The sequence below is a fragment of the Odocoileus virginianus genome, chromosome 12 (assembly GCF_023699985.2).
Source record: "Odocoileus virginianus isolate 20LAN1187 ecotype Illinois chromosome 12, Ovbor_1.2, whole genome shotgun sequence".
Classification (NCBI taxonomy): Eukaryota; Metazoa; Chordata; class Mammalia; order Artiodactyla; family Cervidae; genus Odocoileus; species Odocoileus virginianus.
In genome coordinates, this window is record NC_069685.1 from 54,214,911 (window position 1) to 54,466,830 (window position 251,920).

Here is a 251,920-nt window from a genome sequence, read left to right on the forward strand (position 1 = left end):
GCAGCCATCACGTTTCCCCTCAGTCATTTCTTCACTGGTCTAAAACTACTACACATTTCCTTCAACTAATTGTCACAGAACTAGCTCCCATATTCATTACCTCTGAAACGGACCCTCATGTTTATGCATCTGCATTGTCCCTCTTCAAATGTGGTACTTGCGACTAAACAATATCCCAGATACACAACTTTCAAGTGCCATGAACAGAAGGATTTTATCAGATGCTAATTTGCTACTTCACTTAAAGATACAATGCAGAACCCATAGTTCAGAGCTTCTGGAGTCCATTTATTTTAATAAATATTTAAGGCAGACAAAGTTATATATTAAAAACACCCATGGACACACCACCCTGCTTAACAAATATTACCAATAAGCTTAAAACTCCTATGTATCTCTCCGAGTCCACATCCTTTTCTCCCCAACAGTAACCTCAATTTGGTATTTATCAATCTTCAGTCTTCTTAAACACCAACTGTAAATAAAGAAAAGAAAAAAAAAAGCCCCCATTTCTTACTCTCACACTATCATGTTTTAAATTCTTAGCTTTCTAAACTTTTTATTCATTTTAAATCTCAGCTCATCACACATACCCACTCCCAGCATTTTATTTCATCTTTGCATTTTAATTCTTTCATCCATTATATGTATGATACTTTTCCTTTACATAAGTCACCTGCAAAATGTAGTCTATGGGCCTTCATATCTTAATTATTTAAAAAAACTAACCAGGATGGGGCTGCGGAGAGAGCCTGTGGCAAAGCGCTAGAGCCCTCCTCCCAGGCTGACAGGGATCCATTAAGCAGCCCACCCTGGGCATGGCCTCAGCATCTGCTACAAATCCACGTAACCACAGTCATCCCACACCTCTCCATCTCAGCCATAAGGGCATCGGGGAAACAAACCCTCATCTGATCACAAGTGGTCAGGCAATAAAGAATGGAATAATGACTCAATAACACTGGAGTCCCAGTTCTGACTAGCGAGAACACCGTGGTTTTATTTTTGGCATGTCTGGTCCACAGCTGAGCCTGTCCATGACACTGGGTGGTGTCTGTCCATCTGTCTGTGCCAAAGGGAGTCTCAGCAATAGTCAATCAGGCAGAACAGACAGGGACAGACCAACATCCACTGTAATGAAGGTAGGCAACAACTCTAATAGCTCCAGAGCACAGTATTTTCTCCCACAGGCTCCTAGAATTCAGGGTTAAATAAAGTATAAGATAAGGGTGAACAAAGAGACACCCTCATGGTTTCTCAAAGGCACAGAGAGCTAATTAAACTGAACACAGAGCAGTTTACTCTGGTATGTGGGATACATCAGCCCTTTTTCTTGTAAAAATTATAAAATGTAAAACCTTGTAGAAATTATGAAATGTAACTACCAGAGGAGAGACTCATAGTAACTAAGTCATTATTTCACTACATGCTACACAGCACTTGCCAAAGCATATTCAGTAGACTAGCAGCTCTCTAACTTTAGGAAAGGATTCTCAGGACTTCCCTGAGGTCCAGTAGTTAAAAATCTGCCTTGCAATGCAGAGGACATGGGTTCAATCCCTGGTCAGGAAATTAAGATCCCACACGCCAAGGGGCAACTAAGGCCCCAAACTGCAGCTAGAGAAGCCCATATTCCACAACCAGAGAAAAGTCCATGTGACGCAATGAAGACTCAGCACAGCTAGATTAAACAAATAAATAAAAATCAAAAGGATTCCACAGTCACACAAGTTTGGAGAACACTGGTTTAAACAAAACTAAGCAGGACTCTCCACTGTGGGAACTTCTCAGAGCTTTTACTACACTGACATGTGCTGCCTATCTCTAAGAAGGAGATATAAGAAGCTGTGTTTCTCAAACATATCTGGCTCCTGAACTTTTCTAACAAGGAGTGTCTCGAAAGCCTAGTGCCCTCCAGAAGGCACCTTAGAGAATGCTGATATGCGTTATCGGTCAATAGATTAAAACACATGCTGGGCGCTCACCACACAACAGGCACTAAGGCCAGCGATTCTCATCCACTTTCCACCTTAACCTGCCTAACTGACACCTTTTGCAGGTAGGTAACACCCCACAGATGTGCCCAGATTGGGGGCCACCTCCCCATGGCTGGGGAAGCTAGAAAGAAAAGTTCCAGTCTCCGCCTTCAGAGTTAGCCTGAATCACAAGACTAGCCCTGAGCCGGGGGTAATCTTTGTAATTCTAGAGTTTAAAAATTAGCCACAAGGCTGCACTTTGTTAGATGGAGCCTGTGAATCATCAGCATCTCAGGAGAATCCAAACTCAGCACTCACTGATTGCAAACTAGAATATCCCAATTAAACTCAACATTCTGGATGAGGTTCTACCAGTGCTAAACTGTACAAAGGTCAGCCACTTTAAAACGGAGAAACTTTTCACAGACTTTCAAGAGCTCTCAAATATGTCAGACCTTATAAAAGTTGGGAGCTGAAAACCTTTTTTATATGAATCAGCTTCAAAGAAAACGCCAAGTAGTCTTAAATAACACAATCTGAAATCTGTACAACAGGGTTATGGGATGAAAACCCTAGAATAAAAAGTTGATGTTTCGGTGCATCATCCCACCACTAACCCCCAAACCACAGGGCTTCTTTTATAGAAAATTAATATTCAGGATAAAGTTTAAACCCTGGATAACAAACAGTAAAGCTCTTTGAGGGATTTATAAAAGATTAGAGGTGAGAATAACTTCCAAAAAGGGATCAGGATTGTACTTACAATTAGGTATTAAACACAGAAACATGCCAACAATTTCTTTAGCAAACTGTAAAGAGAGGGCTGCCTTTTTATTCTTCTTTAAAGGAGAACAAAAATGACAGACTTTAAGAATTTCTTTTAAGCCTGAAAGGGGAAAAAAAAAAAATCAACAAAAAAAAAGACCTAGTTAAACTTTCACAAGTAAATTTTAGTCTCACCAAAAGGAAATCTAATTGTTTTGATTTCTTAAGTTATATTAAATCTAGAAAGTTTACAAGTCTGCATTTTCCAAAGGCCTAATGGTCTTTCTTTAATACACTGAGATTGGCCTGGCCCTGCCCAGTAAAAGCCCCACTGAGTGAGCCTCAGCTGCAAGAATTTGCTAATAAAAGTGTCTCCAGCATTTTGCTTTATAGCACCACTATGAATTGTAGCATTAAAAAAAAAAAAAAAGCCCTTGGCTCAAAAACTAGCTTATTAACTCTGCCTGGATTAAGGTTACCAGTGAGGCCCACGACAGGGGAAAGCGTCATTGTTCCAGTCAAGCAAGGATGCACGAAGTCTACCTGGGGAGAGCACTACTGATGTCCAGCTGCTAAATCCAAGAGACACTTTTCAGTCCTCCTCTCGGCTGACTCACAGTACCACTCATTACACTGGATCACCTCCACCTCCCTGTAAAATTCTCTTCCTTGGTTCAGAAACTATGCACGCTGGGTTTTCTTCCCACCTCACAGGTACTACCTTCTTAGTCTGCTTATCACCTAATCACTGTGGCATACCAGGCTCAATCTCCCAATCTCCTCCTCCATCTACACTCGTGTGCCTGGTGAGCTAGCTGTTTTTTGGCTTTAAACACCATCCATGTGCTGACGGCCTCCAGGTTTACATCTTCAGTCCTAAGTGCAACCCAGAACTCACCTGCAGCTTTACATCGAAACACTGATCTTTGCTCATCCCACCACTTTCCCCTCCATCAGGAATGGCAACCTCACCCCTGGTTGCTCATGCCAAACACCCTGGAGTGCTGTTGACTCTCCTTTCCCTCCCCACATCCAACACATCAGCAACCCTGACTGTCCACTTTAACCAGCCAGTCCTGATCCAAACCATCATGAGCTCTTAAGGGGGTGTGTGTGTATCTGTGTGCGCACACATGTGTGCTCAGTTGTGTCCAACTCTTTGCAACCCCATGGACTCTAGCTCCTCCGTCCATTAAATCTTCCAGGCAAGATTATGGAAGCAGGTTGCCATTTCTTACTTCAGGCCATCTTCCCAACCCAAGGATCGAACCAGAGACTCTGGCATCTCCTGCACTGGCAGGCAGACTCTTTACTACTAGCGCCACCTGGGAAGCCCCACTGTGTGCTCCTGGCAGCCTTCAAACAGGTCTCCTTGCTGTAGGTCTTGTTCCCCAGTGTATTCTCCACTTGGCAGTCCAAACGATCCCTTTTAACACATAGGTCAGACCTATCACTCCTCAGATTAAAACGCTTCAATGGCTTCCCATCTCATTCAGAACCCAAGTTCAAATTCCTTTTACTCAAGTTCCACAGATTAAGTGCCTTTCGAGTTGGGAACATCTCAGCTTCTCTTCCCTGGAGAAGGAAATGGCAACCCACTCCAGTACCCTTGCCTGGAAAATCCCATGGACAGAGGAACCTGGTAGGATACAGTCCATGGGGTCACAAACAGTCACAAAGAGTCGGACATGACTGAGCAACTTCACTTTCTTTCTTTCTTTCTGCTTCTCTTAGCCCTGTCTACTCACTGTATTAGTCCTGTATTAGTTTTCTACTGATCTTCTAACAACTTACCACACTTAAGGCTTAAAATAACACACATTTATTCTCTGACAGTTCTGGAGGCCAAAAGTCTAAAATCAAGGTGCTAGGGAAATAGGGAAATTCCCTGGCTGTCCAGTGATGAGGGCTCCGTGCTTCCACTGCAGGAGGCAGGGGTTCAATCCCTGGTCAGGGAACTAAGGCCCCACAGGATGCATGGCCCAGTCAAAAAACAAAACAGTAAAAAAGTAAAAGTGTTGACAGCCAGGTTGCATTCCTCCTGGAGGTTTCAAGCAACAATCTGTTTCTTTACTTCTTCCAGGTTTGAGAGGCCACCTACATTCCTTGGCTTGGGGCTCCTTCCTCCGTTTTCAAAGCCAGAAACACGGCATAAAGCCAGAAACATAGCATCTCCTCTTCTCGCGGACCTCCTGTCTCCTGCTATGGAGCTTTGCAATTACACTGAACTCACCTGGATAATCCAAGATCACTCCATGTCAAGATCCTTAACATACACCTGCAAAGGTCCCTTTACCACAAAAGGTAACACATTCTCATCACAGGTCTGAGGATGAGCACATGCACATCTCTGGGAGACTGATACTTAGTTACCACAGTCTAGCCAACTCTGACCTTCCTGCTATTCTCAAACACAAAAGCTGCACTCACCTCCAGGCCTTTGCACCTGTGATTCACCTCTACCAGAGACCCGTCCAGCTTCCTGCTTCCCTTTCAGTCTGAACAGAACGGTCACCTTCTCTGTGACATCTTCTTAACACTTAGAAGTGGAACCCCAACATCGTCTCTGCTGGTCTCTCTTCTCCACAGCACTTACCACCACCCGATATACTCTATATTCAATGCTGTATTTACTGCACATAATTTTAAAGCTTTCTAAAAGGTGGGGGGAATGCGGTTTCTGTTTTGTTCACTGCTGTACTCACTGTCTAGAACGGTACATACATGGCACATAGCAGGCCCTGTGTAAAAGACTGAATGAGAAGAGTAAGTCCAACAATGTTTAACACTTTAAAAAACTGGATTGTTTTTACTTTCAAAGGTCAGCTCCTGGCATGTGCTGTCCTCAAAAGGCTCTGACTTTCTTATTCAAGTATAATCTCTTGCTTGCTTTTTCTCGTTTAAATTTTAATATGGAAAATGTCCACCACACAAAACTGAACAGCATAAAACAACTCTCAAGTCCTGCCCCCTCCCCCCCACCGCCAACTCCATTCAAATGATTATCAACACTTCACTGTCCCTGTTTCCTCGAGCTCCCCATCTTCTTTCTGGAGCTGCTCTGCTTTTCCCTAACCCCACTTAGAGGCAGCAACCTGGCAAATTAAAAGGAAACGCCTGTGGGTGCTTGGGTGTCAGGTGCGCACAAGCCTCCCTGAAAGGCGTCTGGGGGCAAAGGTGAAGTTAGGAACTGAGGGAACTCTGCCAGCAACCGCAGGTCCTCAGCATCATTTCTGCTCTGAAAAATCAACCCAGAGCACTTGGCTCTAAATCCCCAACTTTTAAACCTGTCATTAAGATCTGCAGCTAGAAAAAGTCTGGTCTTAGCTTCTCCTATTTGGACATCTGGGAAGATCATAAGATCACATTTTCCTTGATACTTGAAATATCATAATCTAATAGACTAGGCTTTAGTTCCAGAAGTACTTCTTTATTTTGGTAACACCTACTTCTTGCTTGCCAATTTTTATCATAAATCTTAAGTTTTTAACCTCTCCATCTTCCCTCTTTTTCTTGATTACATTCTATAAGCACTTCTCTACATTTTACTTGAAAAGCATGACCTTTTTGCCTTTGCAGCTCTACTGCTAAAATTACACATTAGGAAATACACGTACCTAAAATATATATCAGAGCTGAAAAAGAAAAAATAAAATACAGGGCTTCCCTGGTGGCTCCATGATAGAGAATCCACCTGCCAGTGCAGGAGACATGCGTTTGATCCCTGGGCTAGGAAGATCCCACGTGCCCGGAAGCAGCTCAGCCCGGGCAGCACAACCACTGAGACTGAGCGCCCCGGAGTCCTTGCTCCCGAGAGACACCACTGCAGTGAGAAGCCTGCGGCGCGCGAGAGCAGCCCCCGCCTCATCGCAACTAGAGGAAAGCCCGTGCAACAACAGAGACCCACTGCAGCTAAAAACAGACAAAAATCTTAACAATGAAATCTCTAAAAAATGGTTTAAATAAAATAAAATTACAGAGATAGAGAATAAATTCAAGGTTTCCAGGGGTTAGTGAAGGGGAAGGGTGTGGCTATAAAAGAGTAGCAGGAATTCTTGTGATGAAAGTTCTGTATCTTGACTGTGTGGTCACTCACATCTACACACATGATAGAACCAAATACACACAAGTGTGTGTTAAACTGGTGAAATCTGAATAAGCTCCACGGACTTCACAAATGTCAATCCCTGGTTTTGATACTGTGGGACAATTTTCCAAGCTACTGACAATGGAGGAACTGGGGGAAGGGTACACATAACTTCTCTGCACTGTATTTTGCAACTTCCTATGAATTTTAAATTAAAGTGTTTTAAATGAACACTGGTACATACTTAAAAACCTCTAGTACTTAGAATTATCCAGTAATATAATAGCACTTACCTTTTTCTCATAAAAAACAAACAATTCTGTAATTCTGAAATCAATAATTTTGTCAATGTTACCCATTTTAAAATATTATGTTGGAAAGATTGGAAATTCTGTGGACATACACACAGTGCATACAAAGAACATAAAATTACAAGTAGCAAAATGATAAACTGCTCAATGAGCTGTCCCACACATAACTGCTTACTAAATGCCACACTGTTTGGGACATCTCAGCATGAGACCCTCCCACAGAGATATAAACCCCTTGAGGGCCCAGTATGGACAGCAAGAAGCTAGGGAGGCCAGCATCCAGAGTCCACAGGGTCACAGACTAACATGCGGGGACTTCAGTTTTGAAGCATCAAGCTTCACAAAACAAAAAGGAGACGAAGTCAGAGCCAAATCAATTCTCCAAGTCTGTGGCATAATGAAATCTCAGAAGTCCTCCCCAACCAGGGTTCCTTACTGTGAGTCAGTTACCAATTTGGCATAAAGATCTAAGCAAACAGGTTTTCTCCAAGGGCACACATATAGTTCATAGTGCCAATTCCCCATAACTGGCCCAACCAATTTCACTCAAATCCCAAGGCGGCTAGATTAAAAGAGAACCAGAGGAAAACAGCAAGATGGAGAGAGCTAGCCCCACTAAAATAAAATCATAAAGCAGCAGGACGTTCCATTGAACAGAAGGCCCTTTCCCCTGTTTCAAAAATAAAAACACCGTAAGAAACAAATGGAAATGCTACTTATTTTTATTACTTTGGTGTTTTATTTTAATACTTGGGGAAAAAAAACAAAACCAAGTCTACAAACTACTGGCCATCCACTGTCCTCTTCGCGCAAAAGCTCAGAAAACAAACAAACATAAAAAACCCCTAGCTTCACAGATCACAGCCACCTCAGGGGCTCTGGTTAGGGATATTTTCTATTCTTACACATGTGCTTTAAAAATTAGGTTCAACAACAACAAAAATCCATATCCAACTGGCCCAAGAGGGAAGAATTCTGGTGGACAATTGGACTACTGTGTTGCAAATTAAACTGTTCACACCTGCAGAATAATCTCACCAGCATAACCAATCTACCCTGGAATGCAGCCCCACTGTACCAAAAGGGGGATCTCTTCTTCCACCAGATCCTATCTTTCCACTGATAAATTCTCTGGATGAGAAAACCAGCAGCAGATGTGAAAGCCACATGGCCCTCTACAAAGCGGGAGAGCAAAAAGCAATGTTAAAAGAAATGATTCCTTAAACAGCAGCTCCCTATCCAGAATGAAGATTTTATCACCGAACGCTGACTTTGTGGAAAGCAAGCTATTAAGACACTGTTCTAAGGCTTCAGCTAACAGCATCCAGCTGAAATCCAGGAGCTGGACTCACTTAGCTACGCCCTTGTTTTCAATTCTTGGGATAGGGCCAATATGTAAAGTTAGAATATAACAAATCCAACTGCCAAGGGAAAGAAGACAATGTAGGTACTCTTACTTAATGCAATCAATAGGCTCTGAGCACAGTTTATACTGCAAAGATTTTTATTTTGTGAATTTTACCCTTTGAATAATTTCTTCCTAATGATTTCCACACTCTCCATCAAAAAATATTAGCCAACATCCCCTTTTAACTGATGCTGTGGCAATGAAAAATCCTGAAAACTTTCTCAAATTCATATTTAAGTAGAAAAACATTTTGATTAAGCAAACTGCTTCATAACAGGGTAAAATCATAACAGGGAAATAGAGTAAAACCAGAAACTCTCTGTCTTGTATTCCATTGTCATTTCACTGAACTACCATGGGGTCAGCCAGCTCTAGAGTCTAAGTTTGGGCACAGTTTTCACCACTCTCAAACTGCCTTAATATTTTTAACTTCACATTCATGGCAGTGTTTTAGATTTTTAATGTGTAGTTTTTCTACCACTTAATGTCTTTTTTTTTTTTGGCCACATGACCCAACATGTAGAATCTGAGTTCCCTGATCAGGGATTGAATCCGCACCCCTTAGAGTAGAAGTGTGGAGTCTTAACTGCTGGACCTCCAGGGAAGTCCCTCCTACCACACAGTTTCACCAAATTCTTTCTCCTAAAGGTATAGCGACTTGTGTCAAAGGCATTATAGGATCTACAGATGGGAAACGGTGACCACTAAACAGATTACTTCTTTGGGTGATATGGGCCATGGATACTCCAGTGTCTTCTGGGAAACACAGCTGTCTGTGAAAAGCCAAGTGATCAGCAATCACATTAACTCTTCACCAAGAAGAGAAATACAAGACCAACTTTAATGGCATAAATGCCTGCCTCTTAAAGCATGGCCAAAGCCACACCAGCTTCAGCTGGTAGAAATGCAGACTAGTGTGGGCCACACCCCAGACCTCCTGAATCTGAAACTGCATTTTATCCAGACCCACTGTGATTTGTACACACAATAAAGTCCGGCCTAAGCTATCTGCCACCATCCCACTCCACCAGCATGTGGCCCAGAGCAGGCACGAGATGGGGGAACGCTGATCTGCAATTCCCTCGGTAGGTCTCAGTTCTCACATGCCTCTCGCCTCACTGCATGGAATTCGGGTGTCTGAAGGGTAATTTGGACCGTACAGTGGAACATGATGTCACTGTTTTGTCCTCAGGCTGACCCTCAGCTCCCAACCTAACGGCTGGCTTGACTGAACCAAGGCCTCACACCTTTGCATCAGAAACAGTGAGGACATTAACAACTCTGGCGAGCTCAGAAAAGCAAGCACAGTGCTGTCAGCCTTGAGCACGCTGCCACGGGTCAGCCATAACTCAGACTGCAGGAGGAACGCAGCACTGGGGCAGTCAGTCACGAAAAGATCAACACCACGTGGGGATGTGGAACATGATCGTTTAAGTTCAAGGTTGCTTTCCTTCAAGCAAAGCTGATATCCAATCTGTTAACTATGTCCAGTCTGTCATTCTGTAAAGTACACTTCTATTATGGAGGAGCTTCCCACACTTGAATTACACACGCAAGTAAATCCTGACAGCTTACCTGTGCACACCGTCCTAGTTCTCTCCTGTTCAGATACTGAAATATATTGATTGCCAACTCATAAGGCAGTTGGATATCAAAGAAGGGAACATCATCCATTTCATTCTGAGGAAAAAAAGAAAAGAAATATTAAAATTCTGAGACATGAATATGCAGGCCCTTTAAATGATCAGCAATGGCCTTAGGTGGTGACAAGAGAGACAATGCTGATACCAAGGAGAAGCAGTGTTCTCACTATTCCACGGAGCACAGTCATAGAACTCATTCAGACCTTATAGCCACTCTCAAATCTCTGACCCCCACATGCATGTGAGGTCTCCTCAAATCCACTTATAAACTCCACAAGACCATGTCACATAACGAATCAAAAAGGAGCAGCAGGGGTGCCATCTCACAAGCTGAGGGGCGCCACGGCAATCAGTGCAGAGGCCTGTGGAAAGCCTCTCAACATCTCAGGAAAGAGTAGTGGCAGGAAGCCAACAAAGAGCCTTGAAACCAGGGAGGGAAGCCACTGATCCTTCCAGGACAACTGCTCCTGTTCCCCAACCTAGACGGGAGTGCGTGTCCATAGCAGAGAAATGCTGACCTAGGTTACTGCAGTGTTTCCTCCAAGAAGAGGGGGACAGGGCTGTGAATGTGAGCAGAAAGTACATAAACGAGGTGCTGCTCCTGAGTAAAGTGAGCACGTCCCCCCTCGGCCACAAGAGAAGCACAAGGTTTCCTAATGCACTCGGGGGCTTGCGCTGGTTAACCGAGTGAGCCAGTGCAAACAAAGCCATTTCTTCTTCGGTGTCATTTATTAATGCGGAGAAATCAGAGCTCGCCTGCCTTTGGATAAGCAATTAAGGATGAGGTAACAGGCTTTATCTGAGAGATAAGGCTGTCATGACGATCCTGGTAGCACAAAGAAATATGAGCATGAAACAGGAAAAAGGCCAAGTGTGCACATGTATCCCTCTGCCCGTTCCTGAATCCACCTGCCAAAGCTCGCTTTGGAGTAGGCTCCTGTGAAACTGGGGAAAGCGGCACTCTTTGTCCCAACAGAACTTGCTTAATGAAATTCACTTCTAGTAAGCTCTGGCTGACATCAGTGACTTACTGGATACAAACAAAAGTATTAATTCACCACTCAAATACAACAACTGTATACTGTAAGGCTGCATGGAAAGTCTCAGCGTGCTAAGGCACCAAGAATCAGGGTGAAGATTTTTCTGGAATTGTGTTTCCATTCATCTAGGACTCTCAGGGTTCAGAGTACCCAGGGCATAAGGAGGTAATGTATTCAACTGCAAAAACAGTGCAAGGCTAATAAGCATGAAGGCTAAGAAGCCTCTCTAGAGGGAAAGGGAGGGAGGGCTGACAGTTCTCGGCGGGTAAAGGAGGAACAGAATGTTAAGTCAGGACAGAAGTGTTGGCTGTACCTAAAACAACAGGAAAAAAAATCTGCAAGTGTAACTGAAAGACAAAAGGGATCCCTGCCTAAAAAAATAAAGGAAAGTCATTGGTCAGGCTAGGTCCCCTCCTACAGCTAATCGACTTTACCCATCAAGAAAAAGAGGCATCACTTTCTCTCTGCCCAGATCCAACTTTAGACGCCTTATTATAACGGTGGAGGGAGTCAACGAAAGCTGCACACATTACAAGACTATCATTCACAACCCTGGACTTCCTTTTCTTTTTTGGATTATTTGACTACAGTGCAGTGGAGAAGTCTATCTTAAACATTCAGTAGAGAAGCAAGAGAAAAAAAAATGTTCCCTGTCCTATACAAGCAGAATAAAGGCAAAGTCTGCATTCATGCAAACTGAACTCATAATTAGCTTCTTTTTTTTTTTAATCCACTGCCAGCAACGTGCCAGGCACTGTTTTCTTTGATCATCCCTTCAGAACTCCCTACAAACTGGTGTCCAGATTTGACATGACTGGGATGAACAGTGAGAAATCATCTCTATTTTTCAGTTTTGTTGGTGCACAAAAGCCACAGTTCTGGTGGCAGGTGCCTGCTCCCTTTTGCCTATTCAGTTGGCCAGTTCTCTCTTCTCTTCCTAGAAAACAAGGCCTCTGCCTTAGCATACTCCAGACTCTGCCACCATCTGTCCTGACACCAGTGACCTCTGGGATGCAGTACCACCTGGGGGTTTAGAGTTCAGATTCCAACTGGTTGTCCTGGCTCTGCCATCTCATTAGCCATGAGACCAGGCTACACGCAACTGACTCTCAGCTTCCTCATCTGCGAAACAGATGTGAGCATACCTACTGTGTTATTCACAGGGCAGTTATAAGGATAAAGTGAAATAATTCACGGAAAGGACTTGGCACAAGTACCCAAGGCTAAGCATGCAATCATCAATTATTACAATTACTATTTTCTTTCCTTAAATGGCATATCCCAGGCCCCCTTTTTTCCTTCAACAAGTATTTGTTGAGGTCCACATTCCACTTGGCCCCCCACACAAGCTTGTTTCCACAGAAAGCTGTCTCCCCTTGTCACACAATAAGCAGCTGGAGGTCGACAACAGTGGAAAGGAGCGGCAGAGCAGAGGCCGCCATGCAGGAGTCTGAACACTGAACACACCCACACAAGGCCTCCTCCAAAGCGGCTTTCACAGAGTCACCAGGGCTTCCCTGGTGGCTCAGTGGTGAGGACTCTGCCTGCCAATGCAGGAGACACGAGTTCCATCCCTGGTCCAGGAAGATCCCAACTGTCACTAGAGCAACCAGGCCCACGTGCCACAGCTATGGAGCCCATGCTCCACAATGAGGGAAGACAGCACACCACAACTAGAGAGGAGCCCACGCTCACAACAACTAGAGAAAAGTCCGTGCAACAACAAAGATCCAGTACGACCAAACATAAAATAAATTTTTTAAAAACAGAATCATCAATTCTAGATGGTTATACCACAGTAATAACTACAGAAGTATCTGCTCCAGTGCTCACTGGATGAAAATGAGGAGGCCAGCAGGGTGTGAACCACCAGTCAGGGGTGTTAGGGCTCCCAACAATCAATCAGAGACTGCACACTGGTCTCACTGATGACACACAGTTCTGATGGTTCTTGATCACTTACCAGTTCTAGAGGGTAACAACTGCTTCGAAGCACTGAATTATAATTATGTAAACACCAACAGCACAAAGCCAACTTTTTTTTTAATCCCTGTGCTCTGAGAATTATTATCTAAATTTCAAAATGATGGTCAATCCCAAACAGCTCAAGTGCCAGACTCTTATGTTAACAAACTTCCCTGTTGCTACCACTGGCTGGGAATGGCAGGAAAAAGCATAAAAGAAACCAATATATTAAAGAGAGGTCCACATTCCCACACCTTAAGAAATATGTAGACCCACAAGGTCAGGAGACCAAATGCTGCAGTTTCCTGTTGCACACTTGGAATCTTTCTGGCAAGACATTCTCTCATTGGCTCTTGTAGTGGAGGCTGTGATGGGTCACTCAGTTTCCCTGTCTGGGTCCACGACACTATCCCCCCCGAGGCCCAGGATACTGCCTGCCACTGGCTCATAGCTGCGTCCCTTCCCAGGCACGCCCTGGGGCAAACAAGCTGCCTCATTCTAGGTCACACTCCCTCTTCAAGGGCAGTGTGCAGCCAATGACCTTTCAATGGCTGAGTAAAAAGGCCTCAATATGGGACCCCTTAGCAAGGCCAACCCAGGAAACCACCTGCATGCAAACCTCTATCTCAGAGTCTGGAAAATCCTACCTTTATTCCAAAGCAGCCCTGTGTTCAACACATTCCCAAGAGTTCTTATGCACAACTCCAGTGTCATTAAGCTAGGCAACCTACTTTACTTTCCACTAAGGAGGCAACAGAGAAATGTACGTTAGAGTGACATTATTACATCAAAAACCAAAAAACTACAGAGGAGCTTCAAGGTTAAATAAATCACTCATAAACTTCACTTTGTTGTTACTAGTAACATACCACTTGGGAAACACCTTACACAAGATTGAGAGTTATGAGCATGTTTGATCCTGCGGTTGAAAATGCAACCCTTTTATAGGTACAGCATGACTGGACAAGGAGATAGAGCCACATCCTGGACTGAGGCTGCAGTCCACTAACCACATATAAATTAACCACAGCAGCAGGAAGGTCCTAAGTGTCCTCATTTGGTACTTCCCACAGTTCATAAATGTAAGTAAAAATGATAATAATAATACTTGCTACTAGTGTGCACAGAAATACCTTGTAACCTGAAAGGCGCCACCACAAACTCTACCTAGACTGTTTTGAAGCATGTGCCGTTGTGTTCAGTCGCGTCCGACTCTTTGTGGCTCCACGGCAGCCTGCCAGGCTCCACTATCCATGGACTTTTCCAGGCAAGAATACTGGAGCAGGTTGCCATTTCCTACTTGACTCAAGGATTAAACCTGCATCTCTTGTGTCTCTTGCACTGGTAGGTGGGTTCTTTACCACTAGTGCCAACATACCGCTACTCCAAAAGTTATTGGCCACATTAACCAATTATATCTGTACTAACTTAAATATGGAAATGGACAAGTTGTCATTTCAGAAACTAAGATATCCTAAGAAGAAAACAGACACTTGAAGGGTTTCCCTGATGGCCCAGTGGTGAAGAATCTGCTTTGCGATGCAGGTGACATGGGTTAGATCCCTGGTCAGGGAAGATTCCACATGCTGTGAAGCAACTAAGCTTGTGCACCACAAGTACTAATCCAGCGCTCTAGAGCCCAAAAGCCACAGCTACTGAACCCACACACTGCAACTATTGAAGCCCGTGCACTCTAGAGCCCACGCTCTGCGATGAGAAGCCACTGCAACGAGAAGCCTGCACACCGCTAGGACGAGCAGCCCCTGCCTGCTGCAACGAGAGAAAGCCTGCCCAAAGCAACAAAGACCCAGAACAGCCTAAAATAACATAAATCTCCGAAAAAAGACATTTGAAATATTATAGGAAACTTTGTCATACTGTAAAAGTGTTAGTATGACTACAAAGTTTAGAGAATAATTTAGGATGGCCAAATCTATAGTACAGAAGACCATTCGGAAGACCAATAAATTTAAAGGATTAATATTAATGTGTACATGCTTGACTGTGTTTGATTCTTTGAGACCCCATGGACTGTAGTCCGCCAGGCTCCTCTATCCATGGAATTTTTCAGGCAAGAATACTGGAGTGAGTTGCCATTTCCTATGCCAGGGGACCTTCCCAACCAGGAACTGAACCCTTACTTACTGCATCTCCTGCATTGCAGGCAGATTCTTTTTTTTTTTTTTTTAGTTCTACCACTTTACTGCTACCAACCCATTTCCCTCCACCCTCCTGCACACATGCTCAGTCATGTAATCCCATGGACTGCAGCCCACCAGGCTCCTCTGTCCATGGACTTTTCCAGGCAAGAATACTGGAGTGGGTTGCCATTTCCTTCTCCTGCAGGCAGATTCTTAACCCACTGAGTCATCAGGGAAACCCCACAAAGTATTAACATTTCTTCAAACTTAAAGAAAAACATCCTTTTGACAGCATACAATTTGGCTTTTAATTTTTTTTTAATGATTCAGATATTGACTCACTATCTACTACTGAGAACCCCTGTCCTGTACCAAACACCAGAATCATCTTTGGAGTTGTGTGGGTGTGTGTGTTTTAAACCAAAAGCCCAGGGTCTCACTCAGACCTCCTGTCTCAAATTCTCAGGGCTGGGGCTCAGGCATCTACTCCTTAGGATTCTCATGCAAACTAAACGCTGAGAAACACAACCCTAACTTATCGACAAATATAAAAATCAAACTTTTCCCAATCAAGTAAAAAAAAAAAAAAAAAGAAAGCCACCACAGAGAGGTTATGTTACTTTGTTAATTCAAAGTCAGGGAATACTTGACTTTCCCAAAGTCTACTGGACTTACTCCAGTAAATGCTAAAAGAAATTGCAAACAAATCCATCCCCAGGGAGGCCGATTTGTACTCTCATGTACTAATGTAAGACTAATTCTGTAAATGGATTGGTTTTGTGCCTTACTGTTAGAAATTTAATCTGTCTTCTCTTGTTTAGTAGAAGAAGGGATAACTACTAAGAGCCAAATCAGTAAAGAGTGAACAAACGGACTTAAGGTTTGTTCCCAGCGTACATCTCTAGGACAAACAGAACACGAAAGCTCTCTCTAAAGATGGTGTCGTAAGAAACCAAGACAAGGACCTCAAGTTTAGACAATAGATATACAACATTTCTGCGAAATCTGCCCCTGAAAGGAGATTGTTTTCTACAGGAATTTATCTCAACTGTTCACATACTGCTGAAGAGTAGAGCAGACCCACACAATCTCCATTAGAAGCAGTGGATGAGTTCTGGTTTCACCTGCATTTTCTTTAAGAAAAATAAAATTGGTCGATTGGGGGGAAAAGGTCTGAAATACTGTCGAGATACACAGGTATTAATTTACGTTCCCAAATGTGTCTCAAAACACATGTTATTTATACAAAGGGGGGAAAAAAAAAGTGACTGAAGTCCACCAAAATGTTAACAGCCATAGCCTCTGAGCAATGACATGACGGGAGTTTTGTTTTCATCTCTCTTTCTGAATTTCCTTAATATTTTTACAATGACTATGTGTTGTCACAAAGAAAAGCATTTTTAAAATAAGGTAAAATGTTTTATGTCCAAAACACTATCTGAATTGAGGATCATGCCAAGTGCTGGGGGGGGGGGGGGTACTATGAGTGGGTGTATAAGAAATGATGTCAACACTCAGAACTAAAATTCTTTAGAGATATATCATTGTCACATAAAATGGGATAAAAACTGGAGTCTACAAAAAGCAAGAGACAGTCCCCCAAGGTATTCCCAAGTTCATTAGGAAGCCAGCTATTTAGAACTTGGAAATCATTTCTCTGAAGCAACAAAGCTATAAAGGGTGGTTAACTCCCAAATAGTCCACAGAAGGCCAGTTTCTCATTTAACACTTAACGTAATCCCTAGGGTGTCACTATGAGAAAGAAAAGGAATTCAGTGAATTTTGGTTGATCACGTACGTGGTTGATGTAGCTGAACTGTAACACTACAGTATCTACCAGGTACAATGCACTGCATATAGCAGATGCACATTAAACATCCACGGTACTTCTTTTTTTGAATGGGCTTGCCAACTTCAAGAGCCACTATCATTCACCACCGACTGACAAGGGATGGACACAAAATGGTTTAGCAACTGGGATTGTGAGAACTAGGGCAATCCCAGGAGGCTGGGCAGTGGGCGAAGCTAGGAAGGCAGAAGAGGCTGGATCTCTGCTTTCAAAGCTCCCTTTTCATCTACACTGGGGTAAAATTTCTCTCTCCAGGACGAAGAGAAGTCAGGAGGAGAAGAGGGAGCCCCATGTCAAAAGCTTCAGGTCCCAGAGGAGTCCATGTGGGTATTGTTGGTTTGTAAAAGTTCCCTGTCAAGGGTCCCAAACTCTCCAACCACATTCATACCATCAAGATTAGCTACATAATTTGTGCAGCCCAGAGGAAAACGGAAGTGTAGGGCCCCTTGTTCAATATTAAGAATTTCAAGATGGTAACAAGAGGGCATTGAACTAAGCACTGTATGCTGCTGAGCCTGGGGCCCTAGGTGACCACACGGGTCACACGGACCCGTGAGGCCAGCTGGCCCTGGCCGCCACAGAACCTTTGCACTTGCCGTCCTCCGCCTAGAATGCCCTCCTCTGAATATCTCCCCGCTTCTGTAAGTGTGACCTTCCCAAGAAGGCTTTCTTGACTAGACTGATCCCCAACACATACACACTCTATCCCTTCTGGCTGCTGTATTTTTCCCCAGAGCATCTACTACCCAACCACTATTTGTTCATTGTCCATCTCCCTCTTGCCCAAAATGTGGACTTTGTAAGAGCATGGGGTTTTCTGTCTTGTTCACTGCTGCAGCCTCAATGCCAAGAAGACCGCCTGGTACCAAGAAGCCCTCTCTCCAGCACACGCGTGTGCACGCCTGCTCAGTTGTGTCCAACTCTTTGAGACCCCACCAACTGTAACCTGCCAGGCTCATCAAGAAGCTACCTAACAAGTTATCCGAGGAGTGTGTGAATGGGGCCCGGGCTGCTGCATGCAGCAGAACCTCCCAACAAACAGATGCCTGAGTTACACACTGTTCCGGTGCACACGCAGAGACCGTTTCAAAACATGCCCAAGTAGACACCTGCTCATTCGCAACAGGAAAAATGAATGGCACTGACAGGAGAACGTTTTAGTTTGGGTAAGGAAGAAGGCAGAGAATCCTGGGCTGGAGGGATCAGGAGAGAGTAAACAGAGGAAAAGAATCAAGTAAAGCCTTAAAAGGAAAGCAAAGGACAGAAAGGAAGGGAAGTCTCACCAGGCAGGCCAACACACGAGTTCACATTTGACTCAGTTGCCTTCTCACTTTGTATTAGTGTTTCCCTACTTGTTTCTCAGTTTAACAAAAAGAGGAAAGTCATCAAACTGACCTTGCTGACAACACAGATGTAGACTCTGACAAAATAAGCGAGAAAGTGAGCAATAAACACTGGCCAACAGTATTAAAATTTTTTTATCAGGCCTGAAAACCCAAATCTTAACGCTCTGAATGGTTACCAGGTTTCTAACCACCAGAGATCCTCCTTAAGAGGTTGCTGTTGGAAGCAGCAATTCAGCCCCTGTTATTTCTACTCCACAAATGCAGGTGGGGCCACTAGTACACTCAGTACCATAGGTGGGGGTACAGGAGGACAACAGACCTGCCCTTCAGGGATTCCAATCCAAGAGCAGGTGGATGCTGAAGCAAGAGGCTTACCCGGAATAACTCTTAGCAAAGAGGAAGTGAGATAGCATAATAAACTCTTCTGCAAAACCACTGATGATAATAGTGCTAGCTTTAACTTACTGGCTACTTACTATAAGCCAGGCTTGGTGCTAAGAATGTCCCATGCCTCTATACAAGATGATATTAGCATCGTCCTTTTTTGATAAGTAAGGTAGGATAAGTGAAACTGCCCAAGGTCAAACAGCTAGGCAGCAGCAGAGACCAAATGTGAACTCGAGTCTGCCTGATTCCAGAGGCTGGACTTATAACCAGGGCCATCCTGATTCATTAATGTCACCATTTCAGTTAAAAAAAAGCAAGACTGTAGGATTCTGAGATTTGTGACTGTGTCCATTCTGTTTACTGCCAATTCCCCAGAACTTAGCTGATCCATAAATACATGCTGGATGACCAGGAAACACCTACACTCCTGCAAACACTTTGAACACTTACTCCCTTAAAGCAGTCATCTGTTGTCTCTGCCCAACATCCATTTCCTCTTTTCTCTTAGGAAGTCATCCCACTCTTAGTCAACATGGTTTAGGTGAGGCTGACCCCACTCATCTGCAGGGAAAGACAGTGGATATGAGCCTGGCCAATTTGCATCAGTGACTGGTTCGAGGATGGACCAATGAGAATTAAAGTTCATGAGTCTGGGAGCATAAAACATGCTCTTCTTCCGCCTGAGTTGCTTAGTTGCTAGCAGAGAAAACTTAACTGGCCAGCAGCCATTTTATCCTGAATTGGGGAGCACCTGTCTATGAATAAAGCCAACAAAAGGAAAGCAGGACCAAGAAATGGAGAGATTTCTATTAGGAAGGGGAAAAAAAAAAAAAAACTTTGCTAACTACAAGGTAAAGGATGTGAAACAAACTTACTACAATCATTTTGCAATATATAGCTATGTCAAGTCATCATACTGTACCCCTAAATTTATAGTGTTCTATGTCAATTACCAAGTAATCCAAGTCTATGCCCCAACTAGTAATGCTGAAGGAACTGAAGTTGAACGGTCCCATGAAGACCTATAAGACCTTCTAGAACTAACACCCAAAAAAAGCCCTTTTCATTATAGGGGACTGGAATGCAAAAGTAGGAAGTCAAGAGATACCTGGAGTAACAGGCAAATTTGGCCTTGGAGTACAAAATGAAGCTGGGCAAAGGCTAACAGAGTTCTGCCAAGAGAATGCACTGGTCATAGCAAACACCCTCTTCCAACAACACAAGAGAAGACTCTACACCTGGACATCACCAGATGGTCAAAACTGAAATCAGACTAACTATATTCTTTGCAACCAAAGATGGAAAAACTGTACACAGTCAGCAAAAACAAGACTGGGAGCTGATGGTGGCTCAGATCATGAACTCCTTATTGCCAAATTCAGACTTAAATTGAAGAAAGTAGGGAAAACCACTAGACCATTCAGGTATGACCTAAATCAAATCCTTTACGATTATACAGTGGAAGTGACAAATAGATTCAAGGGATTAGATCTGATAGACAGAGTGCTTGAAGAACTATAGATGGAGGTTTGTGACATTATACAGAAGGCAGTGATCAAGACCATCCCCAAGAAAAAGAAATGCAAAAAGGCAAAATAGTTGTCTAAGGAGGCCTTACAAATAGCTGAGAAAAGAAGCGAAGTGAAAGGCAAAGGAGAAAAGGAAAGATATACTCATCTGAATACAGAGTTCCAAAGAATAGCAAGGAGAGATAAGAAAGCCTTCCTCAGCAATCAATGCAAAGAAATAGAGGAGAACAACAGAATGGGAAAGACTGGAGATCTCTTCAAGAAAATCAGAGATACCAAGGGAACATTTCATGCAAAGATGGGCACAATAAAGGACAGAAATGGCATGGACCTAACAGAAGCAGAAGATATTAAGAAGAGGTAGCAAGAATACACAGAAGAACTATACAAAAAAAGATCTTTATGACCCAGATAACCATGATGGTGTGATCACTCACCTAAAGCCAGACATCCTGGAATGCGAAGTCAAGTGGGCCTTAGGAAGCATCACTACAAACAAAGCTAGTGAAAGTGATGGAATTCCAGTTGAGCTATTTCAAAAATCCTAAAAGATGATCCTGTTAAAGTGCTGCACTCAATATGCCAGCAAATGTGGAAAACTCAGCAGTGGCCACAGGACTGGAAAAGGTCAGTTTTCATTCCAATCCCAAAGAAAGGCAATGCCAAAGAATGCTCAAACTACCGCACAATTGCACTCATCTCACACGCTAGTAAAGTAATGCTCAAAATCCTCCGAGCCAGGCTTCAGCAATACATGAACTGTGAACTTCCAGATGTTCAAGCTGGATTTAGAAAAGGCAGATGAACCAGAGATCAAGTTGCCAACATCCGCCGAATTACTGAAAAAGCAACAGAGTTCCAGAAAAACATCTACTTCTGGTTTATTGACTATGCCAAGGCCTTTGACTGTGTGAATCATAACAAACTGTGGAAAATTCTTCAAGAGATGGGAATACAAGACCACCTGATCTGCCTCCTGAGAAATCTGCATGCAGGTCAAGAAGCAACAGTGAGAACTGGACATGGAACAACAGACTGGTTCCAAATCGGGAAAGGAGTACATCAAGGATGTATATTGTCACCCTGCTTATTTAACTTACATGCAGAGTATATCATGTGAAATGCCGGGCTGGACGAAGCACAAACTAGAATCAAGATTACCAGGAGAAACATCAATAACCTCAGATACACAGATGACACCACTCTTATGGAAGAAAGTGAAGAAAAACTAAAGAGCTTCTTGATGAAAGTGAAAGAGGAGAGGACACTGAAAAAGTTGGCTTAAAACTCAACATTCAAAAAAAGAAGATCATGGCATCTGGTCCCATCACTTCATGGCAAATAGGGAAAGAATGGAAACAGTGACAGACTTTATGTTTTGGGGCTGCAGAATCACTGCAGATGGTGACTGCAGCCATGAAATTAAAAGATGCTTCCTCCCTGGAAGAAAAGCTATGACCAACCTAGACAGCATACTAAAAAGCAGAGGTATTACTTTGCCAACAAAGGTCCATCTAGTCAAAGCTATGGTTTTTCCAGTAGTCATGTAAGGATATGAGAGTTAGACTACTAAGAAAGATGAATGCTGAAGAACTGATGCTTTTGAACCGTGGTGTTGAAGAAGACTCTTGAGAGTCCCTTGGACTGCAAGGAGATCAAACCAGTCAATCCTAAAGGGAATCAGTCCTGAATATTCATTGGAAGGACTGATGCTGAAGGTGAAACTCCAATACTTTGGCCACCTGATGCAAAGAACTGACTCACTGGAAAAGACCCTGATGCTGTGAAAGGTTGAAGGCACGAGAAGAGGACGACAGAGAATGAGATGGTTGGATGGCATCACCGATGGACATGAGTTTGAGCAAGCTCCGGGAGTTGGTGATAGACAGGGAAGCCTGGCGTGTTGCAGTCCATGGGGTTGCAAAGAATAGGACACGACTGACAGACTGAACTGACTGATATCAATTATAGCTCAGTAAAACTGGGGTGGGGGAGGAGAAAAAGAGAGAGATGGAAAGATTTCTAGTTACATTATAAAAGCACCCAGAACAAGAACTACCACCTGTAATTCTCAACTATGTGAATCAACAGATTCCAGTTTGGTTTTTTAAACCAATTTGAGTTGGGTGCTGATTGCTTGTTGCCCAGAGTCCTGATATACCACCTAAAGAGAAATGAGACTGAGCAATTGAATTTCATGACCACCACAGTGAAGAACGCAACAATATGCTTGCGATTATACTCACGCGGCTCCACTACCTACGGCAACCCTGAGTTTACTGAAAAGGGGGAAAAAGACAAAAAAGGCATGCCTCCAAAATTCTATCCAGGGCTGTATAATTTCTTTCACTAATTCAACCATATACCAAGAAGACAATTTAGGTGTCCCTAACTCACCACCTAAAACAGATGGTCTCCAAGCACTGTTACCAAAAGCTTCGTAAGAGAAGGCCCAAGAGCAATCATTTCTAAGTTTTCATCTGAGCTGGGCTTGCTCATCAAAGGTCTGACCTGTACCCGATGGTGTAACACTACAACACTACCCCATTAAGAGGCAATTTCACTCCTGACTGCTAACTTACTAGTTGTTCTTGCTTCAGTGTTGATGCTAAAGACTGAAGTGAAAGAGACTGCACCAAAAAGCCAAGACATGACAGTTAACAGAGTGCCAAAGATGGGGAGGAGAGGGGAGAGGGGATGTTTGGAGGTGGTGATGACTTTTTATTTCCTTCTCAGGTCAAACTGTCAAGAGTTTTTTTTTGGGGGGGAGAGGCATACCAAATGGAACTAAATCTTCCTTTTCAGTAGTCACCCACAGATCCCAAATTCATGGCCCAAAGCAGATCTAGCCCATGGAGAGGTGTTACAGAGAACTAGAGGAGGGAAGAGTTCTTGTGGCAGATGGTTGTATTAACTAGTCCCGACTTGTACATGATTCTCTGTACTCAAGCATGTGGGTAGCTCCAATTCTGGATGTGGCCAAATGAATTGCTCTGATCAATGAGACAATGACAAACACACAGACTTCAAAAGCATTTGTGGGTTAGGACTTGCCCTCCTGCCACACTCATAACTTTGATAAGGTCCACCCAGGGTTAACCTGCTGGATGATGAGGCCACACACAAACACAGCCAGAGCTGCTTCAGTGACAGGAGCTAACCTCAGACAGGTACATGAACCCACCCATGCCCAGCCCAAACTGCCACCCTGAAAGACACTGAGCTAAATAAATTCTTGTTGTCTTAAGCCAAAATTGGGGGGGGGGGGGGGTTGTAGAGGAAAATCTTTGATAAGAGTTGGACTTCCCTGCTGGTCCAAGTGGTTAAGAATCCACCTGCCGCGGCAGGGGACACAGATTTGACTGGGACGACCCCACACGCCTCAGGGCAACTAAGCCCCTGCACCCTAACTACCGAGCCTGTGAGCAGCAACTACTAAAGCTTGTGCACCCAGAGACTGCGCTCCGAAATGAGGGGGCACCACAATGAGGCCCACGTGCCACGATGAAGACTGGCCTCCACTCACTGCAACCAGAGGGAGCTCATGCACAACAGCAAAGACCCAGCACAGTCAAAATAAATAAATAAGATTATTTTAAAAATGAAAAAAAAATTATTTTAAAAATGAAAAAGAAACTGATAAAAGAGTCCACATAAAAACACAAATCACAATGGGGGAGGGGGGGGCACGAGAAAAAAACATAAAGACTCTACGACACCTGGACCACATTCTTACATAGCAACAACCAACTAATATGGGTCAAGACTCCCACATTTAGCCCAGCCATAGCATACATTCCCCAATTTGTCACTATCATCTCATCCATGTTAGGGTCAAGTTCATTGCTGCATGTCATCTCAGGTGGGTGGGAATATATTTATGGCAAAGAAAAAAGTGAAACACCATATTCCACATATTCCAACTATTATGAACAGTAAAATTTAGTACAATTACTTTGGAAAATGGTCAATATCTCCTGAGGGCGAACACATGCCTACCCTGTAACCCAGCCATTTTACTCCTAAGCAGATACCCAACAAGCGTGTTCATGTGTTCCGGAAGATGTACAAAATGTTCGTAGCAGCACTTTTCCAGACAGCCCGAAATTGGTGATTAACAAACTAGTTATCAGCAATGCCCATCAACAGTAGAATTAGTAAGATGTGGCATATTCCTAGGGAGAAATCTCACACATAATGCTATGCACAAGAACCCAGACACAAAAGTGCATGCTGTATGATTCTACTGATACAATTTTAAAAAATCAGATAAAATTTAAGGTGTTAGAAGTTAGGTGAGAGGTTGCCCTCGGGTGGAGTGGCACGAGTAAAGCTTCTGAAAAGCTGGTAACGCTGCTCTGTAACCTGGGTGCTGCTTACATGGCTATATACACTCTCAGAAACACATTCAGATGTATATTTATGGTTTGTACAATTCAATACAGAGGTTGTCTTTTTAAAAAATGGGGAAACAAGCCCAAGAGGAGGGCTGTGCACCAAGAAAAACGGTTAAGTATTTTTCTTTAGCGATATCATGAAGACAATTTCTACACCGTTATGATGTTTACTATTTAACGTGACAAGAAGAACGGTAGTTGTCATGAAACAAATTATTACAAAAGTATGGCTGGAATCTGTGCTCAACAGAAACACCTGATGAACTAGGAAAAAAGGATCAAATGAGTAACAGCCTGCTTCACTCATTCGTATTCCTGCCTGCTCTCTGTGGGCTCTGGGACTTATAACCCCTGAAATACAAATCCAGATCTTTTTTATAAAAGCTGCCATCGGTTTTCTGACTGAAGATACTGGGTGGGTCCCTTCAGTCAATTACTTTCCTAAACCTCATTTGCCAAATGGGTCTAATGCTAGCCACTGGAGAGGGTCACTGGGAGAACTGGAAATCACATTTCTAAACCCTGACAATACCAAGGAGACAACAAGCAAGCACACGATGATTTTATTAGTTTTTTATTTATAGCCGTGTTACTGATGATTGCTAAGTACAGAAAACAAAAGAAAACCACTAGCGATGCCCCAAAGGTTGGATGCTGCTGATGGTAGTGTACAGCTGAGTAGAACCTAATGTGGCAGTTCCGAAGGGAGCAGAGGGATCAGGGGCATATCCTCCAGGGCTGGCTTTCTCTTAAATACAGATGAGACTGAGATTCTAAAGTCCCCTGCATCCTCCAGAAGGCAAGTTGCTTCCATTTTTAGGACACTTAAGTGAGGGCTCCTCTGTTTTTGGAATGGACGCCTGTGCCTCAGGAGTGTAAGGTCTAGAAAGCCTCCAGCGAGCATCAGGACCCCAAACCAAGAGGCGGTACAGCGGAGAACAATGTCTCAAACCCACCTGATTATTCCAATCACCAGGTTTCTGGGCCCCTCCTCTGCAAACTGATGTAACAAGTCAAGTTTAAGGAACTCCTAGCTGGTGAAATTTAAAGTCCAACAGATCTGGACCCAAATTCAATCCAAAGAACTTGTCAGATGGGTAATCCTGAGCAAGTTACAGAAAACCTGCATTTCCTCATTTGTAAAAGGAGACCAACAATACCTACCTCCCAGAATTGTTGTGGCTCCTAAAGACAAAGCCATATTCAGTAGGGAGGATTACTGGTCCTAATAATCCCCATTCCTGTTTCTCTTCATACCGCCCCCCTCCCTCCCCCATGCACTAGTCTTGCCTTTGCCTACATATCTGTTAGAATAACTTCTGTGTAGATCCGGCCTAGCCTGGGCAACTTATCAGGTGATAAGCCGCCTTGCCAAGGCATTAAAATTTTTTAAATTTTTACATCTGTCAGACTTCAGTGGTCAAACACTTCTTACAGAAGCAGGCATAATGCCAGTATTAATTTTCAGACATATAAAGAATTGACACGTTAAATGAGAATGTTTAACAAACACATACACCAAAAAAAAAAGTCATCTCTAACTTTAGAGATAGGCAGAGTACAGAACCAGAAACTTTGTGAAAACTTACAGCTACTAATATTATTTGAATATAACTATGTATTATGTTGAATAATCCACTTCTTCTACAAACAGCTTGGCAATTACATAATTACTTCCAACTGGGAAGCCACAGATACTGCCTTTGAGCCCAATTTAAATCAAGCCATTGAACCCACTGCCTTATCCCAACTCTTAACCATGACTGTGTTTCTGGTCATCTTGATTGTGCCAATCTCCTGAGAAGGATTAAAAAAAAAAAAAAAAGTCCCCGGCTTTCTCCAGATTCTGGAAGATATTCATGTCCCACAAAATGGTCACTATCAGTAGCATGAAAGTTCTTATCAAAATATTCTTTTTTGTGTGTTTTAACTGAAGTAACACATGCACAGTCAGAAAAAAACCTTAATTGTCCAAACACTATAGAGAGAAAAGTTAAAATTCCTTCCTATACGCATGGTGGGTTTGCCTCCCCCAAGTTTAGGAGCCCTTCCAGACCAGGATTTCCTCCATCTGGTACTTATATTTTGGACCAGGTAATTTTTTGTGGGTGCCGTCCTGTGCGTTGTAGAATGTTCATCAGCACCCACGAGATACTTGCAACTACCAGCCACCCCACACTGCCCCGCCCCAGTTGTGGCATCCAAAAATGTCTCCAAACACTACCAAAACCCGGGACAAAATCGCCGCCCATTCGGAACCACACCTTCCAAAGATACTCAATGCATCCACAAACATAGGGCTGTGTTGTTTAGTCGCTAAGTCGTGTCTTACTCTTGGCGACCCCGTGGACTGTAGCCCGGGAAGCTCACCTCTTTTCATTTCCCCACTCCCACCCCCACCCCTCCACCGGTGGCACACAGTCACTTTTCAACTCATAGGCGGTCTGTATCGGGGCGGGGGCCAGCCCGTGCCTCGGCGGGAGGCGACAGCCACTCACCAGGTCCCGGATGAGCTGGTCCACCAGCTGCTCTCCGCCCCCGGCAGCGTCGCGGGCCGGAGGGGAGCGGGAACGGCTCGCCGCCTCCTGCCTCTCGGCCCGGGTCGCCCGCGCCGCCGGAGGCCGCCCCGCGCCCTCTAAAAGACCCTGGGCCAGCGCCAGGTACCCCGAGGCCTGCTGCTCGCCGCGCCCGGACACCACCTCGGGCCGCCGTGGCCGCCGCTCGGCAGCCTCAGGCCGCCGCCGCTTCCTCAGCGCTTGTGCCTGAGCCAGCTCCTCCTGCCAGCACCGGCGGAACTCGTCCAGACTGTCGTCGTCCATCGCTGCGGCTCCCCGCCCGTCACGGCCCGCCGGGTGCCACGGGGCGGTCCCTCCGCGGGAAGTGTCCGCCGCTGCCGGAAACCGCTGCTCCCGCGGCGCTCCGGTTCCGGGTGGGCGGCCTCGCCCCCGGCGCGCCCCCTCAGGCTGTGCAGGGCTTGTGAGGCTTGCAATGGAGCTCAGGGCGGGGGTCTGTGCCCCGGCCCCAGCTTCTCCGCCTGTGGCTCTTGCCAGGTGCACCCTGCGGCAAGCCGTTTTTGTTTTCTTTCAAACATGCATTGAGCAACTATTGTACGCCAGGCGCTGAGAATTCAACATTTAAATCTGCAGCAACAAAACTAATTCCTTCCCTCTGGAGTTTTGGATTTAAGTAAGGGGGTGGGGGGAGGAAGAGACGTTCGACAAATAAATATGAACGTCTGATCCGTGGGAGGTGTTATGAAGAAGCTACAGCAAGGTAATAAAGTAAGGCGAAGGACGGGGATGGGAGGATAACCTTTAGAAGGATGGTCCCGAGAATGGACCGTCTGACACGTCATGTGAACTAAAAGCTAGATGAGAAACCAACTATGGGATGATCAGATCTCAGAAGAGGTCTTTCCAGAAGGAGCTACAAGTGAGAGGTCTGTGAGACTGGAAAGAAAAAAGACACAATCGCATACCAACTTGAAAGGCTTTGTATCAATTGTTACTACAGGGAGCCTTTCTCCCCACCTGGACCTGATTAACTCCTCCACAACTTTTCACGTCTCTCAGCTCATCCCCCAAACCCTGCCCAAACAAATCAAGTCTCCCTGTTATTCATTCTTATAGCATCCCATACTTAGAGCACAGAACATACTTTGTGATCTTTTATTTGTGTAATGGCTTACTAACATTTCCCTTCCCTACTGGACTGTCAGTTAGCTTGGAGGTCAGTGATAAGTAGGAGCTCAATAAATATTTACTTAATCCTTAAAGTGAGAACTAATGTCTCTGTATTGACAAACAGCCACAAATCACACAGCTGGTAATTTGCAGACCCAGGATTCTAATCCTCTTTCTTACTCCATGTGCTTAGTCACTCAGTCATGTCTGACTCTTTGTGACCCCATGAACTGTAGCCCGCTGGGCTCCTCTGTCCATGGGGATTCTCCAGGCAAGAATATTGGAGTGGGTTGCCATGCCCTCATCCAGGGCATCTTCCCAATCCAGGGATCGAATCCAAGTCTCCCGCATTGCAGGCAGATTCTTTATCGTCTGAGCCACCAGGGAAACCCAAGAATACTGGAGTAGGTAACCTGTCCCTTCTCCAGGGGAACTTCGCATCCTAGGGATTGAACCAGGGTCTCCTGCATTGCAGGCGGATTCTTTACCAGCTGAGCTACCAAGGAAGCCCTCTTACTCCATAACTTGACCTGCTAATTGTCAAAATCATAGAGTCCACACATCTGAAACAGCTAGGAGCCATTTGACTGCACCTCTGGTTACCATGCATGTGTGTATATATGTTTTCAAATTCAGTGATATCACCAGCACAGTTATTGACAGCCTCGGTGCCAGAGTTAGATCTAGATGGGAATTCCAGCACCTTTATTTACTCACATCCTCTTTCTTCCAGCAATTCCCCTTCTAGGAATTTATCCAAGAGAAGAAAATTGAGTGAGGAGTCCAAAGAATGCCTTTAAGAATATTCTCTGAAGCACTGTTTATAGTATTGAAAATCAGAAGCAATCTAAGTAGTTGAGTAAAGGGCATTGGTTAACTAAGTTAAACTGAATCAGAACGTAGGAAAGATCTTAACTGGATTGTCAGCTTCATGAGAGCAGAGACCTGATCTATTTGTTCATGGCGATGTCTTCAGTGCTCAATACAGTGTCTGGCACATAGTATTACACATGACAAGTGAGTAAATGAAAAGCTGTGCAGCTATTAAATTACACTGGAGAAGAAAACCATATGAAAATATTCACAATAGAGCAAGTCAGGATACATAGCCATATGTATGGCAAAATCTCTTCAAGTGTATGCATTACAAAAAATACACACCCAAATTTTACCAAAAGAGATCTCTAAGAGAGAACAGAATTATGGGTGATTTACTGTCTTTATCAGTATTTTCTAATTTTCTACAATAAATGTTGTCCTAACCTGAGTTCTCCCAGAAAGCTGAGCTTGAGACCCCAAGGTTTCAGGCAGCTGGTTCTTTGTAGGAGTGATTCCAGAGAATAAGCATGAGGGACCAAGAAGCAAGGAAGGAGGGACAGCTAATCCAAAGAGCATTCTTGGGTTGGTCCTGCTGTGGACCACTCATCTCACTGGGACCTTCTAAGGAGCCTTAAAGATTGTTCTCCCAAGAAATAAGAACTGGAAGGGAATATTTCTCCATTGACTCATCCTCCATTAGAGAAAGGTTAAACCACGGGTTTTTCATAATCTGTCACTTCCAGGGTGAATATAAGTAAACAGATTCCCATGGATGTTCCACACCAGGGCAGTAAAGATACCCTGGGGCAGAAAGCAAGAGATACTCTGTGCAGTTAACCTGTCAGGTTACCCATGCATGAAGTCAGCCACAACTAAAGGAAACAACAAATCAAGAGGATGTGGTGAAGGGTATTAGAAGCACTCAATAAAGTATTTTTTGTAATAAAGATAAAATGATCTATTTCCCCCCCAAACATTTAGCTAACATCTCCCTTCATTCTAGATGTTTTCCATATGAATTCCAAAGGTCAAACATGTTTTTATTTATCTGCCTGTAGGTCAAAAGCCAAATAAGGCTCTTCTGATCTCTCTAGGATACTTGGAGCAAATAATACTTGAAAAGCAGACTGGGAAAAATGTTAAATACTTAATTTTGATGGTCAAAAAAATCAGTTTCTTTTTGTCTCTTTAGAAGAATTTTAAAGGGCAGTGGGGACAGGCTAATGGGGCCATTAGTCACCCAGGGAAAATGAAAAAGGGGGAGAAATATGCTAAGAGGAAGGAAACCACTGTCCTTTCCTCAGTATTACCTACCATTCACTAATATTATGATGTTGATTTTATATGTTTCCAATAAAATAGCAAATTCCTGGGCCTCTGTATCATCAAATGAAAAATAAATGGAAAGATATCCTCCCTTTAGAATGACTGTAAGGCTGGTAGGATGCCATAAAATTCCTAGCATCCTTAAGGCACATAGCAGGCATTCTATGAATGATCATTAAGATCCACATTGATATGGTCTTGGCAGTTAGAGATTATGTCTAACTTATCCTCTGTACCTCTGGTGCTCCATGAGCCCCACCCTTTCCCCTATCAAGAGTGTTCCTTGCAAGTTCAATCCATTAGAGATCTTTGGTTGCAAGCAACAGATACCAGAAATTGATACCTTAAGCATAAAGTTGGAGAGATAAAAGAAGAATAACTAGACCCTGGGAATGCCCAGAACCAGATTAGATTCAGAGTTGTCATTTAGGAAGTCATGAATCATCTGTTTTGGTTGCACTCACCACCACTCTTCTGCCTTCTGGCACTCAAAATCCCAAAGCAGGAGTTCTCAGAGTGTGGCCCCTGTACCAGCATCACCTGGGAACTCAGGAACGGAAGCTCTCAGGCCAGACTACTGAATCAGAAACTCTGGGGGTGCAACCCCAGCAATCTGTGTTTTAACAATCCTTCCAAGTGATTCTTAGTACCCCTGCCCCAGAGGATCATCTGAATGGCCTGGCTTGAGTCACATCCCAGACCCTGACTGGGGAGCAGGGACTACAGTGGGTTGAATTTCCAGGACCAGATCAAGTGGGGAAGCAGAGTTCCCCAAAACAGAAGAAGGGGGAAGGTATACTGCTCCAGACTAAAACATCTATATGGCTATCTATCCTAGGAGGGAGACCCTGAGAAGTCAGTCTTAGTGCTCCACATGCCTGCACATCCCCTCAGCCCACTGTCAAGGTGCTATGTGCTCGCCACTGAACCCCAACTCTGCTGGAGCCCCAGAAAGACAGCTGAAAATGGCCAACACCCTTCCCCAAGTACTTACTGCCTCACTCCCCCTCCTCAGTCACACACCAGCCTACTGGGGTTCAAGAACTTCACTGAAGAATTATGTAGGTCTCAAAAAAGTAGTTAAGGTGGGAGACAGGAGCAGAGATCATTAATGTGCTCTCACGTACAAGGTGAAAGTGAAAGTGAAGTCACTCAGTTGTGTCCAACTCTTTGCAGCCCCAGGGACTGTAGCCCACCAGGCTCCTCCATCCATGGAATTTTCGAGGCAAGAGTACTGGAGTGGGTTGCCATTTCCTTCTCCAGGGGATCTTCCTGACCCAGGGATTGAACCTGGGTCAGCTGCAATGCAGGCAGATGCTCAGATGCTTTACTGTCTGAGCCAGCAGGGAAGCCCCTCACGTACAGGTAAGAGCGAGAAACAGTTTCCCATGGCTGCAGTAGCAAATTAATAACACATGAAAAAGCCAAGTGACTTAAAAACAACATACTATTGTTCTCTTACTGTTCTGGAACCCAGAAGCCCCAAATCCATTGCACTGGGCTGAAGTCAAGGTGCTGACAGGGCCCTGCTTCCTCCAAGTCTTGAGAGGAGACTGTTTTCTTGCCTTTTCTAGCTTCTAGAATGTGCAGTCCTTGCATTCCTTGCCTTGTAGCTTTTTCCTCCTTCAAAGCCAGCAGCAGTCTTCCTTCTGTCATCACACTGCCTTCCGTTTCTGTGTTCAAGTCTCTTTCTCCCTCCCTCTTGCTCTAAGGGTACCTGTGATTACATAAGACCCACCTGGGTAGCCCGGGCTCCTCTCTCCATCTCAAGATCCTTGGTTTACTCTTTTATTTTGGCCACGCTGCACAGCATGTAGGATCTTAGTTCCCCAACCAAGGATCAAACCCATCCTCTTCATAGTGGAAGCACAGAGTCTCAGTCACTCTTCTGCCAGGGAAGACCCTCAAGGTCCTTAATTCCATCATATCAGCAAAAACCTTTCTGCCATCTAAGGTAACATTCACAGGTGCCAGGGACTCAGACTTGGATATTTTGGGAGGTCATGGTTCAGCCTGCCGAAGAAGGCTTTCAGTGACTACAGAGTCAAATGCCTTCAGGTGACTCCACAAAATGAAAATGAGACAAGTAAGACCAGGTGTGAACTGTGGCAAATGAAGCATAGATGCCCATCTAGAGAGAAAAACCAAAACTCTGCTCCACTCTGCTTCTAAAAACCAGTATCTTGATTTTTAATTACTAGCAACAATTTCTGACTTTTAAAAAATAAAGTTTTTATTAGAACTGTGAGTTGCATTCAGTAGCCCCAAAACCCAACAGTAGTTCATTCCCGAGCAATCCATGAATTAGGACAAAACTCCCTTCCACTTAGTCGGAAATGACTGAGCTACTGAGCATGCACGCCCTTCCACTTAACACTGAGATACCACCTTAGCTCTTGTGAGCAAGATTGAGGAATCACACCTCATTTGGAACCACTAATGAGTGAAAAACACCAGGAGACTAACCTGAAGCAAATAGAAGGAAATGATGTGATTTCACATGTTTAGAAATATTAGCATAAACTTTGGAATTTTACAAGCAGCTATTTCAAGTATCAACATGACTCTGATATATTTATCACCATAGGTATTATTGCCCTTTGTTGCTGTTATATGCCTTCAAGATTAAAAAAATATTAATTCCTTAGCATGCTAAATTGCTTTAGTCATGTCTGACTCTTTGCGACCCTATGGAACGTAGCCCACCAGACACCTCTGTCCATGGAGATTCTTCAGGCAAGAATACTGGAGTGTGCTGCCATGCCCTCCTCCAGGGGATCTTCCTGACTCAGGGATCAAACCCATGTCTCCTGTGTCTCTCGCATTGGCAGGTATCTCCTTTACCACTTGTGCCACCTGGGAAGCCCATTAATTTCTTGGGTGTAGGAACAACTTTGGTCTTAAAGAAAAACTACCTGTAACAAGAAAAGATTTGCTTGTACTTGAGAATTCTCCCATCAATAGTTTCACTTTTTTTAAAGGCTGCAGACAGAATTCAGTGTCAGCTGAATCATTCAAACGGAGGTTGTCCCATGAGGACACCACCCCCCATATCTTCCTCTCTCTTCAGTCTCCTCTTGCCTTTTTTTTCTTTTTTTTTTTTTTTTTTTTTTTTTTGCCGTCCCGGGTCTTAGTTGCAGGATGTGGGATTCAGTTCACAGAGCAGGGATGGAACTGCATTGGGAGCACAGTGTTCTATGGAGGTGCCCTGCACATACTTCTATTGTCCTAAAATACGCTCTCCACATCGCGTCTCTGTGCAGCTAAAACCCTATCCACTCTTCGCTGTGCTGTGCTTGGTCGCTCAGTCGTGTCTGACTCTTTGTGACCTCATGGACTGCAGTCCCCCAGGCTCCTCTGTCCATGGGGATTCTCCAGGCAAGAATACTGGAGTGAATTGCCAGGCTCTCCTCCAGGGGATCTTCCCAACCCAGAGATTGAACTCAGGTCTCCCACATTGCAGGCAGATTCTTCACCATCTGAGCCACCAGGGAAGCCCAAGAATACTGGAGTGGGTAGCCTACCCTTCTCCAGAGGATCTTCCTGACCCAGGAATCAAATCAGGGTCTCCTGCACTGCAGGCAGATTCTTTACCAGCTGAGCTACCAGGGAAGCCCCATCTACCCTTTAGCTCAGCTTATATGTGACCTCTTCAGAAAAGCCATCCCTGCGTGCCTCATCTGAGGCATCCATACATGACTGTTTGTCACCGAAATCCACTCTTACTGTAATAAGTTGTTTTCTTTGTTATTTACTTGTCATCTCCTCCATTGGAACGTAGGCTCCCTGGGAACCATCTATATCTTGTTCACCCTTGTGTTCTCATCTCAGTTTTGTTCCTAGGATTTGTTGCAAAATTGTTGGTTGGTTGGTTGGTTGGTTGGTTGGATGGATGAATGATGAATGAATCCATGGGTGATGAAGCTAAGAGAAAGCAGAAGGTATTTCTGAGGGTTGTGACCACACATAGTAGATGCTCAATAAATGTTTGAGCTATAGGAGGCTATAATAAAGATATGTGCAACTACACAAACACTCACACAAAGCGTAAGAGAAAGATGAATTCATTCCTTTAAGAAAGAAGTGAGGGACCTCACTGTAACTCTCATAAATCTCAACACAAGTGCTCATATAGGAGATGGAAAGGGTTTCTTGGTCTACTCCATTTTACAGACTGCTGAAAATATGTGTCTCTATTTTATAGAAAAATCACCCTGAGCACTTTGGTGTACAGAGCACTTTGGAACTCTAATTACAGGTGACACACAAATGGAAAGAAAAATAGGAAATCAAACAATTGAGCCAGTTAAGTTTCAATTTATATGGGCACTTAATAGCAGCAAAGTGCCCTAAGTTACTCAGAATTTCATCAAAACACTTTGCAGATGGAACTGTCATAAGGATGAAGTCAAGAATGTCTATAATATGGCTGAGTTCCTTGGTGACATCAGTGCTGCGAATCTTAATGTCCATTTTCACAGTATTTCTGCAAGGTCAATCCCATGTAAGACCTTCTGAAATCTGACTCTACCTCACCTCTGTAGTCTGATTTCTCAACATTTTTCTCAGTCACTAAGCTCTAATCATCTCAGTCTCATATAGCTTCCCATCCCATGCTCTCATCCCCTCTCACCTGCATCAGCCTAACTCCTTGTTGCTGTTGTTGTTTAGTCCCTAAGTCATGTCCAACTCTTTGTGACCCCATGGACTGCAGCATACCAGGCTCCTCTGTCCTTCACTGTCTCCTGGAGTTTGTTCAAATTCATTGAGTAGGTGATGCTATCTAACCATCTCATCCTCTGCTGCCCTCATCTTTTGTCTTCAATCTTTCCCAGCATCAGGGTTTTGTCATCTCTTGACAACAGGTGGCCAAAGTATTGGCACTTCAGCTTCAGCATCAGTCCTTCCAATGAATATTCAGGACTGATTTCCTTTAGGATGGACTGGTTGGATCTCCTTGCCATCCAAGGGACTCTCAAGAGTCTTCTCCAACACCACAGTTCAAAAGCATCAATTCTTCGGTGCTCAGCTTTCTTTATAGTCCAACTCTTACATCTGTACTTGATTACTGGAAAAATAATAGCCTTGACTATACAGACCTTTATCTGCAAAGTGATGTCTCTGCTTTTTAATATGCTGTCAAAGTTTGTCATAGCTTTCCTTCCAAGGAACAGGTGTCTTCTAATTTCATGACTGCAGTCACTGTCTGCAGTGATTTTGAAGCCCAAGAAAATAAAATCTGTCATTGCTTCCACTTTTTTTTCCTTCTGTTTGCCATGAAATGATGGGACCGGATGCTATTATCTTAGTTTTCTGAATGTTGAGTTTTGCCAGCCTTTTCACTCTTCTCTTTCACCCTCATCAAGAAGCTCTGCAGTTCCTCCTGACTCCTATCAGATTTCATGTTAGAGGTCACCTCCTCCAAGAAGCCTTCTTTCCTTCTTCCTTCTCCAGACTGACTTAGATTCTGTTTTACTTAAGATTCTTAGGCTGACTTTTGATTTTGCATTTAAGGAGCTTGGGAGCCTCCCCTCTGTCATAACAACAAGTAAAAAGCTGAAGAGACTGAAAAATCTTCCACTCTTCTTGTATCCATAAGAGAGGTGATGACTGAGGAAACCATTGTCCCCTAGATTGGTAAAACATGGACTTCCCTGGTGGTCAAGTGTTTTAAAATCAGCCTGCCAATGCAGGGGACACAGATTTGATCCCTGGTCTGGGAGGATCCCACATGCTGTGGAGCAGCCAAGCCCGTGGGCCACAACTACTGAGGCAGTGGCCACGTGGGCCACGACTGGCAGCTACTGAAGCCCGAGAGCCTAGAGCCTGTGCGCTGGAACAAGAGACATCCACTGCAACTAGAGAAAGCCCACACGCAACAACAGACACAGTGCAGCCATAAATAAATAAATAATTTTTTTAAAAGATTGATGAAATTGGTGATATAGGGAGTCTAGCTTATTGAAGAAGAGGCTCAGAAGCAGCATAGTGCTGGGACAGGAAAACCTGAGCTGTAATGGATGGATCGCCTGAGGTCCAGTTTGCACAAGTCTGAGACGTAAAAGCTTCAGGGGGACCCAGTCACAGGAGCCACACTCTTTGTGAGTTTTTCCTCCAGAAGTTTGACCAAGTTCTTACCACAAATATCAAAGTCCTCTCACAGTTCCAGTGGGGAGAGGGTAAATGAACCATTTTGAAATACACCAGAGTATTCTGCTCTTCTTAACCAGGCTTGCCCTCAGGAGAAACTATTAATAGTTAACCAGAGCACAACTTGCTGGGATATTATCAGAGCCTAAGTGACCTGGGGGTAAGGGAAATGTCCTAATTCAATCAGCTCCAGCCTCCACATGGGAGGAGGGGAAGAAAGAGAAAGGATGTAAATTACTAATATCAGAAATGAAAGAAGGGATATCACTACAGACCCTATGGACAGTAAAAGGGTAATAAAAAGACTATTATGAATAACTTTATGCCTACCAATTTGATACCCTGGATGAGAACCCAGACAAGAAGAAATAGATGATCTGATTAAGCTTATATTAAAGAAATTGAATCAATAGTTAATAACCTTATAAAATGGCACCATTCCCAGGTGTGTTCACTGGTGACTTCTATCAAGTATTTAAAAAATAAGTTATGTAAATTCTCCACAATCTATTTCAGAGGATAGAAGCAGAGGGAATACTTCCCAATTCATTCAATGAGGCCAGAATTCCCCTAATACTCTTATTATCAGAAAAGAAAACAACAAACTAATATCTCTCGTGAACACACATGCAAATAGTCTCAATAATATATTAGCAAGTCAAATCCACCAACGAATAAGAAGAATTATAGGGACTTCCCTGGTGGCCCAGTGGTTAAGACTCTGCTCAGGGAACTAAGATCTCCCACACTATGAGGCGGCCAAAAACAAAACAAGAAAAGGATGACACACCATGACTGCGATATTGTGATTCTTAAGAAAGATACGGGGATTGATGGGAATGCAAACTAGTACAGCCACTATGGAGAACGTATGGTGATTCCTTAAAAAACTGGGAACAGAACTTCCATATGACCCAGCAATCCCACTGCTGGGCATACACACCGAGAAAACCAGAATTGAAAGAGACACATGTACCCCAGTGTTCACTGCAGCACTATTTACAACAGCTAGGACATGGAAGCAACTGAGATGTCCATTGGCGGACAAATGGATAAGGAAGTTGTGGTACATATATGCAGTGGAATATTACCCAGCTATAAAAAAGAATGCATTTGAGCCAGTTCTAATGAGGTGGATGAAACTGGAGCCTATTATACAGAGTGAACTAAGTCAGAAAGAGAAACACAAATGCTGTATATTAATGCATGCATATGGAATTCAGAAAGATGGTAACAATGATCCTATATGCAGGGCAGCAAAAGAGACACAGATGTAGAGAAAAGACTTTTGGACTCTGTGGAAGAAGGTGAGGGTGGGATGATTTGAGAGAATAGCATTTAATGTGTATAATACCATATGTGAAACAGATGACCAGTGCAAGTTTGATGTGTAAAGCAAGGCACCCAAAGCCAATGCTCCAGGACAACCCACAGGGATGGGTGGAGGGTGGGGTGTTCAGGACGGGGGGACACATGTGCCCCTGTGGCTGATTCATGTTGATGAATGGCAAAAAAAAAAAAGCATCAAAAGTTGTAAGGTAATTATCCTCTAACTAAAATAAAATAATTTATTTTTTAAAAAAGAAAAATATGCAACCTTCCCTGGAAGTCTAGTTATTAAGACTCCATGCTTCCACTTCAGGGGGTGGGGGTTTGATCCCACATCTGGAAGCTAGATCTCACACACCACAGCTAAGAGTATGCATCCTGCATGTCGCAAAAAAGACTTCAGCACAACCAATAAATAAATAAATTTTTTAAAAAAAGGTGGGTATAAGTAAAGGAAAAGTTTAAGAATGATCAACAAAAGGTCTTTAGACTTGGAATCATGGTTGTATGAGGGGTTTTGCTGCTATTGATTTTTTTTAAACTGTGCTAATATATATATAACATACAACTCAACATCTTAACCATTTTTGTTTTTGGCTATGCTACACCACTTGTGGGACCTTAGTTCCCCATCCAGGAATCAAACCTAGGCCCCAGCCGTGAGACCTCTGAATCTTAACCACTGAACCACCAGGGAATTCCCATCCTCCATCTTCATCATTTTTAAGTGTACAATTTAGTTGCATTAAGTACATTCACATTGTAGTAACCATGACCACCATCCCTCTTCAGAGCTTTTTCATTAATCCCAAGTGAAACTCTAAACCCGTTAAGCACTAAATATGCACCTCCTGCCCCCAGCCCCTCACAACTACCATTCTGTCTGTCTCTATGGATTTGACTTTTCTAGAAACCTCACAGAAGTGGAATCATACAATACTTGTCCTTTTGTGTCTGACTTATTTCACTTAGCATGCTTTCAAGATTCATTCACATTGTAGAGTATGTCAGAATTTCCTTCCTTTTCAAGGCTGTATACTATTCCCTTGTATGGCTAGACCTCATTTTGTTTACCCATTCAACCATCTATAATATGGTTATCTCTTGACTGAAGTGTTAGAACTTTCATTTCAACAAAGGTGGAAGGTCTAACATGGTTATTGTAAGGTTTCTCAAGAAGTCAATCTGAGATGGAGATTAGCATATAGTGATTTGTTAGGGACACCCTTGAGGTCCAAAATCACTGTGGATGGTGACTGCAGCCATGAAACTAAAAGACGCTTGCTCTTTGGAAGAATAGCTATGACAAACCTAGACAGCGTTTTATAAAAGCAGAGACATCACTTTGCCGACAAAGGTCCTTATAGTCAAAGCTATGGTTTCTTCCAGGAGTCATGCATGGATGTGAGAGTTGGATCATAAAGAAGGCTAAGGGCCAAAGAATTAACACTTTGGAACTGTGGCACTGGAGAAGACTCTGGAGAGTCCCTTGGACAGCAAAGAGTCAAACCATCCCATCTGAAAGGAAATCATCCCTGAATATTCATTAGAAGGATTGATGCTGAAGCTGAAACACCAATACTTGGGCCACCTAATATGAAGAGGTGACTCATGGGAAAAGACCCTGATGCTGGGGAAAATTGAGTGCAAGAGGAGAAGGGGACGACAGAGGATGAGATGGTTGGATGGCATCACTGATTCAATGGACATGAATTTGCGCAAACTCAGGGAGATAGTGATGAACAGAGAAGCCTGGCGGGCTGCAGGTCACGAGGTCACCAAGAGTCGAAAATGACTTAGCAATGAACAACAAGAAGGGACACCCTTGGGATCACACCCTAGGGAAGGGAAGAGAGAGAAGCAGGACTGGGCAGAGGGAGATGCTGCGCTGTGATGTGGCCCCCATGATAGGCAGTTCTGTACCTTCGTCGTTTTCCCTCTGTGTATGTCTGTGTCCAAATTTCCCTCCTCTTATGAGCATATCAGTCATTAGAGTAGGACATACCCTAATCCTATATGACCTCATCTTAACCTGCTTATGTATGTAAATACTCTGTTCTCAAGTAAGGCTCTATGCACAGCTTCCAGATGGAGACAGACTTTGGAGGATACTATTCAGTCCAGTACACATGTGATATCTGGAGCTGTGGCAGCCCTCCTACAGCCATGAGACAATAAGCCTGAGGACCAAAACCAGAATACTGAGGACTCTGGAGTAGAAGTAAAGGCATAGCCTGATTCTTAATGAAATAGTTGTACCATAAACCCAATCCTGGGCTTGTCTTCCTCCAAATCAGTAGTGGACACACTTTTTCTCTAAGGGGCAAGATAGTAATATTTTACCCTTTGCAGGGCATGCAGTTTCTGTTGCAACTATTCTCCTCTACTGTTGCAGCAGAAAGAATTACGGAAATAATACATAAATGAATGAGCAATGTTGCATTCCAATAAAATTTTTATAAAAACAGGCAGCAGACCAATTGGCTTACATACCATAGTTTGCCAATCCCTGCTCTGGACTGGTTGTCAGGTAAATAATAAAAACCCTTATGATTTAAGTCTCTACCAAATGCATGCTGCTGCTGCTGCTGTTTAGTCACTTCAACCATGTTTGACTCTGTGCAACCCTATGGACTGCAGCCCGCCAGGCTCTTCCGTCCTTGGGCTTCTCTAGGCAAGAGTACTGGAGTGGGTTGCCATGCCCTCCTCCAGGGGATCTTCCCGACCCAGGGATCAAACCCAGGTCTCCTGCATTGAGCCACCAGGAAAGTCCCTACCAAATGCATATCAACTGTATATCTAGAACAAGGTTTCTCACATTTGGCGCTATTGACATTTGGGGTCAGATAATTCTTTGCTGTCTGTGCACTGTAGGATGTTTAGCAGCATTCCAAGCTTCTACCCATGAGATGCCAGTAGCACCCTTCAGTTTTGACAACCAAAAACCATCTCTAGACTTTGCCAAATGTCTCCTGGAGAGCAAAATTGTCCTTAGTTGAGAACCACTGATCTAAGAGTAAATAGCTAGAAACGGAATCACCAGATCATAGGGTATATGAATTTCCGACTTTTCCAGGTCTGCCAAATTGTTCTCTAGTATTTATCCTCATTTACCCTCTCATCAGTATAATTTCAAGTCTAGTGATTCACGTGTTTAAGCTCAGTTGCCTCCAATAAAGTGATTATTGCCTGAGCAAGGGACAATACGTCTGCATTTTCACAGCAGGAGTGCAAGTTTAATCAACCCTATCTCTTGTGACTCCAGTAATCAAGGCATTAGGTTTTATTTAAGTGAGCTTTACCCTTTACACTTAAAGTATTGATGAGACTATAATTATGCACTGGTTAAGCTTTCCTCTCCTGCTGTGGACATTTGTCTGCTGTTCTCTCTTCACTTACAATAGAAACATCCTTAAGAGAGAAGTAGCAAATGAATACTTAGGCAGTCTCTGGAGGAGCTGCCCCATCGTTCCTTGTATCAGGGGGTTAAACAGGATAAATGTGAAAGATGAGTGCTGTCTTGCTCCGGGTTTATTGAATGCAGGGGACTTTCCTACGGATAACTGTGATGTCATTGAACACTGGACTCACTGAAACATGAATCCTCTTGTTTTCCCAGTAGGTTTGGGTCGGGGCCCCTGTTCTTCTTTCTTAAGTGGATGCTTAATAATCCTGATACATCAACAAGGATCATAACAAATACTTATTTAGTGCCAAGCACTTAGCTAAACATGTGATACAGTCTTCCTTTTAATCCTCACAACAACCCAATGAGGTTGGTGCTTTGACTATTATTTCCATTTTACAGATGGGTAAGTAGAGGCTCAGAGAGATGAAAAAATATGCCCAAGAAAGGACCCTAGATTGCATGGTAGGGCTATGGTTCAAACCTAGGTTTCTCTGGCACAGGGTGTCAAACCACTCTGAGATAACTCTGATTTTGATTCAAGAACTCTGTTGTTCATCAGGCTGACTCCTGGCATCAAACATGCCCCTGGCACTAATATATAGCTTCAGAAAACACAGCTGTTTGGAGGCAGCAACAGCTGTTCATTCATTTACCATTTCACCAAGCCACAAGAATTAAGACACCATAAGGTAAGGCTCAGTTGGTCTAAAACACCAGGATAGGTAATTATTTTTTTAATTAAAGAAGAGAAATACCACCACCACCCTCCTCCTCATACACACACACTCCCTGCTCAAAATACTTGAGTTTTGATTTTTGTAGGAGGTAAGGGAATGACTTGCAGTAAGAATTGATGTTATTGACGGTAACAATTCTATGTACATCACTGTGAATATCTGAAAGTGAGAAAGACAAATCAGAATGCTTACCATTCATTCATTCTCTCCTTCCCACCCTCTTTGTTTCTTTCTTTCTTCCTCAGGACAAATATTTACTGAACACCTGCCAGATGCAGCATATAGGATCTTTAGCTGCAATATGCAAAGTCTTAGTTGCCTCCCATGGGATCTAGTTCCCTGACCAGGGATCAAACCCAGGCCCCCTCCATTGGAAGTGAGGAGTCTTAGCCACTGGACCACCAGGGAAGTCCCACTGAACCCAGTTTTGAGTACCTGTGTACTATAGGAAGTCTTCATGGACTAGAAAAATCTATCACTTATGAGATAGAAGCTATGCATCCCGGCAATTGGTAGGTAAAGTTTTCTCTGAATAAACGTGTCAACTGGATTTCACAAACTATTTCTCAAAATAATCCACTAAAACAACTTCTCCCTTATATGTTTCCAACAGGACACGAAGGAGGAAGAAGGAAACACATGAACAGTCCTAGAAAAATGTCCAAGCACGTGGCCAGCAGTAAAAGTGGGGGCAGTCTGGTGAATATATGCTCCTAGCTTTCCCTTTAGGATGTGTCCCCCCCACCCCCGCCGATACACACTCCTTCTGTATCAGGGCTGCCCTAACAGGGTGCTACAGACTTGGGGGGCTTAAACATCAGAAAGTTATTTTTTCATAGTTCTGGACCAAGATCAAGCTGTCAGCATGGTGGGTTTCTTCTGAGGCCTCTCTCCTTGACTTTCAGGTGACCTCCTTCTTGTACCCTCTTCTTATAAGGAGACCAGTCATAATGGTTGGGAGTCTGCTCTAATGACCTCATTTTAACTTAAAGACCTTGTTTCTGGGTCTTCTCTGGCTGTCCAATGGTGAAGACTTTTCTTCCAATGCAGGGGGCGTGGGTTAGATCCCTAATTGGGGAACTAAGATCCCACGTGTGACATGGCCAAAATAAATAAATAAAAAGACCCAGTTTCCAAATACAGCCATATTCCAAGGTACTGGGGCTTAGGACTTCCACACAGGAATTTTAAGGGGACATAGTTCAGCCCATAACAACCTCCCTCTTTCCCTCCCTCTTCCCAAGTCCCCAGTGGTGACATAATGCTAAAGAGTATTAACTCTGGGCCAGACAGCGTTTTGACCTTGGACAAATTAAATGCTCCTCCTCAGTGTGCTCATCCGTAATAAAGGACTAAGAATCGTATCTCCGACTCCTTGTGACCCCATGGACTATAGCCTGCCACGCTTCTCTGTCCATGGGATTCTCCAGGCAAGCATACTGGACTGGGTAGCCATTCCATTCACCAGGGGATCTTCCATACCCAGGGACTGAACCCAGGTCTCCTGCTTTGCAGGCAGATTCTTTACCATCTGAGCCACCAGTGAAGCCTATCCTATTACATGGGGTCATTAAATGGTTAATACATCTAAGGCCCTTAGAACAGTGTCTGGCACAGGGTAAGCACCATGTAAGTGTTTACTAAATTAAACGTTAACATCAAAAACTCATTTTTACTAAAGTGTTAGGAGAGTGTTACATGTCAATCTCCCAAAGACTTTGCTCTTTCTAGATGATACTCATCATTAGTGACCGAACCGTCAGTTCACAATAGGGGCCCCTTAGATACTGGGTTTACCAAAAAGTTCATTCTAGTTTTTCATCACATCTTATGGAAAACCCAAACGAACTTTTTTGCCAACCCAAAATATTTGAAGGTGTGGGCCCACCACCTTCTTCAAAGCACGCTTTTTGACAAATACATGATTTACCTTAAAATAGCAACATTAGCCAACATTTATTAAGTGCTCACAGTGTGCTGGGCACCGTACTCAGGGCTTCCCGGTATGATCTTATTAAATCCTGAAAGGTAGGTACTATTATCATTCCCAGGCTCCAAAAAGCCGCATCTCAAGGCCAAGTTCCCCAGTAAGTGAATGATGGGCCCACTCAAAAGTGAGACAGTTAGGGATTGACTGTCACTTTCAGAGTGTTGGGGGAGAGAAGGACGTCTTCCCTTTTCCCCCTCTTTTCCATCACCCCCTCTGCTGGACAACACATCCACAGTCCCCATGGCCAAGACTGCACTCTCTCTACTACAGAAAACATCCAAGCTGCTGGGACGCGACCCAGCGCCACCTCACAAGCCCAGCATTTCGAGGGGCACGCTTCCAAACAGGGTAATAATCGTCCCATTAAAATTAATGTCCATGAAGTGAGCCGTTAAAAGCGTGCAGATTAAAAAGGGGGAGGAGGAGGGAATTGTTCAATTTAAATCCAAAGGGCTTTTTAAATAGACACTGTATCTTCATTCTTGGAACGGTACATTGGGCAACGGATCCGGTCCCCTCTGCAAAGTCTAGCGGGGATTAAGGAGGTGAGTCCCGGGAGAATGGGGAAGTGGTTCTGGCCAGAAGCAAAAGGAACCAAGGTTTATCCAGGGCCCGCTGCCTGCCAGGTGCTTGGCACACATTTCTCTCATTTAATCTCTGCCCCAATCCTGGGAGGGAGGTATTATTATTCCCAGATTACAGGGGGCAGTATAAAACCATGGTTAAGAGCTTGGAGCCTGCAGCAGACTGCCCTCATTTAGATCCAGATTTATTCCTCACTAACTCTGTGATCTCCTGGCAAGAGCCTTTACCTCCCCATACCTCAGTTTCCTCATCTGTAAAAAAGGATAGTAATAGCACATTCTTACCACCCTAGAATTGGGAAACTCACTTTAGGCAGTGTAGACAGGGGCCCAGTAACCTACAACAGAAGGCACTCAATAAGTGTTGACCAATATTAAGGGTAGGAGAATTGGGGCCCAGTGGATCCAAAGATGAGCTCAGTCGTGTCGGATTCTTTGCAACCACATGAACTCTAGACCACCAGGCTCCTATGTCTATGAGATTTTTTCAAGCAAGAATCCTGGGGTGTGTAACCATTCCCTTCTCCAGGGGAATCTTCCTGACCCACGGATGGAACCCAAGTCTTCTGCATTGCAGGCAGATTCTTCACCATCTGAACCACCAGAGACGCAGCGAGGATCTAAAGAGGCACCAAGGTCACACAGCAGAGCTGGGGTCTGAGCCCTGACCATGCTCCAGGCCAAGGGGAAATCTCTCCATGATAAACCCAGACCCAAACTAAGCTCACAGTCCTGAAGAATCTTTTTCAAGTGACCGAAGGACTTGTCAGGCCTTGGCAACACTCTGCTCCTGGGGAGGAGACGATGCAGCTGCCTCATCAGGACCTAGAAGGCCAGCTTGGAGCTCCCCCAGTTTTCTGAATCCCCGTGGATTCAAGGTAGGTGAGGGTCTCATTCTCCTCCAAAGAAACCGCCAAGGGCCCTCTCGCCCATCTGTACCCTCACCAGCAGACACAGATCCAGTCTGGAGGGACACAGGGGCAACTCCAGGATTGGGGGATAAAAAGAAGCTGAAGTCTGCGGAGCCACCGCCCCGTCCCTAACCCCTTAGTCTCTATTGCGCATTAAATGGAGATCACTGCTACAGACTAACCCCGGGCAGGAAAGTAATACTGACAAAAGAAACACACGAAAATAAGTTTCCTTCTGGAAGACCCCTAGTGAGGGTCTTTCTCGGGTGGAGACGCGGTGCGCTGCAAACTGCCAAGGCTAAAGGCCAACCCCCAGCCCTCCCCACTCCTCCATTAAGATTTCCAGCGGAGCTGGGGGCGCTTTAGGGTCCCCGCGGCTTAACTCTGATGGGGGTGGGGGGTGTGTGTCGGGTGTGTTTGTACCCGCAGCCTACAGGTGCGGAGTCAGACCCCAAAGTAGGCAAGCTGGATTGGATCTGACTCTGAGGAGATTCTGAACCGACCCACCTCTCCCATACAAAACAACAGCTTCGGAACAATTTTTTTTTTTAAACGCTGCCGAATTCGACATCAGCTTCATCCAAAACGGCAAACAAGCCTGTTCCCAACGCCAAATTGGAATCGGAGCTTAATTGGGGAAAAAGAGAAGGAGAAAACCTCCCCCGGCGCGCCATGCTTCCTTGAGGGTCTCCTGCGACCCCTCCAGCCCGAGACCCCAGCGGTGCTTTCAGGCGTCCCAGCGCCCCGCGCTCCTCCTCTCCCAACCCGCGCGTCCCCTCGCGGCCGGCGCCGTTAGGGTTAAAAGTTACCTCTCGGCTTCTTCTGCCTGCAGCCCCCCCCACCCACCCTCGGGGCCGGATGATGTAACCCCCCTCCCCGCGCCCTCCCCGCCCCCCTCCACCATGTGACACTTTAATTAATAATAGCGCCGTCAGCACAACAAACGCACAACACAAGGAGAAACTTGGTGTCCAGGGGAGGCCCCCGGCGACTGGAGCGCGGCGGAGGCAGGCGCAGAGGCCGGAGGGAGAGGAGGCGAGGGGCGACCGGACGCGGGGAGGGAGCGAGGCGAGCGGTCATGTGCCCGTGCCCCCTGCACCGCGGTCGCGGCCCCCCGGCCGTGTGCGCCTGCAGCGCCGGCCGCCTGGGTCTGCGCTCGTCCGCCGCGCAGCTCACGGCCGCCCGGCTCAAGGCGCTCGGCGACGAGCTGCACCAGCGCACCATGTGGCGGCGCCGCGCGCGAAGCCGGAGGGCGCCGGCGCCCGGCGCGCTCCCTACCTACTGGCCCTGGCTGTGCGCGGCCGCGCAGGTGGCGGCGCTGGCGGCCTGGCTGCTCGGCAGGCGGAACTTGTAGGAACGCGGGGCTTCTTGGTGGGGCCGGAGCCGAGACCCAGCCGGAGCGAGCAACAGGTACGCGAGCTAGCGCCAGGGCGCGGCGGCTGGGGACTGGAGACGTGAGGCTGGTTTGGGAGCCGGAGAGCCGCAAGTTTGCGGCTTCCCGTCTTCTCTGCTCCATTCTCTCGCAGGGATCTTCTTCCCCTTCTTAGACAGTCCCCATCTCTCCTTCCACGTAGCAGGCCCACCGTTTCTGCCCCTTGTCTCCAACTCCCCTTAAGCGCATCCTGCCACTCCCTCCATCGAGGGGGCTTTGGGAGGACTTAGCCTCCGTAAGTCCCACCAACCCTTCAAGGAAACACACGGCAAGTAGAAAAGTGTGCTTGCTCAGAGAACAGAGTTACAAGCCACGCCAAAGAATCATCATCTATCGCGCTTTCAAGACGAGTCCTCAGTCCTCTTCCTGCGGCCTGCCATTCCTAAGAGCCACCGTCTCCATCACCTCCGCCCCAAACTCTGTTCTCCTTCAGTGCCCCTTCTCCAGTTTCTTTTCTTTTTTTTTTTTTTCTTTCTCCAGTTTCTGTAGCCCATCCTTCGGTGCCCAGAGCGGATCTCGCGACTTCCTCCCCCTCCAGGTTTCAGGCTGGCTCCGTCTTTCTCCCTAAAACTTTGCACTTTTCCTCCGCTCTGCCAACTTCTCTCCTTCTCCAGTGAGGTGTCCCATTCAAGGAGCTCGGCCTCCTCTTCACCAAACGGAGGGAGTTGAGGTGAAGGCGACGTCCCCAAATGAACGGGAATCTGAGGCTCTTAGGGAAACTCCAAGGGAAGGCCTTAACGAAAGAGCATTCACTGAGCTCTTTCTGGTTGCTAGGCCTTGTTGTTGGAGGGAATGTTTGAGAGCCTGCGGTATGCTAGGCAGTGGATGGTGATGGGGTGGGTAGTAAGTAGTGAGCGCCTAGCATGTTTGGTACCAGTAGAAGAAGGGTACTGAGCGTCTACTGTGCGCTAAGTCCTTGGTTTGGGGAATTACTGAGCACACGCCGTGCGCCTGGCACTGTTCTAGGCACTTGCGGGGAGACAGCAGGTCAGGACTGTCTTTTCAGGTTCTGGAATCGAGAGAGAGCTGCAGAGAATGGGGGTGGAGAGAATCAGGCTGAGCCCACCACGGGTGGGTCTCGGGCCGGAAAGTGAGAAAGCCAGCCCCGAAGTCACGGCCCGCAGACGCCAAGCGCTCGGGTCGCGGCCGAGCCCCGCGGTGCGCCAATACCCTGGGAAGCTGGCGCGGCGTCTGCAGGAAGAGGCGGCAGCCGGAGCGTGGGGGGTGGCAACGCCCGGGGAGCTGCGGGGGTGCGCGGGGTGTGAGCCGGGAGCGCGGGCGACAGATGTCGCGTGGGCCGGCGCAGCCCCGGCGCTGGCGAAGAGAGGTGCGCGCTTCGGGGCGCCCTCTGCCCAGCTCCCGGAGGTCCCATCCGCTTCTCCCTCTGGCGAAAGAGACAGGGGGCTCCCCTCGGCTGCAGGGGGCCGGGCGGGGGCTGCGGGATCCTGGGAGCAGGGAAAAAATTTTGGATGGGGCACGGAGAGGCGGGGCAGAAAAAGAAGCCAAGAAAGAGACGCTAAGCCCAAAGTGTGTAATTTAGGGAAAGGCGGAAAGTAGGTGGGAGAGGAGGCAGAGACCGGAAAAAAAAAAAAAAAAAAGAACAACAACCAAAAAAACCCACCAAAAAAGAAAGAAACAAGAAAACGGCGGCGAGACGAGGAAGAAACTGGAGAAAAAGAGACTTCCTGGAGAACAAGACAGTGGGAACGTGGATAAGAAAGATGTGAAGCGAGAGGAACCCAGTGGAAATGGGGAGGAGGGTTAGGACATCGCTTCCTCCAGTCTTGGGGTCCAGGCGAGGTTCGAGAAGCGCTGCCTTCTCAGGACAGGACGGTGCGGGATGCTGGGCGTCCCACCCCCCGGGACGGAGAGCGCGCAGCCAGAGCCTGACTGTGTGTTCGCTTCGGGGCCGGGGGGTGCTCCCGGGGTCCTCAGGAGAAGGTTGCCGCCGGGGAGGTGGCCCGAGACCTAAGCGAGGGCGCGCGGGGCGGACGGAGCGCGCCGCTCTGGGCTCGGGCGCGCGGGAGGACGCACGTCACCCGGCAGGGGGACGGAGAGCAGCTTGGGAGGAGTTTCGCTGGGGCGGCGTCGGCTAAGCATCGTCGCCGCCGAGTTTATTTCCCCCTCCTCACTCTATTTCTGCCGCAGAGTCTCGTGCTGCGTCCCGACTCCAGGCCACCTCCTCAGCACATCCCTGAGTTCTCCTCCCGCCTGTGTGCCCCTGCCGGGCGTCCCCAGCAGTCACACCCCTCCAGGGTCCTTCCTCCTTGGGTGCCCTGACCCTAGGATGCCCGGCACCCTCTCAGATCGCCTATAGAATGGTAGAGTGTATACCACTACCATCCCGGGGTTCGCTGCGCTGGGTCTTCCAGGCTTGGTTCCCTTACCAAGGACTTGGCTTCTCTCCCTGCTATCCACCACTCAGGCCTTTCTTGTGCTTTTGGCTTAACTGGGGGAAACCCATCTTTAGTTAACCTCTGGTACGTTAAGAAGTGAAAGGAAATCCCCTGGGGAAAGTCAGTTTTTTGAGTTCTCTCTGTGGTCCTCTCCACATTTCCTACCCTGGAGGAGAAATGGAAATGCTCACAGGGTACATTAGGGGTTTCAGGATGGCCTGAATCCGCCATCTACGGCAGACCATTCTCTTAGGCGTTAAAGGCAAGCTTAGCAATAGGTACCACAGCAGTTTCAACAAAGTGGTCCGGAGCCTCTACTGTGAGCCAGCAATACTTTTCTCAGAAGTCATCATTAAACAAACAGAGTCAACCTCTCCTCCAAGACTCAGTTTTCCCATATGTAATGTGGGGACAATAGCAGTACTTAAATGCATAGGTGTTGTCAAGAGGGTAAAATGAGGTCATATACAGAAAGCTCTAAAACAGCACTTTGTGCATCAAGAAGGGATTGTGCATTTAATACCTATGTTTCACTTTGATTGTGCATTTAATACCTTTCTTCCTGAAAGTAGACAACATTTTGCCATTGTCCTTGCTGGTGGTTCTACACTATTTCTACTTGCCATTTTGGGGAATCAGGGCCACATGGGCCCAGATAGTATATTGGTGAAGAGCATGGGTTTAGGAATCAGATGAAACTGGATTTAAGTCCCAGCCCAGGAACTTTCTGGCAGTGTGACCTTGGGTAAGAACCATAACCTCTCTGAGCCTTTATCTGTAAACCTCAGCTGTATCTCCATCAGGGTTGCTGGGAGGTCGATAGGAGGCCATCCATTTCAAATGCCCAGTGCAGTGCCTGACACTTAGTTCAATCCTTAGAGGATGCTATGAAATGGTTAAAGTCATTCTTATTGTTTCAAAGGGGAAACTGAGGCAGAGAAAGTCCACCTGAGTCATCCCAAAGGATCAGGGGCAAAGTCAGAACTGACATTGGAGGGTCTGTCTTTGGGGGCCTTCATCTGGCCACCCTTCAGATGATTTGAGGGGTGCAGGGGATGAGAAGATACTGAGCAGCAAGCAGAGGGGGTGGTGAGCCTCAAATTCCTGCACTAAAGAGATTCCCTTTCTGAGAGAGCCTCAGGGGAGTGGGGGGGAGACTCCCTGGAGGCTGGGGAGGCCCGGAGGAGAATGGGTGTGTTTTAACCAGTCACTGCTCGAAAGATACAGCAGAGGAACAAAAGAGGCTTTATGGTAAGCGCTGGCTGGCGGAGGCGTGCGAAGGAGAAGTGTGTGCCTTGGGAGGCGGAGGGGAGGGGAAAAGAAGGAGGAGGATTCTGGCAGGGGGAGGGGGCTAGGGGTGGGCAAAACCTTGCCTTAGGACTAAGGAGAAGTGGAGAAAGGGGGACTCTGCGCGCCCAAGAGGCGACGTGGTCAGCGGCAGGGAAGATAATGGGCCAGCAGGAGCCGGCTTTAATGAATTAATGACGGTTTGGCCTGCCCGCCAGACATGCTAACTGGTTCTTGGCAGGTACTTTGGGGATTAAGTGGTTAAACCTGGAGGCGCATCCTTCAGGCCTCCCTCCCAGACTGCTGCACCCCTGCCAGAATGACTTTTAGAGCTTGAAAGCCTCAGCGGGGAAGAGAGAAAGGGGGGAACAGAAGGGAGAGAGACAGCTGTTGGGAAGGACCACCCCCACCCCCTAGGAAGGGGCCAGATGTGCGGGACTGTGGCAGCCCTCCTGCCACACGGTCCCTGTCTGGAGTCACTTGCTTGCCTGCTGAGAGGCCAGGCACAAGTGACTGAGCTGTGGATGTAAACATAGCCACACCCGGGGATAATTAAATACCCCCCCAGATGTGGGCTGGGTGGATTTGGCACCCGCACCTCTGGTTTTTGAAACGTCAGCTTTTGAGACCTATGTTGGGAGTAGGGAGGATGCAGAATAGTGAGGGCTTCGGTTTCCCTTCTGGTCATCACTCTATGTGGTAGGATTTCACCGGAGCAACGAGCTGCCCCACAGTGTCCCTAGCTCATGGCAACTTGCTTGTGGCATAGTAGATACAATGTAACTATGATGAATACAGTACATGAGTCATTCAAAAACTGTGTCAGATGAGTATTACTGTTTCCCAAATTCAGCTTCTTCCACTCATTCACCTATTAATTCTTGAGTTCCTGCTGTGTGCAGGGCATGATGGACACAGACCAAGACATTAGAAGCCCCCGCCTCTCATGGAGCCTACATTTTAGGGGAAGAGTATAGATGATAAATCACTAAAGATTGTTCTGGTTACAACTGCTGTGTAACCAATGACTCCAAAACTTAGTGGCTTAAAACAACTATTTGAGGGCCTTCCCAGGTGGTCCAGTGGTTAAGAATTTGCCTTACAATGCCTGGGATGCAGGTTCAATCCCTGGTCTGGGAAGATCCCACATGCCAGAGCAACTAAACCTGAGCGCCCCAACTAGAGAGTCCATGTGCCACAATGAAAGAGCCCACACAACGCGATTGAGATCCTGTGTTCTGCAACTATGACCCGACACAGCCAAATAAATCTTTAAATAAATATTCTAAACTGTTATATATTTAAATAGATATTTAAATATTATATATTTAAATAAGTGTTTAAATATTAAATATTTAAATAAACATTTAGAAAAACCCACAACTATTTGATTAGGCTCAAACATTCTAAGGGTTAGAAATCCAAACAAGGCATAGCAGGGGTGACTCATCTCTGTTCCAGGCTGACTGGGGGACTGGAGTCATGGGAGTGGGATCTTCATTTATATCAAGGTCTGGCTGTTGAAGCTGGGTGTCGGCTGGGACTGCCAATCAGAGCATTTATACTCAGTCTCCTCCTGTGACCTGGGCTTCCCCACAGCATGGCAGCCTCATGGTAGATGGATTCTGACCTGGTGTCTTAGAATTCCAAAGGCAGTCATCTCAGAGGGCCAAATGGAAGCTGCTTTGTCTTTTTGACCCAGCTTCAGAAATCACTTTGGTCAAAGGACTTCCCTGGTGGTCCAATGCCTAACATTCCTCACTCCCAGTGCAGGGGGCCCGGATTCCATCCCTGGTCAGGCAACTAGATCCCACATGCCTCAACTAAGACCCTATGCAGCCAAATAAATATTTTAAAAAGAAAGAAAGAAATCACTTTAGTCAAAAGCAAGTCACAAGTTGGCCTAGATTTAGGGGAGAGTGGAATTAGATCCCACCCCATGGGTGGCAAGGTTCTAGAATAGCAAATGGGAGAGAAGATATTGTGGCCATCTTTGGATTATGCAGTCTAAACACAGAATTCCAGAAAGTACTGCAGGCTCTGAAGGTAACACACAAAGATAATATACAGGCAGGCCTTGGAGATCCTGTGGTTTGGTTCCAGACCACTGCAATAAGGCAAGTCATGAATTTTTTTGGTTTCCCAGTGCATATAAGAGTTACATTTACATTATACTATAGTCTATTAAGTGTGCAGTAGGATTATATCTTTAAAAACAATGTACACACCTCAATTAAAAAATACTTTATTGCTAAAAAATGCTGCTGACCATCATTTGAGCCTTCTATAAGTTGTAATCTTTTTGAAATAATCACATCAAAGATCACCGATCACAGATCACCCATAACAAATATAATAATGATGAAAGAGTTTGAAATATTGCAAGAATTACCCAAATATGAGAAAGAGACATGAAGTGAGCAAATACTGTTGGAAAAATTGCATCAATAGACTTGCTCAAGAAAAAAAAATAGACTTGCTCAACACGGGGATGCCACAAACCTTCCATTTGTAAAAAAACAAAAACAACTGGGAATACTCTGAGGTATGCCTGTCATAGAGGGAGCCTGGTGCATTCCTACCTGCAATGGATGGTGATGGCCACTCGAGGAGAAGCAAGGGGCCAGTGACTTGAGTGATGAGAAGGAGCCAGCCATGTGGGTGTCTGGAAGAAAGATGTTCTGGGGAGATGACACTTTGCACTGTATGTCTGAGGAAGAGAAAAAGGAGCAGTGGGCTAAGACCACATGAACCCGGGGGAGAGGAAGTCAGATGGCAGGCAGGGGCTAGATCAGGCCATGGTAGAGAGGGTAAGTTTTGCTATAAAGGGAGTCACAAGTGCCGACAGCACAGGAAGAGCTGCTTTATAGGTGGAGGATTCGATGTCATGCAAGAAAGAGAACTGGCCTTCCCTGGTTGCTCAGTGGTAAAGAATCTGCCTTCCAACGTAGGAGACTCGGGTTTGATCCCTGTGTCGGGAAGATCCCCTGGAGAAGGAAGTGGCAACACACTCCAGTATTCTTGCCTGGGAAATCCCATGACCAGAGGAGCCTGGTGGGCTGCAGTCCATGGGATTGCAAAGAGTCGGACACAACTGAGCAACTGATCCCACACGCAGACATCAATAGCATGTGTATGTCAACCCCAGTCGTCCAATTCATCCCAGCCTGCCCTTTCCCCTTGATATCTATACATTTGTTCTCTACATCTGTGTTTCTATTTCTGCCTTGTAAATAAGATGGTCTATGCTAATTTTCTCAGACTCCTCATTTACCCATTAATATATGATGTTTGATTTTCTCTTTCTGACTTCATGCTATAGGACAGTCTCTAGGTCAATCTATGTCTCTACCAATGAACCAGTTTCTTTCCTTTTTATAGTTGAGTAATATTCCCCTGTAGTATATATATACATATATACACTTGTATGTATGTATATGTATACATATACGTGTGTGTGTGTGTGTGTGTGTGTATAAACCACATCTTCTTTATCCATTCCTCTGTTGATGAATATTTAGGTTGTTTAAGGTCTAAGAGATTCTGGTCCCTGTACCGGCTCTCTGATGCCCAACCCTCAGTGCCCTTAGAAGGTTGTGGATACAGGCTGGATTTCCATCACCTAAGAAATTTCACCATTCAATTCCATATTGTCTTCCCTCCCTCCTTCCTGCCCTAAACTGGTGCCCCTGCTTTTGGGTGGGGATCTCTGGTTTAGGCCAGGTCAGTGAGACGTGACCTTCCAGTAGTCCTGTAGACCCAGGAAAAGAGAAGGCTCCTTTACCTGCCCTGTGGAGGAAAATTGACCACTCCACAGTGTTGCCATCTCTAAACTTTTGCTCCACAGGCCACGGACTTGGGCAAGATGGAATTAAATAGCTCTGGGAAACTTTATGTAATATTCCTTTTTTAGAAAATAAATAACTTATTTCTTGATGAAGAAAAATATTACAGGTTCGTTATCAAATATTTGGAAAATATTGAATAAAATAACATTTTAGTTGATTGTTTTTATCTCACTACCCATTGTTAACATTTTGATAGATTTTTTTTTTTCCATTAAAAAAAAATGCACTGAGGGGACTTCCCTGGCCGTCCAGTGGTCAAGACCCCATGCTTCCACTGCAAGGGGCATGGGTTGGATCCCTGGTCTGGGAACTAGGATCCCGCACACTACATGGCATGGCTGAAAAAAAAAATCCACTGAGAAGTAGTTTAACAAGTGGAATTCCTGTAAATGCATTTTCTGTAATCTGACTTTGTCATTATATCATGGACAGTTCTGCATGTTTTATAGTATTTTCCATGACACACTTCTTAGAGGTTACTTAGGATTTCTCTATTTGGCTCTTCCATCATCTGCCTTCTCACTCGGCTATTATTGGAGGTTTGGATTGTTTCCAGTTGTGATACAGAATGTCCTTGGGTGTCACTCTTCAGGTACCTCACAGAGATTTTCTTAAGAAGGCCCACAGGTGGAACTTTGGTCTTAAAAGTGTATGTAAACATTCTTTTATTATAAAGGGTGTCTAAAGGGTATAAAATCTTGTGGGTTCTAGATAAACTCTGCCGTTTGTTCCCATTTCTCATTTATGTCACCAGCCACTATCCATAATGTGGTTATCACTTGACTCTGGAGCTGGCTGTTGCCATCCTCAGCTGAATCTGTGTTGTGTTTTTACGGAATATTCTCCGTAGACCACACCTCTAGCTGTTGTTGGAGTGCATAAGTGCAGTGACCGCTGGCATGCCCATCCCAACTTCAGGGCAGGGCTCCAAGTTAGAGCAGTGTCACTGAGTTTGAAGGACTTCTCTGCCTGCCTGGCTGTACTTGTGGCATGATGTTCATCTGATATTCTTGGATTTGGCACATGGTACTTAATAAATACTGCAGGATGCTAACATATGATGGTGGGGAATCTTAGACAAAGTGATTTTGGAGGGGTCCTCTGATGGTGGGAATTTGCCAGGGGCCATGAGATAGATTTAAGAAGAGGCACTATTTTAATAGGCTTCCGAGATGGCAGTAGTGATCAAGAACCCACCTGTCAGTGCAGGAGACATAAGAGACATGGGTTTGACCCCTGGGTTGGGAAGATCCCCTGGAGGAGGGCATGGCAACCCACTCCAGTATTCTTGCCTGGAGAATCCCCATGGACAGAGGAGCTTGGTGGGCTACAGTCCATTGGGTCACAAAGAGTTGGACACAGCTAAAGCAATTTAGCAATCAGCACGCACCATTTTCAAAGACAGCCCAGATTGAAAATGTTTTAGTTTGTTAGTGCATCGTGGAGCCTCACTCTTGATTCAGAAAATTGAACTGCTGGTAACTGTTTATCTAACCCACCCAGATTTTTTGCCAATGTAGGACAGCTTGGTGGAAAGTGACATGAACTTTCAAGTCAGGCTGACTCTCTCCCACTTGTGTGACTGTAGGCATTGCCTTTGTACCTTCTGAGCGTATAAGGTGTGGTGTGCCACTGATGTTCAGAAAATGGTGGAAAGTGGTAAATGATAGTGCAGGATATGTGTTCTTGTTTGGTGTAAATTTCAGTCCATGGCCTCATATTAGTGTATGGTGGGAACTCTTTTTTTTTTTTAAGATTTATTTATTATGTGGCAGTGTTGGGTCTGAGCTGTGGCATGTGGGATCTTCCCGTGACATGGGGGATCTTTCATTACGGCACACAGATTCTCTATTTGCGGTGCAAGGGCTCAGTAGTTGCAGCACACAGGCTGAGCTGCTCTGTGGCATGTGGGATCTTAGTTCCCTGACCAGGCATCGAACCCATGTCCTTTGCATTGCAAGGCAGATTCTTAACCACTGGACTGTCAGGGAAGTCTCTGGTGGGAACTCAAGGGACTTCTCTGAGCCTTCTGCACAAAGCAGTTGTCAATCCTGCCTCCTCAACCCTGTGGATCACCAACAGACTTCTTAAGTCACTGCACCAGGGCAGGGTGAACCTCCAGACCACCACTCCCCAACTGTCCTAGAGGACAGGACTCCCCTACTGTCCTGGGGGACACTAGCCCTGGGGTCCCCAGGGGACTCCAATTCATCACTTATCCCAGCGCCTGGCACAGTGACTGGTACAGAGCAAGCATTTACTAACTACTGAATGAATGGATGGATGAGTAAATGAGTGAATGAGCTGGGGAGAGGCCTAGTAAATTTGGAACCCTCCCCCAGAAACTAGACATACAATTGGCTGAGTCATACTCCTTTATTCCTCTCCCCCACTTCAGAGAGAAATCATAGCTCTGATCTGAGTCTCAAAAGATCTAGGACCCCAAGAGATCACTGTTCCAGAAGCCTAGCCAGAGCTGGACAGGACTCTGGAAACCACCAAACCCAACTCCTCACCTTATCAACGATGAAGCCAAGGCTCAGAGAGCTTCTGAGGGTTAAAAGGAGGTGGGCTTACACGCCTGCTGTCCTTGTCTAAGACTACCTTCGTGTCTAGGCAGAGACCGAAACCCGGTGGTTTCCTGCCTGAAACTGGCCTGCTCTTGAGTTTTATTTGACTTGCATGCTTTCTCCCCAACACTTAAACAAAGCAGGCACTTTCGTATAGAAGCCCACATTTTCAGTTTTTCTTGAAAAAAAAAGGGAAAGATCTGACAACACCGAGTTCCATGTGGCAGCAAAAGGCTGCAGATGAGCATCAGAAACCTCTTTAGATGGGACACAAACTCTTCAGTGACTGTGGCCCCTCCTGCACTGGATCTAATGTGTTTAAATTGATAACGCCTGATTTCGGAGACCACCCCGTCAGAGGCCCCTTGATGCATAGACACACCCACACATGCGTCCTATTTTAAATAAATGAGATCATTCTGGTTCTGCCATTTGTCACCTGCATTTTCCCCAATAAAAAAATGGGTTGCTGAGATGTTCCCATGTCAACAGGGGTTTTCATCATCTCTTTTTATGGCTGCATGGTGTTCTGTTGCTTGAATGGACCACGATTTCCTTATTTGGTCATTTCCCCAGGGATATTTACACTGTTGCCATTTTCTGATAGTTCATAAATGAGGTTTGGTGAACATTCTTGTTTGAACAACATTGTAAAAAGAAAAAAGTGAAGTTCCTAGAGGTGAAGTTGTTGGGTGAAAACACGAGTGTGTGATAAGGTGATGATACGCGTGGTGGGATCGCTGTAAGAAGGATCTGCCCGTTGGATCTGGTGTCACTTCTGTGCCGTGCCACTCCCCATCTTCTCAGTGCTGACCCTTGTGGACATGGACTGAATTTGGCATTCAAGGCCCACCTGCCAGCACTTCATAGTGGGTGGAGCTTTGAGTTCTCTGGGCTCTCTCCACAGACTTTATGTGATCAGTAACTATTCACTGGCCTTCCCTGGTGGTCCAGTGCTTAAGAATCCGCCTGCCAGCGCAGGAGACACAGCTTCAGATCCCTGGTCCAGGAAGATTCCATACGCCGAGGGGCAACTAAGCCCGAGCACCACAGCTACTGAGCCCGTGCTCTGGAGCCTGTGCTCTGCGGTAAGCGGAGCTGCCGCAATGAGCAGCCCAGGCACCACAACGAAGAACAGCCCCCGCTCACCGCAACGAGAGAAAATCCGAAGACCCAGCATAGGCGAAAAAGAAATACAGTAATTAGTTAAAAAACACTGTTCACTGGTAGAACTGATAACTATTCACAGATAACAGGGGCAACAGACAGATAAGCAGAGAGGAGCAAACACTCCTCCCAGGAGCTGCCAGATAAACGGCCGCTTCCTTTCTCGTACGCCCTGAACCTAGCCTCCTGCTCTGTTGGTCCCCTCAACCACCGTCTTCTCAGAGCCCGGCGTTCCTAACTGGCCAGCATGAGCTACACGGGTGGAGATTTAAATGACAGCATGGGCTAGAGCATCTTCCCTCTAGGAGGATTCCACTTGAAGAACTTTGCACCCATGATTCTTAGACATTAGGGCCTACCACTGGTACCATTTGAACCCCATGGTCAAAATCAACTTGTTGAAACCAAAGATGAAAGAGTAGGTAATAAGGACGGCTATAAAGTATAGGGAACTCTACTCAATGCCCTGTAGTGACTCATATGGGAATAGGTTCTAAAAAGTGGATATAGGTACATGTATAACTGATTAAAAAGCAGAGCATCACAGCAAAACATCGCTTTGCTGACCAAGGTCCATATAGTCAAAGCTATGGAGAATCCCATGGACAGAGGAGCCTGGCAGGCTACAGTCCACGGGATCCCAAGAGCTGGACACGACTTAGCAACTAAACCGCCACCACCATGGTTTTTCCAGGAGTCATGTATGGATGTGAGAGTTGGACCATAAAGAAGACTGAGTGCTGAAGAATTGATGCTTTTGAATTGTGGTGTTGGAGAAGACTCTGGAGAGGTCCCTTGGACTGCAAAGAGATCAAACCAGTCCCTCCTAAAGGAAATCAACCTTGAATATTCACTGGAAGGACTGATGCTGAAGCTGAAACTCCAGTACTTTGGCCACCTCATGAGAAGAGTTTACTCATTGGAAAAGACCCTGATGCTGGGAGGGATTGGGGGCAGGAGGAGAAGGGGACGACAGAGGATGAGATGGCTGGATGGCATCACCGACTCGATGGGCATGAGTTTGAGTAAGTTCCGGGAGTTGGTGATGGACAGGGAGGCCTGGTGTGCTGTGATTCACGGGGTCACAAAGAGTCCGACACGACTGAGCAACTGAACTGAGGCGAAGAGCTGACCCACTGGAAAAGACCCTAACGCTGGAAAAGATTGAGGACAGGAGGAGAAGGGGGCAACAGAGGATGAGATGGTTGGAGAGCATCACCAACTCAATGGACATGAGGTTGAGCAAGCTCCAGGAGACAGTGAAAGACAGGGAAGCCTGGTGTGCTGCGGTCCGTGGGGATCACAGAGTCAGACACGACTTAACAACTGAACAACAATAACTGATTTACTTTGCAGTACAGCAGAAACTCACACAACATTGCAAATCAACTGTACTCCAGTAAAAATCAATTTTAAAAATTTAAAGAAAAATCCCCAAGGATGGAAAAGCTGGGAAGTTACCACCATTATTCATGTGCTCAGTTACTTGCTGTCACTTGACAGGTTGAACTGAGCACCTACTGTGTGCTGGGCATGCTCTTGGGCCCTGAGGAAACGCGATGGGTCAAGGGAGAGACTTGGTGTGTACATGCACAGGTGTCCTGGGTGGCTCGGGGGTGGAGTGAAGGTGGCTTTCTTTTTATTTTTATATCCTTCTCTGCTATTTGGAACTTCTAACTTACCACATATGCAAACAGCAAGAACAAAAAAGTTTTTTTTTTTTTTAATTTAAAATTGGGACCCCTTAGGAGGGAAGCCAAGAGTCCTAACTCTTCTCTGATGTAGGGGAAAGGGAGTGAGACTTCTGTCCCATCTAACACTGCAGCGGGATTCACAGCTCCCCACCTGCCATGCCTCAGCCCAGGCAGGTGGGGTATCCAGGCTTCCTGTCCCCATCTCCACCCCAACCCTGCCCCTCCACTCTGAGGGGGCAAAGGGGAAACAGGGCCATTGAAAAACAGAAGTTCCATGAATCTCCCCAGTTATGAGCTTTGCTTGTGAGTCAGCATTTGAGAAAATGCTTTGTGAGCCAAGTTTGAGGAAGCATATCCCAGGGGCAGGACAAGTGGCTCATAACAGGTGGTGGACTTTATGTTTTTAAATTAATATAATGACTCCTTGCTCCTTGCAAAACAAAAGAAAAATAACAAACAATATGTAAGTACAGCATAGAGAGTACTGTAGTGTTCTTTTACTCAGACCCTAAAGCTACGCCCCTGGTGTAACTTCCAGTCTGGATGTATATATAACTACAGTAACAATCGTAATAACAAATGGGTCGGTGCTTTCAGTCCTTACACCAACACAATGAGATTCAACATACTGCCCCACTCCTTTTCCATATAAGGAAACTGAGGCCCAGAGTGGTTAATAACTGGCCCAAAGTCATACAGCTTTTAAGTGTTTGAATCAGGATTCCAAGTCAGGTCTCAAGCTCCAGAGTCTGGGCCCTTAACCATTAAAGTATTTTGCCTTTCTGCAATACTTTTTATATGGATATATAGATAGGAGATATATATATATATATGTCTATGTATACACATACACAAATATACACATTGATTAAAAGAAAGAAAAAAAAAAGACCTGGCTATTGCTCTTTTCAATTAAAAACCATAGCCAATTTTCTATCTCAATACATTAAAATTTTTTTTTTATTTTGTATTGGGGTATGGCCAATTAACAATGTTGTGATAGTTTCAGGTGAACAGTGAAAGGACTCAGCTATAGGTATACATGTATCAACGAGAGGACTCAGCCATATATATACATGTATCCATTCTCCCCCAAATCCCCTCTCATCCAGTCTGCCACATAACATTGAGCAGGGTCCTTGTTGGTTATCCATTTTAAATATAGCCACCCCAAACTCCCTGACTATACCTTCCCTCCATCTTTCCCCCATCCCCTGGCAACCATAAGTTCTTTCTCTAAGTCACTGAGTCTGTTTCTGTTTTATAAATTCATTTGTATCATTTCTTTTTACATTCCACATATAAGGGATATCATATGATATTTCTCCTCCTCTGTCTATCTAATGTAGATTTACCTCTTTCTAATTTACATGAGGCTTGTTAATCCAGTCTCCTGTCGGTAAACACATAGAGGACTTCCCTGATGGTCTGGTGGTTAAGAATCCGCCTGTCGATGCAGGGGACACTGGTTTGATCCCTGGACCGGGAACTAAGATCCCACATGCCTTGGCACAATTAAGCCTGTGTGCTGCAAATAAGAGAAGCCACCTCAATGAGAAGCCCACTTGCCACAATTAGAGAAAGCTTGTGTGCAGCAATGAAGACCCAGTGCAGCCAAAAATAATAAATAAAAATAAACACATGGGTTGTTTCCAAATTCCAGATTTGTAATAAATTGCAAATTTGTTACAAATAAAGCTGGAGGGGACATCCTTAAGTACACTTATGTGACTACTTCTGTGGGCTAGTGTAGGGTGTCCAATTTAAAATCCCCTAGAAGTGTATGCACAGGCCCACCCACTGATTGTGGGACGTGGTGACACGTCCACTGGTTTTTTCATGCAGTGCAGAGAGGTGCTTCTGATGTTTGTCCTTCACTGTGGACACCAACCTGTAATCAGGATGCCAAGTGGTATAGGAATTTGTCCATTTAGCAGCCCTGGGAGAGCCTTAGAAAGACTCATTGTTGGCTCAATGATTTATAGGTAGGAAAAGTGAAAATCAGTTGCTGGTTCTAGTTTCTGGTTTTGTTTCTTGCCTGATGCCACCTTTTTTCCCCTTCATCATCTCTACTCAATTCAAGTATCAGCACAATCTCAGTTGTCACAACTCTCTGATGCAGTTCCCTGCTTATCAGGGTCTCCTGTTTGAGCCATACCTGTCACAGTCCTTGAGCCTTGCTCAGCCTCTTCCCCACCTAAACCATCTTCCCTTCTTCCAGATATAGGGAAAAAACTCCCTGTGTCTTTTCAAGACCCAGATTCCTCTCTGAAACTTTCCTGGTGATAAAACTGCATCCCGATTTCTAGGCTCTAAACACACCTGCAGACAATGGTCTTTTGCAGTCCTGACTGCTGGTACTTCATGTCTTCCCCAGTAAGACTGGAGGCCAGTTGAGGGCAGAAACAGCTTTTTCTAGAGCAGGGAACAATGCTTATTAGTACAAAGTCAGCACACTTGATAGCACACGGTAGGTGCATTCTCTCTTTATTTTCTTTTTTAAAAAAATACTTATTTTTTTACTTGGCTGTGCCAGGTCTTAGTTGCAGCATGTGGGCTCTAGTCCCCTGACCGGGGTTTGAACCCAGGCTCCCTGCATTGAGTGTGTGAAGTCCTAGTCGCTGGACCCCAGGGAAGTCCCCCCGTCCTTTGTTTTTTGCACTGGTATTTAAGGCAGCATAATCGCCTCAGGCTAATATTGCAGGGTTCCGCTGACTTTGGCTCTGTAGTATAATCAGTATGACTAGGCACCAACAAAGTAAGATTTTTAGGAGTTACAGAAGCTGGTTTCCATGAACGAAATCAAGCGTGTCTCTCAGTTGACAGTGACTCTGAATCTGTATTCCATGAAAACACACAGCGGCTACACAGAACGCCTTCGGCACTTGTGCCCCGATGAGACAGGAGAGGAATGGGGTTGGGGTGGTGGTTGGCGGGCTGCAGGGATCTTCTCCTTCCACCTGAGCCGACCAAAAGCAAAAGGTTTGAAGTTGCTGGTTCAGATCTTTGTGACCCTCTGATGCGGATGCATTGGGTTGGCCAAAAAGTTCATGGAAAAACCCGAACCGACTTTTTGGTCATTCAAATAGCTTGTGGGGTCCACATGATTGTGACTCCCCTCTTTCACACAGTTGTATGTATTGGCCAGGGTCCAAATAAGAGGCAGAGAGCACCCCCAAACTGATTTATCAGAGGAGAGTTTAGTAAAGGTTCGACGGCAACATGTGGGCAGGGTTTAGGAAATCAGTGAGGTGCCTGCAGTCCCATCTCCACCACCACGCCCTCCACCCCTCCCTGGCAGGCTGGCCTAAAGGTGAGGACAGGGACTGGAGCCTGGAGCGGACCCTGGAGCTATAGCCGAGAGCTTCCTGGCAGATACTCTGGCCGATCTGTGGACCTATTTGTGGCCCCGTGACTGCCTTCTGAGAACTAGACCCCGCAGGAGGCCACAAGCCCAAGTGAGCTTGTTGGTGCAGTTTGGACAGGTCAAAATCCCAGACTGCTGCCTACCTGAAGGTCATCAAGTGATCTTTCTCCTACCACACGTGGTTTGTAACAGGCACAAGGCAGTTTCCCTACCACCTGCTGTAGAGGGACGTGTGAATCGTTTTTGTCTCCTCTGCTAACTCTTCAGCCTCATCTCTCCCATGGCCCTGTGGCCCAGTCTTCACTTGAGCCTCATCATGCTCCCCACCCTTGTCATGCCACATCATTCCTCTGGGTCCTGTTTCTTTTCCCTTCCTCCTCCTCATCCCTACCTTCAGCCCCCTCCCCCTTCCTCTACTCCCTCTCCCTCTCCTTATAGCCTTTTAAAGTGCACAAGTTGGGACTTCCCTGGTGGTCCAGTGGCTAAGACTCCATACTGCCAATGTAGAGGGCCCTGAGTTCAATCCCTGGTCAGGGAACTAGATCCTGCATGCTGCAACTAAGATCTGGCACAGCTAAATAAATATATGAATGAATAAATATTAAAAATAAACTAGCAATCTGGTGGCTAAGATGATAACCTGGTTATCTGGTGGCTCCCTGGTTTGGGAAGATTCTGGAGAAGGGAATGGCAACCCACTCCAGTATTCTTGCCTGCAGAATCCCATGGACAGAGGAGTCTGGCGGGCTATATAGTCTATGGGGTTGCAAAGAGATATGACAGCAACTAACACAGACACACAGAAATCTTTTAAAAAATAAAGTGCACGTATCAGTGATGTTTATTATATTTCCAGAGCTGTGTGGCCATCCCCCAGTCAAATTTAGAGCATTTTTATTTCCCCAGCAGAAGCCCTGGATCCATTAGCATTTACCCCCACAACTGTTTACATTTCCTGCCAGCCCTGGGTGACCATGAATCTGCTTTTTGTTTCTATAGATTTTCTTATTCTAGACATTTCCTATACATGGAATCATACAATATTTGTCCCTTTCGTGTCTGGCTTCTTTCATTAGCATCATGTCTTCCAGGTTGATCTGTGCTGTGGCATGATTCCGTGCTTCTTTCCTCTTCATGGCCAAATAATATTCCACTGTATGGAAATACCCCACTTTATTTATGCACTCATCAGGTGATGGGCATTTGCATTGTTTCCACTTTGGGGTCATTAATAGATAATGTTGCTCTGGACATTTGTGTACAAGTTTTTCTGTGGATGTATAGCTTCCACCCTCTTGGGTTTGTACTATTTTTTCAGCCCTGCCCAGAATACCTTACCTTAACTTGGCTAATTCACTGGTATCATTCAGTCCTCAGCAGGGGTCTGTTTGCTCTTTCTCTGAGGACTTTTCTCAGCCTCCTCCTCCTCCCTCACAAGCTACCTCTCCTCTGGTCCCTCATAGCCCACGCTTACCCAGGTTGCAGGCTCTTCCCATGACGCTGTCATGATTGATTTTATCCCATCTTCCCTCTGTTGGCCTCTGAGCTCCAGAAGGGTAAGAACTGTATCAGTGGATGTTTAACACCTTAGGTTGTGCTTGGCATGTTCATCAGTGAAGGAACGGATGGATGGGTGGGTGGATGGACAGATGGATGAAAGCAGAGTCTGTCCTACAAGTCTGCCTTGAAGATGGATCTATGAAATGAATAGATGAAGGTCCTGTTTCCTGACACAGAGGAGCAAAAAAGTAGTGTCTTTACATTCTTTTTTAATCACAGAAGATGCCTATGTAAACCCATTTAGGTCTGAAAGCAGAGGCAGGTGTGTGTGTGTGTGTGTGTGCACTCACAAATGCATGTTTAGAGAAGGCTGCTACGTGGACAGGGCTTTGTGGGGAGGGGCAGCACCAGGACCAGCTTTGGGGGAACCTTTCCTCCCAGATCGGAGCTTTGGTATCTAGCCGCTGTCACCCATCCCCCTCCCTGACACTCAGGGCTGGCAGTGCAGCAGTCCAAGGCGCTGACATCATCCCAGCGGCTGTCTGCACGTGCCTACTGACTGAAATACGAATCTTTATTTCTGCAGGTTGGTGAAAACCCTGTGTCCTGGAGAAAGCTGGTTCCTGTTTTCCCAAGGGGGAGCCCAGAGCTTGAAAGGCCACAGTTGGCACTTCGAGAAGGAAGTGGAGAATAAATACAGCGCCTGGAGCAATAGTAGCAACGAGGAACGGGACTGGGGAAGCCCTCTGGATGTCCAGCTGCAGAAACAAGACACCCCAACGCTATTTACATACAGCTTTCTATATATAAAAAAAAGAAAATATGAATATTACTATTCAGTGCATGCCTTGTCGAGGACGTGGTCCCCTCCCTTTTCCGCACCTTCCGATGTGAACTCTGATGCTCTGTCATGTCTGGGGGCACCGGAAGAGAGATGCTTACTGTGTACCTAGAAAATCTGCAAAGACTAGTGGGAGTTAGCCTCGGAGGCGACCAACTGCCTGGGAAGGGATGCTGGTGGAGGAAGAGGTGAAATGGCAAAAGGCAAAATAGAAAAAAAAAAAAGTGAGGAGGACCTGGGGCCAATGTCGTAGAGGCAGAGCCCGGGGATACTTCCATTTCTGTCTTCACAAATCCTAGCCTCTCTCTGTCTACCTAGATAGATGGCTAGTCCCGCTGTCACATCAAGACAAAAGGCATTTTTTTTTCCCCCCGACCAATCTGGTGTCTCTGGTGCTTCACTTAAATCTTGCTGGTGCTAAGCGTGTTCTTGCTGGTGCTGCCATGGTGTTCTGTTGCCAGACCCGCGAGGCCAGGGAACGAGAGAGATGTCTATTTTGCTGTTTCGGATTCTTTTTTAAAAGGGATCAGTCACAAAAGTGCCACTTGAGAGTCTTTTCTCTTTCTCTACGTGGGGATGAATATCCAGAGGTGTTTTGGAGCAAACCTTGGGGTCTGGGAGGGAGGAGGTGGGTGCTGATGCCACTGAGTGGCTTGCTGGTTACGAGGTAGAAAGCTGACCTCACATGCGGCTTGTTTGCTGTCTCTTCCACCCCCACAAAAAGTATCCTGGGAGTTCAGTCCACAGCCTCCCCCACACCCCAAGGGGATTTCAGGGCTTAGGTTTTATGGATTAAAGAGCCAAGAAACGGCTAAGTTCTGGTCAAGGGTGATTTATAAGCCAGGGATGTTGGGGGAGGGAGCGGGGTCATTTAAATGAAATGCACCAGCATCTCACTGACTGAAGGTCTGATGTGTTTTTTTTTCTCCAGGATAAGCTACTATTTTCAGAAGTTTCTAGAAGGGCTAAAAAAAAAGATGTGTGCTGGACTGAGACTTGGCTGCAAAGACTCTTCAGGGAGCGGTGATTATTTTTTGCTTTCATTAAAAAAAAAAAATCCAACAACAACAGGTATTATTCCTCTGTGCAGGGTAAGGGTACACCCTATGGTTTTTAAAGCTGAGGTGGTGAGACACCAGACTGTGGGTCCAGACAGTCATTCTACAAGGCTGGGTTTGCAGGTCACCACCCAGTACTTGTGGACAGCAGGTGTCCTGGGCTATTCTGCAGACACCTTCCAAGAAGCCAGCAGAGGGATCATTTGTATTAAGACTGACACGGGGCTGAAACAACAGCTCTTTCCCGTGGGCTTTACTGAAAATTACCAGGTCCTTTCGAATGCAGGAGCTTTCACTGCTGCTGCAAGCTGGGAGCTGTCTCTTTCTTTGAAAATAAGTAAGTCCATGCCTTATGGTTTCCTAAATAGCCCTTTAAAGAAACATGCAACCCAGAACTGCTGAAGGTGAGGGCAGCTTCCCCTCTCCTCCCAGACAGCTTGGAACTCAGCAGAGCCAAAAGGAAAGCTTGTTTATAGATGATTTGTTTCCCCCATGGCTGGAGCCCTTCCTGCAGTTATGTTTACAGGGGATGGGTGTGTAGGCACAGTCGTCAGGGAGCGGCAGGTGACATTCCCACCAAGCCGTCAACTCAGAGAAGGCAAATTCACTAGAATGAGATGAAATACAGTCTCTGTTTTTAGCCAGTCACTTTCCTAGGCAGACGCTAGACTTCCCAGCTGACCCCCTTTTCTGGGGAGGGGGTTTTCATCCCCGTAGTTGTACTCGATCACAGCTCTCTGCTGCTTTAAGGCTGCACCTTCAAGACCACAGTGGGGATGTACTGACCACCTGGACACGGGTTAAAAGGTCAGAGAATCCCCTTTTTGGACCCTGACTAGCTTATGACATTTCCACTGGAGGATACACACTCTTAAGCGTGGGGGTTTGGGGCAATTTTTATTTCAATGAAGTCACACTGCTGAGAGAACTGGGCACCCAGGACTCTCCTGATGGAGCTTTACAGCCAAGTCCCTTGTACATATTCTCTTGTATTATTAGAAACTGTGGATTTATCTAACCCTGGCTTTTTCTTGCACATCATTAATTTGAGTGCATTTCTCCACTGCCCCGATTTTTGACAAGGGGTTGTTTTTAATGCTTGTTTTTATATGAGATTTGACTTCTTGATGGACATTTGTATTAGGAAATTGAAGCATGATATATATGTATATATTGTCTCCACCGTCTCTCCCGTTGCATTACTTGGATTGCATGAGATAGTGGGGTGGTGGTTTTTTTTTTTAAATATTTCCACAGCATGCAAAGTGCTGGCACTATCCCTCCCTCTCCCCCTTCCCCACCCCCTTGCTTTTCTCTGGCTGCCAAGGAGTCATTGATTTTGATTAGCTTCACTGCAGAGCGTCTGTGAAGAGAGAGAGAGGGAGGGAGGCTTTGAAATAAATTTTAAAAAAGACCTCATATCGGGTTTCAGCAGACAGCAGTGTGAGAGAGAGACAGAGAGAGAGAGAGAGAGAGAGAGAGAGAGAGAGAGTGTGTGTGTGTGTGTGTGTCCGTGCAAAGCAGAGGGAGGCCTCTGAGATCATCGTTTTGGTAGCTTGCTGCATAATGAGGTGAGGAGCACACAGAAGGGCCTCCTTCATTCTGGTTGCTCTCAGAAGGCAGGGATCAAGGAGCCACAGGGATTGAATCCTCTTGGAACTTCAACATTCCAGATTAGATCCATTCCCTTTTGTAAGCTTCTCTCCCTTACCCCAACTCCCACGAGCAGAGAAGATCTCTTCTCCCTTTTTAAAATTTGGGGTTCCCTTTCCTATCCTGTTGGACATAGATACAGCTGGAGTAATAGATTTCTTTGGAGAGCCCTGTGCCTCTCTGGCTGCTGTCCATGGTCCTAGACGGTGCATTTTGTAGAACCCAATTCCCATTTTGTTCCTCTTTCACTGGGATCCTGGAGACTTTTCCCCCACTTCTTCCAGTGGTCTCATTTTAAAGTTCTTTTCTAGTTTGGTGAGGGGGAAAGGGTGATTTAAACAGTACTGTCACAGAACAATGGACCTGTGACTTTGCTTTCACATTTCATGTATCTGATCTCATGCACTCCTACCTTTATTTTCATGTTCCTGACAGTGACAAAATATCACTTCCCCCCTTGCTTGGGAAATTAAGAAAGTCCTCTTTGATGCTATACAGATGTCTTTTGGGGACACTGGCTTGCCACTGTGGAACTGTTGAGTGTCCACCTGGTATTAGAGGCTGCAGTGATCAGAATACAGGTTTTGTTTTTCTATGTTGATACCATTTCCTTTTCCAAATGTCCCCCTAAATCCACCTGGGCCCATCACAGGGTCAGAAGCTGGTTTAGGGGATAAGGGGGGCAGGCTAGACACTTTAGCCTTGTCCCATGGGAACTGATGGAGGAAGCTGATGTCAATGTGTCATTTTAAAGTGTAAACCAAAAGTTTACTTTTTAAAAATTCAATTAATTCATTCAACACCTATTTATTGAGCACCTACAACATGCCAGGTTGTAGAATGTCCTCTGGGAAGAGATTTATGTATTGATCATGGTGGGGTACACCCGCTTAGAACCAGACGATATTCAATGTCTCTTTCCAGTCTGGTTCATGGTCTTTAACAGATTTGTCAGGTCATCGCTGTGACCCCAAGCCTTGCTGGCAGGTTGTTCTACAGAATTTATATTTACTAAGAGCTACACTCGTGAAGGCGATTCAAAAGCCGATGACCTCAGCTCATTCCCAGCATGAAAAGGCTGGTTCTTGCTGCTTCACACAGCAAAGAAGCTGTGCCAAGTGCATTCTGCATTTACCCCTTAGCTATTCCTCACACCCACGTTGGAAGACAGTGCTGGTATTATTCCCAGTTGAGGAAGCTGAGGCTCAGAGAAGTTATGCAACTTAGCTAAAGTTGCATGCAAAGAGTGAAGTGACTGAGCCAAGATCTGGACTCAGGTTTCTGTGACCCCCACCCCCCTCTGCTGCCCCGGTCCCACTTCTCTCCAAGCCCATGAGCTAACCATCCTGCTCCACTGAGTTCCTTCCACAGCATCGCTAGTTCAAAGGCAAGCACATGCCTGGGGCCCAGTAAGGGGCAGGGGAGCCCCACTTAGGTTGCATTTGGGGGCACTCCAGGACAGGCTGGATGGCTTAGCTGGGGGTTTTCTATCTGTTCCTGGCCCTCTGTGTTCTTGGTTTCTGTAAAGTCCCTGGGACAAGTATCTCATTTGCAAACAAGGTCTGTTTGACTTGGTTCCTAGGACATGGGAAGTTTTTCTCCCTTCCTTGTCTCCTCCCTCCCCAACTCAAACCCCCAATTTCCTCCCCTCAAGGTCTTTTGCACTATAAGCACCCAGGAACCCCGTGTGTGGTGGGGATGGCTGTGGAGCTGCTGGATCCTCAGTGAGGCCTCTGACTCAGCTGGAGGGGCAGTAAGCTTGGGGACATTCCGTTCCGGGTTCTACCCTTGCTGGTTCGTTGTGCTCTTTTGTAAGAGGAATTTCATACCTTGGAGACGCTTTGTACATATTTGTAATGACTTTATTAAAAAACAAACAAACTAGTTGTGTGCTTCCAGCCAAAGGCCTTTGCGTGTTCATTTCCTCTTGGAAGATTGGTCCCCAAGGACTAAGGAAGGATCTGGCTGCACATGCCACCCTTCCTGGGGACAGAAGGCCACACACTCAGCTCCTGTCTATCAGGTTCCTGGGAATACCCCAAGGGGAGGATTGGCCTAAGCAGTACCCTTGGGTTGAGCAACAGACTGGGGGAATGTGTCCACCAGTCCAAGGTCAGTGCACAAAAGCATCATTTATGCATGACATCATATCAATAAGCAAGTGAGCCTACAGACTCATGTCTTCAGCTAAGGATGAATGAACCGCTCTGGGTGGGGTACTTTCACCTGCATTTATCTGGTCTGAGTTGTACCAAGAGACCAAGTTCTAGTTTCTTCCTAAGAATGGTAGGTTGAGGACAGATTGTTTTTCTAGATAATAGGTCTTTTCTTCTTTGGGGACCTACTGCTTCCCCACTCTCAATCCATAAGATTTGGAGGGATGGACTTCCTTTCCCACCCAACTCTGTTCTGACATCCAGAGCTCAATACCCAATACAAGCTTCTCCAGCGCTCTGAGTCCCCAGAGCTAAAATGATTGGTTTGGGAACAAACTAATGAGAATAAGGCTCAAGACTCCTGCTGGAGCTTCGGGGAAGCAGGGGCTCTTTGCTGAGGGTGTGAAGCTGGTAGAAGACAAGCACAGAGCTTCCGGGTGCCCTCTTCCCAACACATGGGATCTGACCGCCTGAAAACCAAAGCATCTCAAAGGAAAACAGAACCGAGGGATGAACAGACGTGATTCTAATGTCCCTGGAGCCCCTGAATCCAGCTGTGCCTGAAGCCCATGCTGTTACATGAACCAAATAAAGTCCTTTTATTCAAGACATAGCTGACTTGGTTTACCAATAATTGCGACCAAAAGGTTTTGCCTGATGATGCTTGTGTGGCTGGCTTCCTAATGTTGACCCGAGAGGCACCAGTTGTCACTACTGCTATTTATGTTTTAAATACCCATCATCACCTGGGGTCTGGGAAAACCCTTCTTGAATCAGCCCATGCACCTGGTGTCCTTCAGCCTATAGTGAAGGCTGCGGCGGGCACTATAGATCCTTCTGATCCCTCTTGCCAGTCCTCGGTGCTGTCTTGCACCTTTATGTGTTCTATGGCACCTGGCACTTTGAGGCGCCTCCTTAGTGGAGTGCCTGAGAGTCTCTCCCATCCCCCGCGTGAGCCCACAGCTGGGAGCACAGAAGCCTCAGGGTGGGACCAACCCTGAGATGCAACTGATGCTCCAGAGCTCCCCGTGGGACCAAGCTGAGCTGGGACTTCCCTGAAAGTCGCCCTCTTGTTGGGCTCCATCTCCTTCCTCTCCTGTTTCACTCATTCCCTTACTGGTTTCTCCTGGGGGCACTTCCTTAATAAATCACGTGCAACTCAATGGGATCCACTCTAGGGAAACATTGCCATCAAAACCACCCCTTGCACAAAACATCTCTTCAAAATGTCCTAAAACAGGTCCACCTGGCTTCAAGAGGCAAATGGAGACTCTTTTATCAACACATCATATTTATTGGCAGACCGCAACTTAAGGGGATGTTAAACACACCAAAGGCGGCTCTGTTTGGCCCAGAGCAAACATACTAAAAGATTCTAGGACTCACTTTATATTTCCTATTTCCACCCCCAAGTCTTGGCAGCTTGGAAGTCTTCCCATGCCTCTCACATGCTCCCCTTAGGAAGATAATGAACCTATGACATCCAGGTCCAAAGCTTTTTTTTTTTTTTTTTTTCAATCTCATATTTATTACGCTCAAGATCTTTTACATCAGGAGAGCCATTTCCAAGGACTCCGTGGAACTTTAGCCAGTGAATCATAAAATATTAAGAGCAGGACTCTCCCACCTGACACTCAATTAACCCTGCCTCTAACAAATGAGTTTGCAGAGCGAAGGTGGATAAAAGACAGTGGCATTGCTCTTCCTTTCCAATGGTGACTCTTGGCTGCTTTTACTAAAATCTTGTGTTAGGGAAAACATGCAGCTTGATGTCTGGAAACCTCTGCCCTGGCCTCTGTTTCTCTGCCTTAAGCAGAAGTTAAATCTTCCCACTCCAAAAGGGAACCTCCAGAACGTGACTTTCTGCCAGAGGGTGGGATGAATAAATAAAATCTAAACTAAATCATCCCACCTGCCCCCCGCCCAAGTGTCCCCCGCATGTGACACTCTTTAGTGTTTGAGACATGGCTCATTATTTGCAGAATGTTCAATATTTTTTTTGGTGGCATGAGTATAATTGACAAAATGGTTGGGGTATTCATCAGTAATCTACATCGCTGGTTTCCCTGGCTCCCGTAGATAATGCACCAGGCTTTGTCGCCCTGGAGATGGCTACAGGGAGGCAAAGTGACTTCCCAAAGCCATGCGGAGTCTGAAATCAGAATTCCAGGCCTGACTCCCAGCAGACTGCTCTGTCTGCGCCATCACATGCTGGCACATTAATAAGTCTTCTTCAGTGGCATTTTCTCATGCTTCTTTGATGGCATCTGCAGGCAGGATGATCCTTCTGATAAAAATCAGCTGTAGAAGCTCCTGGTGTGTCCCTTCAGCTCTTCCTCAAGGCAGCAGGGTGGGGGTGGGGGATAGAGGGGAGAGGGGGCAGAGCAGCCAAATCCGCCTGGCCCCACTTCCCCTTCCGACTTGATTATCCAGGCAAGTGGGATTGTTAACATCACGGCCATTGCCATAGTAACAGAGCTTGAAAGATGCCATGCTGCCCTGGAAGGGATGTCTTGCTGGGTATCAGGAAAGAGCCAGGGAAGTCAGGCAAAGGAAAGGTCCTGACTTGATAGCACAAAAGGGGTGAATGTCCTGAATCTCTTGGGGATGGGATGGGCATGAGAAGCCTGGCTGAGGGTGAGGTGGCAGCAAGGCTCCCACCATTTCTCTAGGATTTTCTTGCTAATCTGCTCAGGAACCACCCAGATTGCTCTCTCTGTAATGCTGTTGGCACCAGCCTGTGGTGCTGAGGTTGACAGTGGGAGAATAGCACTGGGAGGGTGGGTAGGCCAGGCAAGATTCCAGTGGCTTCCAAAGGACCACTTGTGCCTTCTCCTCCCAGATTTCAGAGCAGGGAGGGTCTTGTGGGTGGAGAGCTTGTGTTACAGAGATTGGGAGCTCTGGTAGAGACATTCCAGGAAACACCAATCGCTGCTGTGCTCTCTGCCAGCATACTGGCTTGTGGAAAAAAAAATCCGTGACAAGGATCTTGCCTTTTGCTCTGAAGGCTACCAGGGGAGAAGGCAATGGCCACAGGAGCTGTTGACAAATCTGAGACTTAAATGAGGGACAGGACAAAAGGAGGAGAGAAATAAAGACCGGAAGGGACACCCAGTGACACCTGCATCTGGACCAGAGCCGGCCTTACTCTTTTTTCACTTCTAGGTCACATCCCATGGCATGTGGGATCTTAGTGCCCTGAGCAGGGATCAAACCCAGGCCCTCTGCACTGGGAGCAGTCTTAACCACTGCCTCCGGGGGAGGCTCCAGAACTGGCCTTTCTTGATGTGCCATATGCTGTGTTCTATCAGTTGTATCCGACTCTTTTGCAGCCCCATGGACTGCAGCCCGCCAGGCTCCTCCATCCATGGGATTGCCCAGGCAAGAATACTGGAGGGGGTTGCCATCTCCTTCTCTAGGGGATCTTCATGTCTCCTGCATTGGCAGGTGGATTATTTACCACTGCGCCACCTGGAAGATACCCAATCACAACCGAGCATCCTGGCAGGAATCCAGCTAAACAGCAACTTTAAGGACCAAACTTTTCCGTGAACCCAATCATGACTAGATTTCCGGAGCTGGCATTCGCTATTAGCATCCTCAACGCAGTCCAAATGAAACACACTACATACTTGAGTCACCAATGACGTCAGAATCACCTCTTGTGCTTTGAAGAGAAAAAAAAAAAAACATGACTGAGGGGCCCCACGCCTGCTGTGTCTGAGCAGCAAGTCAGTGTGTGGTTAAGAGGCAGGCTCCAAAGCCAGACGGCTGGGGTTGGAAGCTTGGTCCATCACTGCTCACCGGGTGACCTGGGAAAGTTTCCACGTGGAGTTCTCAGCTCAGTTTCTTCACCTGTGAAACAGGAGACAACAGTACCTCCACCTTGGGGCGGCGTGAGTGTTTCAGGAGGTCGACTGGGCCAAAAGTTCCAGACTGCCTGGCTCACTCTGAGGGTTCCTGTAGGTATGAGGTGGGGCCAGCATTTGCATTTGAAAAGTACTTCAGGGTGATTCTCACCTGCAGACCTGGGCCCCTGGCGGGGAGGCAGCATTGAAAGGCCTCTCTCCAGTTTGCAGCATCAGGTGTCAGGTCACCACGGGTTATGATCACCAACAAGTAGAACCTGGTCCATTATCAGTTCTTTGACTCAGAGGGAGGAGGGAGACAGACCTTGGTGGAGACCAAGTGTGAGTGAGACGGCGTCCCCATGTGGAGGCGAAGGGTGCGCATGCCATGAATAGAACAAAAGAGGAAAGTGAGGGTGGGGTGGGGGACAGGGGCTGGATGGAGAGAGGCAGGAGGCAGGACAGTCGGAGCCTGAGGGCTGTTTTCCAGGAAGCTCCTAGAGGTGGTCCCGACAGCACTGACCCTCCGTCATCTCCCTGGTGTGCCTGGGAGCCCCGGGGCCACAGTCTTCAGCCCTAGTACACCTGGAAGTGTGCCGAAGTGGCCCCGTCCTTCCAGCAGCGCAGGGTATCCACGGCAACCGAGCGGCAGAGCGGGCAGGTGCGCTCACGGTCCAGCCAGAGGCAGAGGCACTCCTCACAGAACACGTGCTGCGGGGGACAGCAATCAGGACCACTGGGGTTGCTTCCCCCAGCATTCGCTCCATGCCCGCCTTGGTCCTAGGAGCTGAGACCCAGTATGAACAAGACAGACAATTTCTGCCCTGAGTAGTCAAGGGAGGCTTCCTGGAGGTGGGGTGATGCTTGTGTTGAAGTCTGAAGGATGTTTAGGGGTTAACTGGGGGAAGAGAGGGGGTGGGGCTAGAGCATTCCAAGCTGAAGGGAACAGCTGTGCAAACCTCCTGAGATGGGAAAGTGAGAATCTTGAGATGCTTAATGTGGCTACAGGGTGTAGGGGAGTGGGGGAGAGGAGGTGAGGAGGCCGTGCCCAAATTCTCACCGTGGCCTGAAGGGCAGGACCCAAGGGTCAGCAAGCCCAGCAGCTCCTTGGGGGCAGTGACTGCTGCTGCTGTAGCCCCACCGCCTAGCCCTGGCCTGCACTCTGACAGATGAATGCCTTCCCAGGCAGGTTAGCTGGGAGAGTCTAGAGATACCAGGATGATGAAGACCTCGTCCCTGGCCTCCAGGAGCTCACGGTCTCCTTCTCAGAGAATCAGACAGGACAGAATCTGGTGCCAAATTAGATTCAAAGCACATAGGACCCCAGGGGACGGGCTGGAGGAGCTCATGACCTAGGACTGCCTCCTACATCTAGAGAAACAAAGGCGTGTCTACAGAGGGAGGGGGCGGAGGGGTCCTTCTGGGCTGGGATGTGTAGCATCAGGTTGGTTTGTTGGTGGGGGATCGCAGGCGGGGCTGGATGGTTAACCGTTCCCTGGCTATGTCTCTTGGAGTGTGAACTTGGGAGAGATATTCTGGGGTGGGGGGCGGGCCACCCTGCCCTCAGAAGATGCTCTATCCACCTTGTCTGTCCCATCCACCCATCCATCCATCCATCTCTCCAACCATCCCATTCCTTCCATCCAGCCAATGTTTACTGAGTCAGTACTGTGGTTACACTACTAAGACAGACATGGTCACCACTCCCAAGTGGCTTACAATCTGGCAAAGAGGAGACAGACCTTACCTAACCAGCTGCCCAATTAGCCATCTAGCTGACAACTGGGATAAGTTCTCTGAAGGAAAAACATAGGATCTGGAGGCTGCATAGCTAGGAGTGCTAACTAGTCTGGGGAAACAGAATCAGGGAAGCCTTTAATGAGGATGTAACACTTGACTCATTCATCCCTTTGCTCATTCATTCAGTGCATTTAGGAATTACTGAGGCCCTTTTCCCTGTGGAAGGCATCTTTGTCCTTGTCCTTCTAAGCCCAGCTCACAGGAACAGAGCAAGACTGAGGCATGTACTGGGCCCGGCCAGGTATGTGCCAGGTATGGCCAGGTATGAAGCCCAGAGCTTCAACCAGCCCTGGGTGTGGCCACTGCTCCTAGCTCTGGGATGGTGGTGTCTTGTCCAACCCCTCCCACCAATTCTAATCCAATGATGGGAACACATAGTGGTACTGGGAGAAGAATGGCGGAGAGACACACAGATAAAGGCTTAGAGAGACTGCCATCAAGGAAGAAGAAAAACTTTCACCTTGACATCATGTTCAAATAATCACTGCTACCGAGAAGGAAATACAGATGGCTCTGAAGCATATGAGAAGATGCTCATCTGCTCTCATAATTAGACAAATGCAAATGAAAACTGCACCAAGATAGCGTTTGTCACCTGTCAGATTGGCGAGGCTCAGGAAAGGCTTGATAATGTGGTGTGTTGGTGAGGGGGGGCAAAGCAAGAGGGCACGTCACACTCCTCACTGGGACCACAAACAGATACACTCCTTTATGGAAGGTGATTTAGCAGTATCTGTCAGACTGCATACGCTCTGGCCGAGTAATTCCACTACTAGGAATGTATCCTACCAAGAGCTTGCACACATGTGAAATGGAATACGTGCTAATGAGAGATAATGTTTATGGAACCCTGACCATGTGCCAGGTGTAGTTCTAGATGCATCACCTGAATTAACTCATTTAATCAACACAATGAGTCCAGGTAGGTGCTACAGATCTCCCTATCCCTGATCCCTCCTGACAAATATATTTGTCGTAACAAAAGATTATGAACCACTAAAGGCCCATCAATGGGAGGATAGTTGAACAAAGTATGGTCAATCCATAAAAATAGGATGTTATGCAAATAAGGAGCAATCTCTTCAGGCAGTTTCAAGTCAAAAAGAAATGATGCAAAATGAAGCTTGGATAGAATGGGTCACAAGTTAGGTCTTTTTGGAAATGATATGTTCATGGTGTGTGTTGTGTATTTAAACTTTTCAGAGCATCTCTGGAAAGATATAAAGGGACCTGGCAACAATGGTTGCCCGTGTGGGTATTTAGGGGCCTAGAGAGCTAGGGATAAGCAAAGGAGCCCTGTTATCACTTCCCTTTTTGTATATTTAAAGTATCTTTTTAAAGAACTTTTTAATTTGAAATAATCTTGTACTGTGCTGTGCTTAGTCACTCAGTCGTGTCCAACTCTTTGTGACCCCATGGACTGCAGCCCACCAGGTGCCTCTGTTTGGGGATTCTCCAGGCAAGAATAACGGAGTGGGTTGCCATGCCCTCCTTCAGGTGATCTTCCCAACCCAGGGATCAAACTCACGTCTCCTGCATTGCAGGTGGATTCTTTACTGACTGAGCCACCACGGAAGCCCACGAATACTGGAGTGGGTAGCCTATCCATTTTCCAGGGGATCTTCCTGACCCAGGAATCAAACCAGGGTCTCCTGCCTTGCAGGTGGTAGCTGAGCTACCAGGGAAGTCTGCAAAGGCACTACAGAAAAGTCTTGGATATCCCTCCCCCAGTTTCCGTCTCCCCCAGCATCACTGCCTTGCATCACCATGGTCCATTTGTCAAAGCCAAAAAAGAAACCCACACAGGCATGACCATGGACTAAAGTCCAGCCTCTCTTTGGATTTTATGACATTAGTTTTTCCCTCCTGTCCTCTCTCTGTATCAGGTCCCACACTGCATTTAATCATCATGACTTCTTCATCTCCTTTTTGAACGTTTTGAATCACACAAATTTATTCTTAATTTAAAAAATAAATACAATTAAAAATTAAAAATGAACCTCCTAAACATCCTCAAACAGCAAAAACAAAAAAATTTTGCTGTTGCCAAAAAAGGCCCCCACCTCTTGTCCTCCTACCCCTGCGTGGTGGGGGCGAGGGGGTAGGGGCAGAGCCGTATGCTCTCCCATTCCTTCCAGTCTGCAGGCTACGCCTCCCCCAAAGCCTTCTCAACCTCCAACTCATCGCGCTCTGGCCCGGTCCCCTGGGACGCTGCATGAATCTCTCTTACACAGCACTTATCACTGCCTGCCTTGTTTCATAGTTATTTATGTATGTGTCTGTTTCCCCAGGGAGACTGTGTACTTCTAGAGAAGGGGACAGGGCCTGTGTGCCCCGTGCCTCCCCTCCCGGGTGTCTGATAGGATGCTTTGACTCATACACATTTGCTGAATTGACGTCTTAGCCCGCCCCCATGTCAGGAAGGGGAGGGGGAGGGGGAAGGGTTGGGGGAGGAGGAGAAGGGATGAGTTTAGGCAGCTCAAAGTAACTGACCAGACCTATGAGTTGGTGATCCACAACTAATAATGAAAACAAGTGGTAGTAATAATTATAATGATGCTAATAACTATAATAGTATAAAGTTTTAGGGCTGAATATTTCAAATTTAGCTCTTTCCAGGGATGATTTCATTTGACCATAAGAATAGCTCCTATGATTCAATAAAGTAGGCATTATGATGATACCTGTTTTATAAATGAAAACAACCAAGACTTGGGGAGATGGACTGAGCCATTTGGGGTCCACACACCTGCTGAGATTCACATGCAGAACATTCTGACACTGTACCATACTGAAATGTGCATTTTCTACATTTTACTGATGAAACCAAGGCTCAGAGTGGTGAAGTAACCTGCCCCAAGGCAGCCAGCTGGGAAAAGGCAGAACTGAGTTTTATACTTGGGTCTGACAGACCCCAGGCCTGACCACACTGTTCCCAGAGACCCAGTCCAGAGCCCTGAGGTTTGGCCAGAGGACAGGCACCTGGGACTCCTGCATGGGACAGGGTCCTGTGGCCCCGTGGCCCCCGTCTCCAGTGGTCCCGCCCGGCCCTGCTCACCTGGCACATGAGGACCAGAGGCTCTCGGAACTCAGCCTGGCAGATGGCACAGATGTCACCAGCTTCTGTGCACTGCTGCCCCGTGGCCCGGACTCCGTAATTCTGCTTGACAGAAGGGAGGGAGAAAGACACAAACACAGCTGTGGCCCCTCACTGGAGAGGCACCCTCAGAAGCACAGTGTGGTCTCATCCCAGTTCCCGGCTCCTATGAGCTAGGTGAGGCCCATCAGAAGCCAACTCACCTGAGAGGTGCAGAGAAGCTTCAGGGCCTTCCTGACTCCGCCCACACGGCCACAGATGTCGAAGGACTGAAAGGAGAGTGAGGGGATGGCTACAAACTATCCAAGGATGGTTCAGGATCTTTCTCACCATGGGCCTCATTTTGACTCTGAACATCTGCAGGGTACATCCTCCCATTTGAAACTTCCCATTCCCACAAGTTTTGCTTGGCTTTTGTCTTGCTACCCATCAGCAGTCTCCTCTGCCAGTGGGGCAAGGATGGCGAATATATGGCATGCCTACTGCCTCTTCCCCAGCCATAAGCCCAGGGCAGGCATTGCACATCGATCACTCTTCTTCTGAGCCAGGCTGTGATCATCCTTCTCCATCTAGCACTCCTGTCGGCCATGGCCAGCAGATCAGAATCGGCAGGCAAGACAAGCCGTAGTGGCTGACTCTACATGGACTGCCTAGCCAGTCCTGCTTTAAGGAAAGGGAACACATGATTCTTCCAGGATTCTCTACAAGCCAGAAATAGATATGGAAAAAGAAAGAGGAGGATGTGCTTATTGTTGGGGGTGGGGGAATCTGAGTCTGCACTAATGATGAAAAGAGAAGCACTCTATACTGACTTGCAGAGTTGAGGGTGTGCAATTTAAGAGGAACAGAAAACAAATTCCATGGCCATGCTGTTGGTGGGTTGAGATCTCCAGATTCTGGAGGTAGCCTGCCTGGGTTTGATGCTCGTTCTGTGATCTCCAGCTGAGTGATACTGGGCAAGATACTTCTCTCTGGACCTCAGTACCCTTCCCATAATATTGACATGATAATGGAATGTATCTGGAAGGGTTGTTGTGAAGAAGACAACGAGAAAGGATGGCATATAGTGAGTTTTATGGGCAAGAAATTAGGATGCCTGTACCCATAAATGCAGGAAAGTATTGACATATGGTATAATGTGGAGGAACCTCAGAAATGACTCTAAGTAAAAGAAGCCAGACACCAAAGATGACAGAGTGTATGAGTCCATCTACATAAAAATGCCCAGAAAAGGTAAATCCAGAGAGTCTTCAGAAAGAAGACCTGTGGTAGCCAGTGGCTGATAGAAGAAGGAAGAGTGATGCTTCATAAGTTGCTGCTGTTGTTGTTTAGTTGCTAAGTCCTGTTCAACTCTTGGCAACTTCATGGACTGTGACCCACCAGGTTCCTCTGTCCATGGGATTTCCCAGACAAGAATCTGGGAGAAGATTGCCATTTCCTTCTCCAGGGGAACTTCCAGCCCCTGGGATCGAACCTGAGTCTCCTGCACTGGCAGGCAGGTTCTTTACCACTGAGCCACCTTTCTTTGTGGGGTGATGGAAATGTCCTGGAACTAGACAGTGGTGGTGGTGACACAACAATGAGAATCTTCTAAATGCCACTGAACTGTTCACTATAAAATGATAAAATAATTTCGTACTGTGTGAATTTAGTTTTTCAGTTAAACAGAAAGAGATTAGCGTGTTTATCCAGGTTCCTCACTTGCCCCCCCCCGCACCTGCCAGGTCCAGCTAGTGAATGGGTCGTCCTTAGGCCAGCCCACTAGCCCCCAGGCCGCCTCACCTTGCAGAGGCTGTACAGGACGATCAGGACCCCTCCCAGGAAGTAGCTGTTGGAGGAATCATCACCCATGATGTATTTATACCACAGCTGGATGGGAACGAGGGATCGGAACAGCTGGCTCAGCTCCTCGATGACCAGATAGAACTTTCCCTGCAACCGCACAGAAAGCATCAATTATTATCAGCAGTAAAGACCCAAAGGACCCAGCTGGGGGGCCCTCCAGCCTGGGGAGTATATGACATTCCAGGTCACAGCCAGCCCATTAATCAGCTCTGGAAAGCACTCAGGCCTGCTCCTAATGGGCCTGAGATGTGGCCAGGGAAACAAGGCCCCTGCCCGTGGCCCTCGCCCGCTGCCCACCAGCCCAGGAGATCAACGCTCTGAGGATCGCCTTTCAGGGAGGTAGAAACTGGACACCTTTGGTAGAAGGTTGGAGTGGGGGTCACTCCCTGGTGCCTGCTGTGGCTTTGAGGGCTCCAAGCTGATCATGGGGCAACAGTCACTGGCTCTGCACACAGATCACGCTCATCTCTAGGGGGGCTGGCCCCAGCTTCACGGATGACTGCCCTCAGTGGCAGGGGCAGGGTGGACCACGGGATGCAGAGAAGGATAGGCAGAGAAGAGGAGGGGAGAAGATGGCCCAGCTCCCCTGCCTACTGTCTCCAAGGAGGCAGGATCGTATGTGGGGAAAGAACATGGACTCAGGGGTGGGGTCTCAGGCTGGGGGGCACTCAGAACCTCAACTTGCTACATGTCCACAAGCCTCACTGTCATCATCTACAGAATGGGAATCATAACTGCTACCTTCTGGGTGGCTCTGAAGATTAAAGGAAATAAACAGGAAAAGTATTTAGGGTTCTCTTTCTCTTCCTCTCTTGGCTTTTATTCAAGTCTCTCAGCTTTCTGGAGCCTGTGCTATAAAATGGACATGAAAACAACCTACCCTGCCATGTTCAATGAGGTTAAACAGAAACCTCTTTAGGACCCAGCAATTCCACTCCCAGGTGTGCACCCAAGAGAAAGGAAAATATATGTCCATTCACTGGTAAATGTTCATAGCAGCTTTATTAATAATATCCCCAAACTGGAAACAGCCCCAAACATCCATCCATGGAAGAATGGATAAACAAATTGTGGTATATTTATACAATAGTATATTACTCAGCAATAAAAAAGGAACAAATGTTTGTGATTCACAACAGCCTGGATGAGTCTTACACATTCTAGCCAATCAAAGGAGTCAGATACAAAAGAGTACATATTGTGTCATTGTGATTTACATGAAGGTCTAGAACAGGCCACGGTAAACTGCAATAGTGGAAACAAGATCAGTGGTTGCCTGGGGCAAGATGGGAGAGGACAGACTGTAAAGGGGCATCAGGGAATTTGGGGGAATGAAAGAAATTGCAGATTGTCTACATAAAATTTTATACTGTATATAGTGATGGGGTGGTGGTTATTCATGTGCATACATTTGCCAAAACTCACTGAAATGTGTGCTTCAGATCTATGTGTTTTGTTGTACAGATATACAATGTTCTACAACCTCAATAAAACCGACTGAAACAAACAAACAGAAACAAACAGCCCTGCCCCAAGCGCGCACAGCCTTAAAAATACGAATAGGGACTTCCCTGGTGGTTCAGTGGTTAAGATCCCACACTCCCAATGCAGGGGACCCTGGTTTGATACCTGGTCAGGGAACTATTGGTAGATCCCACATGTCGCAACTAAGAGTTTGCAACTAAAGATTCCTCATGCTACAATGAAGACCAAAGATCCCAACTAAGACCCCATGCAGCCAAATAAATAAATACATAAATAAATGTTTTTTTAAAAGTGAATAATTTTTGTTCCATCATTTCTACTTCTAGGAATTTATACTAATAAATCAGGGATTTGGGTTAATAGATATGTCAGTAGGAATGGCCACTGCAGCATTCATTGTAACAGAGCAAAAAAAAAAAAAAAACCACAAAAAACAGGTGACAAAGTAAATGTGTACAAAGAGGGTCTGGTTATGATAGAGATCAATACTGCAAAGCCATACAGCCAGTCAAATACCATCCTGAAAATGAGTGACTTTGCAGTGAAGAAATCCAGCACATATGGCCTTAACCAAGGTTAATTAAGGTTAACATCCCCAGTAATACATCACTGAAGACTAAACCCCTGATACGCTGCACTGAGAACACAGCATCACTCCTGTGTATTCTGGTCAAAAACTTACAACCTCAATTGAATCATGAGAAAACAAGAGACAAATCCAAACTGAGGAACATTTTACAAAATAACTATCCGACATTCCTCAAAAGCATGACATTCACGAAAGACCAAGAAAAGACCAAGGAATTGTTAGATTGGAGAAGTAGGTGAGTGAAAGTTGCTCAGTCATGTCCAACTCTTTGTGACCCCATGGACCATAGCCTGCCAGGCTCCTCTGTCCATGGAATTCTTCAGGAGTGAGTAGCCATTCCCTTCTCCAGGGGAGCTTACTGACTCAGGAACTGAACCTGGGTCTCCTACATAGCAGGCAGATTCTTTACCATCTAAGCCAAGACTAGGGAGATGTGACTAATGCAATGTGGAATCTTAGATTTGGTCCTTAGATCAGGAAATAGACATCTGTGGGACAATGGGCAAAATGTGACAAGGTCTGCAGTTTAGCTACTAGTAAGGGAATTGATCTTAATTTCTTGGCTTTGCTAACTGAACTATGATTATATTAAATGTAACATTAGGGAAAGCTAGGCGACGGGTACATGGGAACTCTGCTCTATTTTTGCAACTTTGCTCTGAGTTGAAAATTATTCCAAAATAAAAAATTAAAAAAGAAATCCTGGCAAAAGATATCTATTGATTCAGGGAAATGCTCATATTATAGTTCCAAGTGGAAAAGCCACAGAATGCAGAAACTACTCATTTTCGTTGTGGTTTTCTGTCTTTTCCAATTTTTTCAGTACTGAGCATATGATGTGTTTAAATTAGAGGGAGAAAAAGGTTATGAAAACATGTTGTGTATCCACAAATGGATGATGTAAAAGGCTATGGATAGAGACTTTATATCCATGTTGCTATATTCTGTCTTGATGGCCAGGGTACAGGTCACTTGCAAGGGGACCCCTTGAAGTGGATGTACCCACATCTTCTAAGGACCAAGGACAGGCATCCAGTCATCCGTTCACCCCCATGTCTGACCTTACAGAATCAAAACCTCACTCCAGACCTGCTGAAGCCCAGAACCATCTGTAATTTAACAAGGTTCCAGGTGATAGGTGTGCATGTTTAAGTTTGAGAAGCTCTCTTTCAATGGATAAGTGGAAGAAGGACAGTGCAGTAATGTGGGCACAATGATGGTGTTGCAGAAGCCCAGAGGTGATGGAAAAGATGGTCAGTCTTTGACTATCTTGCTGGGAAGCCTCCTGTTCTGTCCACCTGGCCCCATGATGGGTGAGGATATGACCACCTCATGAAAGGTCCTATGTCCCTGTGTCTCTGCGAACCCCTGCCTGCTGGCATCTGGCTGGCTCTGGGGGACAGACCCTCCTGTCCCCTCTCAGGCTGATCTTGTACCACCAGTCTGGCTTGGTGGGTAAGAGTGCAGCCTCGGGAACCACAGAGCCTGTAGTCAGATCCTATTGCCAGCTACCTTGCTATTTCTGTTCCCTCGTCATTGTCTTTGGATTCCCCCAATTCTCAGGCTCCACTGGCTGAGAGCTGGTCCTCTGGTCCAGACCCCACACTTCCCACTGGCCTAATGGGTGAATCCAGAACAAAGGTCAGCGACTTTTTTCTTCTGCCATGGGCCAGATAGTGACTACTTTGGCTTTGAGATCATACAGCCTCTGTCACCACTATACCCCTCAGCTATTGACAACAGACAAACAAATAGGCACGGCTGTAAAATTTTATCTACCAAAACAGGTGTTAGGGCATATTTGAATGCAGCTTGTGGTTTACTGACCCCCTACACATCAGAAGCTAGATAAGTCAAGTCTGGGGGCTCCCAACATAACCCCAGAATTTCAGGGCAGACTAAGAGAACAGCTTTTGGGCCCTTCTTTCAGGTGCTTTGTTATGAAGACCAAGCTTCTCCTCTGCAGATGGATGTCTGGTCCCATACTCTTTGCCAAGCTAACACTTGTATATCTTCTGTGTCTCACCTAGCTGTCACCTCCTATGAGAACTCTTCCCCAACTACTTAATTAGGTGCTCCTGTTACACCCTTTAAATCCCTCTTTTAGATCACCTCTTACAATATTTAAAAAAACTTATATCTCTCTCTTCCTCTGGATTGCAAGCCCCATCAGCATGAAGATAATTTGGCTCCTGGTCATATCACCAGCAGGCAACACAAAGTCGGTGCTTACTTAAGAGCTAGACACCTTGGAAGCACAAAATTTCCACCCTTATTACTCAGGTCAATGTCTAGAGTTTGCTGATGGAGAAACAGAATTGGAACATGGAAGACAGTACTTTTCTTTATAAGCAAGCCCTGATGTCACAGAAAATAAAATAAAGGGAGAGAGAAAGCTAAAGGTAGCAATTAGCTGCTGGCGGGGTGGGGGTAGGCACTTGGAGAAGCAGATAGAACCACGGGGGAGAACTGGGCATATCCCAGTGAAACCATCTCTCTCTAATTAAGCAGTTTTATAATTCCAGGTTGCTTAAGCGTGTTATTTCTGACGACCACCAAATGGAATGTGTGGTTTCTCCAGGGTGTCAGAGAACAAGGAAAGCAATCGGATTATGAGCCGTCTGGCCTCCCTGTCACCCGTGAAGGGGGAACAGTAGCAAGCTGCAGAACTTGGGCATGGAGAGTTTGCTGCTGGGATTGTGATAAAGGGGGCGGTAACAGTTGAGATGGAGAAGGCAGATTCGGTTCTGACTTTCTTACTGCTTGGAGCGGGGAGGGAAGGACCACAAGTGAACTGGGAAGCTAGGAAACAACAGAGAGCTGACTCTGGAAGGGAGTGGGAAGTAAAGGCAAGTGGGATGCTGAGAAGCCAACGGAAGGAACAGAGAAAGAGCACTCTTCAGAAACATACCTAGGAAAGGTGATGTGAAGGATTGCAGGGATGAAGAGGAAGGGGACAGAGACATAAGCAGAGAGTTGTTAGCAGCATAAATGTACAAAGACATAAAGAATAGATAGACACAGAAAGATTTTTTTCTGCAACAAAATTAATAATGGATATTTATGCGACTTTACCTGTTAACAAATTTCTTTCATACACATTTTTCTCGTCTATAGAAGTAGGACAGCACAGTGGTTAAGGGCACGCAATTTGGGGCTCCAAGGTCAAATATGCTGCCTACTAAATTGGTTGACTTAGGGCAATAATTAAACTTGTCTGAGCCTCAGTTTACTCATCTGTAAGTGGGCTTGAAAACAAACACACACAGTGGAAAACAACCGAAAAAAAAGGGGGGCCTCCGATATGTACATTTTCAATTTCTCTGGTGTAAATACTCCCACCAGGCCAATTTCAAGCTACCTAGGGTTTAAGGACTTCTTGCGAATTTCCTGAAAGTGTAACCATCCGCTCTCGCAAGTCTGTGCAAGTTGGCTCCAATACACCAAAGTGACTGGGAAGACTGAGTGAGCATATGAACCTAAAATACAGGTACCCAGAAAGGGCCCAGTGCATGAGAGCCAGGAAAGAACCTCACGATGACCTGGGAATGTGGGCACTGTTACTGTCACCTTCTTTCAGAGATGGGGCACCCCAGGTTCCAAAGAAATAGGACTGAACTAGAATGAGGCAGAGGTGCTATCTGGGATGCTCAGACCCCATGAGACCTGGTAGCTGTTAGAGCCTCCCCCTCGCTTGCCTTTCTTCCTCCAGCACCACATTATGAAAAACCCAAAGGAAGACTACATACAGATGCCATGTGCAGAGGGAGAGGCTCTGAGCAAGACTACATGGAGGAGAAGCAAGGAACCCAGACAACAGGGAGAGCTGAGGTGGCAGATAGAGGACCCTGGGCAATTCGTCCCACCCATGTCAGCTGAGCCATTAGACGCATGAGTGAAAAAGCCATCTTAGGCGGTCCAGACTCACTGTACATCACATGAAGGCCAGCTGTCCTCGGTGTGTCCTGGCTGAACTCCCGACCCACAGAATCATAGGAAACAATGAAATGGTGGCTGTTTGAGGCCAAAAGAAAGAAAAAAAGAGAAAGAAGAGCAACAAAAGTACTCATCTAAGGATACTCAGCCAGTGCTATAGATTGAATGTGTCCCCACAAAATTCTTACTCTGAAGCCCTTACCCTCAGTATGATGGTATCTGGAGAAAGGGGCCTTTTGAGAGGTAATTAGGTTATGAGGATGGAGCCCTCACGAATGGGATTAGTGTCCTTATAAGAAGAGATAAAGGAGCATCCATCCTCCCTCTCTCCCTCACTCCTTCCCTCCTTCAGTGCTGACTACCTGTCTCTCTCTCCCAAACTCAAGCAATCATCCTTGACTCTCCCTTCTCTCATAACCACCATCGAATCCATCTACAAATCCTCCTGGAAACAGCCCCCTAACGGCGACTGCCCTTGTCCCACTATGCTTATTCCTTGCACAGTATCCAAAATAAGCTTCTCAAACACAAAGCAGATCAAATCTTCTCCGGGCTCAAACCTGCCAATGTCTTCCACCTCTCTTAGAGTGACATCTGATGCTCCCTCCTACCTTCCAGATCCTATAAGACTGCCTCCCAGCTCACAAGTCTGATGTGCTTGATTCTCAAAAAACAAAACAAAACAAAACAAAAATCAAGCACAGTCCTACCTTAGAGCCTTCACACTTGCTCTTCCCTCTCCCCAGAGCACGCTTCCTTCTGACGTCTGCCAACTAACTGGCTCCCTCACTTCCCTTGGGTCTTGGCACACATGTCATCTCATCAGTAAGGGCTCCTGAACAATATACATAAAATAGCACCTCTGTATTTCCTACTGCACCATCATTGTCTGTATTCAGCTTTTCATTTTTCTTTTTTGCCCCAACATGGACTGTATTTATTTGTTATGAGAATACACACACCTGAAATACAGGGACTCTGTGTCTTTTTGGTGTTATATTTCTGTTTGAAGAATATAGAGGGTGCTCAGTTCACATCTGTTGAATGAATAAGTGGGCCTCCATGTCTTTAAATATAGACTGCAGATAAGGTCCTTCAAAAGAGTTTTGATGTTATTTATATTTATATATATATATATATATACATTGAGGGCTTATTACTTGCCAGGTGCTATACTAAGCACTTTGCATTAATTAGTTTAATCCTCACAACAAGCTATGAGATAGGAGACATCATCATCCTCATGTTACAGAAGAGTAAACTAGGGCAAAGAGAGGTTAAGTCACTTGCTCAAAGCCACACAGCTGGTAGGTGGCAGAGACAGAATTTGAATCCAGGCAGGCTTGTTCCAGAGGCCACTTTATAAATCCCCTCGTCAGAAGAGTAAGTAAAATGTAAAGATATTAAAACAAGGTGTGAAATAGCACAATATTAAAAGTTGGCAATTATTACTACTACTACTGCTTGCTGCCAGCTAAATGAAGTTCATTTTAGACTAAGGGCTAAAGAGAGATAAGTTATAACCATTTTGGGTGCTGACTACCCCTAAGGCCAACTCTCTTGGGTAAGTCTGATGTGTGGATGGCTGTTGATGTTTGTTGGCTTGGTATGTTAACATTCCAAGATCCTGTTTTCAAAAGTCAGCCACACTGCCACAAGAAGAGCAATACCTGCTCTTCTTTCTAGAATGTTCTTTGAAGAACGCAAATCTGATCATTGTGGACACATTGTGATGTGATTTGCAATGAATATGAGAACACAGGTATCTTCTACTAAGCCACATAATAATCTATGAAAATACTAAAAAAAAAATTCCCTTTTTCTCAGTAATTAAAAGGATACTTGTCTTTAAAAGCAGAGACATTACTTTGCCAACAAACGTCCATCTAATCAAGGCTATGGGTTTTTCCAGTGATCATGTATGGATGTGAGAGCTGGATGGTGAAGAAAGCTAAGCGGCGAAGAATTGATGCTTCTGAACCGTGGTGCTGGACTCTCAAGAGTCCCTTGGACTGCAAGAAGATCCAACCAGTCCATCCTGAAGGAGATCAGTCCTGGGTATTTATTGGAAGGACTGACGCTGAGGCTGAAACTCCAATATTTTGGCCACCTCATGTGAAGAGTTGACTCACTGGGAAAAACCCTAATGCTGGGAAGGACTGGGGGCAGGAGGAGAAGGGGACGACAGAGGATGAGATGGCCGGATGGCATCACCAACTTGATGGGCATGAGTCTGAGTAGACTCTGGGAGTTGGTGATAGACAGGGAGGCCTGGTGTGCTGCAATTCATGGGGTCGCAGAGTCAGACACGACTGAGCGACTGAACTAACTGAACTGAACCGTCTTTAAAATGTTTTAATGTTAATGTGTAATGGGTTGATTATTAAGTTAATTAGTAAGTACTGTAAAAAGTTCTTGGTTTTAATTTTTATTGTGGTGAACTGATTTTAATTTCTATTATGGTTACCTGGGTCATAACAATAATCCATACATGGAAACTCTGTAGGGTCTTCAATATTTTTTAAAAGTGTAAAGAGGTCCTAAGTCTAAAATGTTTGAGAAAGCCCAAGAAGCACCTGAAATAGAGTAAGTGTTCAATAACTTTGACTACTACTATTATTATCACCATCTGTGTCTTTGATAGGCTGTGAGCTTCACGAGTGCTGAGAACCACATCCTGTTCACCGTCTTTCCCCTATGCTTACTCAGTGTGTAGTTCTAACTGCTGGCTGTCACCTCACATTCATTCTTTCCTTCTTCCTTAGTACTAGAGGCATCAATATTTTAGCTAGATGATATCTCAAGGAAACACTACACTTCCCAGCTTCTCTCCTGCATCCAGCTGCCTTTTCAGCGGCACTAAGATATAAGTGTCATGTGATAACTTCAGAGAAACTTTCATCTTATTCTTCCCCTCTTCCTCCATCTGGCTATCTTGGACTTAGATGTGATGGCTGGTGCTCCAGCTGTCATCTTGGGTCATGAGGAAGTGTCCTACATCCCAGAATTGGTAAAGTAGTAACCTGGAAGGTGTCATACTACCAGGTTTGGATCACTTACCTTTGGACTTAACATGGGAAGAAATAAACTCTTTTTAAATTTAAACTATTTTTTTCTTTTTTTGCTGTCACTGGCATATCCCAATTCTAATTAATACAAAGAGTCTGGAACTTGGTAGGTGACCAACAAATGTTTGTTGAATGAATGAATGAACAGATGAATAGGTGGGCTAAATAATCCTGTTGTTCAAATAGCTAGGTTTTCCACAGGTGTGGCTCATAGAGAACCCTGAAATCATAGATGCTAGGAACCAAGGGACTGTGTATAAGGAAATGCTTGAAACTGTTGAGGCTAGGAGTGAGGAAAAGGGGCTGTCCAGTGACTGCTGGGTTTGGCGCAAGAGCACCATGAGGAAAGCAAGTAGTGTAGAAGAAAAAAACAACGACTTAGCTCTTACTATGTGCTAGGCACCCACTCCCTGCACAATGCTTTGAGGTAGGTGCTATAAATGCTCCCATTCTACAGATAAGGAACATGAGACCCACAGAATTGGTAACCTGCCCCAGGAGACACAGCTAAAAAGTTCTGGATACCTCTACTTGGTAGGAAAGATGGCCACTGGCAGCCCCAAGCCAACATTCACATAGCCTAACTCCAACAGAAAGAGAGGCCCTGTTACTCCCTAAGCCCATTTACCAACCTGAACAGCAAGCCTTGGATAAACTGGTCACGTGGGGCAGGCAGTGGGTGGGGTACCACGACTGACAGCCGCATCAGGACCACAGGTAGAGGGAGGGGTGTTTCCCCCATAGAGAGGGGAGTGGCAGGAAAAGGAGGCCAGAAAGCTTCTCTGAGCTTAAGTTAGAACAGGGCCAAAGGGAGTCCTCATTGCAGAGCCCTCCTTTAATGTGGGGAAAATAAACAGTAACTGTGTCCAGACTCCCGGTGCTTGCCCTCCTTCGCTTCTGTTGCCCTGGACTGCTAGTTAGCGCTGGGCTGACTCAAGGGACAGGGCCACGCTTCCTGCTCCAAAATGGGTGGGCTGGGCCAGTGCAAAAGGCTGAAAATAAAGACTTGTTTTCTTGGGAAGGCATCCTGCAGGTCTGTTATGATTGCTGGCTGCACCGGGGGGTCCACAGCTGAAAGAGCCCTTCAGAACAAAACAGCCACAACATTGACCTCTGAAGTGCTGTGCTCATCGGCTAAGGGGCAGGAGGGCCCATCTCAGACTTCAGAAAGGTTAGGGGTGGGGAAAGAGCTTGGTAACTGCCTTCAGAACAGCCTGGCCTGGAGTGCTGGAAGCAAGAGGTGTTGAGGGGACTGGGACTAGAAAGAAGGCCAGAGAGAAATGTAGAGGGTGGGGGAAGGGGAGAGACACAGGAGGGGAAATAGGGGATGTGCCCAAAAGAAGAGCAGGGAGGAATGACAGAGTCAGAGGTCAGAAGAAAAAGGGCACCCAGGAATAAGAGACCAGCACAGAGGAGGCCAAGGAGGAGAAAGTAATCCCATTATTAAGCACATATCACGGGCCAAGAATTGTACATCAAATGGTCCCCTGGTAGGGTAGCTATGACCCAGTTCCATCTCTCAGATGATAAATCTCAACAAACACAGGGGAGGCAAGAATAAAGCGCCGGAGACTAAGCTAATGACATATGTACAAGAGCGAAGAGACAAGAAACTAGCAGCAAGAGAGAAGATGGAGGGCCAGCTCAGTTTGGTGATGAAAGCTTCTCTGGGAACACTCAGTACCTGCATGTGGCCCCCAACTCTGACAACCCTAGGAGACGGACAGTGTTCTCATCAGTCCCAGTTAGTACCTGCATGTGGCCCCCAACTCTGACAACCCTAGGAGATGGACAGTGCTCTCATCAGTCCCACTCAGTACCTGCATGTGGCCCCCAACTCTGACAACCCTAGGAGATGGACAGTGCTCTCATCAGTCCCAGTTAGTACCTGCATGTGGCCCCCAACTCTGACAACCCTAGGAGATGGACAGTGTTCTCATCAGTCCCAGTCAGTACCTGCATGTGGTCCCCAACTCTGACAACCCTAGGAGATGGACAGTGCTCTCATCAGTCCCACTCAGTACCTGCATGTGGCCCCCAACTCTGACAACCCTAGGAGATGGACAGTGTTCTTATCAGTTCCACTCAGTACCTGCATGTGGCCCCCAACTCTGACAACCCTAGGAGATGGACAGTGCTCTCATCAGTCCCACTCAGTACCTGCATGTGGCCCCCAACTCTGACAACCCTAGGAGATGGACAGTGCTCTCATCAGTCCCAGTTAGTACCTGCATGTGGCCCCCAACTCTGACAACCCTAGGAGATGGACAGCACTCTCATCAGTCCCAGTTAGTACCTGCATGTGGCCCCCAACTCTGACAACCCTAGGAGATGGACAGTGCTCTCATCAGTCCCAGTTAGTACCTGCATGTGGCCCCCAACTCTGACAACCCTAGGAGATGGACAGTGCTCTCATCAGTCCCAGTAGAACCTGCATGTGGCCCCCAACTCTGACAACCCTAGGAGATGGACAGTGCTCTCATCAGTCCCACTCAGTACCTGCATGTGGCCCCCAACTCTGACAACCCTAGGAGATGGACAGTGCTCTCATCAGTCCCAGTTAGTACCTGCATGTGGCCCCCAACTCTGACAACCCTAGGAGATGGACAGTGTTCTTATCAGTCCCACTCAGTACCTGCATGTGGCCCCCAACTCTGACAACCCTAGGAGATGGACAGTGCTCTCCTAGGAGATGGACAGTGCTCTCATCAGTCCCAGTTAGTACCTGCATGTGGCCCCCAACTCTGACAACCCTAGGAGATGGACAGTGCTCTCATCAGTCCCAGTTAGCAGGTGAGGAAACAGAGGCTCTGAGCGGTTCCCATGTGCTAGACTGGGGTAGAGCCAGGTTTAAAGCCAGTCTGACTTCCCATCTTGTGTTTTGAGCTCTAAGAGGAGACTCTAAGTTAAGAAGTGAAGAGTGAGATGAGAGGGGAGAGAGAAAGAAAAGATATAAGGTGTGTGGGAGGGTAGAAAACCAGAGTGAGGATGAGATTCAGATAAGAGGTCCTTTATCTGAAAGAACTTCTATTCTTAGCTGTCCGAGAGTCTAGGGAACAGAGTCTCTGGTGGGGGAAGCGGTGAGGGACCTGTAGGGGTTCTGACCAGAATAGAGAATGAAATAGATTTGTGGGTGCTGGAAGCACTTTATATGTCTGCCACCCAATACAGTAGCCAGTTGCCATGTGTGGCTATTGAGCACTTTAAACGTAGCTAAATCTGTACTGAGATGTATTGAAAGTATGAAATACACAGGAAATTTCAAAGTCTTAGAAAAACAACAAAAAGGTAAAATACCTCATTAAATTTTTTTATATTGATTACATGTTTAAATGATAATACTTTGCACATACTGGGTTAAATATATTATTAGAACTGATGTCACTTATTCCTTTTTGCTTGCTTAATGTGACTACTTGGAAATTGGAAATTGCTTATGTGACTTGTACTATATTTCTGTTGGAGAGCACTGGTGATATCTTGAAACATATGGATATACATATACATATTTTACATATGGATACATACATATGTAAAAACTCATCGAGCGTGTACACTTATAATTAGACTGCTTTACAATATGTAAGTTATGCCTCAATAAATAAAAAAAGAAAGTAGACTGAGCCAGGTTGGAGATAGAGGATGGGAGCACGGCGGGTGGGGGGGGCGGGGTCCGAGGGGGCGGTGCTAGAGGCAGGCGGCCACACGTTACCCGGCAACAAGCGCTGCCGGTGACGTCATCGGTGGCGGCGGAGGCCATCAATCCCCCTCCCGGTGGAGCGGGCGAGTGGGGCCGCCTGTCTCCTCCTCCCCCGGGCCCGGATGAGATCACCGCAACGGGCAGCCGGCTGTCCCCGTGCTCCCAACAAATCGACTCCACGGCAAGCGCCGGCATCTCATGATCTCATGGCCCCGCGGGACGGCGCCGGCCGATGAGGTCACAGCCCCGCGCCCCAGGCTGCCCAGGTCTGCGCGCCGGCTCCGTGCCAGGGTCTCTGGGCACCCTGCCATCAGTACGAAGCAAGCCCCCGAGCTCCTGGCTCTTCAGCCTTCTGGGACAAAAGAGGTGGCTGTTTCAGAAGGGCAAAGCTACCTTTTCCACTCTTGCTGCACCTTTTCCTGCCCACTTATTTGAACCTGTCACCACTGAGGCCACGTGTCTAGCAGAGAGAGACTGCAGCAGCTCCCCAGAACTTGAGGTCAGGAGCAGTGCAAAGCGACTTGCACGCGTGATTTCACAGCCGCTCAGTGAAAGAACTTCTATTCTTAGCTGTCTGCCAGTCTAGGGAACTGAGGCTCAGAGCGGTAAGGGACACCTGCCCCAGGTCACCCAGCTAGGAAAGGGTTGGAGCAAGGACTTTAACTCTTTGGCTCTCTCTAGCTGCATCCCAAACATCTGCTCCTTTATCCCAGTTCCTCCTTGTTCTGGTGGAAACAGTGATCACAGCCACACTTGCTGGGTGCCCACCATGCACTGGGTACTTTATATTAAAAGTCACAGTTCCACATGCCAAACCCACAGGAAAGGTATTAGAGTATATGGGCTAGTCTGTGGATAAGAGTCAAAGGCTCAGAGGGGTGAAATGACTTGTGGCAGAGCCAGGATTTGATTCTACAGCACAAACTTTGTATTACTGTATACCACCTTCCGCAACAAAAGGGGATGCTTTCCTGTTAACCGTGGACAATATACCCTCTCACCTGTCTCCTTCCCCCTCAGGTCAGTCATCAAAGGCAGTCAAAGATAGGCCAGTGAGAGGGCCTCTTAAAGGGTGGTTCAACTCCCTTGCCAGGAGCAGATTTTCCATCACTTACTGCTCACCATTTGCTCTGCAGCAGCATCCACTGCCTAGGCTGACAAGGGAGGGAGGGAGATGACATTTACTGAGTGGCTGTGCTAAGCCAGGCACTGAGTCACTGCCATTACCAAGAGCAGAGCTGTGAGGGGGTCATTACCAGCTCCATTCTGCAGATGAGAAAACTGAATTTATTTTAACTAAAATCAGATGGCAAGGCAGTTCCAGCTTCAGCTCCAATATCATTTCCACACAGAAAGTCCTTCCCATCTTCCTAAATGAATCCTCTGTGAATTGTTATTTTTTTCTTAGTGCTTACAGAAGTTTGAAGCTTTATGTTTGTGTTTGTTTAACGGTGCTCTTCCCAACTCAATGAAGGCACCGACCCTGTCTGTTTCACTCACCGTTGCATCCCCACACTGTGAAGTGCCTGTCATACAACAGATACACAAGAAATGTTTTTAGGGTGGATGCAAAGAATTGTTGGCTTAGGCTGGTAGGCAGTCCTGATGTTCAAACTCAGGCTCATTTGGGCTTAAGCTTGGGCTTATATTTACTTTCTAAGAAGTCCAAGCCTCTTGGTACACATAACTTTATTTGCAGCAAAATCCCTCTGGTGCTCACTCAGAGCCTATTAATCCTAAGTTTGCTCACAGTATTGACAAGTTTGATGTTCTTGTTTCCCAACCAGCAGAGTCCTTGCTTGGTAACAGAGGGAGAGCAGGAGGAGGAACTTGGTAAGAGATTAGGTGTGGAAGGGGGGAAGTTATACATGTTTATGCCTGCTCTAGTCTTTTGTTTTTATACAATTTTATTTATTCAGTATTTTTGTGCTGGGTCTTTGTTGCTGCACGTGGGCTTTCTCTAGTTGTGGAGATGGGGCTTCTCACTGTGGACCTTCTCACGTTGCAGAGCATGCACTCTAGGGCACACAGGCTTCAGTAGTTGTGGCACGCGGGCTCTGGACTGCATGGGCTTTGGTAGTTGGAACACGTGGGCTTAGCTGTCTCACAACATGTGGGATCTTAGTTCTCAGACCAGGGATCAAACCTGTGTCTTTTGCATTGCAAGGAGGATTCTTAACCACTGGACCATCAGGGAAATCCCCTCCTCCTGTCTTTAATAACAGCTCAGCAAGGAAGGAGATATAAAAACTACAGAAAGGCAGACTCAAGGAAAAGGAGGTAGTGGTAACCACAAAACTCTGGTTTCTCATGCACAAAGGGAGGAAGGGAAATGGATAGAATCCAGGAGATGGGCACGGGGAGCTTCTAAGCTACGAGTAATTTTCTACTTTTTAAGCTGGGTCCATCAGTCTTTGTTGTTTACAAACATACAGAACACAGAGTTTCTTGTTATAAGGAAATACTATGCACTATGTTCTTTCATTGAATGGAAGATGTATTTTAAGTGTGATGCATGTATTATTATTGAAGAGATCTGTAATACTGCTCTTCTAAGCTACCTTAAGCTGCACAAATTTCTGTATTCTAAAGGTGAGTAAGGGAATTCCCTAGTGGTCCAGTAGGTAGGACTCCACACTTCCAATGCAGGGGGCCTGGATTTGATCCCTGTTTGGGGAACTAAGATCTCACATGCTGTGTGGCACAACCAAAAAATTAAAAACAAATATATAAAAATGAATAAGATGAAGGTCATTCACAGAAGTTTGTTTCCTGTGGAGAAAATGTATGTGTTTCTTACAAGTCAGATGAACAAAGTTTTTTGCAGAGATTGTTCTCTCAATGTATGGAGCTTGTTCTCTCAATATGAGGAAATGGCAACCCACGCCAGTATTCTTGCCTGGGAAATCCTAGGGACAGAGGATCCTGTCAGGCTACAGTCCCTGGGGTCACAAAAATTGGACACAACTTAGTGAATAAACCACCATGGAGCTTGTACCCAGGACTTGGAGTAGCTAGAGAAATATTTGGGAAAACCTACAAACCTACGTTTTCCCAAGTTTAGCTGAAAGCTGTGTGAAACTGTTCAAAGCCCAAGTAAGAGTGAAAGCTTTCAGCATGCAGGGAAAGGTTTGTTTCTCATTTACTAAATGTATGTCTCTCACAAACTAGATGAAGAAAAACACCAAATTGGGAAAGGAGTACATCAAGGCTGTATATTGTCACCCTCCTTATTTAACTTATATGAAGAGTACCTCATGCGAAATTCTGGGCTAGATGAGGCACAAGCTGGAATCAAGACTGCTGGCAGAAATATCAATAACCTCAGATATGCAGATGACACCAACCGTTATGGCAGAAACCAAAGAACTAAAGAGCCTCTTGATTCAAGTGAAAGAGGAGAGTGAAAAAGCTGGCTTAAAACTTAACGTTCAAAAAACTAAGATCATGGCATCTGGTCCCATCACTTCATGGCAAATAGATGGGGAAAGAATGAAAAAATGACAGACTTTATTTTTTGGGGCTCCAAAATCACTGCAGATGGTGACTGCAGCCATGAAATTCAAAGATGCTTGCTCCTTGGAAGACAAGTTATGACAAACCTAGACAGCATATTAAAAAGCAGAGACATTACTTTGCCAACAAAGGTCCATCTAGTCAAAGCTATGGTTTTTCCAGTAGTCATGTATGGATGTGAGAGCTGGACCATAAAGAAAGCTGAACACCGAAGAACTGATGCTTTTGAACTGTGGTGCTGGAGAAGACTCTTGAGAGTCCCTTGGACTGCAAGGAGATCCAACCAGTCCATCCTAAAGGAGATAAGTCCTGGGTGTTCATTGGAAGGACTAATGCTGAAGCTCCAATACTTTGGCCAACTAATGTGAAGAACTGACTCACTGGAAAAGACCATGATGCTTGGAAAGATTGAAGGTAGAAGGAGAAGGGGATGACAGAGGATGAGATGGTTGGATGGCAACACTGACTTGGTGGACATAAGTTTGAGCAAGCTCTGGGAGTTGGTGATGGACAGGAAAGCCTGGCGTGCTGCAGTCCATGAGGTCACAAAGAGTCGGACACAACTGGGCAACTGAACTTATATATATATATATATGTATGTGTATATACATATACCTCATGTGTTATCTTAAAAATGCCACAAGCAGAACATTTGTTTGCCTACTTATTAAATTGACTATAACAACCCCAAGAGGCAGGGGGCAAATCAGTACCCCCAGTTTCCTAGAAGGTACAAAATAAACCCAAGCTTTATGCTCAAATGAACCTGGGTTTGAATATCAGCACTGCCCACTAGCCTGAACCACTGAATCTTGGGAGAAACTGAGGCTCAGTGTCAGAAAAGTTCTTCGTTTTGCCTAAGATCACAGAGCTGATAAGTGGCAGAGGGGGCACTGGAATCCAGGTCTGTGTGATGTCAACATGGATGCGCTCACCCACCACTACATCCTGCCTTCTGGTAACTAGACGCCTGTCATTAAAGAGCAGAGCCGGTGAAAACACCTGCCACCCACACCCTCCCACCTCCAATTTCCTACACTGGTCCTCTCTCTACTCTTTGGGTTTCCATGCCAATGGCTGGGATCTGCCTCTGTGCTGTGGCTCCAGGGGCCTGCTGACACAGAGTTCTTGTGGCTGGACTGAGGCCCCAGAGAGTCTCTCGGCTGTGAGGAGAAACCTGCCCTTCGATAGCAGCAGTCAGGTATCTGGCTTCACTGGCTGTGGTTCCCTTGATTTAAAAACCTCCACCCGTGGGCTTCCCAGGTGGCTCAGTGGTAAAGGATTCGCCTGCCAATGCAGGGGACATAGGTTCCACCCCTGGTTCGGGAAGATCCCACATGCCACGGAGCAACTCAGCCCGTGCACCACAACCCTGACCCTGTGCTCTAGAGCCCAGGAGCCACAATTACTGAACCCACGCGCCACAACTCCGAAGCCCGTGCGCCAGAAGCCACAGCAATGAGAAGTCCGCACACCGCAACGAAGAGTGGCCCCTGCTCTCCACAACCAGAGAAAAACCTGTGCAGCAACAAAGACCAAGCACAGCCAAAAATAAAATAAATGATAAAAATAAAAATTAAAGCCTCTGCCCCATGAACAGGAAGGGCCCAGGCCACGTGTCCCGGCAACATGCGTTATCAGGAGCTTCCTCACAATCAGGGCCCCGCTTCTCAGGACCCAGGAGAGGCCCAATTATAAGGTGTTGACAATGAAGCCCGAAGTGGCCTGGGACCCTGTTAGCTGCAGAAAGGCGGTCTCTTCCCTCTATTCCAGTCCCAGGGGGATAGATGTCCTTACTTGTCCCTGTGTCAGCTACACTTTTAAGCACAAATGCTCTGGCTGCACCTCCCCAAGCCTGTCTACCCCCTAAAGTACTGGGGGTGGAGTGGGGTGAGTGGGTGCACAGGGCAGGGGTGGCCAAGAAGGGCAGAAGTTGCCTCCTTCCTGGTGGTCTAGCGATCACGAGAGGAACTAGATGGACATGGACTTCAACTGCAGGTCTGCCCCTTTGCTAGGAGTGATTTCCCCTGCATTACATCACCTCTCTGAGCCTCAGCTTCTTCTGCAAACTGGGGGAGGTGGTAGGCTAAACAACAGCTCCCCCATATGCCCATATCCTGATCCCTAGATAATGTTCAATGTCACCTCGTGTGGTAAAAGGAATTCTGTGCCTGTGCCAGTGTGATTAAATGTTAAGGATTTTGAGAACGGGAGGCTAGCCTGGATTACCAGGGGTGGGAGCAATGTCATTATAAAGGTCCTTATCAGGGAGGCTGGGGTGTCAGAGTGAAAGCAGCAGAGGTTGGAGAGATGTGCTCTGAAGAGATAAGAAGGGGCCACAAGCCAAGGCTCACAGGCGGCTTCCAGAAGGTGGAAGACACAAGGGAACATGTTTTCCCCGGAGCCTCCTGAAGTGACCAGCCCATACTTCACACTTTGACTTTAGCTCCATGAGACTCAGTTTGGACTTCCAACCTCTAGAACTGTAAGAGAATCAATTTATGTTGTTTTAAGCCACTAAATTGGTGGCAGTTTGTTACAGTGGCAAGAAGAAACCAATATACTCTGCCTTAGTTCCCTCGTCATGAGGACAGAGTCAGGACCAGGTGGTCGGAGACTCTTAGTTTAAGGCCTCTCCCTGAAAGGCTGGCTCCAGGGCAGGACGGGAGGAGGCCAGAAAGCACATCCTGGGCTGGGAATGGCCTCTGGTGCTGTAGTCGCCTGCTGCCTCTCTGACCACCAGGACTGGCTACATAATTTGCAACGCCTGGTGGAAAATGAAAATGCTGGGCCTCTTGTTTTAAATAAAATCCTCACAGCAAAGATTGAGCAGGCACTGAGAACGTTGTGCTAAGCCTTCTAAATCCATGAGCTCATTCTCTCCTCACTGGGCTCCTCTTTGACGCGAGCCACATAGTCTATCAGCCACATACATGGAGGAGGCAGTGGAAACTCACACCTCTGAACTCGCTTCTCTGAGGATACATGGCTAGTGGCAAACGGGATTCAAAGCCTAGCTGTTCTAAGACCCAGCCAGGGCAGGAAGTGTAACACATCTCTCCTTCTTTGGCCTATTCAAGGTCTGACTCTGGCACTCCTAAGCCCCAAGACGAAGAGGCAGGGGTCTGCCAAGCTTAAGCGGGCTCTCAGCTGCTGAGCAGCTTGTTTACCTCCAATCTCCAAGCTCCAGCAGAATTCTGACCTGTGAGGGTCATGGGGGAGAAAACACAAAAGGAAACACACACACACATACTGAGCACCTATTACGTGTCAGTAACTGCTGAAAGCACCTCTACCTGTGCTTTCTCAATTTATTTTTTTTTTAGCTCAAACCTCCCCTAAAGCCTTGAGGGAAACAGCATTATCTCCTTTTTTACAGATGGGGAAAGTGAGGCACGGAGCAGGGAGGTGACAGGCCAGAGGTGATACTGATAGAAATGGCAGAACTAGAGTTCAAATGGGAATCTGCCCCCCCTCCAGAGCCCAAGCTCTTTCCAAATGACTCTGGAATGTTTGCGGACACACAGTAAATTGAGAAGTATAAGTGGTGAGTTCCCTCAGACCATCTCAGTTGTAACCCCCTTTCGTGCCCCGAGGGTATCTGGGGGAAATGTGAGAGCAGGGCAGGCCCACCCACAGCAGAGGAAGTCAACCCCAGAAAACCAGCAGAGTGGCAGCTACCCGGCAAAACTCGGGTGCCCACCCGGAGGGAGGGGACGCCTGTGAGGCCACCTCAGGGAGCCTGGCTGCCTCCCTAATCATTTAGCTGGAGAAGAGCAAAATAATCACCAATTAGCTGGCTAATTAATCCCCGCAGCACCCCAGAGTAGGGGCTGCCGCTGCACAGCCATAACGTGGTGCGGAAAGGCACGCGGTGAGCCTGAGAGTGAGGGACCCGGGCCTCCCTGCCTTGACCCGAATGCAAATTCACACCAGCCATTTATATCACTCATCTGTTCACTTGAGAGTCACTGCACACCTACTATGTGTCACCATGCCTAGGCACGAGCATGGTGGACATCACCCTTGCCCTCCCGGAGCTCAGAGTCCAGTAGGGGGAAACAGTCAACAGTTAGCTGGAAAAATGCACACGCCAAACTGATTTCCACTGCAGTGCCATGGTCCTGGCTGTTCCCTCTCCCTCGCCTGCCCTTCTGGTATGGCTTTGCCTGGCTAACTACTAACCATCTTTTAAACCTCCAAGGTCTTAAGTTCCAAGGTCACCTTATCTAGGAAGACTTTGCTGGGGGCTGGTTTAGGTGCCCACCCCTCTATTTTCCAAGAGGGTTCCACTTCCTGCCTGTCACTCCATCAGACTATGAGTTTTGAGCTTGAAAGTCCTAGGTCTGGGTAGCCCCCATGCCTAGCAGGGTGCCTGGCACTCTGCTGACGTCTAATAAATACTTGTAGAATGAATATTTGAGAAGATAAATCATGTGATCTGGGAGCAGTAACTTTGAAGACTTGGTTTCCTTATCTGTAGAAGAAGGTCTTTCTGGGTCTAAATCTGTGAACAAAAGGGAATGACCTCCCTGCTGGTCCAATGGCTAAGACTCCACACTCCCAGTACAGGGGGCCGGGTGTGATCCCTGGTTGGGGAACTAGCTCCCCATGCCACAACTAAGAGATCCTGCATGCCCAACAAAGACTGAAAATCCCATATGCCACAACTACAACCTGGTGCAGCCAAAAATAAAAAAAAAAACAACCCAACCCCTGCAAAAAAAACCAGGAGCATAGCCCAGCCTCTGAGGTACTGGGGGTACCTCTGGAATGTCCGTGTATGACAGTTCTCAGCATGTGAACTGAGAATTTCCAGATGTTCAAGCTGGATTTAGAAAAGGAAGAGGAATGAGAGATCAAATTGCCAATATCCGTTGGATCACAGAAAAAGCAAGAGAATTCCAGAAAAACATCTACTTCTGCTTCACTAGTCAGAAGCCTTCACACCAAAGCCTTTGACTGTATGGATCACGACAAACTGTGGAAAATTCTTAAAGAGATGGGAATATCAAACCACATTATCTGCCTCCTGAGGAATCTGTATGTAGGTCAAGAAGCAATGGTTAAAACTGGCCATGGAACAACAGACTGGTTCAAAATTGGGAAAAGGGTACGTCAAGGCTGTATGTTGTCACCCTGCTTATTTTACTTATATGAAGAGTACATCATGTGAAGTGCTGGGCTGGATGAAGCACAAGCTGGAATCAAGATTGCTGAGAGAAATATCAATAACCTCAGATATGCAATGACACCACCCTTATGGCAGAAAGTAGAGAGGGACTAAAAGTCTCTTGATGAAAGTGAAAGAGGAGAGTGAAAAAAAGCTGGCTAAAAACTCAACATTCAAAAAACTAAGATCATGGCATCTGGTCCCATCACTTCATGGCAAATAGATGTGGAAACAATGGAACAGTGACAGACTTTATTTTCTTGGGCTCCAAAATCACTGCAGATGGTGACTGCAGCCATGAAATTCAAAGATGCATGCTCCTTGGAAGAAAAGCTATGAAAAACCTACACAGCGTATTAAAAAGCAGAGATATTACTTTGCCAACAAAGGTCCATACAGTCAAAGCTATGGTTTTTACAGTAGTCATGTATAGTTGTGAGAAAAAGGGGTGTAAAGAAGGCTGAGAGCCGAAGAATTGATGCTTTCAAATTGTGGTGATGGAGAAGACTCTTGAGAGTCCTTTGGACTGCAAGGACATCAAACCAGTCAATCCTAAAAGAAATCAATCCTGAATATTCATTGGAAGGACTGATGCTAATACTTTAGCCACCTGATGGTGAAGAACTGACTCACTGGAAAAGACCCTGATGCTGGGAAAGATTGAAGGCAGGAGGAGAAGGCGACAACAGAGGATGCAATATTTGCATGGCATCACTGACTCGATGGACATGAGTTTGAGCAAGCTCTGGAAGTTGGTGATGGACAGGGAAGCCTGGGGTGCTGCAGTCCATGGGGTTGCAAAGAATGGGACATGACTGAGTGACTGTGAACTGAACTGGAATGTCCAAACTGAGCATTAATCATGGTGGTCTGGCCCCTGCCAAAGTCGCAAGCAGGCCAAAGCTTGTGGATCCCTCCAGCCTCTGCCAAGGGAGCTGGTGTATATGTTACAGCTGTCTTTGCCTGCAAGGAACTGAAACTGACTCCCACCAAAGCCAGAAGGGCCTGCTGGACTGACTGTGAGATCGCCAGGTCATCTGAAGGCGGAAGTGGAAGGACCTCTCCTCTTGACTGATGTTTTTCCAACTTTCCCTGGGGATCCAGTTAAAATGCAGACTGATGCATGATGCTGCTCCCAGGTGCTAAATGATCAAGTGTACTCAACTTCTGTGTTCCTCTTTCCCTGGGTGAGGGCACTGGATGGGTCTTTCTTGGGCCAGGTGCCTGCTCCAAATTTTCAGTGACAGCCAGAGCAGTAGGAGCACCTATGACACCAGCTATGGCCCCAGCAACAGCCGTGGTCGAGGCCCTGTTTCCATGTATCTAGTTGTTCCTAGGGAAGGGTGGGCCCTGGGCTAGGGCCCAGGGTGGCTGACCCTCAGAGGGGTTGACTACAGCTGGAGGGAGCCATGCCAGCTCCCTGTGTATGCAGTGACACTGAGCGGTGAAAGCTATCATCTTTCAACCTGGAAAGTGATTTCCAAAGGCCCAGCACTGGGGGCGGATGGAGGAGAGTTTAAATAGCAGCTGTGTTCCTAATTTCCCCAGGAGGAGGCCTGGCCGCCCCTCCTCCGTGTTGAGTGTTTGCCATTAAAAACAAACAGTATCATTTGGTTCAATATAAAATGAATTAAAGGAAATTAAACTGCGGGGGCCATGTGGCAAGCCTTGTCCTCCATTGTCTGAAGCCATTTTTCATCTTCCCCGGTGGGGAACAACAGCTTGGGGGGTGTGGAGCCGAGCAGGGTTAGATAAATAAATAAATAAGGTGAAAGGCCCCCCTTTCCCCAGGGGTGGAGGCTGGGGTGCAGGAAATCCCAGGTGCCTGCTCTGGCCCGTCTGTACTGCATTCCTTGGAGGCAGAATGTAGCCCTCGAGTCTCCCAGGGAACGAAGGGAAGGGAAAAAAACAAAACAACAACAAAAAATGATGTGGGGCCTCTGAGACAGAAGCAGGGTCAGGGCAGCTGAGAGAGGAGATTATGGACCAGAGGGGCTGGGAGAGGAAGGTCTTGGGCACCTGACTGGTGGGGAGTGATCGTGGCTCTTCCCCAGCCGCACAAAGCGGGGCTGTTGCCGCTATTTGTGCTGCGGAAACTGAGTCAGGAGGGCAGGGGTGGGGCAAGACGGGCAGAGAAGAGAGGACTGGATAGTGGTTAGAGGGGGGAGGTCTGGAACTAGACTGCCCGAGTTCAAATCCCAGCTCTGCCACTCATCAGCTATGTGCCCTCTGCAAGTCACTTACCCACTCTGTGCCTCAGTTTCCTCATCTGCAAATTGGGAGTAGTAAGTATCTCCTGCATAGGGTTGTTGTGATGATTAAACGAGTTCATGTCTATTAGGCACTCAGAACAGTACTAAGGACACTGGCTATTTGTTATTGCTGCATCATAATTATCATCTTATTATGATTATCAATAATCATAAACAGAATATTGATTATGTTGTTATTCTGGTCTCTGTGGGCATCTCCCTTGGCATCTGAAGACTTAGCCTTAAGTCACAGCTCTGCCATAGGCTTGCTGTGTGATTCTTGGGTAAACGAATATACCTTGCTGAGCCTTGGGTCCCTCATTCTACAAATCAGGGATAAGCAACCTGGGACAGCATGTGCTGGTGCCTCCCAAAGTCCATTCTCCCTTTCCTCCTTCAAAATAAGAACTATGATTTTTGCTTAGATCCACTGGAACCCAGCTTTAAGATGGGCCCCAGCTCCTATGCAGCGACTGTGACTGTGTGGTAGCCAATGAAATGTAAGTTAAAGTCACAGGAGCCATTTCCAGGAAGCAACACCTTTTAATAGTATCTCCCTAAGGCCCCAGAATAATAGTTTAGTAAATGGTAATTTTTTTCCATCTGATTATGGTTAGATTCTGACTTTCTTGCTTACCTTAAACTGTAAATGCTCTCCATTTTCTTTAGAATAACAATAACTAATAACAACACGGATTTATTGTATTGCACAAGGAACTATGGGCTTCCCTGGTGTCTCATTGGTAAGCAATCCACCTGCAATGCAGGGGACCCAGGTTCAATCCTTGTGTTGAGAAGATCCCCTGGAGAAGGAAATAGCAACCCACTCCAGTATTCTTGCCTGGGAAATCCCATGGCCAGAGGAGCCTGGCGGGCTGCAGTCCATGGGATCGCAAAGAGTTGGACACAACTGAAGTAACTGAGTACACACACAGGGAATTATATTAAATATCTTGTAATAAAGTATAACGGAAAAGAATAAAAAGTGGATATGTAGACAGTGTATTAAAACGTGGAGACATCACTTTGCTGACAAAGTCAGCAAAACTATGGTTTTTCCAGTAGTCATGTACAGATGTGAGAGCTGGACCATAAAGAAGGCTGAGTGCTGAATTGATGCTTTGGAACTGTGGTGTTGGAAAAGACTCTTGAGAGTCCCTTGGACAGGAAGGAGATCAAACCAGCAAATCCTGAAGGAAATCAACCCTGAATATTCATTGGAAGGACTGATGCTGAAGCTGAAACTCCAATACTTTGGCCACCTGATGTGAAGAGCTGACTCACTGGAAAAGACCCTGCTGCTGACAAAGACTAAGGACAAGGGGAGAAGTGAGGATGAGATGGTGGGACGGCATCATTGACTCAATGGACATGAGTTTGAGCAAGCTCCAGGAGACAGTGAAGGATAGGGAAGCCTGGTGTGCTGCAGCCCATAGGGTCTCAAAGAGTTGGATGCAACTGAGCGAATGAACAAGAGCAACAACAATGTACATGTATGTACAGCCAGATCGCTTTGCTGTACACCTAAAACCTAATACAATATTGTAAATCAACTGTACTTAAAGAAGACTAACTAGCCAGCTATCACTTGACCTGTGTTATTTTAATTATCCCTCACAACGGGGTTGTGATACTCCCATTTTAAAGAAGGGGATACTGAGGGTCAGTGAAATTAATCAGGGTCCTAGAGGTTCTGTAGGTCTACTCTAATCACATGAGCCCTTTGAAGGCAGAAATGGTAAGTTACAGAGACATGAAGCACAAGAAGCATTCCATTCTGGCTTGAAGATATAGGAGGCCGCGTGAACAGACCAGAATGTGGTTTCTGGGAGTTGAGAGTGATCCCCAGCCAACAGCCAGGAAGAAAATGGGGATCTCAGTACTACAATCACACAGAACCTTATTCTGCCAATAACCAAGTAAGACTGGAAGTCAATTCTGCATAACCTCCAACAGGAGCACAGCCTGGCCAACACGTTGATTCTGACCTCATGTGACCCTATACAGAGAACACGGTCAAGCGCACCCGGTTTCTGACCTACAGAACTGTGAACTAACAAACGGGTGTTTTTCAGCCAGTGAGTTGGTGGTAATTTCTTAGGCAACAGTTGAAAACTAACAAGTGTAGGGACTACTATGACCTCATTTTACAGTTGAGGAAGTGAAAGTCTGCAGGGTGACACAGCTGGTAAATGGCAAAGGGCTTCCCAAACAGGAGTTGAACCCAGACAATCTGGCTTTTAACCACTGTGCTGTGTTCTCCATTTGTATTTGTCTATAACAATCTTCAACACAGATAGTTGTTTTAAAAAGCAAGGTGGAAGCTATGTATAGAATATTGCTGTTTGAAAAATGAACTTGTGGTTCATTAGAGAATGAACTTATGGTTGTCGGGGGAAGGATGGCGGGAAGGGATAGTTAGGGAGTTTGGGTTGAACTATATTTAAAATGGATAACCAGCAAGGACCTACTGCACAGCACAGGGAACTCTGCTCAATGTTATGAGGTAGCCTGGATGGGAGGGGAGTTTGGGGGAGAATGGATACATGTGTATGTCTGTCTGACTCCCTTTGCTGTCCACCTGAAAATATCAGAACACTGTTAACTGGCTGTACCCCCATTCCAAAGAAAAAGTTTAAAAAAAAGAATATCACTGTGTGAATATATAAAGATGAGTGGGAAGAACATACCCATTGGTTGGCTTGTATGTGGCACAGTAGCTATAAAAAGATTCAAGGATGGTATGATTATTTCCCAGGAGGAGAAATGGGTGTCTGGGGGATGTAGAAGGGAGGAGACTTTTCACATTATTGTTTTGACTTCTGAACTCTGTGATTATATAACCCATTTAAAAAATGGTGTCCTCAATAATGAGAGGAATGGGAAAAGTTGGGATACATCTGAATAGATGGAAAAAACACTCTCAAAAGGACTCAGAATGACAGATAAACTGGTCTGTAGGTATATTAATTTCCTAGGGCTGCTGTAACAAAGTACCACAGACACAGGACTTATACAACAGAAATTTATTTTCTTACAGTTCTGGAGGCCAGCAGTCTGAGATCAGGGTGTGAGCAGGGTTGGTACCTTTTGAGAGCTATAAGGACAAGACCTGCTTCATGCCTCTCTCCTTGGCTTATAGATGGCTGTCATCTTCCTGTGTCTCTATGTTGTCTTCCCTCTGTGTGTGTCTGGGTCCTAACTGCCTATTTATAAGGACACTGGTCATATTAGATTAGAAAGTGAAAGTGAAGTTGCTCAGTCGTGTCCAACTCTTTGCGACCCTATGGCCTGTAGCCTACCAGGCTCCTCAATCCATGGAATTTTCTAGGCAAGAGTACTGGAGTGGGTTGCCATTTCCTTCTTCAGGGGATCTTCCTGACCCAGAGATTGAACCTGGGTCTCCTGCACTGTGGGCAGATGCTTTACCATCTGAGCCTCCAGGGAAGCCCTCATATTAGATTAGGGCCCACCCTAATGGCTTCATTTTAACTTCATTACCTGTTTAAAGACTCTATCCAAATACAGCCACATTCTGATGTACTAGGGCTTAGGACTTCAATATATGGATTTGGTGAAGGGACACATTTCAGTCCATAAAATGAACATTTAACCCAGGGTTTCTCAACCCTGGCACTCAACACTGGGGACTGGATAATCCTTGGTCTCAAGGCGTTGTCCTGCGCTCTATAGTATGCTGAGCAGAATCTTTGCTCTCTACCTACTGAATGCCAATACCACCCCCCCCCAACCCCATTATAACAATCAGAGATGTCTCCCGAGGGACTTTCCTGGTGGTCCACTGGTTAAGGATCTGTCTTGCAATGCAGGGTACATGCGTTCAATCCCTGGTCAGGGAACTAAGGTCCCACATGCCATGGAGCAATGAATCCCACACACCACAACTATTGAGGCTGAGAGCTCTGGAGCCCATGGGCCACAACTAGAGAATCTGTGCACCCCAATGAAAGATCCTGCATGCCACAACTAAGACCCAATGTAGCCAAATTAATAAATATTTTAAAAAAATATCTCCAGAAATGACCAAATGTCCCCCTAGTTGGGAACCCCTTCTAGCCCAGCTGTATGGGCAGCTGGGCCAAGTAAAGCCTGCACATCGAGAAGTTCTGCACTTTCATACACAGAATCATGTACTGTGAGAACCACAGCTGAGACCTAGGAAACCCAGCCCTGCCCTGGTGGAGAACTTCGTCTGCTTAGGAGGGGAGTGGAGAGGGGAATGACTGACTTCCAGGAGGGAAGGTGATTCAATCAATGGGAAACCACTCTGAGAGCAAAAGTGTTGGGTTCCGGGCCCAGAAAATAGAGTGATTTTAATGGCACCAAAAGCCTCATGAATCCTCTCGGCTCTCACATCCAAGAAAACCACGTTTCCTGCTCTTGTCGGCTCTCCCCTGTACTTAGAGACAAACCACCAGGCTGAAAGTTCGTGGAATCTCGCCCTCTGGAAACCTCTCATCCGGGGGCTGGCTATCCAGACTGTACTAGGAGTCAGTTACGATGACTTCAGACACAGGAAGGGCTTTTTCTTTCCTGTTCTGATGGGAGAAGATAGGAAGTTGGTCACGTGCTGTGTTCTCTGGAGAAACAGCTTGGCTAAACTTTTCCTTGTTTCTGACATAGCTAGTCTTATTAACCATCCAGCAACTGGATACCTACTCTTCTACCTTCTAATAACCTTAACAGGATAAAAATGACCATTTCAGACATGAGGAAGCTCCAAAGAGTGAGTTCACCTGTCCAAGACTGCATAGGCAATAAGTGTCCGGGAATCAGGATTGGAACTCAGGTTTGCTAACCCTACAACTTCTCATCAGGTCAGCACTGAGCTCTCAGTAGACGTCAGTTCCGCAAGTACATCCTCTACCCATGAGTGAAGTCGCACAGTCATGTCCAAGTCCACGACCCCATGGACCGTAGCCCACCAGTCTCCTCTGTCAGTGAAATTCTCCAGGCAAACATATTAGAGTGGGTTGCCATGCCCTCCTCCAGGGGATCTTCTCAACCCAGGGATCGAATTTGAATCTCTTACGTCTCTTGTATTGGCAGGTGAGTAATTTACCACTAGTGCCACCTGAGAAAGCTAGTAACTAGGTTTGGGTTAGGTTAATACAAAAGCAAGTTTTACTCGAAGAGAATAAGGGAGTGCATGAAGGCAAGGAAGGCGTCTTACTCATGTTTATATTCTCAAGGTCTAGCACTGCCTCTTTAAGCAAATAAGTTCCAAATAATGTGAGTCGGATTGAGGAGAGAGAGGGGAGGTGGCTGAGAACTCTAAGTGGGGGCAGCAGCAGACCTGGTTTTAACCTCCCAATAGGAATTTAACACGAGGCTCTTCATTCAGCCCATAATACCCAAGGTGTGTTTCCTGTGCATCAAGACAGACGTGATAGTCCTTGTCCTCATGAGTCTATACCCGAGTAGCAGAGGTAGAAAATAAACACAAAACAGTTCAGTCATTTCAGATACTGGCACATGCTAGAGGAAGAAATAAAATGGTGATGGGATAATGCAGGCTGGGACCACTACTCTGAACAGAGTGGTCAGGGAGGTGACAGAGTCTCAGAGGAAGTGACACTGGGGTGACACCTGAATGATGGGAATGGGACAGCCATGGAAACACAGGCAAAAACCTCCCCAGGCAGAGGGAGCTGTAAGTGCTAAGGGTCTGAGAGGGAAGGAGCTGGCTGGTCCAGGGTGAGCAAGGCAGAAGAGAAGGTCATGGGTGATGAGGTCAGAGAAGTGGGTGGCAGTCTGATTGGGCAGGGCCTAGATGTATGGGTTGTATAAGTTATCTAGATTTACGATGACAAGTGGCTGCTCTAGTCATCCAGCCAGTGTGATGGTTTGGGGCTGAGGTTACAGATGGGTGGTCACCATTGTTAACCCCACCTCCCTTCTTGGCTGGCCAATGAGCCTAGAGATCCTGGGAGGCCCAGGTGTGAGAAGATCCCGGACAGACCCTCTGGTTTCTGGACGCATGTGGGGATCGGTGGCTCATCCGGCCTCACACATCAGGGACTGTGGGGCCATCAGGCAAATCCAAATTCCAGAAGCCCTTCCAATACAATGATTATAATATTAAAAACCAACCCACCCTCTCAGTGGACGGCATGGAGGCGCAGGAAAGAGCATCTGTGCTGTGAGCCATTAGGGTCCCTGACAGATGTGTGCCTTCCCCTCCCCCCACCAGCTGCAAATGAAGACCCGTCCTTTTCTTCTGCCCAGACAAGGATTGATGAGGATTCGGGAGAGCACTCAGACAGGCAAGGAAAGGCTGCGAACCTTTTCCAAGCCTGCAATTTATCTTGAGGAGACTATTCACATCACTCCTTACAGGCTGGATTCTGCTCTGACCTGGCACATTAATCTCGCCGAATAAAATAATAATAATCAGAAAAAGGGAGTTGGATAGTTGCCAGGGAGGCATTAATAACTGTCGCCCACACCTCGGCAGTGCAGGGAAGGGGTGCCGAATCCCATCCCCGCCCCCTGACCCCCAGCAGTGCCCGTCGAAGAAGATGGAAGTGAGGAAAACTTTGTCTGAACCTTGGGGGGATTTTCTAGAGATGGTGTATGGGGACATCGTTCCTCAGTCAATGCAGGAATTTCCCCAGGCAAACGCAGAGAACTTTCCTGGGAGGGAGTGTGGTCTAGTGATTCAGAGCGGTCCTGGAATCAGACTGCCTGAGTTCAAATCCCCACTCAGCCGTGTATAAGCTGCATGACCTTGGGCCTCTTAACCTCTCACTGCGTTTGTTTTTTCCTCTGGAAAACAGGGATAAAACTAGCACCTACCGGGGAACGTAAAATGGTATAGCTGCTGTGGGACATAGTGTGGTGGTTCTTCAAAAAGTTAAACACAGAATTACCATGTGACCCAGCCATTCCACTCTTAAGTATTACCCAGAAAAACTGTGTTCAGAGATCCTTGTGCACACATGTTCAAAGCACCTCTATTCCCGATAGCCAAAAAGTGGAAGTAACCTGAATGTCTATCAAGGGATGCATGGATAAACAAATGCTGGTCTCTCCACACAATGGAATATTATTCAACCATAAAAAGGAATGAAGTGCTGACATCTGCTACAATGTGGATAAATCTTGAAAATAAGATGCTAAGGAAAATAAGTCAGACACAAAAGGTCACATAATGTATGATTCCATTTACATGAAATGCCCAGAAAAGGTAAATACATGCAGATATAAAGCAGATTGGTGGTTGTCAGAGGGAAGGAGGAGTATCAGGTTTTCTCATGTGTATGAGGTTGGTTTTCTGCTGGGGTGATGAAAATGTCTTAAAATTAGATAGACGTGATGGTTGCCAGTGAATGTACTGAATGTATTGAATCACACACTTTTAAATAATTACTGGTTAATTTTATGTTATGTGAATTTTACTTCGATTTTTAAAAACCCACAAAACAACAGCACTTGCCTTCTAGAACAGATGTCAGAGGAAAATGAATTAGAGCCAGGCCTGGCCCACATGAAGGCCTGACTCCACATCAGCTGCTCCTACTGCCACGGGCATTATTATGCTGGGGTTTGCGATCTCCGGCAAATTATTTAACTCAGTGTCTGCTCCGTGCAGGCAAGGAAGTATCAACAGTATCTACCTACCAGGATTGTTAAGATTAAACAAGACAATGTCTTCAGTAGACTATCAACTCCATGAGCATGTGGATTTTTGTCTACTTTGTTCACTGATATACCCCTGTGCTTAGAACAGTGCCTGGCACACAGCTGGCATTTAGCAACTGTTTCTTGAACAAGTGGCAGTGCTTAACTTAAACACGACCTGGTTCCTGGTAGCTGCTCAGCAATGTTTAGTTGTGTTTATTACTACTGGTCTGGCGGCTGTATCTTTTGAAGGCCCCTGCGTATTCCTTTCTAGCACAGGGAAGTGAGTACTACTTTGCCTTGCAGGTCTTGGTGTCTTCACAACAGGGTGTCTGGACATCTACCAGACATAAGAGGTCTGAGTTGACTTGACAATGGAGTCTAAGCTCTCACTGCAGTTATAAGAGGAGGTGATGAGAGTTAGCGTAGCTAGCTAGACTATCAACTCATCCACTCACCCATCCATCTACCTACCTGTCCGTCCATCCTTCTAAATCTCCATCCAAATATCCATCCATCCATCTATCCATTCAACTCTCCATCCATCATCTAAACATCCATCCATCCATTCACTATCCATCCAACAGCCAAATATCCATCCATCCATCTATCCACACAATCACTTGATGATCTATCTATCCACATATCCACCAACCTTCCCAGCTATCCATTCAGTTCACCCATTTACCTATACAGCCATTCATCCATCCATCTACTCCCCATATCTACATACAATGAACATTTCTGAGTGCATATCAGACACTGGTGATCTATCAACAAAGAAACCAGATACATTCATTTCCTGCTGTCACAGAGGTTACAGTTGAGCAGAGCAGGCAGACAATTAAACAAGCAATTACGGTCAGAGTAGTGAGTACTGGAACAGGGGGAGAACAAGGTGTTAGGAGAGCCCCAGTAGGAGCACCATCCCTCATCTAAAGGGCAGGAAGATGTCTAAGAGGCTGTGATCTGTAGGAGGAGCGTGAATTGGTTAAGAGACAAGAAAGAAAAAGGGTCTCTGAGGTAGAAGAATCAGTGGGTAGGAGAAAGGGCAGCACAGAGCCGGCTCTGGAAGCTGTATGGGTTAGTTACTCAGCATCCCTGTGTTGAAGGTTTCTCATGTGGAAAATGCGATAAGAGCATCTGCCACATGTCAGATTGGGACTAGCTGGTGTATGGAAAGGAATGAAAGAAGTAGGGTCTGGTCTAACTGAAGCACAGGTTCCTCGTCTGTGGATTCAGCCAATCTCATGTAGAAAATCTAAGGACATGGGACCGCGGATGCAGAAGGACAACCATAAGTGGCTTGAGCATCCGAGGAAAATCCTGGAACCAACCCATCACAGATACTGAGGGGTGATTGTGCTCAGCTTTTCATTGGAAAGAGTTGATCATAATATCTCTCTCTCTCTCAGAGGGGTACTGAGAGCCTTACACAAGTCAAGGTGTAGAAAAGAATCTAGCAAGAAGCAGAGTGTACTAGGTGAAGAGTAACCATCCTCTGCCTGTTTTCCTTATCTTTCTCCCACAGCTACCTTGAGGCAGAGCTTGGGCCCTGAAGCTGAAGCTCTGGGCTGGAGTCCCAACCCTTACCACGTAACAGCTGCTTGTCCTTCCGTTTCATCATCAATGAGAGAAATAGTATCTCCCTGGGAGGAACTGAAGAGACTACAAAAGGAATTCATACATAAATTCCTTCATACATAAAGACCCCAGTTCAATTCCTGGGTCAGGAAGACCCCCTGAAGAAGGGATAGGCTACCAACTCCAGTATTGTTGGGCTTTCCTGGTGGCTCAGATGATAAAGAATCTGCCTGCAATGTGGGAGATCTGGGTTCAATCCCTGGGTTGGGAAGATTCCCTGCAGGAGGGCATGGCAACCCACTCCAGTATTCTTGCCTGCAAATTCCCTGGACAGAGGAGCCTAGCGGGCTATAGTCCATGGGGTTGCAAAGAGTCAGACATGACTGAGTGACTAGGCACACACAGCACAGTCTCAGATTCACAGCCAGCGCTTAATAATTGCAAGCCATTGTTATTCCAGGCCGTCAGTGTTAAGCCAGCTTCCTCACATGCTTGGATTCACATCTCCTGCCTTCCACAAAGTGTCACAACTGCTATGAAGGAAAAGGCTCAGGGCATCTAGAAATGACCGAACCCAAGGAGGGGGTCATGGGAACCCTGCTTTGTGGCTGGTTGATCAGAAGCACAGGTGACAACCTGGGGCTTGTGACTGGCCATCTGAAGGGACAGGAGAAGCCTGGTGGGACTAAGCCCTTCTCCCGTGGGATCTAATACTATCTTGAAGTGGATGGTGTCAGAACTAGATAAACTGTTGAACACCCAGCTGGTGTCAGAGAATTACATGACGTGTGGGAAACCCACATGTCTGGTGTCAGAGGTAGTAAGCATGCTTGTGTACAGAGGAAACACAGGAGTGTGTTTTTCCTACACACCTGGCCAGTGATTTGACCAGCTGTCACTCAAAACGAACGGTCAATTCCAACTTGCTCTTCTGCCCGAAAGGCCTGGGATAAATTTTGAGCTTTCTGACCTAATGATGATGTCTCTTCCTAACACTGCCCAGTTCTCTGAATTACAATGATTATCCCCCGAGACCTCCTCATACCAACACCTGTTGCAGACCTTTCCCTAAGATGACACTGCAAAGAATCCTTGTCACCAGTTCTCCTCCTGCAGCCATGGCAAGCATCACTCATAGATCACAGAGTTCTTTTCTCCTGAGCCTCGGCTACCCCTACAGAACATGCCCCAGAAGCCACGAAGAGTGAGACCTGTGAGAGCCACCCTTCCATATGAAAAGCAGGATCCAGGGCATGTCGGTGTGCTTTTTTCCTTTCTCAGGAGGAATTTAGATGAAAACTGCATCTTTGCAGTTCAAAGGCCACCTTTGAACAATAAGACTTAGGAAATGCACTTGGAGAGTAGAGACGTGACAGGAGGGTGATGACAATAAAGAATGATGTGCAGCTTCAAGCAATGATGAGAGGTGGGTCATGGATCTACCAGTTCAGGTTCTGTTCATTTGATGACCTGACATCAGCTCTGCTCAAGTCCAACCTTTCTTTCTCCAGGAGGCGCACTAGAACCCCTGCATGATCAGTGTGATGGGGGCTGCCACCTGTGCCTACCTTGGACTTGACGGCCAGGATGATCTTGGGCAGGGCCACGATGAGGCACTTGAGAGCAATGGTGATGTACTTGAGCACAAAGTCTGCGATGCCCACAATCCATAGCAGGTCGAAAAAGTCCAGCGTCTCCAGGTTGGGCTTCAGAAATATGAGGCTAGGGGAGGAGTCAGAGTGTCAGAGTGCTCATTTAGGAACGCTGGCCCTTGGCAGCTCCTTCTACTCACTCTAGGAACCTTGTAAATATTACCTGTAGAAAGAGCACTAAACTACGAGTCAGACATCTGTGCTCTGTTCCTGAATATGCTACTACCTTGCTGTGTGACCTCGGGTAGTTATTTTAACCTCTCGGAGCCTCAGTTCCCCTGAGAGTAAACGATGAGCTTGGCCTGGAACATCATAAGTTAAAATCCCCTCCAGTTTTATGGGTCCACAACAGGCTTCACAAGAGAAACTGGAAGGAAGGGAGGGAGGAGAAAAAGCTGACCAACACTATGAAGGAGGGAAAGAGAGAAGCAGGGAGGAAGGTTTTGATGTGTGACAGTGTGCTAAGCCCTTTACTCACTGTATCTTATTGTTCTGTGCAGTAGGCATTGCTTACCCTCACTTTATAAATGAGGCACTAAAGCTTGGAGAGGTAAGTTGCCCAAAGTCATACTGCATGCTAAGCATATGGTCATGAGTATCAGACAGACTTGAATTTGAATCCAGGCTTCTCCATTTTTTGAACTAGGCAAATCATGTTCTTTCTATAAGACTCAGTGTTCTCATCAATAAAATGGGAATCGTTCTGTCCCTCCTAGGGTTATTGGTGGGATTTGATGAGATAATAGACATACTACAGACTCTGCCAAGCAGTACTGATAATGATAACCACATCTCTACGAGGCAGGCACTGCTACCTACCCATTTTGCAGACGAGAAAATGGAGGCACAGAAAGGTAAAGGAACATGCACATAGTCCTACAAATACGAAGGAACAGTGGTAGATTTGAACCCAGGCATGCTAGCTACAATCACTGCCCTGTCCTTACTCTACAGTAGGGCTGCTTGGAGTGTGTAATCCCTCTTACCCATCCGTGACCAGGTAAGGCAACCTCACACTCAACTTCTGTACTTCACTCACGGGAGACAGACAAAAAGTCATGGCCCACACGTGGAGCAGCACTGCTGTCCGTCACCTCTGCAGATGACGATATTATTTATGTTAACAATATCTTGGTTCTTTACATCACGCTGGCCCTACTCCACCTGCTATTTGTGTCTCAAGTCATTTCATCTTCCCAAAGGCTCTAACTGGTAGGCACTATGATTATCGCATTTTGAGCTGGGGAGTCTGGAGTTCTATGACATCATGGAGCCCACAGTATCTCAGCTAGAATGTGGAGCTAGGATTGGAACCAGCACCCAAACTGTGCTGGGCCCCTTGCTTTTCTTTCTGCCGGATTAAATGCTCCAAGCAAAGGCCACTCCGAGTCTCACCTGTCCCCCCAAAAGCAGGGGACAGTGCACACAGCCCAGACTGAGTGCTTTCTAAACTCTTCCCACATACTCTGCTGGGCTGGCAGACAACAGTGCAAACTGAGGTCCCCTGATGAGAGCATTCTAGGAGTCAAATGGTCTGTTTTTTTACTTTTTAAAAATCAATTTCTATTTATAATAAAGATCTTTGAAGAGCTAGACTATGGGCTAAATCAATGAAAACAATCTATTTTGGCAATCTCTCATGACACCATCAGTGTCCTTCCACATCTGAGCCCCATCTCCATGGGATGCCTCGTCTCCAAGTCTGAGAGGCACCCAGTTTACAATATGGGGAGAGGCGGGCGGCCCTGAGCTCCTCTCTTCATCTCTGCTCTTATCCCTGCCTGGGCATATCCCAGGCTGGCGGGCTGACTTTCACGCCCTGCTTCTCTATTATGCATGCATCTCTGATTGCAAAAAAAATGAAGACGTGCCATCCACTTTCCATTTTATCCCAGAGACACCCATCTGTTACATTCACCTACCTGGGTTTTACTTCATCATCTTCGTGTTTTTCTGTTGGCTTTGACGCCGGAAAGATGCCAAAGTGTTTTTCCACAGATTGATCACTACACCCACTTATTTCTAACATACACTATGAACTTTAATGGACGGATACATTTTATTGTTAGTTTTCCACCCCATTAGGCACCACCACCAAAAGGTATGGTAATTCATCATAAAACAATAATATTATGACATGATTAGGACATATCAAATGTTGTACAGTTTGCCCAGTAGTTTCTGCATATTGTAATATTTGGCCTCTCTAATCATTAGCCTGTTCAGGTAGGTAAAGCAACAATTAACTTGCTCCCAGTTTCACAAACACAGAAACTGCGGGAGGTTCAAAAAGGTTCCACTGTTTTCCAAAGGGCACAAGCTAGTATGTGGCAGGACTATGACCTTTTGACACTGGTCATCAGACTTCAAATCCTGGGATGATTCAAACTTGCTTTCACCTACCAGGACTAAGGTTCATTAAAAAGGGCTTCATTAAGCCTCAGTTTCCTTACCTGTAAAATGGCAAGAGCAATACCCTGCTCACTTGGAAAGCAAAGTAAGATAATGGCTGTTGGTATCACTTACAAACACACTCTAGACCACTGACATCAAAAAGGAAGGCACTCTATTGCTTTTCACCAAGCCACTCTCTTTCTTTTCATGTGCTGCCAGTTTGACTCAGCCCTGGTCTGATGAGGGCACAGAGGTCTGAGCCTGCGAATGTGATCATGCCCAGAAAATGGCACGAGCTGGAAATTCATCCAAGGTTCTGGGAAACTCCATCTCCTTTACCCTCCACCAGGACCTTGATATTCTGGGCCGGGCAACTAATGCAATGTGTGAGAGGCATGTTGATGCCTTGGAACGAATTCCCCAAATTGCTTTTATGCATCTTTGGGTGGCCCCAGAAAGTGGTGAAACTGCTTACTCCTCAAAGTCCATTTTCAAAACAGATGGACATAATCTGAAAGCTTGGCTTGAGTTTCAACCCTGAACTAGAGACTGTCACTGGCTAGTCCTATCCCCTCATGCACTAAGTGGTCAGTAGAAAATGCAAAATTATACATGCAGCTTGCATTCTATTTCTGCTCAAGAATTCTGCTCTAGGCATGTGTGCACTTAACAACAGGGTGGGATCTGAAGGTTACAGTGTGACTGAGGGCTGCTATATCATTCTCCAATGAAGAGGCTGTGGGTCCCAAGTACAACAAAGCTCCCCACTTTCCCACTGAGGGTCAGACTCCTCTGCTCACCTGTTATACAGCTGCTGGGAACTGAATGTGTAGAGCACATAAAGGGTGTTCCCCGCTAGAAAGGCCAAGATCCACAAGATGACCAGCACCGACCTCTTCTCCTGGAGACAAAGCGAGAGATCTGTGGGGATGCTAAAATGTCAAAGGTACACCTGGCAGAATATTCCAGAATGCTCCCCAACAAGGGGCAAATGTTCCCTTTCTCAAAGGTTTGGAGGAAACATGGCTAATGGTGAAAGGAAGGGTGTTGGCTTCTTTCCATCCCACTAGAACCCAAACAATGGTTACAGTGAAGGTAACAGAAATGTGTGAACCTGCTTGGAGAACTATCCAGAGTCAGGAGGGCACCATGGTTAGCAAAACTGATTCTGGAGCTGGAGGACGTATGTTCAAATCCTTGATCTGCTACTTGGGGGCTGTTCAACCCTGGGCAATTACTTAAACTCGCTGCATTTCTCTTTCCTCATCTGCAAAAAGGGTGCATATTATATCTTAACTTATAAAGTCATGAGAGCTAATGTACATGAACCGTTTAGAACAGTGACTAAATGGTGACTGGCATATAGGAAATGCTAGTTTACATTTACTGGTAGGAACTGAGGCACGGAGAATTTAAGCAACTCTTGCTCAAGGGCGCATGTTTTAATAACATTTTTTTTTTTTTTTGGACCACACTGTGAGGCAAGTGGAGTCTTAGCTCCCTGGCCAGGGATTGAACTCGTGCCCCCTGAAGTGGAAACGTGGAGTCCTAACCACTGCTCTGCCAAGGAAGTCCTTTGCTGCTGCTGCTAAGTCACATCAGCTGTGTCTGACTCTTCGCGACCCCACGGACTGCAGCCTACCAGGCTCCTCCGTCCATGGGATTTTCCAGGCAAGAGGACTGGAGTGGGGGCCAGTGCCTTCTCCGAAGGAAGTCCTTTAGTGGTACATATTTTAAGGTCTAGTGCCCTTATTCAAAAGTGAGGTTTTGTTAAGGTTTAAGTAAACTTGATGAATGTAAACATTTAGTCGGGCACAGGAACGTGTTTCAGGGTCACTGGGTGGCAGGACCTGTTATTCCTACTTCACAACCCACCACTCGATTCAGACCAACAAGTCAGAAACTGCTGTTCTAACTTTTTTGTATGCACCTTTCTGGACTGACCATTCAGCACAGGGGCACGTTTGTAGGACTACAGTTAGCTTCATACACGTCGACGTCAAAGCCCTCTGTGATCCAGCCCGGTTTCTCTTTCTTCAGACTTGTTTCTGATTAGTTCCCAGGAAGACAAGCTGGGAAACCTTTTCAGTTTGCTTTCTCAGTAGTCTCTCGGCCTGAGAGCAAACCCAGGAAATTTCTAGAGGAAGCATACAGCAGGGTGTTCCTGCCTGTGTACCCTGGGATACACAATCAGACCCCTTGCTGTTGATTCTCAAAAGCTTGTCTCTTCCTGGACCGGGGCGGCTGCATTGCTGGAATAAGATGAGGTCATAACTTTCCCAGTGTAACCTTCCCTGTGGTTTCGGTAAATGCTCCAGTCTCCAGACACAGCTCAGTACTTCACACACTGTTACAACACACATTTCCATAGAGCAGACAAAATAAAAGCATCTCCATCCACCCATTATTCCAGGAGTGGTCAAGGTTAACGGCCTGAGAAACCACCTCCAACCAACCAACTGCTCTTACCAATGTGATCAATCCACTCAGCAGCCCTTTTTATGCCAATAAATAATAGATTCCAGTTTCATCCCCTGTAAATCCAAACCAAAAGTAGAAGACAGAGGGAATGAGCAATGCCCTGAGAAGTCAGACTCTGGAGGACAAGTGGGGTAGTTCTCCAGGAGTAAGCTGAGATTCCTAAACTAAGAGTCATATAGACCTACTGCCACTGAAATATGCACATATAGGCAAAATATCACCTGAGTCTTCAAAGGGTGCAAAGACCCCTAGAAGCCTGTTCATGGATACAGGCATTCCCTCGTCCTTAAAATTCAAGTCAAGGCACCATGAGGATGTTACTGCATCTGAGAAAGAGACAGCCCCAACAGCCCCACTATGACACTGAACAACCTGCTGTTTTTCTAGGTGATTTTTTAAAAAAAATTTTTATTTATTTGGCTGCATGGGGTCTCAGTTGAGGCATGTGGGAACTTGGTTGAATCACGTGGGATCATTTGTTGCAGAGCACAGATACCCTGGTTGTGGCCATGTGCAGGTTCAGTTGTTGCGGCATGTGGGCCCAGCTGCTCCATAGCATGTGGATCTTAGTTCCCTGAGCAGGGATTGAACCTGTGTCCCCTGCATCGCAAGGCAGATTCTCAACCGCTGGACCACCAGGGAAGTCCCAACTTGTTGTTCTAATAGCACCAGAAAGGGGTTTGCATGAAGAAGATGAGACTGAGGGTCAAGAAGAACCTCTGGCTCCATGCCCTACTCCTGACTTCAACGTGCTCATTTGTTTAAAATAATGACTGAGCTGGCATTTTCATCTCATGGAGGCATAGGTGCTTCCAAGAAAGCATATGACCCCAAAGCAGGGTCAGAGAGGATCATGGCTATGATAGGAGCCCATGTGCTGCAGAATACACAGGCTTGTTTAAAAAAAAAAAAAAAAATAGCTCAGTTAAGTTGCTCCTATGAGCCAGGTGCTGCACAAACCACGGTTCCACACACCATTTTGTTTAATCCTCTCAGTGGGTGAATGAAGTGGATGTGGTAATTCCTTGCCCAGAGGTGGCACCTGAGGATGAGCTCAGTGAGGTCACCCCTCTAAGGGCTTGCAGGAGGGTGTAGAGGCTGGGATTTGAACCTGGGGGAGCACAGGTTCTGGGCACATTGCCTGGATTCATATCCTGACACCATGCTTTGCACTGGCTGTATGGCCTTAGGCAGAAACCTTACATCTTAGCCAAGAAAATTCTGGGCCACTGTTTCCTCACTGGAAAAATAAGTTGAGTGTGATTCTGCCTGCCTCCCTAGTTGCTGGGATAGATCTCCAAGATGAGCTGTGAAATGGGTCCAGCACAGTGCTGGACACATTGAGTGCTCAGCAGGTATCAGAAGGCACTGGGGATGATGGTGGTGAAACCCACACAGCCACCCAGAAGTGCCCTAACTGTGCCTTAACTTAACCCGGAAGTGCCTGGGGTGGCCTTAACCAGGAGGGTGGGCTGGAAATGAGTTAACTGAATGTCAGGAGGGTAAGGGGACTGGGTTAGGGGCATGAGAGGAGAGGCTGCTCTTAGAAGGGAGAGGGGTGGCACATCTGGGGAGCTGCCAGGGTAGGAGCAGAAGAATGACTCCCAAAGGTGTACCTGTCCTAATTCCCGCAGCCTGTGAATCTGTTCAGTTCCATGTTGATAAAGGTTACAGGTGGAATTAAGATTGCTAATCAGCTGACCCTGTGTTGGGGAGAGTTTCCTGGATTATCCAGGGGGTTGGTCCAAAAAAAAGTAGAAGAGGAAGACAGAAGAGCAGAGTCAGAAGGGGGATGTGTCTATGAAAGGATGTTCACAGAGATGCAATGTGGCTGCCTCAAAGGAGACGGGGCCAGGAGCCAACGAATGTGAGTGACCTCTAGGACCTGGAAAAGGCGAGGAAAGAGACTGTCCTCTGAACCCTCCAGAAGGAAGACAGGCCTGGTGGACACATTGATCTTAGGTTAGAGGGATCCACTTCAGACTTCTGACCTAAAGAACCACGAGGAACCCACTTGGGCAGTTTTAAGCCACTGAGTTTGTGGTCATTTGTTACAGCAGCGCTGGGAGGTTGATTTGCCAGGTGACTCACCTTTAGAGAGACCTGTTCCCGGAGCGTGGAGTTGGCATAGGCGAAGGTGCTGGCCATTCCGATGCACACGGCAATGCCTGCGGGGCAGAGGAGGGGCCAAGACCACCCACTTAGATGCATCAGGCTTGGCCTGGCTTACTAGGGACACGGAACTCACACCTGCTTCCCTCAGAGTCAACACACTAACCACAGAGGAGAGTGAAAATCACATCTCTGGGGCATTTGGGCTGCCATGGATATTGCTGGGAACCTCGAGGCCTCTGACTTAGGGATGGGATTGCGGCCACTGGGGAGAGGGTATTTTATAGGACCAGTTAGTATGGGCTGTGCAGTCTGGTAAGATCTGGGTTCAAATCTCAGTTCTGCCACCTCCTCTCTGTGTGAGCTTGGACTAGTCACTGCACCTCTCTGAGCCCAGTTTCCTCATCTGTCAAAACAGAATAATAACAGAACTGAACTCAAGGAGGGATACTGCTTACAGTGCACAATCTCTAGCAGTTTGTGGTTGTCGTTCAGTCACAAGGTTGTGTCTCACTCTTCGCAACCCCATGGACTGCAGCACGCCAGGCTTCCCCATTCTTTACTAACTCTGGGAGTTTGCTCAGATTCATTTCCATTGAGTCAGTGATGCTATCTAACCACCTCATCCTCAGCTAGCCCCTTCTTTTGCCTTCAATCTTTCCTAGCATCAGGGTCTTTTCCAATGAGCTGGCTCTTTGCATCAGGTAGCCAAAGTATTTCTATTTTCAAAAAGAATCTGAGGCATGTTATTTGTAATAAAAGCATATGTAGCAAAAGACCACAGCACCATAAGAAATGGAAGTTTTATGTTAAAAGGGAAAAGAGTTCCTAGCTGACAGGAAAACATGACCTTTGGGGGGGGGGGGGGGAAGAACAGAGTTTTATTCCACAATTTGCTAAGCTACAATCAGAATTCTCCCTGAAAAGGGATTTTCAAATCCTACTTTTTGTTCCTGTGGACAGGATTCTGCTTTTACACAACGTACACAATTTCCCATGCTTGCAGTTCACTTTTACTTTTAAAATAGTGCATGTATTTCATGCATGCTTCCAGATCTACTTTATAAAAGGTGAGTTGCTTTATTGAAAACATGTAAAATCAAAATCAGTAACCCCACAATCCCTTCTTATACTCTCTGATCAACTGAACAAACCTGACAGCTGAGAAAGAATATGACCAAACTTGGGAATAAAACTTGGTGGTGAGTTTGCTGGAATTCAGGCTAAGAAGAAACAGGCCAGCTTCTATCTCTAGGAATAAAATGGAAGGTGGAGAAGGGCATGGCAACTCACTCCAGTATTCTTGCCTGGAGAATCCCATGGACAGAGGAGTTGGTGGGCTATATAGTCCATGGGGTTGCAAAAAGTCAGGCATGACTGAGTGACTAGCACTCTCACTTCCTTTCATGAAAAGGTATAGGTGTATAGTATACTCTTTACCTACATTAGGAGAATGAGGGGGTGGAGAAAGCAGGGACATGCAAGGGTTGAGGCTCAGTAGCTTGCAAAGTTTAGAAGCAAGGGGCAGAACTTCCCGCTTGAGGCTTTGTCTACAGCACCTGGGGAAAGGGTTCAGGCACCCAAGAAGGGGACCAGCCCCACTGCCACAGGAGCCCTAGTCCAGCTGGCGCTAGACTCGGAAGGAGGTGCTGAAGGGCCCAGAACCCAGTGCATACACAGATTATAAAAAACAAAAAAAGTCACCATTTTTTAATTGGTCAAAAAGAAAAAAAAAAAAAGAAGGGACTGATATGGTAGCATCCCAAAAAGGAAGGAGTGATCTGGGTCAGCTGGAACATACCAGGAAGGGGCAAATAAGACACAAATGATGGCCTAACCTCTTCTAGATATTTCTTGTGGGATGTACTAGGCTATGAGATAATTTGCACTGCAATTTCTACCATAGCCTAAAACAATAACCTAAAACTCTCCAGGGCACAGCAACATCATGATCTAATACCAGTAACAGAAATTAATAACAGTGGACCAGAGACCACTGAATGTTAACTTATTGAATGTTAAGTACTATGCTAAGTACTTCATGAATCATTATTTTACTTCCTAGTAATAATAGGCTGTATTTATTGAGCACTTGCTATGTGCAGGATTCCACGTTAAATATTTTACAGGTACTAACAATGAATATAATAAAGATAATCATCTACAGTTGCACAGCACTTATTCTCTGCCAGGCACTGACCTAAGGGCTGAACATGTGTTTACTCATTTAACCTTACTCAATCTTATGAAGGCAGAAGCTGCACATATAATAGTATCTGCAACATACCATTATAGTATATGTGTATCTATGATACCTATATAATAGCATATGAAATAGTACAGCTGTCCCCGGCCTTTCTGGTACCAGGGACTGACTTCATGGAAGATAATTTTTCAACAGGTCAGGGATGGGGGAATGGTTTCAGGGTGATTCAAGCAGATCACATTTATTACGCACTTTACTTCTAATCTAATGCTGAGCTGACAGGAGGTACTGTTCCACGGCCTGGAGGTTGGGGACCCCTGAATAGTACAAATACTATTTTAAACCCCCACTTTATGGATGATGGGACTAAAGCACAGAGAGGAGGTTAAATAACGTTCCCAGCATCACACAGTTAGGAAGGAGCAGAACTCAGGTTCAGACCGGAGCAGTCTGAACTCCTTGATGCCTTCAAGTCACCCAACCAGCTGAGGAAGTTTCTATCACAACTCTCGCTGGACAGATGAGGAAACCGAGGCTCAGAGAAGGTGAGTGCCTTGCCCCAAGTCACACAGCTAGTCGACCAGGATTTGAACCCAGGTCTGAAGCGGCATCCTGGCCCTTTAAGGACTTTGCACCATAAGGACCTCTACTACCTGCCCTTGGCACTTGGGATGGAGACCCCCAACCCCTTGGGTGAAGTAGCAGGCTTTGAGCACTGCATCCCCACACCCCCCACCTCCCCCCACCCCACACACACACACACTCACCGAGCTTATGCTGGAAGCACAATTTGGCCAGGAGGATGAGGATGAAGGGCAGCCCTTTCTGGAGCCAGCAGATCACGGCCTTCAGCTCGGACAAGGCCGGGGCGGGTGTCCCAGGCTGCTCATCACCCCCCTCATCCGAGTGTGAGCGGTGGTCCCCGCCCACGTGCTGCAGCAGGGAGCCCCCGCGGTGGCTGCCGTGGTGGAAGTGGTGGTGGGGCTGGCGATGGTGGTGGTAGGCACCCCCCTCGACGCGGCCCCCGCCTTCCTCCCTGGACGCCGGCATCTGCAGGAACACGTCCCCACCGCCGGCCGCGGCCCCCAGGACCAGGCTGGATGGGAACGGGGTGGTGGGGAGGCCGCCTGCCGGGAGGCCGGATAAGCCTGAGAAGAGTGCTGGTGGGGAGGCCGCTTCTGCCTTCAGACTCTCAAAGACGCCGCCTTCGTCCACACTCGCCTCGGAGCTGAGCGCTTGGCTGCGATTTCTGGACCAGAAAGGAGGAGGAAGTCCCACCAAGTCAGGCAGTGGAGGATGGGGGGCAAATGACAGTATCAATAATGTTATGGGCTGAATTGTGCCCCCTCCCCTGGGAAAATCCTACACTGACACCCTAACCCTCAGTACCTCAGCATGCGGCTGTTTTTGAAGAAGGGTTTTTGCAGAGGTGATTAAGTTAAAAGGAGATTATTAGGGCCAGCCCTTGTCCAGGTTCACTGGTGGCTCAGATGGGAAAGAATCTGCCTGCAATGCAGGACACTGGGGTTTGATCCCTGGGTGGGGAAGATCCCCCTGGAGAAGGGCGTGGCAACCCACTCCACCACTTTTGCCTAGGCAATCCCATAGACAGAGGAGCCTGGTGGTCTATAGTCCATGGGGTTGCAAAGAGTTGGACATGACTGAGCGACTGACAGTTTAATCCAATATGACTTTTGTCCTTACAAGAGGAAATCTGGACACAGACACAAGAGAGGGTGGATGATATGATGACACAGGGAGGAGGTGGCCATCTGCAAGCCACCAAGGAAGGCCTCAGAAGAAACCAACCCTAATGACACCCTGACCTTGGACTTCCAGCCTCCAGAACTGTGAGAAAATAAATTTCTATCGTTTAAGCCACCTAGTCTACAACACCTTGTCAGGGCCAGCCCTCACAAATTAATACAAGTAATAATAGCAATAGGGTTATAATCTTCATTGAAAATTTACTATGTGCCAGATACATTTTCCAAGTGCTTTTCATTAAATTAATTCATTAAGTCTTCTTATCAACCCCTGTGAACTAGGTACTAATAATACCCCCATCTTACAGATCAGGAAACTGAGGCACAGAAAAAAGTAACTTGTCTAAAGTCACACAGCTGGTAAGGGGTGGAACAGGGGAGATTCAAACCCAGAAGGCTACCTCTGGAGTCTGCTTTCTTGACCACTTTACTTCACTGAAAAGGAAGTGCAGGGTCCTACGATTTGAGAATAACCTCAGGAACTCAGGTTCCCCTGGCTCTGTCATCTCCAAGTTCAATGATTCCCAGTTCCCAAGAGGATCCACCTTGGTTACAGCTGATATTTGGAGGGCAGCAGAGAGTAATGGGAAGAAGATTTAATTGGAGAAACCCACATGTGAACACTAGCTCCACCCTTCCTAGGGATCTTAACAAGCCTACACTCAGTTTTCTCACCTAGAAAATGGGTATAAACAATGTTCATGCATAGATTTCCTGGGGATCAAATTTAGAATGCCCCTTTCAATATATCTGACACTAAGTAAATGGGAACCCTTATCTCTATCCCCACGCAAAACCTCCAGGGCCAACTGCCATTTCTAGTTCCAAGCACAGCCTCTTATATTGGAATCAGATAAAGGATGATGATGCTCTTTCAGAGACACTTCCAGAGGAGCAGAGAGCCTAGAGTTACTCTTCCAAGGATAGAGAACCTTGAACTGGGTGCCCTTTCCCATAAACACCAGGCCCCAGAGCCCTGGATGTCCTGTCTTCTCTTGGGCTTGTCCTTTTTAAACGGAATCAGTCTACAGAACAGGTGGAGCTGATGAGTTTAATGTGCTGCATCAGTGGGAGGAGGGGCAAAGAGCCACCCTTTCCTCCTCCTCTCACCCGAGAAGAGGGCCCCCAAGGCACCTCCACAAGCCCCTTCAGTATACCAAAAACATCCCGAGTTTACTCCAAGTGAGAGCTGAGTTCCACTCATCCTCTGGACTCCACAACCCAGGGCATACAGTAGGTGCTTAATAAATGCATGGCAGTTATCATCCAAGCATAAAATGGCTCCTGAGGGAGGCTCCAGGGAAGGTTTTACACTGCCTTCACACTTGACCTTATATAAACTACCCCCCACTCAGAGAACAGAGTGAATAAAAAGAAAAAACACCCAACATATATTCAATTATTTCACTATCCCACTAAAAGCGTTTCCCATTCTAAACGCCTTCCTGCAGTCTCAGATAAATCCCTTAGATAGGGACTAATTTCATTCCCATTTTATAGATAAAGAAACCGAGTCTCTTAGCACAGCGGACAGCCTGGATTATCTCTGGCCCTGAACTCCAATCTCTCACGACCCAAGGGCTTCCTACTGGAGGGCCTTTGCCAAGTCCAGCCCCTTCACTGGCTGGCCCCCACCCCCGCCTGGTCCCACCAGGTAACCTGCTAATCCATCAGATTTCAGCTAAACATCTCTCTTGCTTGGTGGAGCTTTGCCCACCTCCCAGACAATGTCAGACCCCTTGCTCTCTGTCCTCACTGTACCCTAACCTCCTCTGTATGGGACTGATCATAGTTATTTTACTCCTTACCTGGGACTCTCAGCCCTGTGTGTACATTATGATCATTCAGGGAGTTTTTGAAAAATACAGGCCTTGGACCTACTGTTGACCAACTGAATCAAAAATCTTTGGGGTTGGACAGTATACCACAAGTTAGAACACAGGACACTGATTTGTTTACATGGCCTGTTCTCCTACTAGACTGTAAGCTCCTTGAGGCCACACACTGTATCTGATTCACTTCTTTATTCTCAGTGCCCAGCCAGTGGCCTAGACGACAGCAGGTGCCTAGGACATTAGAAGATGAAACAGCTAGATAAAGCCCAATAAATGAAAAAGAAACACTTAGAAGTATACAAATTCATTAAAGTTATATTAATTCTAACTTGAAAAAAAAAATCTCTGAGGTTGGGCCGCAGTACCTCTATTCCCTCAGAGCCCCCAGGTGATTATAACATGTACTCAGCACTGAGAATGGTACTTCAGAGTGGGCCCTGCTCCACAAGGTTAAAGACCACGACTGTCTGCCCTCCACTGGATTGCTATGACCCAGCACAATGAACCTGGCACATAGAATATGCTCAATAAATATTACTTGAAAGAATGAATGAATAAGTACACTAAAGGCTTTGAAAGGCTCTGAGAAGGCCTGCAATTGAAGAAATTTGTTTAAACTTTGTTTAACAAATTTGAAAAACTTTATTTAAACCTAGTGTTTCCCAAACTTATTTGATTACGGGATTATTTTCCTCCACAGAAAACCTACTCACATCTTGAAGAACATCTGTGAAACTCGGCAGGGGAGATACTGATCTGCAGAAATCTTGGGGCTGGGCTCACCGGCCTTACAAACTTGACCTGGGCATAAGTTATTATAAACCACCAACTTTATGCCCAGGCAAGGGAGGGAACTTGAAGATGGCTACCTATTCCCCCACCTCCCATGGCCCATCCCTGGTGGCTCCAAAAGCCCAGGAAATGTGTGGTACTAGTTTCTTGAGCTTGGGATGATGATAAAGATAATAATAACAATAACTAACACCATGGCTATGATCCTCAAGGGGCCTTCAGCTTTTTCTGCACTTTAAGAAGCTGAACTGAGAAAGCAGGAGTCCTGGCAGGTGCCCACAGCGGCCACCCTCTCCCCCGCCATCCCAGGGGCCCTGGAAAACCTCTTGCTCGCCTTGAGCTTGCCAGCACTCTAAGCTCACTGGGCTCAGGGGGCCTCTAGTGCAACCAGGGAAGGCTCAACCCACCAAGGGCCTTTTTATAGCTGGCCTCCCTTCCCTGGGCCTTTCCCCAGCATGCAGTTGAGATTTCAGCCTAAACGAGAAAGAATAATCCTTGGGGGGAGCAGAGGCTGAGCTTCCAACTTAACCACTTAAAGGCCAGAATGTGAAGCAACCTGGAAGGATATTGAACCCACCAAAATAGGAGACAGCTGAAATGTAGAGTCTCAAAGCATATACTTTGCAGAGGTTAAATTGACTGGGGCCTGAATCTCAGCCCTGCCACTTCTTATCTGTGTGACTTCGGGTATCTTACTTACCTTCTCTGAGCCCCAGTTTCCTCATTTATAAAATGGTGATAAAACAGTCCTGACTTCCACAGGCTAATATGAGGGTGACATAAGAAAGTACATGGGTCATAGTGGCCATTACTTTTTCAGTGTCATCTCTTCCCCCAAAGATCTCACCATTCATTTGAAAGCAGAGAGCAGTTCTGTCTTTGGAGGCTGGAAAAAGCTCCAACGGCGCAGCTCATCAAACATCCCTGGTGCTGTGTTTATGTATTTTCACTCATCCACAAGCAACCCTGAGTTTTATTATCTGCCATTTATAGATGGGGACACTAGAGGTGAAGGTGCTTGCCAAAGGCACAGAAGTGGGAAGTGACTGATGTGGGATTCTGTCGAAGGGTTATCTGACTAAAGGAGTTTTTCCTCAGAGAACAGGGAGGCTTCATGCAAAACTCAACACTGGCACTGGTGAATACTTTGTGATTTTGCTGTGAACCTCAAGAGTCACACGGGACTTGAAATAGGAAAAGCTTGGTTGCCAGCTCCTTGGGTGTATATTCCAGCATGGTGAGAGGGCTGGGGCCGGGAGACTGTCACAACCTGAAAACAGGGCCCCACGGTCTGTACTCTTTTTGGCTTAAGTAGGTAGAAATCCTAGTTCATTAGTGTTTTAACTGTTGTTTTCTTAGGTTCTGTATTTGTCTATTTGGCATCTACTCATTTTGGGGCTTCCCTGGTAGCTCAGACGGTAAAGAATCTGCATGCAATGCAGGAGACCTGGGTTTGATCTCTGGGTCAGGAAGATCCCCTTGGAGAAGGAAATAGCAACCCACTCCAGTATTCTTGCCTGGAGAACTCTACACATAGAGAAACCTGGCAGGCTACAGTCACCGGGGTCGCAAAGAGTCAGACACGACTGAGTGACTAACACTTTCACACACACATTACAGGGTCAAACTAATGGCCAAACTTGTTTACAGCTTCCCTGTGACCCAGAGCCTATATCCCCAACCATCTCCTTTATCTAATTCACATTCTCAGCCAATATTTCCTCTGCTTCAAATCACCCAGGGCCAGGTATCAGACAGCTAGAGACCACTCCTATAGCCTAGAGGCCACCAACATCATTCAAACTAGTCAACGCTAAGCTGTTTCCTTTGCCCTGCTTTACTTTTTGTGGAAAACACAATAAAAGCTGTGACCTATGCTTTCCCTTTGCTCCTTTCTGTCTCCTGGCTGACGCTTGTACTTCCCCATGTGGCCCTGCATAGGATGGGATGCCCTCTTCTCTTGGGAAGTGTAAGCAATAAAAATCTTCTTTCAAGGTCATCAGCCTTTCCATGTTCCCACCCAGACACCTCTATACATTAAAATCCCCTGGGTGCAATCATTGATACAGTTAGTCAAGTGGACCACTGGCTGCACGGGCTTTGAGAATTACCGTAAGAGCAACAGCAAGCTGTTGTGTGTTGAGGATATGAGGTCATCTTTGTGCAAAGCAGTTTCCGATCAGATCTCCTCCGCCCTTCTGACAAGTAGCCCTGAGGAGCAGGTAATATTCAATCCAGTTTTGGGTTGTCCCGACCACCTGAAGCTTAGAGCCTTGGATGGAATGAGAGTGATGCCTACCTTTCAGGTGGAACGTTTTCTGTGTTGCTGCTGTGGCGTCTCTGCATTTTCCTTAAGACCTAAAAGTCAACACAGGCATGAACTAGAGTCTCCCAACATTCCCAGTGCCTAGATTGCCATGGTAACCATAAATAAGTACTATTCATATCTTATATCCCTAGAGCTTTCTGACATTTCTCAAACTGGGTTTCAGTCTGTTATGTCATTCAACCCTCAAATCAACATTCTGTCCCATGAGGAAAGTGTCATTCATGGATGAGAAGGATGAGACTTGAAGGTGAAGGAAGTCTTCACATGAGAGGAGAAAGAAGTGAACTATAAAGCAAAGAGGTGCTGGAGGAGGTGCAATAGACAGACATTTGGGAAACACAGATCCTGGACCTCTGCCACCCTTAATTTGCTGTGTGACCGTGGACAAGTCAGTAACCTCTTGGTGGCCTGAGTCCCCATAGGTTCAAAGAGAGAGGGGTGGAGTGTCTGAACCCAGAGCTTCCTTCCAGCCCTCACATTTGGTAAAGTGGTAATGAAGATGTGAATTCCCATGCAGACACGTCACCTGGTTCACTGTGAGGAACCACATGGACTTCAGAACTCCATGTTGACGACACCTCAGATGGGCATTCAGGGTTCCAGGTGGGGATGTGACCACTGGATTCCAGAGAAAGCAGATCTCTCCCTCTTCCTTCTCTCCAAAGGGACACACGGGTCACAGGAGCTTACCAGAGACTCCAAATCCTGGATGGCACAGAACACTTAAGTGACTAGTCCATGGAATACCTTGAACCTAAGAAGTCTTGGGGCTTCATGGGGAGCTATAAGCAGATGGTTCTGTTGCCGCCTTATCCCTTGTTAGCCTCCCATTGATCCCTCATTGGTATTCCTGAGGACAGTTATGATCTGAACATAGTTTGCCATATTTTCAAACTCAGAGTACTGACTGGGAAACACAGACATGTTTTAGGGCCTCCAAAGGTGACCCACTGTAACCACAATAAAATCAAAGTTGTGTTCCTGGCCTGCAGGCCTCACCTGTCCCCAACCGTACCTGCCTCCATTCTCCCTTTAACCAAGCCCCATCAATTGCACTGGTCTTTTCGTTTTTTCAAAGATGCCAGCTTGTTTCTGTCTCAGGGCCTTTGTGCTTGCTGTTCCCTCCCCGGAATGCTTTTCCTTCTGGCTAGCTCCCTCAGGTCAAATGTCACCTCCTCCTAGAGGTCATCTCTTCTCACCTTCCTGACCCAAAATATCATTGCCCTGTTCAATTATCTTCATAGCATTGATCAGTTATTTACATGCTTGCCTATTTATTTATGCTATGTCCCCCATTAGAATGTAAATGCCACAAAAGTAAGGATCCGTCTGCCTAGTTTGCCCTTCCACCTCCACATGTAGAACACTGCCTGGCACAGAGCTATACTAAACAAGTAAAACATCAGTGGGTCTCTCACTTTACCTCTTTCTATATATCCCTTGTTCCTTCCTGACCTCTCACTCTAGAGAAGAAATAAAAGCCAGAGACTTTACATGAATAGGTTTAGCTTCCTTAAATATTTTCTTGGCCCAGAACAAAAGATGATATCTTGCTTAGTTCAGGGCACTATAATTGGCTGTTGAGTGATTTCTTGATCCTGACCAGCCTTCTTCAGGGGACAGTACTGGTGTTACCAGGGCTGCTGATTGGAAACAATTCACCACAGAAGCCTTTTTTCTTTTTGGAAAATCAGCCCAAAACAAAACAAAACTGGTCAGTAGCACCATCTCCATATATGAAGGAAAGTTTATCCCATAATTGTATTCATCTCACATGCTAGCAAAGTAATGCTCAAAATTCTTCAAGCTAGGCTTCAGCAGTACATGAACTGAGAATTTCCAGATGTTCAAGCTGCATTTAGAAAAGGCAGAGGAGCCAGAGATCAAATTGCCAACTGTTGGATCACAGAAAAAGCAAGAGAGTTCCAGAAAAACATCTACTTCTGCTTCATGCTAAAGTCTTTGACTGTGTGGATCACAACAAACTGGAAAATTCTTAAAGAGGTAGAAATACTAGAATACCTTACCTGCCTCCTGAGAAATATGTATACTGGTCAAGAAGCAATAGTTAGAACCGAACATAGAACAACAGACTAGCTCCAAATTGGGAAAAGAGTATGTCAAGACTGCATACTGTCACTCTGCTTATTTAACTTACATGCAGAGTACATCATGTGAAATGGCAGGCTAGATGAAGCACAAGCTGGAATCAAGATTGCCAGGAGAAATATCAATAACCTCAGATATGCATACGACACCACCCTTAAGGTAGAAAGAGGAACTAAAGAGCCTCTTGATGAAAATGAAAAAGGAGAGTGAAAAAGCTGGCTTAAAATTCAACATTCAGAAAACTAAGATCATGGCATCCAGTCCCATCACTTCATGGCAAATAGATACAGAAACAATGAATGAACAGTGAGAGACTTTATTTTCTGGGGCTCCAAAATCACTATAGATGGTGACTGCAGCCATGAAATTCAAAGATGCTTGCTCCTTGGAAGAAAAGCTATGACAAACCTAGACAGCATATTAAAATGCAGAGGACTTTGCTGACAAAGATCCGTCTAGTCAAAGCTATGGTTTTTCCAGTAGTCATGTATGGATGTGAGAGCTGGACCATAAAGAAAGCTGAGTGCTTTAGAACTGATACTTTTGAACTGTGGTGTTGGAGAAGACTCTTGGGAGTCCCTTGGACTGCAAGGAGATCAAACCAGTCCATCCTAAAGAAAATCAGTCCTGAATATTCATTAGAAGGACTGATGCTGAAGCTGAAGTGCCAATACTTTGGCCACCCTATATGAAGAACTGACTCATTGGAAAAGACCGTGATGCTTGAAAAGACTGAAGCCAGGAGAAGGGGATGACAGAGGAAGAGATGGCTGGATGGCATCACTGACTCAATAGGCATGAGTTTGAGCAAGCTCCAGGAGTTGGTGATGAACAAGGAAGCCTGGCATGCTGCAGTCCATGGGGGTCACAGAGTCTTGACACAACTGAGGGACTGAACTGAACATATCCTGTAAATTCATTTCAAGAACCTGCAATCTTGCCTTAATGCCCCCTCTCCCTACAATGATTCCTCATCACCTACAAATCCTTGGGGAAAATAAAATACAGAATCCCAAGTTTCAGGGCTTCCCTCGTGGTCCAGTGGCTAAGACTCTGTCCTCCCAATGCAGGGGGCCCAGGTTCCATCCTTGGTCAGGGAACTAGATCCCATATACTGCTGCAACTAGGAGCCTGCAAGCCACAAAGAAGATAGAAGATCCTGCATGCCGCAACTAAGACCCGGCACAGTCAAACAAATTATTGTAAAAAAAAAAAAAAATCCCAAGTTTCTATCCACAAATTTGCCACAGCCTCCTAAATCAAATACCCAAGATTCCACTTTCAGATGCTTGCTTTCGAAGGGGCTTCAGGTTCTGTGTTGGAAGCAGGCCATACATAACTATTCCAATACCGAATTCTGGAATAAAACGATTGCATGTGGGATGCTTCTGAAATGACTGATTGAAATGCTTTTTTTACCCTCTGCTTCATACATCGCACTCCATTCCTAAGAACGATTTCACCAAGAGTTTTCAATGTATGGGAGATTTTAAGTTGCACCCCCAGGCCGTTACATGATTGCACGGAAATGCACGCAAGAGAGCATCTCCTGCATCACTTGCATTGGAAGCAGGCAGGTGCACTTCGAATACAATGCCGTGGGCGTTTTTCATTCCTGCAACCAACGTTTAGCGCGAAACGCTCTAGGACTGCAAGGGCAGATGACACTGACCATACTGGGGCTGGCGGGGGCGAGGGGTAATAACGTTCTCTTTTTACCTGCACAGACGATTCAGCAATCACAGCGGCATCATTCACGTCCTTCCAAGCCAATCACTCGCGAGGCCCGGAGAGCACCTGACTTCCGAGTGCTTCCGGCCTCTCCTCAGGTTTTTCTCTCAGGTCGCTAGGTCCGGCGCTAAGACCCGGGCATAGCTCCACCGGCCGCACGCACATGATTGCCCACCCCCTCCCGAGATTTAGCCAATAAGAATCCGTCTCTCTGTAGGGGACCAATGAGGAGGAGGCTGCATGAGGCCCGGCGGGTGACGCGGAGAGGTGCGGGGGCGGTGCGTGGGGCGGGGTCACGTGGGGAGATGAGAGGTGGCTGACGGGAGCTGGCAGGGCTGAGGGCCGCGGGGCCGGCGCCCGCCGCGAGCCATGGGGCTGCCGGCCGCGTAGGGGCCATGCCGCCGGGGCCCCAAGCCTGCCCCGCTCCGCGCCGGGATGGTGAACCTGGCGGCTATGGTGTGGCGCCGGCTCTTGCGGAAGAGGTGGGTGCTCGCCCTGGTCTTCGGGCTCTCGCTGGTCTACTTCCTCACCAGCACCTTCAAGCAGGTCAGTGCTGCACCGGCTGCCCGGGTGAGGGAAGCTGCCTCTGCAGCCGCGCTGCCCGAGTGTCCGGCGCGCCGGGGCTGAGACGGGAGAAGGAACCTGCCCCTTTGGTTGGGACAGAGCTGGGACTCGAGCCCGCCATGGTGGGCCTTTAACGCTGTTCTTTTCACCCTCAGGGCTTCCTACCTGCTGGGCTCGGGGCTTCCCAGCTGCCGGGCCCAGGGCTGAGCGGGGGCTGGCGTTTCTCCCTTCCTCCTGGCGGGAAAGGTGGAGATTCCTGGGCGATCAGTAGGCAGGCTGCGAGGCCAGTGCCTAGTTTATTTGATTTCGGGGCTCAGTGGTCGCCAGGGAAACACTTCAGGACTCCCGCGGTTCCCTTCCTATACAAAATAGGGTTGGGTGGAATTTCCTTTTCACCTTCCCACCCCCTGAATTTTTTTTCTCTGTGCGAATTTCTGACAGAAAAGGCAGAGAGCTTTGTTGGGAAATGTTACCCAGAGCATGGGGCAGGGCGTTTAGAAATTTGATGGGAGCGTTTGGGTTTTTCCAACGGATGAACCTACTTCACAGGGTACCCGGGACAACCGTGCTTTATGCTGTTGCTCTGATGGAAGTTTAAAAAATCTCGCCTTTTCATTCTCAAGGGTCAAGTTCCTAAATAGAATGTATCAGTGAATAGAAAATTACTTAAAACAAGGGAGGGAATATATGTATACTTATGGCTGATTCACGTTGTTGGATGGCAGAAACTAGCACAGTATTGTAAAGCAGTTATTTTCTGAGTTAAAAAAAATAGTAAACGAGATGGTCACCCTAGTTTTAGCAGGTTGGTGGGGGAGCTGTAAAAAAGGACGTTAAGAGAACTGTTTCCCATCTTTCACCTGTGTTGTAAGCTCCCTCTGGTGACTAGGTTGTGTGGGTGACATTGCTGTGAACTCAGTGCTTCTTGGACGTGTGTTTTCACAACTTCACAGACACCTTCTCGTGGTCACATGCTGTCCCCTGTCTGTCCTGCGGGTGCCATGGTGAGCAGGGACTCAGCCCCCTGCCTCCCTCCCACCTGCTGTTGCTCACTGCTAGCCCCGTTGTTTTCAATACCAACTGTATGCTGTTGGCTATCCTAATTTCCATCTCCAGCCTCGACTGATTCAGAAACCCCCAGGTTGTTCTGTCCAGTTGCCTGCTTGAGTCCCTTTTGAATGTATTGTCAGCTCCTCTTTCTTGTCCAAAACCGAACTCCTGATTCTCCAGCACTCGCACTTCCTCTCCAGTCTTCCCAGGCTCACTAGTTACTGCTCCTCAGGTAGTCCGGCCACAGATACTTTCTGCTTTACTTTATCTCACTCCTCGCCTGCGAGACATTTCCTCTGCCTCCACAGCAGATCCCGAATCTGTTCTTCTCTCCCAATTGTCACCGCAGCCACCCTAGGGCAGCCTGCCTTAGTCTCTGTCTGGGCCTCTGCGGGGGCCCACCCACAGGTCTCTGCTTTCTTTCTTGTCCTATAGTCTATTCTCTACCAGCAGGAGGGGGTGATCATCTGAATAGAAAAAAAGATATAATTCTTTGGGTTCCTGTTGCATTTAGGTAAAACTCCAGGCTCACGTTCCAGGATCTCTGCATGGTAAGTCTTGTTGTTGCTGTTGTTAATTCAGGTGAGGCTCACTGTTACTGCCCCAGGCCACACCGGGTGACACGGTTTCAGAGACTTCAGTTTCTTGTCCATAGTCGTACTTTATTTTTTTGTGTGGTAGAAATAGCTTACTGAGTATTTCTGGATCATTTACTTGTTTATCTGTCTCCTCACTCTCCCTTCTAGAGCATCATTTTTTGGAGAACAGGGACTTTGTGTTGCTCATAGAATCCCAGTCTCTAGAATACTGCCGGGCACTACCGTGGTTATTCAGATATTGGTTGAACAATCAAATCTTTATAATTGGGTGGCTTCCTTTCTTCTCAGTTCGGCACACTCCTGCTGATTTTTCCTTTCTTGACTCAGATGCTGTCTACTCTGTTACTTTCCCTACAATCTCCTTTTTTGAGGGGTGGATGTGGATGGGCACACCATGAGGCTTGTGGGATCTTAGTTTCCTGACCAGGGATTGAACCCAGGCCCTTGGGTGAAAATGCAAAGTCCTAACCTCTGGACTACCAGGGAATTCTCACTACAACTGCCTTTTACTCTGGTGTACCTAGTGTTTTTTTTTTTTTTAATTTAACTTTTGATCCATGGCCACAATCATAGGGGTATGTTTGGGTGGGGGGGCGGGGAATGATCGTGAGTCCTTAAAACTGTTCACAACTGTTTTCGTTTTGTAGATTTTTTTGGATCTAATTACCCCATGGCCTAAAAAACATATTAGCCATGATCTCTCTCTTTCTGCCCATTAAGCCCTTGGCAACCACTAGTCAACTTTCTGTCTCCATGGATTCACTTATTCTGAACATTTCATATAAATGGATTCGTACTGTGTGTCTTCTGTGTCTGGCTTCTTTCACTTAAAGGCCTATGTTTTCAAGGCTCATCCATCTTGTAGCATGTATTAGTAGTTTATATCTGAATAATACTCTGTTGTAGACATCTACCACATTTTGTTTGATGGAGACTTGCTTTGTTTCTGAAAAAAGTGAAAGTGGTGAAAGTGTTAGTTGCTTAGTTGCGACTCTTTGCAACCCCATGAATTGTAGCACACGAGGATCCTCTGTCCATGGAATTCTCAGGGCAGGAATACTGACTTGTTTCTACTTTTTGACTATTTGCCATGAACACTGGTATACAAGGTTTTGTTTGGAAATAGGTTTTCAGTTCTCTTGGATATGGTCCTAGGAGTGGAATTAATGGGTCTCTTGGTAACTCTGTTTAACTTTTTGAGGAACTGCCAGGCTGTTTTCCAAACTGGCCATACCATTTGCAGTGAACTTTCAATAAACTATACTTGTCAAGTTTTTGATGTACTAACAAAGGTTATCCATAATTATTTGGAAAAACCACTAAAATAGTCTATTTCCAACTACACATCTGTATGAGATAGATTTTCTTCATAAGCTTTAACCCGAACAGTGTATTGCAATAGATTGGATGCAGAGGGAGTTGTGAGAATCCAGCTGTTTTCCATTGAGCCAGGCATTAAAAACATTTGCAGAAATGTAAAAACATTTTCTCATCTCACCAAATGCATATTTTTGTTTTGAAAAATGTTCTTTTCCCACACGCATGTGAAAAACTGTTGATACGTAATGGGCTCATTATTGTTATTTTTAAACAAATAGCTTATTTAAAATGTTTTAAGAAGTTATATTTTAATTTCTAATATGATAACTATCAATAGCCATAACCCTCAGTGACCCACATATTGAAGTCCTGAATAATTTTTAAGAGTATAAAGGGTCCGTGGACTTCTGTGAGATGAACATCATCCCAATCTGACTGATGCTCTTACACACCTGTGAGTTTGCTTGCTGGTTCTGTTTTCTGCTGCTGTTTTGGTCTTCGGCACTCCTGAGATCAGTGGCTTGAGGCGAGTGGGCTCCGTTTTGCCTACCCTCAGGCTCCATCTGTAACAGAGCTGTGCTATCTACTGGACAGGAAGGCGGAGTGGGAGTGGTTAGAATTAATTGAGAGGAGACTGGAAAACTCCAAAGCTTCATATGATCCTTAGCTCTGCTTCAGTGAGACTGAACTCTTGGAGCAGATGCAGTCACTTTTTGCCTAGAGAATAGTTGATTATTCTCTACAGCTTTGAATTCCTCTTTTCTTTGGTTTTCTTCTTAATTAATGCTTTGGGGGATAGTTGAAATTGTAGGTATGGGAACACAAGAGAAATGAGTGACCTTGGTGGGGATGCCATTGGGGGAGAGGGCTGGGTGCCAGGTGACTTGGGCACACTGATTTAACATGTTTTAGTGAAAACCAGCTGCACTAGGCAGTGTCTGCTAGATAATGGTGATACAGCGGGGGGCAAAGCAGATGTAGTCTGACTCTCCAAGAGCCTGTATTCTGTAGGGGGTGAGGGGTAGAAATGGCAAATGAGCAGGATTATTTCACATAACAATTTGTAATATAAAGAAAACAAAACAAGGTACTATGATAGAGCAGTAAGGTGGGCCTAACTCTTTGGGGCATTTGAGCTGAGATTAAAGAAATCCCAGTCTTGGAGTCAGAAGGGTCCTTAGAGGTCCTCTCATGTAAATATCTGTTCTCATAGTTGTTCAGGTAGTGCAGTTCTGAAAGTATCAGGGCTGTTTGTATAACTACTTGAGAATACATGAACATCATAATCTTTAAAGTAATAAAGTATGTAAATTGGTTTCAAGTTAGACACTGTCTAAAGTGTAATAACTCAGAGAGTTGTTCATCTGTGTTTTTGTTCTGTTTTTCACTGATCACCAAAGTACATATACCTTTCAGAGTTTGTAAAGTGCTGCACAGGTTAGACAAGGAAAACAGTTATCTTTAATCTCAGAAAACAGAGGGATTCACTGATGATATTTGGGCGTATTTTCTTTCTTCGTTTTCATATTTTAAACGTATAATTGGGGCATACTCTTTTTTCATTTAACATGTATGCATTTTTCCCACCTTTAAAAGCTCTAAGTATCAAGTTTTTATAACTAAAATTTTCCATGATCAGGTTATATTTATTAGTCATTCCCCAAATATTGGACATTTGGGATTCCCTCTGGCCTTTATCTCCCTTTTTTTTTTTCTTTTACTTTTGAGAATCATAAGTGAGTCTTTTAATGACAATGCCTTATGCTTAGGTGCCTTACTGCTTACATGAGACACGTATCTCATTTAACCCTTAGGCTAACTCCTGAAAAATAGGACAGTTATTAATACGTGTGCTCATGTGCTCTGTCACTCAGTTGTGTCTGACTCTTTGCTACCCCATGGACTGTAGCCCTCCAGGCTCCTTTGTCCATGGAATTTTCCAGGCAAGAATATTGGAGCAGGTTGCCATTTCCTACTCCAGGGGACCTTCCCAACCCAGGGGTCAAAACTCATGTCTTTTGTGTCTCCTGCATTGGAAGGTGTATTCTTTACCTCTGCGCCACCTGGGAAGCCCCAGTTATCAATACAGCCCCTTTTGAATCAGAGATTAAGTAATATACGTTAGTAATAAAACATTTCTATATTTGCTTGTAGTTTATGAAAATTCGGGAGGCGCTTTGAAAATAGAGAACCCAGCTACCTTTGTTTCTGTATCCTTAACACATTGTAAGAACTTGGTGGCTTTGGATGGATCTGAAATGAGAAAATACAAACGTATTGGGAGAGGATGTTTAAAATTGAGACAGCCTGTTAGGGTAGGTGGACCAGTTGGGGAAAGGTTTAATGCTGCCTGTTCAGTGAAGGAATCCCTTCAGTGCCCCTTCACCACATCTTTGTAAAAGTGGATCTTTGGAAAAACAACCATGTGCTAATTCATTACATTTGTCATTATGTCTTACACACTGTCTTGTACAGTCTTTTCTGGTTGTACAACTCTGACCCAGTCCTTTTGGCAAGGTCGTGAATATTCAGGTTTGAAAACAATCTCAAGTGCTGGGAGCATTGCCTTCCTGTTTACCAGGATCATAGTAATGTGGAAGAGGTCCTTCTGGAATGCCCTTGTCCAAGAACGCTTGTTTTCTTTCAAAGTTTGAGAGTAATTTGAAGAGCACTTTCAACCTTGCTATACTGTAAATCCAGTTTACTGTACTTTGACCAGCCTCTTAAGTCTTTATGGCTATTAATTTATCTAGGGTAGCGTTTGAAGTGCAGTTTAGCTTGCACATAGCTTGGTTATCTCTTTAACTGATACAGCCTCAACAGAGCAGAGGAGCATGAATTTACAGGTGGTTAAGCAGTGTGCACCTAAGTGATTTGTCCATATTCCCAAGGCTTCTGCATTTAACTCCCATTCTTCCCCCAACCAAGTAATACTGATGTTTTTGTATAACCCATCTTGTTCATGCTGATGCTAGTTCAAAAGAAACAAAAGAGAGGGGAAAATGAAAGTCGCTCAGTCATATCCGACTCTTTGTGACTCCATGTACTATACAGTCCATGGAATTCTCCAGGCCGGCATACTGGAGTGGGTAGCTGTTCCCTTCTCCAGGGGATCTTCCCAACCCAGGAATTGAACCGGGGTCTCCTGCATTGCGGGTGGATTCTATACCAGCTCGGCTACCAGGGAATCCCAAAAGAGAGGGGGCAGAATAGAAATTAAAGCCACCTGGTAGGACTCTTTTACCTTTAGTAAATTAAGGAACAAAATTCAGTACTGGTGTGGCACAGTGTTATTTAAATGCTGGTAATGTCATAAGTGGCATATATAACTTTTGGAAAATTACCTAGCACTGTGTGAAGAGCTGACTTATTGGAAAAGACCCTGATGGTGGGAACGATTGAAGGCAAGAGAAGAAGGGGGTGACAGAGGATGAGATGGTTGGATGGCATCACCGACACAGTGGACGTGAGGTTGAGTAGGTTCCAGGAGTTGGTGATGAACTGGAAGCCTGGTGTCCATGGGATCACAAAGAGTCAGACACTACTGAGTGACTGAACTGAATTATAGCATTGGCTCTACTTCTAATAATAATTCCTACCACAAATGATGCAGGAGAATAAGCGAAAGGTCTCCATTTTTATTGCAGTGCTGTTTATGATAACAGAAACCTGGGGCAGGCTGAAACATTGATCTGTAGAGGATGTGTTTACTAAATTACAGCACATCAACATGATGGATTATTATATAGCCTTGAAAATGATTATCAAGATAATGTAGGTACTTGAATCATTTACCATCCAATTAGTGTCAAGAGGAGCTGAATGTGAAGCATCCTAATTTGTAGTGTAAATGCTGGGGTCAAAGGCTAGAAGTTAATATGCAGAAATAGCTACAGTTTTATTTAAGTAATGGGATTGTGGGATATTTATGTTTTTCAGATTGGTGATCATGGTTTTTTAAAATAATAAACTTAATTTGGAATAATTATGGGTTTACAGAGACGTTTCAAGGGTAGAGTTCCTGTATATTCCTCACTAGTGTCTCCTCTTGTTAATGATAATCATGTTTTTAATAACTTTTATCATTTTATTTTAAATTCAAAATGAAACTTTTCCAAAGATGAAAGATGGTAATAATCACCCATCCTTTCCATGTTAATGGTCTGTAGTGTATCTTTCCATGCCTTTATCTCAGCTCTTACAAACCTGTATGTATACATTAATACAGTTATTATTGTAATACAACATATGGTAATATGCACATTATTTTGTAACTTGTTTTTTAGCTTAATATACTAAGGACATCCACCAGTGATCTGCAGCCCTGTTTATTAATATCATCTGAGTGCTTTGAAAAAATAATGATTCCCAGGTCCCACCCACAGAGCTTTTTACTTAGTCTGGAGTTGGACTCAGGAATCAGAATTTAAGTGTCTTATATAATCTAACATTCTAGTCATGTTTAAGGACTCCTGCTGTAGGTAAATACACATCAGTCATGTCTGTTTTTTTTTTTTATAATAGCCATAGCTATCCATGTTTATTCAATCATTTCTTTGTGGTTGGGGTTCCTGTTTTTTTTTTTTTTTTCTATCACATAAACAGTCCTATAGTGGGCATCCTAGTACACCCTTACACATTGGTACTTTCTAGAGGCTAGATTTCAAAAATGTGTTTGCTGTGCCAAAGTATATGTGGATATGCATGTTGTAAATGTTAAATAACTCTTCCCAGAAAATAACTCTTTTCTGTTGTCTTAAAGTATAACCTCTGTCATCAACTTTCAAGGTTAGTCCCTTTTGCTCAATGACACATGACAGGTCATTCTTTAATGGCAAAAGCCACAGAGCTCTATTAAAATGGTAGAATGGTTAAATTATCCTCTGTCCATGGGGCTTCCCTGGCAAGAATACTGGAGTGGGTTGCCGTTCCCTTCTCCAGGGAATCTTCAGGAATTGAACTCGGGGATTGAACCCTGTGTTGCAGGCAGATTCTTCACCACTCAGCCACCAGGGACCCATATACACACACTGATATACACAACCTCTCTCAGAGGGAGTCTTATCATTGTTTTGTTTTCCAACAATAGATAGGTTGAGTAATTCAGAAGATGGCTGTCTCCTGAATCAGAAGATGGCATGGTTTGTGTTTTGGCACTCGGGCACCTTACTTAGTTTGTCTTAAGAGTATAACAAGGCAATTTGGAAAGTCTAACTGACGCGGGGGCTAGGAGAAAAGGTCTAAACTCTTGCCTCTAGAGAAGCTCCTCACTTTGCATGTCTAGGTAAAGGCTGTCTGACGTGGGTGTCCTTTGTGAAGAAAGATATATTCTAAGGGTCACATTGCTTGCTTGCTAAGTTGCTTCAGTCGTGTTCGACTCTTTACAACCCACCAGGTTCCTCTGTTCATGGGATTCTCCAGGCAAGACCACTGGAGTGGGTTGCCGTGCACTCCTCCAGGGGATCTTCCTGACCCAGGGATCAAATCTTATGTCTGCTGCATTGGCAGGCAGGTTGTTGACCCCTGGTGCCACCTGGGAAGCCCCAAGGGTCATATACTCAGTATTTTTTCATAGAAAAAATTTGCAAGTTTCCATGCTTCTTGCACCTAAAATCAAGCTTTTAATTCAGTGTTCCCATTAGTTTACCACTGTACTCCTCACTGCAAATTAAAGTAACCTTGTTACCAGTGATGTGTTCCAGTTTGTCTGAAATGAAAAGTTGGAAAGTTTCTTTGAAGTTTCCTCTTTTATTTTAAAAATGTATTCAGATTTTACATTCTACTCCACAATGTAAATGTTTACTTTGACATAAAAAATGTTTTAAATTATTTGCCATCAGAAAGTTCAAAACTCTTTCCCTTCAAATTTTTCGAAGAAATTAATGCTTTTGTACACATTTATAATGTGTACTTAATCCAGGGGCATTTATGTAAGTTTTGAAGCATAGCTCTAATTTATTACTTCTTCCTTCAGGTTTATTTTGCATTTTTTTAAAATGACTTTGGCCCAAACTTTTCTTACACCAAGTGAAGTTTTCTGTTGTGCAAGCTTTTTTATATTGTTTTTGTCCTGTTACTGTAGTTTATATGAAAAATTGGTGAATATGCAAGAAACGATAGTTTAACCTTCTCATTTATGGTTTCTTTGTAGGAGGAGAGGGCAGTGAGAGATCGGAATCTCCTCCAGGTCCAAGACCACGATCAACCCATCCCGTGGAAAGTACAGTTTAATTTGGGCAATAGTAGTCGGCCCAGCAACCAGTGCCGGAACTCCATTCAGGGGAAACACCTCATCACAGATGAACTGGGTAAGGCTGGCTCCCTTCCTCTCCTGTAGAGTGGTGCCACTTTTCCTTAATGTCGACTATCCAAACAGTGGTCAGAATTCCTCAGTTGTTTTGTGGGTTTTTTTCCTTTTTCAGCTGGTGGTTTGCAAATAATCTGGTTTGTTTTTCAAGAGTAAATTTTGCTGTCAGAGAGTCTCAGAACAAATGAATTATGAACCTAACAATACTGAGATTGATAACAGTAACCCTGAACTAGAGTCTTCATTGATACATGATGAAGCTCAACAAAATGAAGACAGGTACTGTCTTTAAAATGAGACTACAGTGCATATGTGTGTGTGTGTGTGTGTGTTTAAAGTTTGCAACCTCAGTAAAATAAGGAAAAAAAATCTTTTCCTAAAAGATCTCAAAGTGTCAGAGCATAGGAGGTTATTTGGGATTAAAGGAAAGAATCAGGAAAACTAAGCAGTGCTGAGCTCTGTTTTTAAGAGTACATTGAAAAAACGGATTAAGTTGCAAATAACATTTGTTTTGTTTTAATGGAGTAAAGTTCAGTTAAGGGAAGTTACTTCTACAGTATGACCCAGCTAGTCAGGCAGGGGTAGACCTAGGACTAAGACCAGGACTGAAGCTGGAATTCAGTGCTTTTTTCTTATAGACTTTAGTTTGTATGATACCCGGTGAGAAAGCTTGAAATCTTATTCCTTGACTTTATTATTTAATATAAGGTTATGAATGACAGTTTGTCTTTTCCTTTGGTCATAGCTGGCAAAAGAATGATTTCCCTCTGATTAATTCAAATGAGACAAAGACACTCAGATTTCTTAAGTAAAAAGTGCCAAGAACTAATCAATAAAAATCCGAGAACCATGTTTTATATTACCTCCATGAATACATGAGAGGAGATAAACAGTGTAATAAAACTTGCAGGAAATTTTTGCATTTTAGTGAGCAGATGCCACCAACATGAGTGTTGCCAGAGTTATACCTTACTCAGTAAGATAACCAATAGAGTTAGAAACTTTGCAAAGGTTATAAGTTGGTTTCTCAGTCAGGAGCAGCACACTCTGAGATTGTGATCTCACAGGACTCCTTGTTGGAAATAATGTCTGCAAGAGTGCATTTCTCCAAGTGCAAAAGGAAAAATCTTGATGGGCTTTCTTTCACCAGAAGTTAGAACGATCTGGTTTAAAAGCTAAATATTGACAGATTGTACTGGGGAAAAATAGAAGACCCGAGATGCCAACACTTATAACATGGAAAAGAGAAAAGGGCAGAAAGATCATTTCAACGAGGGTAATGTTTTACATTTTTCTGACAGATTACATGATAAGATGCTCTGTATTTATCATTGGGGGCAGAAATTTAAGGAACATGCTGACTTATTTGGATTTTTAATTTGTAATTCCTCTGAAGATGATGAGTAAGAATAGTTAGGAAGAATCCCAGAAACATTTATTGTGGCATTAGGATCATCCTCTCTTATTTTAGAAGACAAAACTGCATAGTTAAAACTACCACAGCAGCGACAAGAAGCACCAGCACCCAGATAAGTGGGATCTGCTTCTCACAGGCCTCAGTTTCCCTAGTATGAAGTGAGGGCCCTTCTCGCCTCTTCCATTGTTATTTTACTGGTGCCTCCTGCTTTTGCACAGACTTTGTTTTCCAGAATGGTTTCTGAAAACAACCTCTTGCTTCATGAGGTCTCATTCTCTGAGGATTATGAAGCTGGGGCATTTGGAATGGAAGGATGTGAGGAACAGCTGCTCTGCACCTGTGTGCACCTGTGGGTCTGGGCCTGCACCTGGGAGTTTGCCTATGGGTCAGGTGGTGTCCCTCATGGACTTACTCTTACATTTTTCTGTCCCACTCCCAGAAGGATGTAGAGAATTGTCTCTTTAGCAGCATGAAAAATAAGTTAGCTTTTGTGAGGAGATTCTTTTCTTAAAGTTGAATATGAATACATGAACTAAGTTGGAGGGGGTATATTTAGATGATGAGTGGAGGAAATTAGGATTTTTCTTCCTTGGGTCTTAGAGTACTGGCATTCCCTAATGCTGAGGGCTAATTGAATCCCTGCTCTGTATACTTAAAAACAGCCTAAATGAGTTTCTAAAGGTTAGATGTGAAATGGCAAGTATATGAAAGGTATTTATAAAAAGTGTGTGTGAAGTTTTTTTTGTTTTGTTTTTTTTATCTAGGAGGATCTCATTTTCAGGAATGAACGCCTTGTTTTTTTCCTCTCTTCAGATTTTTGTTTGAAAAAAAACTCCAAACAAATTTAGTTTGAAAAAAATTTCTCCAGGGGTAGATGAAAAATTGGTTTGCATAGGTTAGAACAGGGAAACAAAGGCCATGAGATGATTAAATCAAATATGTGACCGCAGACTAAAAGGTCATTTAGGTAGATTAGGATGTATGTAGCCTACTTATAAAATAGGAGTCTGTGTTTCCTATAAACTGTTGCATGCAGGTAGCAAGCTCTGATTAGACACTGTCTGACTCCAAACTCGATGGTCTTTAGGATGCCCCTGACTCCAGACTCCAGGGTCTGTGTTCTTGGGGAGCAGGCCTTTCACTGCTGCCTCGTGATCGCCCCCGGTGGACAGGCAGGGGACTGCTAGGTTTATACTCAGGTTTCGTCTCTGACTTGCAGGTTACGTCTGTGAGAGGAGAGATTTGCTGGTGAATGGCTGCTGTAACGTCAACGTCCCTGGCACGAAGCAGCACTGCTGTGACGGCTGCCTGCCCAATGGCTGCTGTAGCGCCTACGAGTACTGTGTCTCCTGCTGCCTGCAGCCCAGCAAGGTATGGAAATTTGCTCATTGTGCTGCATCTCCTTTAATTTTTCTGCTTGCATTTCACATTGAGCATTAGAATCTTTCTGTGGGATTCTTTGAAAATAGAAGAGAACCCTGTCTGGATGTCAGAAATGGCTGCTATGAGGTAGCCTTTGTCTGCAGGGGAAGGAGGTAGTTCTCTTTCCTCCAGCTGTGCTTTGGTAGAGTGGGCTGTTGTAGTCTCAGTCAGATGTCTAAAGAATAGGACATCAGCCTCCTGCTCATGTAAGCCCCTCTTTCTCTCCCTCCCCTCCCTGCATCAGCAGTCTCTTAGTTTAGGAGAAGTTTCCAAGGTTACCTTGTGCTGCTGAGTTTGGAATTTATTATAGGTACTAACTTTTGTTTCCACAGCAACTCCTCCTGGAGCACTTCCTCAACCGGGCAGCTGTGGCATTCCAGAACCTCTTCATGGCAGTCGAAGATCACTTTGAATTGTGTTTGGCTAAATGCAGGACCTCATCCCAGGTCAGAAGCCATGATGCCTCTGGTGGTGGGGTGGGCTGGTGGGAATCAGAGTCTGGAAGAAAACTTGAAAATCCGCTCTGGGGGCCCTTTGGTGGGGTGATAATGGTGAAGAGATTTAAATGGAACTTTGGGGGATTGATTGTACAGTCATCCCTTGGTATCTGAGGATATTTGGTTCCAGGACCCCAAATTCCTAAATGCTCATATAAGATGACATAATGTTTGCATATTACCTCCCTCCATCCTCCCGTATGCTTTAAAGTGTTTCTAGGAAAAGAAAAAAAAAAAGTGTTTCTAGATTACTTATAATAACTAACACAGCGTAAAGGCCATGTTTTGCTTTTTGGAACTTTGTGGAGTTTTTTTGAAATACTTTTGATCTCCGGTTGATTGAACCCATGTATGCAGGCCCTGTGGATACGGAGGGCCGACGGTATTTAGAATGTCAACATGAGATTTACATGATTTAGGGATGTAAAATATTTATATTTATTCAAATCAAGGTCTAACTAACTTGCATTTTCCTTGTCTGATTAGCTTGTTTGCATTTTAAGTCCTACTAGTCAAATTCCTGAGAGAAGCTCTCTCCTCTGCCTTTGAAATTTGACTAAGGCTTTCCAGCCACCACTCATTTAGAGTGGGAAGTTATTCTGGGACAAAAATGTGATTTATTTTAGGATTCAAGGGCATGGGGCAGGTGGGTGTTGAAAAATACACAGATAAATCTGTAGGTTGTTAAGCTTTCAGTACTTTCTAGCATGTTGTCATTAAATGCTTTGCTCTGTGGGCATTCAGCATGGCACCGGCTGCTGAGAGTGTCTGAACCTTTTTGCCTTTTGACTCCCCGTCCTCTGCTCTCAGCCTTTGTGATCGGGTGGTGGTTGGAGCTCTCTCTGTAGAATCACCAGATCTGTTCATTATACAAGCACACTTCCTCTGGCTTTCCTTCATGGTGTCTCCGAGATTGACCTGGCTCTGTCTGAGATACATGACTCATTTGCCATTCTCTGAAGCTCTTAAAACCTCTGCCAGATTTCTGTAGTCCTCTTCTGGGTTTTATGCTACTCTGTATGTCTCTGGTTTGCTCTTACAGCATCTAGCATTGTTGGGTAAATGTTTCAGGAATTATAATGAGTATTTGAAACATGAAGAAATTCCTAATGGCCTTGTTTTGCTGAAAGAGCTTTCTATTTGACTAGACTAAAGAAAATGTGGAGGAAGTTTGAACCCATGACTTTGATTCATACTCTCATTCTGAGAAATGGAAAATAGAAAAAAGGCCGGGTGTTTTCTTTCCTTAACTGATAAAACTCAGGAGTTAATTCCAAACTTGAGTGAAGATGCTGAACTTTCTGACTTTGCTTTTTCATTGTAAAGAGAAAATTCCCAGCTGCCAAGTTGCCTTTATGACAGTGTCCCAAGAAACAGATTTGGCTGCATGACTATAAATTGGGTTAATACTTAACAATTTAGATGTTTAGGCTTGGTCTTAGACTAATTAATGAATTCTCGACTAGCCAAAAATTCAAGTTGCTTGTATGAAGACAAATTGCTGAAAAATTAGGCATCGAGGCTGATTATCTGTAGTCACACTTCATTTGCTTGGCCAGATGTGGTCAAGCATTTGTGTGGTCATTTGTGTGGTACCGTGGTGTTTTGCTCATGTGTCAGCCCTTAGGTACACAAACCTTGATGGAAGCAGTTGGAAGTGCATCTCCTTCATCTCTGCAGGATGCAGTGCCGGGGACTGAATTATTTTGAAGCACAGGGTCAAGTGCAAAACACCTGTTGGATCTTAATCTGACTTAAAATAATCTGAGGAAAGTTTATTGTCTCAAGTTGTCCCAGTCACAGCTGGGTTTTAAAAAACTCACTAGTGTGTGTAAAAGAAATGGTCCTGTGACACTCTGTCCTTCTCATGCCCTTCGTTGGCGTTCCGTGCTGAGCATCCGCCTTGCTTGCAGAGGGTGCCCTGGTGACGCCTTGGAGCTGGGCTCACCTGGGCTCCTGCGGGGAGCGTGTGCTGGCCACCGTCCCACTCTCTCACAGCGCTCTTCTCTTCGTTTTGCCGACAGAGCGTGCAGCACGAGAACACCTATAGGGACCCCATAGCAAAGTACTGCTACGGAGAGAGCCCCCCCGAGCTCTTCCCCGCGTGACCTCTGGGAGGACGTGCTGCTGAAGAGCCTGCAGCCTGAAGCTTTTCTCTGGTCTTCGAGAGAAGACTTGATCATGACCACTTCTTGTGTTGTGCTCTGTGGCCTCACTCGCCCCCGGGCTGACCAGATGGACTTGCTCCGTAAAGCAGTTGGAAACGCCAGCGGGTCGCATTCGAGAAAGAGTAACGGCAGGTGACCTGGTGGAGGCGTCGGCGGTCTGGGCGCCTCAGCCCTGCGGCTGCTTGGGAACCTGTGGGCCCCCTTGTGTGTTCTCCCTGGGCCCTTCACTGTAAAGTTATTTATTGGACTTCTTTGGAGTGGTGGGAAAATTCTGTTTCCTGTAGGAAAATGTTTGCCTTGATAGTTGAATATATTCAAGGAGATTGTTGTTCTTGTTGTTGTTTTCTTGTGTTCTTGAGTTTCATGAGTGAAATCGTCCCTTCACCCACTAAAACTTTGGCATCTTAAAACATGCATGTTCTCTCAAGGTGGTTTATTTTTGGTTTTGTTTTGACAGCATCTTCAGGAGTGCGCCCTGACGTCTAAAATTGTCTAGAAACTCAGATGCTCTTCCCTTCTCTTCCTGTGCCAACTTTCTGGCATCTGGCACTGTGTGCTCTCAGGTTTTTTCCTAGTCTATTTGGATATGCTTGTTTACTGATGTGCATGCATTGTTGTAACCAGAAATTCTGCCTTGTCATCCTGGAGGGTTTTGTAATTGTTTCCTACACCCTGGTTGAAATGACTGGTCTTCTCAGCCCTGGAACATCAGGAGTCTCAAGAAAGTCACCTGCGGGGCGGCCTCCTCCTCTCCTGACATGGGAACCCTGTGTTAAGGTGATTCCCAAGTGAAGATACATCTCGCAACTGACTGTAAGTGGCCGTCCTTCATTGCTTTCAGCTTCGGGAGATGTAACAGGTACAGACATTTGGTTTTTCTCTGATTTACAGAGAAGAACAACAAAACTCAAGTTTCGGTCAAGGTGCTATAGGAGACATCTACCGTCAGTGGATGCAGGACTCACAGGCGCTGGTCTGCTTGCTCAGGGCCTCCTGTGCTTCTGGTACAACAATAACCCTCTGGTCAATGCCAGCAGCATTTGGAGCTTAGATCAAGACATCGTGCCTGTCGCATAACACAGCTCTTTGCTCTCTGAAGTCACGCTATCACACACAGTTCTTTTCCAGAGCCCTTCACTAACCTCTGGATCCGTCAAGGTCTCCCTCGTTCTTTGTCGGTTGTTCAGCTGCTGCCCTTGGAGCAGAGCACAGGTTTTACAGCCCGCTTTCAGCATTTTTATTTCAGTGGAGCTTTGCCTTCCTCTGTATCTCTGAAGTCTGCATGTTGGAATTTCCCTTAACTCTTGCACATTATTTCTCACCCTTATCCTCCCAAGCTAGTTGTCCCCCTAAGTCCACTTTCTTAGAGGGTAAACTGTCTGGCAAATGTTTTTAGATGTTAGATCCCAAGAAATTTATTTAGTGTGCATTGGGCTCTTTGGCTTCTGTGTGTGTTCTGTGAAAGCGTGAGTACATCTGCCTGTTTCATCATCTCACTGCTTTTGGTAACTCAGCCTGTCTCCTGGTGGTTGTCACTGATCAGCCTCTCCTTTGAGCTTATTTGAACCCTTGAGCAATAACTCACAGTAGATTTACTGTGGAAACAGTTTATGTCAAAGATCAGCCATGCCTTTTACTCTGTATTTGAACATTGGTGTACATTGTTTTGCATTTTCACTGCTTTCACAGTCTTTGTAACTTAGGTAGAAAATTAAGCTCGCTTGTTCCCACCTTGTACATGAGGTAATAGAGTGAAGTGACTTCCCTGGGTCCCCACGACAGAACCAGAACACGACCTTCATCTGCTGCTCCGGGGTCCACCGTCCTTCCCAGTGCCCCTCACCTGCTCCAGTGCTGACTCATTTGTAAACACTCCCCCGAGAGCATATAGATTTGGGTTGTCCAGACTGGAAGAGGGGAGAGGTGGCCTAAGTAGCCAAATTGGGTCGATAATCAAAGGTCGTTTTCATTCAGTCCTGGAATATGTTTCTCTGTACTGTAGTTAGTGAAGAGGTGTGTTAACTGTTTTTGGAAACTCACGGTACTGCAAACTGTAGCTAAGCCTCCCAAAAACCTGGAACATCATGGGCCTCCCTAGGCTTCCAGCCTGTACCCCTCTCTACTCCCGTCTCTGGTTTGTCTCTGGTTCCTTTGATTGAAAATTTCCATAATTAGGAATCTTGTCTTAGTTTTATATGCCCAGAGCTCAGCAAAGTGTGTGATACACATTGGATTTTAGGAAAAGATCAAAGATGAAATGAGAATTCCTTTAGAAGAAAATGTATTAAATTCCAAATGTTTGGGGTGAAAGGTAATTGGCTAATTTAAAGCACTTCCCCCAATTCTGAATCTTAACTGCCATGCTTGTTGGTGGAGCTGTAAAGATATATCCTGATAGGGAAAGAAACGTTCCGTGAGAGGGGTGCTGTGCAGAAAGAGCCACCTGCCTCGACGCAGCCTGGGACTCAGGGTGGCCCTGGACCTGGCAGCGTTGGAGCTGGTATTGAAGGGCCAACTCTGCAGCTCTTGTAAAAGCGGGGGATAGGATTTTCGAACAGGGTTTGCAGCTTTCAGCCTGCTCCCTGAGCTGTCTCGGAGGCTGTCCAGGGAGCGCCTCGGTTGGTGAGGCTGCACAGGTGCTGTGGGAGGTGTGTGCAAGATTCCGAGCAAACTGTTCCCAACATTGGATTTGCAGGTAAATTGTAAACGGGCAGAAACGTTGCTTCTTTCATCTCCTCTTCACTGACTGGAGAGACTGTGGCCTTGCAGTCAGTAACTCCTGCTTGTTACTAAGGCGGGGCCTTGGGCAGTCTTCTTTCCTCTTTTGACCCAGGCCCTGCTCTGTGATACAGGACCACACCCATGGCTCCTCGTGGAGTTGTTGTGAGGTGTCGGAGTGAGTGAGGGCTCAGTTGTGGCACAGAGTCCACATCTGCAACCCAGTAGGGGCCCCACAGTAGGTGGTCAGCAAGGTTGGGAATGGGTGGGCCCCTCGGGTGGAAGGAAGGGAACTACAGAGTTCTGGGTATTGTTTTCATTACTATTTTTAGAAGAACTCATGCTAAAGATAATTTTTTAAATGGAGATAATTTAGAAATATGTCAAGATGAAAGTAATAATTACCTAAAATCATGCAATCTAGAGATCAGCCCGTGTTTTTTTTTTCTCTTCCCTCATGACTTTCTAGGCAGATACGAGAATCTTGTTTCCTCTTGAAAGCAGTCCTCCAATGAACATTCTTCTGTGTGACATACAGGCCTATCTAATAATCTTTAGTGATCACATGGTGTCAGTTTCATGGATATACAATAATGTTATTAATCCCCTGCTGAGGGCATTTAGCTTGTTACTTTTTTCTTTTTTGACTACTGCAAGTAATGCACTGATGATATGCTTTCACGGGCACGATTGTATGTTTATCTGAGAATGATTTTCACCAATTTATGCTCCCACCTAATGTATGAGATCAGTGTCTCTTTCTGCATACCCAAGAACCCCATAGTATTGTTTAACTCTTTGCCGATGGAGCTCAGTGTTCTAATTGATGTTTATCTGATTTCTTCCCATATTTTGATTGGTCATCTTATCATTCTGATGTAGTGAACTGCTGCTTGTGACCTTGGCCGGTTTTTCTCTCATTGGTCTTTATCTTACAGAGCGTTTTTCACTGAAGGAGGCCTTAAACCCCTTTTCTTGTCTTTGTCAGCCCTGCATTTCTCAGAGGCAAGTGGCTTGTTTGTTAACAAACTAACCTTTCCACTTGATCTAGGGCAGCAAACAGGGGCAGTTTTGCCCCCAGGGGACAGTTGGCAGTGTCTAGATTGCCAGGTGGTCAGTAGGTGTGATGGTTGGAGACCAGGGATACTGCTGAACACCCCACTGCCCCTCTGACACAGAATGATCTGGCTCCAAGCATCAGTGGTGCCGACGTGGAGAGGCCCTACTCTTGGTCACATTTCCTCCATTTCAGTTAAAGAGAAAAAACTACCAGGAGCTGAGAGCTGACTTGATTATTTCCTTGCCCTTGCCTTCTGTTGTGCCCAAGTGCTGCTGATTAAATTACCTTGAAATCCCACAGGACATTCGGCTTCCTCGCTGGTCTCTACCAGCCCAGTGCTGCCTCCAGGAACTGGCTTATTACTCTGCATCAGCGTCCCTTGTGTGCTGACACAGCCCAAGCACAGACACCCTCCTGTGGGCAGAATAACCTCAAGTTTACTCACAGCCCCCTCTGCTACCTGTTCTCCTGCAGCAGCCCTTTGCAAGGAGGGTTTTGGGGTGGGGGGAATGTCACTATAGATCCCATTTGGAAAACTAGTCCTTCTACTATAAATAAGTACCACATAAGTGAATAGTAATAATGAAAAGGAAAAGCTTTTGGAAAAGTGGAATTGTGGCAGTTCTTTCCTGCACAGCACTTTCCCTGACTCTCTGGCATCAGTCCATTGCCTTCCAAGCCCCTTGCCTGTGTGGACTCTTCATGCAGGGTTTGTTGTCACAGCGTAAAGACAGTACCGGGATCCCTGTTTTCACTCAGTCACGTGGTTGTGATGTTTTTCGTCCGGTCTGCTTTCACAGGTGGGAAGAGGAACAGGTGGCCCCCTCAGGCCTGAGTGGGGACCAGCGGGGGTCATCGTGTTTGTGCAGCTGACTCCGTGTCCTGGTAGCCCCTCGCCACATACCTTCATGTGTACAGTTCGATTCCCCTCTGCTGTAGAGCTGCGGTGGTGGACTTTTTAAAAATAGAAGTACAGCCTTTAATATTATAAAGAAACAAAACATCTAGCCACTTAAAGAGAGTGGGCCCAACTGTCAGTCAGATGTTTAAACGGGTCCTATATTGTTTCCCAGGACTGCAAGGTCAGTGGCTTCAAGGGAACCAAAAGCAAAACTGTATCACTGCAAGCAATGCATTTTATTTGTAAATGGGTACTTTCCTAGTTTTTGGTAGGGTCAGTAGTTCCTCCAGTCTTTGGACTTTTTAAATTCTTACATATTTTTATGGAGCATAGTGTAGGCAAGCTCTGGTCAGCTTGCATCTGGGTTATCAAAGTCAGAAATGTTTGCTAAATGAGAAAAAGTGGTATTGGCTATCAGTGAAATTCAAGATCTCAGTCTATGGTGGCCACATGTCACTAGTACTGAGGAGGAGTATGCATGTAGCATCGTGGAGGATATGTGTGTAACAGCAGAAGTGTGTGAGTAGCATCCTAATTTTATTGAGAGCACAGACGTTTAGCGGCCTTAAGTAAATTAAACTTTTCTGGCTTTGGTTTTGTCATTTATCAGAGGCAGGTGATTACTAAGATGTCTTGCAGATCCAAAATTCTGATTTTTGTGCCAAAGATCCTGCCACATATAAAACAAGACCAGAGCCCAGCAACTTGGTCCTTGGCCCTGAGTCTCAGAGGATAAGTGGAGACCAGCCATCTGGAGCCTGTTTTCTTCAGACTGGGGCTTCCCCTTCTCTCTTGAAGATTTCAGCTGGGGCTCACCATTTTCTGCCTCTTTCTCCTCAAATATTAAATAGACACCATATTATTCTCTGCTGGGACCAACTTATCATGTATTGCTGCTCTGCACCTGTGAAGACAGCTGCTGCGTTTTCCATCATAAAAACAGCTGCCTTTTGGCAGAGAGGCCCAGAATGTGCTTTGTAGCTGTACCTTAACACAGTGCTAAATTATTTAGACATGCTTAACCTGAGATACTCAGAGCATCTTGGAATTCCTATTTAGGGCTTCTGTAGTCAGTAAAAGTAAGTAGTCAGCCTCAGTAAAAGGTTTCCCTTTCATGTCTTTTGTGATTACTAGGCAGAAATCTCAAAATACGGGAAATTACAAAGATATTAAATTATCAGATCCCCAGCACCACCACCACCCCCCCCCTCCCCGGCAAGAGATAACCACTAATTAAAGTTTTGGTGTAAAGTTTTGCCTTTTTTTTGTATATAATGTATATTTTGTGTCAGTACATAAATAAAGGTAGAATCTTGCTGTGTAATATTTTAAAATAAACCGTTCCTGTTGGGTTGGCTTAACTCAAATTATAGCTAATTAATTTACAGAGTGGGAAAAGTGTACATTTTAATTGTATCATCTGTGCCTCTAACATAAAGTCAGGGTAGGGTTGAAAGCCCTTTTAGAACTGCACACAAGTTTGGCATTGCCTTTCTACATCCCTTTTCTTTGTCTGATTTTTACACAGTGGGGAGACGAGTCTTTGTGTTCCTCGCAAATAAATTACAGGCATCCTACCTCAGCCAGAGTTGACCTGCAGGAAACGTGAGGAGGTTGAAACCTTCACGGCAGAACCCCAGTTTCTCGAGAGAGCTAAGGTAAAAAAGATGGGAGCCCCGCTCCAGATCTCCCCAACTATGTCGTTCATTTCAGTGAATCACTTAGCGCAGCAATTAAATAAAAAAAATAAAATTATAAAATGACTGGGAAGGACACAGGGGGACCATCTTTCTGGATACCTGGTTTGGGGAAAGGATGATCTGAGTTCAAGGCAGCCAAATTTTGTCAAGTTTTTGGCTCACACTGATGGTTTTTGAGGGAAAGAGGGATGTCAGTTTCTAAAGATGTTCCAGACACTCCGTGGGTTGCTATTTGGAGCTGGAATCCTCTGTGCTCCCCTCCAGAGCCTCAGGAGGCCTGGCGTCCCTCGCACGTGCTGGACTCAGTTTCTCTGAGGAAGCTTTTGCCTGGGCAGCAATCCAGGGCGTGCTCTGAGAGTGCAAGCCCTGACACCCACGCCCTTCCAGAGCTCGGCCTGCAGTCTGCTGCATGCCAGCTTGGAGGCCTGAGATAAATGGTCTTGCAGCCGCTTAGCCGTCAGCCAGGCTCATTTATTTGACACAAATAAGCTCATTGACCTGATTTAACGGAGGGAGGAACTATGGAGTCAAGTCCAATATGATCTCAAAGCCCTGTCTTTTCATCGCAGTCTTTTCAGATCTTTAAGGATGACTGCCGAGTTAAACGTTGCTCATGGGCACTCTGTCAAGTTAAAAAGGAGAAAGAGAAGCTGGAGAGAGGGGAGGAAGGGGAGAGGAGAGAGCAGGAGGTGTTGGGGGCACAAATGCCAACAGTTGCTCTCTGTGCCACTTGGGGGCACCAGTTACTTAGGTTTTCTGTCAGCGTAGTCCTTGTTGGGAGATCGTGAGACGTGTGCCCATGTGGGCTCCCTCTCACTGGGACAATGAAGCTGTTCCTATAGACGAAGGACCATCTGGTGGTGAAGACGATCCAGGACTCTTTCCCAGAGCCCCATCGACTTTGTGCACAGGGACTCAGGCATCTCCTTTTGCAAAGAAAAGGAAATCTGCTGCTGGTGCCATTGAAGACCTCAGGCTTAACTCAGGGCCCATACTGTCCCCTTCTTCCTCCTCTCCCATTTGCCGAGGTGAAATGTAGGATAGTCTCTTGACTGTTCCTACCCCGACAAAAAAACATCTGGGAACTGCTGACAACGTACCATCCTGCATTTGCACCATCACGTTCACAACGGCAGTGTCTCCTGAGGCAGGTGTTCTTTCTCAGCTTCATTTTAGGAGCCCGGCTCTGACACGGTTTATATTTTTCTCCAGGTTATAGATGCTAGTTGCAGAGCCCCAGAAGGCGCACATGGGCCCAGCCTAGGCACGTTGTGATCGTAGCGACCGTCTTCCAATCATTTCTGGTGCTGAAGGCCTCTTACTTAATCTCAACAACCACGCTTATGAAGTTGTAGGTCTTTTTATCCTCATTCTACAGAACTCAGAGATTAATTTCTTGGGGAAACATCGTCTTACTGGTTTAAACCAGGATAGTGGTCGAACCCGGATCTTTTTTTGCTCCAGGACCTTGACTTTTAGCCCCTGAGATGGAAGTGCCACTGTGGGCTGAGTGCTGAGAAGGAGGAGGGGTTGTTTGCTTTAAAGCTTGCTATTTGGCCTAGGATTTGGATCATCCTTGATTGAAGCAAAATGTTTCACCTTCTTGCTGCTGGTCCTACCAGGAAGAGTGTTTGAAGAATGCACTGAAAGTTGATTTTAGCTTTTCAGCACAGCTCTGGTAACTTCCTTTTTTTCCCTGATCAGAGTCCTTATAATGGTCTGAACTGTCTCCCCCTACCCAAATCCATATACTGAATTCCCAGCCTTCAGTGCATTACAGTGTAACCTGTTCAGATAATCGCCTCTGAAGAGGTGATTAAGTTAAAATGAGGCTGTGAGGGTGGTTTCTAATCTACTAGGACTATGTCCTTATGAGAAGAGGGAGAGAAAGCCCTTAAAGAGGGCTTTAAGAAGGCCGCCATCTGCAATCTAAGAACAGCCTCAGGAGAAACAAACCTATTGACGCCTTGATCTCAGACTTCCCAGCCTCCAGAACTGCAGGAGAATAAATTCCTGTCCTTTAAGCTCCCCAGTCTGTGGTATTTTGTTAAGGCAGCCTGCGGTGACTGAGAACAATCCTTGAAGGAAATGATGCTGAGTTACTATGCAAACCCAAAGCATAGCACGGCGGGTAGCAACACTGAGCAGCACCGCTGGAGTCGTCTTGGCTCCAGTGTGTTTCTTTTCTATGAAAGTGTACCTGAGACCATGTCCAAGGTTCCTTCCAGCCCTGGTCTTCAGGGGTTCTAGTTTCAGGGTCTAGCCTAAAGACCTGAGAAGTGCTGCTTTAAACCTGTGGTGTTTAACCAGAGGGGCATTTTGCCCCCCAGGGGACATAAGCCAACGTATGAAGACAGTTTTGGTTGTCAGGACGTGTGTGTGTCTGTGTGCCTCCAACTGAGGCACATCCTCAAGTGCCCTGCACAGCCCCCACCACAGAGGGTTGTCCACTGCCTAGCATCAGCAGGGTCGAGGTGGAGAAACCCTGGGTTCAGCTTTGTTGCTCTTCGAATGGGGGTGATGTGGGATTGTCAGCTCCGGTCATTCATTCAGCAGGAACTCACTCAGCACTTACTGTCTGCCTAGCTCAGTGCTAGGGAGTGCAGAGACCTGGAAAAGTCTCCTGGAGTTTAAAGTCAGGTTGATCTTAAGCTTCTGGTCTTGGGAACATGGTATTAATACCTAAACATTCTTAGGTGATGATGTTACCATCCTCCTTAGGATAAACTGTCACTTTGGATTTCCAGCGAACGTTTTTTGCTTGGACAGCCAAGCATCATTTATTGAATCCTGCCTCATTCACAGATCTACACTAGTATACCTTTATTGTTCAGTCACTAAGTCATGTCCGACTCTGCGATCTCATGGACTGCAGCATGCCAGCTTGGTTCTTTATAAAGGATTGGAGGAGGGACTTGCCTGGCGGTTCAGTGGCTAAGTCTCTGCTCCTAATGCAGGGGCCTGGGTTCGATCCCTGGTCAGGGAACTAGATTCCACATACTCCAACCAAGAGTTTGCATGCCACAACTAAAGATCCCTTGTGCCTCAATGAAGGTCGAAGATGATGTGTGTCCCAACTAAGACCTGGCGGGGTGTAGCCAAATAAATAAAAGTAAATAATGAAAAAACAGAAAAGACTTGAGGAAGCTATGTATTTATATATAATACTGATTAGTAGAACTAGCTTAAAAGGAATGGCTACCCACTCCAGTATTCTTGCTTGGAGAATCCCATGGACAGAGGAGCCTGGCTGGCTATAGTCCATGGGGTTGCAGAGTTGGCTGTGACTGAGTGACTGACACTTTTAAAGTGGAATGCCAGCATGCAGATGTGAGACAGAAACACAGTTGATGCGTAAGTCCATATATGCATTTTTCCTAATTACAAAGTGACACATTACATTATAGAAAGAGAAGTAAAGAAAATAAAAACTTTCATAATCCTTCCATCTGTAGATAACTACTATGTGATATGTCTCTTTTTGTATACATGCACACATATTTAACAAGAAAGAAAATTGCAACCCTGTTTTACCCTTTTGTCACCAAGTGAATGGCCCTTGAATGGGGCTTTGACATCTGATTTGGTGATCACAAGGCAGAGAAAGATGTCTGCATGCCAGACTGGCTGTGGAGTTAGGGGACCAGGGTCACTGCCTACCAAGAATGCATTGATCCAGGGAGATGGTGAACACCCACATTTCACAACTCCAGAGGGCATCATTCACGTAGTAACAGAATGGTGTATTCCGTGTTACCCCTCCGCCTCTCCCCCCTTGTGTGACCCAGCAACCCTGGAACTCTATTTTTTGTAGCAGCTTTGTTGAGCTGTAGTTCACTTACCTTGTAGTTCACCCATTTAAAGTGTAAAATTCAATGATGTTAGTGTAGTTTATTCAGAGCTGTGCAGCCATCACCACAATCAATTTTCGAACATTTTCATCACCCCAGAAAGAAATCCCGTACCTGTTAGCTATCACTCTCCCATTTCCCCTGATCTTTCCAGCCCTAGATAACCACTGATCTACTTAGTCTGTAGATTTGCCTATTCTGGACATTTCATATAAATGGAATCATATATAATCTTTTGGGACTGGCTCCTTTCATATATCATCATGTTTCCATGACTTGTCCAATTATAGCATGTATCAGTACTTTGTTCTTTTTTAAAATTTTATTTTTCTAGTTGAATTGTTCATATACAATACATTCACCTTTTTAAAGTATACAGTATTTTTTCCTGTTCACAAAGTTGTGCAGCCACTACCACTAATTCCAGAATATTTTCATCCCTCCAAAAGAAACCCCATACCTATTGACAGTCTTTCCTCATTCTTCCTCCCTGCCAGCCTGTGGCAACAATTTACCTTCTGTCTATTGACCTATTCTGAATAGTTCACATAAATAGAATTGTACAGCATGTAGTCTCTTGTTACTAACCTCTTTCACTTAGCATGTTTTCAAAGTTCACTCATGTTGTAGCATGTGTCAGTACTTCATTCCTTCTTATGGCTAAATATTCCACAATATGGATAGACGCCCTTTTGCTTATCCACTCATCAGTTGATGGGCATTTTTGGTTATTGTGAATAATGTTTCTCTTGAGCATTTGTGTACGTTTTAGGTGGACATCTGATTTCTGTTCCCTTCTAGGTATATACCTAGAAGTGGCATTACTGGGTTATATGATATGGGTTTCATCTTTTGAGGAATTGCCAGACTGTTTTCCAAAGCAGTTGTACCACTTTACATTCCCACCCGAGGATGGGGTACGAGGATTCCGCTTCCTTCACACCCTTGCCGACACTTGTCTTTGTTATTGTAGCCATCCTAATGATGATGAAGTGGTATCTCGTTGGGGGTTTTGAGTTAGTGTATCCCTGATGGCTCATGATGCTGAACATCTCTTCATGTACTTAGTGGCTACATGGACATCTTTAGGGATGTGTCTATCTTAATTCTTTGCCCATTTTAAAATTGGGTTGTCTTTATAAATTGTTAGACTTCTTTATGTATTTTAGATACAAGTCCCTTGTCAGATATATGATTTGCAAACATTTTCTCCTGTTCTATGGATTGTCATTTCACTTTCTTGATGGTTTCTTTGAAGCATAAAAATTTTAGTTTTGATGAAGTTCAATATAATTTTTCTTTGGTTGCTTGTGGTTTTGGTATCATATTGTGATACTAATTGATTTTTAATGAATGATAATATTCCTTGGAATAGATGTAGCATAAAAAGATAATTGTTTGATACTAATTGCATAATGGTCTTTGTTTTAATGTCTTCACGCCCACCCTCACCCTCAATATCTTTATTCTGGTGACATTGGGAGTTATACCTCAAGCCGTTTGCAAATTGCATTAGATTCCTGTAGCCTTTGTAACACATCATTGTTCCACATGTCCTTTTTCCTCCCCTACGAATGTGCTGAGTGGTGCCCAGACCTCTGCAATGCAACTGACAAGGAGCGGAAGTCTCCATACAACACAACTTAGCTGCCCTCTAAGTCCCTGTCCTTCGATCGCCAGTGTTGCAGTGTTGCAACCTTGTGGGACCACGTCGCCATCTTCTGGCAAAGACAGTAAAGTGCAATGCCAGAAACTTCAAGGTTTTACCGAAGGTCTTTTTATTTTTCCCTTTCTCCATGGCAGATTGTCAGGTACCAATTAATTCTTTTCATTCTGACCTACTCCTGTTGCTTTAAGGTCTTTTCACCTTTTGAAGTAATGTTTAAAACTTCAACCACTTACAGAAAGTGAACCTGTTTTCTATAAGGCAGGGAAGCTTGTGTGTTTCTCCTTCTACAGGCAATTGCTAGTGTGTTACACATTTCTATTATCGAGTAGGAAGCAGTTCGTTACCTTCAGTGTGGACAGGCAAATGAATGCAAGTCATTTCTTGTGTCATCCGGGTCAAATTATTATGCTTGTTGACTCCTTGATAGGCTAGGGCTCTCTCAGGTGTATCATTTTGCCTGCTTTGCCCAGCCCTCCCAGGCATACCCAGGTCTATGTATCGTTCCCACTTTGCTGATAAGAGTGAGGCCCTAGGAAGGTAAGTGACTTATCTTTGTTTTCTAGGACAGAATGGGCAACAAATTTTTTTTTTTAATAAATGATGGAACAATTGGGATGTGCACCTTTAGTATGCAATATAATGCCTTATACTCTATTTTAATAAATCTTTATTGAAGACAAAAAAAAAGAACTTCTGTATCCTGACTCCCGACCTACTTTCTCTTCACCACACCTAACTGCTTCTCCTATCATAAATGCCTCAGTCATTTCAACGAATATTTGCACTGTTGTTCAATGAGAGAACAGGTGTTTATAACTTTCAATCTTTAATAAAAGGAGTAAAAATGTGATTATTAAAAGACTGCAGAAAAACACCTACACAAATATTCATGCCAGTGTTAGTCACAGCAACCAAAAAGTAGAAACAATCGAAATGCCCATCAACAGATGAACAGATAAAAATGTGGACCATCCACACAGTGGAATATGAGTAAGCCACAAAAAGGAGTGAGGTATTGACACAAGTTACAGCATGGTGACTGTTGAAAATGTGATGCTTAGTGAGAGAAGCCGGTCCCCAAAGGCCATATGTTATATAATTCCACTTATATGGAATGTCTAGAATAAGCGAATTTAGACTGGAAACAGATTACTATATGGGGGAAATTAAGGGTGGCTGCTAATGGATGTGGGATTTCTTTCAGGGTGATGAAAATGATCTGAAGTTGATGGTAGAGATGGCTGCACAACTCTGAATATACCAAGAAATATACTAAAAATACATTTGAAATGGGTGTGCATTTTATCCTGTATTCCAATAAAGCTGTTTTTAAAGTGTGTACAATGAGCTTTGCAAAGAGCTGGTGTGTGTATTGGGAAAGGGTGTTGGGCTTGGGACCCCACGGAGGAAGTGGAGCGCTGGGCTCAGCCAGAAGGACCCCAGCTTAAACCCCAGTTCTGCCCTGGACAAGAAGCATCGTTTTACCATAGTACTTAGCTGCTCTGGAGCTTGTTTCCTTATTTGTAAGATAAGTATGACAGTATCCTCCTCACAGGCTCTTTTTGGATTAAATAAATGACGTGTGTAAAGTTTCTTACACGTAGCCACGCTCAGCAAATACTCATCCCTGTCTTTCAACCCTGAATTGCCATGAATCTGTGACTTCAGGCTAGTGAACAGACTCTGAAGCCCCCTTTGCCTCCCAGAAGCATCTAGTGGGTTAGGGTTAATGCAGTCGAGTGGATCCAAAATGTGAAATGAGGAGTTTGGACTAAGCTCAAAGCCTGGCCACTGCAGGAGTCTGTGGTGGCTTTGTTTCGATACCCTAAGTTAGTGGTCTGCTTGAGCCCACTCTGGTCTGTCCTGCAAGACCCCAGTCCTGTGCGTGGCGGCTTGTGAGCCAGTGGGCACACCTGCATTGTCCTCCGATCCTGAAAGGCCTGTGCAGCATCTGTAGGCTGTGCCCTCCTCCTGTCTGCCGGTCACCCCCACCTCTGCCTCCACCAGCTCCTTCTTCAAGGGGTCGATTGGCAGAGGGGCCTTGTTATAAGGGGGACGTTGGGAGTGTGGCCACGAGCAGCTTTTCCTATACCCTCCTAAAGCAGTTTTGTCTTGGATGAATAAGGACCCTTCAGGCTACTCTACACAAACAATGCTTGGGATAAAGGCAGATAAGCATGTGCCAGTGAGGCTGGGGGAGAAATGGAAGGGGGTGTCTCGAATGTCTCTGCCGTCCCTAAGCCAACAAGTCACGTCCGTCCTTCGATTGGACACCTCGGGACCAGAGGAAATTAACTCCATCGGTGACCCCTGACCCCTCCCAACAATCCTAGGCAGCCTGGGGACCTGGTGGGCCCCATCCTGTGCTCTTCTTTGAACCCGAGGCCTCAGTGGGGCGGTGCCCAACACGGGGGATTGAGTCCTGAACTCACCCTGAACGAGGCCAGCAAGTGGGGGTCAGACCCAGCCTTGCATCTGGATGTGAGGTGAAGGCATTAGGCAAGAAATGACTGCAAATGAAGACCATCTGTGCTCATTCCCGGGCCCTCCGCCCTTCTGCCCACACATGTCCCGGCTGAGCTCTTTATCCTGTATGAAGAAGCCTTTCTCCCCATGAACTTATGCTGGTTCTTGCTTCCGCCTGAGTGCTGAATCTCAGAAGCCCCTTTGATGACACAGACACCTGGAGATGGGTGCAGGAAATAAATCCAGTCAGGGCCGAGGGCAGTTTGACCCTCCCAGGTAGAAGGTCATGGTCAAGGCACATGTGAAGGGACAATTGGTGGGGAAAAAAAAAAGCTGGATCCAGCCTGCAGGCTATAGTGTACTGACATCTGGTTTAGCCGGCCGATCTTAATTGCTCAAACCCCCTCCCTTCTTAGTGTTGTCCCTTATTTTAGAGATGAAGTGCTAGAAAAGCCGGAGTCTGTTCAGTGATCACAAGAAGGTCTCTGACAACCACAAAAGGCCACCTTTAGAGAAAAACCTCCACCAAGTGGAAGCAACAGGAATTTGGAACTTTTACCCTCCGGCAGATGCTGAGAAATGAAGATTCTACTTTTTTCCCATTGTCCCTCAACGGAAGGCTGGGTGTTTTAATTAGCTAATGTTGGCAAATTGCTTTGAAGAAAATTGTAAAATGTTTCGTGCTCCAAGTGCCAAGAATTCTAATTAGCTTTCCTTAAAGATACCACCTGGAAGTGTGAGCGCTTGTTGCTTGAGGTCCCAGCCAGCAAGAATAACCTGCGGACCCCAAACCGGTTTTTAAGCAAATGCAACAGAATACAAACAGATCTCTACATTGATGTCACACTTTCTTTCTTCTGCTGAATCTGAGTCCTAGCAGCTGGGATATTAAGCCCCCAAAATGGAGGTTTGTTGTTGTTTTTCCAATGAAAGTCTGGTGGCAAAGGAGACATGAAACACAGTAACCCATCCATTTGTAGCTCGCCTGTGTTGCCTTTCAGAGTTTTAGCTTGTGCGTTGGAGGCCCTGCCCCGGCACGTCAAGGTCACCGAGAGGAGGAGGCGGGCAGTCACTCAATCATGCAGCAGGGCCGGCTCCCAGGTCCCCCGTCTGAGAGAGATGTGTGTATGCTCTGTCGCTCTTTAACAGCTGGGTAATGAATTTGCTCTCCAACAGTCTCGTTTTGTGTAGTGGCAGTGGCGACGGCAGCAGCATCTGATCTGTGTCACCGTCAGAAGCAAGTGAGATATAGTTAATGTGGACCTTAGCCACCGGCGGGCATTGATTTGGAATCTCCAGGCTCTGACAAAGTCCCGCTCAATTGGCAGGGCCGGGCGCCGCCTGAGAGGAGGCGTCCAGCCTGGGGGCGGGGAGGAATTCCTTAGCCTCACCACCGTTGGCATCTGGGGCCAGACGACTCTTTGAGGTGGGGACTGCTCTGTGCACTGTAGGGCGTTGAGCGGCATCACTGGCCTCTACCCGCTAGGTAGTAGTAGCAGCCCTCCTTCCCAGTAGTGACAATGTCCCAGACACTGCCCGATGTCCCACAATGTCCCAGACATGGCCCAATGTCCCAGTGTGTCCGAATGTCCCGTGATGTCCCAGACACAGCCTCGTGTTCCCGAGAACCACCGGATTAAGGGGAGGGATGGGGCAGGGAGTCACGTTGTTCAGGGGCACACTTGTACCAGCGACCTAGTGGAGAGGGGGCTCCAAGCATCACTCTTGAGTCCTCTGTGCCACACCCTCCTCTAATCCATGAGCGAGTCCCAAAGGTTCTACCTCGATGGCATGTTCTGCAGTAGACCACTTCCTGCCACCCTGCCTCGCCTGCTCTCATTCAAGCCCCTACATTTCTGGTCCAGAAGAGGCAAGCAGCCTCCCAGCTGGTTCTCCCACTCCCCTTTGCTCCGTACAGGCAGAGGGACCCTTGGGAAAGGAAAGAGAGAGCATCTCACCATCCTGCCGGGAAGCCCCAGGCTCCCTGGCACATACCCTTGAAATCGCCAGCCCCACCAGGCGATATGCTCTGTGGGTGCCTCCCCTCTGCCCACAGACATCCTTCCCTGGATCTCTAATTGAATGACCCTCTCCAGAGGCCTTCCCTCACCCCTACCCTGAAGACCGGACGTCTGTGTTCTCTGGGCCAGGGTCCTCAGCCTCAGCACTACTGCCATTTGGGGCCAGACCATTTCTATAGTGGGAGCTGCCATGGGCATTGTAAGACATTGGGCAGCGTCCCTCACCCCTCCCCAACTGATGACAGTGGCACCCCCCACACCCAGCTGTGATGCCCAGCAATAACTCCAGACATGGCCCACTGACCCTGGAGAGGCAAGGTCGCCCTGGTTGAGAATCACTGCTTTCCTGCAGGTGTTTTATTTTTCTTCATGGCGCTCTCCGACAGGCTGTCCAATCTGTTTGTCTTCTTCAGTGGAATTCAAGCTTTAGGAAAGCAGGGACTTAGATTTGTCCCCTGCTATATTCTAAGGGCATAGAATGGAGCTTTGAGCTGGTAGGTGCTCTGTAATTGTGTTGAATGCTACAAACATCATGCTTCTAAGTAACCTGTGAGGGGATGGGGTCAAGGATTAGGGCAGGACTGGCCTACAGAGTGTGCATTAACTGGTCATGGACATCGAAATGCTGTGCTTTGGCCACCTGCAAGCTCTTCAAAGCATAGGGAAAGCTTGGGAAACCTAAGCCAGGGGTCTGGTGGAAGGGCGGCTCCAAAGCCCCTCCACCAGCGGAATAAGCACTTCCGGGGATAAGTGGCATTTTTCACAGGTGCCCAGATGAGCCTGTAGACCATCCTTGGATGGTCTCACCAGGCTCTGTTGAGAGTGACTGGTCTCTGGCCGGCAGACATTCTTAAACCGAAGAATTTGTGTGGTCTGGAGAGCCAGCACATATTCCAGCTTCTGTTCGTGGGTGTCTTGAGGATTTCTTTGCTGACTGCAGGTGGTACTTGGAACTTGGCTAATGAGGGCAATTCTCCTTTTCTCCATCACCTCTCTCAGCATCGCTGAGACTTCCAGGTGACGGCTGTGTTCGGGCGTGGTGAGCCCTACAAATACAGCTGCAAACCAGTGTCATGGAGGTAGGGGGTCCGTGTGCAAAGCCACTTCTTCCTCCTTCTGGTACTGTTCTTTTAGCATCTGGTGTTTGCAGGTTATTTCTCCCACCTTATATTCATAGCGATGGGGGCATACTGTCAAGTGTAGCTAATTAGGAGAAATACGACTTCAAACTGAGACTCTTCCACTGACTGCATGGCTTGGGCAAATGTCTTCACTTTTTAAAAACTCAGTTTGCCAATCTCTACAATGGGGGTAGTAATACCCAGGTATCCATTTCCTCATGAGGATGCCATGAGAAGAGCAGGGCTCCTCACCTGGCCTGGCCTACTTAAGACCTCACTGGGGAGCTGCTATTATTATTTCCTACCTGCCAGGGCCTTCCTTTATCCAGCTCAGCCCATCAACACAGGGTTCACCTGCCTCCTCCCTTCGCCTCTCCAGTGTGGCTCCTGCTGCCTCTGCAGTGTCATCGTCCCCACCAGCAAACGACTTCCCCCCTCCTGACTTTCGCCCCCTCTCCCTTCTTCCCAGCATGCGTATCTCATCACTGTGATTATGCCGTGTTAGCCACCGTGATTGTTCCATGCCTCGGCACCTCATTACTGAAATAAAGTTAACATTAATGGGAGTCCTGCAGCTAATCCCTGTGCTTACCTCTCCTGAAAATGCATTCCAGTGATTAGCAGGAGAGACACATGCATATATTCATTTAAGAACTCTTCCCGGCTCCCCCCTCTCCCTGCACATCTCCTCCTCCGTCTCTGCAGAGATGGAGGCCAGGGGGCCTTTTAGCTGCCAACAGGCAGAGGAGGCGGTGAGAACCTTTCGAACTGGGGCAGGCAGGATTTTGGGAGCAGCCAACTTTTCCCCCTAGAAAAAGAAATTCGTCCGTTTCCTTAGGGCGGGATGCAATTAAAAACAAAGCCAACCTGCAGACAAAAGGCCTTGGAGGGAAACCGACCGGGAGCTGTGTGGTAGCCCTGGCACAGTCTCCTAGGGGACCTCGGTAAAATTGCTTTAACCTTCCTAATGCACAGTTTCCTCCTCTCCTGAAGGGGATGTCAGTACGGGGAGGATTATGTCAGATGAGGAACAGGGAAAAGCCTAAGGTCTCAGGGCTTGCTTCTCTCCCCTCTCCACCCCTCCCCTCCCCAAGGATCGCTTCCCCCCCACCCCCACCCCTGCTCCAGGTCTGTGAAACCAGAGGTCACGTGTGTCCACGGGGCTCCTTGAGGTCCCCAGTGTCGAGAGATGGCACCGAACACGATGAAGATAAATTTCTTCGTTACATATTATCATTCAGAAGAACTTAGGTGAAACTCACTCCATCTTCCTCCCCTCCCCACCTGGGAGAATCTGCAGATGCCTCACAGGGTTCGGGAGCTGGGCTCCCAGGTCCCCCCAGGTAACCAAAGCTCTCCTTTCCCGCACTGCCTCTGTCCTGATTAAAGCTGGGGGCAGGATGACCCCCCTGTGCAGCTCCCCCCAACATGGCAGCAGCCAAGGAAAGGGAGCAGGGGGACTGCAGAGGGGAGGCCTGGGGCTGTAATGAGATTCACAGGCACCCTCACTCACCCTCCATGTCAAGGAGACATTTTCAAAAAAGATTTGACACAGCATCCTCGCAGAGCCCTTTGCCAAAACGCAAGGTGGAGGCCCCCAGAGTACTTTAAGCCGGCTTCTGTTAACAGAGCGGCCCGTCTGCATATTATAATCACTCCGCTCCAATTCCCCGTTAAGCAGCTGTTCCCACAAAGGGGGACAATAGCCCAGCCCCACCCCTTTGAGAGCTGATTTCAGTCTTGTCTTTGCCGGTGCCAATTCTTTGATCAGTTTTCACTTAGGATCTGGAGGGCATGTTACAAAGTGCTTTGGGCTGGCTGCCAACAGGCGCCTCACTGGAGCATGACAGGGGCCCAGAAGTGTCAGTGTTGGGAGAGAGACAGTGCTCACAGGATGCCTTTTAAAAAATAATTATGTTTGAATTTTAAAAGCAATCTTCATATATGTTAGTAGATTCATTTATATGGAAAGCTATGCTGGTTCCTATACCCTTTAATATTTGATGTCGCATCAGCTTCCTTCACAGTTGGGATAAGCGTTCTGTGGCATCTTGGGGACTTTTGGGATCCCTGGGTTAAAGAAAAAACAATGAGAGGGCTAGATACTGTCATTTCTTTTCCATTCCTCATCTGTTCTCCTTCCTCCCACACCTCAACCAGATGCTTTGTTGCTAAATTGATTGTACAGGATCCGAGGGAGCAAGGTGGGAGATGGGAGGAGGGTGTCCAAAATAAATTTGGTTTGTTGGTGGTGGGAGAGGTAACTATATCTACTGCTTATTTTCTCTTTTATTGTGATAAAATATACCTAATATAGAGTTTACCATTTTAACCGTTTCTCAGTGCACAGTTCAGTGGCGTGAAGTATATTCACATCATTTTGCGGCCATCACCTCCATCCCAAACTCCTGAACTCTTTCATTTTCCCAAACTGAAACTGTACCTGTTAAACCCTGATCCCACCCCCACTCCCCAGCCCTTGGCAACACCTTTCTACTTCCTGTCTCTATGGCTTTGGCTCCTCTAAGAATCTCGTGTGAGTGGAATCGTGCAATATTTATTCCTTAGTGTCTGATTTCTTTCACTTAGCATAATGTTCTCAAGATTCACGCATGTTGTGGCAGGTGTCAGAACTTTAACAACTAATATTGTGTTTTTGTATATACTCCATTTATATATACTCCATTATCCATTCATATGGCCACTTGGGTTGCCCACTATTTATTGAATATTACGGTTTCCAGTCCACCATGTGAGGTGTTTGCCTACCTACAGACATCTAATTTAATTCTCACCAATGCCATTTTATAGTTGACGAAAGGAAGCCTGGAGAAATGAAGGGTCTTGCTTGAGGTAACCCACTATTAATTGGTGGTGCTGAAATTTGGTTTTGGGGCTTAGCACTATAGTTCTTGGCACTGCCTTGGTTGTTCAGTGGCCACAACTCTGAGCTTCCAATGCAGGGGGCTTGGGTTTGATCCCTGTTCAGCGATCTAGATCCCACTTGTCACAACTAAGAGTTCTCATGCACAACTAAGACCCAGCGCAGTCAAGTACATAAATAATAAATAAAAATTGAAAAAGATAAAACTATAGTTCTCAAACATTCTAGGATTGTTTAGGAGGTTCCTGGGCCCTTTCTTGACCTACTCAGAAGGTTCAGAAAGTCTGCAGTAGGTCTCAGGAATTTGTGTCTTAATAAGCACACTTCTTCAATACAGGTCATCAGAGAACTAGAGTGTGCTTAATATCAGTAAAGTCTAGGGGTTTTGACTACTATCCTATATGATCTTGTTCTTAAGGGAGTTGGAGGCAGCTTTCACCCCAAACATTTTAAGATAAACAGAAGTGTTCTGGGTAAAGGGAGAGTTGCAACCCATAAGGCATTCACACACAGGGGCATCTGCGAGGGCCTGTAGTTTAGGCTGCAGGGTCAGCTCTGAGCTTCCTAGTAGCGCAAGCAAAGAGTGAGATAAGATTAGCCGTAACATGTATCCAGCTTGTAACATAAAACATACCACCAGGAGCACAGCTATTGGGTGCATTTTGGCCTGAGGGCTTCTCATTGAGAAGACCCTGTGCTGTGATGGAAAATAGTCACAAACACCCCTGAATCAGTTTGACAGGACCATCATAGGGCTGTGTCTTCAGAGCAAACCAAGGTGCAGTGCTAATGAACCCTTCCGGTAGAGACGAACCTGGAGAAAAGCATGCTAAGCTGTTTCAAGCCTGCCTTTCTGAGGGGTGTGATGGAGCTCTTCATGTTCTGAAACAGATCCCCTGGCTTTTTGTTAGACTGCTGGCCTGCCTCAGCGGCTCCATTCTTTCCAGCTCCTCTCCTGAGCCTGCAGGTGCCCCCTGCCCTGGAGAGAAGAGCTCAGCAGGGGGCCTCTGCTTTAATGACTAGGATGCTTGTCTTTAAAGTTTGCCAAGCCCTCGGCCTCCAACCAGTGGCCAGTGTGGCCCTCCTCTCCTTCGGCATGCAAGAAAAGCTGCTGTCTGGTTGAGTGAGCTCTGCTATAAATCAAAGTGTCACCACTTAGCCAGTAGAAGTGATTTAATTAATCCGCTGTGTTGTCCCCTGAGCATCACTCCACCTGACTGCTAATCAACTTCCATCAGCAGGAGGAAAATACAGACCCCCTTTTACTGAACCACATTGCATGAGATGAAGGAGGAGAGGGAGGGGGAGAAAAAGTTAATTGTGGCAGGGGAGCTCAAACTGTCACAAGAAAAAAGTCTCTTGTCTGGCATCTGCCTCTTTACACACCGTTGTCCCTGTCTTGGGTGAGTTGCAGGAGAGGGCCACGTTTTAGTGAGATTAATATAGACATTATCTATTGTCCATATCTATTTATCAAAAATAATATCTTGCCTAGAAACCCTTGACAACTGGCATATTGCAAAAAGGAACTGTTCTCTTATCATGCACCCAGTATTTAGACCTTAAAAAAAAAAATCCCACACAGAAGCTTCATTGATAATCAGATAAGACTGAAAGTTTATATATCTATCTCTTGGGCACAGGAACATTTTTGACAGATGACCACCCCAATTTCTGTCACATTCAGGTGAAATAAACTCAAGGCATTTCTCTGCAGTGTAATTAGGCAGATCTAGTTAATGCTATAGTGCTTTGAAGGTGAAATAAGCTTTTGTAATGAGAATTCCAAGTCCAGGATACTTGAAACCTTCTTTAACCTTCTTTAACCTTCTTTAACACCCTTCAATCTCCTTGAAACTCTTCACAAATGGCTCCATTTTACAGTAGGAGAAACTGAGGCAAGCAAGGGTCAGGGAAGTTTCCAGGAACTTGCAGAGCCAGTGTGAGTGTTCTGAAACTGGGATCCATCCCTTGTTGGAGGAGAGGAGCTGCCTAAGATTCTGTTTTAAAGCACGGGCTTATCTAGAATTGGATTCTTTTCTGATTACTGAGCACTTACTCTATAAAGAGAAATTTATAGAAAGTCTCTTTAACAGGATAAAGACCAGAAAATCTTTCATCTGATCCAAAAAATGACATCTTGCATCAATTATACATAAACCTTGGTTTTTCCCCATCAGAGGACTCTCCTTCCTCTGCCCTCCCCCACCCCCCACCCCAAGCAAACATGGAATGCCTGCCTGGCTGGGCTTTTGTGGGTGAGTCACCCTGTCTTTAAAGATGGTTTAGGGGCAGTGTTTACCTGCTCGGAACCCTGTGTTTCAGCAAAGATGTGCTTGGAATCAGAGCCCCTGATGTACTCAAGTTGATGGATGTGCCTTTTAAAGGAAAGAGAGCCCTGGAATCTAATTCCACTAACTCGAAATGCCCAGGGCGGTTAAGGACTTCCCTGGGCCCCTCCACACGTGACCTCTTTATGTGCATTATCACTGCTGGGCCAGGGCCACCCGCACAATTCTGGATGAGCGACAGGGTGAATGACAGGAGTGCTTCTCCATTATTATTAAGTCGAAATCTGATTTAAATGGATATCTGGGGCAGTCTTAAAGGGAAAGAGCTGCCGTTAAGAGATGTGGAGGTGCGTGTGGTCCGTCGAACACTGGGGGGCAGTATCACCTCTTCCCCTACCCTAGGATGTGGTTTCTCTAGGAACAGCTTTCCTCTTGCCTGAAGGAAAGCCAGGGCTACCTGGGTAGGGGAGAGATCCGGAGTCACTGGCTTCCACAAGCTGAAGGTTGCAGGCACCCACAGGATGAGCGCTGCCTTCTTGCAGAGTGTGGGGGCCTGCCCCAGTCTGTTGTTGGGGCAGGGTAACAAGGGCTACCCATGGTGCTGGGTAGAATCCTGACTGTGCTTTTGATTACAGTTCCCTCTCTGGACTGTTTTCCTTATCTGCAGAATGGGAATGCCCATCTCCCAGACGGGACATGGGGATGAAATGAGATCATGTATATGAAAGTCTGCAGCGCGGCACTAGGGAAACTGATAATTTGGATCCCAGAGTCATGTGAAGATCCAAATCCTGCCAAGCCTCCCCTGCCTCCCCTGTCCTTCACCCACCTCAGGCAGGCATCAGGGAGCCCCTGCCCCCCAGCTCAAGGGGCTGGGACCCTCCTCTCCCCATCCGCCAAAGCATTGTTGCCATGTGGAACTCCTTTCCTTTCACCTGTTTCCACCACAGCCGTTGAACCGCACTCCAGGCCCGGCTGCTGGTCATGTGGGGACCAGCCAGGGAGCCCTTCATTGTGGCTTTGTTTATTTTTGTACACAATTTAGAAACATCTGTTCTGACATTTTCCGGGGTCACAGACAGGAAGAGAATGAGGCTGATATTTCTCAGGTGTGGGGCCCTAGTGCATCTGTAATTGGAAAGCGGAATGGTTGGGTTGCTTCTCCATTTGTCAAAAACATTTCATTTGAAAGTGAAGTCAGGGTTATGGTGCCCAGGGGTTACATTGTATGCAAACAGGTAAGCATTAAAGGGAAGTCTTGGAAAGTGAGAAATGGCAAAGCATTAAGAAATCCATGGCATAGGTCTGTGCAACTTTCTTTGAGACAAAAGACCAACCACGGGGAGTTGACTGCAGCCCTTGTCTGCTTCCTTGCACTGGAAGCCTATTTTCCTTTTCTCAGTTACTCCCCTTCTCAAGATGAATGTGGTAAAGGTGGTGCCCGGAGTTCACTGAAGGTAAGTGATCAAATGTATTGGTTCGGAAAATATTTACTGAGCACCTACTCAGCCCAAATCTGAACTAAGTGATACATAACATAATTATATTATGAACCGGCAGGTATCACCGTGATACTAAGGGAAGTTGGAGAGGGACACAGGAAAGGTTTCATGAGAAGTTCTCCAGGCAGAAGATGAGGGAGGAGATCAGGAGACAGAAGGATGAGCTTATACCAGGACCAGAAAAGGTAACAGAAAAAATCATCAAATAGCATCATTCGATTATATACCAAAAAGTATGCTAACTACAGGGCTTCCCAGGTGGCTCAGTGGTAAAGAATCATCCTGCAATGCAGGAGACATGGGTTCACTCCCTGGGTCGGGAAGATCCCCTGGAGAAGGAATGGCAACCCACTCCATTATTCTTGCCTGGAGAATTTGCCTGGACAGAGGAACCTGGCAGGCTGTGGTCCATGGGGTCACAAAGAGTGGGACACAACTCAGCGACTAACCGCAACAACAATGCTAAGCATTTTCTTGGTGGTATTATCCTTGTTTTTCAGATGATGCTGGGGGAGACTGCATTGCTCAGCTGAGGTCAAGGCTAACCAGGTGGAGAACTAAGATTTCTCCCCAGGCCTGTCTGTCCCTCTCACCCCACCCCACATGCTGTCCCCCAGCACTGCCCTACTTGGTATGATTCGAACGTAGAAAATGGAGCTGGAGAGGTGTAGGGGGCCAGATTGCAAAGGACTTTTCATGGTGTGTTATGGAGTTTGGACTTTTTCCTGTTGGCAATGGGAAGCCAGCACAAGTTTTTAAGTGGATATTGATTCCATTACCAATGGGAGATGGATGGAGAAATAACCTGGGCCAGACCGTGCCTGGAACTTTGACCACCGTCAGATTCAAGTCCTGCCCATCCAGCTTCTTGCCCATCCTCAGGGCTGACTAGCCCCTCAGCTGAAAGAACTAGACCACTAGGGAGGATGAATCTCATAAGTGATATAGGAAGGGAGCCGTTTTCTATTCATCTTTTTTAGCTTGGGTATGCCTTTTTTGTTCTTCCCCATAAAGCTCACATGTGAGATTTCAAAAATGCAGCAATGTGGTATAAAAGAAACGAAAGTAAAAGTTGCCTTCCAATTCATCTCATTCCCCAGATGTAAACAGCTACCAATTTCTTGTATAGCTTTCCTGAAATTTTCTATTCATGTATAAGGATCTGTACATATGTATAACTTTCTTTTTTTTATTTTGTCCATTTCTGCCCAGCTAATACATGTACATGGTTCAACATTCAGAAGGATTTTACTGGGAAAAGTCCCTCTCCCAATGCTGTCCCCAGCCTCTCTGTTCTCCTCCAGTGTCACCATTATCTTGTATTTATGCAAATACAGGCTCATGCTTTGCACGTGTTATATCTATTTTCCCTGTAAGTACAAAAGCTATAACAAGTGCTATCTACACTGTTGTACCTCACACTCTTTTGCTTCATGGTAATTTTTAAAATTCCAATATTTAGATAGTGCTTACCAAGTGCCCCGAATTCTTCCAAGTGCTTCCTGTATTAGCCCACCGAATCCCATGACAGGGGCAAGTGTTTACAATCCTCATTCACCAGGAGGAAACTAGGGCACAGAGAGATTGAGTGACTCACCCAGGGTCATTCGGTTAGTAAATTAGCCTTGACTGTAGGGCTGGAATTGAAATAAGACTGGAGAGGAGATGCCACTGGTAGCCAGGGCCAGCCTGAAGATGTTTGGGTCTTGCTTTCTTGAGGCTATCAGCATACCTTGGAGATATTTCCAGATTAACACATACAGACTTAATTCTTTTACATGGCTGGATAGTTAACTTCAGTTAATTCATCCCTTACCTATCGATAGATATTTCCATTGTGTCTGATGTTCACCTCTGACCAGTGCTTCTGCTGAAGCATCCTTGTACATACACCTTGCAGGGCAGGAGCAAACGTACCTGCAGAATAAATGACCAAGTGGGCCTGCTAGTCACCAGGTATGCACACTGTACCTTTCAGTAGATGATGCCAAATTGTGCTGCAAGTGTCTGCACCAGTTTCCCCTCCCCCAGAGTGCATGAAAGTACCAGCCCCCATCCTCACCCTCCCTGAGCTTTATCAACCTGTTTAATCTTTGACAATCTTCCCACTGAAAAATTGGCTCATTGTAACGCACATGCATTATGAGTGCATTTTTTCATGTGTTTATTTGGCCATTTATAATTCTTTTATGAACTGGTTTTCCATGCCCTTTGCACAGTTTGTGCTTTGGCTTTGTCTTTAAAAAAAAAAAAAAGAGAGATATTTAAGAGCTCTTTGAATACTAAAGAAATGTGTTACAAATATTTTTCTAGTTTATTGTTTGCATTTGTAATTTTTTTCACCATGGAGATTTTAATTTTTATGTAGTTATATATATTAATCTTTTCTTTATGGCTTTTGGGTTTTGTGTTTGCCTTTTCCTCTCCACAACTATATATATTTTTAATGACCAGTTTTTTTCTCCTTAGCCTTTTTATGGCTTTAATTTTTAAATTGAATGCTAATCCATTTGGAATTTATTTTGATGTAAGGAGTGATATAGGGGTCCAGCTCCTATTTGGTTTTCAGGGGAACTTGTTTGGACTCCTTGATGCCCAGGTTTCACCAAACTGGGGGTGGGGGGTGGGGAGTAGACCGCAGCAGGAGGCTGGGGGGAGAATTTGCAGTGTGGAGGGGTGCTGGGGCCATAGCAGGCTGGGGCTTCAGCCCCCAGGGGCTATTGAAACCCAGAGTGGCCAGACCTCTGGCACCTGGAGAAACAGGGGCTTCTCTGGGGTGTATATCTGAGCTGAACACAGAGACTATCATCATAAGGAAGGAGATGAATCTTACCTGTCTCTGTATATTCCCAGTGCTGCTTGCAGGCCCTGGCACAAGCTTGGTCATTATCGCATTGTATGGAATCTACTAATTCTGATCCCTGAGCTGCTGCTGATTTGTTGCATGTGATTTTGGGACTCAGTGCATCCCTTCACATCTCTGAGTCACACTATCCCCATCTGTGAAGATAGGACACTCCACCCCAGGACCTATTACAAGAGGTCTCCAGAGTAAAGGGGGAAATGGGTGTGATTGCACTTGATGAACCCCAGTGAGCTCTGCAGATGGAACATTGAAACACTCAGCCACCTCTTAGCTGCTATCCATGTGTCTCAGCCTGTTGTAAAAAATTATAGTTCATCTCCATGTGGGATGTGACTTTTTTATATTTTAACTCTTAATGAGAAAAGGCAGCTTCTGATTTTTTTCTGAATGTATTCTTGTACCCCCCAAAAATGTTATCTATTACTATCCCCAAACCTCTGACATTTAGAAAGTAAAGCTGGGCTTGGAATGGGAAGGTCTGTGAGAAGCAGAATCAGGTACCTACAAGGAACAGAACAAGGAATTCACTGCCAGTCCATGGAAGAAAGTCCTGGGCGCTCAGGCTTAATTTGATCCTGAGTGAGACTTGGACCATTTTGTGCTTTAGTTTCTCTCAGTTGGTTATAAAAGAGACCTCACATCCAAGGAAAGTCAACCTAGAGCAGCCATCTGGACTAGTAGTTAAGAGGGTGGGTTCCAGAATCTGACCACCAGACTTAAAATCCAGCTCCACCATTTGCTGGGTGACTTTGGACAACTCACCTGCGTTGTTTGTCATGGGGCAGGTGAAGACCTGAATGTCTAAGAAGCTTAGAACAGAGTCAGGCATACAGCAAGTGCTTAATGAATGCACTTATCATCTTCAAATATTTTATTGGATTTGATAGCCTGTTATGTTAATATATCGAGGCATCTTTGATTGATAGTCCCGTAGGAGGTGCTTCAGGGAACCAGGGGTGATGGATACAAAAAGAAACTAGAGGGATGGTCCTCAAAGAACCTAGGAGATATGCTCAGATAGGAGAGATGCCACAAACACACATGAGAAGACTGCAGGCCTAGGGTTGCAGACTCTAACACCTATGGAGGACAGAGAGGCCTCAGGCAGGAGTGACGCATGCAGTATGATGCAACCATACGCAGATGACTGTGCTCCTTAAATCACAAAGGAGTGATCTGCTTCTCCACAAAGGAATATGCTTTCTCCATTTGTCTTGAAGCTTGCTCACCTAGATTTTCTCACATTTGGTGGAGGCCTGGCTACAGAGAGAGGGTTCTTTTGTCATCATAGAAACAACAGTGCATGTAAATGACCAGTGACAGCCGAGCCTGGCCTCAAAACCAGGGAAGAAGGGGAGCCGTGGAGTCTTGGCAACTGCGATAAGGTGACCCCATCCAAAAGGGCAAGTCCTTGTGAGGCTAGAGCTTCTGCACTTCCAAGAGAGAGCAGAAATCAAGATTTTTATCATATTTTTTTAAATGTCAGATACAACAGTTTTAAGATAATATGCTGGCCCAACACAGCATGTCCATGGGGATGAATTTGGTCTTTGGGCCTCAGGTTTGCACGTTTTGCATATAGCCTGTCTTATAAGCATACTGATGTGCAAATTCACGCACATCACACAGTTGTTACATAAGAAGCATTGCCTAGCTGAGCAATTTTGCCTTTCCAAATCATTCAGGTGTTGTCTCTTCACAGTCTCCACTGTTCCAACCCATAGTCTGCCATGATCCCTTTACACAAAACTGCCTTTTAGGAAAAGATAAGTTGGAAAGCATAGTGTGTTTTCATACAGTGTGTGAGGTTAGAAGAAAGATACTCAGGGTTTGAAGTTGTACGATAATCAGTGCAGCTGCCATTTTAGATGTTACCTGGTTGAGCATGCCAGTGTTCTCAGCATTGAGAACTAATAATTGAGAGCTAATAATATGGCTATTATTAGCCATAATAGCCCAAAGGTGGAAAACAGCCCAGATGGCCATCAGCTGGTGAATCAAGAAACAAAACGCAACATATCCATACAATGGAATAATATTTGGCAATGAAAATGGTTGACGTGACACAGGTAGATGCCCCAACATCTAATTTTCAAGGACAAACCTTGAAAATATGATGCTCAGTGAAAGCCAGGCCCCCAAGATCACACTGTAGGATTCTATTTATATGGAATACATAGAATAAGCTAAACCATAGAAACAGAAAGGAGATTTGTGGTTTCTAGAGGGTGGAGGGAAGGGGAACTCGGATTCACCGCTATTGGTATGGAGTTTCTTTTAGGGGAGACAAAAATGTTCTAAAATTAGATTGCGGTAATGGTTGCACAACCCTGTGAATATATAAGAAAAAAAAACATTGAATTGTACGGTACGTGAATGGTATCTCAAAAAGCCATTTGAAGAAAAAGATGACATGATTCCTTCTTTGATGCTCTTTGCCACATACAGGGACAGTATCTGTCATCCCTGAATACAAAGGCCAGTGACATAATTAGGACAGTTACAGCCTTTTAAATGCATTGGCAATTGGTTGCCACAGGCAAAGACAACTGCAGTTCAGACCATTGGATCACTGGATCCTTATTATATTGTTTACTAATATTATGTTCCGTATCCATATCCAGCAGTGTAAATAGTCTTGTTAATTTTAGGTCTGTGAGGACAGGGGAATTTTAAGAATGCTGGCGCCTCTTCCCATAACCCGCGTCGTTCTGGCGAAGGGAAGCCCGGCGGCCGTGCCACCAAGCCGGTGTCGAGTGTGAACCCAGAGGATCTTGGCTCGTGGCCACCAGTCCATCCTGTTTGCTACCAGTTGGGGGTTGTGTGTGGGTGGGCGTGTGTGGTTATGTTTTCCTTTGGGCTGCCAGTCAGGCTTCCCCCTTATCCTCTTCACCCTCCAACCTGATGGAGGTAACCCCACCAATGAGGGTGAACCGGACAGTCCCTGCCATTGTTGCTGAATGGACATGAATGAAGGGGCAGCCACGTGGCAAGAACCAGGTCCCACATCTGGCAGCGGCCTCGTCTGCTTTCTCTTAAAGGGTCCACGCATTTCCCATCAGCAGAGAGCCCCAGTGGCAGTGTAGACCATCCTGGGGGCCAGCACCGCTCTCCAGTCCCCTTGCCAAGTCTCACCTCTTACCCCCAGAGCACCTTGCTCAGGGCTTCAGTCTGGCTTGGCTGATTCCCTGAGTTCACAGCACATTTGCTTTGTTGCCCCTCCTCTTCTCTGAACTCGGAGGTCAGTGCCCCTTCCTATTGCTTTTTCCTGGCTCCGTTGTTTCTCCCTGGACTGTCACTTAGCACGCTTCCTGCCCGAATAGGACAAGACCTGGTAATGAAAGTCCCCCTTCACTCTTGGGGGCCCTTGAGCATTAATGGCCTCTGGAAGCAGATATTGTCTGACTTCCGGGAGTCTAAAGTGCTTGACCTGCACATAATTACAAAATGACCTACCAGACAAGGAAATGTTTGTTTATACTTCATCTCTGTCGTCCCTGCCCCCCTCCCCAAGGGGAAAAGTTTGGCAAGGTCCATTCTCCTAAGTCCATTGTGAGTCTTTCCTCTGGGTTTCCGTCCTGTCCCCTCCCCTAGACCCGCCAGTGAAGTGGGTGGTTGAAAGCAGATGGAGTGAGTTTCTTGCTTAAAAAGTAGGCTGAGTTGTGCAGGTGGGTCGCCTTCCCGTCCTCACACCTGCAGCATGTATCTCTTGAGCCTATATGATGAGCCAGATGCCACGTCGGACATGATGCTGTCAGAGTGTGTCTGATGTGGCCCCTGCCCTCGTCAAGCTTGCAGTTTAGGTGACAGGTGCAAGATGACAGTCGAGGTACGTGCTCTGATAGAAGAGTTCAGGGCACCTTGCAGACATTTAATGGGGTCACCTGACCCATTAGTGGTGCTGGGAGGTTGAGGAGGTCAGAAAAGGTCCGGGTTGCATTAATCAGGCCTTGGGGGACCCCATTCTTTTTAAAAATTACATTTTACAGTGGAGTTAGTATAAACCCAGGCTAGATTCATCAATATATAGTTGCTATTATAGTCACTTTGTTCTTCTGATTTTAAAAGGAGTTAAGCATTTTTCTCCTGGGCCCCTAAGGTATTGTGGGTCCTTGGCTGTGTCTAATGGAGAAATCAGCCCAGGAGAAGCTGCCCTGAGGAAGAGACAACTAAACTGAGATCCAGAGAATAAACAGTACTTAATTCAGTGGACCTGGCAATGGAGACAGCACATGCAAAGGCCCTGTGTTAGGGGAACTAACCCTTGGAGAGTGTCAGAGATGTGTAGTGCAGAGAATAAGGGGATGCAGGGATAAAGTGAAGCTAGAGACAAGACAGGACCATATGGGACATGAATGTTATTGTGACCTTTGCCCCAGGGCAGTGGGAAATCGATAAGTTTTAAGCAGGGCAGTCTGGATGACTTCTAAAGATATCAATAGGAAAAGCTGACTAAAAAACCAATGATGCTCCCATGGGGACTTCCCTGGTGGTCCAGTGGCTAAGACTTCACGCTTCCAATGCAAGCGACCCAGGTATGATCTCTGGTCAGGGAACTAGATCCTACATGCTGCAACTAAGAGTTAACATGCTACAACTAAAGATCCCACATCTGAAATGAAGACTGAAGACCCTGTGTGCTGCGGCTAAGACCTGGTACAACCAAATAAATAAATAAATATTTTTAAAAAGAATAGAAAACCATTATGCTCCCTATCCTCAAATTCTCTCTATTAAATCTAGTCACCAGAATGAGAACTGGTTTGAAATTGATCAGGCATCAAATTATGTTAAAAAGAAACTGAGACACAGCTGCTGGTCTGTGATTAGTGGAGAAGAAAAGACAATATTTTGCCTCAAATTTCATTATGCTCCCCCGACCTGGATCGGGCCTTCAGGAAATAGATTCTGAGACAGAGATGCATGTAGATTCCTGGAGTGTGCTCTGGGGAACAGCATCTGTAAGGGAGTGAGGGCAGGACCGAGCAGATGCAGCAGAAGTGTCAGGCATTCCCACGGGGCTCCCTGGAGAAGCATCCCCCATGGAGGCCAGGGAGTAGGGCCTTTGCACCTGCCAGATGAGTGGCTGCCACGGGGGCAGTGGGGAATCTCCGGTGAGCCGCTCTGAGGTCAGTTCCCAGCCAGGGTCTCAACGCCCAGCAGCCAACACTGCTGGCCCCCGAGGAACACGCTTTTTCTATTAAGGGCCTGGAAGTGAATATTTTCAGCTCCTTGGGCCATACGGTCTCTGTTGCAACTGCTCAGCTCTGCGGTTAAGGCGCAAAAGCAGCTGTAGACACTACATCATGAGTTGGCATGGTTGTTGGTCAATAAAACTTTTTATGGACGAAAATTTTTAATTTTAAATAATTTTCACTTCTCACAAAATATTCTTCTTTTGCATTTCCCCCACCCCCAACCCAACCATTAAGAAATGTAAAAACCGTTTTTAACTTGTGGGCCCTGGACCAGGTTTGGCCTGTGAGTCGTAGTCTGACAACCCCCCACCACAGCATAGAAGGAGGTGCAGGAGTTGGAATGTCTGGTATTGAAGCTGCCAGCTCTAGGCTGGTTCTCAGGGGACATTTCCCTTCTCCCTTGCTTGTCAGTAAAATAGGACTATCTTGAAACCCAAGCTCCTGCAAGGGGGACTGAGTGGTGTTGGGGACCCGGGGCAGGCTCTGTTAAAGCATTCCTGAGTCATATTCAGAATACTGAGTACCATGGGTGCATTTCTCCATCCAGCACTGCCCTTCAGGCCCGAGCCATGCTGGAGTCTAAAGAGAACGCGTGTGTCTGCTAAGGAGCCTGGTGACGTCCTAACTGCTCAAGGGGGAAACAGTCAGAGTTGGTTTAGCATTTGGGGGTTTTTTTTTTAGCATGAAAGTCACTTGGGACTCAAACCTACACCAGGCAAGTTCCTTTCCTTTCTGTTTCTCATTCTGGAGAGACCAGTAGTCCCCTCTCCCCACCTCCTTCCCTCCCCTGCCCTCACATTCTCACCATCTCATCTCCTGTGTGGTAGCAGCCCTTGTTAGTGTCCTAACCTAGGTTGCATTCTATAGGACTGGGTTTCCAAAGCTGCCTGCAGGAGGCCTCCGAGTGCTTAGAGATGAAAAGACACAGTCTCTCCAGCATCCTCTTCCCCGCAACCCGTACAGGAGCAAGCACGTATCACCATTACACAGCCCAGAGTGCTCCAAAGGAACACTAAGTCTGGGTTTGTGACTCTAAGACTCACAAATTGCAAGAAGAAACTAATAGAACATCAACTTTGAATTTCACCTCCGTCTCTGGCCTCTTTCCTTGACAGGTGCGTGTTCCCCTCAACCTGCATTCGTGATTCACCTCATTATTGGTTGCCATTTATTTTAGGGGTCAGGAAGTGATTGGGAGGGGGCAGAATGCCATTTTAGGGAGTCACAGCTCCCAAAGCACATTGTAGAAGTCGCTGGCCCTTCTGAATGTCTGGGGTCACCCCTGACCTCGGGGCCAGTTCTCAGCTTGCGGCACAGCTCAGCTTGGCGGCTGCCACTGTGCCTTGTTTGTTGTCCCATTTAGCTCGTTCATTTGCACCCCACCCTTGTTCTCGTTCTGTTTTATTTCCTTCCTCTCTTACTCTGCTATTATTCTGGTTATCGTGGGAGAGAAAAGGTACAGCGTTTCCATCTGTCACCTAGTGGTTGTCTGGGTGTGACAACTGGCACTGAAGGAGCTGGTCAGTCTTCCTGTTCCCCTGCTGTGTTCTCTACGCCTGGGTCTGAGTGCCATTTTCATCTCCATCCCTTTAGTCCTGGGATGTGTTTGCTTCTGACAAAGTTGATAAGCCTCGTTGAGAAGATAGTTCATGGATAGTTAGTGGATCAACTAGATGGAAACTCCTGCAGGCTCAGAATCATGCCTTGTGTTTATTTTCCTGTATCCCCACAGTGCCCAGAATAAAACAGCCTTCTAGAGTCACCTGTTGGTTGACAGGACAAGTCTAGTGTTTCTTGGGTCCCACTCTCCTTCTGCCACCCAGGCCCTCATCATCTGTTTCTTGGGCCTTTATAATAATTCCCTATTTCACCTCCCTGCCTGCCCCCTCTTCCCCATTCCCTGTGAAGTTCAAATATTTGAGCCCATAACTTCCACTATTTGGCCTAAGTTCGCTTGGTGGGGAAGCAGGGAGCCCTGCTATTCGGATTTTCCTGGACTGTGTGAGGGTGAAGGGGGCCCATTTCTTATCCATCTCCATATCTTCAGTGTGTGTCAAAAGGCCCAACTCAGTGTGTGCTGAGTGAATGAATGAAAGGACAGGAGGAAACTCTTTAACTCTGCATGCTCCCCCCCGGCTCTCTCTAATCCCAGGCAGGATGAATTCTTCTTACTCTAAGCAAAATCTTTTGGTTCAGCATCTACTGGCACATATTATAAAAATCCTCCTCAAAGAGGGGGATCCAGAAGGAGCCCGCCGTCAAATGAGTTTGAGGACTAGCTGCACCCTCTTTACACATTCTAAGACTGACCATGCACTTTGGCATTTAAAGGCTCTGAGACATCCCATGTTTAGATACCTCCTTAGCTTCATTCTTTTGCTTGTGGATATCCAGTTTTCCCACCACCATTTGTTGAAGAGACCATCCTTTCTCCTGTTGTGTCAGTAATTACTGATTTTTATTTCAGAGCTTAAATGCACAAGGATAGCAGTGGTAGTGGTAGAGAAGGGGTCTATTAGTATTACCTTGGCCTAGGGACATCTTTCAACTAATTCTCCTCCCCAGTTTGCCTGGGAGTGGGAGGTGTGGAGACTGGCCAGGTGAATGTTGAAAAAGCTCCAGGTGAGGACATAACTGGTGGTACAGAAGATAAAAATCCACCTCTCAATGTAAGGGACATGGGTTTGACCCCTGGTCTGGGAAGATTCCACACGCTGAGGAGCAGCTAAGCCCATGGGCCACAATTATTGAACCCGCGTGCTGCAACTACTGAAGCCCATGTACTTAGGGTCTGTAAGGCTGCACACAGCAACAAAAACCCAGCACAACCAAAAATAATAAAAATAAATAAATAAGTAAGAAAAAACTCCAGGTGGTCCAGTATATGTGCCCCTCTTCTTCTGGTTAATAACCTAGAACCAACGGAGTACAGAAATCATTAAATCGACTGGAAGCATCACTGTGCCGGGTAGAGACACTTTGCCCGTGGGATCTGCTTGGCTAGCATGGACTTTGTTCCTACTGGGTTTTCCCAAAGCTCACAGGTGAGCTCACCCACCTGTGAGCTCTCCAGAGGCTCGGGGATCTGGCTGCCCAGGTACCGAGGAAGAAGTGCTGGCTGGCCTGTACCTGGACAGTCCAGGAAGCACCCTGAGCATCTGCCTGCAGTTTGCACATCCATTTGAAAGGCTCCCTTGGGGGAAAAGGGAGGAAGAGCTTCTGAAGGGAAGAGAGGAAGAAGGACAGACAGTTGGTCTGCATGGAAGGCATCTAGCACAGGTGTGTGTAGCAGCAGATGTCAGCCTGCAGCAGAACCCCCACCGTCTCCTGGCCCTGCAAAGGGAAATGAGAAGGAGAGGGAAGCCGGCAGGGCTCCCGAGGAGCCGTAGCCTGGAACTGCAGCGCCCGCCTCTGTGTATATAGCACTCACACCTGCTCCTCCCCTCCAAGTATCGATCCGAGGCCTGGAGTACATAGGCATCTCAGAGAGCTGGGTCTTCACTGCAGGCTTACTGGTTCTTCTAAATGATTATTACCTGGGGGCTGTGTTGCTGTGTCTCTGAACACCCACACAAAGAGTCCCACCAAGCCTCCACTTTGGCCACAGTATGGATGAGGGAGCGGCCAGGGCATCCAGTTTTGTCTGCTGGATATGACCATTCACAGGAAACTAGATCAAGCAGGGGAAGAAAGGGCCCCAGAAGCAAAGCCTGGGCATCCTGGGTTCAGCAGAACTATTATCCTTTACTCTCACTGATGGCAGGCAAACCAGTGGTGGTTGGTGCTGGAGTGGAAAGGGCGGGAGGTGAGCGGGGGCAGCAGGAACAAGAAACAGCAGGCACCACCACTTGTGCTCACAGCAAAGCATGGCTTCCCTATCAGCATCTCTACTGTACTTCGGAATCCTCCTCAACAGCTGCCCTTACAGTCAGCGCTGGCCCTGGAGAGGAAGAGGAGAGCTGTCCTGCAGGATGCTTATCCTGGCTCTGCCTCCGTGACCTCTGTACCTCTGGAGGTATCCCTCCACTTGTGAGACTTTCGTTGTCCCAGCTGGAAGAAGCAGGAAAGTTGCTCCTCCCCAAGTATTTGTTCTCTCTTTGCACAGAGGCTGGAACAAAAGCCCAGAAATCCCTGCTCCAGAGTTCTGTGTGGTGTGGAACCTGGGAGACCTGGGAAATTGTTGAGCCCAAAATTGAGAGACAGTGTGGGGCCAGGGGTATGTGTGACCAGGGAGATCATGGTGCTGATGATAACCACCCCCACCCTCCAACACAGGGTGCTGCACGGGCCAGCCCGATCTGAATACTCTGCATGTGTAAGTCCATTCAACACCCCCAACCACCCCGGAACTAAACACTGAAACCTTCCTGTCCCACACACAAGGAAACGGACTCAGCCAGGTGAGTAACCTGTCCACACAGCTGCTGCTGCTGCTGCTTCTACTACGAGGCTGGGGTCAGATCACAGGGAAGCTGGGTTCAAAGTCCATGCTTTTAACCACTCTTATGCTATAAAACAAACAAAAAAATCAAATCCAAAATCAAAAGCTGATTTTCATCCACCAGACTGATGACAAGTAATAGGTTTGATAGAATCAAATCACCATGAGGCAGTGGCGAAGGGCCTATACCTCATTACGTCCAAAAAGGCCTGAAGGGCTAGGACTGGGGCTGGAGGCTGGTGGGCACTTTCATCTTAGCTTGTGTTTATTCTGCAATGCAGAATATACTTGTACAGGACTTGGGTTCATAACTCATAAGAGAGAGAGAGAAGTGAAGATGGTCAGGGAAAAGAACAAAAGATAAAGACCTGGAAGGTTTTTGGAATCTAAAACCTTTGAATGTGAATTCAAACATTGAGTGTGACCTCTTGGCTACAGAAATTCTGTTGGCCTTGAGGCTTGGAGAAGCTCATGTTTTCCTCCAGCACACATTTCTTTACTGAGGACCCCTGTGTTCCAGGCTCTGGGTCGGGCTCTCGGCTCTTTCCACACGAACCCAGGGTGTGTCCTGACGGTACCGTCTCACTTCCCCCCCCAGTCCGGGTGCCTCTGTGGCGGTGAGGTCAAGGCCGCACGCAGGGAAGAGCGGGTTCACCCCTCAGCGCCGATTTGTGCTGGGCTGCTGCCCCAGAGCAGCTGCTGCAGCAACATTTACTTTGTACAGCGGCCAAGGGAGAGAGGGAGAGGGAGGGGAGCCGGCGAGCCGGCGCGAGTGAGCGCGCATGAGCCTACCCCATTCCAAAATATTTCTGACAAAATCTGGCACTCCTGGTTCTAATCAAAATACTGAACTTTGGAACAAATTAACATTCCACAGCCTTGCAGGGAAGGAGAACTCAGCCGAGACAACTTCAGTTCACAACCACAACAAAAATAGCTTCTCCCAGGGAAGACACAGTCTGCTAACAAGGTCACTTTTGTTTTGCTTCCCCTGCCATCTGGCTGAGTGGCACCAGGGGCTGGATTTGGTACCGTCTTCTTCTGCCGAGAGTGGATGGGAGCCGGGTGGCACTGCAGAAGGCTTCTCAGCCTCCTGGCAAAGGGTGCCGGCACAAAGTTACCTTCAGACACCCCCCAGCAAGCACGCAGGCAGATGGAGCCCCGGTTTCACCCAGCCCGACTCAGCTCTGAGCTCCGAGTGTGCAGAAGGTGTGACACCAGCAGACAGCAACAAGCAGGTGGGAGTCAGGGGAGAGTGAAAAACACGACAGGATGGGGAAGCTATCTTCGTCTTGAAAAACATTCCAGGACTCAACGCAACGCTCGCTCTGGCAAGTCGGGAGTCTGAGTTCCAGAAGGCGAACAAAGAAGCATGATTTTGGGTTTGGGTTTTTTTTTTTTTTTTCCTTTTCCTCTTCCCTTCTGCTTTCAAGATTCAGCCCTCTCTATCATTATCAGGGATGTTCAGTAACCTCCGTTGGCCTGTTTCCTCGTCTGTAGGATGGAATCACCTGCACTCGTGGGTGAAGAGAGCGGATGTCACTGCCTAAGGACGTCAGGCTGAAATTCCCAGAGAACATGAGTGCACTCTGACCTGGGAGCTCAGGAGGGCTTCCATGTAGAAAGACCCCTCAACAGCCCTCTACAGAACTTCCAACATGACATAAACAGTCTGCCCAGAGTTACTTCATTTTGAAGGTGGGGAGCTGGGGTTTGAACACAAGACTTTTGCTTACGGAGATTCTGCTGCTTCTTCTATACCAACGATTTTCAATCTTTTAAAAAAGGATCAAAAGCCATGAATATACACAAGGGGTTCACAGCCTACTAAAACCATGTCCCTCCCATGAGGAATCTGTGTGTGCTAAGTCACTTCAGTCTTGTCCGACTCTTTGTGACCCTATGGACTGTAGCCAGCCAGGTTCCTCTGTTCTTGGGATTTTCCAGTCAAGAATACTGGAGTGGGTTTTCATTCCCTTCTCCAGGGCATCTTCCCAACCCAGGGATCGAACCCACATCTTATGTCTCCTGCATTGACAGGCAGGTTCTTTACCACTAGTGCCACCTGGGGAGAGGAGTCTATTGAGCTTAGTTAATTATCATAGTAGATCTGCTGGGAAAACAAACAAAGCTTTAGTAAAACAGAGAAGGAATCTTTAAAATGACCTAAAACCTCCCTACCCTTAAATGAAGGAAAATAAGTTCATTAGAACATCTCCTTTAGGGTTCCCACATCCACTCGCCCCCATCCCCTGCCAAAAGACACATAAGGAAACTTTGATTTCAAGTGAGTTAAATCTGGTCTCCCAGGGGTCGGAGTTGGGGTGAGTCTGGTGAAAATCTTGGGACTTTAAAGTTGTGTCACTGCTGCCTCTGGGGAATGGGGTGAGCAAGTGGAGCCCAAGGTCCCACTGTCGCAGGTGGCTCCTGTGTCTGAACTGAGCTATGATATCTGGCATAGGGTTGAAAAGGTTGAGAAGAGGCCTGTGACCATTTGCAAGTGTTCATTGGTGTTAAGGACTGAGCTCCTCTCTGCTGCTGGAACCTGTGGGTCTTGCTTCCCCAAATAGCACAGGGAAGGCTTCGCACTGCCCCCAGCAGGGAATATGGTTGGCAGGGGGGAGCAGTTAGGCCACTGAATATTGATTATACACCAGTCAGTGAGCTCAGCTCTGTTGTCTAACAAGGAAGAAGAGAGATAAAGCACTTGTCTTCAGAGGGCTTTCCGTCTTGCAGGAAGATAGACATTTAACTCAAAGAATGGGACAGGGTGGAATGAGGGCAGAGATTGAGCTTCTAGGTAGAGAAACACAGGCCGTGAGAACAACTTGAAACCGAAGAGAACACTGGTGGCTCCAGAATATTCTATCTCAGAGACACATATTGGCAACTTGTCTTGAGGCAGTGTTAAAAATAGCACTTTACAGGCTTTTGAGGCAGTGAGAATTATCTAAATCAAAGAATATACATGGGAGGTATTGATTGGAGTGGGATGTGGGGAGGTGGACCAAATTCCTGGGTGGCCGAGGCAGAAGTCCACATTGCCTCTTCATCTTTTGCTTCCCTGCTAGCAGCACCAGGTGGACTAAATCCTTACCTTATTAACTGGTCCTGTGACACCTGCTGGACTCTCCCTGGTCATCTAGGCCCTCATGTGGTGGCCACTTGGGCCCCAGAATGATAGGTGGATCGACACTGGTTCTTGGATTGTCCACATCTGGGCCTCAGGTCGTCCCTCGCTCTTTTAACTTCTCACACAGTTGTTTGCTGTCAACACAGCAGTTGGTTACCCAAGATGCAGGACAAGCTATCCTCTTACCTGCAGGATGGTTTAGGTTTATGTAGCATCAGGCCTGAGAATGGGGTGAAACTCTGGGGCATTTTTTTGGTGCTGACAGGCCCTATGAGTCTGTGACATGACCCTAGGTAGAAGAGAATCAGTCAATGAGACTGTCACCTCCCAGTAGGTCAGGTTCCTGACGCAGGGTCCAGCAGACCCCACCAGGGCTCCTGGTTTGCAGATCGGCAAGGAAGAGTGAGTGTCACAACTCTACCCAGTCAGAGCCTGTTGTCAGTGGCTCTTGACTCAGGCTGGTGCTTACCTAAACTGGCCTCCCTCTATCAAGTGAAGGACACATTTTTCACTCTCTGTGTTTTCAAAGAGAAGCTGACACTGAGAGAATGTTACGAATCACAATCAGAGGTCCCTGCTGCAGAGCACACAAGATGAGAAATGATCTCAAACCTTTTGCTGTCATCATTTGCTGAGCACTGGAAAGACACACACGTAAGTCAGCAGAGAAAAACTCAGAGTCCTGGTGTCCAGCTGCATGTCAACAAAACGCCCAAATAACGTCGCCTGCTGTAACACCGAGCAGAATTAAACCACAACCCAGCCAAGTCTCCTTAACGCTCCCAAAGTATCAAGGAGATCTTTGGCTCTACCTTTATTAGTCTTTTAGTCAACTTTATTGAGGTGTAATTTTCACACAATGAATAGCACTCGTTTTAAGTGTATGGGTTGATGTTTTGACAAATGTCTACAACCGGATAACCCTCACTTCAATCAAAGTATAGAGTATTTCCAACACTCCACCCCTCCAAATTCCTTCCAGCTTTTGGAAGAAGTCCGTCCCCTTTCACCTATGCCCTCAGGCGACCACTGATCTGCTCTCTGTCACTCTTCTTTTACAATTTGTATAATTTCATGTAATGGAATCAAACTGTGTGTACTCTTGTGTCTGGCTTCTTTTTACTGGTTTATGCGATTCAGCCACATTGTTACATACATCAGTAGTTTATTTCCTTTTACTGTTGAACAGCACTTCACAATTTGTTTATAAGATTCACCTAGTTGATGGGCATTTGGGTTGGTTCCAGATTTGGATGTTGTGAATAAAAATTCTTGTAAACATCTGTGTATGAGATTGTGTGGACATATGTTTTCATTTCTCTTGGATATATACCTAAGAGTAGCTGGGTTGTACGGTAGGTATATATTTACTTCTTAAGAAACTGTCAGACCTTTAGATGCCCTTTTCACATTCCCACCAACAGTGTCTACTTCTAGGTGTTCTATATCATCAGCACTTGGTTTTATCAGTCTCTTTAATGTTAGCCATGTCTAATGGACGTGGTGGCAGCTCATTGTGGTTATTATTTGCGTTTCCTTGACGACCAGTGTTGAGCACTTTTCCACGTGTTTACTGGTCGTTGTGCACCTTCTTTTGTTTGTTGCTTGGTCACTAAGTCGTATCTGACTCTTTTGACCCCATGGACTGTAGCCCACCAGGCTGTTCTGTCCATGGGATTTCCCAGATAAGAATCCTAGAATGGGTTGCCATTTCCTATTCCAGGGAATCTTCCCGAACCAGGGATCGAACTCGCATCTCTTACATCACCTATTTTGTCTGTTCTAGGTCATTTGCATTTCCATATAAATTTTAGGATCAGAGTGTTTCTATTAAACAGTCTGCTGGAATTTTGGTTGGGGTCATGTTAAATCTGTTTGGGGAGAATCAACATCTTAACAATTTGACCCTACCCATCCATGAACATGGTATATCAATCTATTTATTTTAGTCTTTTAAAATTTCTTTCAGCAGGATTTTGTAGTTTCTATTGTACAGGTTGAGTACGCACTTAAAAAAAAAACCTTTTATTTCATGCTTTTTGGTATTATATAGAATTATATTTGTTTCCATATATTTGTTACCCTCTCTTCTTCCTCCTTCTTTTCAGTTATCTCTTCCTTTTTGATTCTACTCCTGACGTTAAAGCCTTAAATTTTTTTTTTATCCTTGACACTACTGATATCCAGGGTTCAAAAATTTCCCAGTTGATAGTTTAGTGGAGAATTGGCATTGATGTTACTCTGCATGTTGCCTCTCATCTTAGCATTTACAGTTTTTCTTAGCATAATTCTCAGCTTATCAAACCATCTCCCTTCTTCCACTTTCATCCTTTTTCACAGCTCCCACAGTCACACCTCCTCCATATAGCCTTCAAGAAAGATGTGACAGGTACTGTGGTATCTTTTCAACACTGACTCTTCTGTTACTCACCACCACATTAATTGAAACAATTATCCAGCTGTTTGTTCAAAATGAAGGAATTTTATGTTATTTAACTCTTGTGTGCCTGCATTACTTACCTTGGGCTGCTGTAACAATGTATCACCAGCTGGGTGGCTTGAAACAATAGAAGCTTATTTTCTTACAATTCTGGAGGCTGCAGTCTAAAATCAAAGAGTTGGCAGGGCCACACTCCCTCTGTCACCTGTAGGGGAGAATCCTTTCTTGCTCTTTAAGCTGCTGGTAGTTCTTGCAGTCCTTGGCATTCCCTGGCTTGCAACTGCATACCTCAATTTCCACTTCCATCTTCCCATGGCATTCTCCCTGTGTGTGACTGTGTTTCTTCTTTTCTTATAAAGACATCAGTCATACTGGATTAAGGGTCTACATACTCCTGTGTGATCTAATTGTTATACCTATGATGACCCTATTTCCAAATAAGGTTGCATTCTCAGGTTCTGGAGATTATGACTTTAACATCTCCTTTGGGGGAACACAATTCAGTACATAGCAGTGTCTTAGCTCTTTCTTTGTCTCAGATGTTCTTCCTCATTTTATTCTCTTGAAAAATTACTAGAGGGCCAAGTTCAAAATCCTCCTTCTTGGGTATTTTTTCTGAATACCCCAGGAGAAGTGAATCACTTCTTTGCCTATATTTATAAGCATTTTTGCATTACTATTAGAAAATTTCTCACATTGTGTGGCACCTAGGAACAGAAGCCATCTTATTCATCTGGAAATAGAGCTCAAAGCCCCAGAATCCCATTTAGATGATCCCATTTCCTCCATGGCAAAGCTTTTCCTGATGTGGGCATTTCAGGCACATATGTAAACAATCCCTAGTCTGTAGCCTTGTAGATTAATGAAGAAAATGAGGAAGATTCCCAGGTCCTGTGTTATTTAATTTTTTATTTTAGGAATGTTATCATTAGGAAATACTCTGGGTAAGCATTTGAGATCCTATTTATGTCTTCATGTGTATAATTCCCTTTTCTTATTGACTACTGTATGTTCAAAAAACCAAAATAAAACAGTCTTTTAATGTAAACATGGTATAACAGTTTCTCAGTCTTGGCACTATTGACATTCTGGGTTGGATTATTCTTTGCTGCAGGGGCTGTCCTGTGCATTGTGCAAATCTGAGCAGCCTCCCGACCTCTGTCTAGTAGGTGCCAGTAGCCCCTTCCTCCCTTGTTGTAACAACTAAAAATGTCATATAGCCAAGAATCCCTGAAGTTGAGAGCTACTGTATAGTATCATAAGGCAGTTGAAATTCTTAGTGTAAACATTACAAAAATCATCCAAATTTCTCTTTGTTCTGCTTTCTTGTTAATCCACTCCTCAACCCTGAAAGCTGCTCTGTACCAAGGCCACTGGAGCTCTGAGTAAGCTGCGTGGCTCAGCTTTCCCTCACTGCTGCCTCGGTACATCTGGGGCCTCATTCACGCAGAGCGAAAAATTAATGCCCCTACTTCTCATAAAGACTCGAGGACTTGAGGAACATGAGGAACCAAGCAGTGCTCTGGTGTGTGGAGCCCCATTAACTTCACTCTCACCCCCCAGAATCTTCTAAAGCCCTTGCTGAGTTCCTCCTCAACTCATTGAACTAGAAGGAATAAGATTGTGGTTTTAGAAGAAAGATCAATAACCAGGGGTGGAAATAAATCATTATCTGGAGGGAATTTTAAAAAGTAGTACATTGGTGGACAGGAGGGCTGGGAAAAGGAGTTCGTGGTGGCCCTGCACTCTCTAGAACTATTTCTAGATAGTTCTAGATTGCAGGTATTTCCTGCAATGGTTTCCAAACACACAGACCCAGCTGCCTCATCCCCAGGCGGACCAGATTGTGACCCTTTAACGTGTAAGTTCTGCTTTCTGGTTCTAAGGAAGAAGCCAGGGCTTGCTGTTTCGAAATGACCTAGAATCTGCCTTCTTTTCTCAGCTCTTATCTTTGGTTTCAGTTTGGAAGCTGCTGCATCGTAGGCTGGGGTGCCAGGGCTCTCCTCTTTTGTCTGGCCAACAGGGGTTCCCAAGGAATTAGGAAAATGTTGCTTGAGAGTGGAGACCCTGCCTTGGGCTTTGGGTTCTGCTCAGTGATGTAAACCCTTCAAATTGTGGGACAGATTTTTACTGGATGAGGAAGCTTTTCCCCTCATATGTTAAAAAAAAATAATAATTGAGGTAAAATTCACACTTGAAAAATCCCATGGACAGAGGAGCCTGGTGGGTCCAAAGGGTTGCAAACATAAGATTAATTAATTTTTAGAGTATATATAATTTGCTTATGTTCAGTGCATTCACAGTGTTGTGCAACCATCATCTTTGTCTAGTTCCAAAATACTTCCACTGCCCCCAGAGGAAACTTATACCCATCAAGAAGTAACTCTCCGTGCCTCTTCCCCTAGCCTCTTACAGATATTGAGTCTACTTTCTGTCTTTATGGATTTACCTATTCTGGACATTTCATATAAATGGAATCATACAGTATGTGACTATCTGTATCTGACTTCTTACACTTGGCATATGTTTTGGAGGTTCATCCATTTGTAGCAGATGTCAGCCCCTCATTCCTTTTTTATGGCTGAATAATATTCCATTGTATAGACATGCCACATTTTGTTTGTCTGCCCGTCTACTGATGGACATTTGGGTTGCTTCCACCTTTTGGCTATTCTGAATAATACTGTATGAACGTTTGTGCTTCTCATACTTATATTAAAAAAAAACTGTGGTGAAATATACATACATAAAATATGCCATTTGACCATTTTAAGGTGTACACTTCAGCGATACTAATTACATTCATCACGTGGTGCAACCATCACCATAGTCTGCTTCCCAATCTTTTCCATCACCCCTAAAGGAAATCCCATACCCAAGAAGCAGTAACTTTCTATCCCTAACCCCAACACTAGCCCCTGATGTTCTCTGATGTGCTTATACTCTCTGTGAATTTGCCTAGTCAAGATAATTCATACAGATGAAATGGTACAATATTTGTTCATTATATCTGGCTTCTTTCACTTTGCATAATGACTTCAAAGTTCATCCATGTTGTAGCCTGTGTCACTGCTTTATTCCTTCTTGTGGCTGGATAATACTCCATTGCAAGGACCCACCACATTTTGTTTATCCATTCATCTGTTGATGGACATTTGAGTTGCTTTGCCTTTATGGTTTTTGTGAATAGTGCTGCTGTGAACAGTCACATCTCTCCTAGGTGTTTGAAGAGTAACCATAACCCTCAGCATAATGTCCTAACTCTTCAGCATGACGCCCATTGTGTGGCTCCTGCTATTCCCCTGTCCATGGTGTGCACCCTCCTGATGGCCTGGCCACACAAACTACTTATGATTCCTGAATTTGACTAAATGTGCTTCTAACTCCCGTGTCTTCGCACAGGTGCATCCTTGACTTGGAATGCTTTCTTCTGTCTTTTCTTCACCTGGCTGCCTCTTAAATGTCCTTCAAGTCTGAGATGAAGTGTCACCTATGCTGGGAAGAGTGCCCTAGCCTGGCCTGCCTCACTGGCTTAGGCAGAGTAGCCAGGCAGAGACCAGGAACAGACCCAAGAACCCAGCCGCTGGTGAACTAGTAGGGTGGTGGAGGGTATGGTGCAGTGAGGCAAGGGGACATTGTGAATGGTGTTGGGGGGTCAGAGACGATTTTACTAGGGGTGGATTTCTGGCTTCAATAGGACAGACAGGCTAAATGCAGTTCAGGTCTGCTGGTTCCTACTGTATTCCTGAAACTCTCTGCTTCCCTGTGTCATAACTCTTACCTTGTCACTGCATCACAGTCCATTAACCTGACTATCTCCTCCAGTGGACACAGGGCCTACTACATATACTGAAAACAGGCACTTTTCCTAAGGGAATGAGACCTACTCTTACTAATTCAGCCTGTTAGATTGTCTTTTTTTTTTTTTTTCATATCTCTATTGGGACTTTTCTGGTGGTCCAGTGGCTAAGATTCTGCACTTCCAATGCAGGGGGTCTGGGTCTGATCCCTGGTCAGGAAACTAGATGCCACATGCTGCAACTAGGAGTTCACGTGCTGTAGCAAAAAGATTCCGTGTGCCACAGCGAAGATCAAAGGTCCCACATGCTGCAACTAAGACCTGACACAGCCAAATCAATCAATATTTAAAAAAAAAAAAAAGAAGCTCTACTGAGATATCATTTACCCATGAAAAGTGAGCAGATCAGTGGTTTTTTAATATAGTCACAAACGTGTGCCGTGTTCATGATAGGAATCATATACGCAACGGCAGTGATTTCCCGTGCCCCTCAGTCCCCGCACCCTACCCCAGGCAGCCACTTCTCTGCTCTCTCAGGTTGTCTTAAATGCCGCCAACATTAGACACCCTCCCTCCCCTTTGTAGGAGAAGGCAATGGCACCCCACTCCAGTACTCTTGCCTGGAGAACCCTATGGACGGAGGAGCCTGGTGGGCTGCAGTCCATGGGATCGCACAGAGTCAGACATGACTGAAGCGACTTAGCAGCAGCAGCATCTCCCCTCTGTATGTCAGGTTTGAACATCCGAGTTAGTGAGAAGATTTTTCCAGGCAGAGGCTGAGAGAGAGGCAGGGTTGTCAGAGAGAGGAAGGAAGGAAGGGACAGACACTGGGGCACAGAGGCAGCAGATAGATGCAAAACCGGGACCGTCTGGCTCAAGATTCACAGAAAGGAAGAAAGTAGAAGACGCAGAGAAATGAGTAGGGAGAGAGCCAAAATGTGCTCCTTTGGGAAAGTTTGCAGAGTTCTTTTCTATGGAAAGAAACAGTGATGTCATGGAAAGTAGATGGCTGGACATATTGTTGAGATGAATGTTCCCATTGATTACACGAGCTGCTGACAAGCTGCTGCACAAATGCTGCTGTGTGTGATCGGTGTCCACGGTTTTAAAAGAAAGTGACGAACATTATCTAGGGTCTTCTTTCCATCCCGTTTTTATGTGTATGAGGTAAGTGATCTGCCTGTTTGATTCTAAGTCTCCTTATTTAAATAAGCTCCTGAACATGTAAACCTGTCTGCTGACTATAAATATTGTATTGAAATGCAGATTTCCATCTTTCCCCACTATGTTCAATTAAAAAGAAAAGGAAAACAGCAGGTCCATTTAGAGGATTTCTTTGCTCTCTAATGGGAGAAGCAGAGCACCGAGGTTTTCTGTGGGAGGAAAAATAATGGCCCCTCAGAATGTCCACCACCTAATTCCCCAAACCTGCAAATCTGCTGCCTTATGTGGTAAAAGGGACTTTACAGATGTGGGTAAGAATCTGGAGATGGGGGGATTAGTGTGGATTATCCAGACGGGCTCAATGTGATCACAAGTGTTCTCATCAGAGGGAGGCAGGAAGGTCAGAGTCACAGACAATGTGATCACGGAAGTGGAGGTAGCAGTGAGGTAGGGCCAAGAGCCATGGAACACGAGTGACCTCTAGAAGCTGGAAAAGGCAAGGAAGAAGATTCCCCCCAAAGCATCCTTTAGGAAGGCAGCCCTGAGGGCTCATCTCAGACCACCGACCTCCAGAATGGTGAGACGATAGACTTGTGTTGTTGCGAGCCACTCAGTTTGTGGTCATTTGCTGCAGCAGCAACAGGAAACTCACCTAGATTTCTACCTTCAGTTTGAGTTTTACTTTGAGACGCTGGCTTTTCCTTACTGAGATAATATCCCGCAGCTACTGCATGAGAGTGATGTTCCAGAAACTGTGCCAGACCTGAAGCAGACGTCATCCCGTCCCATCCTCCCAGCGACGCTCCTAGACAGGCACCATCATTGCCTTATTGTGTGTGTGTGTGGGGTGAGGGCACACATGCGCACTTTCATACAGTACATATGTGTGCATATGTGTGTCCAGAATCAGGGTGTCAGCAGGACCACATTCCCTCCAGAGATTCTAAGGGAAACCCATTCCTGGCCTCTTCCAGTGTCTGGTGGCCCCCAGCATTCCTGGGCTTGTGTTCCACATCACTCCAATCTCTGCCTCTGTCTTCACATCAACTTTCTCTCCTCTGTGTGCCAGTGTCAAATCTCCCCCTGCCTGTCTCTTCTAGAAACATGTGATTGTATTTAGGGCCTGCTGGGTCAATCCAGGGTGACCTTCCCATCTCAAAATTCTCAGGTTAATCACATCTTTTGCCATATGACATAATATTCACAGATTCTGGGACTTAGGAAATAAATACATACCTTTGGAGGGCCACTTTTCAGCATTCCACAAGAGGATAGGCACTTTATCCATCTTTACCTCTCATATCAAGCCTAAAATGTAGCTATAACTTTTGAAGTTTTACAAAAGACGAAATCGAGGCTCAGTGAGGTTTGCTATCTTGCCAGTATTTCTCAAGCAGCTGGTAAGTGGGCCAGCCTCTTTCTGCTACTCCCAAAGAATGTTCTTGGGAGAGACACTGGACCATGCTGTACCATCCTGTGTGACTTCAGAGAGTTCACTTAGCTTCTCAGATGCTTCAACATCTGAATTTTCATCTGTAAAATGAGAATCAGTTAGACAATTGTTGATGAAAATTCTTTGAAAAGTATTATGTTACAGATGCAAGTGGTTATTATTATCTAGAGTGTACTCCAAAGAAAGTCTTCATAGAAAAGATGACTTAACTGAATTCCATGAAGGAAATGCCGAAGAGTTCACTGTTATCATCACCCTGGCTTGGAGCACTGAGTCTTCACTTAAGATTATGAATAAGGTTCTGATGTAGAAATGTTTAAAAATCTGCCGTTTGAGGAATTGTACCTGGAAGCCACTTCCCAGAGAAGGAAAAGGAAGAAATGCTGAATTATTTCAAGCTGAGCAGGGAAGGGAAGGGAAGTTTCACTCCTTATGAGGTTTATTCATCTCTTCATGCTTCCGGGCACTTGTAACCGGCGTGTTAGAATTTGGTTGCAATGATACCACATGATGTTTTTGTGTGTTCACTCTCTGGTTTCTGTCATCTGGGTAATAGAGAAAGGATGGTGGGAGAACAGTGTGGGTGGGAGGTTGCATAGGTAAGCAGGAAAATGACACCCGAAAGAAAAACTCAGGCACGGTGAAGAGTGTTTAGTGAGAACCTAGACATCTTTATTGAAATTGCTTTTTGACTGGTCAGGCCTCTACTCTGCATTCATGCTGCATTTGTAAATCTAGATCAGACGTGGAAGACATGTCCATTCAGATTAGAGAATGTCCAGTGCCATGGCAGACATCACTAATCAATCATAGCAAACCTGTGCTCCCCACCAGTCAACAAATCCTAGCTATCGTCTCTGTACTAGATAATAAGCCTAGGACATAAATTTCACTGCATTAACTAACTTACTTAATTCAGAAGACTCTTTCAACATGTTGTTTGTACTCAAGCTTAAGCTACCCATTTACTATTTTAGTAAAACCTGGTTTCTTTGTTACCCAATAATGCCAGCTACTGATCACTCACTGTGTACAAAACATGCTACATTTAATCCTCACAGATGTTTTCTAGGTAACCAAACAAAGCTCATCTAAATATGATTATCAATCAAAGGAAGGGTTCTGTTGCTTACACAGTGTTTGAAGGTTACTGCCCTAGAGAATAGTGTTTCTGGAGATGAGTGAGGCACCCCACTGTGTTTGTTCTCTGGTGTTTATTGTTAGATGGCTTGGGGAATGCAAAAGGTGTTATTAATATTTACCCTCAAAATACTTATGCTTGTGGTGTGGGCAAGACAAACTCACATGATCCAGTTAAGGAAAAACAAAAACCATGTGTGTGCATGTGTGGAAAGAAAGTAAGAGGGCATTAAAGCAAATTGCAAATATGACAAGATGTTGGCAGTTGTTGAATGTGGGTGGAAGATATTCAGGAATGCATTCTTTCAACTTTATATGTTTTGAACTTTTCACAATAAAAAGATGGGGATGGAATAAAATACAGAGAGTTGATGTATTTGGGGAAAAAAACCCACTTCATTTATAAGCTTTCTGTTACTTCTGTTTCTCTAAATTTTTAAGGAAGTATAACTTGCATAACATAAAATTCACCATTTTAAAGTATATTTTTCAGTAGTTTTTTGGTATATCCACTATGTTATACAGTCATTGTGCTTTTGTTGTTTAGTCACTAAGTTGTGTCCAACTCTTTTGCGACCCCATGGACTGTAGCCCACCAGGCTCCTCTGTCCATGGGGTTTCCCAGGCAAGAATACTGGAGTGGATTGCCATGCCCTTCTCCAGGGGATCTTCCTAACCCAGGGATCAAACCCACATCTCCTGCATTGCAGGCGGATTCTTTACTGCTGAGCCACCAGGGAAGCCCCTATATGATCATTGCCATTATCTAACTCTAGAACATTTCCATCACTCCAGAAAGAATCCCCATACTTATGGTTAGTCTCTCATTTTCCCTCCTCTGTCCCCTGGCAACCACTAATCTGCTACTTTCCGTCTCAGTGGATTTGCCTGTTTTGGACATTTCATATAAATGGATTGATCTAGTACATGACCCTTTGTATCTAGCTTTTTTCACTTAGCATAATGTTGTATGCTATATATATCCATTGTATGGGTATATAATATTTTATTTACCCATTCATCCATTGATGGAAATTGGGGTTGATTCTACTTTGGGGCCATTATGAATAACACTACTATGCATACTCAGGTTCAAGCTTTTGTGTGGCTGTATGTTTTTAATTCTCTTGGGTATATAGTTAGGAGCAAAATTGTTGGGTCATATAATAAGTCTATATTTTACCTGTTGAGGGCCTGCTGGATTATCTTCCAAAGTGACTGCACCATTCTACATTCCCACCAGCAATGTGTGAGGGTTCCAACTTCCCCACATCTTTACCAACACTTGTTATTGTCCTTTTTCTTTTTCTAATAGTCATCCTATTGAGTATGAAGTGATGTCTCGTGGTCTTGATTTGTATTTTCACCACTTGTGTTTTTTATTTTAATTCTGATGGTTGACTGTCAGCTGAGAAACCAGACTAAGAAAAGCAATAGAGGGTCCTATTAGCAATTGCATTCTGCCCTTATGTAAGAATCATCTCCCTGTGCTCTCCATTCTAACCCTGAGTTGACTGAGACTTGTTTTAGTTTCCTATTACTGTCTAACAAGTTACCACAAGCTCAGTGGCTTAAAATAACACCCGCAGTGTTACCATTTCCCAGTTCTGTAGGGTGGAGGTCCAACATGGAGGAGCTGGGTTCTCTGCTCAGAGTATCTCCAGGCTCAGATCAAGGTGTCATCTGGGCTGAGTTTTCATCTGAAGGCTCTGGGGAAAATTGTTTCTAAGACTGTTCTTGTTGGTGGTGGAATTCAGTTTCTTGTGACTCTAGAACTTGCTGACTGTCAGCTGTGAGCCACTCTCAACTCCTAGAGGCAACCCACATTCTTTGCCATGTGGCCCCCTCCATCATTAAGCTAATGATGGCATATAGAACCTTGCTCTTTGAATCTCTGACATTTAGATTCAGCTTTATAGAGCTCATGTGAATAGGTGAGACCCACCTGGATAATCTCTGTCTCTAAAGGTCAACCGATTTATGACCTTAATTACTTCTGCAGAATTATCTTCTTAGCAGTACCTAGATTGGTGTTTGAAGAACTGGGGAAAGGTGTCTATAGAGCAAAAGCTGGGCATCTTGGGGGCCAAACTAGAATTCTGCTTCCCACAAGGCTTTTGACACAAACACTAAAATAGGTCTTTTGTTGATTACAGCTTCAAAACGTTTTAATGCACCAGCCATGCAAGAAGTTCCAACTTTATGGCAGACATTGGCCAACAAACGTTTAAAGTATAACAGTATTCTGCAGCTCATTGATATTATCTCTACTGACTCTTGTCGATTATTGAATTGATGGCTCCTATTCGCTTTAGGGGCTCTTAGCTTGTGGACTGGGACCTTGCCGAACCTTGACAAAGTGATAAATCGCGCTTTTATGTCCTTGTTTGATTCTGTGGCTCTTTTGAAACGAACACCCTTCTGATGTGCCCAATAAAATCCTCTTTGATGTGTCAAATACGGGCAGTTGAACTTTTAAGGGATTTTAAGCACCAAAATTAGTGTCTGCCCACACTGGTGCAAGCACCACTTTCTGTTTGTTCCTTATGATGGACAGTAGGTTTAGGAAATGTGTCACTTCCCTCCCCTGTATGAGAGTCTAGCTCTCATGTTCTGAAATGGGAATAAATTGCTTCTTGTTATATTAAGTAGAATAAACCACCGTGAGCACATGTGAAAGCAGAAATGACTTTGAGAGAGAAAGTCAGGGGGAACACAGGTCAAGTCAGAAGTGACTAGGAATTTCTCTCTTTTAATACTGTCAAAATGCAGTAGATTTTCAACTAGTCTAACAACAGCATTTTCCAGCATGTGTTATTGGGACACTAGTTTCATAAGATGAATAATAGATGTTAAGTGGAAAAGGGTTCTGTGGTCAAATAGGTTTGCCATTAACATGTATTAAAATTTCTGAAGGATAGATATAGTATGCTGTGATTTCCAAACTTAGAGGCTGAACACTCATTTTGGTTTTCCATTTAGGAAATATTTATAAGATTGAAGCTTTAAGGAACACGCTTTGGGAAGGATTATGTTGAACTAATTCTCTGACTCAGAAAGAAGGACTATGTGTGTTGGCACCTTTGTGGCACCAACTCAGAAATGGACATGTCTCCACATTTGTGTGATAAGTACATGTATGTAGGTCATAGATGCACACATTTAGATTATAAAGATAGATAGCATTTTTTTTCTGCCTCAAATAAATTTCCCAGTATGATTATTTCCTAATTCCTTCACAGTCTATTAATATTATTCTCAACCTAGCCTTAGAAGTTGCCTCAGACACTTGTTACAATTTTATAATCTAATGAATGGAGAAAAGAAAGAAATCAATATTTATTGATCATCCCCAATGGGATGGGTGCTTTGTATGCATGTGTGTGTGCTAAGTTGCTTCAGTCATGTCCGACTCTCTGTGACCCCATGGACTGTAGCCCACCAGGCTCCTCTGTCCATGGGATTCCCCAGGCAAGAATCCTGGAGTGGGTTGCCATGCCCTTCTCCAGGGAATCCTCCTGACCCAGAGGTCAAACCTGCATCTCTTACATCTCCTGTTTTGGCAAGTGGGTTCTCTACCATTAGCACCACCTGGGAAGCCTGGGTGTTCGTATACTTTGTCCTATTTAAACTTCACCATAACCCTGCTGGAGTGTTATTATCTTCAGCTCATAAATGAGGACACTGAAACTCAGAGAAGTTAAGCAGTTTGCCTAAGGTCTCACAGCTTGGAAGTATCAGAGGGCACTATCTCAGATATGGGGTCCAGGATGCTCTGACTCCAAAGCCTCTCCTCTTCTCAATATGACCCCCTGCTTCTCTGTCCTTGTTGCTAATCTATTTTAATTTATGCTATAAGTGAGCTTGCTGAAAGCTGGGTGCAGATCAAACATTTCAAATCGAGTTGTATTTTTCCAGTGATCAGCATTATGATTTCAGTGATGCTTCATCTGTAATCGCCAATGGTTTGGGGTGTTTGAGTTCTCAGTTTCCCCACCCCTTCCCTATTCTCTATCAGATGATTAATGATCTGAAAAACAACCTTTCATAATGAACTAGGGAAAACAAATTCTGATTTCATTTATTTTCCATACTCCTATGCCACGTAAAGGAAAGCATATGTTTTTGTTGATTTGCATAATAATAGAGAGCCTGCAGTCAAACAGGCTTGGGCTCCAATCATTTGACCTTTGGCAAATGACTTCATTTCTGTGCCTGTTTCCTCAGTCTGTAAAATGGGAATGATAACTCACTCTTGGATGCTAGTCTGGGACTAAGATTGTGAAAAGGGACGCTTCCATGGGGTGCTTAGAAAGAATGTATCTTCTTCCTCAACACTGGGGCTTAATATTGGTGATAAAGATGAAAAACAGGAAAAAAAAGAAAAGAAATGCCTGAACACCATTTAAGGGCTCTGATATGGTTGTGAAGAAACTAGCACCTGTTCCCGTGTTGCTCTTACTGATTTTGCTACTAGTTCATTTATGGCCAGTTGGTACCAATTCAGGGTATACTTGAAAATTCGAGTAAACATGAATATACATTAATATTAACCAAAGAGCAAATATTTGTGAAACTCCTCTGGCCTTCATGTTTACCTTCACTCTGAGAAGTGTAGTTAGCAGAAGTAACATCAAACAAGAAGGCTGTTTCCATCATCCAGGGAGAGGGCTGTCCCCGGCTCGCCACACTGGACCTCGAGCTGATCTCTGTCCTAAAATGAGGGAGATTCATTGGTATTTAAACACTAGGTATCTTTGCTTAAACATATGTCATTTTAAAACACTCTTAATCTTGATAGCCACAGAGCTAGGGAACACAGTGCCTTGCGCATGCTAAGATCACTTTGCTGAATTAATGAATATTTACAGAAACATGCTAAATTCCATTTCCCTCGCTATTTAACTCCCAGCGAGATGAACGGGTTTTGTTTTGCGCCTGGACACAGTTTGGCTCCTGGAAAATATTTTCCCAAGGAGCACAGTGGAAGATGAAATAACCCGAGTTTGCTCAAAATAAAACTACGCCAGTATTTGTCACCCAGACTCTCCAGCTCTGACCTTCATCTGTTTGAGACAGAGTTTCGTGGCTTGGCAAGAGAGAGTAGTAGGCTGTCTCACTTCTGTCTGAAATCTTAAGTTGACTATAGACAACCCCCGCTCCCAACACACACCTTATAGTCCTCCCATTTAGAATCATCAGCTACCCCGTTCACTCATACCTCCTTCTGAAGGGCAATTTAAGAGTGCTAAAGCAGTCTGGAAAACCTGCTGCCTTTCCACTTTGCTAAATGATGCCATACCCACTATGTACAACACTGCATAACCCGTGCCACGCTGCCCCTCACGGCTGCTTTAGAGCAGGTCCTAGTCACTGAGCTGGGCCAGCTTCACCTCTCAAAGACTGGAGTGACTGTGTATTCTAACCTTGCACCCATTTCCGTTTAAGAGTCCTCTGGTAGTCATCTTTGGGACCGCATAGATTAACCCCATTCCTGGGAAGTTCCGCGCAGAGCCTGGGTAGAGCCAGTCTGACCACTGAACTGCACAGTCTTGGAGGGAGTTCCTTCTGGAAAGCCCACTGAGAGGGCTCTGCTGTCCCCTCTCCGCTGTCACTCACGGTGGCAGACTGGAAAAAATCGTCCTCAGTTTTTCCTATCTGGTCTCTGCAGTGCTGGGAGGCTGCCCTGGAAAAGGTGCAGTCTCCCTTTCTGCCAGTAGGGGATTTTAAAATAGTGTCTCAAGAATCTCGAGAAAATCATTACAAACAAGAGATCACAGGGACGTGACAGAGAGACACAAGGAGGCAAGTGCTATTTCTGTTTGCTGCTTGGGTTAAGATGATGAGTAATATTTTTAATGTGGGATGGGGGCAGGGGGAGAGGGGTAGGACGTGAGAAACAGAAAATGCTCTCCAGGACTCTCACTGGTCACTGGGGGCTCTCCAGCCTGGGGTGCAGCACGACTTGTCTCTAAAGGCAAGCACGGCTATGTCCACATGCCCTCCTTCCTCTGTGCTGGGCGAGAACAGAAGTCATACGGAGACAGAATTCAAATATCCGCCGCCAGTGCTTTTGTCTCATCCCTGGGGTTTCCCTATTGAACTCAGCTCTAGTTTCTTTTCCATTTAAGTCGTTTATTTGACTATTGTTTTTCGCTACGGTAGATACTACATACATAAAATTTACTATCCTAACCACTTTTAAGTGTGCAGTTCAATGACATTAAGTGCCTTCACATTTTTGTGCAACCATCGACCGCCAACCACTCACAGAAACCTGTTTTCATTTTGCAAAACTGAAACCCCATACCTGTTAAACAGTAACTCCCCCTTTCCCTACACCCTCCAGCCCCAGTAACCACCATTCCACTTTCTGTCTCTGTGAATCTGACACATTTCATTTTCACAACGTGGTTGGGGTGCTGTGGACGTCTGGTAGGGAGTGGAGGCCAGGGATGCTGTTGCACATCCTGCAGGGACGGCACAGCCCCTGAAGACCAAGGAAGACCTCGCCCCACAGTCAATAGTGTTGAGAATGAGAAACTTCGGTTTAAAAGATGCAGGGAAGAAGGAAGAGAAAGGAAGGAAATGGATGCTGACCTGGAGAAGGGAGAGAGAGAAAGTCATCAGTGAACACATTTACCCCGGGAGCAACAGCTAGAACCTCAGCCAGGGAGTCAAGAGATGAGCTGGGCTTTTCCTCCCACCTCTCCAGTGAGCCCAGTCCCCTTCCCAAATCACCATGTCCCTTTTTCTCGCCGCCTCAGTATCCTCCTCTGCTCAATGGGGCTAACGCCAGCCCCCTGTGCCTGATATGGTGACCGAGAGCGACAATGCAAGGTACTACCAGAAGTTGAACATGCTTGACCTCCAGGGCCTGTGACGGCCCCCACGTCACCCACCAGCGTAACATAGGTTCCACCTTTCTGAGACTAACAGAGGAGAGGAGCGGAGAGAGTGAGGAGAAGGCACAGGCCCCAGCTGCATCTTCACCTAACACTACCCGCTGACTGTCACCCTCCAACTGACTCCCAACAGAGTCCCTGGGTCTCAGATCATTGATTGGCATTCCCAGGACACCCAAATGACGCATGGCTTTTTCAAGTCCTGTTTTCTGCATTTTAAGGCGTTCGAGGTCAGTGACAGAATGCAGAGAAGAGCCAGCCTGTCCTGTTTGTATAATTTGGTGTATTTCCATATTCGTGCCCATCATTACACCAGGCGAGGTAATCATCTTGCTTGCAAGTGTTCACCTGTCTGGCCCGAGCCAAATTTGCAAATGCTCCCTATTGGCTCCCTATAAATATTCATTAATGTTGAGGTCAGATGAGCCGTGGAATTCAGCAAAGGATTGTTGTTAACACAAACCACAGCCTTCTCCCCCACCTGAAGGACACTGGGCCTTCCAGCAGGAGCGAGGAAGGCACAGGATCACACGTCAAGAGCTAAGGAATCAGAAAGAGCCAAGGAATCAGACTGAACATAAATGAAATCAGGATATGAGAAGATGTGCCAGATGTTAATCACAGGGGAAGATACATGCCGGTTAACAAATGTGCTCCTCCTCCATTGCTCTTCTCATCTCCTCTGTCACGGCAATTTCCCTAAGTGCAGTGGGGGCTGGGGAGAAATCTTTATGCCAATAAAATATTTGCAAGCCACTTTTTTCTTTTTTTTTAATTTGGTAAGTCCACCTGGAAGACTGGCATACATACTGATAAGCAGGAAAATCAAAATGACCACAGAATTCACCTTCCAACAGGGAAGAGGTAAATACCAAGGATGATTTTCATTAGTCCTCAGATCACACATGAACAGCCTCTGCTGCTGGGGTTTATTGGCCCTCATGTAGGTCTTTGGGGTTCTGGAGAGTGGGGAGGGGTGGGCTGCCTCAGTTACAGACAAAATAGATGGCTAGCCCAGTGCCAATTAACCTCCCTTTAATTGATAATTAATTTTAAAACCTATTTACTCTCCTTGGAACAGCTGAGACTTTAAAAAGACCACTGTGAAAACAAATCGAGAATAAAGTCCTCTCTCAGGAAATGAAGGGGCCTCTCGGGGGATGGAGAAAGAGCAGACCTCTTGGACAAGCTGTTTTATTAAAGGATTCTGAGTGTTCATGGAGGTGACAGAGCAAAGTCATAAGGTGGTCACAGCTGCCTTGTAAGTGGGCTGTCTCTTTACAGCACTGCCCTGCTACCCATCAGGCTGACTGATTGTCACCATGTGCTCAGGACCGAGGGTTCCCCAGGACATGGGATTTTCACCGCTAAAGATGTAAGAGCCTCGTGTCCTGAGCCCTACACCCTCTAGATTGATTCTCTCCGCTTCCTGCCTCCTCTGGGCTCCAGGCCTTGGCCTCAGCCTCCCCTTAACTCTTTTTGGCAAAGCTCTCCGTCCTCCTGCACCCAGTCCTTTAGCCTCGGGATCCCGTAGAGCTTACAGAACAGTAAGGTCGTTGTGTTGATCAATGTCCAGACTGATGTATCAAATGCTTTCCTTTGGTTGTTTGTTTATTATTATTATTTTTCTGACTATAAAAACAACTAAAACATCCTTACTGACAAAGAATACTGGGGGCAGGGGAGGAATAAATTAGGAGTTTGGGCTTAGCAGATACACATCACTATATATAAAAGAGATAAACAACAAGGACCTACTATATAGCCCAGGGAACTATATTCAATACCTTGTAATAACCTATAATGGGAAAGAATCTGAAAAAAAATGTATATGTATAACTGAATCAATCTGCTATACACTTGAAACTGACACAACATTGTAAATCATTGTAATTTTAAATCCCTCCATTTAAAATTAATTAATTGGTTGTTTAATTTAAAAAAGAATACCAACAAACAGAAAATGCAGCAAAATATAAAGAGAATGTAAATATACAGAGACTATAAATAGAGCAAAACAGAGATCGCTTGAATCTCAGTTCTCGGAAAAAACAGTCAGTATCTTTGTGCAGACTGCTTTATTAATCTTTAGAACAAGGAAGTCACAAATCTTCTGGTTGTATCCTATTTCATCCATTCACTGTTTAATGATGTGGGGAAAATATGACTGTGGTCTCTACTGTATCTCCACTGTGATTATTCTAGATACTCCAAAGAGAGCCAGATATGGAGATCCTACTGTTCATAACATCGTCTGTAATAGTATATCATAACATCATAACAGAAGAGATAATGGTAAATAACAACATCATAATCATAACAAAATAGTATTTTTTGCCATCACTAATAAAAATGAACTTTGTTTTGCTCTGAATTCACTCCAAAATGTGTTTGAGGTTGGGGTGAGGGGGCAGCTAAGAGAATCGCTACCTGAACATGTGAACTTGACTGTGCTCAGCGCGTAACATGAGATATCTTTAGAGGGCTCTCCTTGGCCGACGTCTAGACCTATTGACCAGCCCAGTTACTCCAGCAGGGTCTAACTTGGGAAGCTCAAATTTTTCTCCCCCTGGGGATCTCTGAGTCTCACAGGAGACTCTGTGAGTCAGCACACAGGAAAAGATCTGTGACTCCGAGTCTGAAACCTCAATTCCCTTGTGAGATGTGGATGTAATAATATTTACCAGCATCTGGCAGTGGGACTGGTAAAATACCCACAAACTCCATGAGTGCAAATACTCATCACGTGTAGCAGCCCCAGTCAGCTGCTACCCCACTAAATAATAGGGTCCTGGGATTTGAAGGGATCCCTAGAGATCGCCCTGCTTCTGGAAATACTGGACTTGTTTACTTTTCACTCATTACTTTTCCTTCCTTCCTTTTTTCTATCCTTTCTTCCTTCCTTCCTTCCAGGCAGCCCTAGTTGAGACTATGGATTCCCAAGCTAGTCTATCTAGGTACAGACTCTACTCTCCACTGACTAGCTGTGTGTGCCCTTGGGCAAATGACCTAACCTTTCTGTGCTCAATTTTCTCATCTGTAAAACAGGGAGAATAATAATACCTAATATCTATCGCATAGGGTTAGTATGAGGATTTGGCAAGTTAATATGCATGTATAGCACATGTTCTGTGACAATTCTTGCACACAGATGCTCAGTAAATGCTAATTCATTCATTCACCTAAGATCTTCCAAGTTATTACAATAAAACGGAGGAAGGAGTGTGCTAGGTCTGGGGACCTTGCGTTAAGGAGAAAATTTATCTCCACTCTCATGGAATCTATCATTTAGAGGTGGCCAATAAACAACAAGTAATACAATAAACAGTAATACAACAATAAGCAAGTAAACAGGCGAAACAATTACAAATTGGGGTAGACTCTCTGAAGGAATCCACAGTGTGGCCACACGGAGAATAATGAGGGAGACATGGGCTTCCGCCACAGCACGGTCCAGGCAGCCCTTTTGGAGGAGATGACAATGACCTGCGATCTGAGGGTCAAGCATGGGAAAGGTCGAAGGGCAACCCTGCCCGGCAGAGGGACTCGCTGGTGCGCAGAGTCTCTGGAAAGAAACTTCTGGTGTCAGAGCCAGCGTGGCTGGAGCAGAGCTGGTGAGAGGATGAGTGTGGGGTGGGATGAGGTTGGAGAGCTGAGCGAGATCCCATCACACAGGGCCTCTCAAGGAGGCAAGTGGTGCTATTTGATTTCAGCTTTTAAAAAACTGATTTTGACTGTGGCCTGGAGAACAGACTGAAGAGGGTTCTGTCGGGCAGTTCTTAGGGTAAACAATGGAATCCACTCTGGTTTAAGCAGAAAAGAGATCTATATATATATGTGTGTGTATTTTTAAAGGATATGCGGTCACTCTCAAAGTTATGGGAGAGGACCAGATTTGAAACCAAGCTTCCAAGAGCAGCCGCCAAAACAATGTCTGCACAGGGGCCCGATGCTTAAATCCCTGTGCTTCCGGTGGTGAGCTCCGCGTGCCCTGAGCGCAGCTTTCCTTTCTGCTCCTGCCCCAGCACTGGGGTCCCAGCTGGACTGGCGGCCCCTGCAGCACCTTCCCAGCCGCAGGCCGTCTTGGGTCTCCTCCTCCTGCACCAATGAACCCCGACCTCTAGGGTCGCCACGTGAGGAGCGGCCGGCGTGTGGGCTCTGGGTCACGTACCTATAAAGGGGGCCTGGGCACTTGCATCCTGATTTCTAAAACATTGAGGAGGTAGAATTCTGACATCTCCGCTAGCTTTGTATGTAGTAATGCTTCCTAAGGCCCACTTGACTTCACATCCAGGATGTCCGGCTCTAGTTGAGTGACCACACCGTTGTGATTATCCAGGTCGTTAAGACCTTTCTTGTATTGTTCTTCTGTATATTCTTGCCACCTCTTCTTAATCTCTTCTGTTTTTAGTCTATACATATTTTGACCATATTTTTCTAAGCAAAGATAAAGATATGTCACCCAGCCACAGGATGAGGTTTTGAAATTAAGCAATTCCTGAGGAAACTGAGGACATTATCGGATCTATCTGCCTGCTCCTCAGTAGTGGATCAGTTATCCATAATATTCTTCTACATCTTCTTTCCTTGTATGTCTCAAGTATCCCCAGACACCGTGAATGAGTAGCTGGAAGGAAGTGATAACCTGGGTCATCATGTGAGCTCCTGGACTAACCCCCTGCTCCATCCTCTCCTCTAAATGGGCTTCCAGGCGGTGAAATGGACTGTTTGAAGTCAGCTCCTCTGTGACGGAAGCACTAACAGGTTGTGAAAAGGCTTAGAAGCAGGCTGAAGGACATAGCAGGAGAGGCCCTGTCCCTCCTGCAGGGAGTGGGACTCGCGGGCTCACCCAGCCTGTGGTCCGTGGTCCATGGCGGATCCTTTGTATGTAGCCTTTAATGGGAAGAGTGTGTAGATTTGGTGAGTGAGGTACAAAGCCATCAGCCTGAGGGCTCCTGGGTCTGCCTTTGGCTCATACAGAAACACAGTCCTAAGAGTAACCCAGTCCTGCAAACCATGGATGAACAAAGTCTGCTTTAGTGCATTGGAGGTTTGAGTCAGTCAAGGATGAGAAAAGTTATATGCAGAGGAAGGACCAGACACCCGCTGGACTCTAGTTACAGTCTAGGCTTGTGTCCTGTGGTTTCTCCTCTCAGGGTGTCTCCATTCTTAAAAAGACCAAAGGAACAGTCAGGGTTATCCTGGAGTCCTGGGGCTCCAGGTTTGTTCTAGAAACATCTTTCTTACTGCTCATTAATTCACACTGTGGAGACAGGGGTCTCCTCCCTTCTGCCCCTGCCATTTAGCATTGGTCTTGCTTTGCAGTTGACTTCTCACTAATCTCATGTATGGTACCTTGACTGCCCCCCACCTATGTTTCCCAGAGTCCCCATCCTTGCATGTTCCAGATGATTCAGTCAATCATGCCATTGTGATGAAATCCCAAGTCTCTGCACAAAGTCTGGTAGAGCTTCCCGGCTGGAGAAAACACAGCTGTGCCAGGCTTCATGTTGACGATGGAACACATTACGACGTCCTGGTTCCCAGGGAGGGCAGGGAGGCTCCATGTCCAGGGGCCTCCCCAACCTCACCCTGTGTGCTGCTTCTTCTGGTGATCTGATCTATGTCCTTCACAACTGTTCTGAGTTCTGTGAGGCGTTCTAGGGAATAAGCAAACCTAAGAGAATCCTGGGAACCCCCTTGGTTTTGTGGCCAGTCATGCAGGTGGCCTGGGGACTCCTCCTTGTGGCCAGCGTCTAAAGTGGAGGCCGGTGTGTATAGTGGCCCAGCTTTCTGATTGGCCTCTGAGTGACACTTGCCTCACCTGCTGGTGCTCCCTGCCTCCTCTACCCAGGGTGTTCTCTGCTCTCCATTCAAATCCTCCAATCTACTCTTTTATCACCCACCTGGCATTTTCCAGTTCCCTGGGTATCGGAGAAGGAATGATGCCATTCAGTGCTGCAGACAGCAAACAGGTGAATATTGCAATGATGCTGCACAAAAGGACAACCCCCTGGCAGATCTGGGCAGGCTGGAAGAAAGGTAGCATTTATTGACATCAGAAGTTTGGGAGAGATTTCTATGATTACAGAGATTGGGTGAGGTCTTAGCAAGAACATTTCCTTCCTGAGAATTTTTCTGACACTTGCTGCCCAAACATTACAAGCTTGGGATTGTGTGTGGTTTTCCTCCTTGTTTGATTTCCCATTGCTTCTAAAGGTCTTTCTTCACTAGATTGGCAGAGCAATAATAACAGCTCCTATTTGTACAGAACCCATTCTACACCAGGCACTTGCCATACATAATCCCTAAAGCTTGCAGCCCACAAATTTGGATTATTAGCTCCACTTTGCAGATGGGAAAACTGAGGCTTATAAAGCCACATGCTTTGGGCGCAGGGCCGTATAGACAAGTATAAATGGCAGAGCTGGGATTCGAACCCAGATCTCTCTGGCTCTAAACTCCATGCTTTGCTCTCACCTCCTAGTCTAGGGAGACACTCTGTGGCTCTGGCACATAGCACCAGGTCTGGCAAGAGTTGCTTCACCTGGTATGTGCTGAATTCTCCTGCTCCACCATCCCCACCTCCTTACCTGGCCCCTTTTCTTACCGGGCACAGGGAGGTGCGGGGAGAAAGGGTTCCCTGACCTGCCCCCACATGGGGCAGATCGCTGGGTGTTTTCAGCGGCCTGAGCGGACTCCTAGTCAAAGGGCCTGCAGCTTTCAGTTTGCCTCGTCAGCCCTGCCTCCTGAGTTCCCTGCAAAAGGTTTACGGTCAACCCCGGAGCAGCTTTGCTGATGCAGCTGGGAACGTTTATAACCACAGCAAGCCCTCTCGGAGCCCCGGCACTGATTTCTTGCCCATCTCCATCCCCGAACAGAAGATTTTTCAATTGAGTAGTTTCGTCTCACGCACAACATTAGTTTTAAAATAGCTCCAGTCCAACTCTGAGGATGGTACAAGGCCCCACAAGGGGCTCTGTACTCGAAGTCAAGCAGATACATTTATTTTGCTTTCCTCTTTCTCCCTCTTTGAGGAATTTTAATCCATCATGCAGGAGTATTCCTCCCATGTCAGGAAAAAGCCTTGCTCGGCCATGAAGACAAAGAGCTGTGTATTGTGTTTGAAGAGAGAGGAGAGCTCTGCTTGGCCTCACCTGAGGGCTTCTCAGGATTAGGTATCGAGGGACTTTTCCTTAACACTTGACCCTGGGAGTAGGGGCTAGAAACTTGCCGCAGCAAAGGCAATCGTCCTGCAATTTCAACATCGGACCCGAGGCTGGCAGAGAGGCGTTGTCTTGCCAGCATCAGTGTAGCGGGAAGGATGAAGCGTGCCTGGGTGTGACCGAGCCCTACAGTCAGCATGGAAGCACAGTTAGAGCCTGTTCATGGACAAAAGAGCTGACCTGTGGAGATCAACGTGCAACCCCGTCTGTCATTATTTTGTGCCTACTCAGGTGTGTCTGCAGGATAAAGTCCTAGAAAAGGGCTCCCTGGGTGGCAGAACGCGTGTTAGTTTCCCATGGCCGCTCAGCCACAAACGAGGGGCTCAGGACAACACTGAACCATCTTCTCTCACAGCTCTGCGGTCAGAAGTCCAAAATCAATTTCATCGGGCTAAAATCCGATGTGTGTCGGCAGGTCAGATTCCTTCTGCAGACTCCAGGAGAAGCATGTCCTGGCCTTTTTCTGCTTCTGGTGACCAGCTGTCTTCCGTGGCTTGTGGCCACTTCCTCTATTCTCAAGGGACACTAAACTCTGCTCTGTCAGCACATTGCCTCCTCCTCTGTCATCTCCTGCCTCCCTTTTATAAGGACCCCTGGATAGTATCAGACCTACCTGGATAACGTAGAATAATTTCCCAGTCTCGGGATTCCTAACTTAATCTTAAATCCTTTTTGCCACATAAGGTAACACATATTCCAGGGATTAGGGTGTGGACCCTAGCATTCAGCCTCAAAGGATCTGTACTTTCATATACTCTTGACAAATTATAAATTGCCCTCCATACAGGTGGGCTTTCCTGGTAGCTCAAACAGTAAAGGATCTGCCTACAATGCAGGAGACCTGGGTTCAGTCCCTGCGTTGAGAAGATCCCTGGAGAAGGAAATGGCAACACACTCCAGTATTCTTGCCTGGAGAATCTCCATGGACAGAGGAACCTGGCAGGCTACAGACCATGGGGTTGCAAAGAGTTGGACACAACTGAGAGACTAACTTTCATTTCCTTTCACTTTTTTTCCGGAGGTGGTAACAGTTTACCTCCTCGCCATCGTTATGAAGGCGAAATTATTTCCTATACCATTAATACAGCTTTATCAAACTGATTATTTGGTGATAAAAAGCCATACCCGTAAAAATGAGAAAAAAAGTCATATCATTGTGGTTTTAATTAGTGTGTATCTTATGAGTGAGTTAAATAATATGTTTACATGTTGAAGAGCCATCGTATATTTCACCTCTGGTCCTCTGTCCTGTCACATTTTACCCACCTTCCTTTGGGTTATTGGCCTTTACAACCTTTGAGCTGAATTGCAAATGGTACTGTTTTTCTTAACCCCCCCTTTTTTTTTTACTGGCGAGAAGGTTGAAGTATAGAAACCTTAAACTGCTTTCTCAAAGCTGCAGGATGGTAAATGGCAGGGTGGGGATTGAAACCCTTCTGACTTTGAACTTAATCTATGTTTCAGTCTTATCAGCTGGCAGCTAAGCATAGATTATTTCCCTGTCAAATCACACATTAGGGATTACAAGTAATAAACCTCTTATGCTGGATGGTGCTTGTGCAGTTTTCCAAGAGTTTTCTTTTTTTAACCTCATTTTTACCTTCCTAGATATTATCATCCCATTTTACATATGAGGGAACTGAGGCTCAGAGAGATTTAGGAGCTGGCCTTGGCCATGTGACTGATGAGTGTAAACCTAAGGTCAGAACCTGCTCCTAGCACAGTGCCTTTGTGCTATTCCATCAGCCATTTGTGGTTTAAGACTTTCATGCACCACCTTCAAATTTTGTTACCCCAAGTCCAACTGTATAATCACTTATCTATTATCATTTTAAAAATGACTTATTTTCTAAAAACTTAGCCCTATTCTAAGTGGTAACAGTCATGAAATAACAAGTCTGTTGTACCTTATTTGTTCTTAATTCCACATATCTAGGAATTTCTGTGTCCCACCTGGAACCCTCTCTTTGTTTCCTGTAAGTGGCAAAAATGCTGCACATTTTGGAAACACTGCATTACATTCATAAGACCTCATGACACATGACAGGCTCTTACAACCATTGTCCTTTATTAAGCATCTATTACATGTCAGATGCTTCATTTAATCCCTACGGCAATCCTAAGAGACTGGGTTTTCTCACATGGAAGTGTTCATGAAAATGGAGGCTCAGAGAGGTTAGTTGACTTACCCAATGTCACACAGCCAGCAAGTGGCAGAGCTGGGATTTGAGCCCAGGTCTTCCCAATTCAGAAGACCATCCATTTGCCCCAGACCTGCATTCTCCCAGGTCCTCCCCAGCCTGGGCACGAGTTGTCTGATTGCAGGGTCCATCCCCAGTTGGTGATTGCTGGTCAGGACTGTGAACATCTCTGTAAGCTCTTTCACTACATACAGTTAGCATTTCTGACGCAGCCCATCAAATGATTCAGGGGCCTTACTGGTCTGCCTTCAATTTGTTTTATCAGCACAACACCTTCACGAGGTGGGCAAAAACAATGAACCCATTTACAAGTGAGGAAAGTGGAGAGTTTACATGAACCTTAAATTCAACCAGTAAGAGAGCTACAGAGCCAAGAATAATACATAATATTATTTCAGGAGACTCAAACGCACTGAACCTAAGAGCTTCCCAGGGCCCTGTGGTACTCAGGTCATCAGAAGCTGTTTCCCAGCCCTGACCCTTCAGAAGCAACACTTCCTCACTGCTGCAGAGGTCGGGGTCGGGTGGGGGGAGTGTGCAGTGCTTACATTTGGGAGTTATTCGGACTGTCCACAAGAGCTCAGACCACCCAGAGCATTTTCTCTCACTTATTCCTTTAAAGATCATAGCCCGAGTAAGTTTCCATCAAGAGAACAGCACTATGTATTTTGTAGTGGTAAAAATAATACAGATTTTACCTAACAGAACACTCCCAGGGTTACTGTGAAAATGAATGGAGTAGTATGCCCAAAGCAGTTTTGAATTCTAGACGGGGCTGAAGTGGAGGGCAATTCTATTGTTGTTCATCCTAAATAATAGTATAGGCAGACCTGAGAGCTAGCTCAGGTTCGGTTCCAGACCACCGAAATAAAATGAATCAATCACATGTATCTTTTTTGGTTTCCCAGGGCATATAAAAGTTATGTTTACACTATACTGTAGTCTGTTAAATATATACTAGCATTATGTCTTAAAACAACAAAGTACAGACCTTAAGTTAAAAATCCTTCTTTGCTCAAATATGCTAACCCTCATCTGAGCCTTCATCAAAGAACATTGATCACAGATCACCGTAACAGAATAATAGTGAAAAAGTTTGAAATATTTTGAGAATTAACCAAAATATGACACAGATACAGGAAGTGAGCAAATGCTATTGGAAAAATAGTCCTGCTAGACTTGCTTGACACAGGGTTGCCACAAACCTTCCATTTGTAAAAAAAAAAAAAAAAAAGAAAGAAAGAAAGAAAAAGCAGTATCTGTGAAGCATAATAAAATGAGGTATGCCTGTAATTGATTGTTGAGGTTGAGGGGGACGAGGGTCCTTGATATCCTTTCGATTTTGCTATGAAAAACTGATTGAACAAAGGGTTGTTATTCCTGTGGGTGTAAAGATAATTCTTACATTCTGATCTCCACTTCAGCCATCCCCTGGTATTCTCAGCTACATTTTTTTCAGATTCTAGTGGCCAGTGTGACTGACACAGCAGAGTAAATTCCTTTGGGCTCACTTCTAGACTGCAAATTATCAAAAGGATGCTGAACATCTGAGACACAGCTGGTCTGGTTTTCAGACTTGGGGAGTTGAAAACTTATGTCCACATGAAACCCTGCATGCAGATGTTCATAACAGCTTCATTCATAATTGCCAAAACTTGGAAGCAACCAAGATGCCCTTCAGTAGGTGAATGGATAAATAAACTGTGGTCCATCCAGACAGCAGACTATAATTAGCACTAAAAAGAAATGAACTATTAAGCTGTAAAAAGGCATGGAAGAAAATTAAATGAGTATTAGTAAGTGAAAGAAACCAATCTTGAAATGGCGAGATACTATATGATTCCAACTATATGACATTCTGGAAAAGGCAGACCTGTGGAGACAGTAAAAAGAGTAGTTGCCAGCAGTTGGGTGGGAGGAGGGAAGAATAGGCAGAGTCCAGAGCATTTTTTTGGTGGTTCAGGTGGCATAGTGGTAAAGAATCTGCCTGTCAAGCAGGAGACAGGAGATGCAGGTTCGCTACCTGGGTGGGGAAGATCCCCTGGAGAAGGAAATGGCAACCCACTCCAGTATTCTTGCCTGGGAAATCCCATGGACAGAGGAGCCTGGTGGGCTACAGTCCATGGGGTCATGAAAGAGTTGGGCATGACTTAAGCAGCTAAACAACACCAAGAGGATTTTTAGGGCAGTGATACTGTATGATACATGAATGGCAGATGCATGCCATTATACTCTTGTCGGAACCTATAGAACGTACAACACGAAGATTGAACCCAAATGTAAGCTATGACTTTAAGCAATGATGCTGTGTCTGTGTAGGTTCATCGATTGTAACAAATGTCCCGTTCTGCTGGGGGACTTTGAGAATGAGGGAGCTGCACATGTGTTTCTGCTCAACATTGCTATGAACCTAAAACCACTCTAAAAATTAAAATTTACCTAAAACACACTCACACACAAAACCCAGAGTATGTCTCCAGGAGAGGCCCAATTTATAGATGGGAAAACTAAGGATAGACTTGGACATCCGGCAGGCATATGACTTAAGATCTGCCGACCTTGAGGTTGTTGTCCTTTCCACTGCACCCTACCTGCCAAGGAAAATGTCAGCATTAACCCATCCATGACCCGGTCGCCCACACCCAGAACGGAAGACGCGAACACTGACATCTTTGGCCCCTACGAGGCATCCTCCCCAAGACTTCTTCCTCAGGCATTCTTGCTGTTGAAGCCGGACGATGGCAACTGCCTCTTAACGACAGTGGTGCCTGCTGGCCTGGATTGTAGTTGTGTGCCCACTGACTGGGCATTAGGACATGTTTATGTTGTGCCTTGAGCAAAGGAAGGCATTACTCACACTAGCATCTGCTTTCAAGAAGTCTGAAAACTCACTTATTCCAAAGAGCACGATGGAAAATATAGCCCTGAGCCGAAGGTCATCCTCTGGCTCCTTTGAATGCGGGGAGTCAGCAGTCTTGACCCTTTCCTTTCATTCGGCCCCAACTGTTGCTCGAGACTCTTCAATCTTAACTTGAATTCTATAATAAAAATATATCCAGTTTTTTTTAATTTTAAAAAGTATATATAACTTTTTTTTTTTTTTAGTAAAAAGCTTTTTGCCGGGAAACCAGCTGGCCTCCAATATCTTTGAATGGATTAAGTTTCAATTCATAAAGTCGGATTAAAATGGGGGAGCCAGCTTCCCACTTGCACAGGGTGTTTACTCTGTTCCCGGAAGCCCCGGGAGGAGGTCTGGCCCCTTAGCCGTTTCCTCTGACCAGCAGCTGATTCCTTTGATATCCCATCTTGTGTCCTGTCCAAAATAAATGATGGGAGCGATGCAGGCTCCCGTAGCATGGAGAGACCGTCTGCTGGTGCCATCTGATTCCTCAGCAGGCAGAGCAGCACCGCCCTGAGATGCAGGGGCCACCGAGGCAGATTTGTAGGCTGTGGGGGAGTGGGGCGGGGGCGGCGGAGACCACCTTGCCCTTCACACAGGACAACAGCCTACCAAGAGGCAGTGTGCCGCAGAATCTCGGGTCCCAGGCACTGGAACCCGTGCCAAGAACTCGCCCGGACCTCTGATCCTACAGGAAACTGCCTCCTGTGTGATGGATCGCCACCAAGTTGCTGTGTGACCTTGGGCAAGGCACTTCCCCTCTCTGAGACCGATTTTCCTCATATGTAAATGAAAAGAGCATCATCATAATAACAGTTAATGAGTATATCCCAGGCATTCTCTCAGTTACCCCCTGCAAAGGACCTCTGCCACCGGCATGAACATCCTCATTTTGCAGACGAGGGACTGTGACGGAGAGAGGGTTTGCCCACAGTCGCAGAGCTGGTAACCGACACAGCCAGAACCTGGGCTGCGTGCGGCCGATTCCGGAGCCCATGCCGTTAACCTCCCACGATACGCCATCAAAGGCCTTCTGCACAGTCTCTGCGAATCCTCAGGGCAACCATAGCAGGCCAATGATAGCATCGTTTTATAGCATTACCCACGTTTTATAGATGAGCAAAGGTCTCGTAACATCTTTTCCACCTGTGAAAAGTCTATTATTTTAAGTTCAGGAGGACAGTGACAGAAACATGAGCTTAGGAAGGTCAGGGCTCAGACTTCCTGTTGGCAGAGGAGAAGGGACAGAGGGTACAGGGTGAAGGGAAAACAGGAGGAGAGAGCGGCTCCTCGGCCAGGTCCACAAAGCCCTTCCCAGGAGACCTCTCGGCTCACCCAAGTCATTTTTTTTTTTTGCGACAACCGTTGGGAGGTGGGTGCTATTGCCTCCCACTTTTTACAAATGAGGATGAGGAGAGAGAAAGATGTCCCAGGTTACAGAGCTCTTGAGAGGAGCCATGGGGCTGGAGCCCAGGCCCCTCTGATTCCAAAGACCTAACTCTCGAGCCCTTTGCCATCCATCCTGCCTCCTGACCCTCTAGTCTGGCCACCTGAGCCCTCCTGGTTCTATAAACGCCCTGTGTACTTTCAAACCCCCGTGCCTTGCACTGTGCTGGTTCCTTTGTCCAGAAAATCCCTTCTTCTACCCTTGTCTGTTGGCCAGATTTCTTCACAGCTATCCGATCAGGGCCAGCTCAGGGCTCTCCTCTCCTGAGATCCCCGGCAAATGTCACACCTCTTCATCTGTGTCCCCCGAGCTGTATGATGGAAATGAGAGCATCCGATGATGATGATGATGGCTGTAACAATAATCACTGCTATCATAAAAACTGCAGCCTTTCTCGAGTCCTTACTGTGGGCCAGGCCTGGTGCTCAGCATTCACACATACCTCATTTCACGCATTCCCACCACTGATGCCTTTCTGAAGAGGAGACTGAGGCTCAAAGAAGTCAAGTACCTTTCCTATGGCCCCTCGGCTATCACATGCCTACACCTGTGTTGTCGTCAGCAGTAGGAGACGTGATGATGAATCCTGGAGACGGGAAGGACACAAGGAAGGTGCCACAAGCTGAGGAATGCGGGCGGTGGCCTCCAGAAGTGGAAAAAGACAAGGAAACCCATACTCCCCTGAAGCCTCCAGAAGGAGCCAGCCCTGCTGACACCTTGATTTTAGATTGCAGACATGCAGAACGTGAACCAGTGTTGCTATAAGCTGCTAGGTCTGTGGCCGTATGTTACAGCAGCAAGACCAGACTCATACAGGCAGAAATGTTTTTCGGAAGAGGAGTCGACAGTCTGTGGTCAGTGCCTCAGCCAGGGCCTGGCTTACAGAAAAACATGCTTGTTCAGTGAAGACATGCAGGCTGGGTGTTATCTGTGAGCAGGACTGATTGTCCAGTATGTTGGCTTTTAAACCCGGATCACTGGAGCTCTCAGCCTGGCCTTTCTGTCCACCGTTCCAGAACAAGCACATCACCCCCCACCTCCTCTCCATGTCCTGTTTGAAGTAATGGTTCTTTTCTGTCCATACAAGGCATTATTGTTCCAATTATTTGTGCATCTCTATGGAAACATTCCTTAAAACTACTATACGTCAACTTGAATTTTCCACCAGCAAAGTCTTTGGAACATCTGTCTCTGACTGTGGTCTTGGTTTACATTGAGGGAGGAGGTACTTCCCTTTCGTCCATGCATCAGTGATAGATAAAGCCATGAAAAAGCCTCTGGGCATCAGGAAGCCTGAGCTCCCTCCAGCCCAGACCTACCCTTAACTTTCTCTGTGACCTTGGACAAGTCACTTCACCCAACATCCGTGTACTTCAGCTCTATTTCCATGCTTACAAAGTGTGTTGAACTGAGTGATCTTGAATTCTCCTTTCTGCTCTAAGATTGTATGATTTTGTATCCTCTCCTGGTCAGAAATAATGCAGTTCTATCTACCAACCAGCCTTGTTATCCACCGCTGTCACTTTGCACTCTGCCTTCAGGGATTACAAAGCTATTTACATTTTTCTGAATGATAATAGTAATAATACCATCTGCTTCCTCTTTAATGCTACTTTGCTAAGCACTTTATGGGCACTATCTCATTTAATCATCACTGCCCCAGGGGTAGGTATTTTTATCCCTGTTTTACATACGAGCAAAATTAGGTTCAGAGAAGTTAAGTAACTTTCCCAGCATCACACAGTAAGTGGCAGAGATGGCATTTAAGTGAGCTATCTATTTCCAGAGCCAGAGGCACTCTTAACCACCAGTTCATAGACCACCAGGAATGTGGTTAGGGCCCAGTCAGCACTTGCAGAACATTTGAATGAATGAACCTGAAACTCATTCCGAGAAGCAAAACAGTTATCATATTTCCCTGTTGGGGGCTGAAGGCACTTCTTAGAGCAGCCATCCCTTAGCTGAGCTTCCAGGGGGCACAAGTGGCAGCTTCCTGGTTGGTTTACAGCGTGCCCTGCCTTGGAGGTCACAGCCGTGGGAAAGGACGAGGTCTGAAGCACTGTTTGGATTGTCCCTTCGAAGCCAGAAACCCCAGGCGGAGGGTGTCCCTAATGAATGTAGTGTATTGCTTTTGCCTCAACTATCACCATTTGCAGCATGCATTTCTCAGGCTTGTTCAGAGCTTGTGTTCCTAACCTCGGTATTAGGTTAGTTATATATAGAGACAGCTTTCTTCTGGAGTAGACCTAGGAAGGGTTTTAAGCCAGACTTTGGCTCCCTGCCTTTCAGCCCAGCCACACCAGTCAGCAACCTCTACCTGGTTTCTTTTTTTTTTTTTTCTCTCTTCCTGGTTTCTGAGTGAGAGGTCCAGGCAGGAATTCTAAGATGCTGTCATAAAGAACAAGCATCCTTTCCCCCATTTCCCCTTCCATGGAAACAAAGAGAAACCCTGAGCAGTTTCCCCCTGGACATCCAAAAAGTGTGTTTCACAGAAGACCTTTGCTTAGAAGGTCTAATTCTATTTAACAGAAGACCAGTCCTAGGTTGCTTTGAGCACTGCCGTGGTTAGTGCTGTAAGTCATTTTCAGAAGGACACAAGAGAAATGCCTCTTTAGAGGAGCTACGCCAGCCTCTTAGAATAGGTTCATCCTTTTGACCTTTTTTAAGAGATGGCTGTGTACATGCTAATCACTTAGTGCAGGAATTCTCCGTGAGGGTGGCTTTGCTGCAAGGGGACAGTCAGCAGTGTCTGGAGAGTTCTGGTTGTCACAATTGTGTGTGTGTGGCAGTGGAGGTGGGGGGCAGGGGTGCTGCTGAGATCCTACAATGCACAGGATAGCCCCACCACAGAGAACTGTCTGGGCCCAGACGGACATGAGTTTGAGCAAGCTCCAGGACTTGGTGATGGACAGGGAAGCTTGGCGTGCTGCCATCCATGGGGGTCACAGTCGGACATGACTGAGAGACTGAACTGAACTGTTACTAGTGTCGAGGCTGAGGACCCCGGCTCAGAGAAGACAGACAGTGGTCTTCAGGGTAGTGGTGAGGGAAGTCCTCTGGAGAGGGGAGGGAAGGATGTCTGTGGGCAGAGGGGAGGTGCAAACAGCACACCCCTGGTGGGACTGGGTGTTTCAGTGTAAGTGCCAGGGAGCCTGGGCTTCCCAGCAAGATGGTGAGATGTTCTCGCTTACCCTGCGTTGACGGGAGCTGGAGATACTTAGTAGGAAACACATGGTTCTGGTCCTTAGGAATTTGTAGTAGCCTCAGAATATGAATCCAAGTACACACTGTATTTAAGCGTGGAGACTGGTACTGGCAGTAAGTACTACAGGGGCCTGTGTGTGTGTGTGCTAAGTCGTTTCAGCCATGTCTGACTCTTTGCGACCCTATGGACCAAAGGCTTGCAGGCTCCTCTGTCCCTGGGATTCTCCAGGCAAGAACACTGGTGTGGGTTGCCATGCCCTCCTCTAGAGGATCTTCGCGACCCAGGGATCAAACCCATGTCTCTTATATCTCCTGCATTAGCAGGCAGATTCTTCACCACTAGCACCACCTGGGAAGCCCCTCAGATGCCTATAGCCATTTCCATATAGTTTGGGGGGTTCCTTTCAGTCTTTGGGTACCTCTTAGCCATTTATTCAATAAATACTACTTAACACCTATCAAGTACCAAGACCAGGGTAGGCACTGAGGCTTCGAAAATGCACCACAGGCAAGAAGGAGGAGAAAACCCAAGTTATGGAATCCAGTAGGTGGCCTCCCGTCACTCGCCAGCCACGTGACCTTGGACAGAACATTTTTTCACCTCTTTGAGCTACAGGTACATCACCTGAACACTGGGAGGAGATGACAATGGCATCATCCTGGTGTTGTTGGGAGTGGGTAGGTCACTTAGCACCACACCTTGTACGCAGGAAAGCCCCAGTTTATGGCACCAGTGATAAGATGCTACCCCTGTGGCCCAGAGCTCACAGCTGGAGCAGAGAGCACCAGGAGGACAGTTTAAATTTACTGTTGTCTTGTGAAATCACATTTAAGCTGATCGCTACTGGAATGGATGTCCAAGATACACTGTCCAGTGGGAAAAAAGTACATTGCAAGAACGCAGGCAAAGCACAGTCCCATTTATGTAAAAGAAGAAGTTTTAGGCGTTACAGGTGAATGTGTAGGAGAGTAGGTTATGAGTAACGTACATAAATATGCATATATTAGAGGACAATCTGGAAAGTTATCAACCCAGCAGTTACCAGGAGCTAGTCACCTGAGCTAGTTACCTCTGTGGAGTGGGATCAGGGTTTGGAGGTAATTTCAGTTTGGGGCAGAGACAGTCGTGCTTGCTGTGCAGACCTTGTGTTCACCTCTGTTTCCTTGTCTCCGTGTTGATTGATAGAGGCTGAGTGACGAGTCTGGCCATCGGGGTGAGCGTGTCCGCGTGTCCCTTCTAGGTGGAGCTGTTTGAAAGCAGGCGGGAGTGACGAGTCCGGCCGTCGGGGTGAGCGTGTCCGCGTGTCCCTTCTAGGTGGAGCTGTTTGAAAGCAGGCGGGAGCCTTTGACTCTCTCTTCCCCCTTTGCTGCAGCAACTCTGGCACCACGTGCCCAGGTGGGGGGAGTCCCCGACTTCCTGCATCAGACTTTTTATGGTTGAGAAATGGACTCTTAGGAGGGACTGAGGTTTCAGGGCCGATTTGTTACCACAGCACAGCATAGCTGGTTCATACAGACTAGTTCACACTGGCAGTGGCATCCACTTCTGTTGCAGTTGGGGTTTTCCACATTAAGCATGTATTTTAAAAGTTAATATTAAGCTTACCTCTTAAAAGACCTATATACCATATGATTCCAACTATGTGACATTCTGGAAAAGGCAAAACTATGGAGACAGCAAACAGATGAGAAGTTGCCAGCAGCTGGGTTGAGGGAGGGATGAGGTTGAGGGAAGGGTGAGGTTGAGGTTGAGGGATGATGGTTGAGGGAGGTGGAGCACCGAGGACTTTTCAGGGGAATGAAACTACTCTGTGCAATCTTATAGTGGTGGTTACATGTCATTATACATTTGTCCAAACCCAGAATGTCAGTTGTGGGCTTGGGTGATGATGGTGAGTCAGTATAGTTCATTGGTTGTAACAAATGCCCCACTTTTGTTGGGGGATAAGGATAGTGGGGGGAGGCAGTATGTGTTGATGGGCAGGGGTAAATGGAAACTCTTTTTACTTTCCACTCAGGTTTTGCTGGGGCTTCCCTTGTGACTCAGCTGGTAAAGAACCCGCCTGCAATGTAGGAGGCCTGGATTCGATCCCTGGACTGTATATAGGCCATGGGGTCGCAAAGAGTCAGACACGACTGAGCAACTTTTACTTTCAGTTTTGCTGTGAACCTAAAACTGCTCTAAAAATGAAGTCTATTTTTTTAAAAGTTAAACTTTCACTGTGGTATGGACCATTCCTGTGACTTTTAGAAACACAACTTGCTGAAAACTCAGATTATTGTTATACTCAGAAATTACCCGGGGCTTCCCAGGTGGCACTAGTGGTAAAGAACCTGCCTGCCAGGGCCGGAGACCGAAGAGATGAAGGTTCGATCCCTGGGAAGGGCATGGCAACACACTCCAATATTTTTGCCTAGAGAATCCCACGGACAGAGGAGCCTGGCCAGCTATAGTCCATAGGGTCGCAAAGAGTCAAACAAGACTGAAGCAACTTAGCATGCACGCAGGCAGGAGTTAACCAGTCATGGCAAGTCTAAGTGTTCAGTGCCAATGTCGGTGATCTACACACTTGCCTTGAAGGCCAGTTGTTTGCCGGGGCTTCCAATTGTTTGGGGACTCTCTGGCTTAGGAAGGAAAAAGGGGAGTGAGGCCATGCAGGAGGATGACACTGAAAGCAGGCAGATGTGACACAGAAGGCAAGTTTCTCTCCATGAGGCCGAATCTAGGAGCCATGAGCTGCCTCTTTTCCTTTTAGTATCTTTATTCAGAATGAGACCAACAGCCCAGCCAATGTCTATAAATAAACAGTCCATGACGATCTGTCCCTCCTGGTTGCAACTGTCCAAACAAAGGAACGTAGCCCATTCCTGGATCTGAGTCCCCCCACCCCCCCGGCCACGCTGAAGCCTTGGCAGCACTCAAGTCCCCAGAAAGAGAGTCTCGTGGTCGCTGGACAAGAATCCACAAAGGCATTTCAGCTCCAGTCCCTGGCCACAACTTGAGGATGGAGTCAGCCAAACATTTGTGAGGCTAAGTGGGTGGAGGAGCCGAAGGAGAAAGGCATTTCTCAGTGCCCAGGGGACCCAAATGAGAAGCAGTCTTTCAGTGGTTTGATTTTTTAAAAAAAAAATCACTTTGGTGGTGCCACAAACTTGCCCTTGGATCTTGGCAAGGGAGGGACTTCTTAAGATACGAATGCCAGGGCTGCCCTGCGGCTCCTGCACTTCCTTTCAGGCCACTGACTAATGCAGTCGGCTTCTGCCTCCTCTGCTCCTGAACACTGGGCTTCCAAGGCCAACAGCAATGTCCCAGTTGGCAAACAGAGGGCCGCCTCCATCCTCGGTGGCTCTGAGTGCATCTTCCTCTTCCTGCTTCTACTTGCCGGCCACTCCTTGTGCGTTTCTCTCTCTGGTTGCTGTGAGTGTGGCCCTCCGTGCCCTTCCTTAGTTTTCTTCTCGTCTCAAAGTCCTTCCTCGTGCCTGCCCTCATATAGATTTCCTGCAGCAGGGCCTGAGACCTGTGCGGTCACACCGGGCCCCACTCTCAGTAGGACCCTGCGCTTGGTTTAACATTCTGCTCTCACCATCCTGAAATACTTAATGCATTTTGAACAAGGTGTTCTCATCTATATCTTGCAGTGAGCCCTGCAAGCTATGTAGCTGGTCCTGCCTGCAGGTTACTTTGTTTTAATACTTCCCAAAAAACTATGTGGGCACGTGACTTAATTTCTCTGTGTCACAATTTTCTTCAGTTGTTTTAGAAAATTCAGTGACACCGTCTGGAAAAGCGCTTGGCGTGGCACCTGGCAGGCATACAGCAGGCACTCAACAAGTGCTGGTTAGGGTTATTATTGTGTCTGGCCTGTCTCCTCCCTAGAGCTGGTTCCTCTTGCTCATCTCAGTGAAAGGGATTAGCAGTCATTCAGAAGTATTATCTGCTAATCGTTGGCTCCTCCCATTTCCCTTCTCCACATCCAAACGGTCATCAGCTACTCTCTATTCTGCATTTGAAATGTTTATTAAACCTCTTCTCTTCTTACCTCTCTACTGCCACTGTGCAGGCTTAGCTCACACGGGCTATTGTAATGGCTTCCTAATTTTATTTCCTCTTCTCTTGTCTTATTTTTTTTATAAAAAAAAAAAACAAAAAAAACAAAAAACAGAACCAGCAGCTGAGATTAAGTTAAGCTAGTCCAACAGGAATTTATGCAAATGTCCACTTGTCCTTGAGGATGAAATATGCTCCTTTGAAAGAGGGTGGAAAAAAGAAAAATGAACATCACTGCCTACTTTCGTGCCAAGTTCAGGACATAGTTTTTCGTGCAGTCCTCACCAGGACCCTATCAGGTGGAGATGGCTCTCTCCCATTTGATGGTGAAGAAACAAGGACTCTGAGCATTGGCAGAGCTTTGGGCAGTTTCCCAGTGACAAAACTGGGGTTCATACCCAACCTTCTCTGACTTGAAAGTACCTGTTTGTCGGGAATAAAAGGACGTGAGGAGAGAAAAAAATAGTGAAATGGAGAATAGGACCTGTAGGTTAGTTAACAGTGATGTGCCAATACTAGTTTCCTGGTTTGGCTTGTTGGGCAACAGTTGTGTAAGATGCTAACATTAGAGAAAGCTGGACAAAGCATATACAGGAAATCTCTGTACTATCTTTGAGCCTTTTCTTCAACTCTAAATTTATTTCAAAGTGAAAAGTTAAAAAAAAAAAAAAGAAATACCTTTTTACTATGGACTCCATGACCTTCACTGAAATTCTTGATCTCATTGTCTAGAACAATCTTCACATCTTGATGCGGTACCCCCAACACACACACACGCACACACATACACAGGTGCACACATGGGCGCACACACACATGTGCACACGCTCATGCTCACACGTGCTCCACAGCGTCTTGCACAGGAAAATCAACCCCAACTCACTGCACCCATCTTCAGCTGATGCAGCTTTGGCTATGACCTACCCCAAGGCATCAGCAGGAATTATGAAAGGAGACAGTAACGGGGTGCATTTGGCTTACACTATAACTGTGTTCACTCCCCCACCCTTTGGCTATAAAAATGTGGCAGTGTTGCAATTTATACATTGCGAAACGCCTCTCCTGCCCCCCACCCCCCCACCCCCCACATCATCTCCTCCCCTCTCTCTGAGTTGGCGTGTAACCTTGATGATCCAGCCAAATGAGTTATCTGAGATGGAAACGTTAATTTATCCGAGCAGATGGGTGTCACCGCTGCTCTGTAAAAAGGTGGCGTTTTGCCGTATTGGCCCAGAGCGCGCGGATAAGGTCCGGGCTGCGTCGCTGAATCACCGAGTGTGAACGGGATCATATGTTAGCAGCACTAAGGGAAATGCCTGTTTAAGCTGAGCCCTTCCAGAAAACAATCCTCGCCCCCACCCCCCACCACCACCCCCCCAATCTTTGTTTTAAATCTGCATTTTCACATCTCTGATTTGCGGAGGGTCTGAAAAACCTGAAACTCATTATTTCTCAAAGTGTGGTCCAATGTCCGCCTGCATCAGAGTCACCCAAGGGTTTTATTAAAAACGCAGATCCGTGGGACCCACCCCGGACCTACAACCCCCCAACTCTTGGGAGTACAGGCTTGGGGATTCTGCAGTTTTAACAAGCTCCCTGGGTGCCTGTCACACACTGAAGGTGGGACTACTGTGGCTGAAATGATGCTCTCAAACTGCCCAGGAAAATCTTCAAAGCAAAACAGAACAAAGCAAAAAATCTTGGGATCCAAGGTGGGGGTTTTTGTGGGTTGGTTTTTTTTTTTTTTTTTTTTTTGGTGGGGGGTGGGGGTGGGGGGGTCCTGTTTTGTTTCTACTTTCCTCTCCTCTTTCAGATTTTGTGCAAAAAAAGAGTATTAATTTTGTGGTTGGAAATAAATACGTGAAAGGAATAAAAAGATAGTACAAAGAGATTATTTGTGCACTAGTAGCCAAAGATGGCTTGGAAATGTCAGGAATTTCCAAGACAAGGGGTGTCGCTGTCCTTGGCACTGAACTTTCGGTCCACGTTCTCTCCTCAGACGCCCTCCCCCTTCCTCCCCCTTCCTCCCCCAGCCGACTGCTGCCTACTCTAAGTGTTACATCCAATTTTCTCTTGAATACACGTAGTGAGGAAACTCAATGACTTCCCAGGGGACCTTACTTATAGGGAAGAAGCACTGCGAGAGGATTTATGGAATGTCTGTAAAATATGTGTGTAGAAACTCACGACATTTTGATCGCTACCAAGGAGAAAAATGGACAGTTTCTTACCATCTTACCAGTCAGTTTCGTGAGCGCCACCCCCCCCTTTTTTTTTAAATGGGTTACAATTAATTAATCTCCACCACCCCCACCCCCCCGCCTTTGTTAGGAATTCTTGGCACAGACACAAGCCCCGGAGAAGGGAAACATTGCCCACGGGCTATATGTCCAAACTGTCAGGATTTCAATCCCAAATCTCTGGGGGCAAAGTCAGGTTTCACGTGCTCCCCATGAAGTGGGGAGAGCCTTGTCAATGTCGGCGGGAAGGAGGGTATTATCGCTATTGCTGCTCCCTCTTCTCTAACAGCCTCTGTGCCGCTGGCAAGCTTCACAGGCTCCCAGACACCCTCTCCCCCTGGGGGGGAGCTGCCTCCACAACCCAGGGCCATTTTCAGGGGATGTGAGCCCAAGATGGTTGCCACGCCAGGCCCTGTCCTCCTCCAGCGCCCTCGTTAAACGAGGTGGGGGGGCATCGATTAGGCATCTGGTTTTTCTCAGCCTTGCAGGTTCCACTCCTTCCCCTGGGAATCTGCAGCCAAAGACAATGAACCCGAACGGAATTTCCCGAATGGCTGGAGGAGGAAGAGTCCTCGGAGGGGAATTTGGGCCCTGCATCCTGCTTTTGTCACCAACTTGTCTTGAGCCCTTTCTCGGCCTTGGTTTCTTCATCCATATAATATAAGTCCAGGGGAGCATTATGAAGATTAGAGAAAATCTGTAAACTGTTGTCAACCAGGAGGGACATGCCCCCCACACACACCCCGCCCACCCAGGGGACATTTGACAATGCCTGGAGATAGTTTAGGTTGTCATGACTTGGGTGGTAGTTGGGGGGGGGGGGTCGGTGGGAGGGCAGTGCTACTGATATCTGGTGGGTAGAGGCCAGGGATACACAGGACGGCCCGCCCACCTCCCTCCCCCAACACAGAATTGTCCAGCCCACTTGTCAATGGTGCTGTGATTGAGAAACGCTGATATAAAGGGCTTGGCAGACAATTAGTGACTCAAGTGGTAACAGTGAGGAAGGGTGGGGAAAAAGGAACACAGTAAGTATATTCAATAAACCTTAGCTATTATTAGTAGGTCCGAGATAATTGGTAGCTGCTTCCTGGAATGCCTCGGAGGAGTCTAAGGCGACAAACAAGCTCAGCTAGACGGTGTCATGATGGATTAGTGATGTCTGCTGCGGGCCTGGCAGGGGGACGTGGCAGCCTGAGTGCAGTGTGTTTTCTGACCCTGGACTCTATGATGTCTAGCATCTGTTTCTCCTCTGACATTCTGTGATTCTATGGCTGTGATTCTGTGAGTCTATCTATAAAGTTCCGCAGTCAGCATTATTTACAGAATATTTAAGCAGCCCGGGCTCCCGCCGGCTCCCTTGCCAGGGCAGGAGGGTGAGCGGAAAGCCAGGAAGACACAGCTGGCTCCGCGCAAGGTGAAATAGATAGCCGCCAACGGGATGCCAGGTGGGGGATGCGACGTGGGCAACTCCCCACTTAGCACCCCCGTGTCTCCCCCACCTCTCCTGGGTTAAAAATGTTTATGGTTAGAGTCACTCCATTGGATTAAACATTGTCTCCAGGAAGCCTTTGTTTAAATGCATAAAGCTTACCTAGAAGGGATAAGCGTGCAATCCATCCTTGTGTATTAATCCAATAAGCTAGCTGTTACTCAGCAGAATAAAACTGAGAGGGAGTGGGACCAGAGCCAGGTTATCTGCGAGAGCAGGTGAGGAGGTCAGGGGGAAAGCAGGCCTTAGAGGGCGGGAGTCAGAATCGTGGCTGCACAACTACAGGGGGCGCTGTTTACACTGAATTAGCGTGTCCAACCTGTCCTAGCACGCTCCAGGAGTTTTTCTGAAGACCCCACGCCCTGGGAACTCCCTCTGTCCTGGGTGGCCCAGGACGGTCGATTATCCTACCTCTAGCTGTGTAGTCCTTGCTGGAATGTATCCCTCATGCGGCTGCCTGAATTCTCTTTCTGGACATGTCCCTCCCTTGCTACGAACACTCTGTGGCTCCCCAGGGCCCCCCAGACGAGGCTGGGACTCTGTCATGGTGCTGACGGTGGCCCCCAGCCTTGCTCCCTGATGTCACCTGACCCACCTGTCTCGAATCTCTCCCCCAACTAGTCGCCATATTGGAGATGCATTATCAGGCATGATTCTCTCTCTGGGTTGGAGGAGGAGCTTTCCTAGAGGGAAACTCACTTCTTGGAGTGTATTCAACTTGGGTCAGTAGCAGTTGAGCTAATTAGCCCAGGCTCTGTAGTATAAAACTGATCTGACCCCTCCCCCCACCCCACCCAGAGATTCGGGGCCCAGGGACATGGCTACCACTTTGTGTCAAGAGAAACCCCACATACCCCCAGAGAGCCCCAGGAACCCTTGGAGGGTGAGGGCGAAGACACCAGGCACATGGAACCACCCTAAATGAAAATAAAGCCTTCCTTCCTTGCTACACCCCGTTAAAACTTTTCAAAGCTGTTTCACACATAGCCCTGGACAGATCGCTTCTGAGAAATAGGGAGGATGGATGTCATGCCCATCCAACAGGTGGAAGAACTGAGATCCCAGGCGGAGGGTCCTGTGCTCAGTAAAGGAAGGTTCCTGGACGGGAAGGGTCAGGCACAGTGACATTTAGTATCTCATGGCACATCAGTGCCTGAACTGTAACTAACTTCTGCCTTATGTCCTCTGATGTTTTTCATTCATGCATTTACCAAATGCCTCTTACCACATGTGAGGCACCATGTTCGTCTCACGATAACGATGATAGCTAGGGTTGTGGGCGACTTTACTACTCTCCAAGTCCTCCCCGCTAAATTCTGGACGTGCCTTCATTTCAGGGCTCAGCAAGCTTTGTGCTGTGGGCATGACTACCGTTCCAGATTCAGGGGAGGAACCCGAGACTGAAGAGGGAGAAGTGGCCCGCGGGGGGTGCTCTGCTCACACGCGGGGGCTGTGCTGAGGCTCGTCCTGTGCCCGGGGGCGGCGTGCCTGTGTGGGCTCTCCCTCCTGTCAGGAGAGAAACACAAGGTGCAGGCTTTGACCCCGAGACTCTCCCGGCTGTCCTCTCCCAATGAGCAGCACTCCAAACGGAGAGAAAGGAGACCGACGTCCACGGAGCATCTTCTGTGGCACGTGCACCTCACGTTTTCCAGACCACCTGGCGAAGTATCTGCAGTCGGGCCCGGAAGGAGTCGAGGCTCCTTGGGTTGACGTGATTGACCAAAGCTGGCCCAGCTGGTGTGCGCGGAGTGGAGACCTGGCCTTGGCCGGTCACACCGCATGACTTGCGTTTTCCACCAGCTCTCCCAGAGGACGGGCGGTGGGGAGACAGCTTACCACGATTCTTCAGGTCACATAAGAACCACAGGAGAAGTCCTCCTGTGGCTTGGTACGTGACCTTAAGCACAAACCCTTGGGACAGGAGCCAGAAAGCCGCTCACCCACCCGTGGTAGGGCAGGGGCGCTGGGGACTGGACCCAGGGCCTGTCCGAGTGGAGGCCCTCTGCCCACGATGGGCAGCAGGTGGCGCTGTGGCCCCGGTTTAACAAGGACAGCGGGAAGGTGGAAAGGAGGGGGGAATCCAGAAAGAAAAACTAGTGGAAAACAAGGATTTAAAAAGAAGAACAATTTGTTCCAAAACATTTGCCTTGTAACGGGGTCATCTATAAATTCTGGGATTTCCTGTTTGCCGCTGGGCAGGCTGGCGGGCGGGCAGGCCACTCTCTTCTCTGCAGTCTGGGAGAATCGTTTCAGCCCAGCTCACGAGCTCCGGCCTCCCCTGGCCCAGATTGGCTCTGAAATTTCCCGGCTTTCGTGCCCGTAAGCCGGATCCGTGACAGCAGGTCTCCTTGAGCTGTGCTCCAGTTTCCACGGGGGCGGGAGGAGGAGTGAGATCATGGTCATTTTTAAAGGAGAGACTGTCTTCATGAGCTCCCTGTGTCCTGCTGCCAGACTTGTTTTAAGGCATGAAGTAAGAGAGCAGAATAAAATGAAAGAGACAGAGGTGCATTCTTTTATCTTTATTTTCCATAGTTACAATTTTGTGTGTGTAGGGGGGAAAACACTTAAAATCTACACTCTTATCAAATTTCAAGAATGCAGTTCAGTACTATTAATCAGCAGTATTAAGGAGATTCCCCAGAACTTATTCATCTTCACAGTGAAAGTTTTGTGCCCTTGACCACACCATCTCCCCATCTCCTGTACGCTCCCAGCTCCTGGCAAGCACTGTTCTACTCTCTGCTTCTGCAAGGTCAACTTTTTTAGATTCCACACATAAGTGATACCGTGCAGTATCGTGTTTCTGGGTCTGGCTTATTTCACTGAGCCTAATGTCTTCCAGGTTCTCGTTGTTGCATATGGCAGGATCTCCTTTTTTTTTTTTTTAATGGCCTAATAATATTCCATTGTGTAAATATGCCACATTTTCTTTAGACATTCCCCTTCCAGTGGACACTTAGGTTGTTCCCATGTCACGGCTATTGTGAATAATGCTTCACTGACCTGGAAGTTCAGCTATCTCTTCAAGATTCTGAGTTCGTTTCCTTTGGAGTTATACCCAGCAGTGGAACTGCTGGATCATGTAGTAGTAGTTCTGTTTTAACTTTTTAAAATATTTGTTTACTTGTATTTTTGGCCGTGCTGGGTCTTCACCACTCTGTGGACTCCTCTCCAGTTGCGGAGAGCGGGGGCTCCTCTTTGTGGCAGCGCGCCGGCTTCTCTCATTGCAGTGGCTCCTTTTGCTGTGGAGCACGGGCTCTAGAGCACAGGCTCAATGGCTGTGGTGCACGGACTTAGTTGCTCCGTGGCATGTGAGATCTTCCTGGACCAGAGATTGAACCTGTCTCTCCTGCATTGCCTGGCTCTCCTGGTGACTCTTTACCACTGAGCCACCAGGGAAACCCTGGGGGGGGTTTTTTTGCCTTTTTTTTTTGGATGAAGGAAGTAGCTCCTCTTAAAAAAGAGAGAGCTGTTCTAGTCAATATGGGGATGGAAACATTTCACTGGAAAAGGGAGAGAAAATTCTTTTTACCTGCCTGGTAGAAATTGAACCAAGCCTAAAGCCCAAAGCCATCAGTTGATGAATGGCTAAAGAAAATGCAGCCAGCCAGGCATCCAGCCATCTATCCATCCATGTGTTCATCCATTCATCACTTATCCACCCATCCATCCATCCACCCATCCAATTACTCACTCATTCATTCAGCAAACAATTGTGGAGTACCTACCATATGCTGGTAGCTCAACCTGCTTTACTCTAAGGGTAAGCCTGGACCAGCTCTGTGGTCTCCTTCTGGGATCAGGGGCATGTGGAGGACATGTGAGTAGCATCTGGAGTTGGTGTCCAGAAGGTGGGCTTGGGACTCCTGGGCAACAACTGTTGGGACCTTTAGCAAGGATTGCAACATATTTGGCCAGGGTTGAGGGGTACAGTTTGTGGCTGAGAACAGAGTTTTTCTCTGAATAAGTCAAATGAGCCTGTCTGGGATCAAATCCACGAGGGCTGGACAATCTGGTCCCAGCAAATTAAAACAACATGGGCACCAGCCAGCTACATTTTTGAAAACAGTATTTGTGTTGTTTTAATCAAGGACACCACCTCCTCTGTCCTTTGCTCTTGACAACAAGCTCTGAATTGAAATGGGGCAGAATTTATAAGAAAATAAAACAACTCTTGGGCATCGCAGCACAAACTCATTTTCCTTCTCATCAGCTTCACAGTTTAAGGGCCTTTGTCTATCTCATTGTACCCTTCTGTCTGCAGGCTTATGAGGATGAATGGGCCCATGCCAAGACAGTGTCCTAAGTGACGCCAGAGCAACTCTTCTCTTTCCTTATGTGGTTGAACCGGACCTGTTGTATCCTTCCCACAGGTGGAGAGTCCCACTTAGCCAGGGTCTTGGTCCCTGCAGTGACTGTGGGCAGCTGAGAGGATAGTTTGAGACCCCAGGCTAAGTCTGCATATTAGCTGTGTCTTATTTCCTATATTCTGATGCTTTGAACATCTTGGGACCTGCTCCTCCTGGGTTTAGCCAATTTCTAGAGATAGGGAACAAGTCGCCAGGAAGCACGCCTTTCAGATGCAGACCAACCAATCCAGAGGTCACATTTCCGACCCTCTTCTTGACAGGACTCTCACCCTCTGAGCCACTGTCGACCTGCCCTACTCACCCAGGACACTGAGGTTATTCCTACTAGCCCGTCTGGAGCCTGCTCCCCTGCCTCACCCATTCCTCCCAGGAGAAGCCATAGTAAAAGTTCTCACCTGTACTTTTCCCTTGCTGCCTCCACCTCCTGACAGTCCCTGGTGCTTCCCCGTGGCACCCGGCAGGTCGGGCCATGCCGCCTGTTTCTAGGGATCTGCGAGTATGATGCACTTCTTTTTCTCATGGCAGTCATTTCTGTGCCCGAGCGTCTTATCAAAGCTGCTGAAAACAAGTCCCGGGCACCCTGAACACAGCCCGCTCTGGCTGTGTGCCTGTGGCAGGGCACTGTGCTCTCTTACCTGCAGCCTCTGCTCCCAGTGAGGTGACTTCCAGTGGCTGCGGGGATTGAGGAGGTGACAGAGTGATTTCCCATCCTCAGGAAACACCTCTCCAGAGTCCTCGTTATCACCACGCTCACTCTTCTCTTTCTCTTTTTTTGGTTGTGCCACTCGACTTGTGGGATCTTAATTCCCCAACCAGGGATCAACGTTCCTCCCACCCCACTGCTGTGGAAACGCAGAGTCCTAACTACTGCACCTCCAGGCAAGTCCCTGTTCTCTTTTCTTTATAATGTTTATTTGTATTTGAAGTGACTCCTTCCTTTCTCTGCCTGCCCCCATCCCATTAGAATGAAAGCTTTCTTTCACTGCTGAACATCAGACTAACTCCTAGACCAGTGCCTGGCACACAGTAGGTGCTCATTTATCAATACGGAATGCGTGTAAACACGCCCGGCACTTAGGATGCCTGCTTGTTGCCTTTGGGTCTTTCGAGATCCTCTGGCATGGATTCGGGCCACTTTGCAGGGTGGAAGCTGTTGAAGGAGATTTTAGTCCTTTCTGCTGGTTTGTGAAGCTTTGCGCTTGTGTGGAGGCTCTTGTCCAAGACACTCAGAGCACTTTATAAACATGAACGACATAAATGGTGTGCTTTGTTTGCGGCAGGTGGGGCATGATTCGCCAAAGCAGGATGCTTCCCAGCGAAGCCAAACCTGTTCTGTAAGTGAGTGGAAAGTTTAGGCGCAGGCCATTTGCCTAGTGAAGTCCAGTGGGTGGCTCTGGACAGCAGAGATTCCTGGAAGACAACCCCACCAACCCCTAGGAACTCTTTCCTCCCTGCCCAGCCCCGTGCCCTGGAGCTGGTATTGTTCTGCTCCTTTGGGAGAGCTTCCAGAATTAAGAGGCTTCTGCTGCCAGAAGGCTCCTCACGTGGATTTACTGAGCCCCTACTTAGCAGAGGTGTTGAGGCTGCGAGTCATATGGTACTCACATTCATTCATTCAACAGACCCTTCTGAGCATCCAATCTGGGCAGGGGCTCTGCATGGAGGGGTGAGGAGACCTATGGGGGTGACTGTCACAGGGGAAGTAGTTGGCTGAGTGCGCACAGCATGGGGTCCGTAGGAGCCCAGAAAAGAGGGTTTGGATCAGGACAGGCCTCTTAGAGGACTGACGCTTCTGTTGATATCCAGGGATCTTTTAGTTAAAGGTTACGAAACCCTAACTCAGACAGGCTTAAGCCATAGAGACAATACATTGACTCACAGAGTGGACAAACCCAGGAGGTGATGGCTTCAGGAACGACTGTATCGAGGGGCTTAGATGAGGACTCCGTCCCTTGGTGCTGTTTCTTACTCCACCTTGGCTTCATGTCCAGCTCCAGGCAGAATTTCCCCCACTTAGTAGAAAAGATGGGAATTGGAAGCTCCCGGTTCCTGTTCTCCTTCTACTCATATGTGTATGTATGATCGCTCAGCTGTGTCCAACTCTATGACCCCATGGACTGTAGCCCACTAGGCTCTGTCCGTGGGATTTCCCAGGCAAGAATACTGGAGTGGGTTGCCATTTCCTCCTCCAGGGGATCTTCCCAAACCAGGGATCACACGCACGTTGTCTCCTGCTTGGCAGGCAGACGCTTTACCACTGAGCCGCCTGGGAAGCCCATTCGTATGTTTACTCAACCAATATTGACTAAGTGGTGAACAAGACAATGTCCTACAGATTTAGCCAACAGATAAACTTATGTTTTTGCACCAAAGACACCGGTGCAAGAATATTCACTATAACATGGTTTACACCAACGAAAGACTGGAAACAATGTAAGTGGCTGCCAGTAAGGGACTGACTGAGTAAATTACACAATGGAAGGCTGGATGGCCCTTCAGAAGAACGAGGCAGATTTACATCAGCAGTCCTCGCTCCAGCCAGCTTTACCCCTCAGAGGACATTTGGCGAAGTCTGGAGACACTTTTGGTTGTGATAAGTTGTGATAACTGAGGGGGGAAGGGCAGCACTAATGGCATCTAGTGGGTGGAGGCCAGGGATGCCGCTAAATATTCTGCAATGCTTGGCATTGCCCCCACAATAAAGAATTATGCAGCCCACAATACCAGTGGTGCCAAGAGTGAGAAACTTTGATCTGTAGCTACTGATACAGAATCTTAAAGATACGTTAAGTTTAAAAAAGACACTACAGAAAACAATAAGTATATTGATAGTAGGCTACCATATCTATATATGTGCTTATATATGCATAGAATTATCTCCAGATGAATAAGAGAGTGTCTTGTGAAGGCCTAGGGGAGAGGTGTGGAAGAGAGACTTATTTTCCACATACAGAGATTTATTATACAGTTTTTTTTTTAACTGTTTGAATATTTTTAAATCACATACACAGTTTCTTTTTTAAAAAATTAAAATATAAAAAGGATGAAAGTTTGACTAGACCTACCCACATTCCCCATCTGGCTTCTTTCCTAGCTGTGTCTTCTCCCTTTGAGATGATGAACTTAAGAGCAATCCCACAAAGTCACTGTTGGAACAGATCTTAGAGATCATCAAATCTTAACAGCCATCAAAGAGCTTGTGGAAATGCTGGATTAGATGTGTTTAATGGGTCTTTTCTGGAGGAACCGTTAGACCTTTTAAGGCAAGAGTGTGACTGGTGGTCTCCAAGGGGTCACGCCATACAGAATTAGCAGATGTCCAGACTGCCTCAGCAGTGCCCCAGGGCAGCCGTAACAGAGCACCGTGAACTGGGGGGCTTAAAACAACAGAAATAGGTTGTCTTCCAGTTTTGGAGACTAGGAGCTGGAAATCAAGATGTCAGCAGGGCCATGCTCCCTCTGAAGGCCGCAGGGACGGGTTCTTCCTTGCTTCTTTGTAACTTCTGGAAGTCTGTGGCAGTTGTTGGCATTCCTTGGCTTGCGGCTGCATCCCAGTGATCTCTGCCTTCATCCTCATCTGGCCTTCTTCCTGTGTCTGTCCTCACACAGCAGTTGTCTTATAAGGACACCAGTCATACCGGACTAGGGGCCCACCCTACTCCACTGTGATCTCATGTTAACTGATTACAATTGATTACAATTGCTCTACTTCCAAATAAGGAAATGCTCTGAAAGTCTGCGCGTCTTCAACATGTCTTTGAGGGGAGGGGAGAAGGGACCCAATTCACTGTTCCTAAGCATACACATGTGTAAATAGTCTTCCCATTTCATTTCAAAAGACTGCTGTTCTCCTGATGATGCTTCAAGAAATACGGATCTCACTACAGTTCCTTCACTTTGCAGTTGAGGTGTCTGAGGCCCAGAGAGAGACAATCACCAGCTCAAGATCACACAGCAGATTAGAGGCAGGGCTAAAACAAAAATCTAGGTCACCTCTCCCCTTGAGGAGAGAGTCAGTGAACCCTACATGTCCTTGACAGAAGCTGCTCTTGGTATAAGAGTTTCCGACTGACTGGTGAACAAGACAGCATTCCTCAATTCATCATCTCGTCCACCTGCCCATCCGCCCTCCCACCATTCCACTACTTTATCTGCTAATATGCAGACAAAGCTGCCTGATGGAGCAGTTATGGCCATGGGTCTTATTTCTGAATGTTGCAAGTGTGTTCTCTGGAATTCTAGGTTGTGACAGAAACCACCATAGGCTGTTTGAAGCCACAGAGGGATTTATTGGCTCACGTATCAGAGGAGGCAGGGCTGGATCCCGAAGCCCAAACAATGCCACGTCCTTCTCTCCTCCTCTGGGTCTTGCTTCCCTTGTGTTGGCATCATCCTCAGATACACTTGCTCTGTGGTGGGAAGCATGGGTCCTGGCCACTCCAGGCCCATTAGAATTAGAAAGAGTCTTCCCTTTCCCCAGGTTCCTACCAAGGTTTCAAGGAAGGTTTGCTGCCCACACCCCAGAACTCATTCCTCCAGCCAGGAATGTTTGGTTCTCTGCTTGGCCAGACCTGGAGCAGATGAGTGAGGTCAGCTCCACCTGAACCACGGCGGCTGAGAACGGAAGAGCACTTATTATTCTCTCCAAAGGTGCTGGTCAGGTGAAACAGTGGTGAGTTATCTCGGCTGCCCCCTCACTAGCTCTTCAGCGTATGCACAATTACTTTCAGCAGTGTTTGGGTGGAAACTGGGAGGCTCTGGGCAGCCCCGTTGTCACTGCTGTGGGCCAGTTTGAATCACAGATGGTTTGGTCTCCTCTGTGTTTCTCTAGATTCTTTTCACTCTAACAGGTGTTTACTTTTCTATCCCCCACCCATAACCAGACTGTAAACTCCTTGGAGGGCCCTGGCATATTCCCCTTCACAGACGAGCAGGTAGCACAGCAGGCATAGAGTAGGCTCTCAGTTAAGTGCCACTGAACTGGGAATCTCACAGGGCCATGGCTGTCCTAGGTACTCCGTAAAACCTTGCCTAGTGAATGAGTGAATGAATGATGGCTGGCTGGATGGATGGATATGTGGGTGGATGGCTACATGGATACATGGATGGATAGACGACACACAGATAGGTAGGTGGATAGAAGAATAGATGGGTGGATGGGTGAATAGATAGATCAATTGATTGGTGCATTGATGAATGGGTGGATGCATGAGTGGATGAATGGATAGGTGAACAAGTTGATGTATGGATGCAGGGATGTGGGGGAGAGTTGACAGGTACTATCAGGATCATCACTCTGTCACAGCCTCCACTGCAAAGAGCATCTCCTATCAAGGGCAAAAACTCCCTGGTTCTCTCATTGTCTGGCTGCCTGATTTCTGTAACACAACCTGCCCACTTTCATTTATGAGACAGGGTGTCAGTGCTCATTTCCCTAGTGAAGTTTGTTCGGATTCTACTGTTGATCATTCACAGGCAGTGATGAACCATGCTGCAGAGGACAAGGACCCAGCTGTCTGCTCAAAAAGAGAAGGAAATGGTTGAGAAGTAGGAACTGTATGCCCTGCTCTCTCTTCCTGCAGACAAACTTTATCCACACAGTGGTGGAGACGGCTGGGATAACCCTCAAGTCACATCTTTCCGACTCTGTGGAGCGGCAGCTCTCTTACCCTGGTTTGTACAAACTAGGAGAAGGACCCAAGCATCTAGGTGCTTGGGGCATCCCATGGGTGGTATGCTCTGGAGACAGCCCCCGCCGCCCTCCGCATGATTTTCCTAAATGTGTTTCCCTTGGAGACTCAGCCTGCCTCCACTGCAGATGGGAGTCAGTCCCAAGGGGGAGAACATTGCACTCCCCGCTGTGGAACTCTGGCTTCCCCACTCCCCTGCTGTGGCCCTCATGCCTCCTACGAAAGGGGCCAACTCAGCAGTCAGTGTCAGAGGGAAACCCCCTTGGGAACCAGCCCAGAAGGACCACCTGCAGTGGCGGGCAGCAGAGCTGCTGGTAGCTGGGCAGCCCCCTGGAGTCTGGCTTGCCAGCCAGAGAGCACTGACCATCAGACACAGCAAACCCGCCATCTCCCTTAGGTGGCAGCTCTTGTGAGGCTCAGTGAGATAGTTTGCTGGATGCTGAGCAGAAAGGCTATTTCCCGCTGCCTCTGCCACGCTCTCCGCGGGGTGCTGTACAAGAGCAGTGTGCATTCAGCTCTTCCTACATGCCAGGCTCCCTCCTACCTGCGTGAGACAGCTATTAATATCCCCACTTTACGAAAGAGAAAATGGGCTCGGAGAGATGCGAGGACTCACTCATGTTCATGCACAAGCCAAGACTCAGTCTGGGGCTCCCTGCAAGTTCACAGCCACCTCTGTGGACCGATGTAGCCAGGGCTTCACTGCTGGTCCATTTTGGAGTTGAATCAATAGAAACCTCACTTAACTATTTATCTTTTGTATCAGCAATTCATGAACTCATAGTCTGTGAGGGAGAAAAGTTGCCCACGGAAACAAAGACTGATGCTAAAAACTGGAAATGAGTCAGTGTTAGCACTTGTTTGCCCTTTCTGTTTTGGCTGCTGAAACTGAGTAAAAAGCATGGGCCCCTGGGAGAAGTGATGTGAGGATCTCCAAGTACTCCCAGTACCTAACAGCTCCTCAGTTTCCTGAAATTTCACCTGGAGACCTTTGTTTCTTAGTGTCTGAAATCCTTTTTGATTTTTTGAAAGACTTTAATTACAATGACAATACCCCTGAGAATGGTCAGTCAGGCTTTGAGCCTGTGCATCAGGTCAGAGGTGGGGCAAAGGAGCAGAAAGTGTGGACTTGGGAAAGGGAGTGGGGAAGGTGAATGGAAACAGGTACAGACCCTGAAAAGAGGACCAACTTTGCCTCCATCGTGATTTCACCCAAGGCTAGCTGAATGGGGAGACTGTTGTGTCTGCTATTAATTGCGGCATTACAGATGATTCTGACACTTAGATGCTTAAAGCAACGATAAACATTTATCATCTTGTGCAATTTCTGTGGGTCAGAAACCTGAGGATGTAGCAAAGTGCTTCTGACTCCTGATCTCTCAAGAGGGTGAGATGGCAGCTGGGGCTGTTATCTCATCTGATGGCTTGGTGGGGCTGAAGGATCTGCTCCAAGTGGCTCACTCACATGGCTGTTGGCGAGATGACGCAAGGGGTCTCAGTCCCTCCCCCAGAGGGGCCTCCCCCTTGGACTGCTTTAGCATCCTCACAACCTGGTGGCCGGCTTCCCTCAGAGCAAATGAGCTGAGAGAGGGAGAGAGAGAGAGAAGAAAGAGGAAGCTGCGATATCCTTTATGATCTTGGCTTAGCAATCACCTCCTCCATTCTGCATATCCTGCTGGCTCCACTCTTCAGTGAGGGAGAGTCCCACACAAAGGTAAGGAAACAAGGTGGTGAGGTTATTGGGGACCATCTTGGACAGCGACCTGTGGCTCCTGCAGTCATCATCTTTCAGTTCAGTTCAGTTCAGTTGCTCAGTCGTGTCCAACTCTTTGCAACCCCATGGATAGCAGCACGCCAGGCCTCACTGTCCATCACCAACAGAGTTTACCCAAACTTATGTCTGTTGAGTCGGTGATGCCATCCAACCATCTCATCCTCTGTCGTCCCCTTCTCCTCCTGCCTTCAATCCTTCCCAGCATCAGGGTCTTTTCCAGTGAGTCAATTCTTCACATCAGGTGGCCAAAGTATTGGAGTTTCACCTTCAACATCAGTCCTTCCAATGAATATTCAGGACTGATTTCCTTTAGGATGGACTGGTTGGGTCTCCTTGCAGTCCAAGGGACTCTCAAGAGTCTTCTCAACACCACAGTTCAAAAGCATCAATTCTTTGGTGTTCAGCTTTCTTTATAGTCCAACTCTCACATCCATACATGACTACTGGAAAAATCATAGACTTGAGTAGATGGACCTTTGTTGGCGAAGTAATGTCTCTGCTTTTTAATATGCTGTCTAGGTTGGTCATAACTTTCCTTCCAAGGAGTGAGCGTCTTTTAATATCATCATTTTTAACAAGTGACAAAACAGAAGCATGAAGAGCATAACTGAACACAGCCTGGATGTTTTTGTGAGGCAGGGATCACGTCTGATTGCTCACTCTGACATTCCTGGAAGCGTCCACAACAGTGTCCAGAGTTTAGTGGCTGTTCAGTTCACACTCACTGAACGAGATGTGTGAATGAATTCATGCTCAAGAAAGTAAAGTGGTTCTTGAAACTCAGTCCATTTTATTGGCTCTCTTGTTAGATGTCTTTAGGGAGCAGGGATTGAGGAAGAGGCTTTTGTGTTGCGAGATGTCTCATTATCATCGACTTTTTGTGCACTCTCCTGTCACGGCCTATCGTTCAGTGAGTCCTCTGTTTCTTTAAGACTGGAGTCTCCTGGTGTGTTGTTGAAGGGTAGGGGTTTGAAGAAACCCCACAGGAAGAAGCCCTCCCCTTCTCTGGATAATAAAAGGGTCACTTTAATTGAAATAGAGTTATAACTGGTTGCTAGATTTAAGCATAGGGCCTCTCAATATGTCAGAACCTTAGAGCAGAGAGATTATATATACGGGCGGCATATATATAAGTATATGTATAATTTATGCAATATTTCTCCAATTCACGCTCTTTACTTACGCTATCCATTAAAGCCCATCACATTGATTTAATTGAAAAATTCTAGGGGAATTGTATTAGCTTTTCCCCCATTAAATTAACATTACAGCCTTTAAATAGATGTCCTGGATGCCTATTGTTGCTAACAAAATTATTATGCAAATTGAAATCTGGTCTTTCTGGATTCGGCCACCAGCTTCTCACCCTCCTCCTCTTTCCGTGACCCCGTTAATTTAATTGCCCTTTCCCTGCAAGTTCCCAGGCCACAAAAGCGGGACAGGAACCTTGGCCTAAGCAGAGGTTTCTGGGCAGGGCTGCAAAGCTGGGTCCAGGCTCAGCAGAGCAGCGTAGAGCTTGACTCTGGTCTTCAAGGCCCTCATGAAAACCCTCTCATCTCGGGAAAGACAAAAAGGGTGGGCTGTCTCCCCCTGACCCTTCTGTGGCCAATTTTGTGCTTAGTATTAAAGAGGAGTTTCTGTGAGTCAGACAGGCTGGATTTGAAATTGGATTCTGCCCCTTAGAGAGTCTGAGATTTGGGGCAAATTTTCTAACCTCTGTAAAACCAAGACAACCACCCTTCCCTCAAGGGAAGCTGAAGGAGAATGCGAAATAATGCACAGTGCCTGCCTGGAGTAGGTGCCCCTAAAAGGTGGCTGTTATCATTTATCACTCACTCACTCATTCACTCATTCATTCAGGAAGTTGGTCTGGAGCCCACTGGGCTGGGTGCAGGGAAAGCAGCAAGTGGACAACCCAGATCTCTGATCTCCTGTAGCTTGTGTGATGGTGTGCAGGTGGGGAATAAACAGGCAAATAATATGGTTGTGCATAGAGGTAGATGTTATTGCCATTATTAGCATGTCAACCATTTTAAAAAATTAATTAATTAATTTTAATTGGAGGATAATTTCTTTACAATATGGTGGTGTTTTTGCCATACATCGGCACAAATCACCTACGGGTGCACATGTGTCTCCCCATCCAAGCATGTGTTTAAAAAGTGAAAAATGCAGTTCTGCTGATAATTCAAACACATTGATTTGCATGTTCCACTTAAGCCTCCAGGAAGTAGAACCAGCCTTTTTCCCTGGGTTGGATCCCCAAGGCCTGATTAGTCCCTGAGTACTAGTTGGAAGGAGTTTTTTCTTTAACCTGAGCTGCTAGATGGCTGGAGACAGAGCTAAGTGACAGGGACTCTGGGGCAGGAAAATCTCTTTGTGAAATCAGCCTTATTCCAGTTTTGGATGGGGTAAAGCTTCCCCCAGCCCCGCTTTGGGTTTTATCTTTCTGACCAAAGTTAGTGAAATGATCCCCAGCTAATCTCTCTGGATGAACACCAAGACTTCACTACCCTTCAAGAGTATCCAAGGGGACCATCTTATCTCATCTTTCCCATCTGTTTAATCTACAGGAGTCTTTCTCCTTTCATGAATGGGCTCTTTCATTTGCATAGACACTAAATAGATTGAAATGAGGCTTGACAAACGAAAGTCAAAGCTTCCATTGTCTTTGGAGTTTGAAAACACACCCCTGAAAAAAAAAAAGAAAAGAAAACACACCCCTGAAATAAACAGCAGTAGTGGAAACCAGCCTAACCCAGTCACAGGTTAGTTTTCCCAGTAAAACTAGTGCTAAGTTAGCACCTGGAATCTTTACGACTGAGCCACCAGAGAAGCCCAGGGCCTGGAAAGATGGGTCATTTGGCTGGGCAGTTCTAGCTCAGGGTATCTCATGTGGCGAAAGTAGGGTCACCTAGAAGTCTAGGTCACCTAGATGCTCATGTCTGGCAGCTGGGCTGGACAGACTTATACCCCTGGTTGGGGGCTGGAACAGCGGGGTTCCTTGGGTGTATGTCATATCTCAATGTGGTCTCTCCAGCAGAGTGGCTTCAGGGAAGCTGGCTCTCTTACATGGTAGCCAAGGCACCCAAAGCAGATGTCCTGAGACAGAGAGAGCCAGGTGGAAACCACATCACTTTCTGTGACCTATTCTTGAAGAAAGTCACACCGTCACTTCTGCAGCATTCTATTGGTTGAAAATTCTGTTGGCCAGCCCAGGTTGAAAAGAAGGGAAGATAAACTCTACCTCTTGATGGCAAATGTCACGGTTCTGGAAGAACACAGGGACTGAAACTATTGCAATGGGTAATGCTCACTCCTAAACATTTCTGGTTGAAGTTGTTCAGATGGTTGTAGACTCAAATGTACAAGGTAAAACAGGAACATTTCTGCATTTCTAAGAAATAATACAGGAGAATGTCTTCATGACTTTCAGGATAGGCAAGTGTGACATAATAAGACATACGTATTGGACTCATTGTCTGTTTCCTGATACACAGCTCCTAAATCCCTTGAAATTTCCTGGGTCAAAGGAGCTTCTTTCATCCTAATGAAGCAACTCTTGGTGGTCTCCTGGATAACTTCAGGATGGGGCGTGCATGTGTCCATGCTCAGTTGGGTGGCCATTTCCTACTTCAGGGCTTGTCATCAAAAAGATCAAGTCGTGATTAGAGGCTTTGAACTTTCAGCCCCACTTTCCATCCTCTAGGGAGAGGGGAGGGGCTGGAGATTGAGTTAAAGGCCAGTCATGCCTAATGAAGCCCCCATAAAAATCCCTAAACTATGAGATTTGGAGAACTTCTGGGTGGGAGGACGTATCATTTTTGGAGAGTGGCACATCTCTACTCCACGAAGACCAAAGCTTCTGTGATTGTGACCCTTCTAGACCTCACCCTATGTACCTCTTCATCTGTGCCCTTTATAAGTAAATATTTTCCTGAATTTTGTGGGCTGTTCCAGCAAATTATCAAATATGGGGAGTTGTGGGAACTCCTGACTTTGTAGCCAAGTCAGATGGAAGTATGGGTACCTGGGGCACTTGCTACTTGTAACAGGCATCTGATTGAGGACAGTCTTGTGGAAATTGAGCTCTTAACTTGTGGAGTTTAGTGTCAGAATTGAGTCAAATTATAGGACACCTGGTTTGTGTTCCAAGATTGGGAAATTGGTTGGTTTGAGGGAAAAAAATTCAACACATGTCATTCAGAAGTATTGTGAGTATAGAGATAGTTTTCCTTTAGCAAATATTTCTGAACAGGGCACACACACACACACACACACACACACACACACACACACACAAATAACCAGGAAAAAATAATTGATCAAATGTTCAATAAAATTAAGAACTTCTGTTCATCAAAAGACTCCATTAAGACAATGAAAATGCAAGTCACATAGCGGGAGAAGATAGTTGGAATAAAGATATTAATGGAGAGCTCATATTCAGAATATTTCAAGCACTCTTATAAATCAATAAGAAAAAGAAAATCCATTTTTTTTAAAAAAATGAGCAAAACACATGAATACTCTTTTCACAAAAGAGAAATCCAAAGGGCAGATAAACCTGTCAAAAGAGAGTCAACATCATTAGTAATTAAGGGAATGTGATTCAAACCACAAATAATTTTTATACGAGTAAAAACTTTTAGATGGACACCTAAGATTTTTGAACTTTGCTGTATATAAATTTTGCACATATACAAGAATGGCTAAAGTTACAAATAAATCTGTCAACACCAAGTGTTGGCAATGCTGGGAACTGCTGAAACTCTCATAAGCTTAGGATAGGAGGGTAGATTAGAATACCCACTTTGGAAAGTTACTTGGTATTTACAAAAGCTGGATGTAGCACATGTACTCTAGGAATATGCTCAATAGTAATAAGTAAATGTGTGCACCAAAAGACATGGCCAAGAATATTCATAGTGGCATTATTTGTAATAGCTCTGTCTGAGTCCATTCAGGTGGCTACCACAGAATACCATAGACTGAATAGCTTATAAACAATGCATATCTATTTCTCATAGTTCTGGAGGCTGGGAAGTCCAAGATCAAAGTTTCGGCAGAGTTGGTGTCCTGTGAGGGCCCACTTCCTGATTCATAGATGGCCATCTTCTCACTGTGTCCTCAGATGGTGGAAGGGACAAGGATCTCTCTAGGGTCTCTTTTATAAGGGCACTAATTCCATTCATGAGGGCTCCACCTGTATGACCTAATTACCTCCCCCAAACCCCACCTCTTAATACCATCACAACAGGGATTAGGTTTCAACATATGAATTTTAGAGGGACAAAAACATTCACTCTATAGCAAGCTCCAAACTGGAAACAACCCCAATATCATCAATATCAGAACAGATATATAAAGTGTGATGTATTCTTACAATTTGATAATTGCAACACTATATATAGAACACTGTATAGTGATAAAATTGAATAAAACTACACGATTGCATGGAAGGATCTCACATATCATTGAGCAAAAGAAAGTGTTGTATGATTCCATTTATATAAAGTTTACAACCATGCAAAACAAATTGTGAGGACAGAAGTAAAATTAGTGGCTATCTTTGGGGGCTGGGGATACCTGGGAGAAGCCCAAGGAACACATTTGGTGTGCTGGTAATGTTCTGCAACTTAATCTGGGTGGTAGTTATAAAGATGTGTTCCCTTTGAAAAATTCATCAGATTGGCATACTTTTATCATACATATATTAGCTATACTTCAATGAAATGGTTTGCTTTTAAAAAATAATTATGCCCATGTTCTGTAGCAGAGGTCAGCCCTAGGGTCAAATCCACCCATTACCTGTTTTTTCAAAGTTTTATTGAGACATAACTATGCCCATTTTATTTACATACTGCTACAATGACAGAATTGAATAGTTGTGACAGACACCAAACAGTCCACAAACTAACAGAGGTACTATTTGGTCTTTTACAGAAAAATTTGCTGGCTCCTTTTCTTTGTTTTGTTTTTTTGTTTCTACTTTTGGCCAGGTAGCAGCTTGCAGGACCTTATTTCCTCAACCAAGGATTGAACCTGGACCCTCAGTAGTGAAAGCACAGTGTCTAAACCACTGAGCTGCCAGGGAAATCCCTCTGACTCCTTTGCTATAGCCTTAGGGGTTATAGACCCCCCCTTAGGGGTCTCATTCAGTCCTTCCACTTATATTAGAGAAGAGTCATGACTGTTTTTCAAGGAAAATGTCAGCCCTATTAAAAGGCTCTCCTTCAACCCACCCCCATGCATAGCGGGGCGCCTTCTAGTAGTTGTGCATCTCCTTGGGTTCAGTGCTTTAAGACCCCGTACCAGGAGACCAGCTCCATTCTGCCTTCCAGTGATTGTCAAAGTAATTTGATTTGCTTTGAATTTCCTGTCCTAATTCTGTTTTTAAAAATTCTGAAAAAAAAAAAAAATTCTGATCATTTGAATTACAAAAGTAATACATATCTTTTGTAGTATTTGAAATAATAAAGAAGTGTCTGAAATAAAATTAATAGTCTTACCACTCCTCTCCAGTCCAGCTCCCTGATACAATCAGTGTTAACAGTTAGGTATAAATGTTTCCCTACTGTTTCCTTTATTTATAAAAACATATAGAAACCCACTAACTGGTTGTGACTTTTTTTTTTTGGTATTTTTGTTATGTTTTTTAAATAAAAATAGGATTGTATTTGCTTTTATTCTGTTTAACAAGGTGTTGTAGGCATATCTCCCAGTCAATGTGTACAATTTTATTTTATAACTTTTAATATCTGTGCTGTATTCCTTAATATAAATACATCATGATTTGTTCAACCATTTTCTTATTAATGTACGTTCAGAGTGTTTCCAGGTTTTGTTTTTTTTTTAAACTATTACAAACGATGCTGAAATATACTTCTTCATATATTTATATCTTTATACACTGGCATTTTCATTTCTGGTGGATATATTCCCAGAAGTGGGAGTGCCGGGCTACAGTTTAAATTTTCAAAAATACCAACAGTTGACTTTCCACCACTTTATAATAATTTACAGTCCTCCCCCGATGGCGTTTGAGAGAACTAGATTCCTCACACTCTTGCCAGCTCTGGATGTTACACATATTTTCCATTTTTGCCAATCTGATGGGTAAAAAATAGTATCTCATTGTTCTCATTTGCATTTCCCTGACAAGTGAGCCTGAGCATCTTTTCATATGTTTATTGAATATTTGCATTTCTGCTTCTGTGAATTCTGTATCCTTGGCCCACGTTTCTACTGGGCTATTGGTCTTTTCCTCATTAATTTGTAGGATCATTTTATAACCTAAGCATATTAACTCTTTATTAATTATATGGCTGCAAGTATTTTCATCATTTATCACATGTTTTGCCATGGTTCTGCTCTGCTTTGATTAAAAAAAAAAATTAAATTTCTGCCCCCTAGGTTCTTGCTAAGAATGTAACGTTAATTGTTAGCTTTTCAATTTTTATCAGAATCTCAGCTGTGAGAAATAATATATGTGAAGCTCCATATAAGCAGTAGTTCTCAAACATTTTCTAATTTAAGTACCCAAATCCCTGCCCCTTCTCTTCCC

General features: G+C 46.0%; 4 protein-coding genes across 7 annotated transcripts in view; 2 read left to right on the forward strand and 2 right to left on the reverse strand.

Moving 5' to 3' along the window:
- Positions 1–27,731, reverse strand: part of FBXW8 (F-box and WD repeat domain containing 8) — a 110,982-nt gene extending 83,251 nt beyond the window's left edge. Inside the window, exons 1-2 of the mRNA XM_070475308.1 lie at positions 27,343–27,731; positions 10,123–10,227 (exon numbers count right to left, since the gene is read on the reverse strand). Coding sequence (XP_070331409.1) covers positions 10,123–10,227; positions 27,343–27,663 — 426 coding nt within the window. The 5' untranslated portion in view covers positions 27,664–27,731. The remainder of the gene's footprint in view (positions 1–10,122; positions 10,228–27,342) is intronic.
- An 18,984-nt stretch (positions 27,732–46,715) lies between these two features.
- HRK (harakiri, BCL2 interacting protein) lies at positions 46,716–70,479 on the forward strand. The gene is made up of 2 exons (XM_070475319.1): positions 46,716–47,192; positions 65,630–70,479. Exon 1 carries the CDS (start codon positions 46,861–46,863, stop codon positions 47,134–47,136), a length of 276 nt encoding a protein of 91 aa, XP_070331420.1. The 5' UTR covers positions 46,716–46,860; the 3' UTR covers positions 47,137–47,192; positions 65,630–70,479.
- A 1,545-nt stretch (positions 70,480–72,024) lies between these two features.
- RNFT2 (ring finger protein, transmembrane 2) lies at positions 72,025–135,864 on the reverse strand. Of its 2 annotated transcripts, XM_020869929.2 has the most exons (11): positions 135,684–135,864; positions 132,382–132,560; positions 131,826–131,884; positions 125,901–126,382; positions 122,907–122,983; positions 119,135–119,235; positions 115,857–116,010; positions 81,279–81,428; positions 79,700–79,765; positions 79,458–79,559; positions 72,025–75,310 (listed from the first exon to the last, which is right to left on the reverse strand). In XM_020869929.2, exons 2-11 carry the CDS (start codon positions 132,403–132,405, stop codon positions 75,176–75,178), a joined length of 1,350 nt encoding a protein of 449 aa, XP_020725588.2. In that variant the 5' UTR covers positions 132,406–132,560; positions 135,684–135,864; the 3' UTR covers positions 72,025–75,175. The 2 variants fall into 2 exon arrangements, with proteins under 2 accessions (XP_020725588.2, XP_070331419.1); XM_070475318.1 differs by lacking the exon at positions 135,684–135,864 and having other exon boundaries at positions 132,333–132,406.
- Positions 135,865–135,980: 116 nt separating this feature from the next.
- Positions 135,981–237,769, forward strand: SPRING1 (SREBF pathway regulator in golgi 1). Of its 3 annotated transcripts, none has more exons than XM_020869925.2 (5): positions 135,981–136,177; positions 145,380–145,536; positions 148,172–148,323; positions 148,707–148,820; positions 150,896–151,367. In XM_020869925.2, the coding sequence occupies exons 1-5, from the start codon at positions 136,091–136,093 to the stop codon at positions 150,977–150,979; spliced, it is 594 nt and encodes a 197-aa protein (XP_020725584.1). In that variant the 5' UTR covers positions 135,981–136,090; the 3' UTR covers positions 150,980–151,367. The 3 variants fall into 3 exon arrangements, with proteins under 3 accessions (XP_020725584.1, XP_070331421.1, XP_020725580.1); XM_070475320.1 differs by lacking the exon at positions 150,896–151,367 and adding an exon at positions 237,706–237,769 and having other exon boundaries at positions 135,989–136,241; XM_020869921.2 differs by having other exon boundaries at positions 135,996–136,241.
- Positions 237,770–251,920: the final 14,151 nt, after the last annotated feature.

What these genes read in the sequence shown, in the direction of transcription:
- HRK (XM_070475319.1), top strand. Translation starts at nt 46,861, where the DNA reads ATGTGCCCGTGCCCCCTGCACCGCGGTCGCGGCCCCCCGGCCGTGTGC.
- RNFT2 (XM_070475318.1), bottom strand. Translation starts at nt 132,368, where the DNA reads ATGGGAATTCACATCTTCATTACCACTTTACCAAAT. An exon ending in TCCTGGCCGTCAAGTCCAAG is followed by an intron (nt 81,429 to 115,856) that starts GTAGGCACAGGT and finishes GTGCGGTTGCAG; the next exon opens with GGAAAGTTCTATCTGGTCAT. An exon ending in TCCTGTACAGCCTCTGCAAG is followed by an intron (nt 79,766 to 81,278) that starts GTGAGGCGGCCT and finishes CTCTCCTTTCAG; the next exon opens with TCCTTCGACATCTGTGGCCG.
- SPRING1 (XM_020869921.2), top strand. Translation starts at nt 136,131, where the DNA reads ATGGTGAACCTGGCGGCTATGGTGTGGCGCCGGCTCTTGCGGAAGAGG. An exon ending in TCACCAGCACCTTCAAGCAG is followed by an intron (nt 136,242 to 145,379) that starts GTCAGTGCTGCA and finishes GTTTCTTTGTAG; the next exon opens with GAGGAGAGGGCAGTGAGAGA. An exon ending in CCTCATCACAGATGAACTGG is followed by an intron (nt 145,537 to 148,171) that starts GTAAGGCTGGCT and finishes TCTGACTTGCAG; the next exon opens with GTTACGTCTGTGAGAGGAGA.